Source organism: Onychomys torridus, chromosome 8 (genome assembly GCF_903995425.1).
Source record: "Onychomys torridus chromosome 8, mOncTor1.1, whole genome shotgun sequence".
Lineage (NCBI taxonomy): Eukaryota > Metazoa > Chordata > Mammalia > Rodentia > Cricetidae > Onychomys > Onychomys torridus.
Window position 1 is genome coordinate 17,379,941 of NC_050450.1, and position 218,646 is coordinate 17,598,586.

A 218,646-nucleotide genomic window follows, 5' to 3' on the forward strand; every position below is an offset into this window, starting at 1 on the left:
TTTAAGAAAAAACTTTTTGTGCTTTGTGTATAATGTATGTGTATGTCCACTTGTGTGTGGATGCCGGGTGTCTTCAATACCATTCTCCACCTGGAGCTTGCTAATTCCTCTAGGCTGGCTGGCCAGTGAGAGAGATGCAGTGATCTTCCTGTCTCTACTTTCCCAGGGGTGAAATTACAGACATGCCCACCACCTGCAGCTTTTACGTGAGTGCTGAGAATCCAAACTCAGAACTTCATGTCAGGCACTTTACTAAGCCATCTCCCCACCCTTACCCATTTATTTCAGCGTTCGTAATTGAACTCAAGACCTCACACATGCTACGTTTCTCTAATTAAAATATCTAAATACGCTCCTACCTCTTACCACACCTTTGTTTTTGTGGTGGTTTTGAGACAGGGTCTCAGCATGTAGCCCTGGATACCCTGGACCTCACTATGTAGGCTTGCCTTCAATTTTTGACCTTCCTGCCCTAGCTTCCCAGGTGCTTGGATTACAGGTATTGACCACCCTTTCCAGATACCTGTTGTTATTTTTTAAAGTCATATAAAGTCAGCTGAAAATGGCTGCTTAGCCTTTTAAATGCGACAACTAGAGACAGATGGTGATAGTGCACACTTTATTGTTATTATTATTGTTATTGTTGTTATTATTATTATTATCATTATTATTGTTATTATTCTTTATACAGTATTCTGCCTACATGCCAGAAGAGGGCACCAGATCTCATTACAGATGGTTGTGAGGCACCATGTGGTTGCTGGGAATTGAACTCAGGACCTCTGGAAGAGCAGCCAGTGCTCTTAACCTCTGAGCCATCTCTCCAGCCCCAATAGTGCACATTTTTAATCCCAGCACTTGGGAGGCAGAAGCAGGTGGAGCTCTGTGAATTTGAGTCCAGTCTGGTCCACAAAGTGAATTCCAGGAAGCTAGGACTACACAGGGAAACCTTGTCCCAAAAAACAAACAAAAAATAAATGAAGCATCTATATCATTCCCCTTTCAAATAAGGCTTAGAGAACATTGAGAAAGAGGGAAAGAAAGAAAAAATGTGAGAGCTGTAAAATGGGGAGGAATGTTGAGAAACTGTTTCCTGAACATATATGTCCATGGCACTGATGAACTCAAAGCAGCTGTGGTCACCTGCACGAGATCAAGCCAGCCACAACTCCAACGTTGACAGGAGAGGATCTTACAAGGCCCCACATCCATCTGAGTAGTCACTGGCAACTGATGGCTGCTGGGGAAGAGCCTTTTTTCTATGAGGGTGTGGCCGCTGGAAGGTTATCTATACTCAAGTGGATGACCCCATACACATTCATACACACAGACACACACACACAGACACACACACACACACACACACACACACACACACAGCACTAACCAAACTAGGTAGGTTACTAAAAATTCTACTGCTATCTGCCCCACTCAAAAAAGTGGTTTAAAGTCAGATGAAGTGGAATGTACCTGTAGAGCCTTCTAACCTGGTAGGCAAATCAATTGAGTCCAGGAGTTCAAAGTCAACCTGAGCAATAAATAGCAGGACTTTGTCTCAAAAAATATTTAGATGATATAGAGGTAGCCAGCATTCATGGGATAAATTCATAATCCCATGCAGGCAGAATGAATTGCCAAACAAGCAGCAATGGCCATTAACAGCTACTTCATACTAACTCTAAAGTGAGGAATTTTCATCCTAGATCTCATTTGTTCTGAAGCATCCCTAACATTGTTGCCCAATTTTCAGATGAGGAAACTGAGGAACAGGAGTGGCAATTCCACAGTTTGCAGTGCCAGAATGGGGACCCAGGCAGTCACATTCTAGAACTTATATGTCAACCCCCAAAGACAATCTACCCATTCTTCCAGTTTGCCATATATTTATAGGCTTTAAAAACAACAAATGGGACTGTGGTGGCGGTGGTGGCACATAGCTTTAATCCCAGCACTCAGAAGACAGAGGCAGGTGGATTTTCATGAGTTCAAGGCCAGCCTGGTCTACAGGGTTAGGGCAGCCAAAGCTACACAAAGAAACCCTGTTTCAAAACAAAACAAAACAAAATGCTGCAGGCCACAGGAATATATCATAAGAACTCAGCTGGTTATGGCAAAGTCACTGCCTGGAGGAATGAGGGAATCCCAAGGAGCTTTTGGTGTTATTTGGCTTGTTACATATCAGCTGTTTTCTGTTATGAAAATCATGTGTGCCTTCATAGTTTTCCCAATTGACTTTTCCCTAAGAAGGGCTAACAATGTGGACTGATCACTCTCTGAACATCCACATTCCAGGAATTTGGAGAACAGCCTCAGCAAAGGCTTTCTCTGGGATCAGATATCTCCCTTAGCCACTTTCAAGGACTAACAGTGATACGCTAACCGGTCATTAGCACTCAATTGACCTTCTCTTTTACTACTCCCATTTTGGATGGTTAAAGAAAGCCTGGAGGTCACTGCCGGGGGGGGGGGGGGGGGGGGGTAGGGGTGGGGGGTGTAAAATTCTTACCTGCCTTTATGACCCTGTAGAATTCAAGCCTGGTGACCTTGCTCGACCAGGGGCTTGATATAACTGGATTCCGGGGAGACTTAGGTAGAATGTGAAGAAGGAGGACGGAGAAGAGAAAAGAGAATGGAAGAACTAGACGGTAAGAACTTGAGAGGAACAAACTGAGATGAGGAAGAACTAGATTGAAGGGCTAGAAGAGAGAACTAGAGGATGAGATGGAAGATGAGTCAGATGGGGAAGTACTAGCTGGGTAAGAACAAGGTAAAAAAGGCCCTAGGTGAGGCAGACTTAAGACGAGAGAATTAAGATAGAACTTAGACGGAGCAGTAGATAAACAGAGAGAAACCAGGCAAGAAAGGAGCTAGGCACGAGAACAGAACTGAAGCTGTGTGTATAGGATGATGTGCCAGAGGAATTAAAGCAAGTGGACTATGAAGCTCGGTGTGCTGAGATTCTATTTCCCAAAAATAGTCCTTGCCGTTAGTAGTTCTCTCTCCCGAGCCCCTGGGATGTATACTATTAAGGCTGGTCCCTCTAATATTATACAAGAACAAAACAAAACCGAGCACCAAGAGGTGGCTCAGTGGGCAAAGTACTTGCTATAAAGGCATGAAAACCTAATTTTTGGTCTTCATAGTCCATGTAAAGCCATCCACGATTAAGCTCATCCCATAAGCTCAGCATTCCTGTGAAAAGAGAGTCCCTAGAAGCTTGAGAGCCAGTCATCCCAGACCCTGCACAACAGACCTGACATGGCTGGGCAGGTCAAACACTGCTGTGCAAGCTTCACAGCCTGAGTTTAACCCAGCCTAAGCCAAGATGAGGGGTAACTGACACCATGTATGTGCTATGATACGTGTATGCCCCCATCACACACACAATACAGTAAGTTTCTTAAAGTTTGATTAGATTTATCTATGTTTATGTTGTATGTTTTTCTTGCATGTATATCTGTCTGTGCCCCACATGTGTGCTTGGTGCCCTCAGAGGTCAGAAGAGGGTATCTAATCCCCTGGAACTGGAGATGGTTGTGATCAACAGGTGGGTGCTCTTAACCTCTGCCATTTCTCCAGCCCTATAATAAGTTTCTATGAGTTTGAGGCTACCTTGGCCTCCATGGTGAGTCCCAGGTCAGCCAAGGTTACATACTAAGATCCTGTCTCAGAACAAAAAACTAAAAATAAATGAATAAGAAGAAACCTTATGTCAAATAAGGTGGAAGATAAGGACTAAGACCTGAGGCTATCCCTGACCTCCATATATGTGCCTGCACACACACACACACACACACACACACACACACACACACACACACACGGGGTGGATTGACTCAAAGCAGCAGGTGACTATAACCCCCAGTGCCCAGAAGTCTCATTTGGTGTGACTCATTCTTCCTTTGACCCCAACACTGTGTTACCCTGTGTCCCCTATGCCCTTCCCCTGGTGGCCATCTGCCTCAGCTGCAGAGGATTCCATTGGAGGAACATTTCATTTACAGATGGGTGTTTAGAGATCCATATATTGATAAATCTCTACTAACATACCAAACATTAAAATGGTTCCCAAGGGGCTGGAGAGATGACTCAGAGGTTAAGAGCACTGACTGCTCTTCCAGAATCCCTGAGTTCAGTTCCCAGCAACCACATGGTGGCTCACAACCATCTGTAACGAGATCTGGTGCCCTCTTCTGGCCTGCAGTCATACATGCTGATACATAATAAATAAATGGTTTCCAGGCTGAGTGGTGGTGGCCCACACCTTTAATCACAGCACTTGGGAGGCAGAAGCAGGTGGACCTCTATGATTTCGAGGCCAGCCTGGTCTACAGAGTTAGTACTAGGGCAGCCAAAGCTACACAAAGAAACCCTGTTTCAAACAAACAAACAAACAAAAATAAATAACAAAATAGTTCCCAGTTTTGTTTTGTTCTCATGAACCAGATCCTACACCAAAATCCAGACACAGCCTTACTTGCTCTTTTGGATAAATTTGTAGTCTATGAAATTAGTAGGTCAAAGTGCAGTTCATTGCTGCTAAATTGCCTGCCATGTCCCACAAAGGCTACACTGTCATCCTAAGAATACACAAAGACAAGCCGAAGGGGACAGAGCTCTTGCCAGCATACACTTTTGAAGACTTTGTCATCACTATCCTGCCACACGTAAGAGCAGAGTGCTAGCTTCCAACACTTGATGGCCCCACAATCATCCCCACTATCCACGTGAGGGAATGGAGGCTGCAGTGGTCACTCTTACAGAGTTAGGTCACAGAATGCAGGTTTCAAAATCGAACGTGTGTGTGTGTGTGTGTGTGTGTGTGTGTGTGTGTGTGTGAGAGTGAGAGAGAGAGAGAGAGAGAGAGAGAGAGATCATACTCCCTTTCTCAGAAAGTTACTGAAGAATGTGTTCTTCTAAGTAAAGGAATAAACCAGGAAAGAAGATATGGCCAACCTATGTTGACTACCCGAGGGAGTCCTTACCCTCTATGAGAAGGGGATGAGGGTGGGATGGCAGAAGGTGGGGGGAGTGGGAGAAGGGGAGGGAGGCAGGACAGGGGTTGGTATGTAAACGGAAAGGAAATTTTTTTCTTTTTTTAAAGATTTATGTATGTATGTATGCATGTATGTATGTATGCATGCATGTATGTATCATGTATACAGTGTTCTGCTTACATGTATGCCTGCAGGCCAGAAGAGGGCACCAGATCTCATTACAGATGGTTGTGAGCCACCATGTGGTTGTTGGGAATTGAACTCAGGACCTCTGGAAGAGCAGCCAGTGCTCTTAACCACTGAGCCATCTCTCCAGCTCCAGAAAAAAAAATTTTTAATTAAAAAAAAGAAGATATGAGAATACACAGGAATAGAGTATACCCAGGCCCTGTGTATCCTTTCAACCATCATTGAGCCTCCCCGTGCCAAGCACTGTGCTTGGAAATTCACCAGTGAACAAAACACAAAAAGGTTTCCTGTGGAATTCTGGCACTAATACAGGAGTGGAGGAAGAGAGGAAACCTAATAAGCAAATTTTATAGCAATGAGAAGGTAAAAAGCCTTGTTGGGGAGAAAGAAACCCCTATCAATGGGGTTGCAGGAGTGCACAGGGAGGAGGTCAAAGTTTAAATGGAGAAAATCCAAGAGAAGAGCCGTGGGCAGGAAGCACTCAGACCATAAGTAAGCAGGCTTCCCAAGTAATCCATAAAAAATACTTAAAAAGGGAGGTTCTCAACACATAGAAAGTTGAGTTGAGAAGCTGACCTAGAGATGAAAAAAAACCGGAAAAATAAACCCAACAACCAAAAACTCTACTAGAAAGGCAGCCCGGCCACAGTGAGAGTCCTTTCGGTGCCTCTCCTGCTGAGTGTGGTATTTACAGACATGATCAGGTACTGACTCAACCCTGAATCATCAGACTCTCTTGACATGAAGCTGGAGCTGTGGCAGGGTATTCAGCACAAAAGCAATATATAGCCACAAATGATGACTCAAGATATAAAGATGGGCATAAAAACAAGAAGACAGGGAGGTTACTGATTTGATCACAGCCTTTTCAGAACTATTTGGCTTTTTAAAATCTTATGTGTATGGGTGTTTGCCTGCATGTATGTCTGGGTACTATTTGTGTGCAGTACCAGGAAGGTCAGAGTTAAAGACAGTTTAAGTTGTCCTGTGGCTCTGGGAATTGAACCTGGTCCTCAAGAAAAGCAGACAGTGCTTTTGATTGCTGAGCCATCTCTCTAGGCCCACTATTTGGTCTTTTATCTACTGGCAACAATAAAAGTTGATAAAATGGAGCTGGGCATGGTGACTAACTTCTGTAATCCCAGTACTCAGGAGCCTGAGGCAGGAGGATCACCAACCACAGTTCAGAACTTCTCACTGACGAATAAAGCTGGTCAAAATGTATTTGTGACCCACAGCTTTACTATGTTTTGTGTTGCTGAGCATTACGGCCACAGCCTCCCTCCTTCCAAGCAAACAACCTACCATTGAGCAGTGTCCTTAGTCCCAACAGCACAAATGAGAGAAGGGGGCCATGAGTTTAAAGAGCAAGGGGTGAGGTACATGGAGGGCTGAGAGGGAGGAGAAGGAAGAGGGAAGTTATATGCCTATATTATAGTCTTTAAAATATATATTTAGGGATTGGGGAGTTAGCTCAGTGGTAGAGTGCTTGCCTAGCAAGCACAAGGCCCTGGGTTCGATCCTCAGCTCCAAAAAAAAAAAGGAAAAAAAATATTTAAAGCCAGGTGGTGGTGGCTGTGGCACATGCCTTTAATCCCAGTACTTGGAAGGCAGAAGTAGATGAATCCCTGAGTTCAAGGCTAGCCTGGTCTACAGAGTTAGTTCTAAGACAGCTAGGGCTACACAGGGAAATACTGTCTTGAAAAGAAAGGAAAGGAAGGAAGGAAGGACAGACAGACAAACAAAAAATATTTTAAAAAAGAAAAAAAAGGGGGTTGGGGATTTAGCTCAGTGGTAGAGCACTTGCCTAGCAAGCACAAGGCCCTGGGTTCAATCCTCAGCTCAAAAAAAAAAAAAGGAAAAAAAAAGAAGCAATGTTTTATTTATTTCAAGGGATTGTAAAATAAATGAGGCGGGCTGGAGAGATGTCTCAGTGGTTAAGAACATTGGCTCCTCTTCCGGAGGACCCACGTCAGTTCCCAGCACCCACATGACAGCTCACAACTGTCTATAACTCCAGTTCCAGAGGCTCTGACACCCTCACACAGACATGCATGCCAGCAAAACACCAACTAATGCTCATAAAAATAAATTTAAAAAAAAAAAAAGGATGAGGGCTGGAGATGTAGTTCAAAGGGAGAGTGCTTGCCTAGTAAGTGTGAGGCTCTGGGTTCAATCCCCAGTAGCACTAAAATAAAACAGATCAAACAGGGAGAGGAAATGGCTTAGTGGATACAGCCCTTGCCATACAAACATGAGGACTGGAGTTTGGATCTCACAAATGTACTTAGTAGTCAGGCAGGTACTCAACACTCAAGAGGTAGAGACTGGAGATCCTTGGGGCAAGCAGCTTGCTAGCCTAGCCTATCAGTAAGCTCTGGGTTCATTTGAGAGAGCCTGCCTCAATAACTAAAGTGGAGAGCCATCAAAGGAGACACCCAATGTCAACTTCAGGCCTCCACATGCATACTCATACCACACACACACACACACACACACACACACACACACACACACACACACACCAGCCTCCTGTTGATCCTGGAGATTGGTATGCACTTACTACAAGGAACAGAACAAAGTTCTAACAGAAAAAGTAAAGTTAATGAAGCAAGCCAAACCAGGTGTGGTGGTTCAGGCCTTTAACTCCAGCAGTCCGGAAGCAGAGGCAGGCAGATCTCTGTTGAGTTCAGGACAGCCTGATCTTTGAAGTGAGTTCCAGACCAGTCAGGGCCACACGGTGAAACCCTTTTCAAAAAGTTAAACAAAATTGTTTTTCAAAATAATAATAATAAAAAGAAGAAAGTTAAAGAATTAAAAAAAAATTGCAAGGCAGTGGTGGCACACACTTTTAATCTCAGCACTCAGGAGACATATACAGGCTGATCTCTGAGTTTGAGGCCAGCCTGGTCTGCAGAGTGAGTTCAGGGACAGCCAGGGCTACACAGAGAAACTCTGTCTCAAAAAAATGAAAAGAAAAAAAAAATACAAAGTTTAAAATCCAGCAATGGCTAGCAAGAAGGTTCAGCAGGTAAAGGCACATCACCTGATGACTTGAGTTCAATCCCTGGGACCCACATGATGAAAGAGAGAACTGACTCCTAAAAGTTGTCCTCTAGCTACCACATACAGGCTGCAATACACACACCGCATACACACATACACACCTGTAAAACGTTTAAAGATCCACTGAACGTGAGCTGTGCTGCTGGGAGACAGAGAGCAGTGTCCGTGACTAAATGCATGAAGTCCAAGGTTCCTTCTCTGGTAGAGGCAAAAAATGAGAGGTGGTGGCTCTTTAATTTTAGCTTTCTGATGGCTAAGGTAGGAGGATCTCAAGTTCAAGGCCAGCCTTGGTCATGGAGTGAACCCCTGCCACAAGTGGGAAAATACAATGGATATTTTTCCTGCTGTAAGTATGTGACCGGCCAACAGAAGGCTGAGCTGGTATAAAGACACCTGCTGCCAATCATGATAACCTGAGTTATGTGATGACCTATGTGATAACCACACACATTAGAGAGCCAACTGCTTCTACTGGTTTTCAGCTCCACACTTGCACCATGGCACACATGTACCCAAACACATACACATACACAAAATAACATATTTTTTTTTAGGTAAAGACTATCTAGCCTTGGTCAGCCTAGAACTCACTATGTAGGCCAGGCTGGGCTTGAACTCATAGAGACCTGTCTGCCTTTGCTTCCTGAGTGCTGGGATTAAAGGCCTGAGCCACCATGTAAGGCCTTAAGTGTATATAAAGTATTTTTATGCATGTCCTGGTTTTAGGAATCAAATTTACGAACTTGAACATGCTAGACAAATGCTCTACCTCTGAAGTACAAGTTCAGATCCCAATAAATTGATGTAAAATCAAAATTAAAATAAAGCCTAAGATGAGCCAGGAAATGGTTTAGTTGGTAAAATGATTGCCTTACAAACATAAGAACCTAAGTTAATTCCCCAGAGTCCACATAAAAAAGTTGAGCATGGTGGTATGCTGGTTGAAATAAAAAGGTGTTAGGCTGGAGAGATGGCTCATCAGTTAAGAGTATATACTGGTCTTGCAGAAGACCCAAGTTCAGTTCCCAGCATCTGTGGAATAGAATATTTGTTTAACTATATAAAGATGTGTTGCATTTGTTTATGTTATGGAATATTTGTTTAACTATGTAAAGATGTGTTGCTGTTTCACCTTGCCTGCCTAAGGCACCTGTTAGGTCTAATAAAAAAGCTGAATGGCCAATAGGTAGGCAGAGAGAAAGGAGAGTTGACCAGCCAGCTGGGGCCCAGCCAGTCAGACATGGAGGAAGCAGGGAAGCAGGATGGACAGTGCACAGATGAGGTAAATGAGCCTCAGGGCAGCACATGGAGTAATAGAAATGGGTTCATTTAAGTTAAAAAAAATACCTAGGTAGAAACAAACCTAAGATAAGGCCAAGTATTCATAATTAACAATATGTCGCCATGTTGTGACTTGGGGGCTGGTGGTCCAAGAAAGCCTCCTACAGTAAAACAAGGCCAGCTACCTCTCCTCAGACAAGGGGTCCCTAATTTTACAACAGGTTGCTCACAACTGCCTGTAACTCTAGCTTCAGGGAGACCCGACACCTTTGGCCTATGAGGGTAGCTGCACTCATGTGCATGTGCACACTCTCACACACACACACATACACACACACACACACACACACACACACACACACACAATGTTTTAAAGGCAACTGAGCAGGTGACAGGAGCAAGGGAGGGAGGGAGGGCAGCAGAAAGTTCTGCTCTCTAGGACCCTCATGGCAGCCGACAGGCAAGACCCAAGCCAGGCTTGGCCAGTGAGCTCCTCTTATTTCTGCAAAGACAGGGCACCTGTGTAGGTAGGTCTGGCTGCCCACCTCAGGATAATGGACAGGAGGGGAGATGGTCTTACCCGGTCTGGTACAGTTCAGTTCATTCGTACCCAAGGCAAAGGAGAGGGACTATCTGTCCCTTCTGTGCCCAGAATCTCTTATGTCTGCAGAGTATCCCTGAGCCAAGTATGTAGTGGCTTGAGGTGACATTATGAGGTCATGGACAGGCAAGAGGATGATGAGACCCATCTTAGAAGGGGCTGGGAGGTGTCTGGTGTGCACATAGCTCATGCTGTTTACTCTCTTCAGCCAGCCCTCATGGTGTGAGTGAGGAAACCGGTTGAGAGGCTAGAAACTTTGACCAACGTGCCCCATCTGGACTGTTAAATACTTTTTTGCTGTGTAACATATGACCCCTAAAACATGACCTCATGATGTTTTGGAGTTAGGAGCCCAGAAATGGCCTGGATCCACGGTTAGGCTCTGGTTTCTCCAGACTGCCCCCAAGATGCTGCTGGAACTGGGTGTGGTAGCCTGTGTCTTTAATCCCAACACTTGTGAGGTAGAGGATCAGAGTTCAAGGCCAGCCTCCAATACATAGCAAGCTTGAGGCTAGGCTGTGCTAAATAAGACTACCTGATCACCTCTCCCTCAAACCTCCAAACAAAACAAAACAAAATTCTCACAGCCATAGCTGAAGGTCTGAAAGCTTGTGTGGGGCTGAAAGACTTACTGCTCCCGTAGTAGGCTGCAGACCTCAGCTCCTACCAACCACACGGGCGACCCCATGCAGCTGTCCACTTACCTCAGACAAAGGGTCCCTAATTTGACAACAGAATTGCCAAACAGTACTAAGAAAAGTGCAGTCTGGCTCAGCAAAACAAGCGCGGCACCCTGTCTGTGAACAGGGGGAAGACAGGTCTGCCTGGAGCCCTTCACTAGACTCCTTACAAAAGCCACCCAGGGAATCCAGGGGGGTGAGCCAAGGGATCCTGAGGAGAGGAAAGGATTCAGTGGTGCCACAGGTCGTGCTCAGTGCTGCACTCGTGCTGACAGAGCACACGCGTGGATTCTGCTTACGGTCGTTCTTTTAGCTGGGTTCAAGGGTTCCAAGCGTCCTACAGCTCCGTGCCTTGGACTGTGAAGGACATTGCGATTGCAGTCCCTTGCAAAATCAGCCCTCCGGCGGTGGGCGTGGCCATCGCGGCACCCTGCAGCACCTACAGGCTGGCCTGAGCCACTCCTCCAGTCAGCTGGTGCCTGCCACACCCGACTCCAAACTGGGGGTACCTTTATCACGGACCATCCCTCTTCACGAATCACCAGCTGGCCTTAAGAACGTCATCTTGCCGCAACACCGGAGGTAAAAGGACCCAAGCCGTCCGGCTTGGGACTCGAACCCGATTCCGGTGAGCCCCGCAGGCTGCTGCCCAGTGCCGGCCGCCAGATGGCACCCGTGCTTTTCGAAGTACTCCCCTCAAGTTTGCCTTCCCGGCACACTGGGTAAAACTGGCCACCTCCGCCAGGTGTCTCAGGAGCACTAGCTCCCAACCTGTTCAGCACCCTACCACTACCGTGACTCAGCTGACCTCAGGGAGTGGCTGTCTCCCAGTCCACACCTACACCACAGGCATGCCTGATGCGGCAGGCACCACTGTTACCAACAGCAGGGGCGGCATTGGTGCCCCGGAAGCCCCAGGCTAAAGTGACTGGCACACCTTTCTATGAATAATGAATAGCCCTCCAGCTCCGAGCCAAGGCAGTGTGGTTGTGGTGGGAGACTAATGCCAATGACAGTATGTCTGGAAAGTAATAGTTCCTGAGATGATGGGGGAAGACTGTGCGACATGAGTGTGCTTACAGTTACAGATGTGGTTAAAGTGGGGACGCAGTTGACTCGGTGGTTAAGAGCACTGGCTGCTCTTCCAGAGGACCTGGGTTCAATTCCCATCACCCACACATACCTGCCCTGTATGTAACTCCAGTCTCCCAGGGGATCCGATTCCTTCCTGGGCACTGTACTTATATGGTACACAGACATGAATGTAGGCAAAATACCCACACACATGAAATAAAATCTTAAAATAATAATAATAATAATAATAATAATAATAATAATAATAATAAAGAATGGTGGTTAAAGTTGAAAGCACTGCTTTTAGTAAAGGACTAGAGTTCAGTTCCCAGCATCTACACCAGGCAGTTCTCAACCACCTGTAACTACAGTGCCCAGGAGTTCCCAGGCTTCTAGCCTCCACTGGCACATGCACTCATGTGCAGATACCTACACACATACACATGCATACATAAGTAAAGTGAACTTTTATTAGTTAAGGGACCAGAAAGATGGCTTGGTGGTCAACAGGACCTCGTTCAGTCCTCAGCACCCACCCTATGCTCCAGCAGGTCTGACATTCTCTTCTGGCCTTCTTGGACACCTTGATGCACATAAATGAACACACATAAATAAAAATCAAAACATTTAGACAAGGTCTCTCTACACAGCCCTGGAACTCACTATGTAGACCCAGTTGGCCTCAAACTCAGTGACTCACCTGCCTTTGCCTCCCAAGTGCTGGATTAAAAACTTGTTAAAAATTGGGCTAGAGAGATGGCTCAGAGGTTAAGAGCACTGATAGCTCTTTCAGAGGTCCTGAATTTAATTCCCAGCAACCACATGGTGGCTCACAACCATCTGCAATGAGATCTGGTGCCTTCTTCTGGCCTGCAAACATATATGCAGACAGAACACTGTACACCTAATAAAAATTTTTAAGTGGCTGAAGCAATAAATTTTGGGTCTAAGGATATAGTTGGTTGTTGAGTTCAACCTCCAGCACCAAAGACACCAGGTGTGGTGCACAGCTGTAAATCCAGCCCTCAGAAGGTGGAGAGAGGAGGATCAGGCTCTCAACGACACACAGAATTGGAGGCTAGCCTTGGCTACAAGATAAACCTCCCAGTTTGCTGAGATTAAGCAGCCTAGGCTGGCCTCCAACTTGATACACAGCCAAGGAGAACCTTGGACTCCTGGTCCTCCTGCCTCTAGCTTCCAGGGGATTACAAACATGACTACAAGCTGAGCAATTTCATACTTTAGGATTTGTTTTTGTTTTGTTTAATCTTTTTTTTTAAAGATTTATTTATTTATTTATTATGTATAGTGTTCTGTCTGCATGTATCCCTGCAGGCCAGAAGAGGGCACCAGATCTCATTATAGATGGTTGTAAGCCACCATGTGTTTGCTGGGAATTGAACTCAGGACCTTTGGAAGAGTAAGCAGTGCTCTTAACCTCTGAGCCATCTAAAACTTTTTTTGGTTTTTCGAGACAGGGTTTCACTGTGTAGCTTTGCGTCTTTCCTGGATCTCGCTCTGTAGCCCAGGCTGGCCCCGAACTCAGAGATCCGCCTGCCTCCACCTCCCAAGTGCTGGGATTAAAGACATGCGCCACCACTGCCTGGCTTGTTTTACTTTTATTATTTACTTATTTATGGTTTCTCAAGACAGAGTCTCTCTGTGTAACAAGCTCTAACTGTCCTGGAACTTGCTCTGTAGACCAGGTTGGCCTCAAACTCAGAGATCCTCCTGCCTCTGCCTCCCAAGTGCTGGGATTAAAGGGGTGTGCCACCACCACCCAGTTTAAAATGTTTTTATTATTTATAATTATGTGTGTGTGTATGTGTGTGTGTGTGTGGATGGATGTGCAGGATGCCCTCACAGGCCAGAAAAGTCAGATCCCCCTGCAGCTAGTCACAAGTGGCTGCAAGCCACCTGACATGGGTGCTGGGACTGGAACCCAGGTCCTCTGGAAGAACAGTAAGTGCTCTTAAACACTGAGCCATCTCTCTAGCCCTGCTTTGTTTTTTAATAAAAAAAAAAAAAATTCAACCAGGTGGTGGAGGTGTATACCTTTAATCTAACAGAGGCAGGAGGATCTCTGTGAGTTCAAGGCCAACCTGGTCTACAGAGTGAGTTCCAGGACTGAGAAACCCTGTCTCAACACCCTCCCCCCAAAAAAATCCTAATAATAATTCAAATCCCTCCAGCAGCTTCAGTGCCAGGGACTCCTCTCCCAACTGTGTTCTACACGAGATCTGCTAAGACAGCTCTACTTCCACACCTTCCCAGGGCTAGTCCCCATCATTTCTGGGTAGCCCCAACCACACAACTCACTCATCTGAGGCCCCCAGATGTCCACCCAGAGCAGCAGCACAAATCCAGTGAAGTTGGATCTGGGCAGGTCAGGGCCAGTTCTGTACTAGAAATGGAACCCAGGACCTTATATGCGTGTCAGGTAAGCTCTCTACTACTGAATTGCACCTTTAGCCTCCAGGCTGAGTCCTGGTCCCCAGGTCTGTGCAGCAGCAGAACTCAGTTCCTGGTTCCCTCATCTGAGAAATGAAATGCTAGACAGGTAGGCCTACCATTGGGTTTCTGGTAGATGGGTGGAATGAGTCAATACTTCACAGAGTTTGGGAGTGAGGTCTCCCACCAGCAGAGGGAGATTTCCACAGACAGCTGGTGAGTCCTGATGGACTGGCCCCATATGACTCATGCTAGCCCTGTCCTTTGTCATGTGGAGGGGTGTGGCGATGGGGCAGATCCAGGCTCCCTTGCTTGCCTTTCTCCCCACAGAGGCTGGGATCCCTCATGATGGCTTTCTTGGGTTGACAGCATCCAAGCGACAAGTGGGCTGTGCCCCTGCGCACCAGCTATTCTCTCCAGGCTCTTGCTCTCAAACAGTAGAAGGTCTAAGAGCATTTTATTTTGATTGCCTCGTTTTCTTTTTCTCTCTTCCTTTAAATATTTTCCAAACGTTGGCCTTGAAAACAGGTTCCTTCAATGGTATCTATAATATAAGTGACCCGAAACATGTTTGCAACTTCCTATCCCAAGGTATAAAGTATCACATGACAGGGGGTCACCTATCAAACCCAAATGCAAAGTGGAGACATTCCAAGACCTGACCTCCAACCTCTGGCACATACTCTTACATCACAGCCATCCTTAAAGTCAAAGTAACCCCCAAAGAGAGCCTGTGTAGTGAGATTTCCGGGGAGCCTGATGAACCACATTCCCCAGGAGGGAGGAAGGCTGGGGAACTCTTGTATGCCCTGCCCAGGAGGTACTAACAGAGCAAACAGAGCCACAAGGCCTAGAACTGCCCACCAGCACCAGGCAGGGTATGCCACAGCCACCAAACATGGAAATGAGGGAGGATTTGTCAGTTGTTGGGGTCTTTGAAAGAAGATACCACAGGGAATGGAACTTTTGATTACCCAAGAAGGTGCTAGGCAGGTCTGGCAGGTCAGGGAACAGTGGGTGGAGTCCTAGGCTCAAATCGGAGGCCCTGAAGGCACCCATTCATTCCTGCTAAGTAACCCTAGGCCCAAGGCCAGCATGTGGACACTCTCCTAATGTTGCAGCAGAGTGCCTGGAGCTATGGCTTCCATTTGGCCCGTTGAGCTCAGGGTCTGTCTCCAGCCTCCCCCAGTGGCTTCTCTCCAAACTCCACTCACTTCCAACCCTAACATCTTCCTGGGGGTCTACAGGCCTCAAAACCGATCCGGCCTACAGAGGAGGTCCCATATAGTATATCCAACCCTTCCTGGTCCCAAGCTAAATCCCATCCCAGAAGGTCCCAGGGCAGCCCTGCTGGACATTAAGTATAACTCAAAGCACAACTCAGACAAGTCAAGTCCTACTGTCTGTATTTATGCCTCCAGTGGAGTGATGAGGTTGTACGTGAGACCTGGGGCATGGCTCCCAGCTTGCTCACTGGAAACCAGCTCACTGGACTGCCTGGGCTGTCAGTGTCCGGCTGGAGCCACGTGTCCTCTCCAGCCAAGATCCTCAGTCACGGCCCAGCTTCCTCCGCCTGCCATACCAGTTCACCCGAGATGTAAGTGGCCTGGACACGGAGAGAGTCGTCGAGCACCACAAAGTCTGCGGCAGAACCAGAAGGTGAGGGGAGACATGGCAGGATGACCCATGCCCTAGTGTGGTCACCCCTTACAACGGAGTGGGGAAACTGAGGCCCAAGAACAGGATTTGGAATCGTAGAGGAGCTGGAAGCACCAACTTGTCGCAGCTGGGCACAAGTGATCCCTGAAACCTCACCTTGCCTGATTTTAGATGCCAGAAGCCAATGTGTGATAGCACATGCCAATAATCCGAGAACTCAGGAGGCTGAGGCAGGAGGATTACCATGAATTTGAAGCTAGTCTGGTCTACCCATTGGGTTACAGGCCAGCCAGGGCTACATAATAAGACACTGTCTCAAAAGAAAACAGACACGAGCCAGCCAGGAGATGGCTGAGTGGGTAAAGGCACTTGCCTCCAAGACTGTCAGTGTTGGAACCCTGGCACTCACATGGAGGGAGAGAACCCACTCTAGCAAACTGTCCCCTCACCTTCACACGTGAATGGTGATACCCACAAATAAAGGTCAAAGTGTCTATGGGGGAACAGCCCCTGAGGAGCAGGGGCAGATAAGACCCACCCCCTTGAGCCCTATATGGGGCCTCACCTGCATCAGCACCAAAGTCCAGGCTCCCCTTGGTCTTCTCCAGCCCTAGCAGCTGGGCAGGGTGGAGGGATGCAGCTTCCAGAGCCGACTCCACACTACAGCCTGCTCAGGAACACACTGTGGTGAGCAGCCACAGCCCTTCCTACAAGCAACTCCAAGCAAGTCCAGGTATGGCCTTGGACTCTGCAGCAGTTTAGGAAGGCCCCTCACTCCCCTAGCCTTAGGAGACACTGCTCACCACTCTCTTCCCAGCCCACTCATCATCCCAGCTCTACAGGTAACCTATTTTCTCAACAGACTAGACATGGGGTGTTAGAGTGTGTTCACTGTTGTGTGGTCCTAGACCCTCCTGCCTACTTCTAGCAAAAAAGTCATACCTGAGTCACCATGTCACCAATCCAGATGCCAAATGGGACCCTGTACTCTGAGCAGGGCCTAGCCTGAGGCCCAGTGACCATATTCACTTTACTGTGTCACTTCTTGCCAGGATACAGTTATCTCCTTTGTCCCAGGCCATCTCCAGCCTATATGCTCTAACATTCCTCACGTTTAGAATGACACTCAACCTTAACATGTTGACAGATATTTGGGGGCAGAACCTGCTCCAGGCCCCAGAATACCACTTTCACTCTGCCCCATGGATGCTGCCCCGCAGATTTCCACTATCCCATGGGCCTAGGCCTTGGTCCTTCTATGATCACTGTGACCCTGCTCCTCCATGAGGTCACAGCTTCACACTGTTCATCATCCTGGTCCTAGTGACTGGCTGTTCACCATTCCTCCATAGCCAGAGCTCTATTTGGGAGTGACCATGGTCATTTCCACCTGCCAGAAGTCACAGATCCCCATCTTCTAGTTTACAGGTAGTTAGAGGATGTCAGCACAGAACTCCGATTTCTCTACCTCCCTTCTAGTTTTCCCCAGATATAGCCTCTGCCCTCAGACACCTAGGAACACCAGCCTACTGACCTGTGGCCTGCAGGAAGTGCCGGATGCAGACATCCATGGGGGCTATGCTGCCACATAGTGTCTTGGTCCCTTGAGAGCAGAAAGGCCAGGATTGGAGAAGGGAGTTTCTGTGGGTCTGGTAGCCCAGTGGACAAACAGGGTATACCCAAGTTCTGCCCCACTCCAGGGAAGAGCCAAGAGACTCTACGTATGTGAGTACAGGAATCACTCACCTGCAATGTAGGCTATTAGCCCATCTACCTCCACCTCCTGCTGTCCCAGTGTATGGCGGCCATTGCCCAAGCCCAGGGCAGGGACAGCATCAGTGACCAGCACAAGCCCTGGGGGAGAAGGTGGCTCAGGACCCGGCCAGCTGTTATCCTACTTACCCTTCCCTGCCAAACTACTCACCCTGGGGGTGAGCCCGGTGAGCAATACGCAGAGCTGCAGGGTTAGTGTGTATGCCATCAGCAATCATCCCATAGAAGATGCAGTGGCCTGGGGGCAGCTGGTCACTGGTGAGAAGCCCTACTATGCCTGGGTCACGGTGGTGGAACTAGGTAGGGCAGGAGGGAATAACTGAGTGACAGCAGTGGCCACTGAGTCCCCTTCTATCCACAAGTTGGGGTGACACTCACAGGCAACATGGCATTGAAGAGGTGGGTGATGAAAGTGGCCCCATTCTGCACTGCTACTTCTGCAGCCCTCAGGTCAGCCACTGAATGCCCTGCATGGGGGACCTACGATCAGCTTCTGCAGCAGCTGAGAACCTTGAGCAGGCAACCCTGACAAGTGGCCTCTCACCTAAAGACACGCAGATGCCTTGGGCTGTCAATGCCTGGATCACTTCAAGGCTCCGGTCTAATTCAGGGGCAAGTGTCACAATGCGGACGTTGTCCAGGGACCCATATGTGGCCAGCACATCACGAAAAGCATCGGCTTCAAAGGAGCGGAGGAAGGCCTCAGGGTGTGCACCCCGCTTCTCCCGGCTGATGAATGGGCCCTCCAAATGCACCCCTGAGGGAAGGGACAAGGGCGGTTCTAGCAGGCATTCCCACCTAGCAGTCACACCCCAGTCCCTCTCAAGCTGCCCTCCCTTCCCAACTGGACATTTTGAAGGATGTTAACCACTCACCGAGGACCCCTGCCCCATGGGGACCTCCACTCTTCACAGGGATCTGAGGAAGCACCTAGGGGGAACCAACTGTTAAAGCCCTGCCCCCACAACTCAGCACCCAGAGGCCACAGCTAAACCAAGGTCAGACCTTCAGGTCAGGGTTTAAGCCCCTGGCTGCTGTAGCCCAGCCCAGTCCAGCCCAGCCTTACTGTCCTTCCCCACTGGGGCTGGGAGAAGGATGGAGGCCCCCCCCCTCAGCTGTCAGGAGCAGGAAGAAATGGCAACAGGGAATACTTGAAAACCTACCCTGAGGACCAGGAGGTGAAAGCATCCCCAGGCCACAGAAGCACCAAGGGCTACTCCAACCTGCTCTGGTCTTCAAAGTGCCTTCTGCCAAACAGCCAGGATACAGTGGTCAGCCCTGAAAAAATGACTGCAGCCTCCCTAAGCTGCAGGACAAGGAAGCCGGGATGGGGTGGCAGGAGGAAGGCAGAGCAGGAGCAGAGGGCTGGAGGCTGGGGAACTCAGGGCGGGTGGGCACAGGGCTCAGCACCACAGCCCAGCCCATTCTGATCGGGAATTCACAGCCTCGGCAAAGAGTGACTTGGAGATGACCAAGTATAGCCATAACCCTTCCTCCAGAGCCTTCAGCTATGGAGGTCCCCAGACAAAACAGTGAGACCCTCCCTCGGAATTACTCATTCCCAAGACAAAGGACATTTAAGATCCTTAAGCTGGGTATTCTAGCGCACACCTACAATTCCAAGCACTTGGCAGGTAGAGGCAGGACGGCAGGACAGCGTCCGCTATGTATAAGTTCATGTACATGACACCCTGTCTCAAATTAACCAAAACCAAACCCACACTTAAATCTGAGGCAAAGAATGAGAGAAGAGCAGTCAGTCAGACTCTGAGAAACTAACAGGTGGACTCTGGACACATCTTGGTTGGAGAGGACTCAGGAAATTCAGAATTCACGGCAGCTGGCACCATGAAAAACAGGCTGGGAGCAGGACCGGAAAGGGGCCTCAGTAGAGGCAAGTGAGGCGGAGACAAATACTGAGGTTTATGTCCTAAAAGGGTCTCATAATAGCTCCCTCTGAACAAAACAACTCTTCCCAGGGAATCTCACAAGTCCCAGAGACAGAACCTTGACAGCACAGCCAGGGGTACCTCACAAAGCTCCCTCAAAGGGTAGGTGCTCCTTGTGGCCTGGTAGTGCTAGCCACTAAACAACTCACACTGAGTTCCCCAAGGAGCAGAGGAAGGAACACCAAGATGACCAAGCCCGCAGAGAGAAGATGCCCAGACAGGACACAGGAAAAAGCCAACCTTGATAACGCTCAGGCAATGAGGTCTTATAGCCACGAACAGCCAGAACAGGATGTCAGAGAGCAACACTCGCTCATCCAAACTCAAAGGTATGCAAGAATCCCATGGGATGAACTCAAGATAGAGGCTGAGGAAATGTCTAAAAGTGGTGCCAAGAAGAAGGTGAGAAGAAATGAGAACAGACCTAGATAGTCCAACAGTAGACTCGGTCTCCCACAGAGGGACAGTGAAACGGGAAAACAGTCACCAAGGAAACGATTCAACAGAAGCAGCTTAGAAAGCCTCAAGCTAGGGAGCTGGAGAGATGTCGCAGCTTTTAGGAGCACTGGCTGCTCTTCCAGAAATCCTGAGTTCAATTCTCAGCACCTACATGGTGGCTCACAACCATCTAAATGAGATCTGGTGCCCTCTTCAGGCAGAACACTGTGTACATAATAAATAAATAAATCTTTTAAAAAAAAGTCTCAAGCAAAACTTCCCATATGTCCAGCAGGCAGCAAAATGTGATAGATACCTCATCCCCACAGCATGACACCATGAGATGTCAGGTCTAGGGTGACATCTTATAAGCTTCTAAAAAGAGAAAGTAGTCCTCACAAAGGATCAGGGAACAGGTGTCTTCCTCCTTAGCACAATATGAAAAGTCTAAAGGCAGTAGACACAGGCCAGGCACGGTGTCACACTCCTTCAGTCCAGCACTCCAGTCCCAGGCAGATTTCTGTGAGTTCAAGTTTAGCTTGGTCTATATGGAGTTCCAGGACCGACAGGACCACAGAGAGACGTGTCTCAAAACAAACAAACAAGGATGCAGACACAGCACTGCTTCTAACATTCTAGAGAAGCTGTGTGCAATGCTGTCCATTGTCCCCATACTCGGGGGATCAATTGAGTCCAAGAGTTTGAGACCTGTATACAACATAGCAAGACCCCACCCATCCATCAAAACAAAAAGGGTTGGGCTGGAGAGATAGCTCAGCGGTTAAGAGCACTGTCTGCTTTTCCAAAGGTCCTGAGTTCAAGTCCCAGCACCCACATGGTGGCTCACAACCATCTGTAATGATACCTGGTGCCCTCTTCTGGCCTGCAGGCATACACGCAGGCAGAACACTGTATGTGTAATAAATAAATAAATCTTAAAACAATAACAGGGCACTGACAGAGCACCTGCTTAGCATGTCCAAGGTCCTGGTTCAATCCTCAGTACCACAGACATAATGTTTATTTTTTGAGTGCCTGCATATATATGCTTGCAAGCTACATGCATGTCCTCCTGGTGCCTGTAGAGGCCAAAAGGAGCGACAAATCCCCTGGAACTGGAATTACAGAGTAGTTATGAACCACGTGATGTGGGTGCTAGGAACCAAACCTAAATCCTCTGCAAGAGCAAGTGTACTTCGATATTTGCCAGCCCCAAATGCAAATAAACCTCTAACCAAAACCATGGATCAGGGGAATAAAGGTACAGCCAGGAGTGGTGGTACAAGCCTTTAATCCCAGCACTAGGAGACAGAAGCAAGCTGATCTCTGGGTTCCAGGCAAGCTTGGTCTACATAGTGAGTTCCAGGACAGCCAGGACGACCCAGAGAGACTGTCTCAAAAACAAACAAAAGAGAATAAAGGTAGGGATAGGACACGGCTCAGTGCTTAAGAAAGCATACTACTTTGCAGGAGAAGATTAGGTTCAGGTCCCAGTGCCCACATCGGGTGGGTCACAACAATCTGTATCTCCAGCCCCAGGAGAATTTGATACCTCTAGTCTCTGAGGGCACCTGCACTCACATACTCACATGTAGACACACATATCTATCTACACATAATTGAAAATGATAAATCTTCAAAGAAGCAGCAATAGCTGCTGCCACCACCTGCAGGTGACTTACCTGCTTAAAAAATAAGGAAATAGCTAGGCATGATAGCATGTGGGGTCTGAGCATCAACTACAAAGTGAATTCATTATGGAATACATTTAAAGTCCTTGACAAAAAACAAAAGGGAAGGTGGACCAGCTCAGAGGGTCACAACGGCACTTGCTGCTGAGCCACCTGAAGACCGGAGTTCAGCTGCCAGGATCCACACGATGGGAGGAGAGCATCGACTGCCCTAAGTCGTCCTGACTTCTGCTTGCATGCCATGGAGTGCGGGAATGCAGACACACATCATAGACATCCACTATCTTCTAGAAAAGCATTTTGAAAGACAAAGAGAGCACATCAGAGAGGACAGGGTAAACAAGAGGCAGAGGCTAGAGGGGAGGGAATGAGAGGAAGGCAGGGGTGGGCAGGGTGGCAGACATCCTTGCCCCTGACCTTCATCAGCCTAACATACTGAAGCAGAAAACAATGCCCTCAGATCTGCCTTCTTTGTTTTGTTTGGTTTTGTTGTTGCTTTTTGTTTTTGTTTGTTTGTTTGTTGTTTTTCGAGACAGGGTTTCTCTGTGTAACTTTGCACCTTTTCTGGATCTTGCTCTGTAGACCAGGCTGGCCCCAAACTCACAGAGATCCACCTGGCTCTGCCTCCCGAGTGCTGGGATTAAAGGCGTGTGCCACTACCACCTGGCTCTCTCATTCTCATTCTCTCTCTCTCTCTCTCTCTCTCTCTCTCTCTCTCTCTCTCTTTTTAAGATTTATTTATTTATTATGTATAGTGTTCTGCCTGCAGGCCAGAAGAGAGCACCAGATCTCATTACAGATGGTTGTGAGCTGGGAATTGAACTCAGGACCTCTGGAAGACAGCCAGTGCTCTTAACTGTTGAGCCATCTCTCCAGCCCCAGATCTGCCTTCTTGAAGCATAGCTAGAAGAGTAACCTCAGGAAAAGAGGGGGTACTTTCAATGAACCAGATCTTGATGGCGATACCTGAGTAGTACCTGGACAAGTGGACAAGCCCCTCAGTGAGAAGGGGCCCTGGAGGAAGTTAGGTGATTGAGGGAAAGTCTCCTGGTTTCTAATACAATGGGGCATTATGTTTTTATACTCAAGGCTGCCCACTCTCAGCCATCACTTCCCACTGCCCCCCAAGGCCTTCATTCTAAAAGTGTTTTCCGAGGTCTATTAGCTACTTGGACTACAGTGGGGTGCCAGAAAGAAAACTTTAGGAATGTTAGCCACTACTCCTGCTGAGGGAGAGCCACTGCCTTACACCACGTGCCAATCAAACTTGCTTTAAGAGGGAAGCTCGGTGGTGTGAAGGAGCATGGGGGCAGGGCTAACAGAACAGGAGTCCTTCCTGGAAGAGCTGGGGAGGAGAGGGGATACCTGAGGCTGCTGGGATGTGCCTGGGGGAGAGAGAAGCAGCTTAACCGGTAGGAAGGGAATGTGGTAGTGAAGAGGGTCCATCCTGGTACCTATCACCTTGAAAGGTTACTCTGGCAAGACCCAGAGTCTGTGAGATCAGCAGACAGAACCAAGTGCCTATCTGCAGTAGGACAACAGGTTGCACTTTTGACAGCGGGGTGGGAGAGCTATGGAAAACTTCCAGAAAGACCTCTCTAGTTAACATTCAAGGAATGCGCGGGGCGGCGGTGGCACACACCTTTAATCCCAGCACTCGGGAGGGAGGCAGAGCCAGGTGGATCTCTGTGAGGCCAGCCTGGTCTCCAAAGTGAGTTCCAGGAAAGGCGCAAAGCTACCCAGAGAAACCCTGTCTGGAAAAACAAAAAAGAAAAAAGAAAAAAAAAAAAAATCAAGGAATGTTTAGCTTAGTATGTGTCAAGCACCCACTAACTGTTCTCACTCTAGGTTTAAGGAAATTGAGGCTCAGAAGTGAGTAAGGTTGTCCCAAGTCTTCCGAGTCAAGAGGCCAGAGTGAAGCCTATGGAGGCTAGGACACAGCCCACAGTCAGTGCTCATGGCTTCCTACTCTGATTCTGTGTCTACACACCCAGAAGGGGAACCACAGGCAGTCACACACCTCCTGATCCCATAATGGATCCTGAACTGAAAGACAAGCTGGCTGAGACAACTGAGCAAGAACAGAAAGAACCCATTCACGTGCGGTTACAGCATTAATTTACTAAACTCATCCACTACATCGCAGAAGAGAACACCACGTTTTTAACAAGAGTTCAGGACTAAGGGGTAAATGGGCAGAACGCACACCAACTGCTCTTGAACGGCGCTGAAGACAACACGCTAAACAAGCTAAGTTAAGGCCGGGAAATGTGGGAAAGCCTTCACATGAACATTGGGTCAAAGACAGAAGGCCGGAGGGTGAGGGGTGCAGGACGTAGGCAGTACACACAGGAAGAGCAGCTTCTTCTTCATGTGAGTCACATAATACAGGCAGGTGAGGGAGGAAGAGCCTGACTAGACAATGGCTGTGGCAGAATTCCAGGCAGCCTTAATTCAGGAGGCTGCCTCCAGGGCATTGGGAGGGTGTGGCAGATGAGGATGGGGGAAGAGAGGAAGGGGGGGGGGTGTCCCCTCCCCTCACAACCAAGAGGAGGGAGGCCAGAGCCCAGGCCTGATTCAGAAGGAAATGCTACTGCCCTGGGGAAGGGGTCCCTTCGCTCAGGGGCAGAGCAGCCTCATCTCACCTTGTGATAAATCTCTGGTGGGGAAGTGACCAGGGTGGGACAGAAGGAGGTGACACCGTGGGACAGGATCCTCTGGGCCACTAGGGCGATCCCAGAACCCACGTCCTCCGAGGCCCTGGAGAAGTCAACACCAAATCCACCTGTGGCCACAGAAAACAAGGGATAGCACAATGCTCAGAGCTCCTCCCCTAGGTTCCCTGGCCCGAGCCAGGCCGCACCGTTCATCTGCACATCGATAAAGCCGGGAGCCAGGATGTGGCCTCCGCAGTCCCGCTGCTCATCAGCCATGCGCCTCTCCTCAAAAAACAGCTTCTCTGGGTCCAGGATGCGGCCCCCGCGCACCCACAGATCCTCCCTGAGGGCAGAGCAGTCGGCACTGGGGTCACCGCCGGGCCCTGGAACCACCCCATGTCCTCTCTCGCTCTTCCACTTGGTCCCCAGCCACACTCCCAGGTTAGTCCTGCCCTCCACATCCCTGGGTTCCCACACCCGACCCAGCCCTGCCGCTCTAGGCCCCACACTCCACCCCATCCCTGAGCCCCACTGCGGTTTCACCAGTCCTACACCAGGCCAAACCCCGCAGCCCAGACCTGAGCAGCGTGCCGCCGCGCAGGATGCGGCAGTTGGTAAACTGGCGCACCGGGGCCACCGCTGAAAACTGGCCGCTGCGCATTCTGAGTCGTGCCGAACCCAGCAGGCTTTGGGCGAAAGCCCGCAGTGCCCGGTGCACTGGTAATCGGAAGCAGGGAAAGGCCGCACCACGTGACTCCCAACAGAAAGACTATCACGTGGGCTCCACACCCACGTGACCGCAGACCACATGACATTGCAACCCGCCCACTCAGCCCACAGACGCGCCAGAACACAAGGCAGTCACATCCAAGAAGTTTTATTGGACACAGCTGGGAGCCAACCCTGCCGAGCAAGCACTCTACCCTCCATCCTGGCTGTCCAGGGCTGGGGGGAGGGTGGCTCCATCCAAGGAGTCTCGGCAACAGGAACCCCACAAGGCAACACCTTACTAATGATTACTATATAGTTGGGAGACAGGGCTGCTCCACAGACGCATGAATAGGTCAAATCTTTTATAAATAAACATCCAGTGAAGAGAAAATGACAACTCTAATTTATCCTTATACACAGAGCACTCTAGGGCGATGGGTGGGGTAGCCAGAGGCTGACATCCTCACTGGTCAGGGGCCTGGATGGGAGATGAGTGGGCCCAGATGTCCACAGCACGGGGCGGCAGGGGCCAGGCGGGGGCAACAGACAATGGGCACTAGGACACTGCGCATTTACAAGACCAACTACTGAGGGGCAGCTGCCCGTGCGTGTGTGTCAGGCTGTTCGTTCTGGAATGAGGAGGGGTGGTCTTTACATCCTATCCTGTGACTGGTGGTGGGAAAGGGCTACTTTGTGGAGAGGATCAGGGCCACGATGAGACCGTAGAGGCCGAGCACCTCCGCGAAGATGAGGATCAGGATCATGCCCACGAACAGTCGTGGCTGCTGGGCAGTGCCCCGAACACCAGCATCCCCCACGATGCCAATGGCAAAGCCAGCAGCCAGGCCACTCAGCCCCACACTCAGGCCAGCACCCAGCTGAAGAAAACTCCTGGGAAGAGAAGAGATACAGGCTGTCAGCAATCTGCCTGTCCTCAGGAAATTGATGCCCTTCGCCTGACAGTACAGACCCTGCACTCACCTGTAGAGGGTGATGCCATCTGTCAGGGAGTTGGCGATAAGGACTGCCACCACCAGGCCATAGATGGCGATGATCCCAGCCATGACCACTGGGATGATGGACTTCATGATCAGCTCTGGCCTCATGACCGACATAGCAGCGATGCCGGTGCCACTCTTGGCTGTACCATAGGCGGCTCCCATGGCTGTGGAGGGAGAGGTGAAGTGAGCCCCGAGCAGAGGGAAGCAGTGGGAAGGCTCCCCAAGGTACCACCCACTAGGGGACTGAAGTCCGGCATCCAGGCAGGAGCTCCTACTCCACTACAGCCACTTCTACCCCCCCCAGCAGGCCCCGCCCCCGCCCCCCAACCCACTTCTGCCTGCAATAGTTCTGTGGTCATCAGGGCTCCTGGTTTGCTGTGAAACCAGCCTTTGTTCCCTAGCATTCCCCTTCTCTAGCTTGTGACCTCTGGCAACATAGTCACAAGGAAAAGATGGGCCAACGAAAGCCTTGCTTGAGACTTGAGCATCTGCTTCACACCCTCCCTAAGTTGCAGGCACCTCAAGCACAGGAGGACTACCTCTCAGCTGCCTTGGAGGCCAATCTAGGGTCGGTCAGTCCCTGCCTTCAGTGGGGCCTTCAAGCCCCTATAGGACAACAGGGTGACCTGTCTCCTCGGAAGGTGTTCCCCCACTCCAACCTCCCCAGGAGATGCTGCCTTCCCTTCAGGCCTTTTCCCCTCTCCTGTCTCCAGGCCTTTTCTCATCTCTGCCGCTTGTTCTCCAGACCCTGTAAGAACTATTCAACTGGGGCTGGAGAGATGGCTCAGACAGAGGTTAAGAGCACTGACTGTTCTTCCTAGAGGTCCTGAGTTCAATTCCCAGTACCCATATGGTGGCTCACAACCATCTGTAAAGAGATCTGGCGCCCTCTTCTATATACATAATAAATCTTTAAAAAAAAAAAAAAACAAAAACCAACACTATTGAACTACTTATACAGGTGACACAGGCAGTCTCCAAAGTGTGTCTGTCCAGGGCACCCATGCCATGGCCATTCTGGAGCAGTCTATAACCCAGTAACCCAGTGCACTGAAAACACAGGCCAGAGGGAAAAAGGACATAAACAGCCCCAGTCACTCTACATAATCCGCTGATCTTGATGGACCACAAATATTCCTACTGTGTGCCCAGTGCTGAGGAGGGCAAGGGTCAGAAGGGCTCAGGGCTCTCAGAGCTCAGGGAGCAGCAAGAAGACATGAGTCGACACATTACCATATCCAGGAAGGGAGAAAACGGAGCAGGAAAGCTCCACCAAGGGGAGAAGGGTATGAGAGAGGATCAGAGAGAGGAGATAAGGTAAGTGGTGGAGCAAAGGAAAACCAGGCAAAGGGCAAGATTCTTGACAGCACATTCAGGCACCAAGCAAGACAGTGCTAGATGAGATCACCTGGAAGAGGCAGGGACTAGGACTACAGCACCTTTAGATGCCCAGACACTGCCCGACAAAGACTTGCATCACCTTAGGTTTCCAGTCCTGGGTCCATTTCAAGATACTTCCTGCAACTGTTCTGGTCACAATGCATTTCTTAGGCTCCTAGTGCAGGCCAAGTTCACACTCAGCTTCATCACAGTGCAAAAGGTAGTGCCCCAAGGGTTCCCACTCCTGAGAACACGGTACTAAACACTGAGAATACAGGTTGCCATGGAGTACACAATGAATTCTGCACCCCAAAAGATGGGACTCGGAAAAAGGCAAGGAGCTGAGTTGGTCCTTCCCCGAGTGCGTAGGTACATCACGGGGCTGAAGAAGGGGTGGCAAGAAGAGATGATGAGAACAGGGACGCCATCAGAGGCCAAGGCAATGGAGATAAACATTAGCCTGGGCTCCAACAGTAGCAGGGAGAGCTTCTGACAAGACCAATGCAATGGGCAGAGAGAGAATAGGGTCTGGAGGCATTTCCAGGAAACCAAGCAAATACAGGGATGGGGGAGGGGAGTCACAGAAAAGAAGCAACTGGCAGTTTCATGGAGAACATGATGAAGAAAGAACCAACAGGATATTTGTCATAAGAAAAAAGGGAAGCTAAAATGTGAGCAGGGAATGGAGGCCTCGAAAATGTGTGTAGACTTCATTTAAAGAACAACGGTCTTTAAACTTGGTTAGTTAAGTCCGAGAGGCCATGGGGCCAGTCACTGAGACTGAGCTTCGAGTGAGTCCCCCGGCAGCGACACCCGAGACCAGAGAGGTTTCTTTAGGTAGTGGCAGGACAAAGACACGCTACAGAACAGCAAGCTTGGAAGGAAAAACTGAAGGTGATTCAACTGGCCAAGGAAGAAGCTAACTTCCACAGGACTGTGAGAGGCCTGTGTGAAGGAATGGGACTAGAGCATGTAGGTTTCAGTGCCCAGAAGCTAGGGTGAGGAAGGAAAGCCTAGACCAGCAGTACCTAGTTTTCAATAGTGCAGAGACACCTGTTGGCCAGATTTGGCACATGCAAACGATAGAACAGGTTCAAGAGGCTGGGTGCAGAAAAGAACTCTGGACAATTTGGAGTTGCAGGAGCCATCCTGACAGCTGGACATGAGCGCCACAGGTCAGGGACACGGTTTCCAGTATCCTGGACACAGTAAGAACTCAAGAAAGATTTGCTGGATTAATGCATGAATGAGTGACAGCCACATTGGGGGAAACCTATGGACATATTCTGGGGCCAAATTGGGGAGACCTATGGACATATTCTGGGGCAAAGGGCAGAAGGAAATGCTTGGCAACCTTCTCTAAGGAGCCTTCAAGTGTGGGGAAAACAGGCATGGACTGGAGGAGGAAAGGAGAAGTCCAGACCACATCTCCCACCACAAATGATCCCTTAAGCCAGTGATGTGGGAAGAGCAAGGCCCTCTCGGCAGCACCTGACAGGCCCAGGCAGGGGAGGTCAGCAAGACACACAATCTCCCACCCCAATCTGCACCCTACAGGTGTTTACAGTCAACAGACACTGTTTGGAGTTCAAACTCTCCACGTACCTGCACTGAGGGCCAGCCTCTCCATCTGCCAGATAGGGTGGGGCTGGGCGAGGTCATTTAAGCCAAAGACCAGACCTTCCAGAGGAGGCCCAGACCAGGCCAGACCAGTCCCTGGGGGCTGTGACTTACCTCCCTCAATCCCACATTCTTGGGTCTGGCCCAAAGGCTTTTTCTCCCAGGAAGGCCAGTTTTCACTAAATTTGACACCGTAGAACTGTCAAGGCCCAACTTCAAAGCAAGGTGCCATCAAGAACCTTGCCAGGCTCTTCCTTCTCCGAGCAAGGCAGCATCTACCAATTCCAGCCCCTCACCCCCCTAGAAGAGGAAGGTCATTCATTCACTCATCCATTCATTAGGGTCAGGACTGAAGATCAAAGTCCTAATCACATAAATGCTCAACTCTAATGCCACCGTTTCACCCACCTCAAAACACAGACTCCCGGCAAGCATCCACTCAAGTGCTCCTTCCTAGACGAACCCCACTTCCACAGGCTCTAACCTGAGTCCTTGCAGGTTCCCAGGACCAACCCCTCAGCCCAGTTTTCCCAACCAACCCACACCGATGACAGATCTATTGGGAAACCAAGACAAGTCTCAACCGGAAACACCTGCCTCACCCAGGGTGCAGACCCACCTGACCCCCAGCTGCAGGGCCGCCATAAAGGCAGGGTTTGGGGGACCTTAGCGGGGGCACAGGCGCCTTCTGGTCAAGAGGCCAAGGCCTCCCGGACACGGCCCGCCGCAGCCCACGAACTGGCGCCTTTCAAGATGTGATGTCACACCTGCCCGCAGAGTGCGGGATGCGCAGCAGGCGCAGGGGCCGGGCCGCGATCGCGCGCCGCCCCCCGCGCCCCCACCCCACCCTCATGCCTCCTTCCCGGGGCTAAAATGGCAGCCACACCGCCGCCCCACCCCCGCACCGACGAGGCTCGGCTGGCAGGCTGACAGAACCCGCGCCCCGACCGAGCCCGCAAGCCCCGTGCTCCACACACTCCACTGGCCCCGCCGCCACGGGGCTGACCCCCACCCGCAAGGCCCGCGGCCCACAGAGCCGGGTGACGTCACCGTGACGTCACGCCGGGCCCCGGCGAGCCGCGGGCTGGAGTCCCGCACCGCTCGGGCAGCCCCTGCCCCTCCTGCTGCGATGCTCACCGCTAAAGACCATGGCGGCCGAAGCGCCTACGACGGCGAAAAACGCGGCATATTCGGGGCTGTTCTTGATGTCAGCCATGTCTGCAAGCGGGGAGAGGGCAAGCTCAGCCGGCGGCGGGGGTAGGACGGCGGGAGGGCGAGCGGGCGAGCGGGCGAGCGAGGGTTCTCCAGGCGGCTGGTGCGAAGGCGACGCCGCCAGTCAGCCGCTGCGCTCTAAATACCAGCACCGCAGAGCAAGATGGCGGCCGCGCTCGCGTCACATGATCTGGGCCCCGCCCCTGTGGGTTGTACCACTTTGCGCCGGTGGGGGAGCGAGGTTCCAGGCTCGCCGGCGAGCCCTCGGACAGCGTCTGGGCCCTGCCACCAGCTCGCTGGGCCCGGGGCCCAACGCTCGGCCTTCCCTGGGTCTTCGCAGGCTCCCTACTCCGAGCCAACGTCTTCTCAGACCCTACCGTGCTGTGCCCACCGTCCTCGGGGCGGGGCCGTAGCTCGCCGTATTAGCATACAAGGTGGAGCCTATGCCAGCCCGCCTTCTCTGCGACTGCGCGGCGCATGCTGGTGTTCGAGTACCCGGGTGCATTTTCCCTGCGTTCCCTGCCCAAGAGTCCTAGGCACTTCTGTACAGGGCTCGGGTTCTCACTTTACCCGGAGAGCTAGGTTAAAGCAGTGGCACTACAGAATCCCATAACAGAGAAAATCCCTAGTGTGGGGCTTCGCTCTCTCCCCCCAGCCCCCAGGAATGCCACGCCCCACCCACCGGGTTTAAAGTGCAACAACCCTAGGTGTTCGCCTCCTTCCATTCCATCCGCGGGCTCCTGCAGATCCAGGCCCACTGTTTTCCCTTTGATTCCAGGGGGTGGAAAAAAAAATCCCTCACCTGTCCTCTCCTCTTGCACTAGGGACCCTGACATCAGTTGAGAGGTGTCTGCCCATTAAGATGTAGGCATGACTGTTTGGTTTTTTTTCTAATGTTTTGTTTATTTGTTGTTTTTGTTTTTCGAGACAGGGTTTCTCTGCATGGCCTGGCTGTCCTGGAACTTGCTCTGTAAACCACCTCACAGAGATCCACCTGCCTCTGCCTTCCGAGTGCTGGGATTAAAGGTGTGCGCCACCACCAGGCTATTTTATTATTTTAATACATTTATTTATTTATGTATATGAGTGCTCTATTTGCCTGAATGCCTGCATGACAGAAGAGGCATTAGATGGTTGTGAGTCACCATGTGGTTGCCGGGAATTGAACTCAGGATCTCTGGAAGAGCAGCCAGTGCTCTTAACCACTGAGCCATCTCTCCAGCCTCTCTCTCTCTTTTATTTTTGGAACGGTCTCACTGTAGCTCTGGCTAACCTGGAATTTGCCACGTAGACCAGGCCTGTCTGCTTCTGCCTCCTGAGTGCTTAGCATAACTTTTTTTGTGTGACGACATGTCAGCATTAACACCTGTGAAAGGTAACCCAGGTTTCTGAAAGTCTCAGAAAGGTCTGTTTGTCCTTCTAGCACCCATGCAAGGCCCATACCTGCAGGGCCTGCTTTCTGGACTGCTGATGGAGGACTGGTTTCCCTAGAAATGGAGTGGCTGAGGCTGCCTCTGCCCTACTGATACCCTGTAGCAGCCTAGGCACCCCAGCTACCTGCCTCCCCTCCGCCCCCCATCAACTCTGGCTGCCTCTTTTCCTTTTTCCTTCCCTTGAGGCCCAAGCACACATTCCAAGACCAGGGCTCTCCAAGTGGTTTGTGAGCTAGTGCCTCGGCTTTTCCACGGAGGCAATGGAGACACCTTCCCATCCTGCCCCTCCTGCCCCACTTTTCACAACCGAAACCTCCCGTGCCCCTCCCCCCATTTAGCGGAACCGGGTCTACCACTCTAAACTTGCCCATGGAAGAGCCAGGTCTGTTTTTGTTTCAGAGAGCAGTTCCTAGGGCTCCCTCCATCCGTGTCTCCACCGCTTCACCCCTCCTCTCCAGCTTCTGGCCCTTGCCAAAGTCACACTGACTGCTGTTTCTCCTCCAAGCTGAGACACTAGTTAGCTGACCGGGCCTCTGTACTGGCCGCCTCCAATGTTTCCTCCCTCTCCCTGCTCTTTTTCTTAGTGCTGGAGGAAGCCAGAGAGGGTGCCAGATCTCCCGGAACTAGAGTTACAGATGGTTGTGAGATGTCACGTAGGTGCTGGGAATTGAACCCAGATCCTCTGCAAGAGCAGTCAGTGTTCTTAAGCACTGAGCCATTGCTCTAGCCCTTACAGTCTTGTTTTTTCTAATCACCACTGACTATCCTACAATTCTTTGGTGCTTGATCACATGCTAGACCCTTCTTGGTGTGCCCCCCTTGCTGTCTCTTATCCCCCAGCACCAATCCCCTCTTCTCCTTACTTACTACTCAGAGCCCGTTTCCTCCAGAAAGCCCTCCTGCCATCCCTCCCTGTTTCTCCTGGCCCTTCTCCAAATGTCCTCCTCACACCCCTTCTTGCTTTCAGTGGAGGTTGTTTGACTTCAGTTTTTGTGTTCCAGACCCCAGCAGGGTGTCCCCGATTTAAGAAACAGCTGGGAGCGCCTGTGTGCCAGGCCCTGTGCTGAGGCACCGGAGGCCATTGCTACACCTACTCTTATTCAGTGGGGAAACAAACCTAGGAAGGTTAAGAGCCTCGCTCTAGTCACCAACTGGCAAGTGACGGGATTAAAATTGTGATCTAGGCTAGGGGGCTAACTGCCAGCTCAGCCGCCATCTTTCACTTGATTCCATCTCATAGCTCCCAAAAGATCTTCCAGGCACTGTTCAGGGCCCTTACTCTGAGCGGACTCTAGGAAAGAAGCTGTAGGGGCATCCCTGCCTTCTCCCTCACGGTTACTTCCCCCTTGGCATGAAATCATAGGTCATGAGTTCTGGCCTGTCACTGTCAGTGGGGATTTCCAGACACGGAGAAGAAGGGGATTTGGAAATGCAAGTTGGAGAGCCACGAGAGAGACAGAGATGGAAGGTGGGGTCCTCAGACAGCCAATGGCTCTTCCCAGAAATCCCAGAAAAGGAGGCAGAGAAAGTTAATAACATCCCAAACAGCCTTAACCTGGAAAGATGAACTTACTCCAGGGAGGTAGCCCCCAGCTGTCCTTCAGCACTGTGGATTGAGGCAGAAATAGTGTCAATTCAAGGCCAGCCTGGATTACACAGTACTGTCTCAAAACAAAAAAAAAAAAAAAAAGAAAGAAAGGGGGGGGGGGGGGGGGGAAGAGAAAAATAGGAAGAAGAGGAAGGTGAGGGAAGGAAGAGGAGGGCAGGAAGCAGGGGAAGGAGAAGCAGCAGTCTTTCAGGAACATCGCGAACCGTGTGTCTCAGGAGGAGCCTTGCCAGCAGCCTCCTTCCCAGCCACCATGGAGGCCTGGGGCTGGGAGAGAGGAACACAGGACATGGGGCAGACAAGACTATAAAGAGATGGCACCATGGCACTGTGCTCTCTCACCTGGTAAGATAGAACCATGTGTGGCCCGGACATGGCTGGTGGAAACAACAAAAAAAAAGCATAGTTGCACTATTTTGGGGAACGGAACATAATTAAAGGCAGCTTTTTTTTTTTTTAAACTAAAAAATAGTTGAGCCATGCATGGTAGTGCACATCTGTAACCCCTGTGCTATATAGGCAGATCTTATCCAAAAACATTAAATAAGGCTGGCGGGGTGGGGGGTGGGGGGGTATGGCTTGATGGTAGTGTGTGTGTTTAGCATGCATGGGTCCTGAATTTAATCCTGAGCATGAGAAATAAATACCTTACCGAATAAGGATCAAGGAAATAAAAATGGGCTGGAGAGATGGCTCAGTGGTTAAGAGCACTTGCTGCTCTAGCAGAGGGGTGGGGTCCGGTCCCATGCCAAGGATCCACAAGACACCTCACAGTTCTAACACCTGTTCTGAGGGATCCTCCGATATCATCTTCTGGTCTCGTGGTGCACATGCATACATGCAAGCAAAACGCCCACACAAATTAAAAAAAAAAACAACAGCAAAATAAAACCCCTGCTTGCTACTCATGGCACACTCATTTAACCCCAGCACTTAGGAGGCAGAGGCAAGAGGGTCTTTATAAGTTCAAGGCCAGCCTGGTCTATATAGCCAGTTCCAGGACAACCAAAGCTACATATGGAGACCTTGTTTAAAAATAAAAACAAACAAACAAACAAACAAATAAAGTCCTATAAACACAGGATCTGCCTCTTGCTGCTTGGCTCCTGGACAATTTGAATAGCAAGGGCCGTTTGCAAATCTGCATATCAGACCACAAGAGAGACAATAGATACGTATTTACAAGGCAGACAGCTAGAATGGTCCGCAAAACAGGGCAACCTCTCACTTCTAGCAAAAATTCCGAACTTCAAGAGTTGAACACCGGGCCTGACTGGTTCTTCGTCTCTGAAGACATACAGGCAGGCAAAGGCAGCTCTGCCACCAGGGGGCAGTGTGAGGCTCTCAGAATAAAGCCGGTTTACTGAAGCTTGGCTATGGAAGCAGCCTGTCAGGTGCTGAATAAAGCCTCAGTGTTTGTGCCCCCCACCCCCCTCCCCTGTCTGCCTTTGACCCTATGTCTCCCCACTTGATAACTGGAACACATTGAGTATCTGGAAAGCAAAGATGAGCTGGGAGACTATTGTGAGCAAACATGTCCCTGAACAAATCTCTAAGACCAAGCCAGAAATGAAGTTGCTAGATGTAGGAGTAGGTACGGAGGGAGGGGTTGTTGGGGGATCCATCCTGGGATCCTAGGAAAAGCTGGTCTCTAAATTAAGTCTTTTTTTTTTTTTTTTTGAGCTGAGGATCGAACCCAGGGCCTTGCGCTTGTTAGGCAAGCGCTGTACCACTGAGCTAAATCCCAAACACAAACAATTATTTATTTATTTTAATTAATTAATTAATTAATTTTTTGGTTTTTCGAGACAGGGTTTCTCTGTGTAGCTTTGCGCCTTTCCTGGAACTCACTCGGTAGTCCAGGCTGGCCTAGAACTCAGAGATCCGCCTGGCTCTGCCTCCCAGTGCTGGGATTAAAGGCATGCGCCACTAAAGCCCAGCAAATTGAGTCTTAAAATATAAAATGGTTTTAGGACAGGAAGAAGACAAATTCAGTTTTTATTGTTTGTCTGTGGGGGGAGGACCTTATGTGACCTAGCGTGTTTTAGGGGTTTTTTTGTTTGTTTTGTTTTTAAGATTTATTTATTATTTATTATGTATACAGTGTTTTGCCTGCATGTGTCTTGCAGGCCAGAAGAGGGCACCAGATCTCATTACAAGTGGTTGTGAGGCACCATGTGGTTGCTAGGAAATGAACTCAGGACCTCTGGAAGAGCAATCATTGCTCTTAACCACTGAGCCATCTCTCCAGCCCCCCTAGGGTAGTCTTGAACCAGATCCTCTGGCTTTTAACTCTCAAATCTTGAGATTACAAGTGTGGTTCATCTGTCTGTGTTTTGGTGCCAATCATGGTTCTGAACCCTGGCAGTAAGAGGAAAGAGCTATTTTAGGGAATTCCAGGGGTGCAGGACAAACCTTGGGAACGGCCCTGCAGCAGCCATGCAGCAGCTGTTAATTCTGCAGTCAGGTGCACTCCTGCCCACGGTGGACATCAGAACAGCAGAGTTTTCTTGCGAGCTACAAAGCTTCCCAGCAGAGGTTCTGGGCCCATCGGAGGGACTGCAGAGAACCGGTGCTCACTGTAACTATGCTGGGGTGGCCCTGGGGTCAAGCACCTCCTGGCCTCGTAGACAGGGCCTTCTCCAGCAGCATCCTCTGGAGAAATCTTGGATACAGCAGGTAAGCCCTTGAGTTAAGAGGCAGCAAAGGAGCCGATCACAGGCCACATCCACCCTCAGAGGCAGTATGGGAGAGAGCTAGGGAAGAAGTGGGCAGTCACTATTTCGTGGAGAAGCAAACAGGGTCCCAGAGCAGCTTAAGGCTTCAGGCACAGGGTAGGAACCATGTCCAGAAGCCTCACAGCAAGGAACGAGACAGGGCAGTGAGCATTTCTGCACCGTTCAAAGAAAAATGTTCTGCTAGGCCTGGTGGTGCAGGCCTGTAATCTCATCTACTTGGGAGGCCGAGGAAGATGACAAGTTCAAGGCCTGTTTAGGCCACAGAGTGAGTTGAAGGATAGCCTGGGCACCTTAGGACACCATGTCTCAAGCATAAAAGTTAAAAAAAAAAAAAAAAGAAAAGAAAAAAGAAAAAAAGTCTGGGGATCTAACTCAGTGGTATGTGTTCTACACTACATCAAATTCTTAGTGTGGCCGGGCGAAGGCGGCGCAAGCCTTTAGTCCCAGCACTTGGGAAGCAGAGCCAGGCTGATATTTGTGAGCTCAAGGCCAGCCTGGTCTACAGAATGAGATCCGGGACTAGCACCAAAACTACATAAAGGAACCCTGTCTCAAAAAGAAAAAAAACATTAAAACAACATTAAAAAAAAAAAAGGAGGCATTAGGAAAGATGTTAATATTAATTTATGCAAATGTCCAAGTAACAGTCTCATTTTGAATGAGAAATGTGAGTCTGAGGTTTTTTTTTTTTGAGACAAGGTTTCTTTGTGCAACAGTCCTGGCTGTCCTGGAACTTACTCTGTAGACCAGGCTAGGTTCCAACTCACAGAGATTTGCCTGCCTCTGCCTCCCAAGTGCTGGGATTAAAATGATTTCTTTTACGTGCACTGGTGTGAGGGTGTCAGATTCACTGCAACTGGAGTTACAGACAGTTGTGAGCTCCCATGTGCTGGAAATTGAACCAGGACCTCTGGAAGAGCAGTCAGTGCTTTTAACCCCTGAGTCATCTCTCCAGCCATGAGTTTGCTTTTTTTTTTTTTTTTTTTTTTTTTAGGTTTCTTTCCTCTCTTTCTTTCTTTCATTCATTCATTCATTCATTTTTGAATGCTGAATGCCGTTTATTGAAGGAGGGAGGAAGTCTTAAATACAGGCTTACAGCACAATGGGAGAACCCCGGAGGGCATAAGTTCCATTCCGATGTTTTACAATCTTGCTTCTAAACTGTTAACGCCCAATATGCAGGATACACAGGCAAGTAGCTTCCCTTAAGCATTCAGGAGGGTGGATCCAGGCAGGGAATTACCATAGGGAAGATATCAAGGTCAAGGTCAGCAAGCAAGGCAATAATAGTTACCCAAAACAGGGGCCAGGGCTCTACAGGTCCCCACTTCACTAAAAAATGAGCTTCTGACTTAGGTTGCAGGTCACCTTATCCGTCATGGAGACACCTGTCCAGGCCACATAGGCGCTCTGTCTTAGGTTGGTGAGCACCCCCCAGGCATTTCCCAACTCTGAATACTCATTATCATATACAGGCTCAATTGTGTGAGAGCTGCAGAGTTAACTGTTGCCAAAGATCTCTAAGTGGCTCCGGGCTTGCAATCTGTGTGTTTGACACAGAAAAGACCAACAGAAGTCTTAACCCACCCATAGCCAGGGCTAAATAAAGGCAATGAGTTTGCTTTTGATGTTGAATTTTACATTTCACAGGAAACAAGATGACTGGTGACATCTGATGATCCTCACATTGGTTCTTCTCCACTCTTCATTTACTCCAAATGACAAACCCTGAGGGCCAAAAGGCAGAAGCAAGGTCAGGAAGCAGGTTACCACTGCTGGCAAAGGCAAACGTAGCTGACATGTACCTGTCTCTGTGGGGTCTCCTTGTCATGGCTATGATGGGCTGGTGCAGGCTTCACCTCTACTGGAAGAGGGCAATGGATCGTTCGTCTATGCTTTCTCCTCAAGAGATGGACAGTATATCCAGGGAGAACAGTGCTAGGGACTTTCCATCCTGTATTCTCATGGCACTCACACACACAGATGCCTCTTCATCAGTTATCAATTTTATTCAGGATTTTTATTAACACTAAACAAACATCACCAATCACTTATTTTCACATTACAAAATTATATTTTGCTGCAAATCCACACTTTTGTTCTGTAAGTACGAGTATGTGTAGTACGCTCATCCAGATGCTCCACAGGGTCAGCCAGGAACCACATGGTTTTTTCTTGTTTCTTTGTTTTTAAGATAAGGTCTTACTATGTCAGCTAGGCTGGCCTGAAACTCAGTTAAGTCAGATTAGCTTCATGCTTGCAATCTTCCTGCCTCAGTCTCATGAGTGCTGAGATTATAGGTGTGCACCATGACTCCTAATTGGTGACCACTTGTCAAAGCCTGAAATGACAAGATTCAAAAGGTAAAATTATGCTTGGAAATTCTTCCCCTTCAGTTCTCAGCTTACAAACTTTTTAAGCTTTATTTTTATGTGCATGGTTGTTTTTGCCTACATGTATGTCTGTGTATCACATGTATACAGTGCCCAGAGGCCTAGGTTCTCTGGAAGAGCAACAATGCTCCCCCTGCCCCAAGACAGGGTTTCTCTGTGTAGCCCTGGTTGACCTTGAACTCCGAGATCCACCTACCTCTGCCTCCTGAGTGCTGGGACTAAAGGCAGGCACCACCTTGCCCAGCTGGCCTCTTAATGGATGAGTCCAGCTCTTAATGGATAAACCATCTCTCCACTCCAGCTTATAAGCTTCTGACATGTCAAATGCTGTGCTACACTACACAGCAGAGGTGCTTCAGTCTCTTCATGTAGAACAGCCAGGTAGCAGCTGCAGAGCAGCCAAGTGGCAAACCAGTGAACACCAATCTACACGGAACTGTTTTGGTTGGTTGGTTCCTACCATGTCACAGGTCAATGGGTCTATGTGTCCACTGACGGCTCCCTTAGTCCTAGATACAATGTTCACAAATTCCATGCAGTTCAAGAAAATGACCGAGCCTGCAAACAACAATCATTTTGTCTATAGTAATGTACCACATGACTGCATCCAATACCAATAGCACAATCAGAAACTAAGGTAATGAGGAGGTCATAAAAAAAAAAAAAAAAAAAAAACAAAAACGTTCTTTTTTTTTTTTTGAGACAGGGTTTCTCTGTAGCTTTGGAGGCTGTCCTAGAACTCGCTTTGTAGACTAGGCTGGCCTCAAACTCACAGAGATCCACCTGCCTCTACCTCCCAAGTGCTGGGATTACAAGCGTGCGCCACCACTGCCTGTCCCCCCCCCCCCTTTTTGAGACAAGGTCTCTTGTAGCCAAAGCTAGCCTTGAACTCGGTATGTAGCTAAGGATGACCTGCTCTACCTGCTTCCACTTTCCATGTGCTGGGGTTTGATACATACCAGGCCCAGGTAAGAATCTTCATACCAAAATGATCTTTTCCACTTCACATGCTCTCTGGCCTGATGTAAATACTGTGGGAAAGACTCTAAGGCCTGCTTGACACTCATGCTTGACATAATAATTTTGCCACCTGAACCTAAAGAGCCACTGAGGCGCTAGATACCTTGGAGGTAGTACACAGTTCTATAGACAACTACATCCTGAATGATGGCTTAAAAAACAAAACAAACAAACAAACAAGATAACCCAACAATCTAGTATAGTCTTTTGAGTTGGACAATTTTGTAGATTCAGTGAAAATGTGAGAAAGCAGGTATTTGTAAAAACTGCATGTATTCCTGTCAAGTGGAAAAACAGGCTTATGATTTAGTCAGGGGCTGCATCTATGCTAATTTCTGTTTTATTTTTTCCTTTACTTTTATTTTATGTGTATGAGTGGTTTGTCTATATCTATGTCTATGTACTACATTGGTACAGTGCCCACAGAGGCCAGAAAGGGCCTGGGTCCCTGGGAACTGAATTTAGGTAATTGTGAGCTGCCATGTAGGTGCTGGGAATCGAACCCTGATCTTTTGGAAGAGCAGCCAGTACTCTAACAGCTGAGCCTTCCCTCCAAACAACCCCTCCCTCCAGTATTTTTTAAGACAAGGTCTCATTATGTCCTCTTGGCTGGTCTGGAACAGGCTGGGCTCAAACTCACAGAGATCCGCCTGCCTCTACCTTCTGAGTGCTGGGATTGAGGCGTGTCATATCTGGTCAATTGTTTTGATATTTACAGTGGACAAGTGGATGAGGGTCTACAAAAACTTCCATCTCAGCAATTCTGATGTAAACTAAAACCAGTTCAAGACACAAATGTAGGGCTGAGGACATAGTTCAGTGGTAGAGAATTTGCCTAGCATGTATAGGGTCCTAGGTTCAATCCTCAGCATCTTAAAAAAAATGAGTACAAACCTAAATTATTAAATATAAAATACTTAAGGAGACCAAAAAAGCTCTAGGAAATGACTCAGGAGATGAGTAAGAGAAACGTGAAAATCTGAAATCCAGAGTGCTCTAATACAAACTGCTTTGAAAAACTGGAAAAATAAAAGCAAGCAGCTGACAAAAATAGGAAAACTGGGGGCTGGAGAGATGGCTCAGTGGTTAGGAGCACCGGCTGCTCCTGCAGAAGACCGGCGTTCAACGTCCAGCACCCACGTGGCAGCTCACAAAAGTAAGAAAAACTAAAATAGTAATTTAGTTCAATAATTAAAATAGAGAAATTCTTAAAATGCAAACACCCACTGTTGTATCATAAGTTATTTTTAAAATGAGCTGATTATTACCATGCAAAGTGGCACACCTGTGATCCGAACATGTGGGGTGTGGCAGCACAAAGACAGTTCAAGGCTAGCCCAAGCTACATGACACTGCTCTTGTCACACACAAAACCAAAGTGCAAACTGATTTTCTGAGGTCCCCAACGGCATGTGGTTTATATTAACAAAGTTATTTAGTTTAACGAACTGGCTTACATTATGTTCAATATTTGTTTTAAAAACAAATATTTAAATGCTGATAAAATATAACTTCTTATACAACGCCATCAAGTTTTGGCTTGTTTTTAACATCAAAAGCTAATAAATAATAGAAAATATTAAATACTAAGTAGAAACACTCAGTATCAGATAAGAATAAAAATATAAAGAGAATGACACACGCCTTTTGGTAGAAAAGACAGAAAAAAAAGGAGATATTAAATTTAAATTTAAAAAACTGGGTATGCTGTGGGTAAAAGCTAAGAACTTTGCTTATGATGTAATAGTGACTAAGCATTGACCAGTCTTCTTGGGCTGGACCCCCAGGAAGGCCAGTGGGGGCCACACAAAACAAGAAATCTACTACCCAGTCAGGAACCTTACAGGCCCCTGCACACACTACCCAGTTAACTTAATCCTTAATCTGCTTCTGACAGGCGTTGGAGTCCCAGTGGCAATGCATGGGTGAACATCATGATGGCACAGCCTGAAAAAGTCCTGGGGGCCTTCTGGCTAGAGACCAGACTCAGAGTCTCCGAGTTAATGCAAGGGGAAAGTGCTGAGCTTAATGCCTCTGAGCCTGGCACTTAGGAGGCTGAGGCAGGTCATGATTTTGAGGCCAACCTAGGCTACATAGCAATTTCCAGGCTAGCCTAGGGAGTTCCAGACCAAATAGGTTACCTAGTAAGATCTTGCCAGAAACAACAATAACAAAAACCAAGACGGTGTTAAGTGAACACCAGAGTTGGGAATACAGGCCTGGGACCACGGGCTCAGAGGAATGGGTGGTAGGGCTACAACGCTCCGTAGAGGTGAGCAACAACAGTTCCTCCCAGTACTTCTTCCCTCTAGAGAGTCAAATCGACCTGTCCTAGAAGCCAGCATGGTGGGAGAACTGGTCCACTGCAGAGCCCAAAGTTCTATTCAGGTTTACCAGATGGCCCAAAGTTTCAAAGGGCTCCTTCCTGCCCTGCCTCTTGTGCCACTGTGGCCTTGCTAGGAGCTGATGTGAATAGATGGAACAGGGAAGGATAAACCTCTCACAGCAAGAGTATCATCACGGAGTCGAGCACTGGTGTGACCCATGCTGACTGAGGCATGGCAGACATAGTCATGGGGGAACCAGGCAACTGTCCTTATGATCCAGACTTCTGTGGCCCCAGCACAGCTATTTGGGCCACTGCTTCTCTCTTCCTCTGTGGTGCCTAGACCCTCAGGACCAGCTGAGGGAGGTCACAGGGTGGGAAGAGGTCATGGGGAAATGGAGCTTCTGCGGTCCTCTCGGAGGTGGTACTTCCCTCGGCATCTACTGTGTGCCAGGCCAGTACAGGGCTCAAGAAGCACAGACATCCAGAGACTGGAAGGGAGAAGGGGTAGCACACAGGAAACATGGCATGTGGCTAGCCATCGTGACAACACAGGGATGTGAAAGTCACACTGGTTTATCAAATGCTGTGTGAACAGGGAACCACAGGCTTGAGGAGAAGGCAGAAGGCTGAACTGAGACAAGCATGCCATGCTAGGGTTCGGGTGACTCTGGGCCTCAGTCACTACAGTGACAAGGAAGGGAAACACAGGAGTCACCAAGACTACAGGAGTTCAAGGAGGCTACAGGGACGGACAGAAGGAGGGCAGACGCCTCACTGAGCCCAGTCATCTCGGAGGAGAACCCTGGAAAGGGAGCTGACTGGCCAGGCTGGTCAAAGAAAGTGTCTCCACAGGCCACCTTCAGGTGTGGACTTGCAGTGAGGTGCAGCAAGAGCTTCCGGCTCTGCAGAAACACAAAGACAAAAGACGGCTCTCCAGTCCTCATCCTTCTTAGACAGGGGAGCTGCAGAGCTCTGCACAAATACTGCCTTCCCCATCCTGTCCAGCAGCAGCAAATGTAGCTCAGAAAGAACCAGCAGGGGGCACCACAGACCCACATTTGGCAAGAAGATTCATTTGCTCTTTCCCTACAAAAGGCTGAGGCCCAGGGGCAGAGCAACTATCCCTGGGCAATCTTGGCCACAGGACACCTCCACGCAGAGCCAGGACCCTGGGTGAGGGCAGACACTGGACGGGGTTGGGAGCATAACAGTCCCTTGAGCTCAGAAGCAGGAGGGTTTGGGGTCCTAGCCTAACAAGTCCAAGGCAGAGGGGCAGCCAGTCCAAGCAGTAGCCAGGCTTGGCTCGTGACAGTGACATCCCCACTGTGCACCAAGCCTGACTGCTTCATAGGGGTGATGTCTCACTCACTCCCTGCTCCCTCAAGAGGCAGCTTGGCCTCCACGATGTGGCTCAGTCACTATCAACGCAAACCCATCACTGGGTGTCAGGGTCTTGGAAGCCCCAAGCCTCCACAGCTGAGATGAGGAAGTTCTCAGAGCAGAGGGGCTGGTTGTTGAAAGTGTCGCAGTGTCCAGTTCGGCCTCGGTTCAGATCCCCGTCAATGTAGAGTGCTTGACCTCCTCCTCCCCCTGTGGAATATGCAAGGGAACATATACTCTAACAACCACCCCTCCCTAGATACCCCATCATCTCTGTCCTTGAAGGGTCTACAAGTTTACCTGGGCCTGGCTGGCCTGGCTCATGCTTGTCTGCTAGCCCTTATCTCCCATCTTCAGCTATCCTCAGTCCCCCATGTCCTCCTCCCAGACTGAAGGGAAGAGGTGCCTACCAATGATGAGGCAGTCATTGCCCCCAGCCATGAACATGGATTCAGTCTTGGAGGGCAGGTTGAAGTGCCGGGCAGCCAGGAAAGGTGAGAGCCGATCAGCAGGGTCTGAAGACACGGAGTGGCTGAGGAGGGGAGGAGCGGCTGCAGCCTCTGAGGACTTGAAGGATGTCGGCCTAGTCAGCTCTGGATGCTTGATGACCACCCACTCGTAACGCTGCACCTCTGGCTGCAGCTGGGGATGAATGGGTGGCAGTCAGAGTAACTGGCGTGTGGTACCTCACTGGGCCTTCCTGCTCCAAAGCTACAGCCCATCTCCATCCTGTGGGTGGAGAATCTGCTGTGAGGTGAGTCCCTAAGTGAGGGACTGTGGCAATGGCACACATTAGCAGATGAGGCCCTGCCAGCTCTTGGAGTGCTCATAGTCTACCCAGCAAAACCCAGAAGTAAAAAAAGAATATGTTTTAGGATATTTTCTACAATGAAAATGAACCAAGGCTCTTGTGCTGGGGTGCCCAGGTACATGGCCTGGTGATTCCTGAAGCCCTCCAGCCAGGGGTCAGACAATACCCTGGCCCAGGACAGATGCTAGACCTCCACTCAGTCTTGGAGGGCCGATTAGGTGCTCAGATGTGTGAAGAGAAAGGAAGAGCTGAGGTAGGAAGGAGTGAGCAGAGGGTCCTCACAGTCAGCCCAACTCACCCTAAACACAAAGCACTCTCCGGTTCCAAAGAAGCTCAGTTTACCCCCAAACTTATTTCTTTCGCTCCAGTCTGTTGACAGGTAAGCGCCACAAACCTAGGGAAGAAGGCTGGGGTGAGACTTTCTGGGGTAGCTTCCTGTCCTCAGGAAGGCCCTCTCCTTCAGGCACACTGAGAGCCCGGCTGAGGGGTGTTGTATATTGCATTTCCCACCACTGAGGACAAAAGGCTGTGGAAGAGGGCTGAGTTTAGGGAAGTGTGCCCTCTGGGTCATCCTGTCTTCCCTGTGGCTCTCAAGCACGAGCACAAGCTCCATGCTGGGACCATCTCACGCTCAGGTCTTGGCATCAGCCCTGCAAACCAGGCTCCTCACCTCCTTTTGCGTGGTCTTGATGAGCAGGAGGGTGGGCTCGTGTCCTTCACACTGGAAATAGAACCTGGGGGCAGAGACCACACATGCTACCTTGCATGTCCTCCCTGGCAGCTCCTGTTAGCACCGCTAACTGTTAGTCCCAAGGTCTAGGGTAGAGAGGCCTAGGGACTATGCTCTATTCCCACCACCTCGGTCCACAGTAGCTAAGGACCTTGCGTTTTTGGCCAGGCCAGGCTGCCCTGCTATGATGACGGGAAGTCACAGTGCCTCTCCCTCAGGCAATCTGAGTGCTGGAAGCAGCAGGGAAGCAGGAACCAGAGAAACAGGAAAGCTTAGCCTGGACATGTGAGGAAGGTGAGGGGCTTGCCACTGGGATGTTCAGGCATCCCTGAGCTGGGAGAAGACAGGGGTGGGTGGGAGGGGGGATGGGATGGGGTGTTCCTCTGTGTAGGCTTGGCTATCCTAGAACTTGCTTCGTAGACCAGGCTGGCCTCGAACTCAGAGACTGCCTGCCTCTGCCTCTGAGTTCTGGGATTAAAGGCATGCGCCACCACCACCTGTCGAGAAGTGACTTTTTTTTTTTTCCGAGACAGGGTTTCTCTGTGTAGTTTTGTGCCTTTCCTGGAACTCACTTTGTAGACCAGGCTGGCCTCGAACTCACAGAGATCCACCTGTCTCTGCCTCCCGAATGCTGGATTAAAGGCGTGCACCACCACTGCCTGTTGAGAAGTGACTCTTAACTAAGCCAAAATGCTTGTGCGGTTGCAGGCAGGGGACTTGGGGCTGGAGTTTGTGAACTGTCATTTGAGATTTGAACACTAACTGGACCCAACGGATCTAGCTTGGAGGGCAGTGCATCCCTACTAGAATACCAGGTGCTTACACAGACAGAGCCCCAAAAAGGGGTACCTGGCCCAGGCTTGTGATGGACACGATGGGTGAGGGTGGCAGGGAGGCCAGGGCCAGCTGTCCAGGTGACATCTCCCTAATAAGTCTGAGCTCCTAAGATGGGAACTTTTGTTTGTGTATCTTTATCATACCCGCACAGTACCCTCAGCTGTGGTGCACACAGCAACGACTTCCAAAGTCTCCGAAGCCTGGGAATGATAGAGGGCCAGAAAAAGAGGCTCCTGATTCTCAGGCCTCAGAGGATGAGGCAAGACCTTATCAGGATCTTAGGTTCAAAGGCTCACTTCCAGCCAGCCTATGACTTCGTGGAGTACAGGATGTGATCTCAAAGTCTTGGGGCGCCTCACCTAGTTAGGCTGTACCCGTGCTGCAGCGAGGAGAAGAGCAGGAGAGGTTGGCAGAGGGCAAAACGCTCGGGGATCCAGGACCAAATGTCTCTCATCTCCTTCACACTGACAATCTCTGAGCGGAAGTTTTCTGCATGGACAGCCAAGTGCACAAACTGCCTGGGAAAAGTGAGGAGGGGTGAGAGCCCACAGTGACCAGTCCTGACTGTACCCCTACCCTAAGGCACCACAGTTTCATTTTGGTACATAGCCTGGAAAGGATATCTCACCTACTCAGTCAGGTTTACAGCCTGGCTCTAGGTGCCAGCTGGAAATGGGGTGAAATGATTCCTAGAAGCCCCACCCCCACCTGATACACGGGAGAGTGCCCAGCCTGGGGGTACGGGGCACAAAAGCCCTTTTCTTTAAGAAACCAGGACAGATGAAGTAAGCCTCCAGCAAGGTAAGGCTGTAGAGCCAGCCAAGCACCAGATCTCACAAGAGAAGCAGGAACATGGACAGACAGACAGACAGTGCCTGTATCAATCAGGCTAAAGCAACAAGCAGAAGCCAGCCCAGGAGAGCCAGGTGGGCCTTGGGAGACAGTGAGCAGCCAAGCCAGAGCTGGCTGAAGAGAGGCAGGGTAGAGAGGCCAAGCTTTGAGGTGTGGTTTCAGACCTACCTTCTAGAAAGTGAGACACTGAGAAACAGGAGGAAGCAACGGACACGGAGAAGAAGAAAAGAAAACAGACAAGGTGAGGTTAGTGGTGGGCACGGACCCCAGGTATGCCTTCCTTTGGGCCTAGGAGAAAGTGAACTCCACGCCAGCAGCCATGCCAGCAGCAGTCTACAGGGTCAGGTGTCAAACACCATGACTCTCCCAACCCTGTACCCCAGGGACAGGGAGCCCACAATCAGCATTCAGAGGAAGCTTGAAGCTGGAAGGGCAGAGCAGGAGATGTTATCATGTGACCCTAGAAGGCCAGCCTGGCAACTGCTGGACCTTCTGACCCCCTAGCAGCATCCAGCTTCCTTGTCTTAAGGCCATAACTACAAAGCTTCCTGGTTTCTAGTGTCTTTCTGTCCACATGTGACAGAAGACTAGAAGCAGACCAACAGCTGGCAGGACAAGCTCATGTTCAGACCCGGGGGAGGGGGGTGCATTCCACAGATGCAGTATGCTGATGGCACACACGCCCACACACCTCCACCCGCACACCCACCCACCCACCCCCAGAGGCATGAGCACGCATGCACACGATCCTGGGGCCCACCTACCTCTTCTGTTTGACAGTAATGCCCTTCTGCTTTAGTGCTTTCTCATTGGCCATTTGCAAGAGCTGGATCTCCTTTCGGGAAAACAGGCGGATGGCAAAAGCTTTCTCCAGTAGTTTCTCAGGGGACACTGTCTTGGCAATGTCCTTGACAAATATGCGGATGTCTTGCCTTACATTGTCTGACTCGAGGGGCTGTCCTGCTCTCACCTTGTGGAAGAACTTGAGGATGGCCAAAGCAACTCGGTACAATACCTTGTAGCCTTCTACAAGAAAGACATCAAAAACACGAGCGAAGTAATTGAGGGGCAGCTCCCCAAAGAGCCATCGCTGCCAGTCAGAGTAGACCTGCAGGACGTCCTCTGACACAGCCACCATCAGTTTGTGGGCCGCCTGGCAGTACTTGTTCACCAGGTCCCCAAATGTCATGCAGGAGGACTCAAAGGCCAGGAAGCTCTGGTCAATGAGCTTCTTGCTGGGGTCATTGCAAGCTAGGATGCGGCAGGCCTTTTCAAAACACTCAGCTTCGTCAATGCTGTAGTGCAGCAGCAGGGCCACCACAGCAGGCAGGGCAGGGCAGAAGGAGATGTCAGGGAACTGATTGGCAATACACAGGAGAATCTTGCGCACAGCCCCCTCACCCCGTGTGTTCAGGCAGTAGGTGGGCACCTGAGTGTTGTCCACAAATTCAGGCAAGGGCAAGCTACTGCTGCTGTGCTTGCCCACAATCTTGCCCACGATATCACTGTACACGCTGGCATCAGGTGTGACCGTGCGGCAGGGGATGTCCCGGATCAGGCGCTGGTACACTTTCCCCCGCAGGGCGTGGCTCTGAGCCCAGTAGCCCTGACGTGCCAGTTGCTTCAACTCCTGCAGCTCGGTGCAGTTCAGTTCCCTTGGCCCCAGGTCCTGGATGGATGCGTCCATCTTGTCCCTGTCCACAAAGCAGTTGTACCCTGGGGAGTCCATGGCGCCTGAGGTGCCTGGGAGGTAGTTCCCAGGCTGCCAGGAAGGGAGCTAAGAGCAGCTAAATCTTGCAGCCCCGTCCTTGGGGGCTTTCCGTCAACCAGTCAGTCATCCCACACAGCCTGGAGGATTGAAAGCAGTTTCAGTACATGCACTGAAAGTTGTTCACATTTTAAAGGACTTGGCTTTGTTTTTATTTGTCTAAAAAGGACCAGGAAGATAAATAATTGCTCTGAGAAGTCATCACTAACTTTGGAGAACAACTTCTTTTCACAGAATTTATGTGTTACCGGAACAGGCCTTGGGTTCCAAGTAACGAAAAGCTAGGGACAGGTTCCCAGTAATGCTTTGAAAGCCTGACTCTGGGCCCGAGAGATGGCTGGATGGTTAAGAGTGCTTACTTCTCTTCCAGAGGACCTGAGTTCAATTCCCAGCAACCAGTTCAGGGAGTTTAAAACTGTCTGTAACTCCAGTTCTAAGGGATCCAACATTCTCTTCTGGCCTCTGCAGGCAAAGCACACATGTGGGGCATATAAACAAATGCAGAGAAATGCTCATACATAAAATAACAAAATAAATCCCCCCCCCCCCCCCACAAACAGGGTTTCTCTGTGTAGCCTTGGCTGTCCTAGAACTTGCTCTGTAGACCAGGTTGGTCTCATAGAGATCTGCCTGCTTCTGCCTCCAGAGTGCTGGGATTAAGGATGTAGGCCACCACTGCCAGGCATAAATCTTTTATTTTTATTTTTATTTGAGTTGAGGATCGAACCCAGGGCCTTGTGCTTACCAGGCAAGCACTCTACCACTGAGCTAAATCCCCAACCCTAAATCTTCTTTTTAAAAAACATTTAAGGGGGCTGAAGAGATGGCTCAGTGGTTAAGAGCACTGTCTACTCTTCCAGAGGACTGGGGTTCAATTCCCAGCACTCACATGGTGGCTTATAACTGTCTGTAACTCCAGTTCCAGGGGATCTGGCATCCTCACACAGACATATATGCAGGTAAAACACCAATGCTCATAAAATACAAATAAATAAATTATAAAAAAAAAATTTAAAATTTAAGCCAAGTGGTGGTGTTGCACACTTTTAATCCTAGTACTTGGGAGGCAGAGGCAGGCGGTTCTCTGCGAGTTTGAGGCCAGCCTTGTCTACAAAGTGAGTTCCAGAACAGCTAGGGCTGTTACACAGGGAAACCCTGTCTCCAAAAACAAAAATAAAACACATTTAAAATTAATTTTATTTACCTGGATGGGTGTTTTGCCTACATGTGCATGTGTATCTGTGTACCATTGTGTGAATGGTTATTCTGCATCTGGCTGGCGACTCTGCCTTTCTTCTTCCCAGAACTCTCTCTGTCCAGAAGTCCTGCCTGTACCTCCTGTCTAGCTATTGGCCATTTAGTTTTTATTAAACCAGTCACAGTGACACGCCTTCACCCAGTGTAATGGAATAGTCTACAACAATGGTGGCTCATAACTGTTTGTAACTCCAGTTCCAGGAGGTCTGACACCCTCTTCTGGCCTCCATTGGCACAGGCACCACATGGTACACATATATACATACAGGTCAAGCATTTATACACATAAAATAAAATACATTAAAGGCTAGTGCAAGCCTTTACTCCCAGCATTCGGGAGGCAGAGGCAGGTGGATCTCTATGAGTTCAAGGCCAGTCTGGTCTACAGAGTGAGTTCTAGGACAGCCAGGTCTATTACACAGAGGAACTCTGTCTCTAAAAACTAATAAAAAATAAATAAATAAAAATAAATCTTGCAGGGCATGGTGTTGCATACCTTTAATCCCAGTGCTTGGCAGACAGGGACTCTTTGTGAGTTCTAGGCTAATCTGGTCACCTAACAGTGAATTCTGAGTCAGACAGGGCTACCCAGTGAGACCCTGCCTAAACAAACATGTTAGCCTTAGACAGAGCAGTACATGCAACTAAGGAGCACCGAGAGTGGTTGAAATAGCCAAGTGGTCAGTCTTGAAATCATATATACAAGTAAACATTATGTGGACTAAACAGGTCATAGCTATATATTTAGGGGTGTGTGTGTGTGTGTGTGTGTGTGTGTGTGTGTGTGTGTGTGTAACAATTAAAGAAAAAGAGGCCAAGGGGAAATATGTAATTACATTATAATTTAAAAAATGAGAAAATTATAAAAAATAAACCTAATATAAAGGCATGTATGTGGTGCAAATATACATGTGAAGGTAAAACACTCATACACATAAAATGAAAAAAAAAAAAAAAAAAAGCAAGGGCTGGGATGGAGCTCAGCTGTAGAGCACCTGTCTAGTGTGTATGAGGCCTAAGGTTTGGCCTCCAGCCCAGAAAACACGAGACAGAGGAAGAGGGAGGGCAGTGGAGGGGAGGGGAGGGAGGGGGGAGGGGAGGGGAAGGGAGGAGGGGGGAGGGGAGGGGAGGGGAAAGGCAAAGGCAAAGGGTGAGCTATATATACTAAGAGGCCATGCACTTCAATAGCCCACTGGTTTGGGCTCTAAAGCTTCCACCAAAGACTGCTGCCACTCACGCACACTGGGCTGACCTTCTTAATCTGGATGGGAGAGCGTCCAACAACGTCACAGAGGTTGTCTTCCGTGAGTTTAGGTAAATATCCACACCACTCTGATGTCTCTTGCATTTAGAAAATTCAACTAGAAAATGAACAGAAAAAGACAATGTTACTGAGTTAAAAAGAATTTGATATGTTATTTGTTTTTTTCCAGACAGGTTTCTTTGTGTAGTCTTGGCTGTCCTAGAATTCACTCTGTAGACCAGGCTGGCCTCACAGAGATCTGCCTGCCTCTGCCTCCTGAGTGCTGGGATTAAAGGTGTACACCACCACTGCCCAGCACATTTTTTTTTCTTAAAATTATAGTCTTACTATGTATCTCACATTGACCTTGAAGCTGTGATCATCCTGCCATGGCCTCCTAAGTTGTGAAATTACAGCTGTGCATCACCATACCCTGGTCCAGAATTCCTTCCACTTAAAAAAAGAAAAAGTGCCAGGTGTGGTGGTGCATGCCTTTAATCCCAGCATTTGGGAAGCAGAGGCAGGCAGATCTCTGTGAGTTCAAGGCTAGCCTGGTCTACATAGTGAATTCCAGGACAGTCGAGCTATATAGAGAGACACTACCTCAGGAAAAAAAAAAAAGTAAAAGAAAAGGAGTTGATTCTTTTTATCTTATGTGCACGAGTGTTCACATGCATGCCAGAAAAAGGCATTGGATCCCCTGGAACTGGAATGGCAGCCAGCCTTCAGGCGCCATGTGGGTGCTGAGACTGAAACTACATCCTCTTAATCACTAAGCCATCTCTTCAGCCCCTACTGATAAGTCTTAGGGGCTTCCTTCAATTAATCATTAATTAAAACAAGGTTTTCTGGGGCTGAGGGTATAGTTAAGTGGTACACTACTTAGCCATGACTGAGGCCTGGAGATTAATGTCTGGCACCACACACAAAACCCAAAACTGCTGCCAGCACCGTAACCATATGAGATTGATGTTAATGTGTCCCAGTGGGACAACCTTGCTTTGAGCAGGACCAGTCCTGCTGCTGACTGGCAGGGGTGGGGAATCCCCCTTGTATGTCTCAGAAAGCAGTAGGCCCACCTGCCTGTTTCCCCTCAGCCATGCCCAGGCCATGCTGCACAATTTCCCACCTACAGAGCCAGCACAGGCCCACTCTTTCTGGTGACAAGGACCTGTTTCCCCTGAGCGGAATAAAAACATTTATAAATAGAACAGGAGTTGAGCAGAGCACACCAACCTGTTCCAGGTTGAACATTAAACTGAAGCCTCCAAAAGTGATGGAGCTACTGTTCAAAGAACTCCTTCAGGAAGGAGCAGGCACAGAGTGCTACTTACTTACAAGAGGTCCAGGGAATGAGCTGGAGCTGGAGGAACACTGAGGCAACGTGCCCAATGGTCTCTCCTCCTTACATCCCACTCAAAGGGAACCATATGTTACTGAGGTTAGGCACATGCGGCTTTTTCCAGGCATTTGTAAAATGGGCTCAGCTGCCTTGTAATTTCAGAGGGTCTGACACCTTTTGACCGCTAAGGTCAATAGGCATGCATATGGTGCATATATGCACACACAGGCAAAACATTCATAATTATAAAATAAAGCAAAATTTAAAAATATTTTAAAAGATGGGCTCAGGATGCTTTTATCATGTAATAAAGGAATACATAATTGTGCTGGAGAGATGGCTTAGAGGTTGGGAGCACTGGCTGTTCTTCCAGAGGACTGGGGTTTGATTCCCAGCACCCACATGGTGCGGCTCATAGCCATCTGTAATTCCAGTTCCAGGGCATCAGAAGCCATGGGTGGTTCAGATACACATGCAGGCAAAACACTCGTACACACACAAAAAATTAAAACTACATCAATTAAAAAAGAATGCATAATCACAAAAGATCAGGTAAGACCAAACTACAGAGGAAAACGTATGAGTACGGTTCAAATCATTGCTTGGGTCCTAGCTCTCTTCAACTGAAAGATTTCTACCACTATTACTTTGGTGTATGGCTCTCAAAACCGTTTATTACATTTGCACACATAATACAACTGAGTCATATCTTTTATAGACTGGTCGTTGAGATGGGGAAGTAAGGAAGGCACGAAATTCATTAAAAACATAAAATAAACCAGGCTTCTATACTCACACTTTGGAGAATTAAATCATTTATTTATTCATTCATCCTTTTTGTTTTGTTTCTGAGACAGGGTTTCTCTGTGTAGCCCTGGCCTGGCCTGGAACTCACTCTATAGACCAGGCTGGCTTTGAACTCAAAAACCCACCTCTACCTCCTGAGTGCTGGGATTAAAGTAATTCTTTTTCTTTTCTTCCTTCCTTCCTCCCTCCCTTTCTTTCTCTCTCTCCCTTTTGGTGTTTTGGGACAGGGCCTCTCTATGTAGCCCTGGCATAGCCCCGTGTCACTGTTTAGGGTGACACAGCACACACAGTGGTGTGGACCCTGCACAGTGGTGCCACTGTGAACGGTGCTCATGAATCCTCTGTCCCTCAGCCTGAGGGCTGGGGGTTGTGATCTGCACCACAAACACTGCATTGTCCCAAGGGCCTCTCTGCCCTCCTCCAGTTTTCAGCAGAGAAGAGCCGGCTCTCTCAGCGGCATCTTTGGCTGGCCGCTCTTCTACAGTCCCATGTGCTGGCATGGGACACACTCCATAGCTGTGCCTTCAGCTCTGGGCCTCACCACTGCTCCAAGAAAGAGGAAAGATGCCACTTGACCCCCGCTGAACCCATGGAACGATCGTGGTGATGGTTCAGACGGCAGGGGCTCCACCAGGGGTCTGTAGGGGGATGGATATTTTACTGAGGCTCCATGGAGTAATGAAATTGCCACAGTTGGGAGAAGAACTCAGCAGTGTTGGAGGCATGTGAGAAGGGGACAAAGACCCTCGCAGAGCAAGCGGTGTGGCCAGAATGCAGTCAACACCAGGAGCAGCGAGGCCAGCAGGGCAGGAGCCAAAACATGCATACACAGAGAGGTACCTGGGTTTTACGCTAACAACAGTGGGAAATGGAGAAGGGCGTGAACGGATAGAGGTTCTGGTGTAAGGGTTAAACCAAGACTGTTTATAGACAGTACTCCATCAGCATGACACACCAGGACAGCTCAGATGTCCCAGCATTTTTCTTTTGAGGCTGCACTCGATACTCAGGAGCCTTTGGGAGGACTATCCCAGTGGCCAACCCTAATAAGGTGTGTTCTTCCATAGGCCGTGAGGCCAGAGCTTGGGTTCTGGTGGTAGCCCCAACTGCCTCTTTCAACAGTTTACTTCCCTGCCGTGAGCTGCATCTTTCTCCACTTGACAGCTTCCCCTACATTTTACAGCCTTTTCTCTACCAGTACAGTGACTATTTGAAAGTTCAAGGTACTGAAGATAGGAAGAGAGTATGTCTTTTAAAGAAAACAAAAAAATGTATGCGGAAAGAAATGCTTTCTAGTTCCCCAAAATGTTACGTTGCTGAATTGGATGACATGTCACAGAGGACACCTGCAACCTGTCATAGGAATGTGTCCTCTGCCCACAGTGCTGCCCTGGGTTTGCCAAGGATAAGACCAAAGGCTCAGGGGAGCCATAGATGGCTGCAGGCTCAGCCACATGGCCAGGCCAGTCTTCTCTGAGAAGAGGCATTCCTGTAAGATATTTCTCCTTTCTTTCTTTCTTCCTTCCTTTCTTCCTTCCTACCTTCCTTCCTTCCTTCCTACCTTCCTTCCTTCCTTTCTTTTTTTCGAGACAGGGTTTCTCTGTGTAGTTTTGGTGTCTGTCCTGGATCTCACTCTGTAGACCAGGCTGGCTGGCCTTGAACAGATCCGCCTGCCTCTGTTTCCTGAGTGCTAGGATTTAAGGCGTACGCCACTGCTGCCCGGCTCCTGTAAGAGATTTCTACCACAAATGCCCCAGGGAAACTCAGGAGTCAACACCTTCCATCTATAGTAAGCTTTTGTTTTGCCCTCTGTCCACAGAGGAGGAAGGTGGCCAGGACTGGGCTGAGAGGAAACCATGGTCACTGACACTGGCTTGACTGTCCATCATCCCTTCTGGTGGGACTCTGCCCAGGAGGTAGGGCTGGGTAGTGGTGTAAGACCGGCCCAATGAACCCAAGCTTGACTGCTTGGTCCCCAGCAGGTCACCTTCAGGCTGGCTGCCAAAGGTGTGGCTGCACAGCCCACCCTGTTCAGTCCCAAGGCTAGCCTGACAGCACAGGATTTACTGCAATTAAAGATGAAGGCAGTGGGAGAGGAGAGGTGCTGGAGAGTCCCCTGCACGGAGGAACACCCAGTCTGCTGAAATCCTAAGGCCTGTGCGCCTTCCACACAGCACTGCTCTGCCTGAGGTGTAGGCCTCTTGAGTTAGCTCTGCCCTAGCTCCCGTCCTCAGCAAGGTCAGGACTCCCTTTTCAATACCATGAGGCTGTCCCAAAACACTGCTTTAGTCATGAGACTGATTTCTCACCTCTTTTCCCAAACAGGCGGACTTGAAAACAAACTCCTTAGCATGTGACATACAGACTGTGCCCTGAGGTTTACATTGTAACACCTGGACACTGGGTGTCTTCCCTTCCTAGCTCCTTGTCCTTGTCACAGGGAATGGAGGAGCCAACAACAACCATAGCTCCCTTTGCTCCAAACATTTATTCATTCCTCAGTCTTTTAGTTAGTTGCTCCTCCCTGCCTGCCTCAGGCTGGACCCTGGGGATAAAACAGAGCAGGGCTCCAGAAGAGACCCACAACCATAAATGCACACAGTGAACACAGTGATGTTACCTCAAGTCTATAGACATGGGGAGCTGGTTGGGCTGGGTGAAGACAGGGTACTGAGGGATAGCATTGCAGGAAGGAAGGTGGGGGAGACACCACTAAGTTGGGGGTCTTTGGTGGGCAGTACTGAGAAACTGGTGTGAGATGGGAAGCAGGAGAAGTTAATATGTGACATCCTAGATCTCCAGTTAGAAAGCCACCCTGATGTCTATGATAGAAGAGTCAGGGAGAAAGAAGGGTCTAGTCCAGTGGAGAAAGTGGAGAGAAGGGCTAGTGGGTGGGCCACGGAAGGTCCAGATGGAGTGGCCCCCAGAAAGAGCTTAGGGGCAGAGTCCAGCTGATCCATGAGTTTCCTGCAATGCTGGTGATGCAGGGAAGGTATCCACACCCTCATCCACACACAGCCACCAAACAAAGACAGACTGTCCTAAGGGAGCCCTATCCCCCGGTGCAGCCTTAGCCTGACAATGCTTCTCCAGCCACAGGAACAAGCTGACTATGACCCAGGCCCCTGCCTGACTGAACCTTAGTCACCATGCCACATGCTGGGCAGGGCTCAGCTTTTCCTCCCTAGTCTTAGCAATCCCCACATGCTTTCCTGGAGACTGGAAGCAGGATGTAGGACAGAAATAAAGAATGGACAGACTGGACCCCAAGCCTGAGCTTAGGGGAAACCTGATGTCTAGCAGGCATCATAGATAACACTGGACAACAGAAGGGGGCAGTGAGGCACTGTGGGCATTTCCATGTGACAGACAAACATATGTTCCTCCCACACAGGTCACACTAGTATAATTCAGGGCATGCCCATGCTTGACCTTCAATCTTAACAACAGGGACATGGAAAAAAAAAAAAAAAAAAAAGAGCCTGTAAGTTCAGGGGAGGAGCAATATGCAGACCACTAAAGAACACAGCAGACCTCGACATCTATTCAGCATTGGCAATGCCTGGGCTGTCTGGGGCGGGGAAGGCACGGCTATGACTATTGTGATAGTGATGGTTTGCTCTCTGATAAGATGCTCAGAGTGCCAACATGCCCTGAGCACCTGGCCCAGTGGTGAATGTGGGGAGGGGATTCAGTGGCTGAGAATAGAAATGCCAGCATGTAGGGAACCTGAGAGAGCATCTGAGATGGCAAGCACGGGCAGATGCTGGGAGAGGTGTGTGTGGGTAACCTAAAGGTATACCACTGAGAGGGAGGAGGGAGGGCTAGAGGAACACCTTCGACAGCTGTCGGGGCCAGGGCAGGGGTGCTGGGCCTAATTACACCCTCTTGGTACATGAGCTTTCCTCCTACCCACTAGGGACAAATCTCCAAGGATGTGCCATTCTCTAAGAACCTGCTGGACATTGCAGAGACATACAAGACCTCAGGGAGTTGTCAGGAATCTTGGGCACTGGATGCCCATTGTTGGGCACTGGAGGTACTGGATGCCCACTGTCTCCTTAGACCTCAACCCTGGCACAGGATAGCACAGAAGAAACCTTAAAAGTAAGGGGCAACTACCCTAATCCACCCATCCCACATCCAGTCTTTTCAGAACTTTCTTTCAAATATCTCCCAGGTCTCTTGTACCTAGTTGGGTGTAGCAGATACAGAAACAAGATATCTGCAGCACTGGCAGGAAGTAGATTTGTAGATACACTGATAAATAGGACATATTTAGGGTGGTAGAACCCTTCTTGGAGGAGACTCCAATGGGAGGGCAGATAAGGTACAGTGGCATTCCATGGAGAGGACCAGAACACACGGCAGTAGGGAAAGCCTTCTGTGTTCAGGAGACTTGACAGATTAACTTCCCCTGGGAGTGAGAGGCACAACACAGTGGCCTTTGTTCACTGAGGGTCCATCCCCACCCTGTTAGGAACAGATGCCACCAGGGCACTGACATGAGGAAGTATGGGCTTTCATTCTCGAGAGATCTCTCTGTTGCCAGGAAAGTGGTTACAGAAGCAGCAGCCATCAGAATCACTGTTAGAAGGGACTGAAGGCAGGCTGACCACCTGGGGTATGTTGCATTTAGGGTACAAGCCACCGTGGGCCTTCACAGGCAGAATGTCATGATGGGAGAGGTCCCACACAGACATGCTTCCAGACTACTCCCTTGGAGACCTGGCCTCCTCTGAGCCCCACTGCCTAAGAGAACCTCCAGAGCGGAGTGGTGCCAACAGTCGGGGTGATGAGACTCACTCTGGGCGTCAGGATGTTCAACCCCTACTCCTCCTTCTTACCCTGCTCCCCCAGGACCCTCCTTCTCTCTCTTCTTGTTTCTGAACTAGCCTATGGCACCCCCATCACCACCACACACACCTCCCTCTCTGGAGGAATCCCTGCCCCTCCCTTCTCTAGGTCTCTGGCCACCTGCCTCCAGCCCATAGCCTTGTTCTCTGTGCTGTTATCACTAGAAGGGTGGGTTGAGCAGCCCTGCCTCAGGCCCCCGGTGCTGCCATACACACACACACACACACACACACACACACACACACACACACACACCCTACATTAAAATAAAAACCTTTACATTTCTACTATTATATATACCCAGGTCATCCAACCTCATTCTACCCAGAGGCCAAATATTCATAAACAGTGTCTGTCAGTCAGTCTGTCTGCCTGTCTGTCTGTGTGTCTCTCCTCTCCCCCACGCCCAGATAGGTTCTCACCATGTAGAGCTGCAACTCACCTGTAGACCACCTGGCCTCAAACTTACAGAGATCTGCCTGTCTCTGTCTCTCTAGTTCTGGGATTAAAGGTGTGTGCCACCATGGCAGGCCTAGCACCCATTTCTTAGTGCCTCAGCATACACAGTGCTCCTTCCCCTCGTCTGCCAGCCCCTTCACCCTGCTCCTTTGCAGCTAAGCCTAGACCAGCCACACCAAACCTCAGCTCCCACCGTGTGGGAGGCAGCCAAGCTGACGCACGCTTCTCTACACCCACATGAGAGCTGAAGAGGGACCCAAACCATCTGTTCACGGGACTTGATCGTGTCGGGCTCTGGGCGCTGCCTGGCAGCAGGCCTTCTCGGCTTGCCTCCAGCACCTCTCCCGTTCCCAGGCACTGGCTCACAGCCTTGCCCTGACCTCTTCGAGAAGGGCAAGCTGTCAGGCAGGAGCTTCCTTAATCTGGATCCCACTTGGCGCCAAGGCCCAAGGTCAGCCCCTCCAGGGTTCTGATCTCATTTCTGGGGACCCTCACCAAGGCCCTATTCTAGCCCTGCCTCTTCTTTTAAATTTCCTCAGCATCCAAGAGCTGGCAACAGCAGGCTGCACCTATCCTTTAGGACATCACTACCCAGCACCACACAGCAGATACCCCAGGCCCTTATCTCCCCAAAGCACTCATGGCGGATGTCACACCCTAGGCTGCTCTCTGTGGAGGTCTCCTCAATGTCACCGCTGTAGACACCAGCTTCCTCTCAACCTACCTACGCCTGTGAGCTCCGGTCCCTCACCTTCAGCTGCTTCCGAGGCAGTCCACACATCTCATGACCTTCATGCTCTGCCGCGACTCAGCTCAAACCCCAGCACTTTCTCCACGTCCAGGGACTGGCTTGTCACAAGCTCTAACCTGAGACCCTTCCTGTCCTCCACCCTTCCTGCCCTCCCACAGCAGCTTCAGGAGCACTGGCCACGCAGTGCAAACTACAGTCCTCATGATACAATCAGAAGGCATGCTCCTTCTAAGGGACATGAAGGAGGAGGGGCAGGACATATTTGTCCCTTCCTTTCTTAGCTCATGCTAATCAAATCTCCTTCAGGGTCCCTCCAGTGACCTTCCAGGCCAGTGCCCCCTTATCCACGTCGGTTTCCACCCCTTCAGCACACTGAGGCATTGCCCTATTCTTCTACTGGATTACAACAGCTTCTGTACCCAAATGACACGTTACACTCTGCGTGCCTGGGAAGGAAGAAACCAGAGAAGGAAACAGGTTAAGTTTGAAGGCTGAGTAGCAGTAGGAAGCCTTAACAAACTCGTCCTATGCAGTGACCCCAGATGGCAGGCTGTATGCTACCTCAGCCCTGAAGCACAGCATAGGAATTTCTCAAGTATTAATAGTGACTGGTGCTCACAGTTGACTCCCTAAGAAGCTGGTTACAGGGAACTTGATAGTGGGCCTTTTGCTGGTGGCACACAATGGCAGGCACGTGCCAGGTACAAAAGGGATGTAACCAGTAATGAGGCTTGAGTCACAGCACTATGGGCCAGCTGGACTGCTTGCCAGCTGGAAGTTCAAATGCAGGTCTTCTTAGAGGTGCCTAAGATCATATGTGGGACTCTGAGACCCAAGCTTGGCTAGCCATTCTAGACACAGGCAGGGGCTGGATCTCTATAGGGCTCTTTTCTTCCCACAGCAAGTCAGGAAAAGAGCCTCTCAGTTTGTACAGAATGAGAATCTGAGGGAAAAAAATTTCAGCCAAATGACAGCAGCAGCAGAATTTCCAGATCCAAGAGTTCCAAGTTAGGTGTCTGAGACAGGTGTGCCTTACAAGGCTAGGCACATGGCAGGTTCTCAGCAAACATCATCTTCAGACCAAGTAAGACAGCTGTTTGGGAGTCATGAAGGCTTAATCATTTTAATAAGCATTCAAGACATGCTTCCTGCATGCCAAGGTGCCAAGTGCCGGAGGACAAAGACGTGAGGCATTCCTCAGCTCTCATCTCAGGAAGCCATGATCAGGACAGAATACTGGCCAAGTACTTGAAGGTACAGGCACTATGACTGGAAACACAGGGCATCAGAGCCCTCTGCCCACAAGGAAACAGGGCTCAGAAACGGCTTCCTAGAGTGTCTGCCTCAGCTGGGTCCTGAAGGGTGAGGAAGCCTTAGCTCCAGGCAGTGGCACAGAAAACCTGAGTGAAGGACAAAGCCACCAAACACAGAGATCCTTCTGGGTCTAGATGCTGTTTGGAACAAGGGCATAGGCCAGTGAGTATCTTTATGGTTCAGATCAAAAGGCAGTCTAAGGGTGGAGAATGACTCAGTTGGTAAAGTGTTTGTTATTGAAGCATGAGGATGTAAGTGTCCAACCCCCCAGAATCCACATACAAGGCTGGATGTGGCAGGTACATACCTATAATACCAACACTGGGGAGGTAGAGACAGGAGGTCAGTGGGGCTCACTGGCCAGTTTAGCTGAACTGGCAAGCCCCAGGTCCCTGTGAGAGAGACTATCTCAAAAGATAAGGTGGAGAGCAATTGAGACATCAAATGTCGAACTCTGACCTCTACACATAAGAACTCACTTACACATATACACACACCCACAAAGGGGGAAAACAAAGACATTTATAGTCCAGTTCACAGGTTCCAAGAAGCCTAAAAGTCTGGGATTTACTGAGCTGCTAACAAAGGGACGTGTTGTGCTAGGAAGGGCTGAAGGAACCCATGAAGAGAGAAAAATACTGCAGGGCAGGAATATGTCCCATGACTTAATTCTTCTAAGAGTCCACAAGCTTCCAAGACAGGAAGCCTGAAGGGCTTTGCTGGGAAAGATGGATCTAGAGAGAAGGAACAAAGTGATTCAAGGCCAGGCTGGTGAAGGGAGAGCAGCCTTCGGTGAGACCCAGACAATGAGTTACACTTAGAACAGCAAACCAGTTTTTATTCATAAGAGACTCATCAGAGTCTCTGAGAGTGGGTAGAACCCAATTAAACTGTGTAACAAGCTGGGAGACGAGTCACGTACCTGTGATCCCAACACTCAGGAGGCCGACACAGGAGGATCATGAGTTTGAAGTCAGCCTAGGCTACACAGTGAGAGCCCGTTTCAAAAAAAAAAAAAAAAAAAAAATCAAAACCAAGTTTAGAGATAGAGTTCAGTGGTTAGAATACTTGCCTAGCACTAGGCAGAAGTCCCGTGTTCAGATCCCAGTACCACAAAACAAACAGGTGAAAAATCAGGCAGGGCAGAGTTTCAGCAACAGTGTGGCAGTCCATCACTTGCAGGACAACATGCCAGGCTGGAGGGTACAGTACAGATTGCATAGCCCACAGACAAGTGCTCCAAGGCTGTGGCAGACAGGGGCTCCCGTGACAGAACCAGTTTCTCCTTATCCATGTGGCCCCCACAATGTGGAAGACAGACTATAGAGTGGACACCACATGCTTGACCTCGCTCAGTTCTTCCCTAAGTCCTGCCTGTCTCTAAGGCTGACCACCCAGAAGCTGGAGGCCTGGAAGGAAGGCAAGGCATGCTCTAACTGTGAGTTCTAACTGTGAGAATACACTGAGAGGTCCAACCAATGGAGGAAAATGGGACCTTTTGAGATAAGTGGCACCCAGTCTAGAGGTTCCCCAAAAGGTAGACAGGAAAAGTCCCTGGAAGGCAACGAAGCCAAGGAAGGTTGTACCTTTGGTCTTTAGCACCTCCTTTTACTCCATAGAAAACCTGGGTCTCTGACAGAAACACAAAGCTCATCCCTTACTCTACTCCACCTACAAAGCAGCAGGCTACAAACCAGTCTTCTCCCTTATTTAGTGACTTAAGGACATAGCACCAGGAGTCTGTATGTACAGCCCACTCACTCCCCAGCTTAAATGCCACACAGGAACGTTTCCCACTCTCGAGCCCCATGCACACCTCTTTGGCTCCAGACCAGGAGACACTTTACCCACTGCCTGGCACCTCTCCAAACTCAAAGCCTGATTCCTTCCCAAGCCTGTCTCTTTCTGTACTCCAATGCACTGTGGCCTCTGGCTGCCACTCACCCCTTCCACCCTGGGTCCTGCCACTCTGCCCGCTGCTTGTCTCAGTCCGGCCCCTCTGTTTTATGACTGTCTGATGGTACCTCAACAGTGCCCACACTCAGCACAGTGGCCCCACAGCTTTAGAACACATTCATCTGACCAAGTCCCTCACAAGCCACACTCTCTCAGAAGCTTCCAAATCTCACTCAACACTGTGTCCACAGCAAACACACACACACACACACACACACACACACACACACACACACACACAGAGCATTTTCTGTCTTTTTTTCCTTTAGCACTGGGGACTGAGCCTAGGGCCGTGTGCACTCTAGATAAGAATCCTATTACTGAGCGTGTTCCCAGCCCTTTCTGTCGTTTTGAAATGCAGTCCTGCTCTGGCCTAAAATTTGATCCTTTTGCCTCAGTCTCCCTACTGAGATTATAATTGCATGCAACCACACCCAGCTCATTCCCACCCCACCCCAGGTCCTGGGCATTGAACACAGGGTCTCACATATACTCGGTAAGCACTGTTGGAAGTATGAATTCAATAAACACATGTTGAAAGAGTAGTGAAAACCCCCATATAATGAAATGCAGGCTTGTTCTCAGTAAAAGGCCTGAGGGCTTTTAAAAAAAACTTTATCTGTAGTTAGAAGGTGATGGCTGCAAACAGCCACTGAAACAGCTGTTTGTAAAGGTTTTTTTTTTCTTCTTCTATTTAGAGTTGTCAAAACAGAAAAGGTATGCTCAAAGAGGTAAAACATTGAACAGGGCAAATGTTAACTGTTTTTTACAACCCATTTCATTGTCCTGTGTACTTTAAACTAGAAACCATGCAAAGGCAAACACTTTACTATGTCTTTTGAGGTTGGCTCAGTCTCTAATAAGGATTAGGAGCAACACTGTGTACCCAAGGTCACTGAGACTTGCTGGACAGTCCTGGCAAGTGTGGTTAGTCAGAGCTAGTAAGGTACACATGCAGGTGAACTTGCAGTCCCAGGGAGGTGAATTTGATTGTTGTTATGAAAACCCTAGCAGGATCACTAGATTACTTCTGTAACCCAAAAGGCCACCTTAATCCAGCTGAAAGCCATGACATGGCTAGTTCACTAGCTGACATCTATCACTCAGAAAATGGCATCTCTATTCCCTCCAACAACCACTTAAGAGAGTGCCTGGCCCACTGAATGCCAGGCCATGGGGGAGCCACCAGTGAAAGCAATGTGGCCTATTCACATAAAGACCAGATTCTAAATACACTCAGTACATCCCATAAAGTCTTTATCTGAGTCCTGAGGAGATTAGGTGAGGATTAAAGGAAGTACTTGTAGGGGTCACACCACTCAATAGGAATGATCACTATCAAATATCTGAAATGTCTTGATCACTTGTGGGGGTTGGTCTTGACACCAACCTAGGCTACACAGAATTCACACCAGCGGAGCTTGAGAGAGCATGAGCACACTCATTTCTACAACTCAGTGAACATTTACAGGTGCCTATGGCAGGGGTGGGGGATAAACATGAGAATGGAGTCCTTGACCCCAAGTGGATGAAATGGCAAATGTGTCAAATTATGGAGCAGCTGTACAACTGCCTGGAAGTCACCTGCTGGTCTTCCAGCAGAACACATGAAATGAGGAAAATCATTTTGAGCCTCTACCCACTTTGGAAAGACGGTAACACCACTGTCATAAAAGCCAACCTATACCTGCATATGAGCCAGTTGGTTTAGACAAACTTTGGCGCTCAAAGTTAGCTCAGTGAGCCTTAATCCAAGACCTGAGCACAACTGTTTCTGAATTGAGCCAGGTTTGTCAAGGAAAACTGTGGCCCGGCTGCCAGCATCCCTGATAGACTGACTTCTGTCATGTGGAGCCCGCCCCATATGGTGCCAGCTCTGCCCTCCGGCTACGTTATTCAAGACCCCAGAAGCACAGGGCCAAAGTAAGGCACAGGCGACACAGGCCACCCAGTCGGGTCAGGGACACTAGCTGGACAGGCTCTCAGGCAAGGAAAGTACCTTAGCGCCAGGTGGGCAGCTGTGTCATCTTTGGCAAGAGAAGGGCTCGAACTGTTGCAGGTCTCCGAGGGCAAAGGTATATGAACACTGCCGCAATTTTGAGCAAACACAGAAAGAGGATTTCCTATTCCGCAGGGACGGAAAGTGCCCCAAGGGAAGGTTGACACAGAGACAGTTCTTTCCCACGACAAAAGCCGAAAGCAGGCAGCGACAACCGAAGGCAAGGCCTGCCCAAAGGGATCTGACACCCGGGCCCGCGTCACGCACCAGCCTCCGGAGCCCCAGCCCTCGGAGCCCCCTAACCTGCTGCGACCAGGACACCAAGCACCGCCCGTGTCCCCTCTCTCAGTACGTCCGTGCCGCCGGTCAGCGCACGGTGACAGCGACACCCCCCACCCCCCGCATCCAGCCGCCACGCCCCTGCCGCGCACCCACCTCGGCGCCCCGCACCGCACCGCTCCCTCCAGCTCTGCGCTGGACCGCGCTGGCCTTTCTGCGCACGCGCGTAGGCGGCCCCGCCCCACAAGCACGCGCTTGCGGGCTGCCCACCCCGAGCGCCCCGCGTCTCCGCGCCGCCGGCTCTGAGCATGCGCGCTCGCGCCTGGCGGCCGCCAAGTCGGAAGGCTGGGCTAGCCAAACAGCGGTTCCCGCGCTCGGGGGCGGGGGCTCGCCTCAAGACGTGGGGGCTCTAGCGTGTAAGGCAAAGTCGTGGACATCTGGAACCCCGATGGCTGCCCGTGGAAGTCGCCATCTGACCCGGTTACATGTGGCCCCGAACGTCCGGTCTTGAGCCGGGTAGAATGTAGCTAGGGGCGGGACCTGGGCCAAGACTAGGAAATGATGCAGAGAGGGACAACTGGATGGACCCCAGAGATGGGGACTACGGGACAAGAACGAGGTAGGGAAACAGGCAGAGATGCAGCTGCGGATGGGGGCACAAATGCGCGACCGGCTGAGGCAGGCTAGAATGGACGTGGGGACAAGATGCACGGTGTTGGACAGAGGCAGCCATCCTTATACGGGAGGAGCCCACAGTACTCTGCAGATCCTGGTTGGAGGCGGAGAAGTCGCTGTCCTGGCTGTGCGGTTGGACCACGACCCCCACAGCGGTGTACAGGCGTCAATGGTGGCAACAGTGACTTTGGGGAGGTCGGAGGACTCTAGTGTATCACAGCATCGGAGAGTTAATGAATCAGTGACCCACGGGACGTGCTCAAACCCCAGAAGGATCCTAGCATCCCCTGGGAGTGGGGCGGTTCACATCCATTAAGAGATGTTGGATATCAGGATACCCCTTGTAGTAGGCAGCCAGGGTGATGAGATCAGGGTCCTCTGAGGGTGACGACTGCCCTCGGAGCCTCCAGGTAGCTCTTAGAGCCTTCACACCCCTCTGTGTTGGGGGTCGGGGGTCGCCAAAGAAGTTAAAAGCAAGGATGGGGGGAGGAAGGGGGAAATTAGATGGCGACGCACGTGACACTTCCAGCAGGCTAAGGCACTGATGGACACGCCCAGTGATAAGAGCAGTGCCCGCCCAGTCCACGCCCAGCTCGCAGGTTCACGCGGTCCCGCAGCGCCCCCGCCGCTCGCGCCTCTGCAGCCTCCGCAGGCGCCGTGTCCAGGCGTCTCTCCAAGGCAGCACGAGGCTCCCCCGGGCAGCGCTGAGCCCGGGTCCCCGGCCCGCAGTGCTTCCAGCCGCAGCCCCGGGCCCGCCCCCCAGCAGCAAGTAACGCCGGCCGGGGAGGAGGCGCGGGCAACCGCAGGCCGCGTCTAGGGTTGGGACCCACAGCGCGTTGCTCCCGCGCCGAGCGCGCTCCTCGCCGCTGCGGAACACAGCAAGCACTGCTACCGGAAAGCGTGTCCACGCGCCGCGGGCCTCGCCCCGCGCACCCACTGACACCTGCACCGCTGGGGGTGGGGGAGGGAGGGTGTGAGAAAGCGACCAGGCCAGGAAGGGCAGGACCGGAAGGGGTCCCACCCACAGAGTGCCCACCCGGCTTGGGAAGGACATAAAGAGGCCACCCACTAGAGGGAGGTACATTGAAGACCTAGCTGCTGAATGGGCGGAGCCGACATCAGTGGGAAACCCCAGGAGAGGATGAGGCTTGAAGTACAGCCAAGGTCAAGGTGTTCAAAGGAGTTGGGGGTGAGATACAAGGGCTGGGGAGAGGCAGCCTACCATAATCCTTCCGGCAGAACTTCTTCAGGCTGATTCGGTAGTTGCCACGCGCAGGTCTGCAATGTGACTCACAGTCTAGGGGAAAGGGTGAAGGCTAGCAGAGTCCCACGCCTCTCCCCCACACTGGTCTGATTCAGCTATAGCCCCCTTCTCCAGGGTCATACCAGTCTGGGACTCCGGTGTCCACTCACCCTGTGGCTCCACAGGACTGCTTTCTTCAGTGGGTCCAGGGACAGGGGTCTCTAAGGAGCGTGGGAGAATAGTCTATGATGGGGAGGCAGCGGGGATCTGAAGGGCTCAGGGGACAGACAGACAACAGTTGTAGCTGATGTCTTTGGCTGAGGTGACTGAGACAGGGCAGGGTCACTCACTAACACAGGGCGCCACAGGAGAACGGCTCTGCTGGAAGCCTGGGGCACAGCGGTTACAGGTGAGGCCAGTAACACCATCCTTACAGGGACACTGGCCTGTGGTCTGGTTACAGGTTTTGCCAGCAGCACCAACTGGATGGCAGTCACAAGCTGAGAACAGAAGTGAGGGGCTCGTTCAGAAGAGCGTCGGGGTTCTGGGGAAGTAGAGCATGAAGGCATGCAGGTGTGGGCTCACCTCTGCAAGCGCGACGGTCACTCAGGACACGGCCTGGGTCACGGTAGAATCCCTCCCGACAGTAGTGGCAGTGGCGACCCGCAGTATTGTGCCGGCAATTGAGGCACACCCCCCCACTGCGGCGGCCGGACAGACGGTACAGCTCCATGTTGAAACGGCATCTTCGGGCATGGCCATTGCAGGAACAAGCTGCAGGGAGGGATCAGTCAGGGGCAGCCCTGCCTGGCCAGAAGTCCCCGGGCTACCCTCCAAGGCCTCACCAAGGCAAGCGTGGGCTTCCTGCCCTGTAGCCCGCTGCCATGGCCTGTCGCAGTAGAAGGGCTTGCAGCGGCTGCAATCGGGGCCCTCTGTACCATGCTGGCAGTCGCAGATCAGGTGGCCGTGGCTATCCAACAGACACCGTGAGGCATGCCCGTTGCACTTGCATCGACCTCCCACCTGGAGCTCAGTAGCTGAGTAGGAGTAAGGGACGGTGACTTCCCGGTCCCTCAGGTCCCCCAGTGTGGCAGGCCTTGTGAGTAATATGCGAATATCTGTGGCAGTCACCCAGTCTTGGAGCACGGGACTGTTGTCCAGATCCAGGCCTTGTGGGCTGCCATCCTGCACACTGAAGGCCAGAAGGCCTCCACCATCAGACTGGGTCTGGGGGGCTGGGAAGCAGAGGGCTTCTGGCCCTGGACCAGCAGGGCCATCAGCAGGAGCAGGCGGACGGCCATAGTCCAGGCTACAGCTGGAGGAGAAGAAGCCCAGGGGGACCCAGCTGCGGCCATGGTCCTGCGACTTAAGCAGGGCCACGGAGGTAGGGGGAGCTGAGCAGAAGCGAAGGCTCACGAAGACCAGCTCAAAAGCCTTCCCCAGGGGCACCGTGAGGGTTACGTTGAAGGGTGCCCGTTGCAGCAAATCGGAGCGCCAACAGAGAGGACTTGTAGTGCCCGGAGCAGAGGTCAGGAGGTCTGCAGAGTGTGCCCGCTGCGGGTCCGAGGAATCGCAGACGCGATTGGCCGGACTCCCGCACGTGCTGGACGCCAGCACCTCTCGGCCCAGAGCAGCGTTCACTAGGCCTGGTACACAACAGCGGGGCTCACCCGCCTCATCATAGCAGGGGTCGGCGGTGGCCGGCAGCCCTGGGCTCAGTGCAGCGGAGAGCGTGCCCGCGGTCAGCAGCAGCCCCCAGGGCCAGGTGGGCATGGCCGTGGCCGCTGTGGGTCAACCAGCCAGCTTCCGCCCCACGATTCTGCCCTCGAGGAGAGAGCGCCTAGTCCGAGACTCTGCCTGCCGGGTCTGCAGTGCCAAGATAGCAGAGCCCCCGGGCGGCCTCAGCACAGGCCCAGAAGTGGGAGCAGCCACGGGCACGCCCGGGGCCGAGCACAGCAGCAGGGATGTTGGCGAGTCCTCCTGCTAGGCCTGGAGCGTTGACAGGCGTCGCCCCCGCTCCCGGTGCCTCCGCCCGCGGAGGCCCCACCCGCCGCCGGCCGCCAGCACTCACCCACGGAGGGCCAGGAGGAGCAGGTCTCCCGGCCTCCCGGGAAGGGCCCTGGGCGGGCGGGGCCTGGGGCGCCGGGGCTGCAGCCTCCTCCTGGCTGCTGCAAGGGCGGAGGAGCTGTGCCAGAAATGGGTGGGGGGCTCAGCAGGCGCGAGCCTGGTCCTAGCCGGGGGCGGAGCTGCTCGGGCCGGGAAGGAAGGAGGGGAGGGGGCCCTGTCCCGACAGCCAGAATCAGAAGCAGATTCAGACACAGGCTGGGCCAGCGCGGGAGGGGGCTGGGAGGCCCGAGAGCCGGGGGAGGGGCTGGAGAGCCAGGAATGCGCCGACGGGAGGGGGCAGCCCAGCCTTGCAGCCCGTGAGGGACCACCCAGCAGGGTCCTCGGCCCGAAGCCAGGCTTTGGCTGCTCCTGGGATGGTGCCACGTGCTGGGCCGGGGTCTGGGCCACTCCTCCCAGAGGCCCATCGCGCAGGCACAACCTTAGGTCTGAAGCTTGAAGTCTTGGATGCTACCCAGAATAGGGGAACGCAGTTGGGGCTGGCGTACTTGTAGGGTATCCCCAAGGCAGTAAGTAGTCTGTTCTAGCAGAGAGAAACGCAGGTCTGACTTTAAATCCAAGCTGTTTGGATTTCTGGCTGTGAGGCCTGCGTTTCTCAGTTTCCTCATCAACCAAAATGCCTATTGTTCGCCATGCTTGGTGGAGTTGCTGGGACGATTTGATGAGCCGACATGGAAAACATCCTAAACTAGCAGTTCCACTAGGGAGCACCTGGGTTCTGCTAAGTGCAGTCACTGTCACTCAGGGGGATCAGGCCAATCTCTTAACCTAAAGCATTCCTAGGTCTCAGTGAATAGTTGTGTCATATGATAAACCCACTGTCCAGAAGGACTTGGAAGTTTGGAAAGTGGGCAGAGAGTACAGCCTATTTGATGGCCCCTTGAGGTTCAGGGTCTGGCTCCCTGTTGAGGGCCCCCATGGAAAGGTAAGGAGTGCAGTTTGACACACGGAGAAGGGCTGCTCACAAATAAATGAGAGTCAGAATCCCTGAGCCTGACAGTCTACATCCTAGCAAATTTGGATGAGGAAACAGGCCTATGCCCCAGATGAGTTGCCAGGGCAGAAGCTGGAGAGGAGCAGTTAAAGCTGTGAGGTTCTTGCCAAGAGGAACCAAAGATTCTTTTCTTTACTGCCTTTGCCCTCAGCAGGCCAGGCAGAGCTAGGGTTGACTCCAGGAAGAGCGGGCAGGAATACTGTCCCATCTTGGGGGCAGTCCTGATGCCCCAAGACCTAGTTTCAGAAGGGATGCTGACCACAGGCCAGTCTCTGCAACTGGTAGAAGAAGCCATAGGGGGATGCCTGTGTACTCAGACCCACTATCATGGACTGAGTGTCCTGACAAGAGAAAAGGAGAGAGACAGAAGCACTCTGCTTTTCAGGAAAGGAACAGTGAAGCAAGAGTGCCGGAGCCCTCTCAGGACAAACCAAGGTTGCAGCCAAGGAAGACACTTGAAGAAGCAGGAGGACAGTCTGAGAGACACGTGGTTTGCCCTGTAGAACAACTGACTTGGACGCTAGGCAGTCTCCCAGGCCTGCTGTCCATACATGCAGGAATGGGTAATGGAGGAACAGACGTTCGACAGGGGCTATTGGCCTTTCTCTTCACCTAGACAGCCACAGAGCCCTATCTTTCAGCTTCCTACAGGGAACCAGAATGCACCCTTTACAACACGGAGTCATGGGCTGAAGCCATGCTCTTTGGTAGGTCAAGTTCAGAACTAGCCCTTTCCTACCACCTCTTGACCAGTGGTTCTCAACCTTCCTAATGCTGTGACCCTTTAATACAGTTGTTCCTCATGTTGTGGTGACCCCCAACCATAAAATTATTTTCATTATTACTATTTTCCATAACTAATTTTGCTACTGTTATGAATTTCAATGTAAATAATCTGTTTTCCCTTTTGGTCTTAGGTGACCCCTTGAAATGGGGACCTGTGCTAGGTCCTTCTACACTCCCTCCCCCTAGGGATGGGAGGAGCCCTGGTGGGGGATGGGAGAAATGGAGAGTAGCTTATGATTGAGAAAAGCCTCAGGGGAAACCCCGGCTGTCCTGTGAACTTCAAGACCCCTGCTAGAGTCCCAGACTGTCAGCCAACTGTAGAGGTAGGACAGGGTGATGGTCTTTCACCCTAACAGTGAAATGAGTTTTGTCTCCAGCCCAGCCTCCCTGGGAGTTGTGGCAAACCATGTGATGGGTTCTGATGTGGGTGGGAGCTGATGTTGGGCTCAGCTTTGATCAGGTCCTGGGGGATGGGGAGGGGGCAGGACAGGGGCTCAAATGGCTATTGCATCACCAGCTCTTCAGGGAGGAGGCTGTGGGCTTCGTTTCTAGAATTGCCCTCTGCACATACTCTCTGGCCCCAGGGCTACTCTTGCAGATGGTGTGCTGGGCATTGGAATAGCTTTCTCCAGTCTCCAAGAGAGGCTTATAACTCTCTGTGGACCCAGCCACCTGTCCCAGCCCCTGACTGAGGCCTCTTAGGCCTCCCATCTCACAGGTCCCCACCCCCTCCAGGCACTTTCTGCAACAAAGAGGTTCCACGCCCCTGCCTCACACCTGCAAGCGCTCAAGCCATGCACACTCACCCCAATTCAGTCACAGCAGCTGGCTTTGAGGGGACAGGGGATGATAGAGTTTGACAGTTTCAGGCCGCGGGGAGATGCTGACCTCTCAAATACCCCTGCCCAGCCTAGGACCTACTGTCCTCTTCAGACACTTGCCCTCACTTGTTCTCGCCTTGTACAAACATTTATTGAGTGCCTACTATGCCTCCAGGGGTCCAGACGGTGAGGGAGGCAGGCAGCTCCACACTCTCCTTGCACCCTACACTCCCCGCTCAGAAGCACCGCTGGTGGAGGGAGGGTGTGAGAGGAAAGGGCAGAGCGGGAGGAGGAAGGGCAAAGGCTGGCAGCCCTCCCTACCTCCCGAGGGTTTGGAAATAAAGCTTAGGGAGGGTCTTCCGTGTCCCGCCTACACTGAAATGCAGGACCTTCCTCGCCCAGACCTTGCTGGGAGGTGGCCCCCGCACACAGGCTTAGGGTGCCCCGGGCCCTCGCTCCTCCACAAGCCCAGCCCTCCGCTGCCGCCGAGTGCGCCAGTACAGAAAGGTGGCGGTCAGGAGCCCGGGGCCCGCGCCAAGAGCAGCTAACGACATGCTCTGGGCCAGATCCAGGCAGGGCCCGCACAGCGAGAAGGTGATGCCGGCGCCAGCTGCACCGGCCAGCACCGCCAGGGCGCCCAAGGGCAGGATGCAGGCGGCCAGGAGCCCCCTGCACCGCCGGTGGCCAAGAAAAGGGTGTGCAGGGCTCCCGGCGGGGGCTCTGGGGACGCCAGGTCTGGCAGGGCCGGCTCAGCCAAGGGCTCTGGTGTTCTCATGTTTCTGACTAGGTGGCCGCGATCCAGGGTGGGAATGTGGGTGGCGATGGTAAGGATGCCCACCAGTCTTGGGTTACATCCTTGTTTGCCACGTCAGAGTCAACTGGTCCCTGATGTGGTGACGACACCAGGATGCCTGGGAGTTTCACTGCCTCCTCCTGGCTTTGGCAAGGAATTGGGTGGGCGTGGGCATGTGTGTGGTAATATCTCAAGTGCTTCCCTATTTTCATGGAACCCTTCACAAATACCCTAACCCCACCCAGGTTACCTCTCAGGCTTTGAGCACCTAGAACAACCGGCTGGCTACTACCAGGGCCTGGAGTGGCTGGCGTCAAGGTAGGAAAGCCTGAAGGTCAAGGACTACTCGGCTCTCCAGAGGTTGGTCAGGGGCAGATGGGCAGTGCCCTTCCCTTCTAGGGTTTATAATCCAGAACTGGGGGCAGGACAATGAGACGGTGGGAGCAATAATAAACCAGGCGAACCAATCAATGGAATAATTTTGAGTAGCCTGTTATGGAGAGGGGTCCTGGGGTGGGAAATGACTGGTTGGCAGGGTTGAGGCCTCCTCTGGATCGGAGCACTTGGGCATAGCTTTCCAGGCAGCAGTGACCAAAGGGGGCTTGCTCGGTTTAATGGATAGTTCAGGTCGGGGGCATGCTCCTGGGCTGGGTGCTAGCTGGGCAGGGTGGGGCAGCCGCCTGTCTTGGCTCAGAGTCCTGGGTTCTGGTCTAGAAGACATTTCTCAGTCCAATTAAGTTTGTCCATAGTTTTTCACGTTCTACTGTCTCTCATTCCCTCGACGCCCTCAACTCAGGCTGTCTTGACTGATTTGTGTCGGCTGGCCTAACAAGGAGGGCCACCTGCCATAACCAGAGCAAGTTGCTTAACCATTACCCAGCCCGCGCCCTGGGGACCTACAGACTACCTGGCTCTCCACAGACCACTTCCTATCAGCCCCCCTCCCCCCAAGAAGCCCGTGTGGAAGGGCCACGTCCTCTCCCTGGTTTGGTGAGGCTCTGGAGCTGTCTACAAAAGATGCTAGTGGCCGGCTCAAAGAAGTGCTTGGGACGTGTTAAGTTCTCCTAAGACATACTCAATTCCAGCACTTGTGAAGCAGAGGCAGGAGGCCTACGCATTGGAGGCCAGTCCAGCTACACAAGCTACACAGTGAGATCCTGCCTCAATAAGACAAAGGTCTGGGGAGCTGGGGCTGAAGAGATGGCTCAGTGGTTCAGAACCACCCGCTTCCAGGAATGGTGGTGCTGGCCTTTATTCTCAGTGCTCCGAAGGCAGAGGCAGGCGGACCTCTGTGAGTCCAATCTGGTCTACAGAGTGAGTTCCACGTCAGTGAAGGCTACATAGAAAGACTCTAAGAAAACAAAAAAGAGCACCTGCTGATCTTCCAGAGGACCAGCTCCGGGACACTCATCTGGCAGCTCACGACAGCCTTTAGCTCTAGCTCCAGGGGATCTGATGCCCTCTCTTTGCCGCTGAGGGAACACACACAGGTGTCATACATATACAATTAAAAATAAACTGTTTCCTTTTTTGAAACGGGTCTTAATATATATACCAGGTTGGCCTCAAACTCTGAGCTATACCTGCCTCAGTTTCCTGAGTGCTCAGATTAAAGGTGTGGGCCACAGTGGCCAGCTAAAAATAATCCTAAAAAAAAAAATCCATAGGTTTCGGCCCCTGACCTGACCCCAGGCTTCTGTGTAACCTTTGGTGGCAGTACAGACCTGGCTGCGGTGGGACCATGGGCCCAGACAATGTCACCATTGCCCCAGGTGGCATTGCAAGCCACTCAGATTGGCATGGCCCCAGTGGCAACGTGGCCCTTGGGCACTAACATGGCCTGTACAAGGAACATGCCACTACCAGAGCCAAGATGTCGTCCTGCTGCAGCTGGATGTCTGTGGCTGGTATCACCTCAGAGGGCCATGGGAGCAAAGCATGATAGAATCAGGTCCATGCTGAACCAGCCCTGCCCTTCACTGTTTGCCATAGCAAGAAAGCCATACTGCTCTCCCCTACCCACACACCCACACAGGAAAGATGCCCCACCCCCTCACCATGGAGGCCGGCGTCCCCAGTGGCTTAGACTAACAAGCTCAACTACAACCCAGGCCCCACATCCAGACCTGGAGTTGGCCCCAGCTAATTTAACCATCTAAGTCCTGCTGGAGCTGGTGAAGGGACTGGTCCTGTGGAACCATAACCACAGGCTTTCTATGACTCGTGGCAGCTGTGGGATATCGGAGAGGAGTTTCGGTGAAGATCCAGTAATGATGGTAGGGCTGATGGGACAAAAGGGTAGACTGAGTGACACACTGCTGCTCCCAGGATGCTGTTAGAGAGTCGGGAAAGATGGAGGGGCAAAGAGGTTTTCTTTTGACTTTTTTTTTTTTTTTTTAAAGATTTATTTATTTATTATGTACACAGCGTTCTGCCGGCATGCCAGAAGAGGGCGCCAGATCTCATTACAGATGGTTGTGAGCCATGTGGTTGCTGGGAATTGAACTCATGACCTCTTAACCACTGAACCATCTCTCCAGCCCGTTTTTCTTTTTGTTTGCTTGCTTGTTTTGATTTTTTTTTTTTAATTTTAATTTGGTGGGGTTGCTGCAGGGAGGAGGGATATGGAGAGACTGGCAGGTGAGTGGAATTGAGGTACATGATATGAGATTCCCAAAGATTCAATAAAGAAATTATGTTAAATTAAAAAAAAAAAGGGGGGGGGGTCTGGAGAGATGGCTCAGAGGTTAAGAGCACTGGCTGCTCTTCCAGAGGTCCTGAGTTCAATTCCCAGCAACCACATGGTGGCTCACAACCATCTGTAATGAGATCTGGTGCCCTCTTCTGGCCTTCAGACATACAGGCTGTATACATAATAAATAAATAAATCTTTAAAAAAATTAAAAAAAGAAAGAAAGGAAGGAAGGAAGGAAGGAAGGAAGGAAGGAAGAAAGAAAGAAAGACCATTAAAAAAAAAAAAAGCCTAGGGACTGGAAAGATGGCTCAGGAGTTAAGAGCACTTGGTACCCTTGTACCAAGGGACCCTGGTTTGGTCCTCAACATCCATATGGCAGGTTCACAATCAATTGTAACTTCAGTCCCGGGGATCTGAGGCCTTCTGGCCTCTGCAGGCATCAGATACATACAAGGTGCACTTTTATACATATAGGCATCTACATATACATAAAAATATATTTAAATGTGTTATTTTATACATATGGGTGTTCTGCCTGCATGTATGTATGTGTATCACATATGTGCAGTGCTTACTGAGCCAAAAGCGCCCCCAGATCTCTTGGAACTGGAGTTACAGGAAGCTGTGAGCCATAATGTGGGTGCTCTTAACCACTGAGCTATCCCACCAGCCCCCAAAATAAAACATTTTTTAAAACTCTAGGGAACCGAGGCTGGGAGTCCTTAAGAATCTCGCAGGAAGTCCCAAGCAAGAAATCCCTGATGTAAACCCTAGTCCAGGACTGCAGAGACTGCAACCCTGACCCGTCCTTTCGTGTTCCGAGCTAAGTGACAGTCCCTTCAATAGTGGGTGAGGACTCTGAGGTGACAATGACAGCAGCGGGCATGGTCAGCAGGAGCAGCGACCCCACAGGCTGCTACACAACTGGTACCAGGTGACAGTGGGGTGGGGCAGGGGCAGCTGTGGGCAGTCAAGCCTGTTCTCATGTGCCTTGTGGCTTCCTGTCTTTAATAGGCTCAGTGCAGCACTTGGGCACATGGGGAAGACTTCAGGGTCCCAGAGAGCACGCGTTAATATCCCCTCCCTCATGCAGAAGAGACAGCTGTGTCTTTAAAAATTCTACTTGAGATACTCTTTCCTTTACGTATTTTATTTAGACAGGGTTTCAGGCTGGCCTTAAATTTAGGATCCTCTTGCCTCAGCCTGGGGGTGGGGGGGGGAATTACAGGTGTGCACCAAGCCCCTTAACTGATAAAATCCTTAAAAGCACAAAGAAAGGAACAAGAACATGAAAAGCTCCTTACCAAGCCCTACTTTGATATAATGATATAAATACACACACTTCCTAAAACAGTTCTAGTATCATATGAGTAGTTTGAGGGCCTTATGGTGGGAAGGTAGAGGGAGCCAAGGAGGGCTTCCCCAGGAAGGCAGAAAGCCAAGCCCCAACCAGGAAGTCTGGTACTAAGTGGAGCTGAGGGAGAACCCAGCTTTCCCAGTGAAGTTACCGGTATCTCTGTGCTCTTAGCGCCTCCAAACAGGAAATTTCCCCTCAATCCCTGTTCACTACACTCCAGCTGAGAGGAGAGGACTCTCCCAGAGAGGCTTATCTGCCCAGCCTGCTTAGTCAACGGGGTCATCTCGAAGGACTGTGAGGAAGTGCTCACCTCCTTCACAGAGCAGACTGTATGCAGCCCGACACAGCGCCAGCCAAGGTGGCCCTCCTGGCTCCTGAGTGTTTATCAGAGGGAGGAGGTCAGCCATCAGAACCTGGGAACAGTACAGGGCCAGCCTCAGTGGGACCTTATCCCAGGCAGTTGGCCTAGGGATCCCCATGTGGGCAATCCTGAGATGAGCTTCCACTCTCCAGCATTCCTTTCTGAGATTCTATGCATCCTGGGCATGCAATGTACTTGGAGAATGTTCCAGCTTACACGTAGGCCCAGAGGCACAGTCTCAGCCTATCCCAGGTCCTTCTCCTCTTGAGACGGATGCTCAGGGGCCTCAGTAAGGCCACTGGCTCCCAGGAACCCAGGTACACATCACCACCTCCTGCTCTGGAAATACCTTTTCGAGATGGATCTGCTGGTCCAGCATGGCCACTCGGAGCTTCAAGGTTGCCAAGGTCTGCAGCTCCTTGGTGTTAGAGTAGAGAAGGAGCTCAGGGCTCCAGGAAGAGTCCGTCTCTCCTCCACAACGTGACAAGGCCTGAGCGGGCTTCTCCACAAGTCCTGTTGCAGCTAAGAGAATACCCAACTGTAGTCTCATGGGTGGCAGCCAACACTAAAATTTCTCTTTTCCTACAGACCAGTACTTGGCTTTCCAGGTACCCCTTCCCTACTCTCAATCGGTCTTGGCTTTAAGGGACACGAAGCCAAGCTTTTAAAACAATCTTGAGCTGGGTGGTGGTGGCACACACCTTTGATCCAGCACTCAGAGGCAGAGGCAGAGGCAGGTGGATCTCGGCCAGCCTGGTCAACCTAGTGAGTTTTATGACAGCCCTACACAGAGAAACTTTGTCTCAAAAACCTAAAATAAATAAATAAAATAATAAAACAAAAAACACAAAACAAACAAACAAAAAACAAAACCAACCTAGTGTGTGGCAGGCTATGGTATGTTTGGTGTGATGGGTTTGCCTACCTCTGGGCCCTGGCTGGTGACTCTTCAGTCATAGGCAAGGCAGGTTCAAAAGCCTTGACCCTGTTCAGACCTCAGCACAGGTAGTGGTGAAGCAGAACCTCACCTGCTTGCAGCGCCTGTATCCTGTGGAGACACTGCCCAACCATGGTCTGCAGTCCTTCCAGGACGAGCAGGCATCGGTACTCCTGCATCCAGTCAGTGGGGGCTACACAATTTAAGGAGGGCAAGGGAGGGGGGTCTGTGATGGTCCCCCAACTCCCCTTGCAACCTCTGCCTTCTACCCTCACCCAAATTCCAGGTAGGACCACTGACCTGTTGAAAGCTCCTTCTGCATATGAAGTCTCAGCAGTGAACAGGCTTTCCTCAGGCTCTGGGCATGTGCCTCCACTTCTGCAGCACTGGGTCTGTGGCTGGACCAGCCTGACTGCACACTAGTCAGGGAAACTGTCCTGTGGCCAGACCCTACCCTCCCACCAAAGATGGGTTTGGAGAGATACCACTGCCATGCCACAAGTCCCTTTCCCAAACCTGTCAGGTTTAGAGCCAGAAGTCCCCAGTTCTTCCTTGCCAGTAAGGATACAGCCACCTGGAGTTTTTGGAGGAAGTCGGTTTTGGCGGCTCTGGTGGCATTTGTGGCGTCACTGGCTTGTATAGAGCTGAGCTGGGCCCACAGACTGAAACAGCCACGGAGGAGAAACAAGGTCATTTTAATTAACAAGAGTGGACCTTAAGAGGTAGGGGAAGTGATGGACAGGGGCATATATCCCTGGATTTGCTAAATGCAGTCAGGATATCAGAGACCTCAGGGAACCTAGAGATACTGACCAAGACAAGTGGGCAGGGTAGATCTGTGCCAGGAACAGTGCAAATGCCTGAGAGGTGCCACCTTGTCTGACCCTCACAGCACCTCTATGAACCATTATAGAAGGAAAACAGCCTGGAATTTAGAGGCCAGGTGTCATGTTCAGCCCTTAATATTTGAATGGCTGTGGGTTGGCAAGATGACTCTGTGGTTAAGAGAATTTGCTACTCTTTTTTTTTTTTTTTAAATTTATTTATTATGTATACAGTGTTCTGTTTGCGTGTACACCTGCAGGCCAGAAGAGGGCGCCAGATCTCATTACAGGTGGTTGTGAGCCACCATGTGGTTGCTGGGAATTGAACTCTGGAACTCTGGAAGACAGCCAGTGCTCTTAACTGTTGAGCCATCTCTCCAGCCTGAGAATTTGCTACTCTGATAAAGGACATGAGTTCGGCTCCAGCACGCACCAGAGGCAGCTTATAACAATCTGTAACTTCAGATCCAAGTGATCCGACGCCCTCTCCTGGTGGTATACTCACAGAAACACATACAGGTACACATAAAAACTAAAAATAAGCTGGGCAGTAGTGACACACACCTTTAATCCCAGCACTCAGGAGGCAGAGGCAGGTGGATCTCTGTGAGTTTGGGGCTAGTCTGATCTACAGAGTGAGTTCCAGGACAGCCAGAGCTACACTCTGTCTCAAAAAACCAAACCAACCAAACACCTGAGTGGTTGAACTGGGAACTTCAAAGCTGCCGAGCTTAAGTTGACTCTAACAGGTCAAATGAAGCAGATTCTCAGCATGCACAGAGACCCAATAAGGCAAAAGCAGAGACACGCTGGAGGGGTTTGTTTGCAAGTCCCAATGCTAGTGATGTTTTCCCTGTCTCTCAGTGCCCACTCAGCCTTACCGGGAATTCTGGGAAGCTGCCTTCCTGAAGGCCACAGGTAGTTGCAGAAGGGTCCTGTCAGAGAGAAGCCAATGTTCAGAGCAGCCTGTTCTCAGTCCAGGGCTGTCATTCTTACTCCTGGCTCAGAACCCATTAGGGTGAACCTCCTCAAACCCTCTCCTTTAACAGCCTATTGGCAGACAAGCGTCTTGAACAGGGCTTCTGGAGCAGCATGGGCGCTACTGACCCATCCAGAGAAGAAATGGCTTCAAGCACCAAGCACATATCTCAAACCCTGCAGAGCCAATCTAAAGCCCCTGGTCTGGTCAGGCTCCAGAATGACAAACCTGATACCGTCCCAACCAACTGTTCTACCCTGCCTGCTTCACCGAGTGACCCTTAAGGGATGGTGCCCTCCAGCTCAATGCTCTGCTAAGATCTGAACAGATAGAGAAGGCAGTTTCTCCAGTGAAGGTCTGGGGAGGAAGCTTACCCCTTTTCTTTTAGTGTGAAGAGTTCTGTGGCAGGAGGGGCAGCTGATGGGGCCATTTGTTGGTCCCTGAGGCCTGGTCCAGACCGGGTAGCTTGGGTTCCTGTTCTCACATGGGTCCTATCTCCCTTCGCCAGAAGTCTGCGCTCAGGGTAGTCCTTGGCAGGGACTGTGGCCCGTTGTATGCCCTTGGTGGATCTTGCACCTGATGCACGGTTGCCGGCCTGGCTGGGAGCCTGGGAATGGGCAGGGGCACTGGCACCAGAAGTGGCTGCATTAGATGCAGATGTCAGACTGGGGTTTTTATCTCTTTGTCCAGCCTTAGACATGCCTTTCCTCACTCGTACAGCCTTCTCCAGTGCCTGGGTCAGAAGCTCCAGTTCCTTGAGGTCTTGAGCACTCGGTGTGCATGCTGTAAAAGTCAAGAACCATGCAAGGGTTCCTCTTCACTGTCCCAGGATGGATCCCCCATGACAACATGCCAGAAAAAGGCCAGGGGCAGCACGCGGAAAAAGCAGCTGGGGTTTACCTGGAGTTGGGGCTTCTTCCTTGGTTTCTGGCTCTGGAGCTGGGGTCCTGGCTGGTTCCCTGCAAAGACAGGGCAGCCATGGCGTGGCCCGAACAGACCCTACCCCAAAGCAGATCCCAGCCTCAGTCCCTGCAGGATAAAGGGAAGGGATAGCAATTGCACTTGGCCTCCTAGCCCCTGGGGCTCTGCATAATTCCGATGGACCGAGGAGGGCCTGGCTAGGAGGTCCCAAGGTCCGCGTACCAGACTTGCAGCAGCCGCCTGGAAACGCGCAGGCTCCGCTCTAACTGCCGCTGCCTCTCGGCGCAGGAATCCAGGGCGCCCTGCACCTCCGCCACTAGCCTGAGGACAAGCACCATGTGAGCCTCGGAACCCGGCGCCCGCCCGACCCATGCCCCCTTGCCGCACGAGACCCACCGGCGCGAGCAGTCGGTGGGTAGGAGGCAGCCTGCTCTAGCGCCAAGCATTTTTGCCGCCGCCACGGAGTCCCGCACCTTCCGGGTAGAAGGCCGCCTACTTCCGGCTAGGCTACCCAATCTTGAGCGCGGCGAGCAAGACTTGCTCCACAGTGCGAACCACCGCATCAACCAGGCTCCGCCCTGATCCCGCCCCGCGGAGGCTCGGTTGGAATCTCTATGTCGAAGCCGGGGTAGATAAAGGCTCACTTGCTTCTGGTTTGGGTAACCAGATCATTTCTTCTGGTGGGGCATCCGTGACCCTCTTATGTTTGGTCTTCTGTCTTCACCAGTTTTTGTCGAATCTATTTTGAGAGCAGAGATAAACGGTCTTGCCGACTCCCGGGTCACTTAGCCGTCAAACATATGGATGACGGATGGTTTTAGAACTGGGTCAAAGGACAGGGGAGCACGGGAATGAATGTCAGATAGGTACCAGAAGAGAGCAACGAAGCCCAGGAAATGTGCTGGAGCATGTGGCACCTTAGATGGTCTGCCAATCTGGCCTAAGTCATGGCAGGTTGAGACAGGGACAGATGAGTGAGGGATAATAGGAGGGGAGGCTGAGGCCCAATGGTGGAGCTGTTAGGAAGAGCAGGACATAGACCACATACATACACTGCAGCTAAGGCCCAGCAATGGTCTTTGCCCACAGATTTGCGAAGTCAGGTCAACTTTCACTTCGTGTTTCATATTGAAAGCTCTTTCTGTACCATCTACTGCATCAGTATATTTTATTTTGGTTTTTTGAGACAGGGTTTCTCTGTGTAGCTTTGCACTTTTCCTGGATCTCGCTCGGCAGCCCAGGTTGGCCTCGAACTCACAAATATCCGCCTGGCTCTGCCTCCCGAGTGCTGGGATTACAGGCTTTCGCCACCACCGCCCGGCGTATATTTCATTTTAAAACTCTCGATGTAGACTAGGCTGGTCTTGAACTTATAGAGATCTGCTTCCCAAATGTTGTTTATTTCCTAATATATATCAGTATACTATTTTATATTCTCAGTTGAGTCAGAATGTATGTGAAGCAAGATCTCATATAGCCTAAAATTCATTATGTAGCTGAGGATGACCTTGAACTCAACTCATTATCTTCTTGCTTCCAATTTTTTTTTTTTAATTAAACTTATGAACCAGGCAATGGTGGTGCATGCCTTTAACCCCAGCACTCAGGATGCAGACGCAGGTGGACCTCTGAGTTCCAGGTCAGCAAGGGCTGTTACAGAGAAACCTTGTCTTGAAGAACAAAGCAACAAAACCTTTTATGAGAATGGGTGTTTTGCCTCCACGGACGTCTGTGTACAGTCTGCATGCCTAGTGCAATGGAGACCAGAAGAGGGGACTGGGTCTCCTGGAACTAGTTATAGGTGGTTGAGAGCCACCAAGTCTGAGAATTTGAATCCAAGTCCTTCTTCCAGAAGAGCAGCAAATGCTCCTGATCAATGAACCATCGCCCCAGCCCTGCCCCTCACCTCGTAAGAGCTAGAATTATAGGAACATGCCACTAGACAGCTTTTAGATTTGTCTCTTTTAAAAAATATTTATTTATATATTTTATGTATATGGTTACTTGGTCTGCATGCCCACCAGAAGAGGGCGTCAGACAGTGGTGGGTTCTGGGAACTGAGTCCAGGACCTTTGGAAGAGCAGTGAGTGCTCTTAACCACTGAGCCATCTCTCCAGCCCCTAGATTTGTTTCTCAAGTTAAAAATGTGGTTGGTTGCTGGAAGAAGTGAGGACAGGAACAGTGTCTAGTAGAACTGGAGTTTAATAAATTAACCCTAGAGCCCAAGCAGTAAGGTAGCCCTCGTTGTTTATATGGGAAGGTACAGGAAACACAACAAAGTTGTGAGTCCCCTGCGTCAAGCAAGGAAGGGCTAAGGGACTAGGCACAGGAACTACTGCTTCCAGCCCAGAGAAACTTGTGGAGATTAAGACTTCATAGAAATCAGAGGGGCTCAGGTGTGCACCTGAAGTAGTAGCTTCTCGTACAGGTTCAGCTGGTAGTGAGTGGAGATTTCAAAAATTCTTAAATTGATTTTTGTTGTGTGTGTGTGGTCAGTATGTATGTTTACCACATGTACACATGGTGGCACAGAGGTCAGATACCCTGGAGCTGGAATTTAGGGTGGTTGTAAACCACCATGTGGGTGCTAGGAACCAAAACCAGGTCCTCTCCAAGAGTAACAGGTGCTCTTATAGAGAACCATTTCTACAGCCCCAGAGAGTTGGGATTTTGACCAGGGACACCACGGACAAATGAGTATCTTCACATTTAATCCTCACAACATTCCTGTGAGGTAGGTATCACTGTCCCCTTACAGCCGAGGAACAGGCTCACACACGGGTGAACACAATGGTGTAGGACAATACAAACGTTTGGGCTCTTCTTATACCAATATGCCCCAGCCAGAGTGGTTAGAATTCTGCTAACAGTATCAAAGAGCTGCCACTGTGGACAGCACAGAGGATGAACCCTGAGCTAACCCCTTCTCCACCTGTACTTTTGGCTCAAGGGTATTTGGGGGGCACTTCTGATACTTTTTAAGAGGAAACAGAAATATACATGCAGGGCCAGCGCATCTACTCAGCATTCAGCCGGATCCCCAGGTGTCGAGGCCAGCTGCCTTACAAGGAAGCAGACATTCTTGAAGTCTCTTACCAGCACAAAAGGACCGGTGACCTACTTTCTTCATGTGGAATCTGGCCATAAGCCTAGCAAGTCCAGTGATCTGCTTTCTTCCTGAAAACGTCTTTGTTAATTTGGATATTACAAGTGATTGCTTATGGCTCTCCTCTAGAAAGATTCATTTTTCATAAGGGAAGAACATAAGGCTAGATCCCAGAGGCTGTTACCAGTCTCCTTTTTCTGAGGTCACATGACCCAGCCCAGCCTGACCTGGGGCTTCTGGTCCTCTTACCACACACTTTCGGCTGCTGAGCTTGCCATGATGAGTCACCATGTGCAACTAGATTTTCTCTTTTCAGTTAAACCTCAGCAATATTGGGAATCTGTTATCTTTTTATTTGATAGCCTCTATTTCAAACGGTTCCTTTTTTTTTTTTTTTTCATTAGAAGAAACCTAGAAATAAAGATGGGGGAAAGGAATGGCCTAGAAATTCAGTGCAGACAGACGGTCACATGGATACAAGGGGGCACAGACAAACCACTCTGAGAGGACAGATTTTGGAACTGAGCTCAAAGTGCCAAAAGGAGGAACTTTTAGTCCCAGCATCAAGGTCCTGACACCTGACCATTAGGCTGCAGTCAACACTGACATGTGGGGACACGGGCTGAAGGGGGCAGTGATATGTTCAGATGACAGCTCCCCACTGGCCTAAAATAAGACACGCAGCGGGGCTTTGAACTGTGTTAGGCTACCTGGGCCACTAGTATTCCAAGGAAGCCATCAGCTCCTGGCCTGGGATTGTGAACGCCAACACAGAGGCCCATGCTCCCACAGACAGCAGGACACAAAGGGTAGAGAAGGGTTCCACAGGTGTGGCCTGGCCGCTGCGAGGCTGCTGTCCGAGAGCTTTCATTGTCTGGTGTTCTGACGGCTCACACTCAACTCCCCCTCTGGGGGCTACACAGCACCTGCCTTCAGTGTCCTAGAGAAACAGCAGCCCTCCCCAGTAAACATTCACCGTGGCAAACACTAACATTTCAGAGCTTCAGGAACCCTAAGTTCATGTCCTCATCACCGTGCACTGACAGGTTTTGGCGCTTTACCCGTTGATGGTGAACCCCACTCTCTGGGGGGCTTGGGGCACGACACTGTAAACAGGACTTCTTGGCCTGATGGTGGCAAGGCTTTGTGTTTGAGTAGCTGCCCACAGACAGCACTGAGGTAGATCGGGGAGAACCCCCCACGCCAACATCCAGGGAACTTATGGGACTCCCACTGCAGACGGAAGAGTATCCAGAGGTCGTGATGTCCTTGCCCACATCTCCTCTGTTGCAGAGAAGGGGCCTGGGAGCCGGAGTTGGAGGTGCCTGGGTGCCTGGTGTTTGGTGGCCCTTGTCCTCTGGCCAGGCCTCCTCATCACTGGATTCCTGGCAACAGTGCTGTTCTGGTTTCAGGAAGACCACAGTGACATCAAGGAGTCCACTGGGAGCTGTAACTGAAAAATTGGGGGTGGGGGGAGGTCTTTATGGTACAGCTCAAGTTATCAGAAGTGACCCCACACCTGCTCAGGACTGGGTGGCCCAGGTATTGCTTAGGTGGCAGCCATGAGTGGCCTTGCTTCTCTCAAACTGGGAGGCCTGTCCACGACCCTAAGGGCAGCAGAAGGTGACTGGTCGTCACCTAACTCACTTAATCTGAGTGGACCCAGAAGCAAGCAATTAGAAAAGCAGCTGAAACTTGTCCATGTCAGTCTTCCTGGCCAGAAGATGAGGGACAGGGCCTCCCGCAGTTTACACACACACACACACACACACACACACACACACACACACACACACGACACACGCAGTGTTCTACAGTCTGCTTAAGTAAGGCCCTTTAACCAACAATGGCTCAGAGAGATGGGTACAGGTTTAGACCACACCCTCTCCCTCTGTGGGAACCCTTGACCCCAGGGCACCAGGTTCATATGCCTCGCCCCACAGCACAGTGCCAGGTGGCCCTCGGATCCCATGCCATCTGCGCGATCCACGCCACTCACCGTCACCCTCCTTCTCTCCTTCACTCTCCTGGTCTCCTTCATAGCCAGAGTAGCAGTCCAGGCTCCAGTCCAGAAGGCTGCCCAGCAGTGTCTCCTCCTGGCTAGACAGCTCTGCGGTGGGCGTGGTGACAAAGCTGTCCCTGCCCTCCTGAAGGCTGTTCTCCCGCTTCCTGCAGGTAGGGAGAGTCCATGAGGCCTGGCCACAGCAGCAGCACCTAGGCAACCACTCTGGTCCTTAATGCCTGTATGACCCTGGCTCTCACTGTGTGTTCTGGAAGACACCCACGAAGCTAGCATAGGTCTGAGCCCTGAAGGGCAGGGGATTAACTGTAGGAAGAACTGGGTTAAGACCAGGCCCCTGGTCTAGAGTGAGTCCTGGTTTACTCTGGTCAGCTGGGCGTCCAGGGCCCCTCTGGTTCGTGGCAGGAGGACTCTACTAGGGTACGAGATGTACCAGACGAGGCAGCGCCGGTCCTGACTGCAGTCTCTCTTTCGGCAAGGCCAGCAAACCTGCCCACCTGGGGTCAGGGCTGAGCACTATGGGAAGGTCTGCCTCTGGGAGAAGCTGCCACACCCACCAGGCCTTTCCGCTGCTGACTTTAGCGTGAGTGTGGCTATCCCCATGCTACCCTGGAGGTCTCTTCTGGAAGTCTGAAGGGGCTATGAAGGGTTTTCTGGGGAAACAGGTCTTTAGCGGAGCCAGTGAACCACCCCTGATTAGTACATGTGTCTATCAAGATTTCCCCAAGGGTAACCTGGGTATTCAAGAATGCCAAGTGCAGAGCAAGATGTGCACAGTGGTCCTCTCAGGAGGACCTAGTTCCCCCTCACGCACACGGTGGAAGAGGCTGTGGTGTTTCTTTTGTAGCAGGCATGAAAAGTTAACCCCTGACACTGATGCCTCCTCAGGTCCCCCAAGAGACCAAGGTCTGAAGCCAGGGTCCCCATCCCACCACAGAACACTCATGGCTCTTATGATATGTACCATCCAGCCACCCAGCGCCTGACCTGAGGTTGCTCAGGAGCACACAGGGTGTGAGGATTCACAAAGGCAGGGCTGGCACAGAGGGGAGTTACTCTAGAAGGGAGAGCCAGAGCGCTGGGATGTGTGATGTGGAGCAATAGCACCGTACAGAGCAAAGGAACGAGAAGAGGGAGCGGCAACAAGGACCCTGCTCAGGCCACAACCCAACTACCAGCTGTACCACATCATGGAGCAGAGGGGACCAGGTGAATGATGGCGTAGGCAAGGAGAGACCCCTGAACAGGATCTACTGTGGTCGGGACATCTTCCCTCAAAGGGAGCCCTAGAGACAAAGGAAGACAGACAGTGCCTTCTGAGAAAGGAGAGGTGGGCCAGAACCCAGATATTCAGGAACAGGCCAAGGCCAGAAAGCCCTGGGTTAACTCGGGGTCTGCTGCTCCCTGGCACAGCCTCAGGAGGCTCAGACAAATGCCTGTGGTGTCAAGGCGGAGACTCAGACCCGATACAGAGAGCATGCATGCACGGCTGCAGATGGACAGGGCAGACTCACCGTTTGCTTCTCCTCCCAGAGGGCGAGGTGAGGAAGGTGTGGATCTCCCCTGTGCTAGGGAAAGATGGGGGCTCTGGGCTCTCTTGTCTCACTCCGAGTGCAGTGCACAACTCTGCATAGCTCAGTACCTGTAGGGAGGCCAGAGTGAAGAACTCAAAACCTGCTCAGGCACTCTCCCCAGGAGCCTCGGTGGCAAAGGGGGACATACCACTTCCCGGCCGATCTCTTCACAGCACTTATCCTCAAAGCGCTGCTTGACAGCAGTCAGAGAGACTTGTCTGTAGTCCTTGGGTGCATCATCATGGAAACTGGAAACAGACAGACAGACTGACATGTGAACCTCACCGACCCAAACTTAGTTTAACTCCCCCATAGGAGAGGACAGCAAGCTTTCAGGACCAGTCCCGTCGATGAGGACACACAACCGTGAGGACTGGCAGCCCCGCAGGGGTTTGTTTCCCGAGAAAAAGAGAAACAAACACCCCAAGAACTTGCACAAGGATGTCTGTCCCAGTCAGCGGTAGAAACAACACACATATCCAACAATGGTCAGACAGACAAAGGTCCATTCAGACAGTGAAACTCACTCAAGCACCGACACACATCGCAATATGAACCTCAAACAGGATGCACAGAGGGAGAAACCAGACTCACAAAGTGGCCCCTTCATGCAAGGTCTGGAATGGGCAAAGCCGCAGTTGAAAGGCAATGAATGGATGATGGGGACAGAGAAGTTGGGAAATGTCAAGTGATGCTAAAGAGTGGGGTTTTGCCGGGCGGTGGTGGTGCACGCCTTTAATCCCAGCACTTGGGAGGCAGAGGCACGTGGATCTCTGTGAGGTCGAGGCCAGCCTGGTCTACAGAGTGAGTTCCAGGAAAGGCGCAAAGCTACACAGAGAAATCCTGTCTCGAAAAAAAAAAAAAAAAAGAGTGGGGTTTCTTTTATTTTCTTTTTTTTTTTTTTTTTTTTTTTTTTTTTTTTAAAGACAGGGTTTCTCTATGTAGCCCGGCTGTCATGGAACTCACTGTGTAGATCAGGCCAGCCTTGAATTCAGAGATCCACCTGCTTCTGCATCCCCAGTGCTGGAATTAAAGATGATATGCACCGCTACCACCTGGCTGAGTGGAGTTTCTTTTGAGGGTTAGTGAAAATGTTCTAAAATGTGTTATATAATTCTGAATATATTAAAAGCCTTTTCAAGTTATATAACTTTTTAAAAACTTGCCCCCAGCACTTCAGAAGCAGAGGCAGGTGGATCTCTGTGAATTCAAGGTCAGCCTGGTCTACAGAGCTAGTCCCAACACAGCCAGGGCTATACAGAGAAAACCTGTCTCAAAAACCAACCAACCAACCAACCAACCAAACAAACAAACAAACAAAAAAACTAACTTAGTTTATAAATAAATGCTTCTAACTTAACTGGTTTAAAAACAACAACAACCACAAAAAAATTGAAGATATGAGTTTAACATACACAAACACATATATATATATTTTTTTTTTGGGCAAATAAACAATCTTTAGCAACAACTTCTGGCTGCCAGCATCAGGACCAGTACAAGAAAAGGCGGAGGGCTGAGCCACCGATCCTGTTTATAACAGTCCCTCTGCTTCCTCAGCCACCAGCTACACGGTCTGGGCACCACAGGGAAAAACAGGGTAGGCAAAAGTATAACGCTGACAGGTCCCAATCAGTGGAACTCAGTGGGGAGGCAGGAGGACAGAGAATTGCTGGTGGAGAGAGAGGCATTGTGGATGATTCTAGAGGGCTCTGACCTTACCCCGGAAGCCAAGAATGATGCTCTGGGCTGAGGCAAACAGAAAGAACATGCTATGAGGAGGCAACACAAGGCGTGACCAGGGCCACCATGAAAGTCAGCTCTCAAGGAAAGAGCACTGGACCCAGAAAGCACCAGGTTGGATGGAAAAGCAATCAATACTACCTATGGGAGGAACACCCAGTCAGAGCAGAGGGCAGCGGCTCAGACATACAAGCATGGCAGCCTGGGCTGAGGTGAGGAGTCCTGCTTCAGTTGTGAATACTGAAGTGGTTAATTTCCTCAGGGAGGGATTGTGAGCCGTGAAAGGAAGCCAGAACTGCCTGGTTCCTCAGGATAGAGGTGCTGAGGCCAGAGAGCAGTACAGCCTGGAGAAAAGACCTGGAGGAAGGCAGCAGTAGGCAAGCAAGCAGTGGGAGGAGCAAGTCTACAAGTGACAGGGAAAAGACAGGGAAGCAGCCACAGGCAGATGCAAACCCAGCCCAAAGTCCCATGACACTCCACTTCCAGACAGCAGTCTAAACGTCTGTCTGCACCTGCCCCTGCACAGATGTCCCCAACCTGGAACACGGATGTGCTTCCTTCAAGGGACCCTGGCCTTACCCATGTACCAGTTCCACATCCCCATCTATTCTCCCCACCCTGTTTCATTCTTTAAAATGGTTTATTCATTCTTAAGAGTATATGTATAGGTGTTTCGCCTGCATGTACATACATCTATGCACCACATCAGAAGATGGCATGGGAGGCCTATAGAAATGGAGTTACAGATAGTTATGAGCCTCCAAGTGGATGCTGGGAACTGAACCCAGGACCTCTGGGTTCATCAGATGTTCTTAGCCACTGAGGCGTCTCTAGCCCCACTCACCACCACTCAGCACCACTCCCTGTTTTCTATAGATTGTCACTAGCTGACACCCTGTGTAGACTGTGCTACCCTAGTCTGGCCTTTTGCCTTCTTTCTTACATACAGTAAACACTCTGATCATGGCTTCCCTTCCCCTGCCTTCTCCCCACTCCCCCACCCACCCAACTCCAGGTCTTCTTTCTCTCTAGAAAACAAATAGACTTGCTAAAAAAGCAAGCAAACCAGAATTAACAAAACAAAGCTAAAACAAACAAACCCCAAACACACACACACACAAACAACAAAGCCCATAAAAACATAAAATTGAGAGCCATAATACAGAAGCCAAAGACTGGTAAGACAGAAATCCCCCAAGCAATACGAGAAAAAAACAAACAAAACCCCATGAAGTTCATTTTGTGTTGGCCTCTACTGCTGGGCACAGGGCCTAAGCTTAAGTGAGATTCCATTACAGAAACCTGTTTTTCCTATTCTGGCCCTTTTCTAAATACCAGAAAGGGTCCTGTGAGGTGAGTAAAGGGTCCATTAACAGGGTGAAGATGGGAGGCTGCAGAGCAGTGGAGTCTAGCTGAGATGTGTGGGTACAGCAGACAGGCACAGGCAAGGACTGATGGGGGATGCTCCTTGTCTGTTGGCTTCCTCTTCCTCAAGAAGACAGATTCTATGTGAACATAGAAATAAGTCCGGGCCTGGGATTTAAAATGCCAAATTGGGGCTCACAAGACAGCTCAGTGGGTAAAGATGCTTGCTGTGCAAGCCAATGAGCTGAGTTTAAGTCCTAGAACCCACAAAAGGGTGGAAAGAGAAAGCTGGGTTGGGGATTTAGCTCAGTGTTAGAACGCAAGCGCAAGGCCCTGGGTTTGGTCCTCAGTTCAAAAAAAAGAGAAAGCTCTTCTTTGATCTCCACATGTACACTGTGGCACATGTGCTCACACATCCTATAATAATAATAATAATAATAATAATAATAACAACAACAATAGCTGGAACTCTGACAAGCAGCTCAGGTTGACCATGACTCACAACATTCCCACTTAGTTCTCTCCAGCGCTCAGAGACGAGTGTAGACTTGGGCTCACCATTTTTTATAAAGGCTCAAGACGCAGGGCATGAGGTCGTTGTAAGAGAACCCAGTGAGGTCACATAGATGAGAGGTCCAGGGCTGTACTGGAGAAGAAACAGGCCAGAATGGTGACAGTGCCCACAATCCCCACAACTCTGCTACGTTATAACACATTCCCAGACTCAGGCTTTCAGGTCCTTCAAAATACCCTTAAGGGCCAGTGAAATGGCTCAGTGGGCAAAGGCACTTGCCACCAAACCTAAGGACCTGGACCTAACGACATGGTAGAGGGAGAAAACCGACTCCTGAAAGTCATGCACCCTCTGACCGCCACACTCATACCATGGCAGTGTGTGCACGCATAATGCAACATGTTAAATATAAATGTGAAAAGCCAAACAGCTCAACCAAAACATCCTTGGGAAGTTCTGCAGAAGGCCCACCAACTGGAAAACTCCATACAGCTCCAGTTAGAGCCATCATTTTTATTTTGTCCTAATTTTATTTTTATTATAAGACAACAAAGTATGGTTATATACATTATAGGTATACAGTAATGTTATTGTTTATGAATAAATGGAACCATCAAATCAACAAGTTAATATATTGGTCCCCTTTATGGGAAATCTGAAATTTACTCTTCGCCAACTATGAGAACTCATGTCTACAATCCCAGCACTCAGGAGGTTAAACTGGAGGATTCAGAGTTCAAGGCCAGAATGCACCACATATTAAGACCCTGTCTCAAAAGAACAAGAATTCACCTTTGTAGAAATTTGGAAACATACAATATATGCCATCTCCCCGTTCTTCCTATTTCTGAGAATGCATTCCCTAGAAACCACTACTCTATCCTCTGCCTCCCAGAACGGGCTCGCTTTGGATTCCTCATGTGAAAACTTGTGACATCTTTCTGTGCTTGGTTACTTTAATTTAACATAACCTCCAGTTTCATCCATGTTGCCACAGATTACAAAATTTCTTTTTAAACAGCTAGAGCCATCTTACCCCTTCCCCCAAATGTTCTGCTGTCCTTTCTCCAGGATGGATGAGGAGGTGTTTCTCTCCGCCCTTCCAACCTCTCCTATCTGAGAACTTCCCAGACACCAGGAAAATCTACCCCCCACACCCCAGGAGAGCTTCTCCTTACTCTGCCCATGCATCAGTCTGGCCAGGAGCAGGGCAGCAGAGGCCAGGCGGGCTGGGGCGTAGATCGACAGGCTGGTGTGCAGCAGGGAGAGCTCACAGAGAAAGCTGCACAGGTGTTGGGTTCTGGTAGCAACTGGGACCAGTGTCAGCAGGACCTCTTTATAATCAACCACGGTGGGGACCTAGACAGAGGAGGGAGGTAAATGTGTGTCTTTCTCCGTCAATGTTACACTGAGGCACAGCCCGGCAAGGGTCTGGCCTAGATGTTCATGCTCATGCCCGAGCTCAGGATTTCAGTGCACATAATGGCACATCACAGCCATGCTTCTAGGTGTTCTCTCCACAGCTGATGGCCACAGCTCCCCTTCACCTACCCCGTGACCTCAAACAGGAAGATAATTTTATTCAAAGGAAAAACCAAACCCCGACTTACTCGAATCTTCCCTTCCAGGGCGGAGATGATCTCTCCCATCATTCGTACCAAGTCCTCATACTTGTAGGTGTTGTCTGTGAGCCACACCGCCTCTCGAATGGTCAGGATCTCTTTGCTGATGAACCTGGAATGAAGAGATGGGGTCTCAGCCCTGAGCTGAGGGGCTACAGCTCAGGAAGCCCCTGGGAGGCCTCAAGTAAGGGCGCCATGTGACTGCTCCCGACTTGGGTGTCAAAAGGCGGCTGCTCCAAGGATTCAGTTGCCTTTGACTAAGGAGAAGCATTAGAAGGGCCACAAAGAGGGAGTCAAAACAAGACACCAAAGTGTCAGGTCGCAAGGAAACCTGGGACAAGCCCCACTGAGTACCCATGGTTCCTCTCAGTGCTCCATGCCTCACCTCCTTCCCCAGCTTCTGATCTTCCATAACTCAGCCATTTTGGCTACACATCTTGGTGTTCTCTCTGTCTGTCTCTGTCTGTCTGTCTGTCTCTCCTCTCAAGGCCTGGTCTATTCTGTCGGTCATGCTCAGTCGGGACTCTTCCAGATACCTCTGGCTGTTCTCTCCCTCATACCTACAATACAAACCTTCTCCTCAACCACACTCAGGAGTGGTTATCCCATTTTCACTCACCCGTGAGTGACACTCTAATTCAGGTCTCTAGTTCTCTTTACCACCTCATGGATGAGAGCTTTTTTGTTTGGTTTCATCATGCTGTGGTTCAAACAGGCACTAAACAAACACTTGAGCTCTAAATGGTATCTTCAGCTCCTGCCTTATCTTTTAACAGTATCTGAGTATAAACAATGTAAATGCAAAAGTAGGCGAGCTAGTGGGAGCAGGAATTGGAAGCAAAGAGCCTAGAGGTTGTTTGAAGGTCTACACACAGCCCAGTGTTTGGCCACAGGAATCCTGACTGTCCCTGAGGCAAGTGGGCACCCTGTTCTCTACTGGCCACAGGAGCTAACTACCAGAACACTCTGCTCCAGTGGTCCCACAAGCACCCTCCCCAGCAAATTCAGACTGTTGCTCAATCTTGGCATTCTGTAGTATGAGTCATTGCCATTCGGCCTAACAGAGGGGTCAGGAGGGAGAAGGTCACAGGCACTAAAGAGGGATGTAAATGGGCTGATGAGAGCCTTGCACTGGACCCTGAGCAGAGGTAACAGAGGCTCTGAGAGCTAGACCAGGTCACCTCAGCCTGCTGGCAGGAGGGGGTTACACCAAGGTTTCACATGTTCCAGACCAGCCTGCCTCTAACTCCCAAGTGCTGGGGTTAAAGGTGTGTACCACCTGCTCAGTCCCCAGTTTAAAACATCTTAAAGCAGTTATTTATCTGCTTGCCTGTGGTCCTACGGCTGTGAAGATGTAACTATACTGTCAGGGACATGGAGACAGCAGCCCCACTGTTGGATGACTGGTCAGAAGACCTGGGGTGTGAGATTAGGTCAAGGAGCCTATTTGAAAGGGGCTTGGAGTATGGTAGGGTCGGTTTGCTATCCCTGAAGTCCATGGGTCCTCCTCCTGTGGTAATATGACCATGCTTCTTCTAGCTGGCATGTGGACACCCAAAGGTACTAGGGTGTCCATTGTGGTTAGGTATGTCCATATGGCTAACCAGGTATGGAAGGCGAGCTTGGTAGCTTTGGTGGCCACAAGTCATGGAGCTTAGAAGAGAACAAGATGTGAGCCAGGGCCCCTTCATGTCTTCATAGAACAAACTCATCCCAGGAGCCTTGGGCATCTGCCTGCAGGCTCAGATACGCGTCAGCTCGACCCAAGCCAGGGTCATCTGGGAAGGAGGACTCTTTCTGCAGACTGGTTGACACGCATGTCTGCAGGACATTTTCTTGACTGATGATTGATAAGGGAGGGCCCAGCTCACTGCAGTGGTGAGGCCCCTGGGCTGATGGGCCTGGGTACTATAAGGAAGCAGGCCCAGCAAGTCGAGAGGAGTGAGCTAGTAAGCAGGACTCCTCCATGGCCTCTGTATCAGGTCTTTGTGTGTGTGTAGCCATGGTTGTCCTAGAACTTGCTTTGTAGACCAAGCTGGCCTCGAACTCAGACCCACCTGCCTCTGCCTCCCAAGTGCTGGGATTAAAGATGTGCGTCACCATGCCTGGCCTCTCTGCGTCGGTCCTTACCGCCCTGACTTCCCTCAGTGATGAGCGGTTCCCGGGAAGTGTAAGCTGCTTTTGTCATGTGTTTTGTCACAGCGGCAGAAACCCCAAGGGAGCTCTCAAGAGAGCACAGAAAGTAGTTAGCTGTAAGTGCAGCTGTGCTGCTCCATGCTCAGCAGGCCCAGTAGACAAGGAAAGGGTCTGGAACGCATGTCCTAGGGGAAGTGGTAGACCATGCTGGGGACATTTGGTTTAGGAAAATAAGAAAATGTAAACCATTTTGAAAACTCTTTCCACATCACTTCCAGAGGCAAAACCAGGATAAAGGAAGCACTGGCTGACGACAGGCCGTTTGGGACAAAATACCAAGGGACACATGCCGAAGAGTCAGAGCATCCCTCCTCTGAGTGACATCCGTGTGGAGGAATAGCTCTGATGGGGCTTTAGTGGTGGCCTTGAGACACTCCTGCCCGGGACTATGGGAAACTGATGATAAAGACGTGAGAATTCAACCTCAGTAGCACAGTTCGGAAAACTCCGAGGACTGAGGAGGAGGCTAAGAGTGGAATGCTATCATCCTTCTTGTCAACTGCCACTCTTTGGATGCTGGGAAAGTGTGGTCTATGCTCTGGGTCCTGAGATCGTGTGGGGATACAGGCTCCCAGCAGATGTACAGTCAACCTACAAAGGGTCAACTCTGCCTGCCATCCTCCCTTATAAAGGACACTGGGATTGGCTAACAACTGAACCAAGGACCCTTAAGACTCATTTCCGGAGAGCTGGAGAGATGGCTCAGAGGTTAAGAGCACTTACTGCTCTTCCAAAGGTCCTGAGTTCAATTCCCAGCAACCACATGGTGGCTCACAACCATCTGTAGTGAGATCTGGTGCCCTCTTCTGGCCTGCAGTCATACATGCTGCATACATAATAAATAAATAAATCTTAAAACAAAAAAAATCAAAACAAAACCAAACTCATTCCCCTTAAAAACCAGCTACTAGAAAGGAGAGGATGGTGGCCCCTGCCTAGGAGGGACCAGCACATATGCACACAACCCTGCCTGTCTGGCCAAGGGGCTTCTCACCGGGTACAGATGACCATGCAGGCAATGCCCAGAAGCTGGAGCTTGTACCGGGGTACCAGCCTCCTCCGCAAGTACCGGTCTACACACTCCACTGTCAGGTGGAGACATAGGCTTGTGAAGTCCTTCATCGTGGCAACTTCTACTAACCAGTCGATTAGAATGTATCTGTGGAGAGAGGGGCCACCTGTGAAAACTGGGACAAGGGACACACCTTCAATTTTTGCCCAAGTCTGTTCAGCCTAAACAAATGAACTGATGATCACTTCGGAATCACCGCTTTACCAACCTAGAGACTCCATGTCCCAGGGAGTTGGGGAGGCCCATAGCTATTCCTGGGAGGCTGTGAGTCCACACATCTCTGCGCCCTGCCCCCCTCTCCACTAAACATGCACATTTCCAGTGTTCACAAATCCAATCAGCCCTCACCCACCAAAGCACTGGCTGAGCTCAGTCTCAGTGTAAGCAGGCAGGCAAATGGGTTGCACAACAGGGCTGGGGATGGAGCAGAGCTCCTGGGCCTAGAAACAGGGGTCAGTCACCCTGGACCACCAGGCTCTCCTGTCTGGGCCCTTATAATAAGGCTCTGCAGAGGATCAGAGAGCCAGAAATGTCACTTAAAGCCAGAGCCACTCCATCCCCACACCGAAGTCTCCCTACTTCCTTCACCCAGCACCTAGATGGACACACAGACACTAGAAGGCTGACAGAAATGGCCCTCTCTCCCAGGAAGTTAAAACCTGGAGACGAAGACCATAAATTATCACAGGCGGTATTGGAAGACAGGACAGCCTTTGGGAACTGGTTCTCTCCTTCCACTGAGTGGGTCGTAGGAACTGAACTTGTATTTTCAGTTTTGGCAGCAAGCGCCTCTGCCTGATGAGCCATCCTGCCGGGCCCCCCGTGATCTTTTTTAGAAGTCGGATTATTGGGCTCTCAAGAGTGCCGGGGCCAAGTGGTGGCGCACGCCTTTTAATCCCAGCACTCAGGAGGCAGAGGCAGGCCAATCTCTGTGAGTTCGAGGCCAGCCTGGTCTACAGGGCAAGTTCCAGGACAACTGTGCTACACTAAGAAATCCTACCTGGAAAAACCAAGTGTGCTGAGATTCAAGGCATGCATCAACGTGAGACGGGACCTTTTACTGGTACCCAGGGCCTCCAAATTAGACTAGGGTGGCTGGGCGCAGAATCTCAGGGACCCACCCGTCCCTACTTTCTCAGTGCCAAGACTATAAGCACAGGCCACTACTTTCATTCTCCACTCCTCTCCAAGTCCCGGGCATCAGACTACTCAAGTCCACATGCTTGTGCAGCAAGCCAATTACTCCGTGAGACCATCTCCCTGGCCCCAGGACAATCATTTTTTAAAAAACCTTTACTGAGCATATATCATGTTCCAAGCAATACCTATAAGGAGCCAGAGGTTTCCTATCATAAATCCAAATTTTCCTTGAAATTTCAAATGAAAGCTTAAAAAAAAAAAAAAAATCACTCCCATTTTCCATTTTGCCCTCTAACATTCTACATTTTGTTATCACTAATGTTTGGAGCCTGGAAGAGAGACAATTGTGCTCGGTGTCACAGTAGCTGCCTGGGGAGGGGACGGCAGGGATGGGGTTGGAGCAGGAGGGCAACAGCTCCCGATGTCTTACTTCTGGTCACTGAGCACCACAAATAGACTGATGATTTAACAAAGGTTATGTTTTGGCTTTAGAAAGTGGCAGGCTGAGTCTCTTCAACTTAGGAAAATGTTTAGAACAGTTTCTCAGCTTTAGAGAAGGCTCACACCTATACTCCCAGCACTCAGGAGGCCAAAGCAGGATAACCACAAATCCAGGGTTAGCCTGGGCTACAGCAGGGCTGGGGAGATTGGGAAGTGCTTGCCGATTAGTGTTTGGATCCCCAGAACCCATGAAAATGCCAGGTGTGTGTGGACCAACTGTTAATTCCAGCTTTGGAAGCTGAGATGGAACCTTCAGAATAATACAGTTAGCTAGCTAAGGGACGGGGGAGAGGCCCTGCCTTGTTGAATAAGGTAGAATAACAACGAAGACTCGCAACATCGACTTTGGGTCTCATGTGCACACGTGTGCTTCTGGTGTGCTCCTGTACACATACGCACACTCACACCCACGGAAGTGTAAAAATGCTATTGCCTTCCCATCAGAGCAAGCAGGGACTCCTGCAGGCCTCACCTCATGGTGTCGCTGAGCCCCTTCTGCACAGAGAAGACTCGCTGCTTGTTGACAGCCTGGGAGGCCTGGAAGAGCTGGCAGACCGTCTCGCTGCAGGCTTTCCACTCCAGGCCAAGCTGGCTTCCACCCGCACAGGCTTTGGCCAGAGCCAGCTGCGGAGAGACAGGTGCAGCGTGAGCCAGCTTCTCCACCCCAAGGCCTGGGCGGGTAGACGACACAGGGCACATCTGCCTGTCCCAGTCTCTCAACCTGCTAGAGCAGCACAGCTAAGATCTCCAGGACAGGGACCTCTCTGCACCAGTTTTCCTTTCTCTTTTATTAATGAAATGTATTTTAATTAATACATCCCGACCTCAGTTTCCCCTCCCTCCTCCCCCTTATCCCCCCAATCTATTCCTCTATTTCTGTTCAGAAAGGGGCAGGACTCTCAAGGCTTATCAATAAAACATGGCATATCAAGTTGCATAAGACTAAACACCTTCCCTTTTGTATTAAGGCTGGGAAAGGAAACCCAGTATGAGGAATAGCTTCCCGAAAGCCAGCCAAAGCTTTGGGATAGCCCCTGCTCCCACTGTATGGAGTCCTGCAAGGAGACCAAGCTACACAACTGTCACATACATGTAGAGGGCCTATGTTGGTCCCATGCAGGCTCCCTGGTTGTCCAGACTCTGTGAGCTCCTATGAGCCCAGGTTAGATGATTCTATGCGTTTTCTTGTGATGTCCTTGCCCCCCCTGGCTCCTGTGATCCTTCCTCCTTCTCTTCAGCAGGCTTCCCTGAGCTCAGTCTAATGTTTATCTGTGGGTCTCTGTACATCAGTTACTGACGAAACCTCTCTGATGACAATTGGGGTAGGCACCAATGTATGAATCCTTTTAATTTTTTTAAACTAAACTAATAAATACATAAATAATAGATATACATACATATACTTGTGCATATGGGTGTTTTGCCTACATGTATGTCTCCATGTGCATGGCCACTGTTGACAACTTTGACACATTTCCGTTTTCTGAGGTAATTATAGCCTGGTGTATAAATGTATTTATGACCACAGTTTGTATGCATCTTCCCCCCCCCCCCCCCCACCTAGCAATACTGTTAGTTTTTCCAAGTTATCTGACACAGGATCCTTACCTATTCTTCCATTTAGAGAGTTTCTGTTGACTGTATTGTGGCCCATTCCCTGCCTGCCGAGTCCACAGAACAGCTTTGGGGTTTGTCTATACTTATTCAAGTACCCTCCCAAAGGTCCATGCTGATGGCTGACTTCATGGCACTCTTAGCAAATGTCTCATTGATCTTACCTTCATTGGCAGAAACCATCACCATTAAAATTACCTTAGGTTAGAGACATGGCTCAGAAGGTAAGAGCACTGGCTGCTTTTTCAGGGGACCCAGACTGAATTCCCAGCACCCACATTGTGGCTCAGAACTATCTGATACCCTCTTCTGGCCTTTTCAGACACCAAGAAGACACAAGGATATACATACAGGCAAAACACCCACACACATCATAAAAAACAAACAAACCTTGCATGCATTACTAGCTATTGACTCAAAAACTGAGAAACAAATTAAATATAACACATTAACGAGACAAGCCCCAAATAGCTCCAAATTTTAACCCTCCTGCCTCAGTCTCTTGAGAACTAGGATTAAGCCCCCTTTTAACCTGCTGTATTTTTTTCCTTCTTTTCTGAGAACCTGAGCTGCCTGAACACCCCTCAGGACCTTACTACTCTAATTATACTGGGTCTCTTAAAATGTATTACATTATTATTTGTTGTGTATATTATATGTATGTGTGCTGGATAGTTTCATGTCAGCTTGACACAAGCTAAAGTCGTCTGAGAACCTCAATTAAGAAGATGCCACCATAAGATCAGGCCATAGACAAGCCAACCAGGGCAGTGGTTCTCAACCTTCCTAATGCTGCGACCGTTTAACACAATTCTCATGTGGTGACTCACAACCATAAAATTACTTTTGTTGCTAGTTCATAACTATAATTTTGCTACTGTTATGAATCATAATGTAAATATTTTTGGAGATGGAGGTTTGACAGAGGGGTTGACCCACAGGTTGAGAACCACTGCTCCGGGGCATTCTCTTAATTAGTGATTGATGGGTTCTTGCAGCAGAGTGAAGAAGCCATGGAGAGCAAGCCAGTCAGCAGCACTCCTCCATGGCTTCTGCATCAGCTCCTGCCTCCAGGATCCTGCCCTGTTTGAGTTCCTGTCCTGACTTCCTTTAATGATGCACTACAACATAGAAGTGTAAGCCAAATAAACCCTTTCCTCTCCAACTTGCTTTTGATCATGGTGTTCATCACAGCAAAGGTTCCCCTAACTAAGACTCTGTGTGTGTGTGTGTGTGTGTGTGTGTGTGTGTGTGTGTGTGCGCGCGCGCGCGCTATGGTGTGCATGTAGCAGTCAGAGGATGGCTTTGGGATAGCCACGTCCACCTTGGAGATCAAACTCCGGTCCTTGGGTTTGACAGCAAATGATGAGGCATTTTACTATGACTTTTTTTTATAAATCTTTGACAGTCATTTTAGACATGAACACAATGTGTGACAACGCACAGACTGTTCTATCTGTTGACTTGTCATCTCTTTCCTAGTATTTGAGTTGTTGGACATCTATCATCCATGTGGTGGGGCAGTAAGAACAAGCTTTCAGGCCAGGCGGTGGTGGCACACGCCTTTAATCCCAGCACTCAGGAGGCAGAGGAAGGCGGATCTCTGTGAGTTCAAAGGCCAGCCTGGTCTCCAAAGTGAGTTCCAGGAAAGGCGCAAAGCTACACAGAGAAACCCTGTCTCAAAAAAAACAAAAACAACAAAAAAAAAAAGAACAAGCTTTCTCCTTCACAACAAGCTATGAAATTCTTTGATTTGCTCTAAAACAGCCCCCTCCCCCAAACACCGTTCAGGATGAAACCAAGAGCCTAGCCTGCAGGCTATCTGCAGTTGGCAGGGCAGGGTCTGTTGAAAGCAAATTATAAATTCTTGATTATCTGGCTGGATGAGTGAAGCCAGGTACTAACAGGAACTCTACACCCTCTACTCTTAGGTGGCCTAACATTTGTTCTCACAATAAACATGACCTACAGAACAACCTTTCAAAGTGAGTGGCAGGAATTATGACAGCAACATTTAGAATGAAGAGGCTAGCTGGTCAAGAGGCAAGGGTGAGCCGGGTGGTGTTGAACGCCTTTAATCCCAGCACTCAGGAGGCAGAGCCTGGTCTACAGAGCGAGATCCAGGGCAGGCACCAAAACTACACAGAGGAACCCTGTCTCAAAAACAAACAAACAAACAAAAACCAAAAAACAAACAAAACAAAAAACAAACAAAACAAAACAAATCCAACCATCCAAACAAACAAACACGCAAGGGTGGAGATGGATTAACGATAAACAAAGTATGGCTGGGGTCTTCTTAAACACTCAAGAGCTAAACGTTAAGACTCCAGCTACAGGAGCTGAAGAGATGGTCCAGAGGACCAGGTTCAGTTTCCAGCACCCACATCAGGTGGCTCACAACTGCCTGTAACTTCAATTCCAGATCCCTTTCTGGTCTCCACAGGTATTGCATACACACAGAACACATACAGACAAGCACACATACACATAAATAAAAAATTAAAGCAGAACAAAAGACTCAGCGCTCTTAGTCCCGGACCAATCTTTCTTATTGCTTTCCTAAGTCTGCTGCTGAGAATCTGGATAGTCCCGCCCCAACGCTGAAAGGAGGAATCCAGATCTCCACGTCACCTGTGCTTCCCAGCAGCCTTTGGCAGCATAGTCCCTGAGTTTCCGGAAGTTGTGGAGGTATCGTCCAGGATCAGACATCTGCCAACAAGAGAGTCACCCTTACACGGCTGTGTCCTGGGAGGGACTCCGACCTGCCCCATGGCTTCCTAAATGTTTTCTCCCCCATTCTTCAACTTCACTGGCTTCCCCAACATTTACCCCCAATAATGGTAGTCTTTGGGGGACATTTGATAGTAAACAGCCTGATGCTCAGATGAGCCCAAGGCCCAAGAGACCAGGAGCTGAAAAAGCATCCTCCCTTTTGTTAACCAAATTTCATCCCAGGACTACACAAAATCGCTCCTATGTGGTCTGTCCCCCAATAGACAAGGCTCTACTTACATCCATCTTTCTCTGACTTTCCCAAAGGAGGTATGAGCTGGCCAGGCATCCCTGATGAGCAGACTCTTCAAAAAGGGTGTGAGCCTGCTTCCTTTTCTCTTCGTCCTAGAGTAAGACCAAGCAGAGGGTTCTTTCTCCCCTTCTGCACAACACCCAATCATTCCGAGAGCTGTCCCCTTCCATTTCTATACCTCTAAGCAATCACATTCAGAGCGATGGCAGATGGATTAACTACACCTGAGCAAGAAAGGCTGTCCCTAAGCATACGGTGCTCAACAACTCACCTATGGCGTGTGGCCTCGGGGCTGTGTCCCCATACAAAGCCTGCATTCACCCTTGCTGTCACAGGAAACTCCTCAGACATCAGGAACGGTGGTGGTATTGGTGGCTCAGTGGTCATTGGCCTCACTTGTCTCCCACATCCTTTCTATGTGTTCACTGGAAGCTACTACCTGCTCTAAACCCGCAAAAGGGGCCCACAGATCACAAAGCCTGATAAAAAGCTATGCAAGGCCCACCACAGGAGAGCCAGGCGAGGATCCAAGCGGCACTGGCTGCCCAGTTCCTCGTTGTCTACTCTCGGGGCTCTTATTTACAAGGTCCCATTCACCTCCCTCAAAAGCAGCGTTGGGGGAGCCAGGATCTCTATGCCAAGGACCACTCAGGGCAGGGCCTGGTGTTTGTATTGACCTTGGACATTCCCTTTTGCAGCTTTTCAAGTACTTTGTGGATCAAGGCCACTGAAAGGCAAAATAAAGCAAAGCCTGAGCAGAGAGAAAAAAACTCAACTTACCTCAAAAAGATTTAGCACTCTTCCCAAGCAGTGTAGTATGGAAGCTTTATGAGTCTAAAAAAAAAAAAAAAGGTAAGTATGGTTCTCAGCAGACAGAACTCTGCCTTCTGCTCTCCAGATCCCTACACAACCACTTCCTGATTTCAGTTTTCAGCTATGGATGTTTTTATTCAGCCTACATCTTTAGTTTCCATCCACCAACATGTCCACCAAGATCTTGGTCCTCATCCCTAAGACCTCCTACCACATCCGTTCAAGATGTCTCCTACATCTGCACTGTCTTCTCTTCAGGAGTACGCCCGGCATGCAGGCCGAAAGCTCTACCACTGAGCTATCTCCCAGTCCTGCACTCTATTTTGTGTACCTCCTCTTCTCATCTTTACATGGTCCACAGAACCCACTTCAGGTTCCCTTCGCTCTGGGACTCTATGCCCCGTGGGCTTTGCCAGGACTTACTCTTTGTAATTGGCACTCTGCCCTGAGGCTGTCGTGGACCACGGCCTTGCAGCAACTTCCAGATGCTGACCATGGTGGGCGGATGAAGAGCCAGATGAAGGGCTCAGAACCCACATTCAATTTCTCAGCCATACTGAAGAAGCGAGAGGCCTTCAGGCCGTTCACTTCAGCACAGGCCTCATCTGACACAGACACTGTGGGAGAAACAGGACAAACCCATGATGTCTCTGGGATATGGAAAGAGCAAAGATCTCCCTCCAGTCTTTTAGCAAAGCCTGACACAGTACAAAGCTTTGAACAATAGAGCTCTGTGGGATGGGGCTCCAAATTCTCCCCGAACCCTGATACACAGGCCCCTCCTGGAGTCCTTTAGGAAGCCTGGATTGTGACCCTTAGGGGATGATGCTCCCACACACACCGCCTCAACCTTCCTCCTGGAGGAAAATGACCCTGCAGATGGCTGGAAGGATGGGATCTCTCTCTCTCTCTCTCTCTCTCTCTCTCTCTCTCTCTCGGTAGAACTGTCCTAGAACTCATCATGTGGACCAGGCTGGGAAAAGGTTCTCTCTCTTTCTCTTTCTGTTTTTTTTTGGTTTCTCAGTGTAACAGGCCTGGCAGTCCAGAAGTTCTCTTAAGGAGGAGACTGTTAAAATGAGCTCAGCAATGGTTACTCAACCCTAGGAAAATACAAAAACAAAACAAACCACCACCAATCATGAACTTGCACGTTGTAGGTAGCTGAATGACCTCTGGGAATGACTAACTGATTGATAGGAGGGGAGGGCAGAACCTCAGTTCAACCTCAGGAAGAGCAGGTTGCTCACAGGCTCTCAGTCCTAACAGTCCTGTTAGCTGGCCAAGGACAGGGACTATCAGCAAGACCCCAGAGTTTTAAGATGTAGGAAAAGGGGAGTCTATACTCTAAACGTTACACATTTTGGAGACTGGGGCAGCACAGCCAAGGCTCCTTCCTCTGGTGCTGAGCAGAGAAGCAAGCCAAAAGCCTTTTAAGGAGCTAGCCTTGGGCAAAAGGACTCAGGCTCCAGGCAAGCTCTGCTGCCTGCCACATGGAACTATGGCTGCCTGTGTCAGTGATCCCCTGCAGTATGAGGGATGCTGATTTCTTTCCCAACTCCACAGGATGACCAAGGAAAGAAGCTATTTACATCCCTGCATAGGCCTTGGTGTTACCTGTACTGAAGGCAGGGCACCTGGAGATACCCCTTGCTGACCCAAATGAGGGGAAGAGGTGACTTTCTTAGAACCTATGTCAAACTGTCAAGGGCAGACATGGGGCCAACCATCAGCAAGAACTAAGCTGCTAAATCTTGAAAGAGGCTTGTGCTTATCTCAAATGCCACCACGCATCAGGGCCCAGGGACTTACAGCCTTCATTATAGAGGTAGGCGATTCCCAACTTCACAGCAGCTTCAAAATTTCCCTTTTCAGCAGCCCTGGGGCAATAAGAGCATAAATACCACACTATTTTAGGTCACAAAGATTATGTACCACCACAACGCTTGATGCTGAAATACTTATTTCCTAATTAAATATTTTTTCATGAAATATAATCAAATACTGTTTATTGATTGCATGCTACAATGTGGATGAACCTTGACAACCCTATGCCAATCACAAAAGGTCAAGTATCTCATGATTCTGTTTATAAGAGATGTCTACAATTGGCAAACCCAGAGACAGAAAATAGATAATAGATTGCCTAGGGCTTCTGTGGTTGGGGAGTGTGGGAGTGGGGGAAGACAATGCCCATTGAAGAGTACACGATGTCTTTGTAGAATGATAAAAATAATCTAAGGTGAACAGTGCTAAGTTTGTAGAACTGTGAATACACTAAAACCCAACAAATTCCACCTGTAACTCCAGTTCCAGGGCATCCAGCCCCCTCTTCTGGCATCTGTGGGCACTGCACTCAGTGCAATCACACACATGCAAGCCCTCACACACACATGCATAAAAATAAACAAACCCTGAAAAAATTTTGCATGTATATCTGCATGAGAGTGCCGGATCCCCTGGAACTGGAGTTACAGACAGTTGTGAGCTGCCATGTGGGTGCTGGGAGTTGAACCTGGGTCCTTGATAGGAACAGGCAGTGTGCTCTTAACTGCTGACCCATCTCTCCAGTCCCCAAATAAATAAATCTTTAAAAAAAAAAAAAAGAAACACACAAATTTTATCCAGCAGCAACTCAAGCATGGCATCCTGTAATTGGATTTATCTACCTGCACTTCTCCGGCAGCTCAAGCCTGGGAAATTATGCTCATGAGGAAAATCCTGTCCTGAGTTAGTTTCTCAGGTGTGAAAAGGCTCAGGGTTAGACTCCTGTCCCAAGGACATGCTGTCTTTAACCTCCATTAGTGGGCTTAGACAGCAGGTCTGGCCACTGGCTCCCGGGGTCACAGGTCTAGGCTTGCCGCCTCCCTGCCCCCAGTCCTTTCTCTCAGTCACGACTACAGTGAGGGGTGAGTCATCCAGTGACTGAAATATCACAAGAAAGCTGAATAAGGCTTCCATGAGCAGGTAGGTGACTCCCACCCGAGTGGGACCCTCTGGAGGCAGCACAGGCAGAGGACAGGCAATGACATGGCTTGCTGGAAGCAGTGTGACTGACAGACAGGTCTCTTCAGTCTTGGGGTCTCTTCCCCGGGATGAGAGCAATGGGAAAACAGGTCCCGACTCAGGTAAGGGGCATTAGCCAGCACGCCAAGACTACCAACGGCAGAGGGCAATCAAGGCACTTCTCAGAGCACCAGGATACCTTTCAAAGAGCTTCAGGTTCTTCGGAGAAGGCCACAGTTCTTGGAAGCTGGCAGATGCCCACACACTGGCATGGTTGTCTACCAGGTACTTCAGGTGGGAGTGTACCTGCAGAGCAACGAGAGCCACGTGTGAATCACCAGGGACCCCCAACCCTTGCTCCTGAAGATGGGACATACAGACACAGCAGTCTCAGAACGGTAAAGAACCCAGTCCCTGTGTATGAAAACTGTTCTCCATAGGGAAGAGAAGCCAGAAGTGAGTCTCTCTGATGTTCTGAGGTGGGGGAGAATGATGTCAAAAGAACAGGCACCGAGGTTAAGAAAGAGAAGAACTCAGCATGCTAGTGCAGACCTGTAATCTCAGCACCCAGAGGAGGCAAACACAGGCACATCTTTGTGAGTTCCAGGCCAGCCAGGGGACACAGTGCAGTGACTGTCAAAGGCAGGGGCGGAGGGCAAGAAGGAAAGACACTTTTGCAAAGAACTAGAGAAATAGGTTGGTGCCAGGCCGGACAGAAATCTGTCTTGTGCTGGGCAGTGGAGCACGTGAGATCAAGGTCCGCCTGGTCTACAGAATGAGTTCCAGGACAGCCAGGGCTACACAGAGAAATGCTGTCTCAAAAAAAAAACCAAACCAAAAGGAAGAAAATAAAATAAATAAATAAATAAATTTGTCTTCTATTTCTCTGCCTGGTACCCTGGTGGTGGAGCAGTCTGGGGCATGGAAGTTACAGGCACTCAAAGGAAAAGACTGAGTCCAGAGAGTCTCTATCCCAGGCAGATAAAGCCAAGTCAGGAGCAGCACAGGCAAGCATTTACATCCTAACATTCCACTGCAGCTGGGAATTAGCACCCCGTGCTTCTGCAGGAATTGTGCCAACAGTGAAGTGATAGAGGAGCCCTACAGTGGCCTCCTGGCTGGTGTTTACAGCCAGTTTACTGTATTCTCTAGGGTGAACGTTTACCGTGAAGCTAAGGCTACAAAGTAACTCCAGTCCACTTCAGCATTGCAGGTTACGGGGCATTTGTCTTAAAGGGCTTTTTGTTTGTTTCATTCTGCCTTTATTTTTTCTTTAAAAAGATAGTCTCACTCTCTTGCCTACAGCACAACTTAAATTGTGGGTCATATAACTGAACATAGAGGTACTAAAAACTTTCAATATTCAAAGATTTCTGAACATGCAAAAACCAAAATTTAATTGAACTGAGGTGTTTCTGACATGTTGTATCACATGACTTCACTGCAGAATTGGTTCTGAACACACAACACATACAGGTGCACCATATATGCCATTATCAATACATGCTGCCTGAAATACCTTGTGCAAACTTTTCCGCTCTAATAGAAACATAACCACTGGATTCTGATACACAAAGACTTTTCATATTTACCTAATACCATTTCCTCAGCATATAATTATCAAACTAGTCTTGGAATATATGGTTTTTCAAATTGCTCCTGAAGCTGGGCAGTGGTGGTGCACGCCTTTAATCTCAGCACTCTGGAAGCAGAGGTATATGGATCTCTGCGAGTTTGACAACAGCCTGGTCTACAGAGCGAGTTCCAGAACTGCCAGGGCTACACAGAGAAACCCTGTCTTGAAAAGAGACAAAACAAAACAACCAAATCCAGGGCCTTGCGCTTGCTAGGCAAGTGCTCTACCACTGAGCTAAATCCCCAACTGAGTCCAGTTTTATAAAACAAAAATCCCTAAATGAAGGGACAGGAGAGATGGCTCAGTGGTTAAGAGCACTTGCTTCTCTTGCAGACCTGGGTTCAGTTCTCCGCACCCGTATAGTGGTTTAAAGTCACTCCTAACTCAAGTTCCAGAGGTCTCAATGATACCTCCTCCAGCAGGAGGTATGCATGTGGTACACATACAGACATGCCAGCAAAACAGATACATAAAATAAAATTACATATGTATACACACACATATACATACATACACGCACACACACACATATATAATTGGTATTTAAATTGCTAAATTTTGTCTTAAGACAGAATTTCTAAACAAAACAAAACAACCCCCTGAAAGGGCCCTAAACAAATTTTGCTGCCACCCCCACCCCTGCTTTTAGAGACAGGCCTCTCTATATAGTCCTGTCTGTCCTAGAACTTGCTGTGTGGACCAGGCTAGTCTCAAACTCAGAGATCCGCCTGCCTTCTGTCTCCAAGTGCTGAGATTAACGGCGTGCACAACCATGCCCAGCTCTATTTCCACCATTCAAAAATTCTTATTAACACTACCTTACTCCTATTTATTTAGTTTTATTTATTATGTATATGGCTTATGTGTGCGTGCGTTATGGACATACACATATGCACGGCATGTGTGTGGAAATCTCGGGACAACTTTCAGGAGTTGGTTTTTTCTGTTGCTGGGATTACAAGTATGAATCACCACGTTCATAATCTTTTTTTCTTCTTTTTGAAATTTTTGGTTTTGTTTTATGTATATGGGTATTTTACCTGCATGTATGTGTTTGCCACATGTATGCCTGGTGCCTGAGGAGATCAGAAGAAGTACTAGATCCCCTGGAACTGTAGTTATATGGCTATTAGCCTCTATGTGGGTTCTGGAAACTGAACCCTGGTCTCCTGAAAGAATAGGTAGTGCTCTTAACTGCTGAGCCACCTCTCCAGTCCACTGTCTTCTTTTCTTGAGATGCAAATCTTACTGCCATTAAAGGGTCTTTTTTTCTCTTGAAATAAACATTGCAATGAGTCATGTTAAATCCCAGTACGTAGTCCCTATAACTGAATCATCTTCAAACACCTATTAATAATACCACCTTTTTTGTTTGTTTGTTTTTTGTTTTTCGAGACAGTGCTGTCCTGAAACTAGCTTTGTAGACCAGGCTGGCCTCGAACTCAGAGTTTCACCTGCCTCTGCCTCCCAAGTGCTAGGATTAAAGATGTGAGCTACCACTGCCTGGCCTAATATTACCCTTTTTTGACAGGCACAATGCTGAAGGCCTGTAATCCTACCACGAGGTACAAACAGGAGGATCAGGAGTTCAAGGTCATTCTTGGCTACACAGGTACTTTGTGGCCATCCTGAGCTAAGTGAGACACTGTCACTTCCCCAGGAAGAGCTGGGTAAAGTGGTACCTATAGGTACCTATAGGTAATTCCTACATTCTAGAAGTAGAGGTTGGAGGATCAGGAGAATTCAAGAGCAGTCTTGACTACTTGAGACTATATCAACCAAGCAATTAATAAAACTACTCTTGGGGCTGGAGAGCTATCTCAGCAGTTAAAAGCACTCCCTGTTCCAGAGGACCTGGGGTTCAATTCCTAGCACCCATAGGCAGCTAAGCTGATCACCCTCTATAACTCTAGTCCCAGGGGATCAGATGCCCTCTCCCGGCCTCTGCAGGCTCATGGTGCAGGCAGAATGCCCATATACATAAAATCAAAAAACAAACGTTTAAAAAATAAAACCACCCATTTCCTTGGGTTTCCTTTTGAGTCAAAGTTTTATACTAACATTTAAGAACGTGAGACTGTAACAGTTTAACCAACAACATTCGGACTGGTATTGTTTCCATATGGTGACTTACAGCTCGGACAGCAAGGATGTCCCCAACAGAAAGCCATTTCAGGATATGAAAGAGTACATCTTCTGGGAGACTCAAGATGGTTAAGTTACGGGGTCTTCTTTTGATTCTTCGCTTGGCGGGATAGCAGAAACACTTGGCACACCTACAATGGATCACTTAAGGAAAAAAATCCACAAGCCTTGGTGAGATGAAAAGTCGTACGCAGGTAAAGATTTAATAGTTACTGTCCTTTATTCACAGAAAGAACAAGTCCTAAAATTAAATGAAGCGTCCTCTATGAATTACTTGAGATACCACGGTTCCTTCAACATCCGGCAAACACTCATGGTGAATATCAGAGAGTGTGTAACTGGATACTGGAAACGTTCTGATTCAGGATCCGCATGACAACCAGGAGGGAGCAGCCAATGCTGACGAACATTTGAGTGGAACCTCAACCAAGCACTTTGGGGCCGGGAAATGGCTCAGCAGTTAGTGCGGCCAGTCAACCAGGTCCCTGGACTTTTGCTGTATATTTTTGCCTCTTGTTTTGTTTCTTGAGCCCAGGCTGACCTCAAATTCACTCATATAGTTGAGCCTGCCCTTGAACTCCTGATCCTCCCTGCCTCTACCTACCAAATACTGAATTACAAGTGTTAGCCACCATGCCCAGCCTACTTTGCTTCTATTTGCACATGTGACTAAAAAGCATAACGTTCAGCATGGACCTAGGAACTTCAATAGCATAGACTGGGCAGCTCTGCAGAACATGGAAGCCAGTCAGTCCTAGGGCAGGTCTCAGCTTGGCAGATGTTAGTGCTGCCCAGTCCCAGAACCAGTGGCTTGCTACACTCAGCATACAGTGAAAATTGCAACATAAGATCTAGCCCAGTGGTTCTCAGCCTTCCTAACGCCTAACCCTTTAATACAAGTTCCTCATGCTGTGGTGACCCCAACCATAAAATTATTTCGTTGCTACTTTATAACTGCAATTTTGCTACTGTTATGAATCATAATGTAAATATCTGATATGCAACTCCTGTGAAAGGATCGTTTGCCCCCAAAGGGGTTGCGACACATGTTGAGGACTCCTTACTGGTCTAGATGCACACAGCCCCTTAGAGGTTCTCTCCTCCCAATTCCTCACAGTGAGTTATTCCAATGTTTACTTCAGCAATAGAATCTTCATCCAGCGCTGATGGCTTTTCCCTTTATTTCACAAGGCCCACTCCCCTTTTAGGAATCTTAAGGTCCTGCCTCCGTGTCTATAAAGGCGTCCGTCTTTCTACCCATTTTTCCTCCTCACACTGAGGCAAAGTGGCTGTTCCCCGGGCCTTGGTAAAACTCCACCAGGAGGTCTTTAGAGACTGCCCACTCCCAAACTATTGACCTGAGTTTTATCGGAAACTAAATGTACTGCAAAAGCCAAACGCATACCCAGAGCTATAATTCCCAAATATTCTAAGAATATTATTATAACAGTTTCCTGATTCACCTGCTCTAGAATACACATCTGAAGTGTTTAACTACTGTAACAAGTGAAATCGCACCCCCAGGTCATGAGACGTTTTCTCAGGACAGATCCTGTTGCCTCCGCCGATCCAAGCTGCGGGCACGACACCCAGGTGATCGAACTGCCCGCAAGAGCCCGGACAAGACGTGAAATCAATCTATATTGTGGGGATCGCTCTTGATTTCACAGAGAAGTGAAATCGAAGTTTGCTGGGCAGAGAACCTAAATCGCCCCGGGGTAACAGGAGGCGTAGGCGCCGGGCGGGCATTTAAACCGCGCCGGCGGGCTCACAGTGGGGGATCCGTGCCTACCCCCTGCTTCGAGGGACACGACGCGCCCTCCCGGGTCCTAGGGGCCCGAGTCAGGACCCATCGCCTGCCCGGCTCCCGCCAGCACTCACCACCGCCGCTCCCCATCGCCGAGCTCACGCCACTGCCGCTCCAGACCGCTCGCGAGCGCGCCCGCGCCTGGGGCAAGTGCGCCGAGCGCCGTACGCAGGCGCGGACCGCACCCCGCCCCGTTTTCAAACGCGCCCGGAGCTCCTACTGGTAGGACCACGGAGTTACGCCCCCCAGGTCGCCAGCCTCTCCCGCCCCGCAGACTCTGGGCCCTTGTGATTGGCTTCACCAGGACGCAAATTCAAACGCTGATTGTCTATTGGCTCATCGCTCGTGGCTAACCCGCCTTCTCCGCTGGGCGGGGGAAAGGGAGAAGCGCAGCTGGCGCCGGCGGGCTATCCCAAAAAGCCCGCCCGGACGCAGAGAGAAATCTTCTCCCTCCTACTCTTGTCAGATCCTCTGGGAATCGGGTCATGGGTGCTTCCACCCGGCGGTATTACCTGTCCCTCCCATGCGAACTTCCGGCCAAGGAGACTGGATCTGGAGACGCCGATTCAAGTCACTGATGTGGAGATTGCGGAGTCCGGGCTCCCATCTCCCACAAAATGTTCTACCCTACATCCTGGGAATCGGGGTTCGCATTGTGCCGGGCAGCTACAGTCACGTTCTGCTGAACCGTCTATTCACTCGTGTATTGAATAGTGAGCAGTATCATGTCCTACCTCTTCATGAGATGATCTGCCGGGAAAAGAAATGAGTCTATGGAGATTAGGGAGGCCAGAGCAAGGAATTGGCCCAGGCTTCTCCACACAGCTTGTACCAGCCTTCATACCCCCTCCCCACAGCCTGCAGGATTACTGGACCCCTTGGGGTACCTGGCCTGTGCTGGAAGCTGTATGTCAAGACCTCTTGTCGGTCTGAGGCAGCAAATAGGGAACTGCTGTTCACAGCACAGAATATTAGAGAACTCTAGGGCAAGACTTAGGGTCTGCTTCCCATGGCTGCTGATTCCCATGCAGAATCCTCACACTTAACTCCTGTCTCTTTTCCAGGAGCTATTACTGTTTCCCACTTCGTTACTTTTTTTCTTCTCCCTTTGAACTTTGTTACTTTGTTACCTGTCCCTGGGACGGAAGCGCCAATATGCTTTTGGTAGTAATTGGACGGCATAAAAAAAAAAAATTAAATTCAGCCAGGCAGTGGTGGCTCACGCCTTTAATCCCAGGACCCGGAGGCAGAGCCAGGCAGATCTCTGTGAGTTCGAGGAAAGCCTGGTGTACAGAGCGAGGTCCAGGACAGAACATCAAAACTACATGGAGAAACCCTGTCTCAAAAAACAAAAAAATTGAATTCATCAATGAGCAAGTCACATCTCAGAGATCCCTAATAATATCTCTGTCCCCTGGTTACTCATAGTTACAAAGTCATCAATTGGCTTTTTATCTTTACCTTTACTCAGTTTCTCTTATTTATTCTGAGGTCGTTTTTGTTAGTTTTGATAAAGCATTGCCTCGTGTCTTAATTAGCTTCAGCTGTCAACCTGACACTGCTTAGAATCACGTGAGGGAGACTCTGTGGCACGATTGCCCAGATCTAGCAGCCCGAGCATGGCAAACATGACGCAGACAGGTTTTGCCCTTTCTCCTTTGCTCTGCCTTCTAAACCATTAGATTACATTCCTAAAGCTAGCCCCAAGGTCCATTCCACTGACTAATTCCTGAGACTGACCACCAAGGTCCAACTATCAAAAGGTGTCTGTGGGGGACTGGTGTGATGGATGGGTGAGAGGGTTCAGCCCACAGTGGGTAGCAGGACCCATAGGTAGACGGACCTAGGCTATAGAAGAAAGCTAGCTGAGCATCAGCCAAGGGCACAGTTGCATGATGCTGCCTTGAGCTCCCGCTCTGACTCCCTTCAGTGATGGACTGTGACCTAGAAGTGTAAGACAAATAAATGTTTTTGGTCCTGGTGTTTGTCACAGCGACAGGAAGCAAACCAGAGTGCCCAGTAGCACCTACATCGTGACGTCTGTCCTGCTCCAGCTTTCTGAATGTTGATTGCAGCTGTGCACCACATCACCTGGCCAAATCTTTTTATGTTTTAGGAAACAGATGTTTTCTTTGCTGTAGATCTGATTGATCATGCTGGTCCCACTAGGGGTAACCTAGGCTAAGGGCCACCTCTACAGAGTATGAGGTGTACATACCCACATTGGGCTTTGAGGGATGAGAGAGTTCAGGAAAGTCTGCTCTTGGGACCCATGTGCTGCAGGGTGCTCCCCTCTGGACCTGGGATTAGGCACAGGCTACACCCAAACACCAATTTCCAAACACAAACCAAACATAAAGAAATCCTTTATTAAGCAAGGCAAAGAAACATGTTGGCTGAATCTGAATTGGGCAGAAACTTCGGCAAATAGCTGTTAATTTTAAGAGAGAAAAGGAGGAGGTCTGTCTTAGAAGAGCTAAGACATGTTGGTAAGTTCTGATTGGGCATTTTAATTAGGTTAGTCAAAATAATGAATTTTGATTGCTGGACCTTGGTGTTTAGATAGTTGGACCTTAGTGATCAGTCTCAGAAATTAGTCAGTGGCCAAATAAGGGAATGGACCTTGGGGCTAGCTTTAGGAATGTAATCTAATGGTTTAGAAGGCAGAGGAAAGGAGAAAGGGCAAAACCCGTCTGCGTCATGTTTGCCCTTGGCTTAATTACATTTTAGTTGAGGGCCTAGGGGGTGGATGAGGAAAGACTCAAAGATGGCAGGCTACAGGAGCAAAAGTTAAGAATTATGGGGAATGCTGGGTGGTAGTGGTGCACACCTTTAGTCCCAGCACTCAGGAGGCAGAGCCAGGCGGGTCTCTGTGAGTTTGAGGCCAGCCTGGTCTACAGAGCAAGATCCAGGACAGGCATCAAAACTACACAGAGAAATGCTGTCTCCAAAAGAACCAAATATATATATATATATATATATATATATATATATATATATATATGAGATCCTGAGGAACCTCACCAAGCAAAAAGAGGAAGAGAAGCCCTGAGAGGAGGCTGGAGGGAGCATGAAGTGTGGTGAAGCCTAAGGAGGTTTCCATTATGAAGGATCAGCAATATTGTGACGTTCTACACAAGAGTTACCTGAAAATAGACCAAGAAACCCTCTAGTATGGCAGCCAGGGCTATACTGATGCTATTGCTTTGAGGAAGGAGCTGTAGGGACTGTAAGAAAGGTAAGCATGGCTAAGAATGAATTTCTGCATTAGGGGTAGGGGAGCTAAGGGCCAAAATGCCTTCCACAGCCAGGCTCTTTGATAGGGTTCTTCTCAGAAAGAAGACATCCTCCACATGGCAAATGTACACAGATGCACCCACCCAGGAGCATGGCCACAGCCATTGTCTTAGCTGTGCCTGAACATCTGAGACAGTGCTTAACACCACAGCTTGACTGGGCCCCATCCAGAGGCCACTAGCTGCCAACTCAGTAGGCCCGGAGTGGGCTGTAGGGGTTTGAATGAGAATAGCCCCCCAAAGTCTCATGTTTGACTCTGTCATCCCCAGTTGGTGGGACTGTTTGGGCGGGATTAGGAGGTGTGGTCTTGTTGGAAGAGGTGTGTCACTGAGGTGGGCTCTGAGGTTTCAAAAGCTCATGCCATTCCCGGTTTGCTCTCTGTTTTCATGCTTATGGACTAAGATGTAAGTTCTCGGCTGCGGTTCCAGTGCTATGCCATGTTGTGGAATATTCCTTTATGATGGGTGAAGATGTGTCACTGTGACTGGTTTAATAAAAAGCTAAATGGCCAATAGCTAGGCAGGAGGTATAGGCGGGACTTCTGGACAGAGAGGACTCTGGGAAGAAGAGAGGGGGAGGTGCCAGCCTGACACAGAGGAAGCAGGACATGCAGGAGGAGAGATAAAAGCCATGAGTCACTGGGCAACATGTAGATGAATAGAAATGGGTTAATTTAAGTTATAAGAGCTAGTGGGGTAAGCATTAGCTAAGGCCGAGCTTTCATAATTAATAATAAGTCTCAGTACATGAGGAAGGAGCCGTCTCCGTGGGACGCTACCAGAACGAACCCAAACATACTGCCCAAGTGCCTAGCTGCTGATCCTGCAAAGCCCAACAACTTGGAGGTGTTGGTGAGATCGCCCTACTGATCACCTATTCAACTGAGATCCATTAAGGAGAGGTTTCAGAAGCCTGCAGCCTTCCATCTGAGGAAACAAGATCAGCTGAGGAGTTGGCAAGCAAGCAAAGCGACTCGAGGATGCAAGAGAAGGAGCCGTCCAGCCACCGAACCAGATCACTGGAATCATAAGGCCACCCTACAACAAAGACCAGGTCTCTCGCCCCTAGGTCCCAGCCATCAGAGCCCCAGGGACCAGGCAGATACCTTTCCCTGCTCCCTCACCAAAAAACAAAAACAAAAACAACAATAACAACAAAAACCAGCCCCTGCAAACCCAACAACCACTGAAACCATAAGCCCACCCTGCACCAATTGGGAACAACTGCTCCCTGAGACAGAACCCACTAACACTGATTGGACTAAGCTGCTCCCAGAGAAACAGAGCCCAATAGCACCGATTTGACCAAGAACTCCTAGTGAACCAAGACTATCAATTAGAACAAGAGAGGCACCTTCAGACACAGACACTGCCTGCACTGAGCAGAGGAAGAGATGAGTAGACGCCAGTGCAAAAACACAGGCAACAACATGAAGACCTACATGACAACATCACAACCTAGTGATTCTACACCTGCAAGACCTAAACATACCAAGGCAGAAGAAGCAGAAGAAATCAATCCTAAAAATGACTTTAAGAAGATGATAGGTGCCCTTAAAGAGGAAATTTAAAACTCCCTTAAAGAGGAAATGAAAAATTCCCTTAAAGAAATGAAAGAAAAAACAAAAAATTGGAAGAAATCAAAGAAAACCAATAAAAAGTAATTAAACAGATGAAGGAAATAGTTCAAGATTTGAAAATTGAAATCAAGACAATAAAGAAGACACAAACTGAGGGAATGCTGGAAATAGAAAATCTGACTAAACAAACAGGAACTACAGATGCAAGCATAACCAATAAAATGCAAGAGATGGAACAGAGAATCTCTGATATTGAAGACACAATAGACAAAATAGATTCATCAGTCAAAGAAAACACTAAAGCCAAAAAAGTCGTAACACAAAACGTCCAAGAAATTTGGGACACCATGAAAAGACCAAACCTAAGAATAATAGGGACAGAAGAAAGAGAATACCAACTCAAAGGCACAAAAAATATATTCAACAAAATCATAGAAGAAAAACTTTCCTAACCTAAAGAAAGAAATACCTTGTATCTTCATAATATGCAAGAAGCTTATAGAACACCAAATAGGCTGGATCAAAAAAAAAAAAAAAAAAAAAAAAAAAGTGGTGGCCCACGCCTGTAATCCCAGGACTCGGGAGGCAGAGGCAGGTGGATCTCTGTGAATTCAAGGCCAGCCTGGTCTACAAATCAAGTTCCAGGACAGTCTCCAAAGCTACAGAGAAACCCTGTCTCGAAAAAGCCAAAAAAAAAAAAAAAAAAGTCCCCTTGCCACATAATAATCAAAACACTAAACATACAGAACAAAGAAAAAAATATTGAGAGCTGCAAAGGAAAAAGACCAAGTAACATATAAAGGCAGACCCATCAGAATAACACCAGACTTCTCAATAGAGACTATGAAAGCTAGAAGGTCCTGGACAAATGTTATGCAGACACTAAGAGACCATGGATGCCAACCCAGACTACTATACCCAGCAAAACTCTCAATCACCACAGACGAGTAAACAAAATATTTCATGATAAAACAAGATTTAAACAATACCTATCCACAAATACAGCCCTACAGAAAACACTAGAAGGAAAAATCCAACCTAAGTAAATTAAACACACTCATGAAAACTCAGGCAATAGATAATCCCACACCAACAAATATCAAAGAAGGAAACACAACACTACCATAAAAAAACAAAACAAAACCAACAACAACCAAGAATTAACAATCACTGGTCATTAATATCCATCAATATCAATGGTCTCAACTTACCTGTAAAAAGACACAGGCTAATAATAAGTCTCTGTGTCATTATTTGTGAGCTGGTGGCCCAAAGAAAAATCTGGCTACAATGCCATGCCTACCTGCTACCATGCTCTCCATTGTGATAGTCATAGCCTTTAATCCTTGAAACTGTGAGCCTCAAATTAAACATTTTCTTTTATAAGTTGTCATATCACAACAACAGGAAAATAACTAAGACTGTGTCCAAGAATCTTCACTACTTTTTCCTTTTTCTGCAGGGAAGGTATTAGAAATTTAACCCAGATCCTTCACATACTAAACACATGGTGTGCCACTGAGCAAAGACCTTAACCCTAGGAAATCTAAATTTCTATCAAGCTTCCAGAAGGCACCACTGCTCCTGTTACTAGTTGGGGATCCCACTTTGAAAATTCTGGGGGTTGGGGATTTAGCTCAGTGGTAGAGCACTTGCCTGGCAAGCACAAGGCCCTGGGTTCGGTCCTCAGCTCCAGAAAAAAAAATTCTGCCTGAGTTTAATCGTGACACAGCACACTGAAAAGCTGACTACCTCTAGGTCTCAGCTTACACAACTGGGAAATGCGACCATGACATGTCCACTTAGTAGGCTAATGGAGGTCACATACTGGCTCATCCTTAACATGCAGGAAGCAGGGAAAAGAATAAATAAATGCCCATATACTTCAACATTTAAATATTGAAAACTGTGACTTAGGTTAGCAAATGGGTTAATATGTTCTTCCTACCTTTGGAGAAGAGTATCATTCCAATATTGGTCCAGGTTTGAATTAAGAATTCAGTGTAGCCAGGCGGTGGTGGCACACACTTTTAATCCCAGCACTGGGGAGGCAGAGGCAGGCGGATCTCTGTGAGTTTGAGGCCAGCCTGGTCTACAGAGAGAGTTCTAAGACAGCCAAGGCTACACAGAGAAAAACCTATCTCCAAAACCAAACCAAAACAAAACAAAACAGAAAAGATTGAGCAATTTCTTCAGGCCTGAAGACTATCTTGTCAAGATGTGGACATGATGTGGCCCTCTACAGTTGAAGGTCCAGGCTATGTCCCTAGAAAGTGGACTTATGTGTAGTATGATCAAATGATGGGGAGCATATGGAACCCCAAGCACAGAGCCAGCATTAGGCAGGGTTATGACTGCTACTGTGTTGGCCACATCTGGTCGTTTGTTTGTTTGTTTGTTTGTTTGTTTGTTTTTCAAGACAGGGTTTCTTGTGTTGCTTTGTGCCTTTCCTGGAACTCACTCTGTAGTCCAGGCTGGCCTGGAACTCACAGAGATCCACCTGCCTCTGCCTCCCAAGTGCTGGGATTAAAGGCGTGCGCCACCACCACCTAGCTCATGGTCTTTTTAAAAGATAAATTTTATTCTTGGACAATTTCATACACACACACACAGTCCCCGGGAACCGCCACCCAACTCTGCCCCAGTTGCTGGCCAACAGGGAAAACTCCTGTGGCCAGACTCCCAGACCAAAACCCCTCACCAGACCCTGAAATCTACAAGACCCATGCTCTACCCCAATACCCATCTGCCTGCAACCCCAGTAACTTCCTGAGACAGGGAATCCACCAGCTTCCATTGGACCAAGAGTGGCTTCCTGAGACAAAGAATCTGCCAGCTCTCACTGGACCAAAAGAGACTTCCCAAGACACAGAATATACCAGCTCGGACTGGCCCAAGAGCCCTGATAAGACCAAGAGCAACTCCCTGAGTCACATAATCAGCTAGTTTGCATTGGGCCAAGAGCAGCTCCCTGAGATACAGAATCTGCCAGCTCCAATTAAATCAAGAGCTAAGATTGGACCCAGAGGGGCCCCCTGAGAAACAGACCCAACAAGCAGAGAGTGGACCAAACACAGGCACCTCTTGCACCAATTAGAGGATGAGATGGGCAGATATCAATGCAAAAATACAACAACATAAAGAGCAATATGGCATCACCAGAACCTAGCCCTCCTCCAATAGCAAGAACTGAATATCACAATGTAAAAGCAGCAGAAGAAAATGACCTTAAAAATAGCTTCATGAAGATGCTAGAGGCCTTTAAAGAAAAAAATGAAAAATTCCCTTAAAGAAATTGAGGGAAAGACAAACAAAAATTGATTGGAAGAAATCAATAAATCCCTTTAAGAAAGCCAAGAAAACCACAAAAAAGCAATTACCATGAAGGAAACAGTTCAAGATCTGAAAATTGAAATAGAAACAATGAAGAAGAAGAGGGAATGCTGGAAATAGAAGATCTGACTAAATGAACAGGAAACACAGATGCAAGAATAACCAACAGAATAAAAGAGATGGAAGACAGAATCTCTAGTGTAGAGGATACAATAGTTGAATAGATTCATTAGTCAAAGAAAACACCAAAGCCAAAAATGTCATAACACAAAATGTCCAGGAAATCTGAGACACCATGAAAAGGCCAAACCTAAGAATAACAGGGATTGAAGAAGAAGAATACCAACTCAAAGGCACAGAAAATATATTCAACAAAATCATAGAAGAAAACTTGCCCAAATTAAAGAAGGAAATACCTATGAAGACACAAGAAGCTTATAGAACACCAAATAGACTAGACTCCCCCAAATAGTCCCATTGTCACATAATAATTAAACCTCTAAACATACAGAATAAAGAAAGAATATTAAGAGCAGCAAAGGAAAAAGGCCAAGTGACCTATAAAGGCAGACCCACCAGAAGAACACCAGACTTCTCAATGGAGACCTTGAAAGCCAGAAGGTCCTGGACAGATGTAATGAACACACTAAGAAACCATGGATGCCAGCCTAGACTAACATACCCAGAAAAACTCCCAATCACCATAGACGGAGTGAACTAAACATTCCAAGACAAAACCAGATTTAAACAATACCTATCCACAAATACAGCCCTACAGAAAGCACTTCAAGGAAAATTCCAACCTAAGGAAATCAGATACACCCACAAAAACACAGGCAATAGATAACCCCACAGCAGTAAATCCCAAGGAAGAGAAATACACACACAGTACCAGCAAAAGATAATAGGAATTAACAATCATTGGTCATTAATATCCCTTAATATCAATGGACTTAATTCACCTATAAAAAAGACACAGGCTAACAGAATGGATATGAAAGCAGGACCCATCTTTCTACTGCATACAAGAAACACACCTCAACATCAAAGACAGGTACTACCTCAGAGTAAAAGGCTGGGAAAAGTCTTCCCAATCAAATGGACTTAAGAAGCAAGCTGGTGTAGTGATCCTAATATCTAACAAAATAGACTTCAAACTAAAATGAATCAAAAGAGATCAAGAAGGACACTACATATTTACCACAGGAAAGATCCACCAAGATGAAGTTTCAATTCTGAAAATTTATGCCCCAAATACAAGGGTACCCACATATGTGAAAGAAATATTACTAAAGCTTAAATCACACATCAAACCCCACACATTAATAGTGGGAGAGCTCAACACTCCACTCTCACCACTGGATAGATTGGCCAGATCAAAACTTAACAGAGAAATAAGGGACCTAACTAATGTTATGATTCAAATGGACTTAATATCTACAGAACATTCCACTCTAACAAAAAAAGAATATACCTTCTTCTCAGCACTCCATGGAACTTTCTCTAAAATTGACCACATACTCGGTCACAAAGCAAATCTCAATAGATTAAAAAAAATTGGAATACCTCCTGTATTCTATCAGACCACCATGGTTTAAAGTTAGATTTTAACAACAACAAAAATTACAGAAAGCCTACAGTGTCATGGAAACTGAATAATGCTCAACTGAATCACCCATGGGTCAAGGAAGAACGAAAGAAAGGAATTAAAGACTTCCTAGAGTTCAATGAAAATGAATGTACTAATACCCAAACTTATGGGACACTATGAAAGCAGTGCTAAGAGGAAAATTCATAGCACTAAATGCCTACATTTGGAAGAAGTTGGAGAAATCTCACACTAGTGACTTAACAGCACACCTGAAAGTTTAAGAACAAGAAAAAGCAAAGTCAACCAGGAGTTCTAGATGCCAGGAAATAATCAAATTGAGAGCTGAAGTCAATAAAATAGAAACAAGCCAGGCGGTGGTGGTGCACATCTTTAATCCCAGCACTTGGGAGGCAGAGCCAGGTGGATCTTTGTGAGTTCAAGGCCAGGCTGGTCTATAGAGTGAGATCCAGGAAAAGGAGCAAAGCTACACAGAGAAACCCTGTCACAAAAAACTAACTAACTAACTAACTGACTAACTAACTAACTAACTAACTAAATAAATAAATAAAATAAAAGGGATTGGGGATTTAGCTCAGTGGTAGAGTGCTTGCCTAGCAAGCACAAGGCCCTGAGTTCGATCCTCAGCTCCAAAAATAAAAAAAATAAAAAAATAAAAAAAAAATAGAAACAAGAGAACAATATAAAGAATCAATGAAAAAAAGAGTTGGTTCTTTGACAAAATCAATAAGATAGACAAGCCCCTATCCAGACTAACCAAAAGACAGAGAGAGAGTATCCAAATTAACAAAATCAGAAATTAAAAGGGAGATATAACAACAGACAATGAGGAAATCCAGAGAATCATCAGGTCATACTTCAAAAACCTCTACTCCACAAAACTGGAAAATCTAAAAGAAATGGACAATTTTCTGGATAGGTACCACATACCTAAGTTAAAACAAGACCAGATAAACAATTTAAATAGATCAATAACCCCTAAGGAAACAGAAACAGTCATTAAGTTTCCCAACCAAAAAAAAAAAAAAAAAAAAAAAAAAAAAGCCTAGGACCAGATGGTTTCAATGCAGAATTCTTCCAGATTTTCAGTGAAGAGTTAATACCAATACTCTTCAAATTGTTCCACACAATAGAAACAGAAGGAACGTTACCAAATTCTTTTTATGAGGCTACAGTTACTCTGATTCCCAATCTCCATCATGAACATTGATGCAAAAATACTCAATAAAATATTGGCAAACCAACTCCATAAACACATCAAAAACATTATCCACCATGATCAAGTAGGCTTTATCCCAGAGAAGCAAGGATGATTCAACATACAAAAGTCCGTCAAGGTAATACACCATATAAACAAACTGAAAGAAAAAACCACATGAGCATTTCATTAGATGCTGAAAAGGCCTTTGACAAAATCTAACACCCCTTCATGATAAAGGTCTTGGAGAGATCAGGAATACAGGGAACATACCTAAACATAATAAAGGCAATCTACAGCAAGCCAACAGCCAACATCAAATTAAACGGAGAGAAACTCAAAGCGATTCCACTAAAATAAGGAACAAGGCAAGGCTGTCCCCTCTCCCCATACTTATTCAATATAGTACTTGAAGTTCTAGCTAGAGCAATAAGACAACAAAAGGAGATCAAGAGGATACAAATTGGAAAGGAAGAAGTCCAACTTTCACTATTTGTAGATGATATGATAGTATACATAAGTGACCCCAAAAATTTTACCACGGAACTCCTACAGCTGATAAACACCTTCAGTATGTGGCAGGATACAAGATTAAATAAAAAAATCAGTAGTCCTACTATATACAAATGATAAACGGGCTGAGAAAGAAATCAGAGAAACATCACCCTTTACAATAGCCACAAATAATATAAAGTAACTTGGGGTAACTCTAACTAAGCAAGTGAAAGACCTGTCTGACAAGAACTTTAAGTCTCTGAAGAAAGAAATTGAAGAAGATATCAGAAAATGGAAAGATCTCCTATGCTCATTGATAGGAAGAATTAACACAGTAAAAATGGCAATCTTACCAAAAGCAATCTACAGATTCAATGCAATCCCCATCAAAATACCAACACAATTCTTCATAGGCCTGGAAAGAATAATACTCAACTTCATTTGGAAAGACAAAAAACCCAGGATAGCCAAAAGAATTCTGTACAATAAAACAACCTCTGGAGGCATCACCATCCCTGACTTCAAGCTCTACTATAGAGCTATAGTAATAAAAACAGATTGGTACTGGCATAAAAACTGACATGTGGACAAATGGAATCAAATGGAAGGTCCTGACATTAACCCACACACCTATGAACACCTGATTTTTACAAAGAAGCCAAAACTGTACAATGGAAAAAAGAAAGTATCTTCAACAAATGGTACTGACATAACTGGACGTCAACATGTAGAAGATTGCAAATAGATCCATATCTATCTCCAAGCACAAAACTCAAGCCCAAGTGGATCAAAGACTTCAACATAAACCCAGTTACACTGAACCTTACAGAAGAGAAAGTAGGAAATAGTCTTGAACATAGTGGCACAGGAGACCACTTCTTAAATATAACACCAGTAGCACAGACACTGAAAACAATTAATAAGTGGGACCTCCTGAAATTGAGAAGCTTCTATAAGGCAAAGGACATTGTAAATAAGACAAAACAACAACCTACAGACAGAATGGGAGAAGATCTTCACCAACACCACATCTGACAGAGGGCTGATCTCCAAAATATATAAAGAACTCAAGAAACTAGACATCAAAGTAACAAACAATCCAATTTAAAAATGGGCTATAGAGCTAAACAGAAAATTCTCAAGGGAAGAATTTCAAATGGCCAAAAGACATTTAAGGAATTGCTCAGCATCCTTAATTATCAGGGAGATGCAAATCAAAACGACTCTGAGATATCACCTTACACCTGTCAGAATGGCTAAGACCAAAAGCACTGTGGACAGCTTATGTTGGAGAGGATGCGGAGCAAAGGGAACACTCCTCCACTGTTGGTGGGAATGCAAACTTGTGCAGCCACTTTGGAAATCAGTATGGCTGTTTCTCAGAAAATTGGGAATTGATCTACCTCAAGACTCAGCTATACCACTCTTGGGCATATACCCAAGGATTACTCAATCATACCACAAGGACACATGCTTAACTATGCTCATAGCAGCATTATTTGTAATAGCCAGAACCTGGAAATAACCTAGATGCCCGTCAACTGAAGAACGGATCAAGAAAATGTGGTGGGGCTGGAGAGATGGCTCAGAGGTTAGGAGCACTGATTGCTCTTCCAGAGGACCTGGTTTCAATTCCCAGCATCTACATGACAGCTCACAACTGTCTGTAACTCCAAGATCTGATACCCCCACAGACATACATGCAGGCAAAACACCAGTGCACATAAAATAAAAATAATAATAAAAAAGAAAATGTGGTATATATACACAATGGAGTACTACTCAGCAGAGAAAAACAATGACATCATGAAATTTGCAGGCAAAGGGATGGAGCTAGAAAATATCATCCTGAGTGAGGTAACCCAGACCCAGAAGGACAAACATGGTATGTACTCACTCATAAGTGGACACTAGATATAAATCAAAGGGTAATCAGGCAACAACCCACAACTCCAGAGAAGCTAACTAACAGGGAAAACCCAAAGAGGGATACATGGACTGCTCTGGGAAGGGGAAATAGATGAGATCTCCATGAGTAAACTGGGGGTGAGGGGTGGGCAATGGAGGGTAAGGGATGGGGGATGAGAACATAAGGGAGTGGGATGGTTGAGCTGGAACAGGGAGGGAGTGGGAGAGCAATGAGAGATACCATGATAGAGAGAGACATCATGAAGATAGAGAGAAACCCAATGCTAGGGAAGTTCCCAGGAATCCCCAAGGATGACCCCAGCTTGGACTACTAGCAATAGTGGAGAGGGTGCCTGAACCGAAGTGGCTTACACCAGAGATCAGACTGGTGAATACCCTAACTGTCATCACAGAACTTTTCTCCAATGACTGATGGAAGCAGATGCAGAGATCCACAGCCAAACACCAGGCAGAGCTCTGAGTCCAGTCAGAGAGAGAGAAGAGGGATTCTATGAGCAAGTGCATCAGTATCATGATGGAGAAGCATGCAGGGACAACTAAACCAAACTAGACAGAACTCATGAAAGTTGGATCAATGACTGTGAAGCCTACATGGGACTGGACTAGGCCCTCTGCATGGCAAGACAGTTGTGTACCTTGATCTGCTTGGGAGGCCCCCTGGTGGTAGGACCAGAGTCCATCTCTGGTGCATGAGCAGGCTTTGTGGAACCTACTACCTATGATGGGACACCTTGTGTAGCCTTGAGGCAGGGGGAAGGGGCTGGACTTGCCTCTACTGAGTGTGCCTCCCAATGGGAGTCCTTGACTCCTTGTGGGTGGGAATGCAGGGTGGTTTGGGAGGGAGAAGCTGGGGGGAGCAGGAGGAGGGAAGAGGGGGATCTTTGATTGGTATGTAAAATGAATGAAAAAATTGTCTTAATAAAAAAATTTCATAATGCATGTTTACCCCCTCCCTCCCTTCCTACTCCCCCTGGAACACCTTTTTCCCATCAGATCCCCCTCCTATTTTCACATCTGGCTACACCCCTGAAGAAAAGTAGATCCCCTGACCCCAGCAGTCATTAACAGCTGGGGTAGGTTCGTTTACTCCTCCCACTCCATGGAAAGAGTTTGGTTGCTGGGATTTGGATCCAAATTTGTAATGACAGCTATCTCTCCAGCATATATATATATATATTTGGTTTTTCGAGACAGGGTTTCTCTAGCTTTGTAGACCAGGCTGGCCTAGAACTCACAGAGAACTGCCTGGCTCTGCCTCCCAAGTGCTGGGATTAAAGGCGTGCGCCACCACTGCCCGGCGCATATATGTTTTTAAGGATAGATCTAATGATTTTCTGAATTACATTGGTCTGTTATAATGTTATAATAATCTCTAATTAATTTAGCTCTTCTTTGCGTTTTTCAGTTAATTTGGCTAAGAGTTTGTCCATCTTGTTTATTTTCCAAAAAAACCAAGTCTTTCTTTCATTGAGTCTTTAAATTGTTTCCTTTCCATTAATTTCTGCCATGATGTTTTTTAAATCTATCTTATGGGTTGGGGAGTTAGCTCAGTGATAGAGCACTTGCCTAGCAAGCACAAGGCTCTGGGTTTAATCTTCAGCTCCAAAAAAAAAAATCTATCTTATTTATTAAAATTATATGTGTAGAGTTGGTTCAGCAGCTAAGAGAATGTGTTGCTCTTGTAGAAGACCTGGTCCCAGGTCCCAGCCACTCCATGGTGTCTCACAACTGTCCTCTAACTCCAGTTCTGGAATCCAGTGCCCTCTTCTGAGCTCTGTGGGTACCACACGGGTGGCGCCCAGACATACATGCAGGCAGAACATCCATACACATAAAATAATTTCTTTTAAAAAAGAAGAAATCAAAGAGGCTGGACATGGTGGCACATTTGGATCTCTGCATTTGAGGCCATCACAAACTACATAGTGAGTTCCAAGCTAGCCAGGGCTATAAAGCGATACTGTCTTAAAAGGAGGAAGAGGAGGAGGAGGAGGAAGAAGAAGAAAAAAGAAGAGGAGAAGGAGAAAGAGGAGGAGGAGGAAGAGGAGAAATCTCAGATAAATAATTTAATGATGTATTTTAGAGACCTGGGGGAATAAAAACCAAGCCAAATTCCAAATCACTAGATGAAAGGTAATCTCAGGACAAGGAAATGGCTCAGCACTTAGGAGTATATACTGCCCTGGACTGAGTTCAGTACCCAGCAACCTGACAGGGCAGCTCACAACCATCTGTAATTCCAGTTCCATGGTATCTAATGCCCTCTTCTGGCTTCTTTGAGCATCTGTACTCACATGCAACTCCTGCCCCGCGTTAATACACACATACAAATAAGTGCTCACAACCATGTAGCCGCCTCTCCAGCCCCCCTCCCCCCCCCCGTTTTGTTTGGTTTTGGTTTTGGTTTTTCAATACAGGGTTTCTCTGTGCAGCCTTGGTTGTCCTGGAACTCACTCTGTAAATCATGCTAGCCTCGAAATCACAGAGATCCACCTGCCTCTGCCTCCTTAGTGCTGGGATTAAAGGCGTGGGCCACCACTGTCTGGCTCTCTTATTAATGTAGGTACTTAAAGCTATAAACCTCCCTCTTAGGACTACTTTGATTGCATTGAATGGTTTTGATATGCCATGTTTTCATTTTTGTTCAATTCTAAGAATTTTTCAATTCTTGATTTCTTTAAGGACCCATTCAGTAGCAGGTTGTTTAATCTCCCTTAGTTTGTGTATATTCTAGAGTTTCTCTTGTTCTCATAGTTGCATAGGCTGCCGAGGAGAATGTCTACTCTGCAGTGTTTGAATGTTCTATAGGGGTCTGTCAAATCCATTTTATCTGATGTTATTTAGGTCAGGTATTAATTTGTTTTGTCAAGATGGCCTTTCAGTTGGTGTGAGAAGAGCATATAATTCACCCACTACTATGATCCTGAGGCTAATCTGTGTCTTTACATTAATAGTGTTTAACGGGTGCACCTGTGGGGCATGTGTTTAGGACTGTAAAGCGCTGCTGATGGCCTCGAATCAGTAAGAAGTGACCTTTTCTTACTTCTCCCATTTGTTCTGGTTTGAAGTCATTCTGTGAGGTGTTAGGACAGCAACCCCTGCTGGTTCCCTAGGCCCATGCATTTGGAATGCCCTTTCTAGCCTCTCACTGTGAAGTAACGTCCGTCTCCTATGGCGAGGTGAGTTTCTCAGAGGCAACAAATAGATGATTCCTAGTTTTAGATCCGATCTACTGTCTGCATATTTGATACTTAGAGTTGTTATTGAAAGCTGTGGGTTGATGTCTGTCATTTGGCTGAGTTTGCAATGTTTGGATTTTCCTACTCTTCTCTTACTTTTAATTAGTACTCTACCATGGTTTATTATTTCTTTGAAAAATAATTTAGTCTCATGTGTATGAGTGCTTTGTCAACATGTATGCATATGTACCACATGTATGCCTGGTGGCCTCTGAGGTCAAAGAGGGTCGGATCCCTGGAACTGGAGTTATGGATGGTTGTGAGCCACCATGTGGGTTCTGGGAACCAAAACCAGGTTTCTTCAAGAACTAGTGCTTTTAACTGCTGGGTTATCTCTCCAGTCCCAGCCATCCTTTCTTGCAGCCTTGGGGATGATTCTTTCCCCCTGCAGACTAAGAATTCCTTCAGCTATCTTTGTAATGGCTTAGTGATCATAAAGTCCATTAGCCTTTTTTTTTTAATCAGGGAAAGCTTTTGTTTTCTCTTCAATTATGACAAATTGCTATTCTGAGTATAGTATATTCTGGATTATCGGTTCTTGTCTTTCAGAATTTAAAATACATCCTTCCAGGCCTTACTGTGTTCTCAGGTTTGAGAAGTAAGTTGTTGCCAACAGCCTTGTCTGAGAAAGAAACACATTCTGGGTCTAAGCCTGCTCTGACACTTGACACACTGAGTCAGGGGAAAGAAAGATCTACAAACTCAAGTTTCTGCCTCAGGGATCCAGAAATGTGTGGTTTCTTAAGGCATGCAGGCTTGCAAGTTCCCATGTTTTTCTATCCCTACTTCCTTGTCCTTTTTGCTTTGTTCTCTCTGGCGATCTTTTAAGCAAAACATCTGTTCCTTGTAAACATGGTTTAATGATTTTCTTTTTGTGCATTATGATTATCTTTGCATGTAGTCATTCTTTACAAAGCTCAACATAAGAGGTACTCTGGATCCTCAGAGCTTCTTGCATGCTCTCTTTGGTCCCCAGCCCCTTCTGTGAAAGTTCACGCTGCAGACTCCAAGTCTGACTTCATGGATAGAACTCCAGTATCTATGGCATAAGTCTACTGTTTACTTGGGAACGATGATGGGCTTGCTTTTGCATGTGTTTTGGTACTTCTATCTTGCTGCTTTCCATAAACTTTCTTTGTACTATATGTTTTGTGTTTTAATACGATGATGGGGTTCTTTTGGGGGAGGGGGTCTTGATGGTTTGGGTGTTCTAAATGCCTTCTCTATCTGGATTAGTGTCTCTTTCTTTGTCAGGATTCTTTTGAAAATGTTTTTAGTGCCCTGAGGACGCGAGATTTTTCTTCTTGTGTTTAGTCTTTTCACAGTGTTTTGTGTATCTTGGAATTCCTACCCATACCTTCTTGTTATTTTATCTTTGATCTTGTTTTCAAGTTCAGATATTTTGTCCTCTCTTTGATCTACCCTGCTGTTGAGACTTCCCACAGAGTGTTCTGAGGGCTTGTGTAATGTCTTGGTTTGCTATGGATTGCTGTGATAAGGACAGTGACCAAAGCAACTCGTGAAGGAAAGGGTTTGTATACTTGGCTTACAGGTGACAGGTCAGCATGAAGGGAAGTCAGGTGAGGAGCACAAGCCACGAACCTGGAGGCAGGAACTGAAGCAGGGACCGTGGTGGGATGCTGCTTATTGGCTAGCTCTCCATAGCTTCCTCAACCTGTTTTCTTCTTTCTTTTGTTTTGTTTTGGTTTGTTTTTCAAGACAGGGTTTCTCTGTGTAACAGCCCTGGCTGTCCTGGAACTCACTCTGTAGACCAGGCTGGCCTCGAACTCACAGAGATCCACCTGCCTCTGCCTTCTGAGTGCTGGGATTAAAGGAATGTGTCCCTATCACCCTGCTCAGCCTGCTTTCTTACACAATTCGGGCCTACCTACCCCTGCAGAGACATAGCCCCCAGTGGGCTGGACCCTCCCACAACAATCCAGAAAATGCCAGACAGAGCTGATGGAGATACTTTTTCCAGTGAAGTTTCTCTTCCCAGATGACCCCAGTTGACAGAAACTAGCCAGCTAATCTTTTTTATTTAATTTTCTTCACAGAGCTTTTTATCTGACTTATGTTTCCACCTCCAGCGTTTCAGGTTTTTTCAATATTTCTTTTTATTCTTTTTATTGAATCCCTAGCTGATAACTTGCACCACTTTATTTCATTAATTTTTGTTTCCAATCAGGAGCTTATTTTCTTACTTAAAAACTATTATGTGTGTGTGTGTGTGTGTGTGTGAGAGAGAGAGAGAGAGATAATGGATGCATATGAGTACAAGAAAGGGCACAGCATAGCATGTGGATGTCAGAGTATAACTTTCAAGAATTCAGCCGGGCAGTGGTGGCGCATGCCTTTAATCCCAGCACTCCGGAGGCAGAGCCAGGCTGATCTCTGTGAGTTCAAGGCCAGCCTGGGCTACAGAGTGAGTTCCAGGACAGACACCAAAACTACACGGAGAAACCTTGTCTCAAAAAACAAAACAAAAAGAAAACAACAACAAAAAAGAATTCATTCTATATTAATACTATATATCCAACTCAGGTCATCATGCTTGTGAAGCAAACGTTTTTATGTGCCGAACCTTGCTGGACCCATGTGAGACTATTTTCTTCTCTGATTTCTTTGAAGAGTGTGTTCAAAGAATACCATTACTGGATACCGTTACTGTAGGATTAGTAAGTTTTGGATGAGTTAAGTTGCTTTTGTTTTTCATGTTTATTATGTGACTACATTGGTGTTTCTTTATCAGGGGTTATTGTGTTGCTTTTTAAAAATCAGCTGTATTCTTTCAGTTGAGAGGGTCTTAGATGTGGTAGAAATTTAGAAATCAGTTCCTTAGTCTAGCAGCTCAGGGTGCCTGGTGTCATCTCTATGTTACTCTCTGAGGAGAACAGTAACCACTGTGCAAGTGTACCAGCTAACTAACAGCAAGAGCCCATGTGGTTTCTGTAACTATTGGAGGAGAAGCAACCAAGGACACTATAGAGTAAAATGGTATTTTAATAAGATTAGGAGTAGGAGGAATATATATATGGTGGGTGAGGATGGGATAGATATTAGATTTGTTTTTTGTTTGTTTGTTTTGTTTTCGAGACAGGGTTTCTCTGTGTAACAGCTCTGGCTGTCCTGGAACTCCTTTTGTAGACCAGGCTGGCTTTGAACTCACAGAGATCCGCCTGCCTCTGCCTCCCGAGTGCTGGGATTAAAGGCATGCGCCACCATTGCCAGCTTAGATAGATTTCTGAAAAGAAACAAAAAATTGAGGAAGTAAGGTATGGTGTTGGGATGCTGTTAGAGTCTCAGATTCTAGGGACTGTTAAAGATATAGAAAGTTACAATTAAAAAGTAAAAACTGTGGAAGGAAAAGGCTGGAAGAGGAACAGACATAGAAATAAGAAAGTATGTGAGCTGTGGACGGAGAGTACACTAAAAGCACTCAGGAGGCAGAGGCAGGCAGATCCTATGAGTTTGAGGCCGACCTGGTCAACATAGCAAGTTGCAGGACAGCCAGGGCTGTGTGAAAAGACCCTGTCAGGGGGAAAATCTTTAGTAAAGAATGACTTATAGGAAACCAGGTGGAGACACATAGAGAACAATCTTAAAATCTAACTGAGCAATATACAAACTAAAGAGAAACCATTACGACACATACATGCAAGAGCGGAGGTTAAGTAATAGACAGTAAGGAATAAACAGCATACTCATCTGCACTGAGTCAGGAGATGGCCTTCTCAGATTCCTCCTCTTCCTGCAGACTCCAGTGTCGAGTGTGGGAGAGCTGAGTGGGAGCCGTTTGTCTCTGCAGCCTGTGTTCTGGCAGTTCCCGTGACCCTGCATCCTCCCGGGGTCTGTTCTGTTCCTGCAGGTCTGGGGAGGGGGGGGGCGCACTTCCCTTAAAGTTCCCTTTTCTTTTCGAAGCTCATAAACAATTTTATTAGCGTTTAAAAGAAAAACCGCAGAGTAGGCGAACCTTAAACATCTGAAGTCTCCCAGAGGAGGGAGATGGAGAAGACAAAGAGAGCTATGACCCTTTGGGTGAGGCATGGAAGTTTGACGAGCAGACAGCCTCATCACAGGAAGCAGCCACAGGGCAAAATGTGGGGTCGTGGGCCTTTGGAGCCAAAGTGAGGAAGTTCAAAGTATAGAAGAGTTTGGAACTTTGGGCCATTTTTTGTATTTTGGAGACAGGGTTTCTCTGTGTAGCTTTGTGCCTTTCCTGGAACTCACTCTGTAGTCCAGGCTGGCCTCAAACTCACAGAGATCCGCCTGCCTCTGCCTCCCGAGTGCTGGGATTAAAGGCTTGTGCCACCACCGCCCGGCTTCAGAAAAGCCCTTGAATGCTGTAAGCAGAGCTTAATGAGTCTAGCTCACACCTATTTTGTTTCACAGATACCTCAAGACAAATGTCAGCCAGTCAGGGTCCTGAACCCTGGAAATCCGCTCACCCCAACCCCTGCTATGATAAAAACTCTACCCTGTCTGAGCTCAGGACTCTCTGCTCTCACCACTGGGTCAGACAGACAGAGAGACTAAGCCCAGGGCTTGAAAAATAAAGGCTTGGGCTAGAGAGATGGCTCAGAGGTTAAGAGCACTGACTGCTCTTCCAGAGGTCCTGATTTCAATTCCCAGCAACCACATGGTGCCTCACAACCATCTGTAATGAGATCTGGAGTCCTCTTCTGTATACATAATAAATAAATAAATCTTAAAAAAGAAAAAAAGAAAAGAAAAAGAAAGGCTCTTTGCTTTTACATACGGGGTTTGGTCTCCATGGTGGTCTTTTGGGTGTCCCCCCTCCCAATCTGGGCATAACAAATGAACTGAAGGGATTCCTGGCTCCTCAAAAGCACTGCCTGCCTAGGAAAGCACCCCAGCTCAGCATACAGAAGCTGACACTGCTGTGGTCTGAGGGGTTTGGCTGCAGCATGAGCCCACGCAGAACTTGGCAGCGTTGTCCAGATAGTACTGGTTTTTCGGTCATTAAAGCAGAGGTAGGTGGATCCCTGAGTTCGAGGCCACCCTGGTCTACATAGTGAGTTCCAGGACAGCCAGGGCTGGTACACAGAGAAACCCTGCAAGAAAAAAAAGAAAGAAAGAAAGAAAGAAAGAAAGAAAGAAAGAAAGAAAGAAAGAAAGAAAGAAAGAAAGAAAAGAAAAAAAAACATGCTATATGTGTCACAGGCAGCAGAGCAGGAGAAGTGGGGCTACCTAATATTGGTGAAATTATTAAGACCACTCCATGTAGTTAAAAGGGAGGTTTATTTTGTGGGGGTAAGTTACAAATGAAGGGATAGGTAGGTTGTAGGGTCTGGCAAAGGTATGGCGCAGTCTGTCCGTGTTCTCTGGAGAACTCTGTTTGGTCCAGGAACCAAAGAGATTCCTCTCATTTGGATCCTGGGTCTTCAGCGTCCTTTCTCAGCCCTGTCTTGTAGGCGGGACTGTTACCAAAGCCTCAATGGGGGTTGGAACTTCCAGGCCAAGGCTGCAATGGCTACCCACTACAACCTAAATCCTTCGGTGCCCAGAAAATTATATCATGAGCTCCAGATGCCAGGCATGGAGCCAGCTACAGGATTTGGTGTTTAACCTGTGAATTTTAGTGTTGCTCTAGCCCAATCATTCCTTACCATGTTCTATTCCTTCCAGTTTGGGAAGAGGTTTGTTCTGTGCCATTGCATGTTGCAAGTATATAACTTGTTTTGGGCTTTATAGAATTTAACAGTTAAGAGGCTGCCTTGAGTCTCAGATGAGATGTGAGCTTTGGACTTTTCAGCTGTTGAGATTGGGAAAGACTGTGGGGACTTTTGAAGTTGTTTTGGTGTCTTGCACTACGAGATGAGCAGAGATCTGTGGACAAAGAGTGAAGGTTATGATTTGAATGATACACTTTGGTGTCAAGTTGACAAGGGTGGGACTTGGATGGTTGACCTCAATTGTCAACTTCATGAGATCTGGAATCACTTGACAGAGAGGCCTTGAGTATCCTATGGGGGACTGTCTCCATTAGGTTGAGGTGGGAAGACTCGCCCACAGTGGGCGGCATCATTCCCCGGGTGGGGTCCTGGAATGTGCAGAAAGGGAAAAGAGGAGCAAGCACTAGTGCTCCCTGCTCTGTGTTTCATGACTGTGCATGTCATGTGACCAGCTGCTTCAAGCTCCTGTCTGTACCCTGACTCCCATGCCATGATGGACGGTATCACTGAACTATGGGCCAAAATAAACCCCTTGACCCTTAGCGGCAGACAGTGGCAAACACAGCAGGCTATGCACATCAAGGCTACCCTGCACGAGCATCTTTATTACAGTAGGACAGGCTCTGAGGGAGGTGGAGATGGAGGTGGTGTGGCAGGCTGAGAAGAAGGAGCTGAGGGAGGAGGTAAGATATGCTCAGAGTGAGAGGCTGATAAGGAGCTGTCTAGGAGAGCTTGCCCTTGGTGGAATTTTCTGTTAGTGGAGGACACAGCGCTGGTGAAGCTCAGGAAGATGTCCTCCAGAGAGACCTGGTTGATGGAGTAGTCTTCCAACATATAATCCTTCTTGGCTTCTTCCATAATGCCAAATACCTGTAGAAGAGGGAGCCAGTTGTTGTAGATAAGTCTGCCATAGGTGCTGTGGCAGACATAGCGACAGGTGATCTGGGAAAGCGCAGAGAGGGCCACTGTCTGAAAGCTCGTGACAAGGCGCCCAGTGCTGGTCAGCTACTACTGAATACCTCCAAAGGAGTCAAACCTGTGGAACTGGCTGTCTGCTCTTGTGACAGGAAGGAGGCAGGAAGGAGGTTTCCCGCTGCCTCTCTGCCTGCTATGTGACGCTGTGCATGAAGCTCCTCCTAGGCCTGTTCCCTGCTCTCTGAAATCTGGGGGTGGGAAGAGCTGACTTCTGAGGTTCCTTCCAGATCCTACCTTATGCTCTATGACTTCTTCACAAACATTTCCACGGTGTTGGCAGAGGACACGCGAATGCCACTTCTAGAGAGCAGGTGAAATGAGAGGCACACTCACCTTTGCCCAGCTGAGGCTGTGGCCAGGCAGGTAGTACTGGACCATGCCCTGGTGCTCATCTTCCAGATGGCTGCCTGTACGAAACAGAGACCGTTTCTGTGAAGGCTGGACTGGAGGGCTAGAAAGGGCAGCCTGAGTGCCCAGAATCCCTAGACAGACTGTGTGACAGCTAACAGGTCCAAGCAGGACATCCAGCACCATCACACACCTGGGAAAGTCAGGTCCACAAATGCCTTGAACTTCGTTAGCACCTCCTGTTGCCATTCACTCCGGACCTTGGCCTGAAGGGAGTAGCCGCTGCCAAACTTGCTCTTGAGGTGTTGTGGGCTGCCCAGGCACTTGAACTGGCCCTGAACCATGATGGCCAGCCGGGTACATAAGGCTTCACACTCCTCCATACTGGGGAAAAGGAGAAAGCCTGAGACGGTGCTGGAGGAGGCTGATGCTCACCCTGCATGTCAGAGGCTTGTGCAGACAGAAGGGTATCTATGCCCAGACCAGGCCATTCCTGATTCCCCAAGCTGGATGGACCCACACGCAGAGCCTGGGAAATGTCCTGGCAGACCCTGCACTAGCTGCTGCCATATCTTCCGCTCACCTGGTCCCACCCCAGCCACCCGTTCCGGCTCTGCCCCTGACCCACAGATGCCCAAGCTCTACCTGTGGGAGGAGATGACAATGGCCTTGCCAGACTCCCGGGCCCGGGCCACAGTGTCCCACAGCAGGCGCCGGGCCACAGGGTCCATGCCAGTGGACGGCTCATCTAGGAAGATGACTGCAGGCTCTCCGATGAGGGCTATGCCGGTGCTCAGCATGCGCTTGTTCCCGCCACTGGAGGTGGATGGGTGACAGGTGGGGACATGGAGAATGGTAATTGTAGTCTCCAGTGTTGAAGCCCACTTGTTCAGCACCCAACTCTTTCCTTTTCTGAAGTGATTCCTACTCTGGCGGGGCTTTCAAAGACAGCCCCTTTGTTTTCACTCAGGTTGACCTTCACTGAGGGTCTGGGTGGATCTAGATGTCCAGGTTGAGTATGTGGCCATGGGACTCTTCAAGGGTCTCTATGGGTGCTGGGGGTAGGACACTACCCATCTGAGAGTAAGTATAGGGTCATTTTAGTTAACTGTTTTTCTAAAGTCCTGGCTGGCCTTGACTTCCCCATCCTCCTGACTCAGTCTCTCAAGAAGCACTGGGACTACGGGTGCACACCACCATACTGACTTTATTTTTCTCAGTTTTTAAAATTTATGTATATGTGTGTGTGCCTGCATGCAGGTACCCATGATGGCCAGAGAGCATCAGATCCTCTAGAACTGGAGTTATAAGTGGTTCTGAGCTGCTTTGTGGGTGCTGGGAACTAACCCAGGGTCCTCGGCAGGAGCAGTGAGCACTCTTAACTGCTGAGTCATCTTTGCAGCACCCTCCCCACATTAAACTCACGTAGCATTTACTGTGTGCAAAGCTCCAGTCTAAACCTTTTTTTTTTTTTTTTTCAAGACAGGACTTCTCTGTGTAGCCTTGGCTGTCCTGGAACTCACTCTGAAGACCAGGCTGGCCTCAAACTCACAGAGATCCACCTGTGTCTGCCTCCTGAGTGCTGGGATTAAAGGCGTGTGCCACCACCGCCCAGCTTCTAAACTTTTAAATGTAAATTTGGTTGATCTTCAGAATATGCAAAGTTATGAAAAGCTGAGCATGAGTCAAGCCAACAGATCGAGGAAGGGGCAGGGACTCTTTATCTGACACCTTGGGTCCATCTGGCCAGTCAGAGGCATCTCTCCACTTTCCAAACATGGAGTACTGCCCTACAAGGTATACAACTTGAGGGGAGGAGAGACTGTGAATGTGGACAGTCATTGCCTTGCTTTGATTAAGTTAATCTGAATTAGGGTTCTGTTACTGGTAACAGTGATAAACCACCTCAGACTTCTTGGAAGACATATCAGGATTAGGTAACTATGGGTCTAACATGAAAACCTACCAAAAATAGGAAGCTTGACATGAAGACACAAAGATCTGCCTACCCTATTGTTATAGTCGCACATGATAACACATACCGGTTCTCAGGACAAAAATTGCCTCTGGCTTGGGATAGAGGCCAGCTTCCCCCAACCCCCATCTTCAGTGGCATGGACTGCACAGCTCCTCAGTGCCTGAGCTGATGGGCTTTACTCTAGACTCCAGCACTGAGAACTGGGATCATCTTGCAAATGGAGGGGTGAAGAAATCCCCAGATCTCACCTATAGGTCTTTATCAGCTTGTCTGCATACACACGCATGAGTAAGTCCTCAAGAATCTGGTCTACACAGGTTTTAATGTGGCACTCAGGGATGCCCCGGATACGGGCATACATGGCAAGGATCTCTCTTCCTGTCATGAAGTTTAGCAGGGCATCAAATTCAGGACAGTAACCAATCCACTGCCGCACCTGAGGGAGGGAGACACATCAAAGTGAAGCCTCTTCTGGCTAGTTTCGCCATAGCAACAACTCAGCAGTTCAGGAGACTCCCTCGGCCTGGTGTGTCACTCTAGCTCTTGGTAATATCCATGTCTACTCCGGGAACAGACGCGCAGCATGAGGGAGCCATGAGTGGATGATGGCAATGCTGTTGTAGCCTTTGCTGGTAGTGTTGGTGAACAGGCTTCTAAAGGGTGGAGGAGGAGGGGTGCGGCTTGGCTCCTCTTCCTGTCCATATGTCCTGAAAACAGAGGCACTCAGCGCCCTCAGTATTAGGAGTCAGGAGAAGCATCCTGCTTTTTCCTTTTCCTCTTTTTAAAAAAGGTTACTTATTATTGTTATTATTACTATTATTGTTATATGATGTGTGTATGTGTAGAGGGAGGAATGGGTGCAAGGATGCCAGGGTTCATAACTAGAGACCAGGGGACAACTCTGTGGATTTGTCTCTCTCCTTATACCTTTGGATGGGTTTCAGAGAGGGAACTCGGGCTTTTGCAGCATGCTTTTAACCCACTGACCCATCTCATTGGCCCTTTCATTTCCTCTTTAGAAATATTTTCTATTAGATATGTAATCTACAAGTAGATTTTCTTCATGAAACATTTACATAAAGACCACTGGAGTCTGCCAAGGTCTGTGGTCTGGTTGGTATGTATCCTTCAGACTTCTGTGCTAATACAGAGTCCCACTCAGACATGCTCTCCTACAACAAGACTGTTTGTATGAAGTTTGTCAAATGATATCACCCCATATTTACCATTGCTTAATGTGCCTTTCTGACTGATTATCACATTCTATAGATCTTAGGTTGCTGCATATAGCCCATTCCCAACTCAGTTTAGCTGCTATACACTCAGAGGTTTTAAAATATTCTTTTTGTTTGTTTGTTTGTTTTGTTTTTGTTTTTGTTTTTGTTTTTGTTTTTGGTTTTTCGAGACAGGGTTTCTCTGTGTAGCTTTGTGCCTTTCCTGGAACTCACTTGGTAGCCCAGGCTGGCCTCGAACTCACAGAGATCTGCCTGGCTCTGCCTCCTGAGTGCTGGGATTAAAGGCGTGCACCTCCACCACCCAGCTTAAAATATTCTTTTAAGATTAATTAAATTGGTTCTTTGTTAATTCCATGTGCTATATAATGCATTCTAATTACTCTCATCTCTTTCCTACAAATACCTTTTCCACATTCATGCCTCTCTGTTTTGTTTTATGACACACTGAGTTTAACCAGGGCTGCCTGTGTAAACGTGGGTTTAGAACTACCCATGGAACTTGGTGGGATCACTAATACCTATACAGCTGAAGACAATGGCTTCCCCTCTCTTAGAATGTATCAATAGTAAATAGCTCAGCAGGGATGGGTAAGGCCAAGGAAGTTTCTTAGATTTCATTTAGAAATTAACTAACTTGGGATTTTTAGACATATTTGAGTTACTTCTGTCTTTTGTTATTATAAACGTAGAGCTTACCACCCTGCTTTGTGCCCATGTTCAAGCACTGTCCTATAGTAGACACTAAAATACGGTAATATAGATGTTATGAGTTTTGTTTTTGCTTTTTTTTAAGTCTAATTTGAAGCAAGCTTTAATTAAATACTGACCAGGTTGATGGACTCTCTGGCCAGGTCCATCTGTGGTTTCCTGAAAATGTCTGAGTTTTTTTTTTTTTTTTTGTTTTTTTGTTTGTTTGTTTTTGTTTTTGTTTTTGTTTTTTTTGAGCTGAGGATCGAACCCAGGGCCTTGCACTTGCTAGGCAAGCACTCTACCACTGAGCTAAATCCCCAACTCCGAGTTTTGGTTTTTTGAAACAGCTCACTATGTATTACAGGCTGGCCTGGAACTTACCATGTGGCCCAGATTAGCTTTGAACTCATGAATTTCTCATTTCTATGTCCTGAGTGCTGGATTATAGGCACGAAATACCAGGCTAACCCCATGCTGAGAAGTTCTCCCATCATGAGTGCTGTTTTTGATAAGTGCTATTTAAGTACCTTTGAATAAGCACCGTCTTTTATTTATTAAGGCAATGAATGATCTGTGTCAGTGGAGTTAAAGCTGAGTTGATTAATCTATTTTATCCTTTTAATACCTGCTACCTTTGTCTGTTACCATTCAGAGTGCTGTTTCCCTGAGTGAAGCTGCCCTGGCTCTTCCTGGGAGCCCTCCCTGTATGCTCTTACTCACTCCTAAGTCGGATGTATCCTAGCTTCTCCCATGTTTACAAGAGGGAAATGATCTGCTCTGTGAAGGCTGGTAGGCTTCTATACTGGTCTCTTTCAGCCAAACAGTAGATCTTGGCTATCACTTAGATTTTATATCCCATTTTAGTCTATACATGTTTACATGTTGAAGCAATTTTGGGCTAGAAGGCTTAGAAAGGTAGTAAGTTCATCCCTGACCTCAAGCTCTACTATAGAGCTATAGTAATAAAAACAGCTTGGGGGGTTGGGGATTTAGCTCAGTGGTAGAGTGCTTGCCTAGCAAGTGCAAGGCCCTGGGTTCAATCCTCACCTCAAAAAAAAAAAAAAAAGGTAAAAAAAATACCCAGCTTGGTACTAGTATAAAAACCGACATACGGACCAATGGAATCTAACTGAAGACCTTGGCATTAATCCACACACATATGAACACCTGATTTTTGACAAAGAAGCCCAAACTAAAAACGGAAAACCAGAAGTATCTTCAACAAATGGTGCTGGCATAACTGGACGTCAACAAGTAGAAAATTGCAAATAGATCCATATCTGTCACCATGCACAAAGCTCAAGTCCAAGTGGATCAAAGACCTCAACATAAATCCAGTTACACTGAACTTGATAGAAGAGAAAGTAGGAAGTACTCTTGAACGAATTGGCACAGGAGAACACCTCCTAAATATAACGCCAGTAGCACAGACACTGAGCAGAACAATTAATAAACGGGATCTCTTGAAACTGAGAAGCTTTTGTAGGGCAAAAGACACGGTCAATAAGACAAAAAGACAACCTACAGAAAATGGGAAAAGATCTTCACCAACCCCACATCTGACAGAGGACTGATCTCCAAAATAAATAAAGAACTCAAAAAACTAGACATCAAAATACTAAACAATCCAATTAAAAAATGGGCTAAAGAGCTAAACAGAATTCTCAAAAGAAGAATCTCAAATGGCTGAAAGACATTTAAAGAAATGCTCAACATCCTTAATCATCAGAAAAATGCAAATCAAAACGACTCTAAGATACTACCTTACACCTGTCAGAATGGCTATGATCAAAAACACTAATGACAGTCAATGTTGGAGAGGATGTGGAGCAAAGGGAACACTCCTCCACTGTTGGTGGGAGTGCAAACTTGTACAACCACTGAGGAAATCAGTATGGTGGTTTCTCAGAAAATTGGGAATCGATCTACCTCAAGACCCTGCCATACCACTCTTGGGCATATACCCAAGGAATGCTCAATCATACCACAAAGATACATGCTCAACTATGTTCATAGCAGCATTATTTGTAATAACCAGAACCTGGAAATAACCGAGATGCCATCAACTGAAGAATGGATTAAGAAAATGTGGTACATATACACAATGGAGTACTACTCAGCAGAGAAAAACAATGACAGCATGAAAATTGCAGACAAATGGATGGAACTGGAAAATAGCATCCTGAGTGAGGTAACCCAGACCCAGAAGGACAAACATGGTATGTACTCACTCATAAGTGGATTCTAGATATAAAGCAAAGAAGAAGCAGACTGCCACCCACAGATCCTGTGGCTTATAGTAAGTTTTGGTTTTGCCCAATCACTGGACAAGCTTTAGTGAAACATTTCACTATTAGGATGAGAATTTGTACTAGCCGGGCGGCAGTGAGCACGCCTGTAATCCCAGCACTTGGGAGGCAGAGCCAGGCGGATCTCTGTGAGTTCGAGGCCAGCCTGGTCTAGAAAAGCGAGTTCTAGAGTTCTAGGACAGCCTCAAAAGCTACAGAGAAACCCTGTCTCAAAAAACCAAACAAAAAAAAAAAAAAAAAAAAGAATTTGTACTGTATCAAGCTGGCTTGTACTTTCACAGGGGAGGCTAAAATCTTTTTAGATTATGGATTAACCTATAGATGTCTTCCATACATCAAACAGTGAAGGGGAAGATAAATAGGAATCTCACTTACACAACTTAAGTAAAACATAGCTCTCTGAACAGATGAAGATAGGCTTCTTCTATATCCAGAATCTAACCAATATTTATATGTATAATTCAGCTATTATTTGGCTTAAAAGGGCTTATTGGGAAATGTTATCATTTTTACTATTTTTTACAAAGAAAATATTTTCCAGTTTCAAATAACCCTGGGCTTTTGAATTAAAACCTGTTTTTATGTTAAAAAAAAAAAAAGTCGGTATGATATACTGGTTTTCTGTGTTTTCTGTCTACCTCCTACAATAAGAGAAGCATTTTTTTTTTTTTTGGAGCTGAGGACCGAACCCAGGGCCTTGCACTTGCTAGGCAAGCGCTCTACCACTGAGCTAAATCCCCAACCCTGAGAAGCATTTTTTAAAGTTTATTTTGTTCAGTGATAGGATTCTCAAATATGTAGAACAGTGCTTTGTTGGTCCTTGTATTTGTTCAATAAATAAAGACACTTTAAAATAAAAAAAAGAAACGTGGTAAGTAACTTAAAGAAAACAAAGGATTGTGACATTGGTTTCGAGACACTCTCACAGAGTGTCTTCAAACTTCATACTCTTGCCTCAGCCTCAGTGCAGGACACCTGTATTACACGTGTGTCATGCTTACATTTCTCAGTGCAGGACACCTGTATTACACGTGTGTCATGCTTACATTTCTCAGTGCAGGACACCTGTATTACACGTGTGTCATTGCTTACATTTCTCAGTGCAGGACACCTGTATTACATGTGTGTCATGCTTACATTTCTCAGTGAAGGACACCTGTATTACACGTGTGTCATGCTTACATTTCTCAGTGCAGGACACCTGTATTACACGTGTGTCATGCTTACATTTCTCAGTGCAGGACACCTGTATTACACGTGTGTCATGCTTACATTTCTCAGTGCAGGACACCTGTATACACGTGTGTCATGCTTACATTTCTCAGTGCAGGACACCTGTATACACGTGTGTCATGCTTACATTTCTCACACTGAGTGCAGAGTAGAACCTACACCTGTCTCATAGGGTAGCTAACCTGGGATTCCCAAGCAGTGTTATTTCTGTTTTCTAAGCGGGCTCTTGCCATGTAGCCCAGGCTCATCTAGAGTTGGAGACTCTCCGCCTCTACCTCACAGGTATTGGGGTGCAGGCGCACACTGGGTGTTTCTAGGGTCACCCACCCTGTAGCATTTGTTTTTCGTTTTCATTTTATTTTATGTGTGAGTGTTTTCCCTGCATGTATTTATGTGCGCCACGTGTTTGCTTGGTACCCACAGAGGTCAGAAGGGGCATCGTTCCTTTTGGAACTAGAATTATGGGTGGTTGTGAACCACAGTGTGGGTGCTGGGACTCAAAACCAGGTCCTCTGCAAGAACAACATGAGCTCTTAACCCCTGAGCCTCCTTTCTAGCCCACTGGAGCGTCTGTCAGATTGACACCCCTAGAATCACCTGGAGAGAAAAGTTTATGAGTAATAATTTAGATCAGGTTGGCTTCTAGGTATGTCTAGGGGTGTGTCTGGGTTGTTAATTGGTGCAGGAAGACCCCACCCACTGCTGGGGCACCACGACCTATACAGAAGAGTGGCAAACCAGCAAGGGTCCACGTGTTTATCGTCTCTCTGCTCTTACTGTGGATGCATTGATGTAAGTTCCTGCCTTAAATTCCCTGTATTAATTGGGTGTAGCCTGGAACTGTAAGTCAAACAAACCCTTTCTCCCTCAGCTGCTGCTTCTCAGGATGTTTGCCACAGCAACAGAAATAAAACTAGAATGGCTTCATTTCTTTTTATGGCTGCTACATACCCCATTGATTTCTAAAAATCTCATGTCTGTTTATCAGTTGATGGACACTGGAGTTGTTTCCATTTCAGCTACTATGAATGATGTTTCTATGAATACTCTTGTAGGTATTTTTTCAGTTATTTGGAGTCACTCATTATATGCTTTACATTTGTATTTTCTTCTATGATCAAATTAATCATTTAATTGAATGAATGAATTAATCTTAACATAATTTGTCTTATCTATTTATTTTAAATGTTTTTAAAGATTTATTTATCTTATTTTAAATTTAAAATTTTATTTTTATATGTATGGGTGTTTTGCCTGCATGTCTGTGTATCACATGGGTGTAGTGCCCGAAGAAGTCACAAGAGAGTGCCAGATTCCCTGGAACTGGAGTTACAGAAGTTTGTGAGCCACCATGTGGGTGCTGGGAATTGAACCTGGATCCTCTGGAAGAGCAGCCAGTGCTCTTAACTGCTGAGCCATCTCTCCAGACCTAGATTTATATTTTTTATTTTATGTGTGTGTATGTCTGGGTGTATGTATGTGCACCACATTCATGCAGGTGCCCATGAAGACCAGAAAAGGGTGTTGGATCACATGGAACTGGGAGTTACAGGTGGTTGTGAGCTTCCATGTGGGTGCTGGGCACCAAACTTGGGTCCTCTGAAAAAACAGCCAGTGCTGTTAACTGCTAGCCATCTCTCCAGTGCTATTTATTTATTTATTTATTGATTGATTGATTGATTTACTTATTTACTTACTTACTTACTTACTTACTTACTTACTTACTTACTTACTTATTTTTGAGACTAGGTCTCACTGTGTTATAGTGTCTGTAACTTGCTGTGTTGACCAGACTGGTTGGAACTTGCAGAGATCTTAAGCTTGTGCCTCCCACTGTTGGGATTCTAAGTATATGCCACCACATCCAACTAGAGTCCATTTTTATTTAATGTAATTATTAACACATGTGGATTTAAGTCTATTATCTTACTCAGTGTCATCTACCTATCCATATCTATGAATGAAGGACATGAAAGTAGAATGGGCACTGTGAGTGGGTGGTAATCGGCCAAAATGAGGGAGAACAAAAATAATGGAACACACTGACAAAAGCATAAAGAAAGTCCATTTATAGGGAGGAAGGCAATGGGAGAGGGCAAAGCAACTCCAGGGATCAAGGCTGGAGAAGCTGCACCCATAAATGAAATAGAGAGACTTTATAGGTTGTAGGGAGGGGTGATGACGTGTCCGTCACAAGCTGGGTTTGTACCCAGCTATGGTCAAAACCTGAGCTCCTTTGGTGGGGACTTGTGTGGCTGGCAACTTAAGGGGAGGAAGATGCTGTAGCCACCAAGAATGAGGAACTAGGCACTCAGGAGAAAGAGGCAGGTTGATCTTTGAGTGGGAGGCCAGCCTGTCTACAAAGAGATTCTTCCAGGACAGTTAGGCTACACAGAGAAAGCCTGTCTCAACAAAACAAAACAAAACAAAACAAAACAAAAAACCAAACCAAACTAAACAAAACCCAAAAAACAAACAAAAAGAAAAGAAACACTCTATGACACATAATAATCAAAACACTAAATGTACAGGACAAAGAATGGAAATTGAAAGCTTCAGGTTAGAAAGAATAAGTAGCATATAAATGCAGGCCCATCAGAGTAACGCCTGGTTTTTCTTTTTTTCTTTTTCCCCAAATCAGGGTTTCTCTGTGTAGTTTTGGAGCCTGTCCTGGATCTCACTCTGTAGACCAGGCTGGCCTTGAACTCACAGAGATTGGCCTGGCTCTGCCTCCCGAGTGCTGGGATTAAAGGCGTGCGCCACCACTGCCCAGCATCACCTAGTTTTTCACTGGAGACTTTGAAAGCCAAGAGAAACTGGACTGATGATCTACAAGTCCTGGAATACTACAGATGCCAGCCCCGACTGCTGTACTTAGGGAAACCATCAGTCATAGTGAAAGAAGAAAAAAATGCTTTGTGATAAAAAACAGATAAAAGAGAGTTGCTTTGCCCAAATAAAGCTGTTCTTACACTTTTTCAATTTGGCTTGATCTGGCTTATTGCGTCTGTGGAGAAACCTATTATGGGGGAGGGGGCAGGAAACCTATTATGATCATCTGAACAAACTAAGTAGAGAAACTCTGGAGTTAAATACTACCATAAATCAAAAGAACATAACACATCTACAGAACATTCCATGCCCACACTACAGAATGCACTTTCTTCTCAGAAACCCATGGAACTCTCTCCAAAACTGAGACATAGTAGGACACAAAGAAAGAAGCAACGGACATAAAAAAAAAAAAAACTGTAGGGACATTCTGCATTTCTTTCATCTGACCGTGAAGAAGGAAGCTGGACACCACCACCAGCAGAAATCACAAAAAGTGCACAGTCGGGCTGGAGAGATGGCTCAGAGGTTAAGAGCACTGACTGCTTTTCCAGAGGTCCTGAGTTCAAGTCCCAGCACCCACATGGTGGCTCACAATCATCTATAATGAGATCTTGTGCCCTCTTCTGGCCTGTAGGCATACACGCAGGCAGAACATTGTATACATAATAATAAATAATAAATAAAATCTTTAAAAAAAGAAGTGCACAGTCATGGAGACTAAGCGACACATGTGAATGGAAATCAGTCAAGAAGGCACTGAAAAACTTCCTGGAAGTGAACGGAAGTGAGCACATGACAGACCCAACTCTAGGGGACCCAGCGAAGGCAGTGCCTAGATTATATGATTAATAAAAAATAAAACACATTTCATGTATAGATATGAGGTAGATCATTGACTCTACTCTGAGAAAAAAGATAAAGAAATAATAGGATAAATGGGTAGATCACTGAATCTACTCTAAAAAGAAAAAGGGGATGATATAAAAATGTCAAAAGGTAGATTACTGAATCTATTATGAAAAGAAAAAATACTTTTAAAAAGGAACTACTTGTTTTAAATAGGATAAGTAATGAAATTTTTTGTCTGAATTTATCAAATATTACTGGACTGGACATTGTTAATATATATAATGAAGTTTTTGTCTGAATCTATCAAATGTTAATGGACTAGACATTGTTAATGTAATTCTTTCTGTATATATTGTATATACTTATTGGATATAGTTTTCCTTGTATTAGTTATAAGCTTTTTTAAATTTTAGACAAAAAAGGGGAAATGTGGTAGTATTGTATTCCCCAATATATTGTGCATCCTAATAAACTTATCTGGGGTCAGAGGACAGAACAGCCACTAGACAGACACAGAGGCCAGAAAATGGTGGCACACACACCTTTAATCCTATCACTTGGAAGGCAGAGATCCATCTGGATCTCTGTGAGTTTAAAGCCACACTGGAAACAGCCAGGCATGGTGACTCACTCCTTTAATCCCAGGAAGTGATGTCAGAAAACAGAAAGGTATATAAGGCATGAAAACCAGAAACTAGAAGCTTTTGGCTGGTTAAGCTTTTAGGCTTTTGAGCAGCAGTTCAGCTGAGATTCATTCTGGATGAGGACTGAGAGGCTTCCAGTCTGAGGAAACAGGATCAGCTGAGGAACTGGTGAGGCGAAGTGGCTGTGGCTCGTTCTGCTTCTCTGATCTTCCAGCATTCACCCCAATACCTGGCTCCAGGTTTGTTTGTTTTTTTATTAATAAGACCTGTTAAGATTCCTGCCTCACTCATGGCAATAGAAAACAAATTCTGCATGTGTGATGATGGAGGTGGAATCAAGGACTTGATGATGCATGTTGGCATGCAGTTTGAGCTACTTCTCCAAAGTGGCTTTTTCTTGAAGTAGTTTCATGCAGCATGTTGCTACCCTGGGGTGGGTTATTACCTACATCAGTGGTGTCCTCTGCCTTCTGGTCTGAGTTCAGAAGTCTAATGCCAACCTAAATGCTGTTCTTAAGGTAACTTACCTTTTATTTATTTTATTTGTTTGTTTGTTTTGGTTTTTGAGACAGGGTTTCTCTGTGTAACACCCTAGGCTGTCCTGGGACAAACTCTGTAGACCATGCTGGCCTGCAATTCTCAGAAATCTGCCTCTGCCTCCCAAGTGCTGGGATTAAAGGCATGTGCCCCCACTGCCTGGCCTCCATCTTTCACTGATGGGTTATCTTAGATTTTCTCTTTTGGATTTGTTTGCAGAAGTTTTTACTGTAGTTGGGTTTTGTTTGTTTCTTTTTGTTCTTTGGGGGCTTGCTACCCAGCTCCCAAATAAATACATAGAGACTTATTCTTACTTATGAATGCCCAGCCTTGGGTTGGCTTGTTTCTACCCAGCTTTTCTAACTTGAATTAATCTGTTTCTCTTTAACTATGTTTTACCTCTGGGCTTTTTACCTTTCTTAATTCTATATGTCTTCCTTTCCTTCTTACTCCGTCTCTGGCTGGGTGGCTGACCCCTGGCATCTTCTTCTCCTTCTCCTTTTCTCGCTCCCCTCCTTCTCTGGAGCCTAGATTTCTCCTCCTATTTATTCTCTCTGCCTGACAGCCCTGCTTATCCCTCTCTCCTGCCTAGCTATTGGCCATTTAGTTCTTTTTTTTTCCCCCTGAGACAGGATTTCTCTGTGTAGCTTTGGAGCCTGTCCTGGAACTCACTTTGTAGATCAGGCTGGCCTCAAACTCACAGAGATCCAAGTGCTGGGATTAAAGGCATGCACCACCACCGCCTGGCTCAGCTCTTTATTAGACTATCAGGTAACACAGCTTTACAAAGTTAAACAAATGCAACATAAAAGAATGCAACACACTGGGCAGTGGTGGTGCATGCCTTTAATCCCAGCACTTGGGAGGCAGAGCGAGGCAGACCTTTGTGAGTTCGAGGCCAGCCTGGTCTACAGAGCAAGATCCAGGAAAGGTGCAAAGCTACACAGAGAAACCCTGTCTCAAAAAACCACACACACACACACAAAGAATGCAACACATCTTTGCCTCATTAAATAAATATTCCACAGCATAAACAAATGTAACACATTTTAAACTAATATTCCACAACATTTTACTATAAAAATATTCTTTGGAGCCAATTCTTTTTTTATTTATCTTGTTTATGGTCAGCAGGGCATCACTCATTTATAATCTATTTTGTTTTGCAATGTTTTAAAATGTTACATTTTAGCTATGAACTTCAAATACTGTTTTGTCTTCCTTCCTTATAGGCTTCAACCACAAACATATTGAACAGCCTCACTGACAGAATCCCAGAACTGAACTCATAGACAGAGGCAGGAGGATAATTGTCTAGAGAGTTCCAGGCCAGCCAGGGATACACAGTGAGACGCTGTCTCAAAAACAAACAGCCAGAAGGTGGTGGCATACACCTTTAATCCCAGCACTCTGTGAGTTCGAGGCCAGCCTGGTCTACAGAGTGAGTTCCAGGACAGCCAGTGCTATACATAGAACCCTGTCTCAAAAAACAAAAACCAACCAATCAACCAAACAAAACAAAAATCTTCTCACTGTATGTTTTATATATAATGTATGTGTAGATATATAAAAAGAGGCCGTGGGGATTGTCTTGCACAGTTATGGAAGCTGGGTTCTACAATTTGACACATAGGACTAGAGTTGGAGTGGATATGTGGCCACTTGGGAAGCATCAGCAAGTGGAAGGTAATGGGAGCCAGAGAAACCAAAAGGACCAAGCAGGGAGAGATTTTGAGGACATTGGGATATACATACAGCACCTGGGAACACAATAACCTTCAGGAACAGATGACCATCTATCAAAGGAGCCAGGTATGGTGGCACATGCCTATAATCCCAACCTTTGGGATCTCATGTTTGAGGTCAGTCTAGATTACATCATGAAACTCTGTCTCAAAGCAAAACAAAAGATTTACTAAAAGAGTCTGAGAAAGAACTGTTCGTGATAGAGTCGAACAAGAGAGAGGGAAGCTGTGGAGTAAGCAAAAGAAGGCCCAGGCTTGAAGATGGAAAAGGCCAGCGCTACCAAGTTCTACAGAGACGGAGGATACAGACTAGGGTGGTTATAGTAGAAATGGATTTCAGAGAGCAGATCTGAGGGCTTTTTGGTGGGAGCCTCCACGCACCATGGTTGCAACTGGATAACTTAGATGATACCTTGAATGACAGGTGGGTGTGTAGTGTCTCATTGCTATGAAAGGACAGAAGGAGGAGGAGGGGGAAAAACAAGGAAGTGGAGATGCTGTGGGGCTCACTGCGCTTCCTGTAGGCACTTGAGAGATAGTGTTATGTAAGCAGCTAGACATCTGACCTAGAGTTCAGAGGAACATCTAAGATGCATTTGGGGGTTACAAATGAAAGAGACACATGGACTTTTTAGAGATCAAGTTCTAAGCTTCACGACCCTGAATCCTATATCAGTCCCCAAGATTTCTTGCAGGCCACACCCACCTTCACTAGGTCAGACTTGACACTGAAACCCTTGACAAAGGCATCTCCTGAAGTGACGGGCTGCTCCCCAGTCAGCATGTTGAAAATGGAAGTCTTCCCAGCTCCATTGAGGCCAAGAAGGCCAAAGCATTCTTTTTCATTAACGGCGAAGGACACCTTGTTTACAGCTAGCACAGGTACCTTCTCTTTATAGACCTGGGAGATACAAGGCAGAGATGCAGACAGGCGGCTAGCATCCAGCAGCCAGGACACACTTGACCTAGCAGGTGTGAGCAGCTTCTTATAACCCAAACTCAGACTGTCCTCTCCTTCCAGCCACTGTCCCGTAAAGTTCCCTTTCTGCCCACAGCCCCTGCACATTGTGAACTTAGTTCTTGGATGTAAGCCATTTCTCTGTACCTGAGCAAACAAAACCCTTTGGTGTTGCTGAAGGGTTTTTTTGTTTGGTTGGTTTGGTTTTTTTGATTGTTTTTGTTTTTGTTTTGTTTTTCAAGACGGGGTTTCTCTATATGGCCCCAGCTGTACTAGAACTTGCTCTGTAGACCAGGCCAGCTTCAAAGTCAGAAATCTACTGGCCTCTGTTTCCCCAGTGTAGGCGGAGTTTTTGTCGTTCAGGACTGCAGCGTGGTCATCTCTGTTCTGCCAGCTGCTTCCCAAACAACCACTCAGAGACTTAGTATTTTTCATAAATACTAGACCAATAGCTCAGGCTTATTACTAACTAGCTCTTATAACTTAAATTAACCCATTTCTGCCGGGCGGTGGGGGCGCACGCCTTTAATCCCAGCACTTGGGAGGCAGAGGCAGGCGGATCTCTGTGAGTTCAAGGCCAGCCTGGTCTACAGAGCGAGTTCCAGGAAAAGCACAAAACTACACAAAGAAACCCTGTCTCAAAAAAACCCAAAATACAAAATTAACCCATTTCTATTAATCTATGTGCTGCCCTGAGGCTTTGTGGCATTTACCTCTCTTGCATGTCTTCCTTCTTTTCCATCTGGCTGGCGACTCCTCTGACTCTACCTTTCTTCCCAGCATTCTCTCTGCCCCCCAAACCCTGCCTAGCCATCAGCCAATCAGCTTTTTATTAACAATGAGAGCAACATGTCTTCACAGTGTACAAAGACTGGTCCATGGCGCCCCTGTGCTGAGATCAAAGGCATGCACCACCACTGCTGTTTTTTTAACCACTAGATACTGAAGGAAAACAACATGATTGACAAACCTGGGGGGAAATGCTATAAACACCTGGACGTTTGACAGATATTTTGAAATGTTTCCTAGGAATCTCAGAGAGACTTGGGAGGCTCCATTGAGTTTCCAGAGCCCTTAGCCCACTTGGCACCTCTACAGTTGTCATCTGGATACAATAGAGGTCAAGCCTCGCACAGCTCTCCTATTCTGTTGTTCTTTTTTTGGATTTTTTGAGTCAGGGTTTCTCTGTGTAGCTTTGGTGCCTGTCTGGAACTCGCTCTGTAGACCAGGCTGGACTTGAACTCGTAGAGATCCACCTGCCTCTGCCTCCCGAGTACTGGGATTAAAGGCGTGCGCCACCACCGCCCGGCTATATCTCTCCTCTTCTTTCTCAGGTTTTTAGCAAGCATGGCTCTCATTCCCTACTATCTCGGGCCTCTCTTTATCCAGGTGACCACAAAAGGGACAATAAAGGTACAACAGGCTCTGTCTTTGGGCATAACATGAATTCAGGTGTGTTTTCTTCTCAGGCAGAGAAACCTCACTAAGTCTGTCTTCCCTGGAAGCCCGTCTGCCACTGTGGACAGGCCACAAGCCCAGGAGAAGGCTGATTTTGTGTGTAAAATGCCCCCCAAAAAAGTATCTTTTGGGAGAAACTGATGACTTAGCAGTTAAGAACACTGACTGCTCTTCCAGAGGACCTGGGTTCAATTCCCAGCACCCACACGGTGGCTCACGATCATCCATAGTCCAGTACCAGGGTATGTGATGCCCTATTCTGGCCTCTGTGGGCACCAGTTATGCACATAGTACACAGACATGCAGGCAAAACACTCAAACATAAAAATAAAAACATTTTGCGAGGCAGCAGTGGCGTACACCTTTAATCCTGGCACTCAGGAGGCAGAGCCAGGAGGATCTCTGTGAGTTCAAGGCCAGCCTGGTCTACACAGATCCAGGACAGGCACCAAAAACTACACAGAGAAACCTGTCTTGAACCCCCCCCCCCCCAAGAAAAGTATCTTGCTTTCTAAAGCCAGCTATAAGATTGTAATCGGAGCACCCAGGAAGCAAGGGTAGGAGGGTCATAACTTCAGGGTCTGTGTAGGCTGCCTAACAGGACCCTGTCCCAAATCAAACAGACAAACAGATAAAGTAGCAAAGCTGAATCTAGCTTTACCTTTGACATGTCTTTAACAATAAGTGAATTTTTCTTTAGTAATGTTTCCAAATAAAACTTGATGGTTTCTGCCTCATCTAGTACATCTTCGTCTTCTGGCTCTGTCACACTGAGGAATGTTCCCTGTGTTCCCGAGACAAGGGTAGACATGTAACATTTACAAGGGTGAAGGTTGAACTTGACTGGAGGGGACTGGGCCTCTCTGGGACACCCGAAGGAAGGTACTGGACATGAGGAGGTAGGCATGCAAATCACAAAGCACCAGCTTTTGAGGAAAACAATTATTGTTGTTGTTTGATTTTTCAAGACAGGGTTTCTCTGTGTAGTTTTGGAGCCTGTCCTGGATCTCTCTCTGTAGCCCAGGCTGGCCTTGAACTCACAGAGATTCTCCTGGTTCTGCCTCCCAAGTGCTGGGATTAAAGGTGTGTGCCACCATTGCCTGGCTGAAGAAAACAAATTTAAAGCCCAGGAAAGTGAAGCTGTAACAAAGCCCATATCCTTCAGTTTCCTCTGGAGGATGTTGGTTCCACAAGCTAACAAAACAGGCCTTTCTCTAGTCTGCTCATAGTTGACTACAGAGGAGGTGTTTCACAAGTGAGTTGTTCTAGCAAGCCAGGGTCTTGTTTCTATTCAGCTGAGGAGCCAGCCCTTAAAACACCCCAGGGGGCCATATGTGGACTAGGGCCTCAGGGACCCAGTCAGGTTCTTCTCCCCCTCTGGGGGTCTCTGGGCATGGACTGTCACCTCTCTGCCCTGGGATTAAACAGATGGGCTCTGGGATCCCTCTGAAAACTCTAGAGCAGTGGTTCTCAACCTGTGGGTCGTAATCCCTTTGAAGGTCAAACAACCCTTTCATAGGGGTTGCATAGCCAATATCATGAATATCAGGTATTTACATTAGGATTCATAACAGTAGCAGTTATAAAATAGGAATGAAAATAATTTTATGGTTGGGTCACCACAACATCAGGAACTGTATCAAAGGGTCACAGCATTAGGAAGGTTGAGAACCACTGCCAGGCCTTGACCTGTTTTTACATGACTTTCACCTCTATTTACTCACCAATTTTTTTTTCCTAGAAAAGCCAGAAAGTCTGGATTTCAGTACAGAGAATGTACTGGCTTCGATGAGGAAAATCAGGATGATGTACAAAACTCCCAAGAAAGCCAAAGCTGTCAGGTACTTCCCTATCCCCAGGGATTCCCAGGCATAGATGTTCTTTTGGACCACATATCCTTCTACTAATAAGAAATAAACAGATGTTAGCACAGCTCTTTGGAGATTTTCTAAGTATTCCTCATCTTTATATATAGCAAGTAAATTTCCATAGTAATGACTATTACTAAAAGAACCATCATCAATGCTTATCACCACATCCTAGCAAATGGTAAGCAATAATATTTTTTCCTTGCTGTAACCAATGCTCTATAAAAAAAAATGCAATTTGCTGGGCATGGAGGGTCACACCTGTAATCGCAGTACTTAGGAGTCTAAGGTGGGAAGATCGTCATAAACATGAAACTGGTCTGGACTATTTAGCAATTTCAGGGAATCCTGAGATATATGTGAGAGACTATCTTAAAAACAACAACAAACAAACAAACAAAACAATATCCAAGAACGTGTGAGTACATAGGGTCATGAGCCCTAGGGAAAACCTACTACTACTATTCTGCTAAATGAGTGTAGCAATCAAATGACTCCCAACGGCACACGGTTATACCCACTGATCGATGCATAGCTCAACCTCATCGGAGAAAGTTCTTTTTGCAGTAGATGATAATTAGCAGGGAAACCTACTATGTTCTCTGCAGAACTTTGGAAGGCTCAGCCCTAACTGGAATGCCTATATTTCACCCTTTTCCTCAAGGCTCAGTGATCTATGCAAAAGAAGGAGCAGAAAAATCGAAATGGCTAGAGGTGGTGACACAATGGGGGAGATGCGGTCAACAGCATGCATAAGATCTGCAGGAGCTCAAGCCAGACAAAATCCCAACACAGAGGAGGAAAAGCGGGCATGATGTTCCACCCCTACCCAGGAAGCTACTTGCAGAAGGAAACTGCTGGAAAGGAAAGTGAGTTTCTTCAATGGAGTGACTCTGGGTGTGTCAACCACACTTCAGGGACAATGGAGTGACTCTGGGTGTATCAACCGCACTTCAGGGACAATGGAGTGACTCTGGGTGTATCAACCACACTTCAGGGACAATGGAGTGACTCTGGGTGTATCAACCACACTTCAGGGACAATGGAGTGACTCTGGGTGTATCAACCACACTTCAGGGACAATGGAGTGACTCTGGGTGTATCAACCACACTTCAGGGACAATGGAGTGACTCTGGGTGTGTCAACCACACTTCAGGGACAATGGAGTGACTCTGGGTGTGTCAACCACACTTCAGGGACAATGGAGTGACTCTGGGTGTATCAACCACACTTCAGGGCAGGCTTCACACTCGGAAGTCATCCCCTGACACAAACCGAACCCTATGCTTGTTTGCTTATCTGTTTTAGGAGAGAAAGAACTGGAAGTTGGGTGGATAGGAACACAGGGGAAGAGCTGGAAGGAATTGGGGGAGGGGAAAATAAGAAAAATATTTCATGAAATTATCAAAGAACAAATGAAAGCATTATTTTAAAAAAGAATGTAATAAAAGACTTTTCTCATGCTGTATTGTATAATTACATATAATTTTTGTCAATTAAGAAATAAAAGGGGGCTAAAGAGATGGCTCAGCAGTTAAAAGCACTGGCTTCTCTTCCAGAGGACCTGAGTTCAATTCCCAGCACCCACACGGCAGCTCACAACTATCTCCTTTCCAGTTCCAGGAAGTCTGACACTCTCACACAGACATACATGGAGTTAAAACACCAATGCGCATAAAATAAAATTTTAAAACCAAATGAATAAAAATAAGCATTAAAAAAAGAAATAAATGGGCTTGAAAAAGTCCCTCAGCAGTAAAGCATGCTTATCATATTTGAGGCAAAAAATTAATAATAATAAGAGACTTTTCCTTGTTTATATGACATTTATCTAAAACACAAAATACTTATATGTTTGATTGTTCTTTCAACCATCAATGCCCCTGCAAGTGAACTGACCACTCATGTAGAAAGATTTCAGGAGGAGACTTGGGTGTTAGCTCAGTGGGAAAGTACTTGTTCAGCGTGCAGGACTCCCCAGGAGTTTCATCCAGCACTGCAAAACCAAACCAAACCAAACCCACTCTGGGGGTTGAGGATTTAGCTCAGTGGTAGAGCACTTGCCTAGCAAGCACAAGGCCCTAGGTTCTATCCTCAGCCCCAAAAGAAAAAAAAAAAAAAAAAGAGAGAGAGAACTTTTGCAGGGCAGTGGTGGCACACGCCTGCCAGCCTGGTCTACAAAGAAAGTTCCAGGAAAGGTGCAAAACTACGCAGAGAAACCCTGTCTCAGGAAAAAAAAAAAAAAAAAAAAAAAAAAAAAAGAAGGGCTCTATTCTCTTTTTTAGCTGATCTTCCTTAATTTTTTGTAAATATAAGTATTTTTAAATTATATAATAAATATATGCTCATTGGGGAAAAATAAAGAATTAAGTAGGCAATGAAAATACTTTTCATTTCCTTAAACATTGTAATAATTGCATAGTTTCATGCATAATTCTTTCATATTTTATTTATATTTATTATTCAGTATTGATGCTCCAACCCAGGACATCATTGCATGTTAGTCAAATTACTACTAAGCTTCAATCTGTAGATATTATCTTATTGAAATTATTTTATTATTTTATGTGTATAGGTGTTTTGCCTGCATGTGTGTCTGTATATCATCATGTGTGTGCCTGGTGCTCACAGAGACCCAAAGAAAACATTCCCTAGAAATGGAATTACAAATAGTTATTAGTCACTATGAGGGTGCTGGGAATTGAACTCAGAGCTTCTGGAAGAGCAGCGAGTGCTCTTAACAGCTGAGCCATCTCTCTAGCCCTTATTTTGTAAAATTACGTTTATTTATTTACTTATTTGTGTGCAAGTATGTGTATGCATAGGGCAGGGGCCACAAACAGCAAGTTTGGAGGTTAGACAGCTTGTCGGAGTCCATCCTTCCCTTCCACCAGGGGAGTCCCAGGGATCAGACTTGGCAGCAAGCACTGAGCCATCTCCCTGGGCCAGATCTTATCTTCTAAAATAAAAATGGAATAATATGGGTTGGGGATTTAGCTCAGTGGTAGAGCACTTGCCTAGCAAGCGCAAGGCCCTGGGTTCGATCCTCAGCTCAAAAAAAAAAAAAAAAATGGAATAATACTGTGAATTTTCTTCTCTAATGAACTTGCTTCACTTAATATATAATGGACATTGACCACATAAGAATATACAGATAAACTGGGTGATGGTGGTGCACACCTTCAATCCCAGCACTATAGAGGCAGAGCCAGGCAGATCTCTGTGAATTCAAGGCTAGCCTGGTCTAAAAAGTGAGATTCAGGACAGGCTCCAAAGCTACACAGAGAAACCCTGTCTCAAAAAACAAACAACAACAACAACAAAAAAAAAAAAAAAAAAAAGAAAGAAAGAAAGAAAGAAAGAAAAAGAAAAAAAAGAATGTACAGACAAAATCACATTTGATACTTATATCATTGTCTTTTGTCTAGGTGTACCACAATTTGTTAACTAGTCTCCTTTGGTATACCTGTAGGTTATTGTCTTCCCTTAGCATGGCAGTGGTTCATATCCACACAAAAATCTACAGATTCTTCAGTCCTATACCAAATGGCAAAATACAGTTATCTCTCCGTATTCCTAGGTTCTGCATCCACAGGTTCAACCAATGAGAATTTTGGGGTGTCAAAACTTTTCAGAAAATAAAACCTGTATCTGTACTAAATATCTATAATTTTTCTCCTTGTCGTTATTCTTAAGTATAGAGTAGCTACTATTTATATAGCATTTATACTATAATTAACTGTTTTAAGAAATTTAAAGATAATTTAAAGTATGTGGGAACAGTCTTGAATATAGTTCAGTGGCAGAACACTTGCCTGGTATGCACAAGGCTCTGTGTTAGATTCTGAGCAACACACACACACACACACACACACACACACACACACACACACACACACACACACACTCTCTCACACACACACACACACACACACACACACACACACGGAGGGGTGTGTGTTCAGATATGCATAGCTTATATGCAAATACTATGTCATTTCATATAAAAGGTGAATGTTACAATGAATTATAGCTTGGTAGGGTGGTACATGCCTGTAATTAGGTAAATCTTTGCAAGTTCAAGGCTAGCCTGGTCTAAATAGTGAGTTCTTGGACAGTTAGGGATACATAGAGAGACTTTGTCTCAAAAAAGACAAATCATTTGGGTAGTGGTGTCGCACACCTTTAATCCCAGCCCTCAGGAGGCAGAGGCAGGTGGATCTTTGTGAGTTTGAGGCCAGCCTGGTCTACAGAGTGAGTTCCAGGACAGCCAGGGCTACACAGAGAAACCCTGTCTTAAAAAAACAACAAAAAAGTCATATTATATAAATCATATCAGGATAAAAATGTTATCAGCATGGAAGCTGGAAAGATGGCTCAGTGGTTAAGAGCACTGGCTGCTCTTCCAGAGGACCTGGGTTCAATTCCCAGCACCCACGTGGCAGCTCACAACTCTCTGTAGCTCTAGTTCCAGGGCACCCCACACCCTTATAAAGACATATTTGCAAGTAAAACACCTATGCATATGAAATGAAAATAAATAAAACTGTTACCAGCAAATTTCATTTATAATACTTACAAACATCATTGCAGTCAATATCACTCAAGTTCTTAGCATTGCAAAGCCTTTTTAGTTCAAAGTTATAGTACAAGTTGGAAAAAGCCATTCCCAGGCAATGTCCAGGAAATATTAGGAAAATGTAATCCAAGGAGTCGGAGAGTTGTGCATAGCCGAGGTCTGCAAAGAGAACAGAAAGTAGGGATTTTACTTGCGTGAGTCCAAGCACCCACTTCACCATCCCTCCCAACTTAGTCCAGACCTTCCTACTCTCAGGTCTCCTCCAGAAACCTGTTTTCCCTGACTCCTGGGGTTGACTCTCCCTCTAGTCATTCAGCCTCTAGGCCACCAGAACTTTTCTTTGCTTAGTTCCTTCCCTCTGTCACTTTATTTCTATATCCTTGTTCTGGTAGGTGAACCCGAAGAGCACGTTGAGACAACCCGAAGGGGCATGGCTACAGGAGGGCTGGGTGAACAGAGGAGGAAAGGCACAGGGTTCCGGTTGGAGGTGAGCGGAGACAGATGGAACAGGGCATAGGAGCCAGTCTGGAGCTGCTCTAGTATCTCATTCCCCCGTACTGAGGATGGAACCTAGGGCCTCATTCGTGCCCGGCAAATACTCTACCATGTTCCCAGCTTGGAGTGTCATCTTGCAGTCAGAAGGGGGATATGGTCCCTTCCTCCATAGTTTATGGAGACTAAACTGCCATGAAGGGCCCCTTAGGAAAGAGAAAACTCCCCAAATAAAAGGGAAATTGTAAACCAAATTTTAAGTAAAAAATAAGGATGAGGGCTGGAGAGATAGCTCAGTGGTTAGGGTACTTGCTGCTCTTACAGGGGATCTGAATTTGGTTCCCTGCACCCACATGGCAGCTCACAGCACTCTAACTCTAGTCCTAAGGAATCTGGCATGCCTTGATGGTCTCTGTGGGTACCAGACATGCAAGTGATGTACATACAGACATTCAGGCAAACATTTATGCACATAAAATAATTCTTCTTAATTTTTATGTGTATGAGTGTTTTGCTTGCGCATATTTTCAGTACCCTTGACCTCCTGGGACTGGAGTTATAGACATTTGTGAACCACCACATGGGTGCTGGAAATAAAACCTGGGTTCTCTAGAACAGCAGCCAATGTTGTTAACTGCTGATCCATCTCACCAAGCCCCCAAATAAAAATTACTTTTAAAAATAAAGAAAAGGGGGACTGGAGAGATGGCTCAGAGGCTAAGAGCACTGACTGTTCTTCCAGAGGTCCTGAGTTCAATTCCCAGTAACCACATGGTGGCTCACAACCATCTGTAATACATAATACACAATACATCTTACATCTGTATATATAATAAATAAATAAATAAATCAAAAAAATAAAAATTAAAGAAAAGGGTCGGGCTGTGGTGGCGCACGCCTTTAATCCCAGCACTTCGGAGGCAGAGGCAGGTGGATCTCTGTGAGTTTGAGGCCAGCCTGGTCTATAACGCAAGTTCCAGGACAGCCAGAGCTGTTACACAGAGAAACCTTGTTTTGAAAAACAAAACAAAAGAAAAGAAAAGAAGAAAGAAGAAGAGGAGAAAAGTCAACCTCAAGTTGTGAGGCATAAATGCAAGTGGACAGGGCATGGCAGGGGCCGGTCCGCAAGCAGTTAAGAACTTTCTGCACTTACAGACGCCTGGAGTTTGGTTCTCAGCAACTATGTCAGACAGCTGACAATCACTTGTCACCATAGTTCCAGAGGATCTGGGGCCCTCTTCTGACCTCCATGTGAACCCCCAATTTTGTGCACATTCACACAGAAAAGCACAGATATGTACACATGATAATAAAATAAATCTCAATCAAAAGAGCACTGTAGAAGTAACATACCAGTCATTTTGTCCAACCCTGATGCAGAGATGGCAGCATAAACGTGAAGATGCCAGTTTCAGGTGTGTGTTGTAAATAATGACTCAATCTTAGTTTCTTTTGCCTACCAGGAAGCCTTCCTACAATGTTGACTTATTAATTGACTCATTACCTTCATTTAGAAGTAAAGAACACTGCATTTAGTGAAGTGCGTGGATTACATGTGAACAATGATTAGTAAGTGTGTACAGCCATGTAAAGTGGTGCCCAGTTCCGGATCAAGAACACCTCTTCATGCCCAAAGTCCCCTAGTATGTTGTTCTTCTAGTCCACCCTTCCCCCACAACCCAGAGGCAGCCCCTTTTCTGATTCTGTTTCCAAGATTAACCTTGTCTGTTCATGGACTCCACACAACACATAGCAGACTATTTAGCGCCGTGTGGTCCCTTTTAAAGCTGAGCAATAATCTACTGAGTGAATTTGATTGAACTGTTTGTCCATCCACTGTGGAGATGTGTTTGGCACACGCCAGCTGGGTATCTTCAGCCCACGGCAGCTGAACATTTTCTCACGGGGCTTTGGTAGACACACATTTTTGAGGATGTAACCACTGGGGCTGTTAGAGGCGTGGTTTATGCAAAACATGGATGTGATCTCACCTTTATCACCTGTGACCGTGACAAGCACAAGGGGGCCGATGCTCAAGAAGGTGAGCATTACCACAAGCTTAGCACATGCATTCCCAGGAGTTTTAAAAGAGAAGCTGACTGTGTAGATGAAAGGGATGACAGCCCAGCCGTAGAGCATCATTATCAAGACCACCGCTGGGGTGGTCTCAGGATGGGCAAAAGCTTCTTCCTTATACCAGAAAAACACCAACTTAAGAGAGGGGAGAGGGAAAATTTTGGAAACATCAGTGAGTGTTCATTCTAAGTGCTAAGAATACAGTCATTTCAGCTTTCATTAATTCATGTATCTGTGGGGATGGGGTGGAGTTACTGCTTGTGTGCCAGGGATGTGTGTGGAGGACAGAGGACAACTCTCTGGAGTTGGTTCTTCCTGCCAGCTTGTCTGATCTAGAGATTAAACTCAGGTCGTAAGGCCTGTGAGCAAATACTTTTATTCACCGAACCATCTCCCAGGCCCATAATCTCAGGTTTTAACGCAAGCTGTTAACAATACTTCACAAGCATTCACTCATGAACTACAGCGCAGACTCTGAGATCGGCTCTCAGGGAGCTGCCTCGCGTGTCAGTGACGCAGTGAAGTAGGATGAAGAGATGCTTATGAAACACAGAGAACAAAGCAGGGGATGACCCACCTGCACAAAATACACAGGGAGCCCTCGGACTACTTGAGTCCATCACAACCAAATACGTCAAGCCCTGTTCTCTGACTATCCACTTCTGAATAATACATACACGTCTCCAAAACATTGTTTCTCATTGACTGGAGGCAGCAGCTCTGTGGGTGCCACCGAAACTCCGCAGAGCAAGGTACCCCATTCCTGCAGACATCAAAGCTAAGTGAACTCGTACCAGGGTTGGTGATGAAAGAGCTTTTGTACCCACCTTTCTAGTCAGGGCTGGCTCCCACTTGAACTTCCCAGCTGGTTCTGAATATGGGGCTTTAAGGGGAGTCCCTGGTCCATAGGGAATGACCCCAGTGCCACCCAGTACTCACTCACCACTAGCAGGAGCGTGGGGACAAGGAAAGAAATGAGGTCCCACAGCAGAGCGGAGAGCCAGAATGCACCTGTACTGACGCCGCTTACAATCTGGATGTGCTTAGACTTGATGTTCTTCTCTGTGACGGTCAAGATGGAGAAAGAGCTTGAGAGGAAAGCTATTCCAAAAAGAAAGTTGATAACAAGGTAATGTCCTTTAGGGCCCCTGCAAAAGACAGAACATGAGACAGAAGTTTAAGTAAAACTGTGAATTGCAGCCTTCTTCCAAAACAATCCTTTGGAATGGAAAGGAGACAAAGAAAGAAACAGTGGGAAAGCGAGAGTCCCTACAGATGTGTAGGCTTGAGGCTGGGGGAGGTCGCACGTACTGGTACAAGACACTCTCTGAGAGCTCTTTGGCCGTCAGAGGCTGCGGGTAGTTGGTTGTGGTAATGGAAGCATTGGCACCGGAAAGCAACTTGAAGAGAAAATTGTCCACCAGAGTCAGAGCCAGGCCAGGGGAATGGTATGCCTGGTTGTTGAACAGTGCCTTCACTATGGTGCGGTTATTCACATCTTCAAAAGAAGCTGCCACCACATAGAGCTTATCAAAGTCCTCAGGGTCCTCTTTTGCCTTTTTCAACAGGAAGTCCTCTATAGGACCTAGAAGGGAGCCAAAGGTACATTGGGAAGTAAGAATTTCCGAGAAAATAATCACATCAGGCACACAGTGCATCCATCATGAGCCGTCCCCCCCCCCCCACACACACACACATACACACACTCCCAGTCTTCTGTTCCTTCTGGGTTCCCCACCACCAACCTCACATACATCCAAAGGCTGGCCTTCTCCTGCCCTGCTCCATAGTGAAATCCAGATGATCTCCAAATTTCCATCTTTTAAGTTCTTTTGAAATCCAAATACTTTTTTCCTTACTACCATCTCAATATGTCTAGTCCCATAATGTCTTCCTGGACCATGTGGTCCTAAACAAAACTCTTCACCATCTATATAATATCTCTGTACCTGGTGCAAAAGGACACACCTAATAATAGTATACTCAGACCTACCAACCGGCAGTGACTCTGACCTCTAGGCAAAGCCGCACATCCACATACTATAGAATCCACTTTCTGTTTTGTTTTTGTTGTTGTTTGTTTTTGAGAAAAGGTCTCACTCTGTAGCCCAGGCTGGCCTGAAATTCACAGAGATTGGCCTGCCTCTGCCTCCTGAACGCTGAGACTAAAAGTGTGTGCCCCCATGCCTGGCTTAGAACCCATTTTCTATGTTACGTTTTGGATGGAGTTCGCTCCCTATGAGTTATATAGAAAGTCAGTCCCAGTGTAAAGGAGCAGAAAGGTGGTGAGAACTTTGACATGGATGACTGTGTGGGTTGGATGCTTCACCCTTCAGGTCATTGCTGCTCTAGCAGGAGTGGGTCACTCCTCCTTGGAGGTGGTTAGTTATGGCAACAGTGTGCTATTAGGTTAGTGGATTCAGCTTCTTCTTCCTACATGAAATTCCTTCCTCCTGTCCAGCATGTTCCAACACACAATGTGAAGCTCTCCTCAGAAGCCAGACAGATGATTCCTCACTCTTGAACTTCTTAACTTTTGGCACCATGTGCCAGAATAAACCTCTATTTTCTTTCCTGTTGCATTCTGACAGAATAAGATAAAATTATCTAATCACTATCCAGACTTTTGGCCTCGTGTCTTTAGATTCTCTTGACACCAAAGTGTCCCTTAAGCATGCAGGTTCATGTTGTTTGGAATGTCTTTGGTTATCTTCCCTTCCCACTAGCCAAGTCAATCAGGTGGTAGGCGGTGACTGTGGGGTTTCCTTGGATCCTCCCGAGCTGAGATGTGTCTGTTGTAATTATTGCTACTAGTTCTGGAACTATGTATCAGAACTAGGCCTCTTGCTTAGAAGTTCCTTGAGGGCTGGCACTAGTTCTGTTCATGACTATGTTCTCAATACATAGTGCCACATCTCATAAACCACCTATTTATACTTTTAAAGCTGAAAAAGACCTTTAGTGATCTTAAAAAAAATAATGACATTATTATATTGGACACCAACTATACAAAATGTTCATTATAAAACCTTCCCAGTGATACTGCACAAAAGGGTCCTCCCAATTTCATGTATGAAAAAAAAAAATGAAGCTTTGAGAAGCATAGTGTGTTAAGCCAGCTTTCTGTCACCATAACAAATACCTAAGAGAAAGGTTTGTTTTGGCTAATGGTTCAATTCATGTTAGTCAGCCCTGTTGCATTGAGGCCTGTGGTGGAATATCATGAAAGAAGTGTGTGGAAGTGCAAACTTGCCTCCTCATGGGTAGAAAGTGGAGAAGGATGAGGAAGGGTCTGGAATAGCTCCATTCCCTTCATGAATGTGCTATCAATGACCTGAAGACCTTCCACTATGAACAATTTCTTAAGACTCTACAACCTTGGCCAGGCAGTGGCAGCACACACCTTTAATCCCAGCCCTCGGGAGGCAGAGACAGGAGGATCTCTGAGTTCAAGTCCAGCCTGGTCTATAGAGTGAGTTCCAGGACAGTCAGTGACACACACAGAAACCCTGTCCTGAACAAAACAAACAAACAAACAAACAAAGAGAAAAGACTCTAAGCTCTGAAGACACAACGGTCTCATCTCTAGAAGTCCTCACTTCTTGGTATCCAGAGTCTAATGATGTTTCCCTGACTTTTTGGATTTTCAGTATGACTTCGAAGAGCACTATGTGGTCCAGAAAGATGCAGCTTTCCTGAAAAGAAAAACAGGCCTACTTCCTGTGCAGCTCCCTCATCCTGGTGCTTACCTTGAATATACAAAGGAATCTGTCCTGCAGCCACAAGCATCTTTATAAATTTATCCAAAAGTTGAGGACCCAAGAGGGAATTCTCAGAAACAAAAAATGGAACTATTGTCTGACCATATGTTTTTAAAGTCAGCTCCAAGGGTACGTTTTCCATTTTCTTTAATTTGAAGTCAAAAAAGGTGAGACTTAACACAATGATCAGCAGAGGCAGCAGAATCTGCACAAACAGCATCAGCCTCCAGTTGCGTTGAGAATATGTGACCTTTTTCAGGAGCATGGCATAGAATTGTTGGCAGAGAAGACAGAGCTGCAGTTAAAAGAGAAGGTAGATGCTGCATCAGCAGAGTGGCAGAAGATGGAAGACTGAGGAGCCTTTGCTCACACCTTACAGCCCTTCACTTTACATCCTCCTCTCCAGCTGTGTTCAGATGTGCTTCAGGTTAAGATGCTTTATGATTCCATCCTGCTAACTAGCAGCAAGAGGAAATACCAGCGGGAACACTTCTGGAGGTAGAACATAAGGTACTTCAGATACCATATATAAGCGATAGCATTTTTTCCTAACTTCTAAAAATTAAAATTTGATGAAAATATGGTGGATTTTCATTTGTTACATTTCATTGGTGGATGTTTCATTTGTTACAGCTTAAAAAATTTGTGTGTGTAGTGGGGAGGGGGGCTGGAGAGATGGCTCATTAGTTAAGAGCATTGGCTGCTCTTCCAGAGGATCCAGGTTCACTTCCCAGTAGCCACATGGTGGCTCACAACCATCTGTAACTCCAGTTCCAGGAAATCTGATACCTTCTTCTGACCTCCATGAACACCAGGCACACATGTGGTGTACAGACATACATGCAGGCAAAGCATTATACACATAAAAATAAATAAATAACTCTTTAAAAAAATTCTTAGCCAGGCAGTGGTGGCACACACCTGTAATCCCAGCACTCAGGAGGCAGAGGCAGGCGGATCTCTGTGAGTTCGAAGCTAGCCTATCTACAGAGCTAGTTCAGGACAGGGTCCAAAGCTACACAGAGAAACCCTGTCTAGAAAAACAAAAACAAAAACAAAAAAAAAAAAAAATTCTTGCAGGGTGACACACACCTTTAATTCCAGCATTTAGGAGCCAAAGGTAGGAATATCTCTATGAGTTCAAGGCCATCCTGGTCTGCATAGTGAATTCCAGGCAGGCAGGGCTACATAGTAGAACCTTATCTCAAAAAAAAAAAAAAAATCTCAAGATGAATACAACTTAATTTTGAAGTAATCTTTAACTTACATGTTCTATTTCTAGTCAGATAATTTGTATAAATAGGGAGGACCCATAAGCATGTCCCTGTGGTAATGATAGTCAAAATCAAATATATAGTTATATGTCCTGAGGTCCAAGGAGAGGACATCAAGCCAGGAGTGGGAAGCCTCCTGGGTTAGAGTTGCATGTGATCACTTGGCTCCTCTGGGGGCAGCATGACTGAGGAATATATGTGTGAAAGGGCCTTCAAAACCAGGTTTCAGTGCTTATACATACAGCCCTCTGCCTAGGAGCCCCTGTGAAAAGAGGCCTCAAGTTTAAATCAGGAATTCCAAATTCCTGGCCAAAAATATCAGTAAGTCACTAGAGGTCTCAACCAAACATCATCTGAGTTTTCTACCCTTGATGTGATGGACATTTACCTCCAGCATTCTCCAAAGGTCTGTTAAAACTGATCTGAGGGCAGACATAGAAATACTTTATAAGAAGCTTGGGGGAGAGCCGGAGAGATGGCTCAGAGGTTAAGAGCGCTGCTTGCTCTTCCAAAGGTCCTGAGTTCAATTCCCAGTAACCACATGGTAGCTCACAACCATCTGTAATGAGATCTGGTGCCCTCTTATGGCCTGCGGGGATATGTGCAGTACAGAACACTGTATACATAATAAATAAATCTTTAAAAAAAAAAAAAGAAGCTTGGAGGAGGTACCTTCAAAGACACACCATGGCCACAAGGCTCCAGATGACACCTTGCTAAGGATTTTAAGAGGCAGATGGCTGACCCCAACCCCAGACACAGGCTTTATGGATGATAACTTCCCCATGTTGTCAATACTGTGAAACTAGGTAATCTCTAACCCATAATTTTGTTTTATGTTGACAGCTAAATGGAAACTACTTTATAAAATGTATATTAATATTATTTTCCAATATTAAGAAAATACATAGATTTCTCATGTATTTCATAAGGATATATGTACATATACATGTAATAATTTTTACAAAAGGTCTCTCTAGAAAGCCCAGGCTAGTCTCAAGCTTAGACTCCTTCTCTGTCATCCTCACACAAGCTGGGATTATAAATACACTTTCTAAAATCTGAATTCAAGGTGGTATAACACATGACGTACTGCACAGCGCAAAGATTATGGATTCTGGTCTGTACCAGTAGTTTCTCAATATCTTACCTGATGAAGAATGGCCAGACCCATGCTAGGATGTTTTTGGATACTATTCTTCTATTGGGTTAATTATCTCTTGTGGCGGTTGGAATGAGAATGGCCTCCATATATTTGAATGTTTGGTTCCCAGTTGGTGGAACTGTTTGGGAAGGACTAGGAGGTGTGGCCTTGTCAGAGGGGGTGTGTCACTGAGGGTGGGCTTTGAGGTTTCGAAAGCCTATACCAGGCCTAGGCTCGCTCTCTCTCTCCCTCTCTCTCCCTCTCTCTCTCTCTCTCTCTCTCTCTCTCTCTCTCTCTCTCTCTGCGTCCTGCCTACAGATCGTGATGTGAGCTCTCAGCTACTCCAGGGCTATGCCTGCCTGCTTGCTGCCGTGTTCTCTGCCATGATGGAAATGAACTAATCCTCTGAAATTGTATGCAAGCCCCTAATTAAATGCTTTCTTTCTTTCTTTTTTTCCTTATTTATCTATGTATTTTACATCTCAGCTATAGCTTCTCCCCAATTCTCCCCTCCCAGTTCCACTCTCTCCCCCACCCCCATCCCCTCCTCTTCTGTCTCCATCCAGGAAAGGGCAGATCTCAAATACTTTCTTTTATAAGCTGCCTTTGTCATGGTGTTTCATCACAGCAATAGTAACCCTAAGACACTTCTGCCATGGAACTACAGCAGGCTGTATAACACTGTTGAAGCCTCATGGACCCATTCTTTACCTTATTTTATTGACACAGGATCTCCACAGGTAGCCTAGACTGGCCATGAACTCATGATCTTCCTGCTTCAGCCTCTTGAGCAATGGGATTATAGGCATGTGTTACTAGACCCAGCTCTTTTACCATTTTTATTTTTTTGAGACAGGGTCTCTCTACATAGCCCTGGATATCCTGGAACTCACTATGTAGACCAGGCTAGCCTCAACTCACAGAGATCTGTCTGCCTTTGTCTCCTGAGTGCTGGGATTAAAGGCGTACGCCACCACACCCAGACTAAACATGATTCCATCAATTCAACCACAATTTCTTTGCATGTATTTGAAATATACTGCTTACTCCAGTGTTTAGTTTGATTGGCAGGCCAGTCTGCATTGAAAAGATCCTTGAGTGAAGATATTTAATTCTGTCAACAGGAACTCTGTGAACTCTGGGATGAGGCTGAATAGAGGGCCGCTTCTCAGTTAAGATATTTGTGCTAGAATCAGCCAACTTACAAACTCTAAACCAAAGCAAAAACATGAGCAAATACAATCTTAAAATCACAATACATTTCATTTTGTTTGTGTTTAAACAATGAAATTCACATAATATTTAGAAAAAATGTAAGCTAGAATAAGAAAAATGATGAAGAAAGGAGCCATATATAAGTTTTATAATGGGCATCATGGTCCTCTATAAGCACTGAGCATTGCGTTAACTCACCAGTGTCTTTTCCAAAGATCTCATGCAACACTATCATGATTAGATTTTTGTTACTTTGTTTTGAAAAGTACTATATGAAAATTAAAACAAAATAATATATTAGTTGATCTTATAATCAAAACTTAAAATTTAAAAGCATTTCACCATTAAGATTACAGACCATGGGCCTGGTAGTGGTGGCACATGCCTGATATATTGTGTATCCCAATATATTGTATACCCTACTAAACTTATCTGGGGATCAGGGAACAGAGCTAGCCACTAGATTAGACATAGAGGCCAGATAGTGGTGGCACACACCCTTCATCCTATCACTCAGGAGGCACTGGATCTCTGTGAGTTCAAGGCCACACTGGGAACAGAGCCAGGTGTGGTGGCACACACCTTGAATACACTTGAGATCTCAGCTTTTGTTTGGGAAGCACAGCCCTGTTAATCCCAAGAAGTAAAATGCAGGGCAGAAAAGGTATGTAAGGCGTGAGGAAACAGGAACTCACGCTCTTTAGACTAAGGATTTTGTAGAGGTAAGCTAGTGGGTGAGGACTCATTGGGTGAGGACTCAGAGGCTCTAAGTCTGAGGAAACAGGATCAGTTGAGGAATAGTAGAGGTGAGGTTGGCTGTGGCTTCTTCTGTTCCTCTGATCTTTCAGCATTCACCCCAATATCTGGCTCCTGGTTTGTTTTGTTTTGTTTTGTTTTGCTTTTTGTTTTTTATTAAGAAGACCTTTTAAGATTCATGTTATGGGGTTGGAGATTTAGCTCAGTGGTAGAGTGCTTGCCTAGCAAGTGCAAGGCCCTGGGTTCGGTCCTCAGCTCTGGCCAAAAAAAAAAAAAAAGATTCATGTTATACATGCCTTTAATCACAGCATTTGGGAGACAGAGGCAGGTGGATCTCTGTGAGCTCGAGGCCAGCCTGGTCTAGAAAGTGAGTAGTTCCAGGACAGTGAGGGCTACACAGAGAAACCCTGTTTCCAAAAACCAAAAGCCAGATTAAAAAAAAAAAAATCACAGATCAGGAGCTTAATGAGCTCCGGTTAGTGGTTTAGAGCAACCAAAGCCTACTTTTCCTCATCCTGAAATTAAAATGGTTTCATGTTGGGTAGTTACATAAGGATGTACATGCTATCCTGATTGTTTATGCTTACATAGTATAAAATGCTATCTGGCTCTTTTTATTGTTTTTTGTTTTTGTTTCTTTAGACAGGGTTTCTCTGTGTAGCCCTGCAACTGGAACTTACTCTGTAGACAGGCTGGCCTCGAACTCACAGAGATGCTCTGCCTCTGCCTCCCGAGTGCAGCTTTTTAAGAACAGTTTGCTGACCCCTGCTCTAAGCAAAAAGATGAGCCTATTCACAGAGTAAAGTGTTCATTGCCAGGTAATGTATTTCTGTTCATAACCCTTGAGTCATTTTCCTATTCCTGGGAATTTGTCCTAACAAGAGACATAATTAGTTGTGGCTAATTTTTCCTTCAGCAGTTTTATAAAAGGTGCTACATTTGTTATTTATTACTGCAATACAGATTATCATCAAAGTTGGGCAGCTTAAAACAACTGTAAACACTTATTATCTCACAGCTTCTGTGGGTGAAGAAATGGAGAGTGAATTAATTGTATTGTTTTTGCCTTAGGCCCTTCATGAAGCTGCATGTTCTCTACCTATTGGCAAGGGTCCTTCTAAAAGCAGGAGGTACAGAGAGCTTTTCATGTACCTCCTCCTCCCCTATGATTAACATCTTATATTAGTGTAGTACACTGTTAAAAATTATGGACTATGGGGCTGGGGATTTAGCTCAGTGGTAGAGCGCTTGCCTAGCAAGCACAAGGCTCTAGGTTCGATCCTCAGCTTTAAAAAAAAAAAAAATGGACTAGTATTCCAACAGGTTCTTTAAAGAACAGAAATGGGAGGGGGGCTGGGGAGATGGCTCAGTGGTTAAGAGTACCGATTGCTCTTCCAAAGGACCCGGGTTCAAATCCCAGCACTCCCATGGCAGCTAACAACTGTCTCTAACTACAAGATCTGACACCTTTACACAGACATACATGCAGGCAAAATACTAAATAAATAAACAAATAATTTTATAAAACAGAAATTGGCAAGTTTATATTAAAGTACCTATAACAACTAAAATAATCTTAAAAATTAGAACAAGGCTGGAGAAACTACAGACTACCTGCCTCTAAAACATACTGCAAAGCTACAGAAATCCCAACAATGTGGTACTGGCATCTAGGACAGAATAGATCCTTGAAGCAGAACTGGGAATGTAGAAAAATTAAAGTCAATTGACTTTTGGTGATGAAATCCAAATAATTCAATGTGGAAAGAAAAATCTTTTCAACAAATATTTGTATCCCATGTGTCCCTACACGTATAACTATTTAGAAGAAAACAAACACAGGCAACTTTATATCAAGTCACACCCCGAAATAACCACTAGTTGGGTTATATACTTAATTTAAAACTAAAATAATAAAGTTGCCAGAAGAAAAGATAGGAGAAATATTTGTGATCCCCTAAGGTAAATATTTTTTAAAATAGGATAGATTTTAAAAGTCCATGAAAGACAGAAATGTATAAATTAACTTTCATAAAAATGAAAACATTTTCATTAAAAACTGCTAGTAATGCTGGTTGGTAGTGGTGCAATTCATTAATCCCAGTACTTGTGAGGCAGAGGCAGGCGGATCTCTGTGAGTTCAAGGCCAGCCTGGTCTACGGAGTGAGTTCCAGGACAGCCAGGGCTACACAGAGAAACCCTGTCTCGAAAAACCAAAAACCAAAAATCAAACAAAAACAAAACAAAACAAAACAAAAACCTGCTAGTGAGGCAGGCATAAGTGCAATCCCAGCTGCTTGGAGATCTTGAGAAGGGATCATACATTCAAATTTGTTCCAAGGCCAGCCTGCCTACTCAGTGAAACCCTACCTCACACTAAAATAGGGAGAGGACTGAGAATAATAGTGATGTAATGCTTGCCTAATGTTCATGACACCCTAAGCTCAGTCCCCAGTGAACACACACACACACACACACACACACACACACACACCTGGTCATAAAAATATGAAGAAACAGCTAGAGATGTGACTCAGTGATTTGCACTCACCTAATGTAGGAGAGATCCTAGGCAGTCCCTACCTAGTACCACAAAAGGGGAAAGAGATAAAACTACTTATTTCAAAAATATTTTCCTGCTGTGCACGGTAGCACATGACTTCCATTCCAGCACTCCAGTGGTAGTGGCAGGTGATTTCAGTGAATGAAAGGCCATTCTGGTCTTCATACATGAACTTCAGGCCAGCCAGGGCAGCATAGCGAACCCTTGTCTGAAAAAAAAGTTTCCTATCTTGAAAAACAAGAACAAAACACCTAGTGCTTGGCACCAGAATAAAATTCAAGAATGCCGGGGATGCAGATCAGTGGTGGCGCACATAAGGCAGAGGACCAACACTGATAAATGTATAAGAATAGAAATCATTTTGTATCTCAGATAACAATAATAATGTTTTGTGAAGGCTAAAAAGATACAGAATTTAAATGCACAATAATATATAAGTTGACAATGGTGGGACACATGAATTAAAGGTCCTGGTATTTTCCAAGAGCAGGCTAAAGATTCCAATTTCTTTGAGCCTTTGACAAAGATATTGTATCTCAACATCTAGGCTGATCTATTAAAATAACACAATTGTGGTACCTAATTTCCAACAAGTGTGTATTGGTGGTTGAAAATAGAATTAGGAAGAAGCAAAAAATGGGAGAGAAAAAAAAATCATATACAACAATAGTAAAACACATCAAGTAAAGTAAGTTATACATTTGAATATTTTATGAATAATCATAAACAGCTACACACTCAAACCAAAAGACAAACGTTGCCAGACTGCATAAAATCACCACTGTACTCCTTGCCAAGCTCTGGCCTGGTGTAGCTCCCTAGACAGCAGCATCCCACAAGTGTCTTCCTAAAGCTGAGCCTGCATTCCCGATTCAGGGTGTACAAATTGGTTAGTAGATAAACCAGTTAGCCCAACAACTGCTCAATCATGGGGATTCTTTGTAAAAGAAGGAATAAGTTCTCCACATTGTTAAAAACAGCTAAGTCAAGATTATGTTACTTGTAGGTAAAAGCATCTCAATTGATAAAATGGTTGTTGCCAGGTTGGTAACATACACTTACAATCCTAGTGTTCAAGAAGCAGAGGCAGGAGGACCGTCACAAGTTTGAGGCCACCTTAATACATATAGGAGTTTCAGACCTAGTTAGAACTATATAGTGAGATCCTGTCTCAAAAATTTAAAAAAAAAATGGTTAGGCCAGGCAGGGTAGTGCACAACTGTAATCCCAGCACTCAGGAGGCAGAGGCAGGTGGCTCTTTGTAAGCTCGAGGCCAGCCTGTTCTAATAGTGAGGTCTAGGTCAGTCAGAGACAGAGACTCCCAAAAATATGTTTGTTGAATGATAATACATTTAGCAAATCTCTTATTATCTAATATCCTATTAGATCAAAAGTACTATTCAGAGACTAAATGGCCATTCAGCAAGACAAATAGGAAAGAAAGTCAAGCATTGGGTAATGTTTAGATGGATGATGCTTAAGATCCCTTCCAAGCCTAAGATCTTCGAAGTTGTCAGTTTTGTGTGTGTGTGCGTGCGTGCGTGTGTGCGTGCGTGTGTGTGTGTGTGTGTGTGTGTGTATGCACACACGCGCGCACACAGATACTTTTAATGACAGAAAGATGTCTGGAGTCTTCCTCTATTGTTTCCTATCACTGAGCCTGATGGTTGCTGTTTCTTTGCGAGGCTGGTCAGCCAGCAAGCCCATCTTCATGCTGGCACAGCAAGTGCCCTTGCCCGCTTGAGCCACCTCCCCAGCCCTCCAGTTGTTTTGTTTTGACTTACCGTATGAACACTTCCTCCATAGTGGTGACAGAGACCCCCAAAGCGGAGATCCCCAGCTCTGTCTGCTTCTGTTCCAAGTCACTAAATAGAGCTTCAAACCTAGCGGGAAAATGTTTTATTTCTGAAAGATGCAGAGGCGCGCGCGCGCGCACACACACACACACACACACACACACACACACACACACACACACACCTGGTCATAAAAATATGAAGAAACAGCTAGAGATGTGGCTCAGTGATTTGCACTCACCTAACATAGGAGAGATCATTTACCACCCTGAGCTCGATATAGCACAGAAGACATGGGGCTTGCTGTCAAGTTATCTGTTCAGATCTCAGCTTTATCACTTAGTTTTATAACTATAGACTGTAAACTTGTAATAGTATTTACTTTGGAAGGTTCCTATGGGACAAAATCTAAAATATATCTAGTACAAAAGTGAGGTTTTGGTATTTCCGAGCCTAGGCCTAAAGAGGAGTGACTGCCCCCTCCTTTTCAGTCCCTCTCGGGATGCCTTTTCTTGGATTCTACCTGCCACGCGCAAGAGCGACAAGAAGCCCAAGTCCTTTGAGAGTCATCTGAGGAGCATTGGAAGCTCCACTTAGCGGCTCCAGTAAGCACCCTGTTGTTAGCCCAAACCGTTTTCCCAGATGTGAGCATGAGCCACCCTGGGTATTCCAGATCATTCTAGGCCCAGAAAAAATTAATGTGGAGCATAAAAACTATCCAGCTCAGTGCATCCAACAGACAGAAACTTCTGGGGCAGGGGTAGGCAAGAGTTATAAACCCTGCCTCTGATGTGCAAGGCCCTGGACTGAATCTCCAGTACTGAGGGAAAAACACAAAAAACGCTAAAATAGTTGCCACTTTAAGCCAGAAATTTTCAAGTTACATTGTTATTCAGTAACACATAACTGATTCAGAATTTGAAACAGAAGCACTACAACTCTGTAAAACCCTCTGGATTCTAGAACATGTGTCATGTTTTGGGGACAAGACAGTGAGGTGAAGGCAAGAGAGGCTTCAGGAGAAGTATAGACGGAGACTGGAAGAACAGCGAGGAGATTGTCATGTAGTGGGAGAAGGCTGCAACATTTTCAGTTGCAGTAACAGGAAAGACCATGTTTGTGAATTAGGGAGACATGGCACAACATGTTTTGAAGACTGAGTGTGGCTTCAGTCTAAAAAAGGTGTGTTTCATAATTTGACACAGAGGACACCTACAAAGTACTTACATTACACCAGCTTGGACACTCTTAGTCAAGGGTCAGGCAAATGAAGCTAGCTATTCATCTGTATTAGCCAGTTTTTAGGAAGAAATAATTATTCAAAGGATAGAGTGAACGGCCAGTGGGTGAAGTCAAAGGCTCATTAAAACTACTCTTATGGAGCAGAACCATCAATATGCATTCCCATGGGGTTGGGGATTTAGCTCAGTGGTAGAGCGCTTGCCTAGCAAGTGCAAGGCCCTGGGTTCGGTCCTCAGCTCTGGCAAAAAAAAAAAAAAAAAAAAAAAAAAAGCATTCCCTGTTTCAGAAAAATCAGAAATTTGAGACACAAGTCTGTTCAGCATTTAGAATTGCTGAGGTCTAATGTGTGCTATTTGCCTTTATGTTTGCTTTTGAATGATGTTTTTATGATCTCCATTATATGCTCAGCTCATTGGGGTATGTGGATCAGATAACCTCTCTCTCTATTTCACAAGTCTTCAAGAAGAGCCATACCCAATGAACCCAAGTTCCATGATAGATATAATTCAGATCACGGGAGCCTGAATCCTATGCTGATCCTGCAACAGGAGAGACTGTATTTTGCATGTGGGCATGTGTGAAGGATGTGGATTTTTGTGACCATGGTGGACTGTACTAGCATCTTGGTCCATACCTGGGCATGGTCTTCTTAGGAAGTATGAATATCACTTCTTCTCCAATGCTGGACTCCAAGATTGCATCTGGTATGTGATAATAAATCACACTAGAAAGCTTCGTTGTGTCGCAGAGAGGTGTTTTTATTAAAGTCATATAATATCCTGTACCTGAAATACCATGTAAAAGACTATTGAAATCATCTTTTTTTTTTAGATTTATTTTATTTATTATGTATACAATGTTCTGCCTGCATGTGTGCCTGCAGGCCAGAAGAGGGCACCAGATTTCATTATGAATGGTTGTGAGCCACCATGTGGTTGCTGGGAATTGAACTCAGGACCTCTGGAAGAACAGCCAGTGCTCTTAACCTCTGAGCCACCTCTCCAGCCCTGAAATCATCTTATTCTTTATACTATTCTTCTTGGGCCATATTGAGTTTCCTGTATCTCAGAATGAACATATTTAGGGCAAAGAGAAGGAAATCTTACGAGGTCAGTTTAAACCATAATGACCTGGCTTCAGAAGCTCTGCAATGCTTTTCTAGAGTCTTTCCTTCTGTTTCAGGAGATGGAAAGGTGGCAAGCCTAAGTGCTATGCAGTGATAAAGGACTACAGTGAGGGTGGAATTCTGAACATAAAATGCTATGTATTGTCAGGTACTCACTTGGACAACTGGGTTGACAACAGAGTGAGAAGATGTGAGGTTAGGGACAGAGAGGTAGGCTAGGAGGCATCTGTAATAATCCAAGTAGGAGGAGATGGTGACCCAGACCAGAATGTTAGAATGTGGCCAGAAATTTGAGATAAATGGAGATAACTTAATATTATTTTTTGGTTTTGTTTTATTTGTTTTGTTTTAGTTTCTTTTTGAGACAGGGCTTCTCTGTGTAACAGCCCTGACTGTCCCGGAACTCACTTTGTAGACCAGGCTGGCCTCGAACTCACAGAGATCCACCTGCCTCTGCCTCCTGAGTGCTGGGATTACAGGCGTGCGCCACCACCACCTGGCTGCTATATGTATTTTGAAATTAAGACCAACAATGTTTGCAGATGGATCAGACATGGACTGTGAGAGAAATAGGGAGCAGAGAGCCTTTGGCTTTGCTTGTTTCTCTTTTACAGATTAGAATAAAAATTCTAAGAAAGAAAAAACTAACCTAGTGCCTGGATGAAGAGGCAATACACTGACAAACTGAAATATAAACATGGGTCTTGCGATCCTCAGTCTCAGAGATGCTTTTCCTTCATTTTCTCCTCATTCTCACAAGATCTTCCCCTGCACCAGCAGAACAGGAAGTCGAGGGGAGGCTGTGCCTAGCCAGGGTCAGGGCCCTGCACAAGGGCAGCGGAGAGTGGCACTGGCCTGTCACAGGATAGACGCTGACCTGGACTCCTGCTGCCCACTACTCACCATATTTCTGCTTGAGGAATGGTGGTGACCCACAACACTGCAGCTCCCCCTTGGCCAGGATGGCGATGCGGTCCCCCAGCAGGTCAGCTTCATCCATGAAGTGGGTGGTCAGTAGAATGGTACGGTCATTCTTCTGCTGCTGAAGAATGTCCCAGATGGCCCTCCTGGAGGTGGAGTCCATGCCTGACGTAGGCTCGTCCAGAATCAGTACCTAGAAGGGCAGGGGTGAAGCCTTTTAACCCCAACAGAACCACATCTCAGGCCCAGGCTGGTCATGCTGTGGGACCCTGTGCAGCTGCAGCTGGGGGGTTGACAAGATGTCCTCACCACCTTGGGTTTGTCCTTGTGGAGGAGCCCAACTTGGCTGCATCAAAAAGCCAGGCCCCCTGCGCTATACCTTGGAACCGGCTATGAGGGCGATGCCAAGTGAGAGCTTGCGCTTCATCCCCCAACTCAGGAACTTGCACCGGGAATTCCGCTTGTCCTCCAGACTGAGGAGGCGAAGCATCTCTTCTATTTCTTCATGACAGTTCTGGCGAGACAGGCCTTTCAGCTGAAAGGCGGGAAGTGAGGATATGAAACAAGTGGTCCTGATGGGGGCTGAGATGTCTAATCAACATTTTGCTTGGATACACTAACATATGGATAAAGAGAAACATGTAAGAAACATTCTTTTCAGGGAAAGGGTGGAAGTGAATAAATAAATGTGGGAAATGTAAACGAAATGCACTCTTTTCTCTCCAAGGGCCGAATGAGACAAAGGAAATCCCATATTTAAAGAAATATACAGAGATACTATCTGGCAAAAATTCCTCTGCAGAATCAACCCCCCCCCCCCACACACATACATATTTTCAGATAGGGTCTCACTGTGCAGCTCTGATGGCCAGGAACTCGCTCTGTAGACCAGGCTGGCCTCAAACTCACAGAGCTCTGCCTGGCTCTGCCTCCTGAGTGCTGAGAGCAAAGGCATGCGCCACCATGCCCAGCAAATCAATACTTTTCTAGGATCAAAAATATATCCTGCACTTGATTATCAGGGGTGTCTTTTTTAATTACCCAACTATATAAGAATGTGAGGCCAGCCAGGTTGTGGCACACGCCTTTAATTCCAGCACTCGGGAGGCAGAGGCAGGCAGATCTCTGTGAGTTTGAGGCCAGCCTGGTCTACAGAGTGAGTTCCAGGAAAGGTGCAAAGCTACATGGAGTGACCCTGTCTCCAAACAAAACAAAACAAAACAAATGTGAGGCCAGCTTCTGACCACTCAGACTGAGACAGAGGACCTCCACTGTGTACGTTTGCTTGCTTGATTTGATATGGCTACCTACCCTTCTATAGAATCTAAACTATTTGCCTTGTTGAAATACTTTGGGTTGTGTGGTGATGGCCTTGGGCCGGCAGATCCATTTATAACAGTAAATGACTTAAAAATAAATACATCAGCATGTAAAAAAAGACACATTATGAGCCAGTTGGTGGTGTCGCACACTTTAATTCCAGCACTTGGGAGACACAGGCAGGTAAATCTCTGAGTTCAAGGCCAGCCTGGTCTACAGACCAAGTTCCAGGACAGCCAGAGCTACACAGAAAAACCTTGTCTTAAAACAAACAAAACTCCAAAAACAAACAAACAAACAAAAACCCCACATTATGACTAAGTAGGCTTTTTCAACATATCTTTTTAAAAATCGCTGTTTTGTTTTGTTTTGGTTTTTTGAGACAGGGTTTCTCTGTGTATCCCTGGGTGTCCTGGAACTCACTTTATAGACCAGACTGGCCTCAAACTCAGAGCTCCACCTGCCTCTGCCTCTTGAGTGCTGGGATTAAAGGCATGTGCCACCACTGCCTGACTTAAAAAAAAAAAAATCACTGTTTACAGTAAAGAATTTATATAGCATTTGTCCTTGGTTCCTGGCAAGGACTTTCTGAATCTTGGAACTTTCTAAGTGACAGTAGCATCTTTGTTACCACTAGGTCCTCAGGTCATATTACAGGTTTCACAAAGGAGGTGGTCAGGTCTGAAGAGCCAGCTTTGGGCAAGTTTGTATTTCTATCATTTTTTGGAGTGTGTATGTGTGTGTGGGGGGGTATGTATGTACACGTGTCTATGTCTGTGCCCATCTGTGTGTGTATATCTGTGTATCTGTATGCTTGTGTCTGTGTGTTTGTGCATATGTACTTGCACATGTGTTTAACATATGTACATATATGCAAATGAATGCATGTACACAGGTGCATGTATGCATGTAGTCTAGAGGTTAGTGTGTGTGCATGTACATGCATGTATGCATGTATACATGCGCATGTGTACATGTAGGCTAGAGGTTAGTGTGTGCATGTATGTGCATGTATGCATGTATACATGCACATGTGTACATGTAGGCTAGAGGTTGGTGTGTGCATGTATGTGCATGTATGTATGTACACATGCACATGTGTACATGTAGGCTAGAGGTTGGTGTCTTCCGCTATTACCCTCTACCTTACCTTCCTTGTGTGTTCTGTTCTTTTCCTGCTTTGTTTTTCCATCTTATCTTGTGACACAGCCTCTCACTAAATCTAGAGCCCATTGGCTAGATTAGCAAACCAGTGAGCACCAGGGATCTACCTATCCCATTTCACTTACAAAACCAGGCCTGGGGTGACAGACTGCTCAACTTTTATGTGGGTGGCTTGTGCCACTGGTACTTTTCCAACTGAGCTACCTCCCAGCCCATGTTTTGATTTTTTTGAGGCATTAGTTCAGGCTGAGCTTTCGTAGACTGTGTCACGCATGACCCTGAATTACCGATCCTCCTGCCTCTACCTCTCAGAGTACTGAGATTACAGGTTTGTACCAACACACTTGATTTCCTGAGGTGCTGGGGACTGACCTCAGGGTGTCATACATGCTAGGCAAGATCTCTATCAAGTAAGCTACATCCCTCACCAACAAGTTTGTGTCTTTTTACATTAGCAATAAACAACCTTAAAACGTTCTGTTTACATTAGCATCACTGAAATAAATTTAACCATGTAAAAGCAAAATTGTACATGGAAAACTATAAAACATGATTGAAAGAAATTAAAAGAAAACCAAATAAATAGAAACATTTTATATTCAAGGAGTGGAAATTTTAATATTATTAATAATGTTAAGATACCATTACTATTCCAAGAACAGTACAAATTCAATTCCTGTCAAACTTCTGATAGCCCTTAAAATATTAATTTTGTATAGAAATGGATAAAACTCATGTTCCTAAATGCCTAGGGAAATGTAATGAAGTCAAAATAGTCAAAACAGTCTTGAAGACAAGAATCAAGTTGGAAGGCTTGCTGTAAAGCTACGGAGATATGGCAGTGAGGCAGTTGTATAAAGACAGACAGACAGACAGAAAAATGGAACAGAACCGAGATTCTGAGTACAGTGGCACCCATTCAAGGGCAAAAGAGACTGGGACTTTTTTAGGATAATTCTTTCTGTATAGCTCTGGCAGCCTGGTCTTTGTTACGCAGACTAACTAGGTTGGTCTCAGGCTTGCAGTGATCCTTCTGCCTCCTAAGTGTTGGGATGACAGGCATGTGCCATTATGCTCAGCTAAAAAGGAGCCTTTTCTTTCTTTTTTAAAAATTAGATTTCTATTTTTATGTGTGAGTGTTTCGCCTGCATGTATATCTGTAGACCATGTGCGTATTTGGTATCTACAGAGGTCAGAAGAGGGAGTCAGATCTCCAGAACTGGAGCTATGGATGGTTGTGAACCACTATGGGGGTGCTGAGAACCCAACTTGGGTCCTCCACAGGGGCAACAAGTGCTCTTTTTTGTTTCTTTTTCTTTTTCTTTTTTTTTTTTTGAGCTGAGGATCGAACCCAGGGCCTTGCGCTTGCTAGGCAAGTGCTCTACCACTGAGCTAAATCCCCAGCCCAGCAACAAGTGCTCTTAATCATTGAGCCATCACATGAGCTCCTAACGAGTCATTTCAGTGTGTGTGTGTGTGTGTGTGGTGTGTGTGTGTGTGCGTGTGTGTGTGTGTGTGTGGGTGTGTGTGTGTGTGTGTGTGTATGCGTGTGTGTGTGTGTGGTGTGTGTGTATGCGCGTGTGTGTGTGTGCGCGCGCGTGTGTGTATGCGTGTGTGTGTGTGTGTGTGTGTGTGTGTGTGGTGTGTGTGTGTGTGGTGTGTGTGTGTGTGTGTGGTGTGTGTGTGTGCGTGTGTGTATGTGTGTGTGTATGCGTGTGTGTGTGTGTGTGTGGTGTGTGTGTGTGTGTGTGTGCATGTGTGTGTGTGTGTGTGTGTGTGTGTGCGCGTGTGCGTGTGTGTGTGTGTGTGTGCGCGTGTGCGTGCGTGTGTGTGTGTGTGTGTGTGTGTGTGTGTGTGTGTGTGTGTGGTGTATGCAGGGGTGCATATGTGGTAATAAGAGGACAACTTTTGTCAGGCTTGGTGGCAAAGGCTTTACCCACTGAGCTGTCATACTGGGCCAGGGGCCTAAATTTGAAAGCTATGAAATGTTAGACAGAAACACAGATGTAAATACTAGATGGTTTTCGTATGCACAGGAAACAATTCTAGAATTAGACAAACAGGACTGTAAGCAGAGCATGGTGGCACATGTCTGGAAGCCCAGCACCAGGATGCTAAAGCAGAAGGATGGTAGGTTTCGGGCCAGCCTGGGCTACATACAGCAAGGTCCTGTCTCTAAAGAAGGAAGTATACAGTAGAAAACGTTTATGTATCAAACAATAAAGACAAATGATAATATTGGAGGAGTTTCTACAGACCATATCTACTTGATAGAGGTGTAGTATCCTTCAAATAGAAATGTCTCATAACTAAACTACTAAAGGATAAATAACTCAACTGAAAAATGAAAACGGGTATGGAGACATAGTTCTCCAAAGAAGCATACAAATAGCCTCTCCACTCTAAGGGGTCAGGCCTCTGGTTTCTGTGGGACCCAAGGGCACTGAAGGAACAGGATTTCTTCCCCAGAGGGCCCAGGGAGCACCTTGAGGCTTGACGCCCAGCTCTAGCACCGGGACTTTAGAGGCCCGTGCAGGGTCTGAGCTTCAGCTCCAGGGTGCTCAGGGTTTCCTGAGATACCGGGGACTTCGGTTCCTATGGTCCCTATGGTCAGTGTGATATGTGGCTTTGACTTCGGAGGCCCCAGTGCTCATCGCAGTGGGTGGTTCTAAGAGTTACTTCAGGCCTGTGGCTTGACCTCAGCCTCCAAACAGAACATAGGCTCCAGTGAGCCTAATGTTTGGTATCCTGCATCCAGTGGGTTCACAGAACTCAAGGCTGGCCAAGGTTTTGACTACATCTGGTTGTCCTATGGCTTAGTGTACAGCCCTGCCTTTGGTACTGTTGGCACACAGCCAAGATGAAATTGCCTCAGCAACTCCATCCAACTATCAGCAGCAAGCTCCGTGTGGATATCCCTCTAGGAAGAGTCACAGAAAATAAAACATCTAGATAAACTTGGAAGAAAGGGAAACTTCGGAAGAAAACAAAACTTAGAGACAATTCCACTCCAATAGATGTGTAAAACAAAACAAAGAATATAACACAACCACCAGCCATAACCCATTCCCAATCAACCAGCTCCCCTATAAGGGAACCCTATAAGGCATAACTGAAATGTATGAGAAAGAATTCAAAGCCTTACTTTTTAAAAGAATTAATGATCCTTCAGAAGATTCAAACAGAGGCATGAGCTAAGAAAAAGCTATCCAAGACCTTACCAACACAGTCTTCAAAGTGCACGAGACAGTCACTAAACTGGAGAAAACTCAGTAAAGAGGTTGGAACCTTAAAGAAAAACCAAGTAGAGATGCTTGAAATGAAGGAGATAATCAATCAAATCAAAGTCACAATGGACACCATCGTTAACATGCAAGACCACACAGAAGGACGAGTTTCAGTGATGGAGGACCAAGTAGAGATGAAAATACCAGCAGACAGACAAGGGGGTGGGAACTAAGGAGCATGAATGAAATTTCCAAGCAATCTGGGATACATTCAAAAAGTCAACCATAGATAGGGCTGGAGAGATGGCTCAGAGGTTAAGAGCACTGGCTGCTCTTCCAGAGGTCCTGAGTTCAATTCCCAGCAACCACGTGGTGGCTCACAGCCATTTAGATCTGGTGCCCTCTACTGGCTTTCAGGCAACATGCAAACAGAAGAGTGTATATAATAAGTCTTTTTTTTTTTTTTTTTAAAGTCAACCATAATAATTCATGGTATTGAAGAAGTAACAGAGGAAAATGAAATGTAATAAACAAACTATTTAATGAAATTATAGCAGAAAACTTTCCGAACAGAGAAGTAGACATTCAACCACAAAGGGTATACACAACTTCAAATAGACACAACCAGAGAAGGACATCTCCATGACACAGCATAGTCAGGATGTCAGAAAGGCCAGGAAGTGGGATTTCGGGCCCGGCCCCCACCTCTGCACTGGTGCTGGTCTTAGACCTAGTGCTATGAGTTTATATGTGCAACTGTCCTGCTCCAGGGCAGAGCCTGCTCACAAGAGTAGTAGGGAAGCACCAACTGGACTCTAGGAGGGAGGGGGGATATGGGAGGAGGGGGTTGCTCAGTGAATAAGATCAAAGTACATTGTATAAAATTCTCAAAGACTTAATAGAAATATTTCTAGGCTTAGCAGAGAATACCATTGATCTTAGCACTCAGCAGGCAGAGGCAGGTGTATCTCTGTGAGTTTGAGTCCAGCCTGGTCTACACAGCAAGTTCCAGGCCAGCCAAGTGCTACATAGTGAGACTCTGTCTCAACACAAACAAAAAAGAATGAAATGGCAAATTTTATGTGATGTGCATTTTATTTGAATAAAAAATTAAAACTTGAATGCAAAAAATTGATAAGGATCCTAGAAGTCCTTTTGTCCTAATATTTGATTTTTAATTTGATACTTGATTTTCCTTGCTACAGAGAGAACATTAATTCCCTAGAATTATCTGAACGAAAGGGTGTATCTCTTGTTCTACTGAGGTGACTCTCAGCATGCCACTGGATAGCTTTAGGAGTTGGGGCTGGTCATCAGAAAGACCAAGCCATGATCCAAAGCTCTACTTCTATCCTCCAGGGACACTGGATAAATAATCCATCATGCCTACACAATAAATCCTGTATAAAAATCTCTAAGCTGCTAAGCTTGGAGTTTCTGGGTTGGTAAATGCACTGAAGAGCTGGAAGGGTTTGTGCTCCTAAGGAGCGTAGAGGCTCACCTTCCCAAAGACCTTGCTCTATTTGCTTCATCTGACTGTTCATTGTGTCTATTTTTTTCAGTGATCTGGTCACTATAAGCAAATGTTTCCCTGAGTTTTGTGAGCAGTCATAGAAAATATTCAACCCCAGGAGTAGGCTATGGGAACAACTTGGGATTTGCGGTGGCACCTGAAGTAGGAGGTAGTCTTGTGGGTGCTTGAACTGGAGGATAGAGGTGTACTAGCTCCAGGTAGCACTGGAACTGAATTACAGGACACCCAGTCAGTGTAGGGAGGACTGGACTGACGGGAAACTGCCTCTCCACATCTGGTGTCAGAATATTGAGAAACTTATGCATGTTCCCTCAAAAAGGACTCCCCCAAAATGAATCAGAGAGTTATAGTCTATGCTTCCATTTTCAGGAATGGACACAGACCCATTATTACCAACTCACCTGACCATAGAAAGAAAGATGGTCCGTTACTGTAAAGTTATCAAATAAAATGTCGTGTTGTGGGCACCAGCCCAGGCTCTTCCTAACTTGAGCCAAGTCTTTTGAAACTTCACACCCAAGGACATATGCCTGTCCCTTTGAAGGAGAAATAAGACCTAGAACCAAACAGAAAAGACAGCCTACAGTCATTTTCGGGCAGGCGCTGCAAGCGACTAAGCCAAGCCATCCCCTTGCTCTCTTTGTTCTCCCATAGTCGGTCCTGACTGCCCTTTGCCGCCATGCCATTGGTCAGCAGCAGCCCAGGAATATATGCTCTATGTGTGGCCAGGCTTGAGGACATGCAGGAAAGATCAGAAACAGGGAAAATCTCCTGCTTTTGAGCAATTCCAATCTGGTTAAAGGAATTTAATAACACGGGCATTTGTAAAGTAAATCACATGACTATAGGGATTATAGTAAATTTGTATGCTTAGTAAATATGGGAAAGAAAAAAGCACTTTGGGAATCTAATAGTTTTGAAATATGATCCTCAAAGGCAAGGTCTGACTTTGTTATAGCCATAAATATCTGTTCCCTGAATGAATGAATGAATGAATGAATGAATGAATGAATGAATGAAGCTACTGACAAATGCATGCCAGTATGCCACGTGGCAACCCGACTACCTACACATTATCTTTATCTTCATCCTTTTTCTTGTTCTTTTTGTTTTTGTTTATTTCGAGCTGAGGACTGAACCCAGGGTCTTGCGCTTGGCAAGCGCTCTACCACTGAGCTAAATCCCCAATCCCCCCCCCTTTTTTTTTTTGGTTGGTTTTTTTTTGTTTTGTTTTTGAGACAGGGTTTCTCTGTGTAGCTTTGGAACTCACAGAGATCCACCTGCTTCTGCCTCCCGACCACTGCCTGGCCTATTCTGTTTTTGTTTTTTTAATAACTTGTTGTTGTTGTTGTTTTGTTTTGTGGGTTTCTAGTCATTTGAGACAAAGTCTCTCTGCATGTCAGGCTGACCTTGTTTTGCTGTACAACTGGCCTAAACTATCTCTTACAGACCAGGCTGGACCTCTAGGCATGCATTAAGAAGCTCTGTTTAACTGTTTTGCAATTTGCTGTTGTTGTCTGTTTGTTTTTAGTATAACAATGTATTCAGGCTATTTGTCTACATAAAAACTGTATCTTTTGTTGTTGTTGTTGAGATGAAGTTCAATTATGTAGGCCAAACCCTTGACTGCCAGCTTTATGGGCATGTATCCCCATGCATGGCTAGAAATGCATTATTTGTAAAAACACTTTCATTTATGTATATATCTCTGTTGTAGGGGGGTGCATACTACTTGTGGAGGCTAGAGAAAGACTTGGGTCTGTTCTCTCCCTCTAGCACATAGGTTCTGGAGTTCTTCAGTCTTGATGGCAAGTGCTTTTACCAGTCCAGATCTGTAGCATTTTGCTAAAAATATTTCATTGTCATGAAGTATGCCCTATTAAGTTATTCGGCCCTAAGTGGTGGATATCTAGGTATTGTGTGATTTCCTATAAATATAAACATAAAACTTAGCAAAATTTTAAATGCACACCATATTTTTAATTCTAAGACAATATAGCTAGATTTGGTAGATCATATGAGAGGCAAGCTTTTATTTAATTAGTTAATTAATTAATTTAGGTTTTTTGAAACAGGGTTTCTCTGTGTAACAGACTTAGCTATTAGGAACTCACTCTGTAGACCAGGCTGACCTTGAACTCACAGAGATTGACCTGCTTCGGTCTCCTGTGTGCTGGGATTAAAGGTGTGCATTACCATGCCTGGCTATTATTTTATTTTTAAAAAGTATTTGTTTTTTGTAATTTTAATGTGTACTGCTATTTTGCCTGCCTGAGTGTGTGTACCATATGCATGCAGTGCATGTGGAGGCCAGAGATTCTTTGGAACTGGAGTTACAGGCAGTTGCTAGCCTCCTTCTTGGTGCTGGGTATTGAACCAACAAGTGTTCTTAAGCACTAAGCCATCTCTCCAGGGGCCCATGCCCCTCCCCCACCCCCACAACATTTTAAAAGATTTTGATACTCCCTTCTAAATTAGATCTTCCACTTTGGTGTGTCTAATAAAGTATCCATAATTATCTGGGGGAATAAAAGGTAAAGGATAGGGCTGAAGAGATAGCTCAGCATTTAAGAGCACATACTGCTTTTGCAGAGGACCTAAGTTCGGTTCCTATTACATTACCCCTGAGGACCTCCAACCACCAGGCTTTGCTCACAGAACACTCTAAAGGACACAATGGCCTGACCTATTCCCTCAAGACGCAGGTGGCCAAGCTCTGTCCTACAGAATAAAATGCCCAAACTCAGGGCTTGAAATCCCACCAATCCCCACCGTGGATAGCTCTGCCCCCAAGAAACCCTACCTACATAAAGCCTGCCTCTCAGTTCTTTGCTGATTCTTGACATAGGCAGCCACCCTCTTGTGTCTTTCTCAATAAATCTCTTGTGTGAGGTGTGACTGTGTGGTATTCCTTAGCTCCTGACTGCCAGGAAAGCTTTCCCCTCGGAACTGTAACACTTACAGTACCCACATAAGGTGGCTCACAACTAGCTGTAACTTTAGCTCCAAGAGATCCAATACCTTCCCTGGCCTCTGTAAGTGAGTATTAATGCCTATCTGAGTACACGCATGCTGGAGCCAGAGGTCAACCTCTACTGTCATCCTTCAGGAACTGTCGACCTTGTTTTATGAGACAAGCTTACTTACAGGGAATTGAGGCTTGCTGATGAGGTTAGGCTGGCTGGCAGCAAGCCTCAGTGATTTACCTGCCTCTCCTTCCCCAGCACTAGGATTGCAATGGGTACTAGGGATTGAACTAAGTCATCATGCCTGCATGGCGCTTGCTTACTATACAACTGAGCTATCTCCCCAGCTCCTAAGAACTCATCTCAAGGCCAGATGCTATTCATTAATCTATGAGTAAAACTGCTTGAAATACCTACCGTACCAGGTGACCCAATTCCAACTGCGAAGGCCAAATCAGAGTACACTGAGCTCCCCGACACACGGAATTGAGACTAAAATAAAGGCTTTTTACAGTTATGCAGCTTAACACTTCAGCTAGCAAGACAAAGGATCCCAAACTCAAAATGTCAAGTGCCTTTAAATGTCAGTGTGTCCCCTGGAGCCCTGGAATGCTGCATCAGGTGCATGTGGCACACACATGCACTGATGACTCAGATGAGAGACTCCTCTACAGCCCTCTACTTGTGGGGGTAGAGCTGCATCCCAGGCATTGGAGCCCTTGCTAGGAAAGAACAACCTGGAACAAACTTCTCCTTAGAGGCGAGTCCACAACACTAGGCTCAGTGTAGAAGACCAGGATGACATAAATGTGGTAGGAGAACAATGGCTACTGCCTTCCCACAGGCTTTCACACCAGAGGAAAGCTGCAATGGAGTAGCAATAGAAAGACCAAGGCCAGGGACTGGAGAGCTGGCTCAAGATCAAGAACACGTGCTTCGCCGGGCGGTGGTAGTGCATGCTTTTAATCCCAGCACTCGGGAGGCAGAGCCAGGCGGATCTCTGTGGCAGAGCCAGCCTGGTCTCCAAAACGAGTTCCAGGAAAGATGCAAAGCTGCACAGAGAAACCCTGTCTCGGAAAACAAAACAAACAAACAAAAAACCCAAAAAACCACGTACTTCGGGTCTGGAGAGACGGCTCAGAGGTTAAGAACACGTACTTCTCTTATAGAACACCCAAATTCAGTTCCTAGATCACAACCACCTGTAACTGCAGCTCCAGTCCATCTGATGTCCTCTCTAGCCTCTGCAGGCAACTGAATTCATATGCACATACCTATTCACAGACACACATGCATACATATAATTAAAAATAAATCACTCTTAGAAGTAAAAAGTCAGAGGATCTGGGGAGATAGCTGATAAAGTGTCCGCTGTGCAAGCACAAGGACAGGGTTCAATCCTCAGTACCCATAATCCTCAGCACCCATGTGATCCCAATTCTGGGGAGGCAGAGTCTGGCTAGTTGGTGAGCCTCAGGTCCCTGTGACTGACCCTCTCTCACAACACAAGGTGGACAGCTCTGAGGAATGACACCAAAGTTGACCTCTGGTTTCCATATGCACATCCACACCAGCCACAGGCTCGCACACACACCCAAGGGTAAAAAGTGACACTACTCTAGAATAATTATAGAAAGTCTTTACGCTGGGCAGCGGTTGGCACATGCCTTTAGTCCCAGCACTCAGAGGCAGATGAATCTCTGTAAGTTCAAAGGCAGCCTGGTCTACAGGGCAACAACCAGGGTTATACAGAGAAACCCTGTCTCCAAAATCCACCCCCCAAAAAGGGAAGAAAGTCTTAATGTAAATTTGTAATAACAGAAGAACTAAATAACCTCAGAGAAAAACCAAAACTTCACTAAGTAGAGAAACAAAGTCTATAATACATGAAGTTTGGGGGTTTTTTTGGCAAAAAAAAAAAAATACAGTATGGAGTTGACATATAGCTATAATCCTAGCACTTGGCACTTGAGGCCAGCCTGGGATACACAATAGATCCTATCTGGAAAAAAATATGATGGAAGCTCTTTGCCAGCCAGTGTCCTGGGGAAGCAGCCAGACTTCGCTTCTCCATTGAGTATCTCCAGAGCTCATGAATACTATTATTTATTGTTGTTGTTGTTGTTTGTTTATTTCTTTTTGTTTTTGTTTTTTTGAGACAGGGTTTCTTTGTGTAGTTTTGCGCCTTTCCTGGAACTCACTTTGTAGACCAGACTGGCCTCAAACTCACAGAGATCCGCCTGCCTTTGCCTCCCGAGTGCTGGGATTAAAGGCGTGCACCACCAACGCCCAGCTATGAATACTATTATATGCTCCCTAGTGGCATCACTTGTACTAGGCCAGAGTTAATTTTATTATGCTGTATCATTTTGTTAGAAATCCGTGATAGAGCTTCTATAATACTGCATTCATAGCTGGCATTTTGACAGTATTTGCAATTCAGCATTTTAGTTAATGAAATTGAATGTGTATTCTGTGCAAACACATTGTTCTGGCATTGTGGGTCCAGAAGTAAACAGAGCAGTTTCTTAGGGAATGAGACAGAAATAGCATACACATAAACACACAGGCAAACGAAATATGGACTTTGAGGGAACCTGGCCACAAACAGAATTGTAATAGGGAAGACTGTGTGAGGCAAAAAAGAAGACTCACGGCCTTCCTTGACAATCCAGTATCCTACTTGCCTCTTGGACACTTAGCCCAGGGGTATAGAGAACTTCTTCTCCAGCAGTGAGAAGTTCACACACTTCTACTGGGGGAGACAGCTTCCTCAACCTAACATGTTAGGAACACCCTATGTCTGAAGAGGTCTACCCAGAAATGCCACTGTACCTCTGTACAGGAAATTGTGGGAGCTCAGTCCCCAGTCTGACACACAAAACACACAACCACTGTATATATGTTAGTTGAGACTTGGATTTCAAAATCCTGATAGCCAGGCCAAGATCACCTGCCACCAAACATCACTAAATCTTGCTGTTCTTCAAGTGTCTTTAACAGAAGGTGAAAGACACGCACATGTGAAGAGACTTAGAGCTGGCCAACTGAGGTGCTGGCAGCTCCCCAGCCCTGTGGCATTCTGTGTGTAAGAACAGCTTGGTTTTGGGAACTCCTTCAAAGCTGAATGTGCACCCTTTGATTTTGTCCAGAGCTTTATACATGTTAAACCTCCAATAAATATTTCTTGGGTGAGGTTTCAAATTTCATAGAATATTATTTTAGTTGACAGGATGTGAAATAATTACTTAAGCATAAAAATTATTCTAGATGGGTATTTTAAAACAACTCATAGGTATTATTATAAAAGTACCCGTGGTAATCAAAATCCAAAGATGTTTTTGTTGAGAGATTTGAGATGTCGAGAGATTAACAGTGTCTCACATTGAACAGGAATGTTCTATCTAGAAGGAAGTTCGTGTCTTGTCATGCATGGTGAACGCAGACTGACTGGAAGAGGCACAGATGCCCTTTTCTTGGTACAGTTACAAAACCATAACTATTCAAACCAGATCCTACAAAGATGGCCCAGTTAACAACAAACCATGCTTGACAGTAAAATGACAACAAAATTTAATAGAGAAGTCCAAAGTCTAGGTCTGTGTAGCGATTTAAGGGCTTCCTCTGCAGAGCTGACCCACACAGGTACCTGTAAGAATGGAGCAGACTGTGGTTTTCCCTGCTCCGTTGTGTCCCAGGAGAACGGTGATCTGCCCCTTGTACAGGTTCATGCTCAGATCCTTGACTGCTGTGCATTTAGTCCGTCCCCTATAGAAGACCTGCAGGAAAGTCAGGTGTGACTAGCAGGGCAACACCACACACAGACATTTCTGAAGAGTGTGGCAGGCTTCGTGTCCAGATCAACTTCCTCTAACCTGGTCTTCACCACAAATGAGCTACTTACTCCAGCCGTCTTGCAATCACGGAAGCTCATGTGATGGATGGTCCGGGGAAAAGCAACTATTATTATATGTTTCTCAGCCAGAAGGAGCTGTGAGCTGGCTCTGTGGATCAGCCGAAATCACACAGAACCATCTGCCCCAAGACTGCTTATTATGAACAGAGCTAGAGCTAGAAGGGAAGAGTGAGAGAACAAGAGAGAATCCCCATAGAAAATTAGGAAGACTCCTAATTACTATTACTGAGGAGCTGGACACATGTCACAAGTGTCCTGGGCTGGGTATGAGCCACTTGATCCCCCAGGCAGAAGGCAACACAAGGCTGAGTAGTTTGTTTTTTGTTTTGAGACAGTTTTAACCACATATCCCTGACTGACCTACAACTCCCTCTGTAGACCAGGCAGACCTCAAACCTACAGAGATCCATATGCCTCTGCCTACTAAGCACTGGGATTAAAGGCTTGTGCCACCACACCCAGCTGAGTTAGAGTTTTAAGGTGACAATGCCAAATAAGTAGAGAAGTTCCCACTGCTTTCTCTTATATTCGAAGACCAAAGATTTCAGACAGCCACACTTTGCAGACACTGTAAGCACTGAGATCATGCTGTGTTGCAGAAATCAAGGACCTATGGGAGAGCAACTGCCCGTTCCTCTGTTTAGAAACAACAGTGAGATGTGGTTTACATTTTGATTTGGTGGATATGTCATCCACCAAATGGCTGCATTCTGGCCTATCTCCAATGGAGATGCTTGGCCTGGAGATTGAGAGGACACTGTTTCAAAAACAAAACAAAACAAAACAAACAAACAAACAAACAAACAAACAACCCAGATCAATAGGCCTTCCATTTAACTTCATAATGGGTAACAGGGCATTTCAAGCTGTGTTTCCAATTTTTGAGAGTAGGATCACATAGGAAATTACAACTCTTGATTCTGAAGAGTAGCCTGTGAGCACTGTTAGAAAAAACCACAGTCTTAAAAGGGTTGTTTCTCAAGTCCCTGTAAGGAAGTTTGAAAGCCAGTACCTTATATAGATGCTGGATTTCAACTGCTTTCATTTGATCAGTTGGCTCATCCTGCATGAAGTCTCTCCTTGCAGGCTTCTCAGGATCCCCAAGGTCCAGGAGTGGCAGTATCACTGGAACAGGTTTCTTGACCCAGAACAGGCACTGCATGAGAAGTCAATTTAGGCACTAACCGTTTATTGGATCTCGATCTCCCCCCCCTCTCTCAGGGTGGGGGGTTCCAGACAGGGTTTCTCTGTGTAGCTTTGGAGCCTGTCCTAGAACTCAATCTGCAGCCCAGGCTGTCCTTGAACTCATAGTGATTCGCCTGCCTCTGCCTCCCGAGTGCTGGGTGCTGGGATTAAAGGTATGCATCACCACCGCCTAGTGGAATTCTCTTATGGAAGATAAATTTAGGCAAATTGGATGCCTGCCCATAGGCAGTTACTTGTTGACTCAAATATTTATTTAATGGCACCTGGAGAAGTTAACCAGCTCACTGATAATCTCCAGCACTAAGAGAGGATCTAAGGAAGTGGCCTCATCTCTGGCCTCTGACTGTCCTTGCAAAGCTGCTTTACCATCTGTCATGTTCTCAGGGGTGAGACCTGGATGAGGATGCTGGTGTTACAGTGTACCTGTTTCTCCATATCCCCAGAAGGAAGGCAGAGCACATGCTGCAGAGGTCCTGGCCACTGGGCAGGCCACCACAGGTCACTGTGAGAGGCTGAGTTAAGCACAAAAGGCTCATTTGTAACAAAAATGTAGTCTGTGCATTTCTAGGGTTGTGCCACTATTATTGGCACACTGTGGTAACCATAGAGGTTTCAAAGGGCCCTCTACAAATGCAGCTCAAGGGAGAAAGGGTGTATGAGAACTCCAGCATGTTGGGGAGTGAGTTCCTTGGGAAAATGAAGGACCTGGTATTCACAGGAATATATAGGAATGAAGAGGCCTAACCATGACAGGCTGCAGACTAACAATACTGGGACTAGGCCTCACCATTACAATAACTAGGAAAAGCCACAAACTGTACCTTCCTGGAGACCAATAAGAATTGAGACAAACAAGTACTAGATGCTCCAAGGCATAAAAGATAGCTTACATCACTGTTGCCAGTTTCCTTGCAGCAACACCAGTACCAATCCCTATTTGACAAGACTTCTGTTACCTCACTCCTGCCCAATCAGGAGCTCAACCCCCATTTGAATCTGGAATTTCCTACCTTCCTTCCTTTACTCCTTAAAATCCCTGCCATAACTGAGCTCAATGCTTCTCTGATCCAACCTATGTGTGGGAATGGATGGGAAGCCCAAGCTTGAGCTTGCAATAAAGGCTCTTTGGTTTTGCATATGAACTCAGACTCCTGGTGATCTCTGGTGGGGCTCATGACGCAGGCGTAACAGAATCTGAAGGCAGTCCTGGTACACTGTATGAAGTTATTCCCCCAACTCATCCTCAAGTCCATTGCATCAGCTGTGGGGCAAGTTCAGAGAAACTGAGATTCTCTGTTAATTATGCTCCACTGCCAACCACAGGCTGATAGTTAGGAGGTTAATCCAGGGTAAAGACTTACTGCGGTTTGGGATCTTTTTTTTTTTTCCAGTGTAATATTTATAATGTATTTAAATACTCAATTTTAATAGAAAGAAGAACCATGTGAAATGAGAGCAGAATCGTTAGTAACCAAGTCTTTGCTGTGGTGGTTGCCTATGAGGAGTGCCTGACTTCTTTATTTTTTTTAATTTTTAAATTTATTTTATATACCAACCAGTTTCCTCTCCCTCCTCTCCACCTGTTCCCTCCCCCACTTCCTTTCTAACCACACCCCTATCCACTCCTCAGAAATGGTAAGGCCTCCCATGGATGATAGTACATTACTGGGAGATGGAGGAACACAGATGACAAATATAAAAATCTTAACATCTGGCCAGGTGATGGTGGTGCACGCCTTTAATCCCAGCACTTGGGAGGCAGAGGCAGGCAGATCTCAGTGAGTTTGAGGCCAGCCTGGTCTACAAGTAAAATTCCAGGACAGCTAAGACTGTTACACAGAGAAACTGTCTCTGGAGGAAAAAAAAAACAAACACCAAACTTAACAATTATCTCTAAAATAGAATCACAACTTACCTTGGCAAAGAAGTACCAAGACATAGGTATTCCAAACTTTCCTGAGAAGAGGGACTCCATGAAAAAGGCTATCAGACAGTACAAGAGTGAGTCCAACAGGAGCATCAGCAGCACCTGAATGAAGCTGAAGTCTCCTTGGACACTGCCTATGTTCCTCCATTGGATGCCTGTTCCTGTTGCAAGGAAGGAGGACAGTGGCTGTCTGCATGTTGGAAAGTCTGCTCAGTCCACAAGACTCCACAGTCCTAATCTAGAGATAAGTGCCTGGGGGTTCCTGGGGTGCTGGTCTCCATTCTGCATCGGGAAGGCAATGAAGTTGGGTTCTGAGGTTAGCAAAGGATGGCAGCGGCAGCAGCAGCAGCAGCAGCAATTCACTTACCAACAGGGTGGGAAGGCACTGATCTTCCCTCGAATGTCTTCCAACTTGGGCCACTGCTAGAGTGTGTTCCCACCCTGGGGTTAGAGGTCCTTCCTCCTGCAGCGAATCCTCACAGAACACATTCTCACAAATACATCCAAAGACTCATCTCTTAGTTGATGCCAGCTCCCATGAAGTTTATAAGCAATACTAACCATCACAGAGATTTTTAAGATATCTATTGTGATAGTCCTAGGGATTGGACCTCTGATCTTGCATACAACCCCTGTATTCCCAGTCCTTTGCTTTTTTTTTTTTGTTTGTTTGTTTAATAGACAAGATCTCTAAGTTTCCCAGGTTGACCATGAGCTCTTATTCCTCCTGCCTTAGCCTCTCTAGTAGCTGGAATTACTGCCACCATGCCCAGTTAATGGAGAATATTTTGATTTCTGTTATCATCCATTTATTTATTTGTATGTATGTGGTGTGTGTGTGCATGTATACCATGGTACATGTGTGGAGGTCAGAAGACAAAGGGGAGGAGGTCAGCTCTCTCCTTCTTCTACCATGTAGGTTCTGAAGATGAGACTCTGGTCGGCAGGCTGGAAGGGAAGCAGCTTCCACCACTAAGCCATCTCACAGCCCTTTTATGGCTCTGTTTTATCTCCACTTTTGATTTATTAGTATCTTTTAAAAAGAAATGTAATGGGGCTGGAGAGATGGCTCAGCAGTTAATTTAATTCAATGTCAATTTTTAATTTCCATGTCGATATTTTGTTATTTTTTCCCCCAGTGGACTAACAAACCACAGACTAAAACTTTAAAAACTTTTAAAGCAGGGGTTGGGGATTTAGCTCAGCAGTAGAGCGCTTGCTAGCAAGTGTAAGGCCCTGGGTTCGGTCCTCAGCTCCGGTTTAAAAAAAAAAAAATTAAAGCAAATTAAGACTGGGATCTTTCAGTGCTGACCATCTCAGGTATCTGCTACAGTGATGGAAAGCTGACTAACAGACTATGTTAAAAGGTCACCAGGGTGATGCTCCTGGGTGTTGGTAGAAACTTCAGGAGGTGTGGCCATCGCAGGAGGTGGGGCTTAGCGGGCAGGGTTATTGAGGGAGTATTCTAAGAGAATATGAGACTTGGGTTCCTTTGTTTTCTTGTTCATTTCCTGGTAGTTTGCTTTGTTGTGTACGCCTCTCATGAAGGGCTGGACACCCAGAGGTCCAACATAGGGAGGCCACCTAATCTTTGGCTAGACTCTACAGATTTATGAATTAAAATAAGTCATTCTCTTTACAAGTTAATTATTTCAAGCATTTTGTTATAAAAAGATAAGGCTGATTAGTACAATCCCCCAGACAAACTTGCAAAAGAGGGGACACCAAAAGGAATGAGGCTAATATATGTGAAAACTACTACATCATTAGTGATGTTCAGGATTTTCTGAGCTTCTAATCATAAAACTGTATACTTCATATCAATAGAATTATATAAGCATATAATTTCTAATCACTTTTTTCAAACCAAGTTACTCTGCTGCCCAAGTTAGCCTAGATGGAACTCCTGGGCTCCAGTAATCTTCCTGCCTCCGTCTTCCAAGTAGCTGGACTACAGGCCATGCATGTTTGTCTCCAATGTCCTGTCTTTACTAGGCTTTAGTTCCCCTTCCCATATCCTCGGCTGTGCTGCATGGGTTTTTGCTTGTTTGTTTTTGTTTTTGTTTTTTGTGAGGCAGGACTGTCCTGGAAGTCACAGGGCAGGCTGACCTCAAACTCCCAATTTGGGAGTTGGAATTAAAGACATGTCACACCACCACCCGGCTTATGCTGTAAGGATTGTGAAGCACATTATGTATCTCTTTAGCATCCCACAAAGTGCCTATCATAATGTAATGCTCAAAACACTAAATGAAACGAATGTCAGTAATGTAGACTTGAAAATGGAGGACAGCCACACCCAGCTCAAAGCATGTAGGCAGCCTAAATAGAATCCGAGAAAGATAAATCTTACCTTCTGCTTCAAACAAAGAGATGAATCGAACTCCTATTGCCATGGCAACATTTGAGAAGAGGCAAGAGGCTATCTTTTGGACATAGGTCCTCTGGTGATAACTGAAAGTGATGTACATGTAGGGGAGGTATGTGAAGAAGAAGACGATGCCACCTATCACAGTTCCTACATGAGCTGCAGATTCAGAAGGGAAAAGATGAAGTGTTTCATCAGTAACATGCAAGTTTCTATGATACAAACCTTGTTTTTCTGCCATGAAAGAAAGTGTCTCTGTGATTGTTTCAGTATTTCAGAAAGGAAGCAATCTCCGTTTGTATTTGCATTCTTACTAGTGAAGGATGAAAACATTTATAGCACTTTTAAAAAAATGAAAGTAGCTGGATGTGGTGGTGCATGCCTTTAACTCCAGCACTTGGGAGGCAGAGGAAAAGGCAGGTGGATCTCTGAATTCAAGGCCATCCTGGTCTACATAGTGAGTTCCAAGTCAGCCAGGGCCACACATGACACTCTATCTCAAAAAAACAAACAAATAAACAAACTACACAACTACAACAAAAACATATCCTTACATAAAGGCACAAATAGCTCTCTAAATTTTTCTCTTTAAAACTGTATTGATTCCCTGGGTGGTGGTGGCGCACACCTTTAATCCCAGCACTCAGGAGGCAGAGGCAGGTGGATCTCTGCGAGTTCCAGGCTAGCCTGTCTACAGAGCAAATTCCAGGATAGCAAGAGCTGTTACATGGAGAAATCTTGTCTTGGAAACACACACACACACACACACACACACACACACACACACACACAAAGCAAACAAAAACAAAACACTGTATTGACTCTTCTCCAAAGATGAGTGGCAGATCTGTGCAGCATCCGACACCATGGCAAGCTTTATATGTACCATCTTATTTAATGCTCATAATCTCCTGATTCTACAGAGGAAACTGGATATTAACTACACAAAATACATTAATTTGCTTAATGTTGTGGAGCTATTCCATAAAAACCATGTCTGTTGTGGAATATGCCTTTACACTTTGTGAAGGTATGTGACTGTGATTGGTTAATAAAAAGCTAAATGGCCAATAGCTAGGTAGGATTTGGGGGCCAGAGAGATTTCTGGGAAGAAGAAGGACTCAGATGATCTAAGCTGGATCTGACCTGAAAGCCTCCTCCCTTTCATGGTACCTGAGGGTACTAGGAAAGTTTCCAGATGAGGAAAGCAACCAATATTCCTACACTCTCTGATGCCTATGAGCTACAACAATGATTAGCATGACACAATATTCCCAAGGGTGCAATGGTGGTGCACACACCTTGCAGTAACCACTGTCTCTCTAATTGGACTTAAGGCCCATTCAACAAGAGGGAAAATACAACTGGTACTGGAAACCTACCCAGGGCTACTGCAGTCATGGGTCTTGGAAGAGAACTGATATTTTGCTAAACTAGCATAATTCCTAATTCCATTCTAAATGTTATCCATATGTGTGTGTGTATGTGTGTGTGTCTTGCCCTTCATCAAAGAAACAACAGAACAAAGACCATTACAGAAACCCACAACCAATCAAAATGAAGAGCACAAGTGATCATGTGATCATCGACAACACAACACCTGAGGCTCAGGACCATGGTGGAGAGTGGGAAAGTGTAAGATCCAGAGGAAAAGGAAGTTTTCTCTGAAACTGCATCTTCTAGAAATATCAGAAAAGCTATACCCACAAAGTCTCATCAATATCACTGCCTAAACAAGACCTGAACAAAGATGACCCAACATACTAGCCTAGAAGGGGAAATCTCATGGGGTCTCAACCCTAAAAAAAACCTACAGGCGCCGGGCGGTGGTGGCGCACACCTTTAATCCCAGCACTCGGGAGGCAGAGCCAGGCGGATCTCTGTGAGTTCCAGGCCAGCCTGGTCTACAGAGCAAGTTCCAGGAAAGGTGCAAAGCTACACAGAGAAACCCTGTCTCGGAAAACAAAAAAAACAAAAAAACCTACAGACAACTAAGGAATACTGAAAGTGAGGGAAATAGTCTTCCTCAGGGAAGAGTTCTCCAGTTCTTTATTCAATACCAAGTGATCAGCCCTGAAATCATACACATACAAGTAACATTCTATAGATTGAGCAGGTTGTATTACATATCTAGGAATAGATGTAGATGTAAAAACAATTAAAGAAAAGGAGGTCATAAATTTGAGAGAGAGCAAGAGGGGGACGTTAGAAGAATTGAAGAGAGGAAAGGGGAGGGAAAATGATGTTATAATTATAATTTCAAAAACCCACAAAGAGCAGCAAGTGCTCTTAACTCACTGAGCCATCTCCAGCCCCCTAGTCTATAGTCTTACTGCGATGCCTTTGCTAAGTCTGGCATAAGATAGGAATATTCGTTTTTTATTTTTGAGTTGCATGGATTATTTTATTTATTCTGGATACAAGTCTCGTGTTATTTCTTTTTCTTTTTCTTTTCTTTTTGGTTTTTCAAGACAGGGTTAGCTGTATCTTTTGTGCCTATCCTGGATCTCACTCTGTAGATCAGGTTGGCCTCGAACTCACAGAGATCCACCTGACTCTGCCTCCTGGGTGCTGGGATTAAAGGCGTGTGCCACCACCGCTCAGCTATTCCTAATTTTTAAAATGTTTTTCCTAGGCTATAGATTACCTTTTCATTTTCTTTTTCTTTTTTTGTACATGTTTGCTATGTTGCACTGACTGGTCTGGCACTCTGTAGCAAAGACTGGCCTTGGATTCAGAGCAATTGTCTTTTCTCAGTATCCCAAGTACTAGAATTATAGGCATACAACACCACTTTATTTTGTTGATGATGCATGGTCTGTGGTCTGTCTATTATATAGCTCTGGCTGCTCTGAAACTCACTATGTAGACCAGGCTGGCTTTGAACTCACAGAGATTAATCTGCCTCTGCCTCCTATGTGCTGGGACTGAAAAACGTATGACATCACACATGGCACTACCACTTTTTTGATGGCAACTTTCATGCACAAAAGTTTTAAATTTTTCTGAAATTCAACTATCAATTGTCTCTTTTATCAGCTGTACTTTTTGTGTCCCAGAAGTCATCGTGTAACACAAACCCATGAAGATTTTCTCTTATTTAAAAAAAAAAAAATTCTATCTATTTCTTCTAAATTCCATACTTATATTTCATGTATTTTGATCATATTTACCACCCAACTTCATCTCCCCTAGATGCCCTTAGCCCCTCTGGGCTTCATGTCCTCTTTTATCTCTTGTATGTTTTTGTGCATGTATGTGTTCATGTGGATTTGTATGTGTATGCATGTGCACACCGGAGTTGATGTTGAAATCTTATGTAATCTTTCTCCTCTTCTGGTTTTCTTTGCTAAGAGTCTCTCACTGAACCTGGAGCAAGCCTCACTGACCTTCTGCTCTATTTCCTCAGAGGGATAGGAATGTATTGTACTGAGTTTTTGTCATGTAGGTCCTGAGGAGTTGAACTCAGTTGACTAGTACCACCCTCCTGGGCTTGCTATAAAGCTATGGAGGGAGGTAGAATTTAAAGTTTGAATCCTTCTCCGTCTTGGCAGAGTCAGTATTTTTCTAGGAGTCACAAAGTAGAGCATGCCATTTGACATAAAAAAATTCACAAATAGGAATGATACATTTCTCTTTCCTGGTTCTTGTAAACATTGTCTTTGGGGAGCAACTGCTGAGCTCATTCTCTCTAACTGTTTGTGCCTTTGTAGGCTAACTCACACTTCAATGCTCCTGTGCTCTGATTGGACTCCACCTCCTGCCATTTCTGTTCTCTAGGGCTCATCACCTCATGTGTAAATAGTTTTAGATCTAAGACTTCCAGCAGGACCAAATTCACAGAAAGTCCTTTGTGGTATCTTAGAAACCACTTTACTATTGGGCCCCAACTTCACAATCATGATCTGGAGGACTTTCTGCCTGAAATGCCTTACCCTTCTATTTTCTTCTAAACTGAGACTTGTTGGTGCTGGAGAGATGGCCCAGGAGTTAGGAGTGGATGCTGCTCTTCCTGAGGACCTGAGTTTGGTTCCCAGCACCAATGTCAGGTGGCTCACAACTGCCTGTAACTTCAGCTTCAGGGGCTCCAAGGGTCTCTTCTGGCCTCCAGAGCACCAGCACACACATTGCATACACACAGTGAGACACATAAATAAAAATAAATAAACTGAGACTTATTATCTACCTCACTTTGAAATTGTTTTAAGGACTTAAATATAGCAAAAATTGTATATTTCATGTGTTTCAACAAGCCTTTAATAGGGAGTAGAATTTTCCCACTACTGAAATAACCGTAAAACTGGAAACTTGGCTGTGGCGGAACAATACCAAATTCTCTAAGTAGTGGGAATGGCGATGCTCTTAGAAGAAAAAGTCACTAACATCCCCAACAGAAAATAACAGCAGTACTCACCTCTTTGAAAAAACGTGCTCATCATGAATGCAAAGAAAATTGTGGCAGTGGCAAAACACATTAGAAAAATAAATATCAAGCTAGGGTTACTGTTCGTGAACACAGCCACACTGTTTACCTATAAAACAACCATAGATGTGAAGAAAGTATGAAGTACCCATAAAACACTTTAGAAAATATTTTTTAATTTAGTATTATACATAGATTTTTTTTTAAGGCAGACATCTGATCGGCCATCTGTTAACATTTATAAGTTATGCTATGAGTATTTTTCAGGGAAAAAAATAAGTTAATTTTTGAGCTAATGTGGACATTTTTTCTTTTTGGGGGGTGGTTATCTTGGGTATTGAATTAAGGGCCTTAAATACTCGGCACGTGTTCTGTCACTGAGCTACACCCCAGCGTGAGTTCAACTCCTTTGTCACAGTATCAGTCTGGCGTCCACTTGGTGTTCCTTTTGTTATCTTGTGCCTTCTGTTTTAATGCTGTCTGGTTATTTCTTTTTTTCCTATTTAGCCTGGGTTCTCTTTCTTCCTTTCACTACACTGACACAATACTAACAATTTAAAAGGTAGTTTTTATATATCCAAGTAGTGAGTTATTAAATGCAAGCAGGCCATTGGCAGCATAAAAGAAAAACATGATAACATGGAAGTAAAACAATGTTTTATAGTAACTATTTTTCAACTATTGTACAGTATGGAATTTATCTTTTTTTCTTTTTAATTAATTTATTTTTTACTTTATGTGCATTGATGTTTTGCCATGGGTGTTTGGTCCTCTGGAACTGGAATTACAGACATTGTGAGCTGCCATGTAGGTGCTAGGAATTGAACCTGGATCCTCTGGAAGAGCAGTCAGTGCTCTTAACCACTGAACCATCCCTCTAGCCCTATCTTTTAAAGTTTGTAAAAATGAATTTTGTGATCCTCAAGTTTCTAAATACTAGATTAGGTATGATAGCACAAGACTGAAATCCTAGCACTTTAGGGGGTAAGGTTGAGGATTAACACAAATTCGAGGTCAGCCTGGTCTATATAGTGAATTCTAGGCCAGCCAGAGCTCCACAATGAGCCCCTGCCTCAAAAAGAAAAAGAAAAAAAGGGTAGGGGAGAAGAGGGGGAAGAATGCTTACTTCCCCAGAATTTCAGCAAATACCACTCAAGAGCCATCAGAGTTTTCCCAAATGGTCATCAATAACTAACTGTACCACCCATACCATTCCAGATTCTTCCCTGTCCATCCCTAGCTCACCATACTCTAAAGAACAAAGCATACCTTTGCACAAAAGATAGCGGTCATAACCGAGACGGCAATTAAGGCAGAAATGAAGGACGTAATGAACCAAGCGGCCCAGTGCAGCCAGCTCTCCAGTCCCATCACACACATGTACTCCTAGAGAAAGCAAGGAGCCCGTGTGAGAGCCTAGCTCAGCGTCTCAGGTACAGCGGGGAGGCTGCTGCTGAAACTCAGCGGGTTAGGATGCCAGGTTGGCTGGACTGGGGAAGAGAGCTGCTGGGGCTCTTGATAGAGCTGGAAGGCAAGAATAAAACAGAGTGGTACTTGGTTTAACTACGGCAGAGTAGGCATTGTATAAACCAACTTTAAATTTAAAAACAACTGCTAGGAGAATTTAAAAGTAGGACACACAAGGAGTTCAGACACTAAAGCAGAGTATAGTAGTCCATGCCTCCAATCCCAGCATTTGCGGGACAGAAGCAGTAAAATTTGTCAGAAGCACAAGGCCAGTCTAGTCTACAGAGCATGTGCCAGGCCAGCCAGGGGTTCTATACTGAGACTTTGTCTCAAAAAAAAAAAAAACAGTTTGGACTTTTTGCTCAGGGGCCATTTACTTACAGGAGACATTCAGTAAATGAACCAACAACATATTTACCATTGGGGTTTTAAGAATGCGAGTCAAGTCAGGCGGTGGTAGCACACGCCTTTCATGCCAGCACTCGGGAGACAGAGCCAAGCGGATCTCTGTGAGTTCAAGGCCAACCTGGTCTCCAAAGCAAGTTCCAGGAAAGGCACAAAGCTACACAGAGAAAGACTGTGCCTCATGCCTACCTTCTACAGTGTTAGATTCATCTGAAACAAGAGTCAAGTATGAAGAACAAAAGCATGACCAAAGTGTGGACATTTTATGCCCACCAGCTTCTATACAAGTTTGCTGTTGAAGTAAAAACGAAGGAAGGTGGAATTTCATCCCACAGGTGGAAACTAAATGGGTACCCTAGCCAGTGTCGGAAGCGCCTAGTTCCCTGGGGTTTTTCAGTGAGTATAAAGCTGGATAGAGCGTCCACCTGTCAGCCATTGACCCACTGTCTCCCATCCTACAGGCAGCCTCAGGAAAGGTCTCAGTCAGTCTGCCTCTTCCAACAGACTGCACAAGACAAAGCCAGCCAGGGAATACAACTCTACCAGGGATGTCATCAATGAGGCCAAGAAAAGCCTCAACAAACTTTAACGTGCAATCAAAAAACAAAAAGAAAAGAAAACTGGGGCTAGAGAGATGGCTCAGTAGTTAAGAGCACTGACTGCTCTTCCAGAGGTCCTGAGTTCAATTCCCAGCACCCACATTGTGGGTCACAACCATTTCTAACTATAGTCCCATGGAATCCAGTGCCCTCTGGTGTGCAGATGTACACGCAGATGAAAACATCCTATACATAAAATACATAAATTTAAAAATTATTTTAGATAGAGAAAAAAATTTAAAGTGAGAAGATTTTAGCCAGTTGTACCTCTAGCACTGGGGAAGGTGAAGCAAATAGATCATGAGTTCATGGTCAGCCTGGATAACACAGTAGGTTCCAGGTCACTATTGGCTATAGAATGAGATCACGTCTGAGAAACAAAAACCCAAGTAATACAAGATTATTATTTAAAGGGGAGAAAGTGGGAAAAGAAGCAGTAGAGGTTATATAAACAGAAGAGCACAGAGAGTGAGCAGTGAAACCAGTTTCAGGACCAACTCAGAGGAAACAAACCCAGCCTTAGGTTATATTTTCCTAGAAGATGTTTCTCAGGCATCTTCCCACAAAATGGGAGTGAGTTATTGTGGATATAAATCCCCTCTGTGTGGACATTGTCTGAACACCCGCTCTATTAGTGACAGGGCTAACCTAGTGGACCTACTCAGCTGGGCAATCTGAAAGTAAGGATAAGTGTGATAACAAGAGATGGGGCGCCCTGCAAGCAGGATAAAAATATGAAAGCACTCTGGCTTCCATTCCACCTGAGAGGCGGACAGATCCTCCCGCCTGCTGGGGGCCCAGTCCCACTGTAGACTTTTCATTAGCAGCCTCCCCACAGCCCCGTGCTTCCCATCTGAGCAGACAGAGATACCTTCAGTTTCTTCTCCTTCTCCAGTAAAATAGAATTGATGATTATGAGCTCAACACAAATGAAGCTGAGCATGAGGAGCAGAGGGAACTCATTCTGAAGGATCACTAAGAATGGGTCCTTGATATGGGGCCCAAATGGGAATCTCTGCAGCAGTACGTGGAGATTCTTGAACATGTTGAGTGTTGCGTTGGGATCATGATGCCACATAATGGCTTTGTCTACTGCATGCTGTATTGCCAGGAAGCCTTCTTTGTTGTATCCTATAAGAAACCAGAATATTGAGCATAAGAAAGTAAATATCCAAATGACTAAAAATTCAGGTGGATCCTGGCTAGCCATTAAGACAGACAACAGCCAGAAGGTATTCTTAGAGGCCTCATGATACAACAGAGGACAGGAAGGAGCCACTTTGGAGAGCCATGGAAATGAAGCAATGATCTGAAAATGAGTTCTGGCAGAAAAAAAAAAAAAAGGCATGTTCTATACAAGGATTTGTCTCCCTTCATTCTCAGCCTCTGTGGACGGAGCACCTGCTCTGTAATTTTGATTATACAATAAATACAGGATAGTTAAACTCAAAGCCCTTGAAAGACACAGACTTCCTGTTTGTGTTGTGACTGCTGCACAGCTCAAGGGTTAAGTTTCTGTATTTGGCTGGCAGGCACACTGTCCTTATCATAAGCAACCCTCATTTCAGCAGTGTAGTCGGTGTGCCAGGATCAACTTTCAATAAACATAGATTGCAAGGTAAGGATCCCCTGAGTGCTTTCTAGTTCCAAGCAAGGGTAACCAGCCTCCATGGAGGGGTAGTAGAGGTGTAGTACAGAACCCTGTAGTAAAGGTGACCACTGTGTCCCACTGTTTAGACATAGGCAGACCTCCAGATCTGTCAAACTGGAAAAGGGAAGGGCACGTTGCTGGCAACAAGTCCTGGATATTGTTATGCATTCCTGTTTGTTTTGTAGGAGTGTTTTCACTAAACAATTATAGGGTATTTTCTAGAATCAGAGTAAATACTTGGGTACTTAGGCTTGGATTCCAGTTGGTGGGCATGCAGGCCCTAGACTGCAAGACAATTGTGTGGCCATCCTACAATAAGGAGTTGATCAATTTTGGAAGAACAGTTGCTTAGTTGGTGCTCATATTCAACCTCTCACAAATAGGGAAACCAAGAAACCTAAGATGAATCGGAAAGCACATATCCTTCATGTGAGAAGTGGCTCCTAGGCCCTCATTTGGGAATATGTTGTTTCATGTGAGGGAAGGAGCATCTCAGTTATGTGCCATCACTTATGCATAAGTCTGGATTTGCCAGAGAGGAAACTAGGGGCTGACATGGAACGGGCAGGTCCAGGGAAACAGTGCCAAGTAGGGATGTCCACACTGTTATATACCATTATGTCCCTTTCCATAGCAGAGAACAAGATGGCAGAAAGCAGACACTAAGAAAACTCTCCTCTACTCTTACTGGAAAGTTCCAGAGCAGAAAGTCAGCAGTGCTTCTTGCAGAGAAAAATTATGGTACCCAGCTTCGGAGCCACATGTTATGCCTTAGGACATAGGAGCTCCTAGGAACGTCTCACCTTCTGATTTTAATGTTATCTGCTTATTCTCAGCAAAAAAGTGAGGGGAAGGGCACTTTCTCAGGGTATGATTCCAGAGTGGGAAATAAAAGAGTGGAGCTTGGCATAGCCAGCTAAGACCATGAGATCTGGAAAAAGAGACAGCTAGTATTCTCCAGGTAGTTGTGGGTGGGCAAGGTAAATAGAATTAGAACCAAAGAGATTCAGAAAGAGCAAGTACATTCAAATAAAGTATTAGCCAATGCAGAGGTCATGTGTTCAGAACCCACCCCACCTCTGTATGTGCACATGAGCATATGTGTAGAGGATAGAGGCCAACCTTGGGTGTTTCTGAAGTGCCATCAACCTTGTTTTTTTCAAAACAGGGTCTCTCACTGGGACCTGGGATTTGCTAATTAGGCTAGGCTGACCAGTGAGCCCTAGTAATCCTCCTGTCTACTTCCCAGCACTGAGGTTATAAACATGTGATGTCACACACCAGCTTTTTATATGAGTCCTGGAGATTGAAACTCAGGTTTTCAGTTTGTGCAGCAGCACTATGCCAACTAAACTATCTCCTTAGCCCCAAATTCAGGAGTTCTGGAACCAGAGCTTGGAGATGTCCTTCAAAGCAGGAGCAGAATCTTTTTTTTTTTTTTTTTTTCCCAAGACAAGGTTTCTCTGTGTAGCTTTGGAGCCTTTCCTGGAACTCACAGAGATCTGCCTGGCTCTGCCTTCGAGTGCTGGGATTAAAGGCGTGTGCCCACCACCGCCCGGCCAAAGCAGAATCTTTAAAGCAACACAGGCAGTCAGGCAGGGAGCCCTGTAGCAATGTAGATAGTTGTCTGTCCCTTCTTTATCAAGTTAAAGGTAAAACAGATAATACAAGAAGTATTTTTAGTGGTTAGTGAATGAGGCATGTTAAACACGGATAAATGAAACATACATGTTGGACAGGCATTCAAAACAACATCACACACTGGCTGTGATGACACAGTCTTGTAATCCCAGTACTCTGAAGTTGGTGGCAGGAGCATTAATAATTCAAGGTTACCTTTGGCTTCAAAATGAGTTTGAGGTCAGTTTGGGCTCCATGAGACCCTATCAAAAGAAAGAAAGAGAGAGAGAGAGAGAGAGAGAGAGAGAGAGAGAAGAAAAAGAGAAAGAAAGAAAGGAAGGAAGGAAGGAAGGAAGGAAGAAAGAAAGAAAGAAAGAAAGAAAGAAAGAAAGAAAGAAAGAAAGAAAGAAAGAAAGAAAGAGGGGTGTAGTGGGTAGCCATCCCAGCATTGGCCCTGGAAGTTCCAACTCCCACTGAGGCTTTGGTAATGGTCACGCCCACAAGGCAGGGCGGAGGAGGAAGCGGAAGACCCAGGATTGGGAGGAGGGCTCTCTCTTGGTGCTGGGACACTGGACGCAGGAGGTAGACTGAGCAGAGTTCTCCAGAGAACACCGCCAGACTGCGCCATACCTTTGCCAGACCCTGTAGCCTATCCCTTCATTTGTAAGTTACCCCACAAAATAAACCTCCCTTTTAACTATGTGGAGTGGCCTTAATAATTTCACCAATAGAGGGGCTGGAGAGATGGTTCAGCAGTTAAGAGCACTGATTGATTGCTCTTCCAGAGGTCCTGAGTTCAATTCCCAGCAACCACATGGTGGCTCACAACTGTCTGTAATGAGATCTGGTGCCCTCTTCTGGCCTGCAGGGACACTACTGTATACATAATAATAAAATTTAAAAATACGGTGTTTTTAAAAAAAGAAAGAAAGGGATAGAAAGAAGGAGGGAGGAATGGAGGAAGGAAGGGAAAGAGGGAGGAAGGAAGAGAGGGAGGGAAGAAGAAAAAGAAGGAAGAAGGGGGTTGGGGATTTAGCTCAGTGGTAGAGCACAAAGGCCCTGGGTTCCATCCTCAGCTCAAAAAAAAAGGAGAGAGGAAGGGAGGAAAGAAGGAGAGAGGAAGGGAGGAAGGGAAGGAGGGAGGGAGGGAGGGAGGGAGGGAGGGAGGGAGGGTAGAACGGATGGGTCTCAGGTCTCAGGTCTCAGGAGGCAGCTTAGTGATAGAATAGTACATGTGAGACGCTGAGCTCTGTCCCCAGTGCTGTAACAGGAACCAAACGGCAGCACAGGCCTAGAGGTAGAGCTCAGTAGCAGAGTGTTGGCCTGTTATGTGGAAAGTCCTAGGTTTGATCCCAAAAGTTGTAGGGTTTGGGGAAGGGACAGAAAAAGGAGAGTGCTGCTTACAGGTGGAGGGGAGGTCACGGAAACATTACATGTCCACAGGCCGTTAAGTCACGTTTCTTTCATGATGAAGGCTATGTCTTCCCTAGATAACCGGCCATTCTCGTTATAATTATTATAGTTTCCCTCTGGCCCTGCACGTGTGCTGCTGAGAAGCATAGATAATGACCGCGAGTTGAGAGCTACCGGTACCAGGGGGCTGTGCTCAAGGTAAATAAATGCACTGGTGTCTGCCAAATTCTCTGACTGAGTTCTGGTCCCTAACAGCACAATCAGGCAGAGGCTAGTGTATCGGAAAGCAGAACCTGTGAATGTTTTGTTCACTAGCCTCTGGGATGCCTTCCCTGTCAATAACCTTGGAAGCTACCATTATACTAAGGTGAATTGCCCCACAACGTCCCTAACAGTCAGCAGTTTGGGCAGTACTAGAGACGGACCATGTGGCTTTTCTGCATGCTAGGCAAGTACCACTGAGGAACACCCTCAGCCTGACAGTAACTTTCCTAAAATGAAAAGGGAAAGGTAGAGTAGTCATTATTTTATAGGAATTTCAACAAATTAAGGAAAGTCACTTAAGTCACAGTTTGTAGAGAACAGTAGAAAATGTACTTTAGAAGTAAAACGTTACAAATATAGAAACTCACACCCTTTGATCTTGTAAAATGCTTTCATTCTTTCAAGCAATTCAACATCATTATAAAAAACCAAAATACATACCTGCTGTTTTAACTTATACTGGAATATAAGCATTTTATTGAATGCCACATTTTCAAAGGTAGCTCCTTGGACCTCTACTGAAATGTTAATCTTAGGCGCACATTCAGTTAGCAAAACAGTATCACAAATACATGGTACAGAGCAAATGTGGTAATGTTACAGGCTTCAGAGTTTCCTCACCAGGGTTTCCCCCATCAGCATATGCAAATTCCCGGGGTTCTTGGCTTGGATTAGGAGGATAAAGAAAGGCCGTGCACCAGCCTCCTATCTCCTCTTGAAAAAACAAATACTTCAGTGATGGCCCAAAGTTCCTCTGAACATAACTGAAACGCAGGTCATACTTAACCTATGAAAAACAAGGAGAAAACATTGGCCATCAGATCCTGGAACTCAGCAATGGCACAGGACAGGGCAAACTATTTGGCTTCAACTCTTTAAGGTCCACACTGGCAGGTGGTCTTCCCTGTATTTCTCTGCAAATGATTCCTGACCAACGTGGGAAAAGAGCAATGGACTGTAGAGCACTCTGGAACCAGGTCACCTAGACCTCCGCCCCAAATTCCTTATTGAAGTGCCGTCACTCTGTTACTTAATCACTGTGTCTCAATGTCCTCACAGCGAAAGGGGGATGATACTAACAACCTCATCCATTAGCTGCCTGGAGGGTCACACAATGTGCTATCTGACATGTATGTGACATTAACACATGCTTGTAAAATATTGTTAATTTTTATTAATCACAGTGCAAGTTCTAAAGGTCATTAAATAGCCTGTATACCAGAGAGGCTACACATTGTTTTACCCATTGCAAAACATAAATCAGATATGCTTGTTTAACATATTGTTTTTCTTTAAACACACATGCAGAACTACCATATCTAAATCTGTGCAATTAGTAGTAATGATAATTAACTAATCCAAACAGAAAATTCTTGCTCCCCATCTACCCAACTGCTCTGTTCTAATCACTTTACATGCACTTATAAGCCTGAAAACCAACTCATAATCCAGGCACTAATTTAAACTTAACCACACCAAAATGTCAACAAATTTCCCAAAGTTACAGAGCTGCTAAGGGACAAAGCTGGGGTTCAAGTTTCTTCTGCCAAGAGTCAGCCAAACACACTCCATCCTGTGCTGAGGACAGAGACTCACGCTCAGAACAGTCTGAGACAGCAACAGAGTGTGGGCTGTAAGGTAAGAATTTGGAATCTCCGCTCGTCTCCTCTGGAAATAAGGTAACAAAGCTGCCATAGAAGAAAGCTGAGGGGTAGATGCCTGATGAACACACGCTATGTAGTCACATAGTAAGACTGCCATAGGGAAGACTTGCTTACCACGAGTGGTAAAGGTTCGTTGCTGCTATTGAAGGTATGGTCAAAAACGATTCCCACCAGTATGTAGAAAGACCTGGGATCCCTAATTATGTAGTTTTCAAATAAAGGCACCGAAGAAAAGCCTAGAACTACAAAAAGAAAAATCCAGTCAGTGAATAACTGGGCATGAAAGCAAGTAATGCCATTAATTATCTATCTAAGGAGATTTAAGATTCCAGCTTACTTCTCCATTCACTCACTCAGTCACTCTGTAAACATATGAGCAGAGAGAGAGAAACACAAAAAATAAGATTAGTTAAAAGGCATGATTTTTTAGCCAGGTGGTGGTGCACACCTTTAATCACAGCACTTGGGAGGCAGAGGCAGGTGGATCTCTGAGTTCAAGCCCATCCTGGTCTACAGAGCGAGTTCTAGGACAGCCAGGGCTACACAGAGAAACCCTGACTTTTGTTTTTGTTGCTATTGTTCAGTTCAGAACTTACAGTACAGCTGGCATCTGTCTTTAGATTTCAAGGAGGTAATGCTGAGAAGGGAGAGACAGTTCTTACTCACTAATTATCGCATATGACATGTGAGTTCAAGTGCATGGGGGGTCAGGGCATAATTTCTCAGTCGTTCTCTTCTTCTACCTTTATGTGGGTTCCAAAGGTGGAACTTAGCTGCCAGATTTATGTGGCAAGCACCTTTATGCATGGAGCCATGTTGTTGACCATATAGTAAATGCTATTTTGTATATTTACATAATTAGAAAAAGGGATAGGAAAGGTATACATATTAAATAATATGTTTCATTATTATTATAAGGTTATTGTTCTTTACTTAGCACACTTAGGTTTTTTCCTTTCACAATACCCTCAAATAATATAAAATATCTCAAGGTAACTCTAACCAAGCAAGTGAAAGACTTATATGATAAAAAACCTTAAGACAGCCATCCTACCAAAAGCAATCTACATATTCAATGCAATCCCCACCAAAATTCCAACACAATTCTTCACAAATATTGAAAGGACAATTTTCAGCTTCATATGGAAACACACACACACACACACACACACACACACACACACACACACAAGATAGCTAAAACAATCCTGAATAATAAGAAAATTGCTGGAGGTATCACTATCACAAATTCAAATTGTACTACTAAGCTATAGACATAAAACCAGCATGGTATCAGCACAACAACAGACATGATGATCAAGAGAATCGAATCGAAGGCCCAGAAATAAATCCACACACTGGTGAACAACTGATTTTTGTTGAAGAAGCTAGCAATGCACACTGGAAAAAAAGAGCATTTTCAACAAATGGTGCTGGTGAAACCGAACAGCCGAAGAATCCAAATAGATCCATACTTATCACCTTGCACAGAACTTAACTTCAGATGGATCAAAGACCTCAACATAAAACCAGATGCACTGAACCTGATAGAAGAGAAAGTAGGGGATAGCTTTAAACTCATCAGCACAGGAAAAGACTTGCTATTCAACATCAATAAGATCAACAATTAATAAATGGGACCTTAAGAAACTGAAAAGCAGCCGGGTGGTTGTGGCACACGCCTGTAATCCCAGCACTCAGGAGGCAGAGGCAGGCAGATCTCTGTGAGTTTGAGGCCAGCCTGGTCTACAGAGTGAGTTCCAGGACAGGCTCCAAAGCTACACAGAGAAACCCTGTCTCAGGAAAAAAAAAAAAAAAAAAGAAAGAAACTGAAAAGCTTCCTTAAGGCAAAAGACACTGTCATTTGGACAAAGTGACAGCCTACAGAATGATATTTTTACCAACTACACATTTGTTAGAGGACTAATATCCAAAATAGATAAATAACTAAAAAAAACTAGATATTAAGAAAATAAATAATCCAGTTAAAAGTGGGATGCAGGTCTAAACAGAATTTCCAAAAGAGGAAAAATCAAATGACTGAGAAACACTTAAAGAAATGTTTAACATCCTTAATCATCAGGAAATGCAAATCAAAACTACTTGGAGATTTCATTTTACACATGTCAGAATACCTAAGATCAATAATACAAATGACAGTTCATGCTGGCAAGGATGTGGAGTAAGGGGAACACTCATCCATTATTGGAAATCAGTGTGGTGGTGTTCCTCAGGAAGATGGGACTCAATCTACCTCGAGATCCAGCTATACCACTTTGAGTATATAACCAAAGGACATTTTATCCTACCACAGAGACACTTGCTCAACCATATTCATTGCTGCTCTATTTATAGTAGCCAGAAATTGGCAACAACCTAGATGTCTCTAGAAATGAATGAATAAAGAAAATGGAATATTACTCAGCAGTTTAAAAAATTGAATCATGAAACTCAGATAAATGGACGGGACTAGAAAAAAAAATCATCCTGAGTGAGGTAGCCCAGACCTAGAAAGACAAATATGGTATGTATTCGCTTATATGTGGATATTAGCTGTTAAATCAATGATAAACATGCTACAATCCATAGACTCACAGAGGTTAGGTATAGAGTAAGGGATTAGGGGGACAGACAGATATCTCTAGGAAAGGGATGATGGCAGGGGAGGGTGGAAGGGAAGATTAAGTGAGAAGGAGGAGGGAAGAGAGACTAAAAGAGGGAATATGAGGAAGAGAGACAGCTAAAATTCAGGGCCATTTGGGGGGTAGTATGAAATCCTAATACAGTAGAAGCCTCCTTAAATATACACATATATGAAGGTGACCTAAATGAAATTGCCAAATAATAAGGGAGATAGAACCCCAACTGGACTCACTCTTCTCTCTGTCTTCTAAGACAGGGTTTCTTTGTATAGCTCTGGCTGTCCTGGAACTCCCTCTGTAGACCAGGCTGGCCTTGAACCCATAAAGATCCACCTGCTTCTGTCTCAAAAGTACTGGGATTAAAGGTGTGCGCCATCAACGCTTGGCTAGACACCTCTTGTTAACAAAGGAAGCTTCCAGTATTGGGAGTGGGTTACATCTCATGGAGTTACTGGCCAAAGGAATCCCATGGGAACACCTAAACCCAGACTGTTGCCAAGACTGATGGGTTGCTCTCTACAGACAAACAGCAAGGTCCTATTGCTGAAGACAACACCCACACAACTCACTGAACATGGAGAAGGTGAGCTGGTGCCTACATAGAGCCTTCATCCCTTCATGCTACCTTTGGTACAGGAAGGTACTCTACTAGCTACCAAAGGAGAAATGTAAACACCACCTCAGCCACAAACCCTTTGCTCTACAATGGTGTCCCAACTGTAAGATATGCTAGGGCAATGGTGGCTCAAAGCTTGTGGGAGTGATCAACTGTGATGGCTATTTTTTTTTTTTTGAGCTGAGGATCGAACCCAGGGCCTTGTGTTTGCTAGCAAGTGCTCTACCACTGAGCTAAATCCCCAACCCCGACGGCTATTCTTGGTTGTCAACTTGACAATATCTGGAATGAACTATAATACAGAAATGGAGGGCATACTTATGATCTGGATCTTGAGGCTGGAAGACACACCTTTAATCTGAGCCACACCTTCCTCTGGAAGCCTATATAAGGACAAGGGAAGAAGGAATGGGGTGTGTTCATTCTTCACCTGCTTGCCCTCACCTTGTCAGCACATCCATTTCTTCACTGCCATTGAAGCTGACTTCTTCAGAATTCCAGCATATACAGAAGACCACTGAGACACCCAGCCTTGTGGGACTGACTGAGCAACTACTAGATTCTTGGATTTTCCTTTCACAACTAGCTATTGTTGGACTCCTATAAGTCATTCAAAAAAATTCCCTTCCGCGCGCACACACACACACACACACACACACACACACACACACACACACATCAGTCATTTTCTAAATTCTGTGACTCTAGAGAACCCTGACTAACACACTAACTAATATCTGATTTGACTTAACTCCACAAGATGGAACCCATACCCAACACTACTTGGATGACTAAGAACCTGAGACTAGTTAGCCCAGGAACCTACGGTAAAACCAAATACTACTGTTCCACTAAAAGAGTATGGCAATAAAATGATTCCTAATGACATTCTGCTATGCTTACAGATCAGTGCCTTGCTCAGTCGTCACCAGTGAAGCTTCATCCTGCAGCAGAATGGAACAAATGCAGAGTCCCACAACCAGACAAATTACAGAGTGAGAGACCTTAAACAGATGTCTCCATCAAAACCCTCCCCTCAGGGCTCAGAGAACTCTGGGGAAGAGGAGGCACAAAGAATAGCCAGAGGGAATGGAGGACAGCACAGACACCAAGTCCTCTAAATCAACAGTATCAATACACATATGAACTCACAGAGACTGAGACAACATGCACAAGGCTGGCACCAGTCTGCACCAGATGGGGTCCTAGAGCTGAAAAGAGAGGTGGACACGTGCCCTATCCCTAACCCTAATCCAGAAGCCATCTCCAATTGATAACCACTTGCAAATGCAAATTTAGTTTTCTCTAAGGGAGTCTCATTGAGGAAACAAACTACTCTTTGTGGTGGTGGTGTTATTGTTTGGTTTTGTTTCTCAATACAGGGTTTCTCTGTTTATTGGCTGTCCTGGAACTCAGAGATCTGCCTGCCTCTGCCTCCCACGTGCTGGAATTAAAGGTGTGCACCACCCCTGCACAGATTGAAACAACCACTCTTAAGGGTAGGATGTGTGCCCAGATCAATGATCAACAGAAAAACAAAGTCAGTGGCATTTTTGGAGGTTCCTTGTCTCATAATGTTGTGTTGTATCTTATTGTTATTTTATTTATGTGTAGTTAATTTTTTCCTCTTTTTATCCTTCTGGTCCTTGCATATATATTATGGCTTCCAGTTTCTTATTTTTATGGGCTTCCAGAGTGTGTAAAAGAATGGGTCTCTGCATCTATATCTTTTGCTTATGTATTTTCTTGGGATCTTTCCTTTCTGTTTGTTTGTTTTGTCCTATTCCAATGTATTGGGTTTTGTTTTATTGTATTATGTTATAGTTTATTATTATCATCCCTTAGAAGCCTGGTTGTTTTCTAGTGAGAGACAGAAAGGAGGTGGATCTAGATGGAAGGGGAGGTGGGGAGGAACTGGAAGGAGTAGAGGGAGTAGAGGGAGTAGAGGGAGGGGAAACCATAATCAGGATATAGTATGTGAGAATAAAAAAAATCTATTTTCACCGGGCAGTGGTGGCGCACACCTGTAATCCCAGCACTCAGGAGGCAGAGGCAAGTGGATCTCTGTGAGTTCGAGGCCAGCCTGGTCTACAAAGCGAGTTTCCAAAGTTACAGAGAAACCCTGTCTTGAAAAAAACCAAAAAAAACAAAATAAATAAAAAATCTATTTTCCCTAAAAGGAAAAAAAGAACTAAGTGGCAATAGAGCTGGGAGTAAAGCAACTTTTCCTTTAAATTTGAATTCTGTTTTACTAGAATATTCTTAAAGCCAGGCATGGTGTTGCACTCAGGAGTCAGATATCAAGGGTGAAAACTGAAAGATCAGAGAAGCAGAGCAGGCAGCCACTGGAGACTTCTTACCTCTATGAAATTTCCACTGCGGGCTCTGTAATCTTTGTATCCTGATCTCGCTGCTTCCTCCTCCCAAGTGCCAGGATTAAAGGTGTGTGCCACTGCCTGGCCTCTATGGCTAACTAGTGGCTAGTTTCACCCTCTGATCTCCAGGCAAGCTTTATTTGTCAGAACACAAACAACATATCATACAACACCTTCCTAAAACCAAGAGGGACTGGCATAGGAATGGCTGGTACAAAGTGACCACACAAAGCAGGTGCTAAAGAAAGCACAAAGAGTACTAAGGGAAGCTGGAGAGAAAAGCAGGGGCAGAGTTTAGATAGAGAGTCTCTGTGTAGGGGGAAGCCACAGAAGGGTGTAAGCAGGGGACGGGCAAATTCCTAGTGACCCTGTGAGTATCTTTCTGCCTCTGTTTATAGATTGAGTTACAATAAGAAAAAAAAAGTAGAGAAACCTGGTAGACTCTATGAGTGTGTTATAGAATAATCATTTTACAGTGTGAAGATACATCATTTTGATTGGTTTAATAAAAAAGCTTATTGGCCAGGCAGTGGTGGTGCACACCTGTAATCCCAGCACTTGGGAGGCAGAGGCAGGCAGATCTCTGTGAGTTTGAGGCCAGCCTGGTCTACAGAGCGAGTTCCAGGAAAGGCACAAAGCTACACAGAGAAACCCTGTCTCGAAAAACCAAAAAAAAAAAAAAAAAAAAAAAAGTTAATTAGTATTTAAACCTGGTGATACAAGTATACAAGCCTCCAGTGTGGTCTGTAAAATAATAAAAGTGTATCAAGCAAGGACAGTTTTCCTTCAATTACCACCTCAAACACTACAATTTGTAGATTCCAAATTTTGGATCACTCTTGTAAGAATTCTCAGGAAAAAAAAAAAAAACAAAAAACTTCACTATAAAAATGCCTTCCCAGGATGGTAATATGACTCCAGCAAATCTGACAGCCTGAGTTCAGTCCCTGGAACCCACAGGTAGGAGAGAAATGACTGGCAAGTTGTCCTCTGACTTCCACTTGTACGCCATGGCATGTACACACACACACACACACACACACACACACTAAGATAATGTAATAAAACATTTTAGAGCAAAAAAAAGTGACATGCCCTCCCTATTCCATCTACATCTGACCTTCAAAGTCAACAGCAAAGGTTTGTTCCACCCTTTCAGTGACAGCTTTCAACGTCTCACTTTTGGAAGGGATATAAACCAACTGAAATTTATTTTTCAGAGGATAATTATTGAAATATATTGGCAGTAAACTGATATCAACTGGTTGGTAGTTAGTAGTTGATACGTGTTTTGGCATACTATTGAAACGAAGATACAATACAATTGCAGAAAATAGTAACGGCATCAAGATTTCCAGAAGTGTTATCAAAGTCTTCCGCTTCTAAAACAGAAACAACAGCTGTGTGTTAATCCCAGACAAAATTCAAGTGTAAATTTCTACGTGGCAAGCACTATTCTATTTAAAACCCTGAGGCTGGAGAGACCTTCTAAGTACTTTCTTAGCATACATGAAGCATGATCCCCAGTATTGAATAAACCAAATGTGGTTATTCACATCTGTAATTCTAGCACTCAAGAGGTTTGAAGGCAGACAGATCAGAAATTCAAGGTCATTCTTGGCTACTTAGGAAGTTCAACCCCATCCTTTAATATATCTTTGAGACCTTGTCTCAAAACAAACAAACAAAACCAAAATAACAAATGAAAAACCTCTTTCATTTCTTCTAGCCTCCCTACACAAAACACACACAAGGGGAAAGACAGAATGAGAGCCAGCTAGGCATCTCCATTCAATACCTGTTCTAAACCATCAATGGCTAGAAATCAATGGCAAGGGCTGCGTTTAACAACAAGAGCTAACAGAATTACTGTGGGAGCGCGAACTTTTAGAAATGAAGTTCTTAACTGTTATTCAACTCATTATTAGTGACTGTGATATCAACTTGATGGAATCTAAAATCACTTGGGAGATAGGCCTCTGGGCATGCCTGTGGGGATTAATTTTTATTAACCAAGGTGAGAAGACTTGTTTAGTGTGTATGGCACCATTCCACAGCTAGGATCTCAGACTATGTACATGGAAAAAGAGGACGGAACAGTATGCATTCACTGTCCTCTGTTCCCTGACTGTGAGTGTGATGTGACCACCTGCTTCAAGCTCACACAGTGACTCCCCCATCACAATAACTATACCTTTAAGCTGTGAGCTAGAAGGGTGTTTTATCACAGCAACTGGAAAAGAAACTAAGACTGTAACTTATTTAACTTAAACATGCAGTTGCTCCTGAGAACCTACAGATTCCCCAAAGATAAGCATACTGGTACCTTTAAGATGAAATTCTTCCAGAGAAGAAGTTTTAACTTCTTGAACACTGCCATTGTACCCCCAGCTGAAGATGCTCACCACTAGTCAGGAAACAAATTGAGACAATATTATGTATAACACAAAAATGTTAAGAAGTATTCTTTCTGCCAGGTATATTGGTGCACACCTTTGATTCCAGCACTCGGGAGGCAGAGGCAGGCAGGTCTACAGAGTGAGTTCCAGGACAGTTAGGGCTACACAGTGAGACCTTGTCCTGAAAAAAACAAACAAAAACAGAAGTATTCTTTGCATCCTTAGATAACTTTGTTCTTGTGGGTACTCAGAACATTTTCAAATTACTTTTCTTCTTTTCTATTGTTACTTCTTCTCCATCTTTTTGGGCTGATTCTTCCTCCTCTCCAAAGCCTGTAAACATTAAGGAGCTACAGGGCTCAGTCACTGGACTCCTTTCATGCCAACATGTGACCTCACATAGCTGTGACAGGATCCACTTTGGATTCTCTAGCCTGGACTTTGCCTCAAGATCTTTTCCCAAAGAGTCAACTGTAGGATATCTGTCCCTGCCCCCACTGTGTTTTATCTCAAAACTGACCTGGCCTATTCATGGTCACCCTAAAACAAGGCATCTCATAGTCTTTTTCACCACAGTTCATGTTGTTCAAATCTAGATGGCCTTAGAATAATAATTTAAAAAAAAAAACAACCCTGAGCCAGATATTGGGGTAAAAACTGAAAGGTCAGAGAAGCAGAGCAGCCAGCCACTAGTTCTTACTTCCACTAAATCCTCAGCCTAAAGTGAGTGTGTTCCTGTTTCCTCAGCCTTATATGCTTTTTTCTGCCCAGCCATCACTTCCTAGGATTAAAGGTATGTGTACTTCCCAGTAGTGGGATTAAAGGTGTGAGTCACCACCGCCTGGCTCTGTTTCCAGTGTGGTCTTGAACTCACAGAGATCCAGATGGATCCCTCCTCCCCAATGACAGGGTTAAGAGTGTGTGCCATCACTGTCTGACCTCTATGTCTAATCTAGTGGCTGGCTCTGTCCTCTTATCCTCAGGCAAGTTTATTAGGGTGCACAATATATCACCACAAGTTCATAGCAGATCCATTCTTCGAGTTAACGGCTGTTACTGCCTTCTCTTTTGAAGCCTAAATGCAGACTGTCACAACCTGTTGTTGGTCCAGCCTTTGGAATATTCATTGGCACCTTTCACCACCCCATTCTTACCACCCCTCGCCTTGCCTGAATTCTTGCAGGAGCCCCAGCGGTGCAGTCACTGCACCTGATCTTGTCATCTTGCAACTAATTTTCTAAGCAATGGCAAGAACAATAAAGTTCAAGTCAGACCACCTCTGCTCTTCCACCACAAACTCTGACGGCGCTCATCTTTCTCCAAGAAAAAGCCTTGTCTTACAATGACTTACAAAGTTCTGCAGTATAGAGTTTCTGTTATTTCATCCTTGACCCATCTACTTTACTGTTCCTGCTATAACGTCACATGCCTAGCTATTGTTCCCCAACACAATAAACACACCACTGCACCAACATTTGGATTTCTCGTGCCAAGTAC

General features: G+C 46.6%; 8 protein-coding genes across 16 annotated transcripts; 1 reads left to right on the forward strand and 7 right to left on the reverse strand.

The window, feature by feature from the left end:
* Positions 1-14,021: 14,021 nt before the first annotated feature.
* Amdhd2 (amidohydrolase domain containing 2) lies at positions 14,022-25,230 on the reverse strand. Of its 3 annotated transcripts, XR_004945671.1 has the most exons (12): positions 25,085-25,227; positions 24,713-24,849; positions 24,495-24,634; positions 18,647-18,701; positions 18,316-18,528; positions 18,150-18,238; positions 17,923-18,067; positions 17,745-17,852; positions 17,533-17,601; positions 16,564-16,665; positions 15,829-15,980; positions 14,022-14,883 (listed from the first exon to the last, which is right to left on the reverse strand). XR_004945671.1 is itself a non-coding variant. In XM_036196709.1 (11 exons), the coding sequence occupies exons 1-11, from the start codon at positions 25,165-25,167 to the stop codon at positions 15,892-15,894; spliced, it is 1,230 nt and encodes a 409-aa protein (XP_036052602.1). In that variant the 5' UTR covers positions 25,168-25,230; the 3' UTR covers positions 15,729-15,891. The 3 variants fall into 3 exon arrangements, 2 of the variants coding, with proteins under 2 accessions (XP_036052602.1, XP_036052603.1); XM_036196709.1 differs by lacking the exon at positions 14,022-14,883 and having other exon boundaries at positions 15,729-15,980; positions 25,085-25,230; XM_036196710.1 differs by lacking the exons at positions 14,022-14,883; positions 16,564-16,665 and having other exon boundaries at positions 15,729-15,980.
* A 137-nt stretch (positions 25,231-25,367) lies between these two features.
* Atp6v0c (ATPase H+ transporting V0 subunit c) lies at positions 25,368-30,600 on the reverse strand. 2 transcript variants are annotated; one of them, XM_036197339.1, is made up of 3 exons: positions 30,356-30,600; positions 26,199-26,382; positions 25,368-26,108 (listed from the first exon to the last, which is right to left on the reverse strand). In XM_036197339.1, the coding sequence occupies exons 1-3, from the start codon at positions 30,432-30,434 to the stop codon at positions 25,904-25,906; spliced, it is 468 nt and encodes a 155-aa protein (XP_036053232.1). In that variant the 5' UTR covers positions 30,435-30,600; the 3' UTR covers positions 25,368-25,903. The 2 variants fall into 2 exon arrangements, with proteins under 2 accessions (XP_036053232.1, XP_036053233.1); XM_036197340.1 differs by lacking the exon at positions 30,356-30,600 and adding an exon at positions 29,838-30,012.
* Positions 30,601-38,195: 7,595 nt separating this feature from the next.
* On the reverse strand, positions 38,196-68,829 carry Ntn3 (netrin 3). Of its 2 annotated transcripts, none has more exons than XM_036194531.1 (7): positions 67,355-68,829; positions 67,095-67,283; positions 66,860-67,009; positions 66,680-66,730; positions 66,489-66,563; positions 50,837-50,945; positions 38,196-38,548 (listed from the first exon to the last, which is right to left on the reverse strand). In XM_036194531.1, exons 1-7 carry the CDS (start codon positions 68,280-68,282, stop codon positions 38,542-38,544), a joined length of 1,509 nt encoding a protein of 502 aa, XP_036050424.1. In that variant the 5' UTR covers positions 68,283-68,829; the 3' UTR covers positions 38,196-38,541. The 2 variants fall into 2 exon arrangements, with proteins under 2 accessions (XP_036050424.1, XP_036050423.1); XM_036194530.1 differs by lacking the exon at positions 38,196-38,548 and adding an exon at positions 64,748-66,217 and having other exon boundaries at positions 50,885-50,945.
* Tbc1d24 (TBC1 domain family member 24) lies at positions 42,507-48,714 on the reverse strand. Of its 3 annotated transcripts, none has more exons than XM_036194535.1 (8): positions 48,687-48,714; positions 47,324-48,407; positions 46,728-46,745; positions 46,067-46,225; positions 44,811-44,874; positions 44,439-44,534; positions 43,740-43,971; positions 42,507-42,851 (listed from the first exon to the last, which is right to left on the reverse strand). In XM_036194535.1, the coding sequence occupies exons 2-8, from the start codon at positions 48,286-48,288 to the stop codon at positions 42,781-42,783; spliced, it is 1,605 nt and encodes a 534-aa protein (XP_036050428.1). In that variant the 5' UTR covers positions 48,289-48,407; positions 48,687-48,714; the 3' UTR covers positions 42,507-42,780. The 3 variants fall into 3 exon arrangements, with proteins under 3 accessions (XP_036050428.1, XP_036050425.1, XP_036050426.1); XM_036194532.1 differs by having other exon boundaries at positions 42,784-43,539; XM_036194533.1 differs by lacking the exon at positions 46,728-46,745 and having other exon boundaries at positions 42,784-43,539.
* LOC118588292 (SH3 domain-containing protein C23A1.17-like) lies at positions 53,431-65,750 on the forward strand. Of its 2 annotated transcripts, none has more exons than XM_036194536.1 (2): positions 53,431-53,812; positions 64,448-65,750. In XM_036194536.1, exons 1-2 carry the CDS (start codon positions 53,748-53,750, stop codon positions 65,100-65,102), a joined length of 720 nt encoding a protein of 239 aa, XP_036050429.1. In that variant the 5' UTR covers positions 53,431-53,747; the 3' UTR covers positions 65,103-65,750. The 2 variants fall into 2 exon arrangements, with proteins under 2 accessions (XP_036050429.1, XP_036050430.1); XM_036194537.1 differs by lacking the exon at positions 53,431-53,812 and adding an exon at positions 53,827-54,467.
* Positions 68,830-75,381: 6,552 nt separating the features above from the next.
* Positions 75,382-80,595, reverse strand: Tedc2 (tubulin epsilon and delta complex 2). Of its 2 annotated transcripts, none has more exons than XM_036196392.1 (10): positions 80,498-80,595; positions 80,324-80,422; positions 80,081-80,139; positions 79,555-79,963; positions 79,083-79,136; positions 77,946-78,039; positions 77,678-77,789; positions 77,469-77,570; positions 76,790-76,953; positions 75,382-76,492 (listed from the first exon to the last, which is right to left on the reverse strand). In XM_036196392.1, the coding sequence occupies exons 1-10, from the start codon at positions 80,545-80,547 to the stop codon at positions 76,346-76,348; spliced, it is 1,290 nt and encodes a 429-aa protein (XP_036052285.1). In that variant the 5' UTR covers positions 80,548-80,595; the 3' UTR covers positions 75,382-76,345. The 2 variants fall into 2 exon arrangements, with proteins under 2 accessions (XP_036052285.1, XP_036052284.1); XM_036196391.1 differs by having other exon boundaries at positions 76,790-76,962.
* A 2,950-nt stretch (positions 80,596-83,545) lies between these two features.
* On the reverse strand, positions 83,546-111,182 carry Ccnf (cyclin F). Its single transcript, XM_036196390.1, has 17 exons — positions 111,075-111,182; positions 109,183-109,337; positions 105,612-105,718; positions 104,219-104,286; positions 102,833-103,026; positions 102,377-102,430; positions 101,584-101,688; positions 101,203-101,280; positions 97,427-97,578; positions 95,236-95,400; positions 92,034-92,157; positions 91,602-91,782; positions 90,468-90,555; positions 86,950-87,049; positions 86,742-86,869; positions 85,207-85,376; positions 83,546-84,660 (listed from the first exon to the last, which is right to left on the reverse strand). Exons 1-17 carry the CDS (start codon positions 111,088-111,090, stop codon positions 84,203-84,205), a joined length of 2,343 nt encoding a protein of 780 aa, XP_036052283.1. The 5' UTR covers positions 111,091-111,182; the 3' UTR covers positions 83,546-84,202.
* Positions 111,183-133,058: 21,876 nt separating this feature from the next.
* On the reverse strand, positions 133,059-217,274 carry LOC118589290 (ATP-binding cassette sub-family A member 17-like). The gene is made up of 30 exons (XM_036196448.1): positions 217,077-217,274; positions 215,871-216,132; positions 209,232-209,359; positions 208,075-208,240; positions 203,377-203,636; positions 201,304-201,420; positions 200,026-200,143; positions 195,597-195,770; positions 193,232-193,404; positions 191,123-191,266; positions 189,844-189,973; positions 183,630-183,784; positions 176,363-176,518; positions 175,966-176,176; positions 174,571-174,637; positions 172,683-172,781; positions 167,412-167,574; positions 163,935-164,241; positions 161,497-161,770; positions 161,129-161,333; positions 160,101-160,320; positions 157,618-157,776; positions 152,894-153,072; positions 151,831-151,953; positions 149,460-149,654; positions 136,925-137,112; positions 135,344-135,514; positions 134,892-135,082; positions 134,684-134,757; positions 133,059-134,245 (listed from the first exon to the last, which is right to left on the reverse strand). The coding sequence occupies exons 1-30, from the start codon at positions 217,128-217,130 to the stop codon at positions 133,982-133,984; spliced, it is 5,127 nt and encodes a 1,708-aa protein (XP_036052341.1). The 5' UTR covers positions 217,131-217,274; the 3' UTR covers positions 133,059-133,981.
* Between the last annotated feature and the right edge of the window lie 1,372 nt (positions 217,275-218,646).

Bases quoted from the DNA above. Each gene is read 5' to 3' on its own strand.
- Amdhd2 (XM_036196709.1), bottom strand. From the start codon at position 25,167: ATGCGCAGCGGCCAGTTTTCAGCGGTGGCCCCGGTGCGCCAGTTTACC. The intron at 18,239-18,315 runs GTGAGAGGCCAC...TCCCCCATGCAG, and splicing joins AGGCATCTGCGTGTCTTTAG to GGCATTCAGTGGCTGACCTG. The intron at 15,981-16,563 runs GTGAGGCCCCAT...GTTCTGCCGCAG, and splicing joins GGACTTTGGTGCTGATGCAG to ACTTTGTGGTGCTCGACGAC.
- Atp6v0c (XM_036197339.1), bottom strand. From the start codon at position 30,434: ATGGCTGACATCAAGAACAGCCCCGAATATGCCGCGTTTTTCGCCGTC. The intron at 26,383-30,355 runs GTGAGCATCGCA...CTCCCTCCACAG, and splicing joins GGCCGCCATGGTCTTTAGCG to CCATGGGAGCCGCCTATGGT. The intron at 26,109-26,198 runs GTGAGTGCAGGG...TTCTCTTCCCAG, and splicing joins GATGGCATCACCCTCTACAG to GAGTTTTCTTCAGCTGGGTG.
- Tbc1d24 (XM_036194532.1), bottom strand. From the start codon at position 48,288: ATGGACTCCCCAGGGTACAACTGCTTTGTGGACAGGGACAAGATGGAC. The intron at 44,535-44,810 runs GTGAGGAGCCTG...CTTCTTCCCTAG, and splicing joins TCAAGACCACGCAAAAGGAG to GTTTGTGGCGCTTACCTGTC. The intron at 43,972-44,438 runs GTGAGTTGGGCT...ATTCATCCCCAG, and splicing joins GAGAGTGCTTTGTGTTTAGG to CTGCAGCCAGAGGTGCAGCG.
- LOC118588292 (XM_036194536.1), top strand. From the start codon at position 53,748: ATGCAGTCAACACCAGGAGCAGCGAGGCCAGCAGGGCAGGAGCCAAAA. The intron at 53,813-64,447 runs GTACCTGGGTTT...CCTATTCCGCAG, and splicing joins AAACATGCATACACAGAGAG to GGACGGAAAGTGCCCCAAGG.
- Ntn3 (XM_036194530.1), bottom strand. From the start codon at position 68,282: ATGCCCACCTGGCCCTGGGGGCTGCTGCTGACCGCGGGCACGCTCTCC. The intron at 66,731-66,859 runs GTGAGTGACCCT...CACGCTCCTTAG, and splicing joins TCCTGTGGCGCCCTGTGTTA to AGACCCCTGTCCCTGGACCC. The intron at 66,564-66,679 runs GTGAGTGGACAC...CCTTTCCCCTAG, and splicing joins CAGTCCTGTGGAGCCACAGG to ACTGTGAGTCACATTGCAGA.
- Tedc2 (XM_036196391.1), bottom strand. From the start codon at position 80,547: ATGCTTGGCGCTAGAGCAGGCTGCCTCCTACCCACCGACTGCTCGCGC. The intron at 77,571-77,677 runs GTCAGTGGTCCT...TAAATTGTGTAG, and splicing joins GCAGAAGGAGCTTTCAACAG to CCCCCACTGACTGGATGCAG. The intron at 76,963-77,468 runs GTGAGGTTCTGC...GTATTCTCTTAG, and splicing joins GATACAGGCGCTGCAAGCAG to CTGCAACAGGACTTGTGGAG.
- Ccnf (XM_036196390.1), bottom strand. The intron at 87,050-90,467 runs GTGAGCCCAAGT...GTCTGTTTCCAG, and splicing joins TTGAGCCTTTATAAAAAATG to TTTCCATGATGATGCACCCA. The intron at 84,661-85,206 runs GTGAGTGGCGTG...CCAATTTTTCAG, and splicing joins AGGAGAGAAGGAGGGTGACG to TTACAGCTCCCAGTGGACTC.
- LOC118589290 (XM_036196448.1), bottom strand. From the start codon at position 217,130: ATGGCAGTGTTCAAGAAGTTAAAACTTCTTCTCTGGAAGAATTTCATC. The intron at 174,638-175,965 runs GTGAGTAGTGGG...ATCACATACCAG, and splicing joins ATTCCTCAAGCAGAAATATG to ATGCAATCTTGGAGTCCAGC. The intron at 151,954-152,893 runs GTGAGTAAATAG...TCGGGAACACAG, and splicing joins TTTCTAGGAAAAAAAAATTG to GGAACATTCCTCAGTGTGAC.